Source organism: Salmo trutta, chromosome 30 (assembly GCF_901001165.1).
Source record: "Salmo trutta chromosome 30, fSalTru1.1, whole genome shotgun sequence".
NCBI lineage: Eukaryota > Metazoa > Chordata > Actinopteri > Salmoniformes > Salmonidae > Salmo > Salmo trutta.
In genome coordinates, this window is record NC_042986.1 from 8,464,672 (window position 1) to 8,748,245 (window position 283,574).

Sequence of the window (283,574 nt, forward strand, 5' to 3'; positions counted from 1 at the left end):
GATGTGTACACAGACTCCCTAAACTAGATGATTTTCCATTGTGAACTCTGAACTCTGGTCACTGAACATCTGCAGCGATAAAACAAGGCATTCATTTTGTGATCTAATTGAAAAGGCTTTTATTGCATCCTTCTAGAGTTCTCGGGACCCTCCACATTGGTTCCTGTGATAACACCATCGTAAACCATGCGTCTAAGATCAAGTTGCCATGGGGCAAGTGTAATAGTGAATAAGCTTACGCCAAGAGTCCGCTACACCACATCAGATGCTGTCCAAATTAAAAAGGGCCTTTTTTTACTTCAAGAACAGCTTCTAATGCATGTCTAGTAACTTGAACAGGTTCTACAAACTATCACTTGAGGTTTCTCAAATTAAGGATCCTCGCCCAGCTTGTGCTGTCAAAACATGGAGTGAAAAAACAAGCATGCTGTGGGAAAAAAATGGTGGCACAACAAGACTGTTTGTTGTGGAAACAAACAGTGAAAGTGAAGGAAGCCAATGAGTGAATTTCTACCTTTGTGTGAGCAGATCAGGGTTGGGTCAGGTTGTGTTTCCACAGACTGTGCCAAAGCTCGAGTCATGACTTATGCCATCATGCCAAATGTCACCTCCCACCTAATGACTTGACGTACCTGACTTAAACTCTTTTGCACCTTGAGGAGCATAGGGTATCCTCCCAATCATACTCAGGACAAACTAACTACTGTTCAATGTTTACCTGGCAAACCTGTCTATCATGGTCTGCATCTCAAATGGCACCCTATTACCTATAAAGTGAACTATTGTTGACCAAGGAATAGGGTTACATTTGGGATGCACACATGGTCTGTGACCACAATATGAACTGTATGGAGATATCCTATTCACGCCATTCAAACACAATTAATTTAGCTGAAACTTTTCCAACCAATCAAACACTTCCTTTGAAATGGTTTGTTTACCTATATGGAAGCTGTTCTGGAGTATTTCTCCTGTCTTATCTGGTGTCCTGTGTGAATTTAAGTATGCTCTCTCTAATTCTCTCTTTCTTTCTTTCTCTCTCTCGGAGGACCTGAGCCCTAGGACCATGCCTCAGGACTACCTGACATGATGACTCCTTGCTGTCCCCAGTCCACCTGGCCGTGCTGCTGCTCCAGTTTCAACTGTTCTGCCTGCGGCTATGGAACCCTGACCTGCTCACCGGACGAGCTACCTGTCCCAGACCTGACGTTTTCAACTCTCTAGAGACAGCAGGAGCGGTAGAGATACTCTCAATGATTGGCTATGAAAAGCCAACTGACATTTACTCTTGAGGTGCTGACTTGTTGCACCCTCGACAACTATTATGATTATTATTATTTGACCATGCTGGTCATTTATGAACATTTGAACATCTTGGCCATGTTCTGTTATAATCTCCACCCGGCACAACCAGAAGAGGACTGGCCACCCCTCATAGCCTGGTTCCTCTCTAGGTTTCTTCCTAGGTTTTGGCCTTTCTAGGGAGATTTTCCTAGCCACCGTGCTTCTACACCTGCATTGCTTGCTGTTTGGGGTTTTAGGCTGGGTTTCTGTACAGCACTTTGAGATATCAGCTGATGTAAGAAGGGTTATATAAATAAGTTTGATTTGATTTGATGATATGTTTTTCTTATTTGACACTCTTCATGAAAAAGCATTTAGCCTCTTTGCTTCTATCACCTGAGCTGCATGGCTCGATTGGTCAATTGAGAACAATGAGTTGGAGCTCCCGGGTTATAGCATTTATCTAAATGACAGCAACTGAAATGGTGGCAGTGGGTGTGCTTTTATTAGGAACAATGTGAATTTTAACCCTCGCTCAGATCTGCAGGTCGCATCATAGACATACTCCTCCCTGAATGTCGTCCTATACTTGTTGGTGTGTGCTACCGGCCTCCTGAGAAGGGTTAGGGTTAGGGATTTTTATGATTTACTCGAATCCACTTGCTGTGATCACAATGGATTTGCTGACAGGCAATGTATTGTGCTTGGCGATTTCAATTCAAATGTGCAGTTACCACCCAGGAAAAGTGCACTTGCAAATGCCCTGTATACCTTTAATCAGTTATTTGGCCTGAAACAACTGAAACAACTGATTGCTAAGCCAATCACAGTGTGTATTGACAGTAAATCAACTTTCGATTTGATTATGACTAAAATATAATTATTGTATCAGACCAAGAAAAAAACATGTCAGTCAGGATTCTTAAATATTTGTTTTAGTGATCATATGGTAACCTACTGTACCAGTAAGAAATAAAAAAATACCAGGTAATTGTCACGCTCTGACCTAAGAGAGCTGTTTTTTCTCTGTTTAGGTAGGTCAGGGTGTGATAGGGGGTGGGCATTCTATGTTGGTATTTCTATGTTTTGGCCGGGTATGGTTTCCAATCAGAGGCAGCTGTCTATCGTTGTCTCTGATTGGAAGCCATACTTAGGAGGCGCACTGGAGGGAGACTGTTGACTGTCATTTTGTTTATTTTGTCTAGTGTTCGTTTTCATTAAAAAATAACGATGAGCACTCAACACGCTGCGCCTTGGTCTCCTCTATATGACGCCCATTACAGAACTACCCACCACGACTGGATCAAGCGGCGTGCCCGGGCAGAGATGGACACCTGGTCGATAAAGGAGTGGACCAAAAGGAGAAACTGGACTTGGGGCCAGGTAATAGACAGGTATCGTAGCCTACTGGGGAAGAACGAGAGGCAGCCCCAAACATTTTTTTTGGGGGGAGGGCACATGGGTAGTTTGGCTGGGCCAGGGGTGAGACCTGAGCCAACTCTCGCACTCTCCCTCCAGTGCGCCTCCATAGCCCAGTACGTCCTGTGCCTGCTCCTTGCACTTTCCCTCCAGTGCGCCTCCATAGCCCAGTACGGCCGGTGCCTGCTCTGAGCACCCGGTCTTCAGTGCATCTCTCCATTCCGGTGAGACCTGTTCCAGCTCCACGAGAAAAGCCTCCAGTGATAATCTATGGTCCGAAGCCTGTAGAGATGATCCATGGCCCGGAGCCTGTAGAGATGATCCATGGCACGAAGCCTCCAGTGATGATCCATGGCGCGGAACCTGTATTGATGATCCATGGCATGGAGCTTGCAGCAACGGTCCCTAGTCCGGAACCTACAACGACACTCTCCAGTCCGGAGCCTCCGGCGATGCTCCTCAGTTCGGAGCTTCTGGCGACGCTCCTCAGTCCAGAGCCTCCAGCAACGCTCCCCAGTCCGGAGCCTCCAGCGATGCTCCCCAGTCCGGAGCCTTCAGAGACGGTCTGCAGCCCCAAGTCTTCGGCGACGGTCTGCAGCCCCGAGTCTTCGGCAACGGTCTGCAGCTCCGAGTCTTCGGCGACAGTCTGCAGCCCACAGTCTTCGGTGACGGTCTGCAGCCCAGAGTCTTCAGCAGCGGTTGGCATTCCAAAACCTCCGGCGATGATCCACGGTCTGGTTCCTCCGGACACACAGAAGCGGGGGGGAACAACGGGCGGGGGGGGGGGGGGTGCTACACCCTGAACCAGAGCCGCCGCCAAGTACAGATACAGGTTTGCGGCCAGGAGTCCACACCTTTGGGGGGGGGGGGGGGGGGTACTGTCACGCTCTGACCTAAGAGAGCTGGTTTTTCTCTGTTTAGGAAGTTCAGGGTGTGATAGGGGGTGGGCATTCTATGTTGGTATTTCTATGTTTTGGCCGGGTATGGTTTCCAATCAGAGGCAGCTGTCTATCGTTGTCTCTGATTAGAAGCCATACTTAGGCAGCCTTTTTTCCCTTGGTTTTCGTGGGTAGTTGCTTTCTGTTTAGTTTGTATAACCTGACGGAACTGTTGGCTGTCCTTTTGTTTATTTTGTCTAGTGTTCGCTTTCATTAAAAAATAACGATGAGCATTCAACACGCTGCGCCTTGGTCTCCTCTATTTGACGCCCGTTACAGTAATACCTACAGTAATACCTACAGTAATACAGTTGGTAGAGCATGGTGTTTGCAACATCAGGGTTGTGGGTTCGATTCACACGGGGGACCAGTATGGAAGAAAAAAATGTTTATGAAATGTATGCATTCACTACTGTAAGTCGTTCTGGATAAGAGCATCTGCTAAATGACTAAAATGTAAAATGTAAATGTAAATGTGAAGGTACGGTTTATGAAACAATACTCGCAGGAACGTTTTTTTAGAAGTCCTTGGTAATTTTGATTGGTCTGATGTATTAAATTGTGACGATGTTGATCAAGCTTGGTATCTTTTTAAAGAGATGTTCCTTTCTGCCCTTGACTCTCTGGCCCCAATGAAACCAATTTTAATCAAACAGAGGTCAGGGAAATATTAGGATAATGGATCGCTACCTGTCTGAATTCAGAAGGACAAATCTACAACATGACTATGATGGTTATATTAAATGTATAATCTAGGCTACAAGATGGAAAAGGGCAAATCCCAGTATTACATAGACACTGTAAATGACAACTTACATCAGCTCTGTGTGGAAAACTTCATAGGATATTGGCTCAACAACTGCTCATAAGGTAAAATACTGTGGTATTGTCCTGGATATTGATGATTTTTTATTCTATGACAAAGCAAAGATTGCAATCATTTTAACACATTCTTTACCACTCATCTCTGGTTAGTAAGTTACTGACCTGCTCTGGAATCTATGGCCAGTCCTTTATTGAAAACGTTTACCATAGCAAAAAAATCACAATGACTTGTTTGAGCTGTGTATGTTAACATAAGACAGCGTTTCCAATCTACTATGCTCAATGAGCACAAACAAAGTAACTCGTTTTGATAACCTTCCTGCAAGATTCATTAAGGATAGTGCCTGTGTCACTGCTAAAATAATAACGCATATTGTAAACCTTTCTATTAGTAGTGGTAAATGCAGTATGCCAAGTGCAAACTCCTGCTTTATGCTGATGACTCGGTCCTACTGGTATCAGGGAGCGATACAGCTTACATAGAGGAGACCTAGAGTAAAATATTACATTCTGTTAGTGATTGGTTGATTAACAACAAATTGTCACTACAATTGGTCAAAACTGATCAGAGTTCGTTTGGAGCAAAGCATAGATTGGCTGACAAGATAAAGGTGAACTGTGCAGGCAAGGACATTTAATCAAAGATTAGTGTCACTTATCTTGGTGTATCCCTGGATCAATCGCTATCTGGAGATCAGATAGCTGCTAAAATCCTTTCTAAAACAGAATGCAAGCTGACATTTCTATATTGTAACACTAGATCCTTTAACATTAAAGTGAAGAAACTTGTTGTCTCACCCTTGATTCAATGTCACTTTGACTATGCCTGCTCCCCCTCGTATAGTGGGCTATCAAAAAAGCCCAGGAAGAGAATGCAGGTCATGCAAATGAATGTTATCAGGTACATGCTGAATGTCCCTCCCAAGAGTAAACGGTACTGCGATGAACACGTTTTTCTATACGGGCATTTATCTATGGAATAGCCTCCCCTTGGAGATCAAGCCAACAAATAATAGAAATGGCTATAACAAGCAGGCAAAGGTTTTAATCTGGATCAGGTTGTCTGTCTAACACTGCTACCTTGTGCCTCCTTTTGTTACTGCTACTGTTGGTCAGGTTGTATTTTACAGATAGGGATGATGTGCAATGAACTTGTTGTTTTGTACAGTTAGGAATGATGTGCAATGAATTTGTATCTTTAAAGTTAGGTGATGTGCAATAATTGAGGTTGTATTTTTAAGGTTAGGGTGATGTGCAATGTTTAAATCCACTCTTTACGATGTCAATATGAATAAATGTAATGTGTTTGGTTGTAATTGTGTCTTTCAATGAGTAGATGTTCTTTATGTTTTTACCATCGAGGACCACTTTGGAAACAAGTGTTTTAATTAATACTTTGAAGTGCTATGCTCTGAGAACATACTGTACACATTTATACATACAATGTTGTACATATTGTTGTATACGTCTTTTGCCCAAATACAATTCAATAAATAAAAATGCATTAACTTGCTGTCACTTTTTTATACAAGGAACTGACTAATGATCTGTTTGTATTAAATACTCAACTACACCTCCCAGAGCATGATGTCATGCCAATTTAATCATTGGTTTCTCTTCATAATGAATTCAAGCCGTTTTATACTTTTTTGTATTATCCTACATGAATGTTAGTGAGACTGTTTGGCATCCCGTTAGATGCTGCCATTATACTATTTGACCACAAGGTGGAATCAAAGACCTGAACAATTATACAGACTACAGCGATCTAATACTGTTTAATCCCTAATATAAAGTCAAGTTCAGTTTTTGACATTTTAATGACGAAATTGTATTTTTGCAATACAGTATATACAGAATGGTTGAGATTATGGATTTTGAGGAACTATGTTTGCACTTTCCTGTTTTACAGTAGGCTGCAAACTGTATGAATGTCTAATTGACTGAGCAAAGTAATAACCAGAGGTGCATTGTTTCTGTTCACTGTTAGAAAACCAAAACCGTCACTCTGGCAGTCCATTGATCACACTCCAGTATCTACCGCTGAGTGGAGTAGTAGTACCTGTAGTAGGGTTATTTTGACCATGAGAAAAAAAGAGCTGGTGTGTAAACGCTGCAATACAAGATTGATTTAATTGAGTCCATTGTAGTTGTTGTGGTTGGTTATTGTATATCACGTCTCAAGTCCGTACTTCTACCATTGGCATAATCTAGTAATATCTCATGTGGTTAGTTGCCAAATAGATGCTCCTTGTACTGTTGATAGGGCCCATGTTTTGGTTAATCATGTCACATTACCTGGATTTTAACCTTTATTTAAAGCTTTTTCATCAAACAGTCCCCTTTTCTTTTGATATCAGATGGTCCAGCACCATCCTCAGACAATCACATTCATTTTTGGTCTAATTGTCTTTTCTGGAAAAGGCTTAAAATGAAGGTTAAAATCCAGGTCAGGTGACATGATTAACCAAAACACAGGGGCCTAACTATTGAATATGATACTGTTGCAATAGGGCTACTGTTCTATTATTTGAGTTCCTGTCTTATTTCCATTGTACGGTTTATGATTTTATTAGAATCCCCATTAGCCGACGCCAATGGAGACAGCAGGTCTTCCCGGGGTCCGACACATAATGAAAAAAATACTTCACATACATTTATATATAAAAATGTAATAAAAAACTACAACTAAAGACAAAAATGTACACAAAAAAAGAAACAATACAACTAAAGATTAATAGTGTGTGTGTGTGTGTGTGTGTGTGTGTGTGTGTGTGTGTGTGTGTGTGTGTGTGTGTGTGGGTGTGTGTGTGTGCATCTGTCAGTTACGCATACAGTGTCAGTACATACACACAAACATTTGGTCACATGGGGAGAGGTATTGTGCCGTGAGGTGTTGCTTTATTGTTTATTAAACCGGGTTTGCTGTTTACTAGCGCTATATGAGATGGAAGGGAGTTCCATGCAATCATGGCTTTACATAATACTGTACGTTTTCTTGAATTTATGGACCTGGGGACTGTGAAGTGACCCCTGGTGGCATGTCTGGTGGGGTAAGTATGTCTGTCAGAGCTATATGTAAGTTGATTATACAGACCATTTTGAATTTCCAACACATTGATATTTCTCACAAAAACATGGTTTGATGCAGTCAATCATTCCTCTACTTTGAGCCAAGAGAGACTGACATGCATACTGTTGAGATTAGCCCTCTGTGTACATTGAAGGGCTATACGTGCTGCATAGTTCTGGGCCAGCTGCATATTCTCTAGCTCCTTCTTTGCAGCCCTTGACCATATCACTGGGCAATAGTCAAGATAAGATAAAACTGGAGCCTGCAGGACTTGTTGGGTTGACTGTGGTGTTAAAAATGATGAGCATATCTTTATCTCAGACAGACCTCTCCCCATCTTTACAACAATTGAATCAATATGCCATGACAATTTGCAGTCTAAGGTGACACCAAGAACTTTAGTCTTCTTAACTTGCTCAACAGCCACATAATTCATTACCAGATTCAGCTGAGGTCTAGAATTTAAGGAATGATTTGTACTAAATACAATGCTTTTAATTTTAGATATGTTCAGGACTAGTTTATTACTAGCCACCCATTCCAAAATTGACTGCAACTCTTTGTTTAGGGTTGCAGTGATTTCACTAGCTGTGGTTGCTGATGTGTATAATGTTGAATCATCAGCATACATAGACACACAGGCTTTGTTTAAAGCTAGTAGTAGATCATTAGTAAAAATAGAACAGTAAAGGGCCAAGAAAGCTGCCTTGCGGGATACCACACTTTACATGTTTTACATTAGAGAAGCTTACATTAAAGAAAGCCCTCTATGAATGTTTTTGTATTTGTAGATGGTCAAACACCTGTACAATGTATGTTTGTGCGTGTGTGCATGCATGTGTGTGCATACATGTGCTCTTGGCGTGTGTCCAAAACCTTTAGATTAGTTTGATGTTTCAGTTAGTGTTGGCATGAGTGGAAGGGAATTGAGGTCTGCTAGAGGTATAGCAGCCTTTGTAAACACTTGGCCAGAGTGAGTCTTGTGTTGTGTACCACCACGGACGCTTTAATTGAAGTGGGCTACTTCCTTCCTGCCTGCCAATTAGTAAAACACTCCTTGAGCTTTAAAGGGAGAAAACCCGAAGGGTGCAACTGTCTAGAGGGTTCTTTGAAATATGCACTGGATAAAAATTAATAACTTCCATCCATGGGCATCCAACATCAAGGAAGCAAATAATTAGTTAGTTAGAATTTTTTTTGCCCTGTTTTTGAACTCGTACCACATACGGTTTTATCAGGTCAAGGTAATGTGATTATGATGAAGCACTAAGAAGGGCTCGGCTCAACGCTGGAAGGCCCTAGAAAGGCCTATGGGCAGTATGTATGCTACACTGTTCTACTCGGGCCTAATTGCATATCAGGTACAGTATGTCATTGTTTGAAAAATATACATTATTTCAAAATATGTACTGTATTAATAATTTACCACTGATTTATTTTGAGAATTATGATTCAGCAACAACAAAAAGCCAGGACTATCTACATGTAGTTAAATAGCCTTCAAATTGTTATTGGTTTTTCTAATATAGAATATATTTAAATGCATTTCAGGTTGCTTTTGTAAAATTGTATATAAAATTGCAAACATAAAGTGTCTTAATAGGGCGTTGGGGCACCACGAGCCAGATCAACTTCAATGCACCTTGGCATAGATTCTACAAGTGTCTGGAACTCTATTGCAAGCGACACCACTCTTCCACAAGAAATTCCATCACTTGTTTTGTTGATGGTGGTGGAAAACACTGTCTCAGGCGCCGCTCCAGAATCTTCCATAAGTGTTCAGTTGGGATGAGATCTGGTGACTGAGACGGCCATGGCATACGGTTTACATCGTTTTCATGCTCATAAAACCATTCAGTTACCACACTTGCTGAGGAGTATTTCTGTCTTTAATAAAGCCTTTTTGTGGAGAAAAGCTCATTCTGATTGACTGGGCCTGGCTCCCAAGTGGGTGGGCCTATGCCCTCCAAGGCCCACCTACTGCATTGCTGCACCCCTGCCCAGTCATTTGAAATCCATAGATTAGGGCCTAATTTATGTCTTTTGATTGACTGATTTCCTTGTTGTTGACTGTCCTTTGTATTGCTGTACATTTCAGAGGGGCTAACAGTATGCCCCATTTCTTCACTGTCTGACACACTGACCCATTGAACAAAACCAAAGACTCTTTTGTCTTCTTCCCAATCTGTCAATCAGACAGGCATGCCTAACATTCCACCTTCAGTCTCTCTGGGTTAAATTGGGACTTCAGTGAAATAATTAGAAATGTAAACTAGTCTGTTTGTGTGTACAGTATTAGATTTAAAAAATATATATAATAAAATATTTTGTCAAAATCTGGTTGTTTGTACTTCATGAATTTAACTTGTCTAGTTGGCAGGGACAATGCACCATAATCAGCATTGCTAAATCCCACAAATGTAAAAGTGACCAGGTAAGCTGTACATTTTGAGCATGTTTATTGTAAAAGAACTCAATAAAAGTATTACAAAAACTGCAGGAGGATATCACAGTTGCAGACAATACAGGTATCTGTACGTAACTTCATTCATTTTCTGCAGTGCATTTCATTATAAACACAATGTACAGTACACAGAAATATACATTTACAACACATAAGGCATTATTTCATGTGAATATACATATCTCCCTTTTAAGAAAGCATTCAGTGCATTTTATTCATTGGAATAATACTCACTTTTGTATTACAGAATTACAAAATAAATACCAGTAATGGTAGGCCACTATTTTTTCCAGCATTCAGATATAATAAGCAATGTTTTAACAGATAATAATCAAATAATGTATATATTTGTGTTTACTAGGGTTATTGTAGTAGATAAACATCTCTCATTGGTCTCTTCTCCTGGATCCCAGTAAGTAGCAGGAGTACCAGGAGTGCTTTATGCGTCATACGTGCTCTGCCACTGTTGTGATCATTTGTGCAAGTCTCTTCAGTATTGGTCCTTCAAATACTTATTTCAAATACTGGGATTGACCCTTAATTTCATACTGAAATGCTACAATACGCTGCTCCCTTCTTGAAGCCCAATCATGGCATACTAGTATACACATTAACACAGCACTGCACCTGTCTTAGACCAGGAACAAACCTTGATGTACAGTCCTTGTAGAGGGAGAGATGTTTTTCCCTGGTCTGTATTGTGCATATTACTGCATATCAGTTCATCTTGACGTGTAAAATGGCCGACCAACCATCTCACACCCAAACGGTAGTAGTGTTTTCTGGAGTTTGCTCCTGTCATGAACAAAAACAAGCACGTTCACAGGTTTTGGTTACTATATTACCGTAGATATTGAAACTGTATTACTGTATAATTACTCTATTACAGTATTACTGTAAATGCATTCTTCATCAAGCCTTTACGTCGTGTCATTGCTTGTGTTTTGTACCTTCTGTTGTTGAATGTACATCACAGCATCGTGGACCGTAACAAAGATGTGTTGTGGGTTCATGTAGTTCATCAGTCCACTGGAGGTTAGGATCTTCAGAACACTCTCTGTCGGGAAGAGTACCTTCTGTCAATGTTCTAGATCCCTCAAACTCAAATCTGGACCTCGAAGCCAGTTCCACTGCTTTTTAAAATGATTCCCCTCTAATCAGGGACTGATTTAGACCTTGGACACTAATTGGGTTCATTAAATGATCAGGTAGAACAGAAAACCAGCAGTGACCTCGTAGGGTAAGGTTTTACATTCTAGAACTTCAGTCAGTGCTGTAGATCTAGAGTCTGAACATTCTCCGTTCAACATTACATCACACATCAGACTCCTGCTAAACATACTTTTGGATTATTTAACTTATTGTTATTGAAATGATCGTTATACATTCAATTGTTGAACTTACCATTGCAATTGGCCAAATATATGCAAACCCCAACTTTCTGGCATTCAATACATATCTGGAAAAAGAGGCATCATTAATTCCACTGATACTAGAAGTAAAGATACAGTACTGTAGAACAAGGTACTGTATGTTTGTCTAGCAGAAGGTACTGCACAACAAAATACTATATAATTTACTTTTCTCACCTGTATGAAGAGTCTGGCTCCAGCAACATCGACAAAAATCACACTGCTGCAATCTATTAGTACTGCCTGGACCTCACTTTCAGCAGTTTCTGCAGAGACAACATTAGGGAAGGAAAAGGGGATACCTAGTCAGTTGTACAACTGAATGCATTCAACTGAAATGTGTCTTCTGCATTTAACCCCTCTGAATCAGAGAGGTGCGGGGGGCTGCCTTAATCGACATCTACGTCTACGGCGCCCGGGGAACAGTGGGTTAACTGCCTTGCTCAGGGGCAGAACAACAGATGTTTACCTTGTCAGCTCAGGGATTCGATCCAGCAACCTTACTGGCCCAATGCTCTAACCACTAGTTCAGTGTATTACTGGTAGGGAGTTAAAGGCCCAATGCAGCCATTTTTATATCAATATCAAATTATTTCTGGGTAACAGAAATAATTTGTAATAGTTTTCTATAAAAATGTACTAAAATACCTTGGGAGTAGTCTGAGTGGGGAGGGGAGAAACTTAAAACTGTTATTGGTAGTTCTGGTAGTCTATTTGTTATTGGTCTATTAACCAATGTACCACCTGGTGATGTCACCATAGAAAGCTGAAACTCTCGGCCATTCAAACAGGCTGATTAGAAGGTCCTGTCTAGATCACACTGATCAGATTTTGGAACACTTTTACATTGTTCGTTTCATCGGCTATTGTTCGTTTCATCGGCTATTGTTCAATATGATACAATACACAAGGAAAAACTGGGCCTTTACAGTGCATTTGGAAAGTATTCAGACCCCTTGACTTTTTCCACATTTTGTTACGTTACAGCCTTATTTAAAAATTGATAAAATTATTAAACTATACACAATACCCCATAATGACAAAGTAAAAACAGGGCTTTACATTTTTTTTGCAAATGTATTAAAAATAAAAAACAAATATACCTTATTTACATAAGTATTCAGACCTTTGCTATGAGAATTGAAATTCAGCTCAGGTGCCTAGTGTTTCCATTGATCATCTTTGAGATGTTTCTACAACTTGATTGGAGGCCACCTGTGGTAAATTTAATTGATTGGACATGTTTTGGAAAGGCACACACCTGTCTATATAAGGTACCACAGTTAACAATGCATGTCAGAGCAAAAACCAAGCCATGCGGTCGAAGGAAATATCCGTAGAACTCCGAGGCAGGATTGTGTCGGGGCACAGATCTAAGGAAGGGTACCAAAACATTTCTGCAGCATTGAAGGTCCCCAAGAACACAGTGGCCTCCATCATTCTTAAATGGAAGAAGTTTGGAACTACCATGACTCTTCCCAGAGCTTGCCGCCCAGCCAAACGGAGCAATCGGGGGAGAAGGGCCTTGGTCAGGGAGGTGGACCATGAACCTGATGGTCACTGACAGAGCTCTAGAGTTCCTCTGTGGAGATGGGAAAACCTTCCAGAAAGACAACCATCTATGTAGCACTCCACAAATTAGGTCTTTATGGTAGAGTGGCAAGCGGAAGCCACTCCTCAGTAAAAGGCACATGACAGCTCGCTTGGAGTTTTCCAAAAAGCAGCTAAAGGACTCTCAGACCATGATAAACAAAATGTTCTGGTCTGATGAAACCAATATTGAACTCTTTGGCCTGAATGCCAAGCGTCAATGTCTGGAGGAAACCCGGCACCATCCCTACGGTGAAGCATGGAGGTGGCAGAATCATGTTGTGGGGATGTTTTTTAGAAACAGGCTCCTGGAGACTAGTCAGGATCGGGGGAAAGATGAATGGAGCAAAGTACAGAGAGTTATTTGATGAAAACTTGCTTCAGAGCGCTCAGGACCTCAGATTAGGGCGATGGTTCACCTTCCAACAGGACAACAACCCTAAGCACACAGCCAAGACAACGCAGGAGTGGCTTCAGGACAAGTCTCTGAATGTCCTTGAGCGGCCCAGAATGTCCTTGAGCAACTTGAACCCGATTGAACATCTCTGGAGAGACCTGAAAATAGCTGTGAAGCGATGCTCCCCATCCAATCTGACAGAGCTTGAGAGGATCTGCAGAGAAGAATTTGAGAAACTCCCCAAATAGAGGTGTGCCAACCTTGTAGCGTCATACCCAAGAAGACTCAAGGCTGTAATCGCTGCCAAAGGTGCTTCAATAAAGTACTGAGTAAAGGGTCTGAATACTTACAGTCTGTAAATGTGATATTACATTTTTAGTATTTTTCATAAATTTGCAAAAATTTCTAAAAACCTGTTTTTGCTTTGTCATTATGGGTATTGTGTATACAGTGAGGGAAAAAGTATTTGATCCCCTGCTGATTTTGTACGTTTGCCCACTGACAAAGAAATTATCGGTCTATAATTTTAATGGTAGGTTTATTTGAACAGTGAGAGACAGATTAACAACAAAAAAATCCAGAAAAACGCATGTCAAAAATGTTATAAATTGATTAGCATTTTAATGAGGGAAATAAGTATTTGACCCCCTCTGCAAAACATGACTTAGTACTTGGTGGCAAAACCCTTGTTGGCAATCAGAGGTCAGACGTTTCTTGTAGTTGGCCACCAGGTTTGCACACAACTCAGGAGGGATTGTGTCTCACTCCTCTTTGCAGATCTTCTCCGAGTAATTAAGGTTTCGAGGCTGATGTTTGGCAACTCGAACCTTCAGCTCCCTCCACAGATTTTCTATGGGATTAAGGTCTGGAGACTGGCTAGGCCACTCCAGGACCTTAATGTGCTTCTTCGTGAGCCACTCCTTTGTTGCCTTGGCCGTGTGTTTTGGGTCATTGTCATGCTGGAATACCATCCACAACTCATTTTCAATGCTCTGGCTGAGGGAAGGAGGTTCTCACCCAAGATTAGACGGTACATGGTCCCGTCCATCATCCCTTTGAAGTTGTCCTGTCCCCTTAGCAGAAAAACACCCCCAAAGCATAATGTTTCCCCCTCCATGTTTGACGGTGGGGATGGTGTTCTTGGGGTCATAGGCAGCATTCCTCCTCCTCCAAACATGGCGAGTTGAGTTGATGCCAAAGAGCTCCATTTTGGTCTCATCTGACCACAACACATTCACCCAGTTGTCCTCTGAATCATTCAGATGTTCATTGGCAAACTTCAGACGGGCATGTATATGTGCTTTCTTGAGCAGGGGGACCTTGCGGGCGCTGCAGGATTTCAGTCCTTCACGGCGTAGTGTGTTACCAATTGTTTTCTTGGTGACTATGGTCCCAGCTGCCTTGAGGTCATTGACAAGATCCTCCCGTGTAGTTCTGGGCTGATTCCTCACCGTTCTCATGATCATTGCAACTCCACGAGGTGAGATCTTGCATGGAGCCCCAGGCTGAGGGAGATTGACAGTTCTTTTGTGTTTCTTCCATTTGCGAATAATCGCACCAGCTGTTGTCACCTTCTCACCAAGCTGCTTGGCGATGGTCTTGTAGCCCATTCCAGCCTTGTGTAGGTCTACAATCTTGTCCCTGACATCCTTGGAGAGCTCTTTGGTCTTGGCCATGGTGGAGAGTTTGGAATCTGATTGATTGATTGCTTCTGTGGACAGGTGTCTTTTATACAGGTAACAAACTGAGATTAGGAGCACTCCCTTTAAGAGTGTGCTCCTAATCTCAGCTCGTTACCTGTATAAAAGATACCTGGGAGCCAGAAATCTTTCTGATTGAGAGGGGGTCAAATACTTATTTCCCTCATTAAAATGCAAATCAATTTATAAAATTTTTGACATGCGTTTTTCTGGATTTTTTTGTTGTTATTCTGTCTCTCACTGTTCAAATAAACCTACCATTAAAATTATAGACTGATCATTTCTTTGTCAGTGGGCAAATGTACAAAATCAGCAGGGGATCAAATACTTTTTTCCCCCACTGTATTGAATACATTTTTAGAATGAGCTGTAATGTAACAAAATGTGAAAAAAAGTCAAGGGGTCTGAATACTTTCCGAATGCACCGTAAGTAGCCCTGTACCCAGATTACATTACTGCAAACTATATACAGTACTTTTATGTATTATCACTCACCAGATTTAAAGAACTCATTCTCAGATGAAAATGACGTGTTTGCGACACCTCTCTCCTGAAAAAAAAGACATTACCAGTAAGTTATAGAACTAATGTTTTTATATTTTCTAATGTACAACATGTGATCTAGCCCAGATATAATGTGCAGTCTTACCACAGTGTTGACAGCCTCTCTTTCCCTCTTCTCCAGGGCCTTCCTGGCCTTCTCTCTACTGCGGATCCTCTCTGGGGTGAGGCCCAGCAGACGACTCATGTCCTCTCTGAAGAAGCTGCGGTTGCCGTAGTAGATGGGCCCGTTGTATGTCAGGATCTTTACACCCGGAACTTCATAGCACTGAGGAGAGGGGACAGAGAGAAGCAGGTTAACAGAGCACTCATCCCAAACAACACTTGTTGTAAGGTGTATCTTTTTTTTAAAAGAGTGCAGACTGAATTTTATTTTCTTGCTTCCCACCCTCCTCTTTTTTAAAACATAGTCATTTAGAAGACGCTGTAATCCAGTGCGGTTTACAATAACTAAAGTAAGTTATAAGGTGTGTTTTCAAAGGGACAAGGTGACACATCTACAGATATTGATCTAGAGCTCTGCTACCCGACACGTGCTCGACGGGCCCTGACAAATTGGGTTAGGGCCGGGTAGGGCCAATGTTTTTTATCCATAACTAGGGTACGGGCAGGGCTCGAGGATCACTAAAGTTGATCGCTAACATTTTGAAGCTGAGCCATTTGCGCGTGCTCTGCTGCGCAGGAGAGTCATACCTGACTGACATCCTAACAACATGTCAGAAGTGCTTCAACCTCGTCAAAGATACGACAGGAGAGATTATGTCTCAGAAAAGAATAATGCTCCTTGAGTTTTGTCTGAGTTTAGAGGGACGGAAAGTAGCTAACAGCTAACTGCTCTCTCGTGTCTTTTCATTGACTCAGAGCCGCCATGAGCAGAGGGCACTTAGAGCGAGCGGCGCACGAGTGACCGAGAGGAGCAGTTCATGGATTTATTAAAGGAGGAAGTTATTCCTGATTTCGGGTTTCGGGCAGAAGCAATCGGACCTCGGTAGGGTAGGACCTGAACTTTCACGGGCATGGGTAGGGCGCGGTTTTAAAATTCATGCCCGTGCAGGGCTCTACATTGACCACTGTCTGAAACTATGATACTAATGAAGGTTTCTCACGATTGCGTCACACTAGCAGTTTTTACTTCACATCTACATCAAGAATCACTGGAAGTATTTGTATTGTGATTAATATGATATCTTTACAGCCAGAAAAAGATCTCTCCAGTGTGTACAGGAGAATTCCTCTCACCTTGTTGTGGTTCTCTAAAGGTCTGTAGATCTCTGTGTTGCTCGCTCTGCCCAGCACTGAACACCCAGCCCTGAGGAAAACAATGTTATTATTGTGGGAGTGTATACATACACTGAGTATACGAAACGTTTGGAACAACTTCCTAATATTTACTTGCGCCTAGGGCTGTGGCGGTCACGAAATTTTGTCAGCCGGTGATTGTCAAGGAAATAACTGTCGGTCTCACAGTAATTGACCGTTAATTAACAAACCCATTTACCAATTCCTTGCTTCCACGCATAGCCTACAAGCCACTGATGCAGACCTTTGGAACATCTACATTTTAAAAAGTCTAATAAATCCATGTAATATAGCCTACACATTCACATTAAATCCATGATCTATTTTAGACGGGTCTAAAGAAGCATGATATTAAGAAAATGTAGTCTATTTCAGAAGAACAGAGTAGCATACTCTGAGTTGTCCTTATTTTAGGTCCTGATCTGGCCATGCCAAATGGCTGTGGGCTGCACTAGTTAATTTAGTAGACAAGATTTGCTTATAATTCGGTGGCCTTATTTTATAGTAGGACGAATACAATTGAACAAAGCTGAATAAAATAGAAAATATATTTTCTCCAAACGAATTGAGGGACATGCGCACCTGCGGCTATTCTGTGTTGAGCGGTTAACAAAGAAATAGGTATGCCTATATACTTAATTTAGAGTTATTTATGTAACTGTAGTTGTTCTACAAACGTTGGGCTATATGTTTAGATTTTTAATACATTCTAAGGCTGCATGATGTGACTCTAATGATGATTTGAAAAAAGTTGCTTGAAAGGCATGAGCTCTGCTTTGTTTTTTTGCGCAGGTTGTACACACTACATCAGTCTCTCATTCACAATTTGACAAGCACTTGATAATGCCTAGATTTTCACAACGGCATCTCCTTTTTGTGGCCGTAATTTTCCCCAAAAAAATCCATGCCTTTTTCGGCCAATTGTCCATTGTGTCCTTCTCCCTGAGTGCTGCCTGCTCCGAAGCACCTCTCACTCACATGGCTCATGTCATCGGCTCTTCTCACAGGCTACAAGTGAAGACAGACACATCGGGGACGCAACTGCACGCGTCCTTTTCCAATTCCGAGGTGCATTTCAGATCAGAACGTTTAGCTTAAAATGTTGATAAACTATTGGGCCATTTCTTCACATTATAAACGCAGCAATGCGCACACTAGGCTATAAGCACAAATGTTCCATTAGCGGAAAACCATTATCAAAAGTGACCGCAAATGCAATTATGCATGTAATGCTTTTATTATAAAGATGCATTTTTATGGTGAAAATTATCTTCCCCAAACTTGAAACTGATGTGCTGCTTATGTATGCCAGCTCTATACCCCTTGTAAAGCAGATTAATGTGCTTAATTTTAAGAAGTTATCTGGCCACTTTAGTTGTGATACAAACCTTATTAAAACATATAGGCTTATGGGCTAGGCTACATGAGGTGTGCGATTATGATTAGAAAAAGTCGCAAAAAAAAGCATTGTTTCTTATACTGGGCATCATTCACAAGTGATAGGCTAATATTGTCACCCATCAGACTATTCTTGATTTAATCTTGTCTTTACATATACTAAATAATATATGTGTGAATTTTTATTTATTTAGAATGGACCATTATCATGCACCTGTATCGAAAAAGGGGCAATGGTATAGCCTACACCTATAGAAAGCTGATCCTCCTCTTTTTAATAGAGGCCATCACACTGTTTTCTCACGCAATTACATAGCCTATAGAAATGTTGCGCAACATGAGCTCATGGGCTGTCATGAAGTGTTTGATTAGATTTTCAAATACATTTGCATTGATGTCAAAGTGATTAGAGGGACAGTAGAGTGCTGAGTAGCTGGCAGTTAGCAAGTTTGGTAGGCTACTAATGACCATCAACAGCATCAGCGCTTGGAGAAGCCTAATTACTGTGACTAAACAGTCACGTGGAATTTGACTGCCTCCCTGACTTGTGACCGCTGGTGTGGCGGTAATACGGTCACAGCAACAGCTTTAGTTGTACCCCACCCTTTTGCCCTCAGAACAGCCTCATTTTGTCAGGGCATGGACTCTACAAGGTGTCCAAAGCATTCCATAGGGATGCTGGCCCACGTTGACTCCAAAGCTTCTCACAGTTGTGTCAAGTTGGCTGGATGTCCCTTGGGTAATGGAGCATTCTTGATACACACCGGAAACTGTTGAGCATGAAAAACCCAGCAGTGTTGTAGTTCTTGACACAAACCAGTGCACCTGGCAACTACTACCATACTGTTTTGTATACTCAGTGTATACTGTTAGTCGACCAACAATATAATGCTAAAATCTTGAAAGTTAACTCTGGTTATGTTTACATTACATTTATTTAGCAGACACTCTTATCCAGAGCCAATTAAAGGAGAGAGAGCATACATAGATTTTCATACTGGTTCCTTGTGGGAATCGAACCCACAACCTTGGTATTGCAAGTACCATGCTCTACCAACTGAGCCACTGTATCAATCCTACCTTTGGTGAGTGTATCAAGTTCATATCACAGGTTTATGACGGATATTAATTCGTCCCTATGAGAGACAGTAATCCACGGTGCTCTACTCTAGAGACTTCAATTCCGGCACACAGCGGTCTCTAGAGAATTGCATCACATTATTAGAAGGCATAATTATAGTTTCGCTGACGATTATTGTTGCTGATGAATGCAGAAATCAAATTAATACAGATTTAATAAAAAATAGACGCATATACTGTAGATGTACACAGGCAGTTACGTAGGCTAGACATTGCTTACATTTAGCGATAGTAACCTGTACAGTTCCAACGGCTGTAGCTCTACGGAATCATTGATACACTGTGTCTGTGTTGTCTGTGTTGAAAGGGGTGAAGGCATAGCATACCTCTGTGTGCGACAGATGACTGTCATCATTGAGAAGACCACTCCAATAGCCAGACCCATATCGACATTCAGGACCACAACAGACAGCCAAGTCACCAGCCACACTACCTGCAAAAAACATACAGTACAGTCCATATAAGGTCACACATATACAGGCCATATAAGGTCACAAATATACAGGCCACATTGGTTCACAGGGGTTGATCACTAAACCACTTGCCCAAAAGTGGTAAATTTACACAAATCAATGGTAACACGGACAGACTTACGAAGTCAATCTTGCTGACTCGCCAGAGGTCTGGCAGGTCCTGGAACTGTAGAAACATCTGTCTCAGGCTGGTGACATTGATACAGGCCAGCACTGCCTAGGGAGAGAGGTAAAGCAGGGTGGATCAGGACATTACGAGTAAATGACACAGACGACGAGTGCACTTCATTTCGTTTTATGTCCTTTTGTTTGCACAAACTAGCTAAAGTCTGTTGTCGCAGTAAGTAGTGTATGCCTCCACCTTTACAGTGCCAGCATTTAGTAGACACACACTGACTCACCTTGGGCAGGAAGTAGAAGAGAGGTCCAATCAGCAGTAGAACTATCAGAACCACCAGACTGGTGAACAAGCCAGAGAGCTGAACGGACAGAGAGACGGGGAACATTACATGACTTTAAATGAATTAATGTATTATCATGCCAGAAGCAAATGGCGAGGCAGACAAATAGGGCATCTAGAAAGTCATCCGTATAGATTCAAGTAAAGACAAAGCCTGGAAAGTAGGCTCGATATAAAGTAGTGTGTACCTGTGTGAATCCCCCAGAACTCTCCAGGATGTTGGTGGTGGCCAGAGTGGCTGAGCTGGGGAAACAGGTGAAGAGAGACGACACTGTGTTGGAGATACCATGGGCCAGGAGCTCCTGGAGAAACAAGACAAACATGATGACGATGATGATGATGCTGCTGATAATGGTGATGATGATGACGGTGACGGCGATGATGACAATGATGGGGATGACGACGATGATGATGATGATGGTAGTGATAATGATGATGATGATGACAACACTTGTCCTTAAAGGTGGACTTCTTGTCACAGCTCACAGATTACACACACAGAAGCCACATTAAACGTGTAATGCCTTGTAGAAGGTGACAAGATTTGAGTGAGTGTTTATTTTCCAGCACTACAGAATCATATTAGTCGAGGACCACTGAAGCCTACCTGGTTGGGTTGGATGGAGTAGCCGTGCTTGTCTGCGTAGATCATTGCCAGTGAGACAGACACAGCATAACCCACGAACGTAATGGCGACCGTGTCTCCAGCGACCTCAGGCAACTTGTGCAAGGCAGGCATCCGTGGACTAGGGAAGCTACACAGTCAAAACACGGTCAAAACTTTACACTCACTCTCTGTTTATAAAAAGAAGCTAAATGATGATGATGATATCAGTAGATGGAGATGCTCAATTAGTGGATAGCTTACCCTGCAGGAATGTGTCCCACTATCTGAACGTCATAGTTAGAGTCCAGAGAGGAAGCATAAGCCACTCCTGTAGCTATTATCACCTGAGAGAAAGAGAGACATCAAATTGAGTTATAACACATCAATAAGCACGTCATAAACATTACAGCGACACAGAGCTACATCGAGCATGATCAGTATTATAATAACTGTTCTCTTTGTGACTGACCGTGAGGATCTCTACGGGGATGGGTGTGCGTAGGTGCTGTCGGAACCTCATGTTGACTTCTTTGACCGGTACCAGGATGGCCAGACACACCAGGGAGGTCAGTAGCTCAGCCATGTTGGTGTGGGGAAGGTTCTCTATGACAGACGCAAGGGTCTGGAGGACACAGACAGGGGGGAATGAGTTAACACATACGAGGGGTGATGTATTTCATCGGGCCATGTTGGTGTAGGGCGGGTTCAGTGGGGAACGCGTTATAGTGAAGAGAGGAGCAACTGTTTCAATTGTCTCTTCCCGCACCCCGGTGTTTATGATTGTCAAGTGTCTCTTACAAGGTTAAATTGAACCTAGTGAGGTTTTGAGAGCTCCCTCAGTTCTCTTTTATTTGAGACTTCTTCTCTCCTTCAGACAACCTGGGTTATGATAGTAAACCGTTTTTATTATAATTCCACTACGTACTGGAGCTCCAAACCACTGTAAACTGAACACTGTATTATCCTGATCATTGTCCCTTCTCTGACTGCTGACCTTGAAGAGTGAAAAGGGGCCGGTGTGGCGGGGGAGCCGCAGTCCCAGCATGCTTTGCAGCTGTGAGATGGTGACGTGGAAGGCTGCAGCGCTGGTGAATGCCTTGACGATGGGCTCTGACAGGTATGTAGAGAGGAAACCCAGCTGTAGCCCAAACATACAGAGCTGGGAAACAAACAACATTTAGTCAGGACTACAACATCTAAACACTATAGAAATACCATTCCATCTACTGGGCCATGCCATCTCAAACTTGTCCTTTACCTTGCTTCCTGCTTAAAACATCATAGGGAAGTGAGGAGAGCAGCTCTTCTGATCTTGTCCTCCAATGCTCTCCTCGCTTCCCTCTGAAGTTTTGAGACGGCGATGAGAAGAGTGGACGCAGGGAATCGAAGAAAATACTTTTGAGGTTCAACCAGAGAGAACCCTATGTATCACTCACCATCATGATCCCTGAGAGTAGGGCTACAGCGGAGGCAACCCCAATCCTCTGGGCCTCAAAGTCTGCAGCCTCTGGACTGGAGGAGTTGAGCTGTAGAGGGGTGGGCACCAGCTGTTCCACCACTGAGCCTGTCATCAGGCTCACCACTGCAAAGGTACCTGGGAAACAGACACAGTTAGTTTGTGATTCAACCGCTCAGCACCATTACCAAAACAGCCACACAGGCAGCTCAACAACACAGCAATGAAGCAACTCGGCATCAGTGTGAGCACAGATGCAACGGAAGTGGTTTGGTGAACTAGGCTCTGTTCATATACAATGCATTTGGAAAGTAATCAGACCACTTCAGTTTTCCACATTTTGTTACGTTACATCCTTATTCTGAAATTGATCCAAAAAATGTTTTCCTCATATATCTGCAAACAATACCCCACAATGACAAAGCAAAATAGGTTTTTTTGAAATGTTAGCAAATGTATTTGAAAAAAACTAACAGAATTACCTTATTTACATAAGTATTCAGACCCTTTTCTATGAGACTCGAAATTGAGCTCAGGTGCATCCTGTTTCCATTGATCATCCTTGAGATGTTTCTACAACTTGATTGGAGTCCACCTGTGGTAAATTCAATTGATTGGACATGATTTGGAAAGGCACACACCTGTCTAGATAAGGTCCCACAGTTGACAGCGCATGTCAGAGCAAAAACCAAGCCATGAGGTCGAAGGAATTGTCCGTAGAGCGCTGAGACAGGATTGTGTGGAGGCATAGATCTGGAGAAGGGTACCAAAACATTTCTGCAGCATTGAAGGTCCCCAAGAACACAGTGGGGCCTCCATCATTCTTAAATGGAAGAAATTTGAAACCGCCAAGACTCTTCCTAGAGCTGGCTGCCCGGCCAAACTGAGCAATCGGGGGAGAAGGGCCTTGGTCAGGGAGGTGGACCAAAAACCTGATGGTCCCTCTGACAGCGCTCCAGAGTTCCTCTGTAGAGATGGGAGAACCTTCCAGAAGGACAACCATCTCTGTAGCACCAGACGGAAGACACTCCTCAGTAAAGTTTCAAGGTTCATATACGGTTGTGCGCCAGTGCACTGAGCAAAACGATCTAGTTGCCACTCCTGAACAGAGGAAAAATCACCAACTGTGCCATGTACATCTGCTAAAACCCTATTACGCACATTCCTCTGGGGCCGAAGAGTGGGAGTCCGCAGAGGACGGTAAACCTGTTCTTTTGGCCAGTACGGTTACACCGCTGGGTTCTTCTTTTTGTCATGCTATGTCCGTGCATGGTGAGGAGGATGTCCCTGGTCCTGACGATTGAGTACTGCAGGCTAGATTGAAAGATTCAGAGTCACTGGATGTTTTGGATAGCCTTCTCGCTCATCTACCGGCTGATAGGCGAGACGAGTCAGTTGGTCTGACTCTGAGTTTCGCAGTTTTGTTTTCTGATACACCTACACGTACAAACTTGATGGAACACGATATTGACGCTGGGGATGCTGACCCCATCCGTCAGCGGTTCTATAGAGTTTCTTCAGAGAAACGGCGTTGTCTGGATGCTGAGATCAGGTACATGCTGGAGAGTGATATGGCAGAGCCTTCTTTCTCCAGCTGGGCTTCTCCCTGTATCTTTGTCAGTAAACCGGATGGGACAAACATATTTTGTATGGACTACCGTAAGGTAAACAGTGTCACTAAGCCAGATTAATTTCCTCTTCCTCGGAAATAGGACTGCGTTAATCAGGTCGGAGCAGCGAAGTTTGTGAGCAAGTTTGACCTATTAAAGGGCTATTGGCAGGTATCACTGATGTGTAGGGCACATGAAATCTCTGCCTTTATTACACCTTCAGGTCTGTACTCGTATTTGGTTGTGAGTTTCGGCCTGCGTAATGCACCTGCCACTTCTCAGCGCCTTATGAACAGGGTTGTCTCCGGTCTGGTTGGGTGTATTGTTTATCTGGACGATGTAGTGGTTTATGCAGATACTTGGGAGAAGCATCTGGCGTGTATTCAAGCTTTGTTCGACCGCTTGGCTGCGGGTCACCTCCCTATCAAATTGGCTAAGTGTGAGTTTGCTCAGGCGACCGTTACGTACCTTGGTAAGATGGTTGGGCAGGGTGAGGTGCGTCCTTTCCGGGCTAAAGTGGTAGCTATTGATACTTTTCTACCGCCAACCACTAAAAAGGAACTGATGCGTTTCTTGGGAATGATTGGTTATTACCATAGTTTCTGTAGGAACTTCTCTACCGTGGTCGCTCCCCTGACAGATTTGCTGAAAGCTAAGAAGGTTTACGTCTTGTCCCCTCTCTGTCAACCTCAACTCCGGTGCTGCCTGCTCCTTGCGTGTGGATGTGATTCACATGCAGGTGGTTGCAAGTCACATGGGGGCAGGTGCAGTCCTGCTGCAAGCAGATGTGTCTGATGTTGAGAGGCCTGTTAGTTGATTTTCCAAGAAGTTTAACCATTATCAGTTGAACTACTCCGTGGTGTAAAAAGAAGCGCTAGCACTTATATGGGTGCTACAACACTACGAGGTGTATGTCGGGTCGGATGTAGTTGGCTGGGGCAGTGGGGTAGCGTTTACTAGGACAGCATTTCGTTTGTGTTCATGTATGCTTGATTGCTGTGGTGTTCCGGAGTCCTTGGTGGCCCCCAGTTTTATGGATAGGAATGCGACGACCCTCCCACTCTGTCAGCCGAATTCTTTCTCTTTGCTCTTGTTTTCCTTAATAGGAGGATGTAGGGCGGAACTGGGAGGGTCGTCTGCGAAATGGAACACACATGGGCTCAGGTGTGTCCTGGGGATAAATACAGTCGTGGCCAAAAGTTTTGAGAATGACACAAATATTAATTTCCACAACGTTTGCTGCTTCAGTGTCTTTAGATATTTTTGTCAGATGTTACTATGGAATACTGAAGTATAATTACAAACCTTTCATAAGTGTCAAAGGCTTTTATTGACAATTACATGAAGTTGATGCAAAGAGTCAATATTTGCAGTGTTGACCCATATTTTTCAAGACCTCTGCAATCCACCCTGGCATGCTGTCAATTAACTTCTGGGCCACATCCTGACTGATGGCAGCCCATTCTTGCATAATCAATGCTTGGAGTTTGTCAGAATTTGTGGGTTTTTGTTTGTCCACCCGCCTCTTGAGGATTGACCACAAGTTCTTAATGGGATTAAGGTCTGGGGAGTTTCCTGGCCATGGACCCAAAATATCGATGTTTTGTTCCCCGAGCCACTTAGTTATCGCTTTTGCCTTATGGCAAGGTGCTCCATCATGCTGGAAAAGGCATTGTTCGTCACCAAACTGTTCCTGGATGGTTGGGAGAAGTTGCTCTCGGAGGATGCGTTGGTACGATTCTTTATTCATGGCTGTGTTCTTAGGCAAAAATGTGAGTGAGCCCACTCCCTTGGCTGAGAAGCAACCCCACACATGAATGGTCTCAGGCTGCTTTACTGTTGGCATGACACAGGACTGATGGTAGTGCTCACCTTGTCTTATCCGGACAAGCTTTTTTCCGGATGCCCCAAACAATCGGAAAGGGAACTCATCAGAGAAAATTACTTTACCCCAGTCCTCAGCAGTCCAATCCCTGTACCTTTTGCAGAATATCAGTCTGTCCCTGATCTTTTTCCTGGAGAGAAGTGGCTTCTTTGCTGCCCTTCTTGACACCAGGCCATCCTCCAAAAGTCTTCGCCTCACTGTGCGTGCAGATGCACTCACACCTGCCCGCTGCCATTACTGAGCAAGCTCTGTACTGTTGGTGCCCGGATCCCGCAGCTGAATCAACTTTAGGAGACGGTCCTGGCACTTGCTGGACTTTCTTGGGCGCCCTGAAGCCTTCTTCACAACAATTGAACTGCTCTCCTTGAAGTTCTTGATGATCCGATAAATGGTTGATTTAGGTGCAATCTTACTGGCAGCAATATCCTTGCCTGTGAAGCCCTTTTTGTGCAAAGCAATGATGACGGCACGTGTTTCCTTGCAGGTAACCATGGTTGACAGAGGAAGAACAAGCACCACCCTCCTTTTGAAGCTTCCAGTCTGTTATTTGAACTCAGTCAGCGTGACAGAGTGATCTCCAGCCTTGTCCTTGTCAACACTCACACCTGTGTTAATGAGAGAATCACTGACATGATGTCAGCTGGTCCTTTTGTGGCAGGGCTGAAATGCAGTGGAAATGTTATTTTGGGATTCAGTTCATTTGCATGGCAAAGAGGGACTTTGCAATTAATTGCAATTCATCTGATCACTCTTCATAACATTCTGGAGTATATGCAAATTGCCATCATACAAACTGAGGCAGCAGACTTTGTGAAAATGTATATTTGTGTCGTCAAAACTTTTGACCACGACTGTACACCTTTCCCCCATATATCCAGGAGACACTGTTGTTTTTGGTTGTGGCATTTTAGGGCTTCTTTGTGTTTGTTTATTTTGGCACCTCTCAACACCCGTCATTATCACCATCTATGCACGCATCCACTCACTTACGCTACTGACTACACACACCATTGTTACTTGGATATAGTTCACTTTATTTAATAAATATGTTTGTTATTTCTTTATCTCTGTGTTGTCTCCATCTTTGTTACCGGCTACAAGCCGGTTCGTAACAAAAGGCACTTGACAGCCCGCTTGGAGTTTGCCGAAATGCACCTAAAAGACTCTGAGACCATGAGAAAGAAGATTCTTTGGTCTGATGAAACCAATGCCAAGAGTCACGTCTGGAGGAAACTTGGCAACATCCCTACGGTGAAGCATAGTGGTGGCAAATTCATGCTGTGGGGATGTTTTTCAGCGCAGGGACTGGGAGACTAGTCGAGGGATCAAGGGAAAAATGAACGGAGCAATGTACAGAAAGATCCTTGATCAAAACCTGCTCCAGAGCGCTCAGGACCTCAGACTGAAGCGAAGGTTCACCTTCCAACAGGACAACAACCCTAAGCACACAGCCAAAGACAACGCAGGAGTGGCTTCAAGATAAGTCTCTGAATGTCCTTGAGTGGCCCAGCCAGAACCTGGATTTGAACCCGATCGAACATCTCTGGAGAGACCTGAAAATAGCTGTGCAGCGACGCTCCCGATCCAACCTGACAGAGCTTGAGAGGATCTGTAGAGGAGAATGGGAGAAACTCCCCAAATCCAGGTGTGCCAAGCTTATAGCGTCCCACCCAAGAAGACTTAAGGCTGTAATCGCTGCCAAAGGTGCTTCAACAAAGTACTGAGTAAAGGGTGTCAATACTTACGTAAATGCTTTTTCATTATGGGGTATTGTATGTAGATTGATTTAATACATTTTTGAATAAGGCTGTAAAGTAACAAAATGTGGAAAAAGTCAAGGGGTCTGAATACTTTCCGAATTCCCTGAATACAGTCCGTAGTATAAAGGGAATAAATGTGGGTTTTTTTTGCTACCGATATACACAATCTACTACACATTGAAATTAAAAAACAACTAAGCTGTCTTGATTGCGTAATTCTTCACTCCCCAGAGTTAATACATGCCTACATACAAAGATTTGAAATCATTGGCCACTTTAATAAATGGAACACTAGTCACTTTAATAATGTAACTTTAATGATGTCTACATTTCTTGCATTACTCATTCCATATGTATATACTCTATTCTTTACTATCTACTGTATCTTAGTCTATGCCGCTCTGACATTGCTCATCCATATATTTATATATTCTTAATTCGATTTGTGTGTATTAGGTATTCCATTTGTGTGTATTAGGTATTTGTTGTGAAATTGTTAGATATTACTTGTCAGATATTGCTGCACTGTCGGAACTAGAAGCACAATCATAACATCAGCAAAACAAGTGTATGTGACCAATACAATTTGGTTTGATTTGATGGTGGAAGCGCCTTCGGCAGCCATTACAACAGGTAATCATTTTGAATAAGATTCTACTAACTTTGCACAACTTAGGGCAACATTTATCTATTGTTTTTGTCAACATTTCTCAAGCTCAGTAAATGTGGTTGTGATTCATTGATGGACAGCAATATTTAAACCTTGTCTCTGTACTAAGGACTAAGACTGGACCACTCAGGAACACTCCACACTTCTTGGAAAGCCATTCTAGTGTGTCTTTGGCATTAAAATATGTGTAATTGTCCCGCTGAAAAATAAAACTCTATCCCAAGGTTTTCAAAAGACTGATATCTGGTTTTCCTCTAATTTTCTACATGGGCTTTACTCCTTTCATATTTATTTTTCTCCTGACAAACTCCCCAGTCCCTGACGGTGGCAAGCATACCCATAACATGAAGCTGACACCAATTTAATCATGTTTAGATTCATTTTATGGCAGCAAAATGTGAAGAATGTTCAAGGGTTGTATAGGCTTTCACTAGGCACTGTTTATACTGCTCTTTTTGTGTGTTTGTGTGTTCGTGTGTGTGTGGGGGGGGTCATTTAAGCCCTCTTGGGTTTCCAACCTTACCTGCACACCTATTTACCTTGTTTTTATCTGTACTTCGTCTTTCACTTGTCTTTTGTGTGTGAATAAATCAAACTAAAACTAAAAAACTATGTTGATTACCTTTGACTTTAGCTCAGGGGGCTAATACAGTCTTATGGGGCGGTGGAGACCCTGGTTCAAACCCAGTAGCTGTCACACGCAGAGGATTTATCACAGGCACATTGTGCGTCCTATCCATATACATTTGTCAGGCTCCAGTCCTAAATGTATAATATCAGTGTGTGTATACCAGTGGACACATGCCGCCCTGTGCCAAACAGCATGTAGAGGACCACAGGGAAGAAGGAGGTGTAGAGGCCATAGATGGGCGCCACTGACGTCAGTAAGGCAAAGGCCATACCTGTTTTCAGGAAGAGAAACAAGATATTAGGCTCCAATCGGTTGCCATCACATACACCTGTGGCTACATGAGTAATTGGTGTCATTTTCAGATAAAAAGGCTTTGATATCGTGGTAAATAATGTTGCCAATAAATGCTATGAAATAACACCTGTTATTACTGTATTACTACTTTCAATGCTGGTAATTTCTTGACTCCTTTATCTGAATAAACCATGTTGTGCAAAGTTAGTAACATCCATTGAGATTACATTTTTGAGGTTCCATTTTTCCTGTCAAGCTCAGATGATAATACATTGAATACGTTTTACATTTTGTAACAATATTATTTTGTACATTTTGTGTGTGTGTGTGTGTGTGTGTGTGTGTGTGTGTGTGTGTGTGTGTGTGTGTGTGTGTGTGTGTGTGTGTGTGTGTGTGTGTGTGTGTGTGTGAATGGCATATTGTAAAATATACATTCAAATGTATAAATAAACTGGACTCTGTGCTATCCGGGATCCTTAGGAGGTCCATACTCCATTGAAGTTGACATTTGAAATTATTAATGTAAGGGTTAGGGTTAGGCTTATGGTTAGTGTAAGAGTATGGGTTAAGGTTGGGGTTTAGTGTGGGGACGTCCCCAAGGAACCGGATAGCATTGACCAATTATCTGGAGTTAACAAAAAGTCCATATTTAAAGGTGTTTATTTCGTTTACATTAGCAATTTGACAAAATCTTCTTAAAATCAATCAAACACACGATTGATTAGTAATTACTGCCAAAACAGTGACACGTGAAAAATAAAACGTCATCACAGAATTGGGGAAAAGGTTAGTTGTAACAAAATAGTTTGTAAAGATGGTAAGTCGACACCAAACGACATCAATTTACTACAATAAACATTTGCTCACAATATTCACTTAAAAATGTACTCACCTTGTGGAATGTGAAGTATACCAACTGTTAGTCCCGCTATTGTATCTCCTAATATCCATTTTTTCAGCCTGTACTTCGGCAGCCAGTTAAAAATGGGAACTCGTTCCCTCAACAGGTGAAGACATGCTTCACGGGAACACCTGCACCGTTCCGCGATCTTCTCCCGAAACCGTTGACCACCTCCACGGGGCTTGTCCTCGGTACCGTACGACTGTCTGAACCGGTCCTCGGTGTAAATATTTCGGTATACAGCCACTGAAGCGCTCATCTTGTCCTCCAGGTGAGTGTTTACGTTGTCTTGTTGAAACTAGTAGTAATCTGAGAAGATGAGGCAGAAAATATGCGGTCGCTACTGCTTGTCATATATCGTAGGAATCTGTCTCTAGTTTGACATCAGAAACCATCGAATTTTCCTGTCTGGTGTTTGGCAGCCAATGCTGAAACTTTTTGTTATTGTGTTGAACTTTCTTTGGGGTTTCTTTCTTAGCCTACATCCTTGTCCCTGGCAGAGACCCCATAAAGGTGTGCTTGTGTCCAACGTTTGTGTTGATGCATGTCTGGTCCATAACAATCTGCAGGGTCCTACTGCTACCAACTTTATACTTCAGAAGAAAAAAAATGTGACCCATACTCTTATTCCTCCTTTCCTGCTATTACACAAACCACCCCCACCAATTGACTTCACCAGACACGCACCCACAGTATACTTAACTACTCCAAGAGCCTAGTTTCCTCTTAAAAGTCATACACTGTACAGCTCTGTGTAAAACTCCACTGAGATCAAAGTGGTATTGTTGCTAAAGTGGAGGTATAGTGTAACCTCTAACCATATCTATTAGCAATTATAAGTGGTGGTCATTTCCCGAGAAGGATTGATTTCTGTATAATAGCTCTTGTCTCTGGGGTGTTTAAATCACCATAGCCCATAGGGAATAGGCCTGAGAAACCCTGTGATTGCCACTGCCCATACATAATTAGTCTGATCGGGAAAGAGAGACAAGAGAACCCTGTTCTGTGAAATGTAACCAGACACGTTGAGCTGCTTGCGGTCCACTGATCAAAACACACCTTGACTCGAATGATGAGTGAGCGTTTTGTGTGCGATGAAGTTCTCCTCTGATTTTCAGAGAGAGATGAGAGGGGAGTCAAACGTATGTCTTTCTTTGTCAGATTTGAGACTTTTCAGACCTTTACCAAAATGATTATTATTATCTCCAGTTTGGAAGTAATGTAGCGAGCTTTGCTGTTGCAATTCGGTAAAAAAAAAAAAGTTGTTCGAAGTTGTGACGCAGGTAATTCGTGGATGCGTTTTTCTAGCACGTCCAGATTGAAGCAGTCGTATACAAAATATCCTCCGTCATCAGAAATGGGTGGCAGTTTCCCCTGTCCATTGAGTCCGGAGAGTGAAACGTGTCTGTTGAGCAGCAGAGTGAGTGAACGTGGTGCAGGTCACTAAGCTTGGCTAACACCACCAAATCCCACTGCATTATAGGCTAGCGTATTCAATGAGGGAGTGGTAGATTGCAATCTAATAAGCGGTTGTTCAGTGAGAGCCTAGTGAAAAATAAACAATGATACAATGTAAAACGAAGGGAGGATTTATTTTTGGTTAAAGCCCAGTGTTGGGTCCGATGAATGAATGAGCTCCACCCTACCAAAGTGGAAAGTGGTGCTGGGCTCCAAATCCGTGCAAAGGTACACACATCCAGGGCACCAGGCACAGGCCACGTCCTTTCACTGTCGTACGTGCACACAGACCAGGCCAACACACAGTAATGATGCCAGTGGCGGGAAAGTTTGGGCTTGAACATGGACAGATGTTCATTAATGTGACCTCGCATATAAAACCCCCCAAAAATTTAAGTTTGACCTGTGACTAATGGCCTATGCTAATGAGATTTTTGGGCACCCTCACCCTAACTCATTTCAGAGCGATATTTGAGAGAATCTCTAAGAGGTCAAATGTGGTGGCCCCCATCAATGTCCACATTTTCTTGCAATGATGTTATTAACGTTGATGTTACATAAAGTGAGCAAAAGATCATGTTATGAAAACCTTTTTTTTACCACATTGTTATTTCATGGGTGAAATCAAATTGCTCAATAAGCTGAGTGAAGCTTTGGAGCCAAGGAGGGTTTGGGGCCGGGCGTGGGGTCTCACAGTACGATGCATAAAGAGTGTAGACTGGATACATTCCAAATTGTGTCTCCACTTTAAATTAACAAAATAAACAGCAAAGTGGTGCCCGTGGAGGGATGTTTTTCTTCAGAAAATCCTACATTACTTTAATTTGTGTGTGTGTGTGTGTGTGTGTGTGTGTGTGTGTGTGAGGAATGTGTCCATTGTGTTGATCAGCTCTAGAGAATGTCTGAACACATTGACGGCGTGGTGTTGTCTTGTGGCTGTTTAAACAAGATATTAATCAGCAGTGAAAAGGAACAATGTGTTGAATGGAAGAGGATATGAAGCATGGTCTGGTTAACCCCCAAAGCTAGACTGCTTTCCAAGACATAGACTTGTAGACAGGTCACAATAAAGCTTAAACAATGACAATGTAAATACCAGAGTGACAGACTGATCCATAAAGGCGAGCTCATATTTACAATTGAATCAAGATGGACATCCAAATGAGTTTCCAGTACATTCAGTTACTAAGTCACAGCTTATGTTGTAGTACTTAAAAAGTATTTGTGAAGCATCTAGCCTATGGTAGTGTTCAGTGTTTCCCCTAGTATTTTTTTTCAGCCGCTGTGGCTAAGGGGGTGGGTGCCCTTCGCAGCGGGGGGTTCCAGAATCATGCCCCAGGGGATATTTTTTTTGTACAACCACATTGAGAAGGTCCCTTCTGCTGACTTTAAAAAAATACATTCTACTCCAAAATGCATGAAAATGTAATTATGTTTGACAACATCTGAAATATAATCAATGCACGCCACTGCACGGTAGGGAGATGATGAGGAGTAACAGGTGTCTGTGTGCTCGTGGCTCTCATTCGCACCACTGCTTGCTCTGTTTGCTACAAATATATGTTGTAACTTGTCACTCGGATCTTAAAGGAATAGTGCAACATTTGTATGTCTCTGTGTGCAGTTTGAAGGAAGTTGAAGGTAGTTTCGTGAGCCATTGCTAACTATGACTGGAAGTCTACAGGAACAGCTAGCATGCTAGCTGGCTAACGCTAGTTAGCACCTTCCTTCAAACTGCATGCGGAGACATAAACATTGTACCCATGAATTCATTAGCCTCCGGGTAAGAAGAAAAGGAGCTTAATTCGCAATACATTTTTTTTGTTTTTTTGAGGAGTGGCGGCAACGATTTAGCAGGGGAAACAGTGTTTATGAAGATTTTATGAAAGCTCTATAAAGCTTTTATAAGTTGTGGTTTGTTTAAAGTGGGACCCATTATTTCAATAGAGGGTGATTTTTTTTCATTTTGAAGATGCGTAATCATTATTTGTATGAAACAAAGTCTTGGAACAGCAACAGAAAAGACTGGTGTGGGGAGTTCTAAGGGTCGTACCAAAATAGCCTTAGATGGCTTGGCAAGAGTTATGCTTGGCAGAGTCTTCCTATGATCCCACTTTCCTTGTTGCGTAAACATTAATTACATTATTAAAAATAAAACCCGTGCTGTCTCCCCCATCTCCTCCTTAGTGAGTGTGTGTGTGCCTGCCTGCATGCGTGTCCTCAGTGTGTGTCCTCCTCCGTCTTGCTCCCCCTGGGTTAAGAAGGACTGTTATGCGCAGGGTTTTTCCATTCTTCTCTGCCTGGGAGGGGTCGTGACTCTCCAGTGATTTTGTGTGCTATAGTTCCTCCTATTGTTGCTTATCTCCTTTATGGTGACCCCCTCCCCGCAGTGGCTCTGTCCTTTGGATCTGACCTTGTCTATGAGGATGGCGGGCCTGGCGGGAGGCGAGGATGGCGGCTCACCTCTCCTGCCTAGGCCTCATGTCCCTGTCTCGTCCAGGTCTCGTCTCTTTGCTGTACCTCTCCCATCCTTTTCCTCTCACTTACTCCCCATGCGCCTCTCTCCTCTCCATCCCATTTGGGCCCACCACACCACTCTGTTTGGTTTTATCTACTCCTTTATCAGTCCTTGTCCGTCATGTATCTGCTGATTGTGCATGCTCAGACAGGGATTGAAGGTTCTTGCTCTCTGTCATAACTCTTTATGTAACTTCCACACCAGGACACCATCCGAAGATGCTGTGGGGAAGAGCCAGTCCAAAGCAAAAATATCTCCTGATGTTTATCTAAATCCAATATAGCTACAAATAACCAGGTTCTGCGTAAATTCTGTTCCCAGTACTTTGCCAAGGCATGTTGTGTAAAATATTGGACCACATACAATGAATCATTTCAACATTAGAAACATTTCATAGAGCATGTGTAATGAGGTAGATCTTCTTTGTTGCATCGCCAACAAATATCAATGAGTATTAGAATAAGTATTGCCATTCTAACTGTGTGTGTGTGTGTGTGTGTGTGTGTGTGTGTGTGTGTGTGTGTGTGTGTGTGTGTGTGTGTGTGTGTGTGTGTGTGTGTGTGTGTGTGTGTGTGTGTGTGTGTGTGTGTGGTTAATTAAGCTTGTCTTTATTTCCCCAGATTACTCCTATGATCTAATTACTGCTTGTCGGATTTCATTGGAAATGTTCCTCCCTTCCAGTTATGAGTTACAAGTAAGACATTTGATGTTTTCAGTGCTCTCTTTTGCATAGACTTCTGGTAGACATCCTTTTTATGGTTAGAACGTTACATCACTTCCACAATGAATTGTTGCATTTTGTTCCCAGACGTAAAAATAATAAAGTGATGATTAATTTACAGGATATGAATAATTTTATGTTCATGACCTGAGAGTCAATTGTAGACCTGCGTGACCCGTGCTTCACCTTCACGGACCTTGAGGCGTGAATACGACACTAGGAAGTATGACTGTGTACATTAGGCCAACGCTGTCCACTCATCAGACATCTGTGGGATCCATCTCCGAGGCGAATGGGTAGCACCCTGTTACCCTTCCCCTCATCCATCATTCACTTTCCCAATAACTGTAAAGGGACCGTTTCCCTGTCTCTGGTTGACGTCCTCTTGGCTCCCGCAGGATGGGAATGTGTACTGTAGGTGTGGGTGTAGGTTGGCTATTTTAGATCCTGGTTCCAGTAGGACCATGTCATGCCAAATGGGGAAACAGATGCTTGAGTAATCAACCTTTTCTGTTATGGGCATCCAAACTGGTTGTGTGAATTACGAATGATGTAAATAGTTGTGTCTGCCGTGGCTGAAGGTGAAGAAGGAAGTGTGCTCTGATGACGTGTCACTGCACCCTGAAGCGCTGATGATGGGTGAGGTTCTTTGCGCCTCCATGTTGGGGATTGTACCGAGTCAGTGACCGCTGAGAGGTCAAGGTGTTGTCGAACGAGGATAAAACAGTGACCTCTTGATTGTTGTGTCTATGTTGTATAAGCACCCATTTGGTTTATCCTCTCTGCGAGGAGAACAAAAGGTCAACCCTGGTTCCTCCTCTGGCCTTCCTTTCCTCTCCTTGATGATGCTGACCCTCCAGTCACTTACTGTCTCCTCAACCCTGACCGCTGGGCGCCACTGTTACAATATGGGGCCTTGGATGGAAAACAAAACCCTTGTCGTCTGCCTTGTGTTTAGTCTCATCGGTGTGTTTTTTTCTGCCTGTCTGTCATGGCACTTGCAGTGCCTTCATAAAGTAGTCACATCCCTTGACTTTTTCCACATTTTGTTGTGTTACTGCCTGAATTTAAAATGGATTAAATATAGATGTTTTGGTCACTGGCCTACACACAATACCCCATAATATAATATAAAATTGAAATTATGTTTGTTAAAATGATTCAACCACAAAGACCAGGGATGTTTTACAATTCCTCGCAAAGAAGGGCACCTATTGGTAGAGGGGTAAAATTTTTAAAAAGCAGACATTGAATATCCCTCTGAGCATGGTGAAGTTATTAATTACACTTTGGATAGTGTTTCAATACACCCAGTCACTACAACGATACAGGCATCCTTCTTAACTCAGTTGATGGAGAGGAAGGGATTTCACCATGAGGCCAATGGTGACTTTAAAATGGTTACAGAGTTTATTGGCTGTGATAGAAAACTGAGGATGGATCAACAATATTGTAGTTACTCCAAAATACTAACCTGATTGACAGAGTAAAAATAATGAAGCCTGTACACAATAAAAAAAAATCCAAAAACATGTATTCTGTTTGCAACAAGGCATTAAAGTAATACAGCAAAAAATGTGGCAAAGCAATTCACTTTTTGTCTTGACTATAAAGTGTTGTGTTTGGGGCAAATCCAATACAACACATTACTGAGTACCAATCTCCATATTTTCAAGCATAGTGGTGGCGGCATCATGTTATGGGTATGCTTGTAATTGTTAAGGACTGGGGAGTTTTTCAGAATAAAAAAGGAACGGAATGGAGCTTAGCACATGGTAAAATCCTAGAGGAAAACCTGTTTCAATCTACTTTCCACCAGCCACTGGGAGATGAATTCACCTTTCAGCAGAACAATAACCTAAAACACAAGCCCAAATCTACACTGGAGTTGCTTACCAAGAAGACAGTGAATGTTCCTGAGTAGCCGAGTTACCGTTTTGACTTAAATCTACTTGAAAATGGTTGTCTAGCATTGATAAACAACCAATGTTACAGAGCTGGAACATTTTTGAAAAGAATAATGGACAAATGTTGCACAATCCAGGTGTGGAAAGCTCTTACAGACCTACCCAGAAAGACCCACAGCTGTAATTGCTGCCAAAGGTAATTCTACAAGGTATTGACACAGTGGCGTAAATCCTTATGTAAATTAAATATTTCTGTATTTCATTTTTAATACATTTGCAAAAATGTCTAAAAACATGTTTTCACTTTGTCAGTATGGGGTATTGTGTGTAGATGGGTGATACTTTTTTTAAATCCATTTTGAATTCAGGCTGTAACACACCAAAGTGTGGAATAAGTCAAGGGGTATGAATACTTTCTGAATGCACTGTATGCTAAGGTCAGACCTGGGTTCAAATAGTATTTGTTTTCTTTAAAATACTTTAGCTGTGCTTGATTGAGCAAAGGTAACTGAGCTTGCCTAGCGCAATGGATCCAATGGAATAGATGGATCATCTGCAACATTGCCAGCCTTTTGCTGTTTTCTTGCTGGTTGTGTGTTTTATATTATTTTTGTGTGTGTGTGTGCACGCGCACGTGTTTGACATCCTGGCCCGTGCCGGAGCATTGTGCAGCTCAAGTGCTCAGCGGCGACACAGCCTTGAGCCTCATTGTGAGGGCTGCTGCTGCCATTGTATTCTTCGCTACCCTACCGTGCCTCCACTCCTAACCCACAACACACACAAATACACACACATAGTTACTTTCCAGATAAAGCCAAATAATTAAAAAGAGGGAAGTACAGTATTAATATATTAGAAAAAGCCAGAGACCACATATACAGTAGAGTGAGGTCTCCTACAGCCTTGGGTATTTAAACTACCACAGGAACCAGCTACTGCACTAAAGTTGAATGGCTCTTGGCTATTGGATGAAGTGACACCAATTATATTTAGTATTTTATTATACTATAGTTATTGTCCAAACTGACATTCTTCCCAAACTATATTCTTGATGTGAAATAAGGTGTGGAGGGTATAGATTCTACAGCGCTGGTAAGGTAGGACATGCGTTTGCGTTGAACCACTTCAGTACTTTCTGCTGTCTTGTGCGTGAGGCTTTTGTGGAGTAGGCCCTTGAGATGCATCAGTGCAGCCAACAGGCTCACCTCACCTAAAGTTCAAGGCAGGTCAAGAAATATGAGCTCACTAGCTGCTGCAACTTCGGTTAAAGTTGTTTCTGTCCTGGGAAGTCCGTTCAAGCCAACTATATACAGTTGAAGTCGGACGTTTACATACACCTTAGCCAAATATATTTAAACTCAGTTTTTCATAATTCCTGACATTTAATCCTAGTAAAAATTCCATGTCTTAGGTCAGTTAGGATCACCACTTTATTTTAAGAATGTGAAATGTGAAAGCAGTAGTAGAGTAAATGATTTATTTCAGCTTTTATTTACATTTTAGTCATTTAGCAGACTCTTTTATCCAGAGCGATTTACAGTAGTGAATGCATACATTTAATTTCTAAACAATTTTTTTTCTTTTTTTCCTGTGCTGGCCCCCCGTGGGAATTGAACCCACAACCCTGGCGTTGCAAACACCATGCTCTACCAACTGAGCTACAGGGAAGTGCCATTTATTTCATCACATTCCCAGTGGGTCAGAAGTTTACATACACTCAATTAGTATTTGGTAGCATTGGGTTTAAATTGTTTAACTTGGGTCAAACGTTTCGGGTAGCCTTCCACAAGCTTCCCACAATAAGTTGGGTGAATTTTGGCCCATTCCTCCTGACAGAGCTGGTGTAACTGAGTCAGGTTTGTAGGCCTCCTTGCTCGCACACGCTTTTTCAGTTCTGCCCACAAATTTTCTATGGGATTGAGGTCTTGGGGTCATTGTCCATTTGGAAGACCCATTTGTGACCAAGCTTTAACTTCCTGACTGGTGTTTTGAGATGTTGCTTCAATATATCCACATAATTTTCCTCCCTCATGATGCCATCTATTTTGTGAAGAGTGCCAGTCCCTCCTGCAGCAAAGCACCCCCACGACATGATGCTGTCACCCCCGTGCTTCACGGTTGGGATGGTGTTCTTCGGCTTGCAAGCCTCCCCCTTTTTCCTCCAAACGTAACAATGGTCATTATGGCCAAACAGTTCTATTTTTGTTTCATCAGTCCAGAGGACATTTCTCCAAACAGTACGATCTTTTTCCCCATGTGCAGTTGCAAACCATAGTCTTGCTTTTTTATGGCGGTTTTGGAGCAGTGGCTGGTTTTACTGTGGATATAGATACTTTTGTACCTGTTTCCTCCAGCATCTTCACAAGGTCCTTTGCTGTTGTTCTGGGATTGATTTGCACTTTTCGCACCAAAGTACGTTCATCTCTAGGAGACAGAACGTGTCTCCTTCCTGAGTGGTATGCCGGCTGCGTGGTCCCATGGTGTTTATGCTTGCGTACTATTGTTTGTACAGTTGAACGTGGTTCCTTCAGGCGTTTGGAAATTGCCCCAAGGATGAACCAGACTTGTGGAGGTCTACAATTTATTTTCTGAGGTCTTGGCTGATTTCTTTTGATTTTCCCATGATGTCAAGCAAAGAGGCACTGAGTTTGAAGGTAGGCCTTGAAATACATACACAGGTACACCTCCAATTGACTCAAATTATGTCAATTAGCCTATCAGAAGCTTCTAAAACCATGACATTTTATGGAATTTTCCAAGCAATTTTTTCAAAGCAAGGCAAAGTCAATTTAGTGTATGTAAACTTCTGACCCACTGGAATTGTGATACAGTGAATTATAAGTGAATTATAAGTGAAATAATCTGTCTGTAAACAATTGTTGGAAAAATTACTTGTGTCATGCACAAAGTAGATGTCTTAACCGACTTGCCAAGACTATAGTTTGTAACAAGAAATTTGTGGAGTGGTTGAAAACTAGTTTTAATGACTCCAACCTAAGTGTCACGTTCACTGTCTTCAAACTCCCTATCATAAATAAGCCAAGGCGCAGCGTGCATGTAATTCCACATCCTTTAATCGAAGTGAAACCTTACACAAACAAACAGGTAAACAGAATCAGAACGTGACGCAACCATGGCGCACACAAACACTCACAGAAATAAATAATTACCCACAAACACAGGTGGGGAAAAGGCTGCCTAAGTATGATTCCCAATCAAAGACAACGATAGACTGGGAACGATAGACTGATTGGGAACCCTACCAGGCCAAACAAAGAAATAAGAAAACTAGATTGCCCACCCAAATCACACCCAGACCTAACAAAATAGAGAAATAGAAAGGCTCTCCAAGGTCAGGGCGTGACACTAAGTGTATGTAAACTTCTGACTTCAACTGTATATAGCCCAGCCCACAAGCTATATTCTGGTAAACGATACAGTTTATCGCAATATTGTTTTGGACGATATTATATCAATACTTTGTAAAATATATACATTTTATGAAAATATACAGTACCAGTCAAAAGTTTGGACACATCTACTCATTCCAGGGTTTTTCTTTATTGTTCTACATTGTAGAATAATAGTGAAGACATCAAAACTATGAAATAACACATATGGAGTAATGTAGTAACCAAAAAAGTGTTTAACCTGTCTGGGCTAGGGGGCAGTATTGAGAATTTTGGAAAAAATATGTTCCCATTTTTAACTGCCTCCTACACCAACTCAGAAGCTAGAATATGCATATTATTGTTCAGGTTTGGATAGAAAACACTCTGAATTTTCTAAAACTGTTTGAATGGTGTCTGTGAGTATAACAGAACTCCTATGGCAGGCAAAAACCTGACAAGGTTTCAAGCAGGAAGTACCCTGTCTGACAAGGAGTCGTGCGTCTTACATCTTTTTATTGAAAAGTAAGGATCTTAGCTGTAACGTGACAATTCCCAGGGAATTTTCATCCTAAAGCTCCTATATCTTCTTTTTAAATAGTGAGCCAAGATGTTTTCAGCCATTTTATTTCAATGACTGATGAAAACAAATGTTCTCATGCTCATTACACACTGTACATATGCTTTTTTTCTACTGTATTATTGTCTGTATGTTTGTTTATTCCATGTGTAACTCTGTGTTGTTGTATGTGTCGAACTGCTTTGCTTTATCTTGCCAGGTCGCAGTCGTAAATGAGAACTTGTTCTCAACTAGCCTACCTGGTTAAATAAAGGTGAAATAAAATGCTCTCTCTTGTCTCTCTGCGGAATTAATATATAGTGAGCAATGTTTGGAACATTAATTCGCAATAAAATCGCAGTATCTAATCGCAATTTATATAGAATTGTGAGTCTTGTGAGTGGCACATAAGTATCGTGGTAATATCATATTGTGAGGTCCCTGGCAATTCCCAGCCCTACAAGGAGCTGCTGAGGGCTGCAGAGCCCTTCTCCAGGGCGTAGACAGGCTGATGTCAGCAGGGCCAGGCCAGTGGGTAGGGAGAAGTGAACTCAACGGGTCCCTACTGGCTCCCTAGCACCACAGACTCAAAGCCAGACTGGAAAACTCAAAATAGAAGTACAATAGTGTTATTGATATTGGTAAGGGTATTGGACATATTGCTTGACTTCACTTCCTGGCCTCTATCCTCTCTCTCTCTCCTCTCATCTCTCGTCTTCCGTCACCTTTCCTCTGCTCTCAGCTTTAACCCCCAGACCCCATGGGCATTAGCCATTTCTGCAACATCATCAAAGGGCGTCCGTTCCGTGGCTCCAACTGGGTGGTCAGGCACAGGGTTTCTCATTTCCTCTTTCTCCCTGGCAGCGCTCTCGTCTCCAGCCATTCAGCAGCCAGGCGGCGTGCTCCGTCAGGTCAGGGCTGAGCAAACCCAGGGGATCCTGACCCTGCTCGCTCGACGCTCACCACCGGTCAGCCACTTCCTGGCTCATTTCAGAGCCGACCTCAGCTCAGAATGGAGCACCATTGTCTTGCCCGTTATCTGATGGCCGCGCTCAGCAGGCAGACAAAGCCAAGGGCCGGGGGTCTCCAACCTCCTCCTCCGCCCCACCGCCCTGCCTGGGTTAAGTCTCTCTCGCTCTTTCTACCTCTCCCTCCTTTTTTGTTAGATGCCAATGGCCTTGCTGAAGGATTTATGATAGATGCATAAAGGGGTAGACTTTTTTTCTGATCATTTACATGGTAGTTATAGCAGACCACACAGACTTAGAGGGAGGAACCTGATATATATGTATTAAATACATTATGGTAGGCCCTGTTGACTGACTGATGTTTCACAGACAGTGAATGTAGTGATTATAACAGTGATGCTGATGTTGTCGTACGTGCTTGTGTGAAGGAGGTGGTTTGGATTCATAACCATGCTGGCTTGAGCCTTGCTAGAGACCTAAAGAATTAGGTTGGCTCCACAAACAAATGCCTTGGCTTTATCTCAGCAGGCTAACACAGTCTTGGGACATGCAGGAGACCTGGGTTCAATCCTCAGTTAAAAGAGACTTCATTCTGCTTGGACTCACAGCTTTGAAAATGTTCTCAGAGAGGGCCCCCTTGTGGAGAAGAAGAGGAACCTCAGCAAGACATCAAACACTTTCCAAGTCCTCCTCTCAATACCTTTGTCTCAGTTTCACACCAGTCTTTGGTTTTGGGCTTGTATTTTATTTTATTCTGCCCTAGAGGCTTGCCCCAGTGTACCCCACATACAGCCAGGCAATGCGGTCAGTTTCCATGCTTATTTGGATCCCCAGTAGCTTTTGCAGAAGCAGCAGCTACTCTTCCCGGGGTCCGCGGTGCTGTATAGAGACAGCATTGTACGGGCTGCATCAAAGGAAGACTTGTTAAGGAAGCTTTGGGTGAGCTGCTGTAGTATCAGTCACATCAGTCAGAAGCTGGCCGTGCAGGTGCCTCCTCTGGGTCTGGGTGGGGGTTGTTAAGCCTGCTCCTATTTCACAGGGCTTTCTGAGACTAGGTTGATTTAGCCACATAGCTTTTTTCCCTGCGTGTCCCAATGGGAGAATGAGCTGCAGTAGTTGGAATGGAATGGAAGTTAGAAACGGCTGAAGTAGGTGACCAACTACATGGATTTTTTTTCTGTCCACTTGTACTGTAAAATAAAAGTACATGTTAAGTTTAACTAGTGTTAACCAGGCCTGGGCTATGGTCCATTATTTGCCCTGTACCATTCACAGACCTCTACTGCTGTCCTACTAACCCTACTGCTGTCTCAAGAGCTCTCCCTAGTGGGGTGGTAGAGGAATGTGTTATGAACATCTCCCACAAGGAGTTAAAAAAAATATATAATCATTTTTTATCTACATAAACATAATTAAATGTACTCTTTTGAATACTGTTTAGTGGGTTTCAGTGGGTTAAAAAAGATGCCAAGAGGATTTTATTTCAGTCATGTCTAAGTAACATGTGCTACTCAGTACCCAAGCCCATACTGTGTACAAAACATTAGGAACACCTGCTCTTTCCATGGCAGACTGACCAGGTGAATCCAGGTGAAAGCTATGATCCCTTATTGATGTCACTTGTTAAATCCATTTCAATCAGTGTAGATGAAGGAGAGGAGACAGGTTAAAGAAGGATTTTGAAGCCTTGAGACAATTGAGACATGGATTGTCGGTGTGTACCATTCAGAGGGTGAATTGGGCAATACAAAATATTGAAGTGCCTTTGAACGGGGTATGGTAATACACTACCGGTCAAAAGTTTTAGAACACCTACTCATTCAAGGGTTTTTCTTTATTCTTACTATTTTCTATTTTGTAGAATCATAGTGAAGACATCAAAACTATACAGAAGATAGCCCTATTTGGCAAAAGACCAAGTCCATATTATGGCAAGAACAGCTCAAATAATCAAAGAGAATCAAAGGTCCATGATTACTTTAAGACATGAAGGTCAGTCAATACGGAACATTTCAAGAACTTTGAAAGTTTCTTCAAGTGCAGTGGCAAATACCGTCAAGCGCTATGATGAAACTGGCTCTCATGAGGACCGCCACAGGAATGGAAGACCCAGAGTTACCTCTGCTGCAGAGGACAAGTTCATTAGAGTTACCAGCCTCAGAAATTGCGGCCCAAATAAATGCTTCACAGAGTTCAAGTAACAGACACATCTCAACATCAACTGTTCAGAGGAGACTGCGTGAATCAGGCCTTCATGGTCGAGTCGAATTGCTGCAAAGAAAACACTACTTAAAAAAAAAATCAGGTAGGCCAGTTGAGAACAAGTTCTCATTTACAACGACATGGCCAAGATCAAGCAAAGCAGTACAACAAAAACAACAACACAGAGTTACACATGGAATAAACAAACGTACAGTCAATAACACATTAGAACAATCTGTATACAGTGTGTGCAAATGAAGTAAGGAGGTAAGGCAATATATAGGCCATAGTTGCGAAGTAATTACAATTTAGCAATTAACACTGGAGTGATAGATATGCAGATGAGGATGTGCAAGTAGAAATACTGGTGTGCAAAAGAGCAGAAAATCTAAAACAAATATGGGATGAGGTAGGTAGTTGGTTGGATGGGCTATTTACAGATGGGCTGTGTACAGCTGCAGCGGTCGGTAAGCTGCTCTGACAGCTGATGCTTAAAGTTAGTGAGGAAGATTTAAGTCTCCAACTTCAGTGATTTTTGCAATTCGTTCCAGTCATTGGCAGCAGAGAACTGGAAGGAAAGGCGGCCAAAGGACGTGTTGGCTTTGGGGATGACCAGTGAAATATACCTGCTGGAGCGCGTGCTACGGGTGGGTGCTGCTATGGTGACCAGTGAGCTGAGATAAGGCGGCGCTTTACCTAGCAAAGACTTGTAGATGACCTGGAGCCAGTGGGTTTGGCGACGAATACGTAGCGAGGACCAGCCGCCGAGAGCATACAGGTCGCAGTGGTGGATAGTATATGGGGCTTTGGTGACAAAACGGATGGCACTGTGATAGACTGCATCCACTTTGCTGAGTAAAGTGTTGGAGGCTATTTTGTAAATGACATCGCCGAAGTCCAGGATCGGTAGGATAGTCAGTTTTACGAGGATATGCTTGGCAGCATGAGTGAAGGAGGCTTTGTTGCGAAATAGGAAGCCGATTCTAGATAACATTTTGCATTGGAGCTGCTTAATATGAGTCTGGAAGGAGAGTTTACAGTCTAGCCAGACACCTAGGTATTTGTAGTTGTCCACATATTCTAAGTCAGAACCGTGGCGAAATAATTACAATTTACAATTAAACACTGGAGCGATAGATGTGCAGAAGATGAATGTGCAAGTAGAGATAATAGGGTGCAAATGAGCAAATAAAATACAAATAACAATATGGGCATGAGGTAGTTGGGTGGGCTATTTACAGATGGGCTATGTACAGGTGCAATGATCTGTAAGCTGCTCTGACAGCTGATGCCTAAAGTTAGTGAGGGAGATATGAGTCTCCAGCTTCAGTGATTTTTGCAATTTGTTCCAGTCATTGGCAGCAGGACGACCCAACACACATCCAGGCTGTGTAAGGGATATTTTACCAAGAAGGAGAGTGATGGAGTGCTACATCAGATAACCTGTTCTCCACAATCCCCCGACCTCAGCCAAGTTGAGATGGTTTGTGATGAGTTGGACGGCAGAGTGAAGGAAAAGCAGCCAACAATTGCTCAGCATATGTGGGAACTCCTTCAAGACTGTTGGAAAAGCATTCCAGGTGAAGCTGGTTAAGAGAATGCCAAGAATGTGCAAAGCTGTCATCAAGGCAAAGCGGGACTATTTGAAGAATCTCAAATATAAAATATACAATAATTTTTTGGTTACTACATAATTCCATATGTGTTATTTCATAGTTTTGATGTATTCACTATTATTTTACAATGTAGAAAATAGTAAAAATAAAGAAAAACCCTTGAATGAGTACGTGTTCTAAAACTTTTGACTGGTAGTGTAGGTGCCAGGCGCCCCAGTTTGTGTCAAGAACTGCAACGCTACTGGGTTTTTCACACTCAATAGTTTCCTGTGTGTGTCGTCTGAATGGTCCACCACCCAAAGGACATCCAGCCAACTTGACACAACTGTGGGAAGCATTGGAGACATGGGCCAGCATCCCTGTGGAACACTTTCGACACCTTGTAGTGTCCATGCCTCGACGAATTGAGGCTGTTCTGAGGTGTAAAGGGGGGTGCAACTCAACATTAGGAAGGTGTTCATAATGTTTGGTATACTCAGTGTAAATTGAGATAGAAAGGGCTGAACAAGAATGAATTCATTGTAACTTTTCCTGTTGGAATGCTTTTAATGAGTCCCGTACAATCAAGTAGTCATGCATTCAAACCTAGAACAAACAGATAGAACTAACAATAGCCTGGGTACCGGTCTGTTTAGCTATCATTCCACTCTTTACTAATCCTTATTGTGCTAACCATGACCTCTTTGGCATATGACACGGAGTACAAGGAGTGGGATGTTGGGTAAAAAGACTGGTACCAGGCTGGATAGATCATGGATCAGTTTTGTAAATACCTCAGAAGAATAAAATGGGACCCTTGTGAAACAACCAGAGAACCCATCTAACTTAAACTGATTCCTCCATCTAACTCAAAAGGATTCATCCATCTAACTCAGACAGATTCGTCCATCCGGATTCATCGATCCAGATTCATCCCCTACTTTTTCCTTCTTCTTTTTTTAAGATCAAGCAATGGCAAAAAGTTGAATAATTCTGCTTCTTTGATCTACACGCACAAGTGAGGGTTCATTTCCATTTTTGAAAATGTTTCCTCTCTCTCTTCTTTCTTTCTGTAAGAGTGCCAGCATCAAGATTTACCTTGGTATGCAAATGTGTTGGAATAGGTTAAAAGGAAAGTGCACTGCCTCTCTCAAAGGCAGAACAAGTGCAGATGTTATGAAGTTAATTAAAAATGTAGCTATTCATTTCTCCCTGTCCCAATTTAGCTTGCATCAAATGAAAGAAAACAGAAGGAAAAATGACTTAAGAGTGAAGTCCGTAATAAGAATATACAGCCTGTCTTTTGATATATAGGGGAGTCAAATCAAGATGGGAAAAATACTTCTGTAGTGTAGAAGCTGGTATGAAACAAGCTCCTTCCACACTTCTGTAGAAAAACAATTTATTTTTACTCAGAGTTAGCTTTGTTCTTATTAGATTTCAATACAGAATTTACTTACAAATCTGTAGTATATTGATCCATCGCATTATGATTTATTTTCTTGCCTGTTTTGCCCTTTTTAATCAATATTGAATATTCCACTGAAATAGGAATCTCGTTTTTCAAGTGAGCCCTGGAAAGAGAAGTGTCTGTTAGATCACATTCTGTCAGAGATCCATAAGAGATGAGTAGCAAACTGCTGAGACAGTCCAGTTTGAGATCAGATGGTCTGTAATTATTATAACACACCTTTTACACCTTTAGGTGACTCATCTGGAAGACAACAGAGATTAACACATTTAACTAAGACCCCCTCCTCCTCCTCCTTCCACCAAATAACCCAGCTTTATTTAATACAGTAATATGTTTACTGAAATTGCATCAGTATGTTGATTGTTGACACATGCCTTGTGTATCTCTTTACTGCCTCTTCGATCTCCTCCCAAATAATGGTGCCAGCCGCAGAAAGGGTGTCAAGTCTCAAGGTGCTGCCCACCCCTTCTCTTCCTCTCCTCCTCCACTACCCCTCCTATCAAGCTGACGAATCGAGAGGGGGTTTATATTTGCTGCTGCACAGGTGTTGCAGCTGTGTTCGACGTTTCAACACTATTCCCGTCTCTGCTGCCTACCGCTGCTCAGCGCTAGCCTCTCTGCGCTGCCGCTACCCCCAGCGGGACCGCTCCTCTGGTGAGCGATATTACAAGCGGCAGCCGCGCGCCTCTGATCTGCATGCGCCAGGCTCTCACGCGGTCCTGGGTGAATAGTGCTTGACTTGTTCAATTTGTTTAGAAGCCTCATTCGGCGCTTTGAAGCCACATGTTTTAGCATAAATCATAACCTGTCTCCTTGCTCAGAACTGCTTTGAAATGCAACATCTGCTTTTGGAGTCCCTGCTTTACAATTAGTTAGGCAACATCAATAGATTGAAGTGTTTGTTCGGCAGCACGCGTGAGTGAGGGTATTAATTGTAACCCTGGTCTTCATTTTTATCGAAGAAAATGTCCTACAATATTATCAATCTTGACCTACCAAGGTGGTGAACTTTGCAAAGTTCCTCCTAACCTGTTTAGGTGAGATAACTGAGATCAGAGAGGAGTGGTAAATTGGGGTAACCTACTTAGGAGGAGGAAGGAGGAAGTGTCATGGCTAGGGGGCATGTTTGTTACCAGGCCATGTTGTTTAGTCTTTCATCTGATCTGTTCGTCTTTTCAGTTTATTTGTTGGTTTGTTTTGCAAAGCACATGCCTTCTGTTCGGTTCAGCTGTGGGAATGAGAGAACCAGGGAACGGAGGTTGGTTAGTTAGTTAGTTGGATACACAGAGCAGCCTAACATTGACAGTGAGAAGAGAGACTGTCACTACCACTTTCTCTGAGTGACACTGAGGCTCAGGTTAGACCTCAGGGGGACAGAGTACATGATACAACACAGAATAGGTGGGTAGCTTACTGTACTAAGCTACTGGAGCTATAAGAAAATCTTATTAACAATTACAACGGGGAAATAATATGAACGCTGAGTCTATACAGTATCTATAGACTTTCGTCTATTGAATAATTTGCCATGTGTAGGTTGTTTTCTACCTCGTTGCATAAATCATTTTCAGAACATAACACAGTTTTAAATTGCCTAACAAAAGTTGTTGTTTACACTGATTATTGTGATATAGGAACATTTTATAGTTTTATTTGTTTGTCCATTATAATTGGTTTTATCATAATGGACATTGTCTAATACCAGTCTCATTGGAGTTGGCATTCTTGGCTCAAGGTTTTGGGTAATTTCCCATAAAATAAAGACAAAGAAATGATTGTAGATTTTTATTTTAGTAGATTGGTTCTGTTATTGTCCTCTTTCCATGACTTTAAAGATCAAAACTCCCCCCAAACTGATCCAACAACACCACCTCATCAGTAGCATTAAGAATTCTTTTTACAAAAAAAAAACCTCATTTATTTTTTTCAAAGGAGCGCATTTGATCAGTAGTCATCAATTAAACTTTACTGAGGTGCAAATTACACCACACAGATTAGATGAAAGAGTCTCTCTGTCATTTCTCCCCTGCCTCCTCAAAACTGAGATAGGTTCATAGTACACAAACACACAGCGGGTTGATCCCTGGTATGGTGGTGACAGGGTGACACTTCCCTCGACATTACAGGGGCTGAGCTGTAGACGGAGACTGAGAGGGCTAACAGCTAGTGGCATCAGAAGTGTAGGGCGTAACTTTACAAATACATCTACGGCTCTGGGAGGGAAGCGCGCTGCTGCAGGTGTTGATGGAGACTCTCTGCCATTGTGTTTCGGCTTCTTGCTTTTGCCCCACTGGTTTAGGTTGGACACATGCCACTGCTACCGCTCACTTTATCTAGCATCAGAGTACCCTGGCTAAGCAGACAACCAAGTCAGAGGCAGTCCTGTTTATGCGTCTGAGGCCTTTTGAGTATTCCTCCATTTCGTCTTATTGTTGTGGCGCCATCTGAATTTCTGTGGCCTCGTCATGGCAAGGATATTGTAGCTCAGGTACAGTTTGGGTACAGCCTAATATGAATATGAGACAACAGTCAATCCCATAAGAGTACATTAGCTAAGATCAGACACCATTGTCAATGTAACACATGCTCACGTCATCCACTGTCACTCTTGCAACACTGTAAGATAAACTGGCAGGGGTCCAAGCTTCAGCACAATACAATACCCACATTAACTTGATGCCTGTGAAATCACATTGTCAAGTGTTTGAACTTGTTTTTTTAACCTCTGTTGTGTGTTGGTGCCGCTTCTTGATTGATCAGTCCCGTTGTTCTTTCCTTTTGTTTCAGCCCTTGCTTTTTCTATTATTCATATTCTGTGGTAGAATATGACAATAGACAGCTATTGTATTGTGGGGAATTAGTATTTTTAGTCTAGTTTACACAGCAATGAATAAACAATTTATTTTTCCTCAGTAAATTCATCAATTTTGAATGTTGTAATGGGGAGATGAATTAACATAGAAGTACTGTGTAGGAAACCATCCACTATTCTCAGACTGTGGGTACTGGGTAGTACTACTTGCTTCCAGGGCAACTACAAAAAAATGTCATAAAATGGGCCTAGGCCTGTTAGGAGGAGGATAATGGATGAAAAATCAGGCTACTTTTAATTTAATTTAATTCAACTTGTTACTTAACTCGGCAAGTCAGTTAAGAACAAATTCTTATTAACAATGACGGCCTACCTAAAGACAAAAGGCCTCTTGCGCGGACGGGGTCTGGGATAAAAATATATAAATATAGGACAAAACACACATCACGACAAGAGAGAGAACACAACACTACATAAAGAGAGACCTAAGACAACAACATAGCAAGGCAGCAACACATGGCAACACAGCATGGTAGCAACACAACATAACAAAAACATGGTAGCAACACAACATGGTAGCAGCACAAAACATGGTACAAACATTATTGGGCACAGACAACAGCACAAAGGCAAGAAGGTAGAGACAACAATACATCACACAAAGCAGCAACAACTGTCAGTAAGAGTGTCCATGATTGAGTCTTTGAATGAAGAGATGGAGATAAAACTGTCCAGTTTGAGTGTTTGTTGCAGCTCGTTCCAGTCGTTAGCTGCAGCGAACTGAAAAGACGAACGACCCAGGGATATGTGTGCTTTCGATACCTTTAACAGAATGTGACTGGCAGAACGGGTGTTTTATGTAGAGGATGAGGGCTGCAGTAGATATCTCGGATAGGGGGGAGAGAGGCCTAAGAGGATTTTATAAATAAGCATCAACCAGTGGGTCTTGCGACGGGTATACAGAGATGACCAGTTTACAGAGTATAGAGTGCAGTGATGTGTCCTATAAGGAGCATTGGTGGCAAATCTGATGGCCGAGTGGTAAAGAATATCTAGCCGCTCGAGAGCACCCTTACCTGCAGATCTATAAATTATGTCTCCGTAATCTAGCATGGGTAGGATGGTCATCAGAATCAGGGTTAGTTTGGCAGCTGGGGTGAAAGAGGAGCGATTACGATAGAGGAAACCAAGTCTAGATTTAAACTTTAACCTGCAGCTTTGATATGGGCTGAGAGAAGGACAGTGTACCATCTAGCATAACTCCCAAGTACTTGTATGAGGTGACTACCTCAAACTCTAAACCCTCACAGGTAGTAATCACACCTGTGGGGAGAAGGGCATTCTTCTTACCAAACCACACAAACTTTGTTTTGGAGGTGTTCAGAACAAGGTTAATGGTAGAGAAGCTTGTTGGACACTAAGAAAGCTTTGTTGTAGAGCATTTAACACAAATCCAGGGATTTGTGGGTTCGATTACAGGCTCAAAATGGCCAGAAACGAAAAACTTTCTTCTGAAACTCATCAGTCTATTCTTGTTCTGAGAAATGGAGACTATTCCATGCGAGAAATTGCCAAGAAGCTGAAGATCTCGTACAACACTGTGTACTACTCCCTTCACAGAACAGCACAAACTGGCACTTACCAGAATAGAAAGAGGAGTGGGAGGCCCCGGTGTACAACTGAGCAAGAGGACAAGTACAGTAGAGTGTCTAGTTTGAGAAACAGACGCCTCACAAGTCCTCAACTGGCAGCTTCATTAAATAGTACAAGCAAAACACCAGTTTCAACGTCAACATTGAAGAGGTGACTCCGGGATGCTGGCCTTCTAGGCAGAGTTGCAAAGAAAAAGACATATCTCAGACTGGCCAATAAAAAGAAAAGATTAAGATGAGCCAAAGAACTCAGACACTGGACAGAGGAACTCTGCCTAGAAAGCCAGCATCCCGGAGTCGCCTCTTCACTGTTGACGTTGAGACTGGTGTTTTGTGGGTACTATGTCTACACTGTATTTCTGATCAATTTGATGTTATTTTAATGGACAAAAAAATTGCTTTTCTTTAAAAAACAAGGACATTTCTAAGTGACCCCAAACTTTTGAACAGGAGTGTAAGTATCAGAGTTTGATGAGTCTGACACAGTGGCTTCTGCTGTAACCATGGCTCTTTTGACTTGTGAACGGTATATTTTCTGTAACACACCTTATAGTCACTAGTGATGCACCGATATTACATTTTTTGCCGATACCGATATCCGATATTTTCCTTTTAAGCATTCTAGTACAGTTAAATAGTTAACACACACACATGGACACAGAAGTCTAAGGCACTGCATCTCAGTGCAAGAGGCATCACTACGGTCCCTGGTTTGGAATCAAGGCTGTATCACGTGTGATTGCGAGTCCTATAGGGCGGCACACAATTGGCCCAGGGCGGTGCACAATTGGCTCAGCATTGTCCGGGTTTGGCCGGGGTAGGCCGTCATTGTAAATAAGAATTTATTCTTAACTGACTTGCCTATTTAAATAAAGGTTACACACACACACATTCACACCACACTGACCAAAACCTATTTCTTTCACTTACTTGCTGTGCTGTTTCGTTTTTCATTTGTTCAGTCATTTCATTCTCAACCAGGATCATACTTGTCAAGTAGTGAAGTTTCAGCTCTGTCTGTCCGTTGCCTCTCTTCCTCGGTGCGCACTGTCACTGTGTCCATTTCCATCTTGTCCAGCTGTGTATGTAACATTTCATGTAAACCCTCTTTCTTGTCTGCATTGAAGTAGCGGCCCTTGTATGTGGCATGGTGGCAACACAGTAAAGAGACAATGCCACCGAATCAATTGTTCACTGCCTGTGTCGGCAGTTTTCTTGAGCAGGCGTTTCAATGCCATGACAGAGGGTATCACGTCTGCTGCAGGTGCAGTTGATGAGCTTATTTCTCCAGTCAGTTGTTCGATTGGTGATAGCTAGTGTGTTCATATTTCCAAGTTTCAAACACGTTCTCAAATGCCATTGAAATGGCAGCAGCGGTATGACAACCAGCACATTAATGAGCATGTAAGTTTTTCAAATTACCTGCAAGATGGTGCCAACAGAGATGGTCGGCTCACTTCAAGTCCTTAGGAAACTATGCAGTATTGCTTTTTTATGTATTATTTCTTACATTGTTAGCCCAGAAAATCTTAAGTGTTATCGCATACAGCCGGGAAGAACTATTGGATATAAGAGCGATGTCAACTTACCAACATTACGACCAGGAATACGACTTTCCCGAATCGGATCCTCTGTTTGGACCACCACACAGGACAATGGATCTAATCCCAGAAGACGACCCGAAACAACGTCGCCACAGAAGAGGCAGATGGAGCGGCCTCCTGGTCAGGTTCCGTAGGCATGCACACCGCCCACCGCTTCCGAGTATACTATTCGCCAATGTCCATTCTCTTGAAAACAAGGTAGACCAAATTAGAGCAAGGATTGCCTTCCAGAGAGACATCAGAGATTGTAAAATTCTCAGTTTCACAGAAACATGGCTCTCTCGGGATACATTGTCGGAGTCGGTTCAGCCACCGGGCTTCTTAATTCGTTGCGCCGACAGAGATAAACACCTCTCTGGGGGAAAAAAGGCCACCTTTTTATGATTCATGATTAACGACTCATGGTGTAATCATAACAATATACAGGAACTCAAATCCTTCTGCTCACCCGATCTAGAATTCCTTACAATCAAATGCTGGCAATATTATCTCGTCAGTTATCGTCACAGCTGTGTATATACCCCCTCAAGCAGACACCACGACGGCACTCAAGCCATAACCATATATGCATATATATGAAATATATATATATATGCATATATATGAAATATATATGAAACCATATATGCATTTATTGTAGCTGGGGATTTTAACAAAGCAAATTTGAGTACAAGGCTACTTAAATTTTAGCAGCATATTGATTGCAGCACTTGAGCAGGCAATACACTCGATCACTGCTACTCTAACTTCCGCGATGCATACAAGGCCCTCCCTCGCTCTCCCTTCGGCAAATCCGACCACGACTCCATCTTGCTCCTACCATCTTATAGGCAGAAACCCAAACAGGATGTACCTGTGACTAGAACCATTCAACACTGGTGTGACCAATCGGAATCCACGCATCAAGATTGTTTTGATCACGCGGACTGGGAAAATTTTCCACTGACTCGGTGAGTGAGTTTATAAGGAAGTGCATTGGAGATGTTGTACCCACTGTGACTATTAAAATCTACCCTATCCAGAAATCGTGGATGGATGGTGGCATTCGCGCAAAACTGAAAGCGAGAACCACCACATTTAACCATGGAAAGAGGACTGAGAATATGGCCGAATATAAACAGTGTAGTTATTCCCTCTGTAAGGCAATCAAAAAAGCGAAATGTTGGTATAGAGACAAAGTGGAGTCGCAATTCAATGGCTCAGACATGAGACGTATGTGGCAGGGTCTACAGGAAATCATGTACTACAAAAAGAAAAACAGCCACGTTACAGACACCGACGTCTCGCTTCCAGACAAACTAAACACCTTCTTTGCCACCGTTGAGGCCCACTAACAAGGACTGCACCCCCCCTCTCCTTCTCCGTGGCCGACGTAAGACATTTAAATGTGTTAACCCTCGCAAGGCTGCTGGCCCAGACGGCATCCCTAGCCGCGTCCTCAGAGCATGCGCGGACCAGCTGGCTGGTGTGTTTACGGACGTATCCAATCGCTCCCTAACCCAGTCTGCTGTCCCTAAATGCTTAAAGATGGCCACCATTGTTCCTGTACCCAAGAAGGCAAAGATAACTGAACTAAATGACTACTGCCCCATAGCACTCACTTCTGTCATCATGAAGTGCTTTAAGAGACTAGTCAAGGATCATATCACCTCCACCTTACCTGCCACCCTAGACCCACTTCAGTTTGCATACAGCCCCAACAGGTCCACAGATGATGCAATTGCCATCACACTGCACACTGCCCTATCCCATCTGGACAAGAGGAATACCTATGTAAGAAAGCTGTTCATTGACTACAGCTCAGCATTCAACACCATAGTACCCTCCAAGCTCATCATTAAGCTGAAGGCCCTGGGTCTCAACCCCACCCTGTGCAATTGGGTCCTGGACTTTCTGAAGGGCCGCCCCCAGGTGGTGAAGGTAGGAAACAACATCTCCACTTTGCTGACCCTCGACCATCGGGCCCCACAAGGGTGCCTGCTCAGCCCCCTCTTGTACTCCCTGTTCACCCATGACTGTGTGGACATGCACGCCTCTAACTCAATCATCAAGTTTGCAGATGAAACAACAGTAGTGGGCTTGATTACCAACAACGACGAGACAGCCTACAGAGAGGAGGTGAGGGCACTCGGGGTGTGTGTGTCAGGAAAACAACCTCTCACTCAACGTCAACAAAACAAAGGAGATGATCGTGGACTTCAGGAAAGAGCAGAGAGAGCACCCCCCTATCCACATCGAAGGGACAGTAGTGGAGAAGGTGGAAAGTTTTAAGTTCCTTACACATCATAGACAAACTGAAATGGTCCACCCACACAGACAGTGTGGTGAAGAAGGTGCAACAGCGCCTCTTCAACCTCAGAAGGCTGAATGAATTTGGCTTGTCACCTAAAACCCTGACAAACTTTTACAGATGCACAATCGAGAGCATCCTGTATCACCGCCTGGTATGGCAACTGCACCGCCCTCAACCGCAAGGCTCTCCAGAGGGTGGTGTGGTCTGCGCAACGCATCACTGGGGCAAACTGCCTGCCCTCCAAGACACCTACAGCACCCGATGTCACAGGAAGGCCAAAAAGATCATCAAGGACAACAAACACCCAAGCCACTGCCTGTTCACCCCGCTATCATCCAGAAGGCGAGGTCAGTACAGGTTCATCAAAGCTGAGACCGAGAGACTGAAAAACAGCTTTTATCTCAAGGCCATCAGACTGCTAAACAAAAATCACTAACTCAGAGAGGCTGCTGCCTACATAGACTCATATCACTGGGCACTTTAATAAATTAATCATTAGTCACGTTAAACAATGCCACTTTAATAACGTTAACATATCTTGCATTACTCATCTCATATATATATATATATACAGTACCATCTCATATATATATATATACAGTACCTTATACCATCTATTGCACCTTGTCTATGCCGCTCGGCCATCGCTCATCCATATATTTATACAGTTGAAGTCGGAAGGAAAATTATATTTTCATATTCTTATTCCATCCCTTTAGAGTTGTGTGTATTAGTTGTTGGGGAATTTTTAGATTACTTGTTAGATATTACTGCACTGTTGGAACTAGAAGCACAAGCATTTCACTCACATTAACATCTGCTAACCATGTGTATGTGACCAATAACATGTGATTTGATTTGATGATGGGGGTGGGTATTATTTCATCTTCCATCTCCTTTTGTCTCTCCACTATCATCAAGCTGTACTGATTGACATTTTAGAAATCTCACCATCTACTCTGTCTGCACAGCTTCCCAGGCAACCATCGCAGCAGGGGATGTATGCTGTAAAGACAGACCCAACATTCTGTAAGTAATAGTTATTCATTTCAAATCAATTGAGCATTTCAGGCACACAAAAATTCCAAATACAAACATAGAAAAATTTCACAACAAAGGGCACGACCAAATATTGCACATTTCTAAAACACTACTTCAAAAACACCAGAAAACATATTGTAGAATGATTAGATCACTATATCAACAAATTGACGCGTCATAAATAAAAGGAAATTCAATGAATTACCCATTTACAAACATTTCCCATTTACATCTTCTCTTCACCGAGGTCATGCTTGATCCAGCGCCGTATGTGAGGAAGCCGTGCAAGCAGTCCATCCCAGGACCCATGTTTGCACAGTGTGAGGCCTGACAAGGAGGATGTCATAACTGGATTTGTATCCTGCTTCAATCGTGGGGGTGACTGAAGCCAAGTGGGTGACCTAAGCCTGCTTGATTGAAGCGGGGAACATGGGTCCCCCTCTTCTCCCACTCCCCTCCATTCCCCATCAATCTAAGTAATTCACTTTTACGTGATATGACATCACATTTTGTTACTTTCAATAGTTTTTTCGAGCATTCAGACGGGAGATATAGGCTCATGGCTCTAATATATTGAATATACAGTACCAGTCAAAAGTTTGGACACACCTACTCATTCAAAGGTTTTTCTTTATTTTGTAGAATACATTGTATATGTCACGACTCCCGCCGAAGTCGGCCCCTCTCCTTGTTCGGGCAGCGTTCGGCGGTCGACGTCACCGGCTTACTAGTTGCCACCGATCGATGTTTCACTGTTCGTTTGGTTTTGTCTTTATTGTGTACACCTGTTTTTCATTTCGCTAATCATGTTCATTATTTAACCTCTACATTTCCTGTTTGTCTTGTCGGTGATTGTTTGTCTGTTTTGTGTAGTTGGAGGTGTTTCTCCAAACTATGTATTTTACTATGAGAAGATTTATTGATATTTTTAGTAAACACGTTTGTTTACCTTTATCCCTGTGTCCTGCGCCTGACTCCTCCACTTCTCTAAGAAAACCATTACAGTATAATAATAGTGAAGACATCACAACTATGAAATAACACATATGGAATCATATAATAACCAAAAAAGTGTAAAACAAATCAAAATATATCTTAGATTCTTCAAAGTAGCCACCCTTTGCCTTGATGACAGCTTTGCACACTCTTGGCATTCTCTCAACCAGTCTTGAAGGAGTTCCCACATATGCTGAGCACTGCTTTTCCTTCACTCTTTTCCTTCACAACTCATCCCAAACCATCTCAATTGGGTTGAGGTCGGGTGATTGTGGAGGCCAGGTCATCTGATGCAGCAGTCCACTTTCCTTCTTGGTCAAATAGCCCTTACACAGCCTGGAGGTGTTGGGTCATTGTCCTTTTGAAAAACAAATGATAGTGACACTAAGCGCAAACCAGATGAGATGGCGTATCGCTCCAGAATGTTGTGGTAGCCATGCTGGTTAAGTGTCCCTTGGATTCTAAATAAATCACTGACAGTGTCACCAGCAAAGCACCCCCACACCATCACACCTCCTCCTCCATGCTTCACGGTGCAAGCCACACATGCAGAGATCATCTGTTCACTTACTCTATGTCTCATAAAGACACGGCGGTTGTAAACAAAAATCTCAAATTTGGACTCATCAGACCAAAGGACATATTCCCACCGATCTAATGTCCATTACTCGTGTTTCTTGGCCCAAGCAAGTCTCTTCTTCTTATTGGTGTCCTTCAGTACTGGTTTCTTTGCAGCAATTTGACCATAAAGGCCTGATTCACGCAGTGTCCTCTGAACAGTTGATGTTGAGATGTGTCTGTTACTTGAACTCTGTGAAGCATTTTATTTGGGCTGCAATATTTGGGGCTGGTAACTCTAATGACCTTATCCTCTGCAGCAGAGGTAACTCTGGGTCTTCCGTCCTCATGAGAGCCAGTTTCATCATAGCGATTGGCTCAAACGCATTAAGAAGGAAAGAAATTCCACAAATTAACTTTTAACAAGGCAGACCTGTTAATTGAAATGCATTCCAGGAGACTACCTCATGAAGCTGGTTGAGAGTATACCAAGAGTGTGCAAAGCTGTCATCAAGGCAAAGGGTGGCTACATTGAAGAATCTCAAATATAAAATATATTTTGATTTCTTTAACACTTGTTTGGTTATTACATGATTCCATATGTGTTATTTCATAGTTTTGATGTCTTCACTATTATTCTACAATGTAAAAAAAAAAATTTTTTTTAAAATGGAATGAGTAGGTGTGTCCAAAGTTTTGACTGGTGCTGTATATTTTTATAAATGTCAAATGATGTCTCACCATTATTTCTCAAAGGGAGGAGGTCAGAGACAACAACACCCTCTTCCTCAACGTGAGCAAGACAAAGGAGATGATCGTGGACTACAGGAAAAGGAGGGCCGAACACGCCCCCATTCACATCGATGAGGCTGCTGTGGAGCGGGTTGAGAGTTTCAAGTTCCTTGGTATCCACATCACAAACAAACTATCATGGTCCAAACACACCAAGAAAGTCGTGAAGAGCGCACAACAACGCATTTTCCCCCACAGGAGACTAAAATGATTTGGAATGGGTCCCCTGATCCTCAAAAAGTTCTACAGCTGCACGATCGAGAGCATCTTGACCGGTTGCGTCACCGCCTGGTATGGCAACTACTTGGCATCAGACCGTAAGGCGCTAGAGAGAGTAGTGCGTACAACCCAGTACATCACTGGGGCCAAGCTTCCTGCCATCCAGGACCTATATGCCAGGCAGTGCCAGAGGAAGGCCCAAAAAATGGTCAAAGACTCCAGTCACCCAAGTCATTCACTGTTCTCTCTGCTACCACACGGCATGCGGTACCGGGGAGCCAAGTCTAGGTCTAAAAGGCTCCTTAACAGCTTCTACCTTGAAACCATAATAATGCTGAACAATGAATCAAATGGCCACCCAGACTATTTGCATTGACGCCCACACACCCCGCCACCCCTTTGTTTTTACACTGCTGCTACTTGCTGTTTATTATCTATGCATAGTCACTTTACCCCTACCTACATGTACAAATTACTTCAGCTAACCTGTAACCGCGCACATTGACTCAGTCCAGTACCCCCTGTATATAGCCTCATTATTGTTATTTTATTTTGTTACTTTTTATTTCGATTTTATTTAGTTTATTTAATAAATATTTTCATAACTGTATTTTCTTAAAACTGCATTGTTGGTTAAGGGCGTGTAAGTAAGCATTTCACTGTAAGGTCTACCTGTTGTATTCAGCACATGTGACAAATAAAATTGATTTGATTTAGGCACCAATAAATTGTCCAGTACACTTATTGTATGTTGTGTTCATGTACATTCCCTTATGTCTAAACTTCTAAGGTGACATTACTGGGCTCCCGAGTGGTACAGCTGTCTAAGGCACTGGATCTCAGTGACAGAGGTGTCACTACAGACTCCCTGGTTTGAATCCAGGCTGTATCACAACTGGCTGTGATTGGCAGTCCCATAGGGCGGTGCACAATTGGCCCAGTGTCGTCTGGGTTTGGCCAGTGTAGGCCGTCATTGTAAATAAGAATTTGTTCTTAACTGACTTGCCTCGTTAAATAAAATATCAGGAAGACTGAAAGAACACGCTGAGTGGGTGGGGACCTTATATTCATGAGCTTCCCTTGACTGACAGCTCTTTGAAACGCTTTGAAACACCCTCTTTGAAACCCCGTGTGGGTTTTTGCCAGGTAACAATGGGCCACATGTCATTGATGACCAGGTAAACAATAGATGTGGTAAAGGAGTCAATGGACCACAGATGTTTTATTGACCAGATTGGCACACATTCAACAGAAACCTAACAAAGTGTATTTTAATTAAATCTGTCATGATCTATGTAGTGTAACAGGCCCACAATGTGGTTACTGAAGTTAGATTTGGGTATATCTGGCTGTTTTCGCTGCATAACATGTAGAAGTTGTCCCTTTTAAGGTTAAGAAGTGACTGCTAAATGCTAACGCCTGTTCATATAACTGGTTAACATAGCTAGCATACAACAATCACTGGTAGTAGTCAGTCTTTTAAACTGCAATGCAGTTGATTGGTGATGATGACATGAACATGTATTGGGGTTGACATCCATATAGTATTATACCTGGATTTTTACCTCAACATAGTGTGGAATACACAAACAATAGCCTAAATGTAGGATCATTTTGCTGGGGGGCAATGAGGAGACTCGGGATCTTTCTCCCACGCGTTTCCATGGCAATTCCATTGTTTTAGTCAAGTTTGATTAACCTCTTTACTGCTTCTATGGGCCACATGTCATTCCAAGCCTAGATAGTATGCCTCAACCCATGTTATCTGCAAAATGCTCTCATGGGCAACAGATCTGATCATGGACTGTTGGATATCAGCAGCAATAAAGAATTGCATTTCAATTGTTTTGTAACTAATTACACAATACAGTTCACTGATACACTTCTTCACAAGAATTTGTATTTTTTTTTATTGAACCTTTTTCTAGGCAAGCCAGTTAAGAATACATTTGTATTTACATTGACAGCCTACTCCAGCCAAACCCTAACCCAGACGACGCTGGGCCAATAGTGCGCCGCCCTATGGGACTCCCAATCACAGCAGGTTGTGATACAGCCTGGAATCAAACCAGGGTCTGTAGTGATGCCTCTAGCACTGAGATGCTGTGCCTTAGACCGCTGCACCACTCGGGATTGTTGGAGATGAGAGAAAATGTAACACTTCTTCAATTCAGAGCATTTTAATAGTGTAAAAATATTATGGGTGATAATTATATTATATTTACTTGGGAAATAAGATGATTGTGTGGGACCTTTAATCACCTGCAACCTGCATTAGAATAACTGACAAAGTAGGGAAAAAGACTAACTAAACCATCTAAACGGGAACAACGATTACAGTAACGGTTGCAATAAGTCCAGCACAGAAAAAAAATGTATGAAATGAAATGTATGCATTCACTACTGTAAGTCGCTCTGGATAAGAGCGTCTGCTAAATGACTAAAAATGTAAAAATGTAAATGTAAAGTCCAACTACTGACAGATTGGAATAGTTTATAAAACAATGTATTTGTCTTTATTTAGCATAAATCCATCATTGTGCATGCAAAAGCACACATGTTGAAACAAACAGTAAAAATTAACCTGCAATAGAGCATGCTGGAAAATATGAAAATGACGGCCGTGGTTTTTGAGAGTGTGTGATGTGATGATCGTACCTTTTTATATTCAAAATATCGGGTACAAAAATGTACCATTTATACTAGATTATCCGCGCATGTACCCTAAAAGGTACCGAACAGTACCATGTGAGATTACATGTGTACCTCTGAAGGTACAGCATTACTTGCTGTTTGGGGTTTTAGGCTGGGTTTCTGTACAGCCCTTTGATATATCAGCTGATGTAAGAAGGGCTATATAAATACATTTGATTTGATTTGTATTTTGATCTTTTTGTACCCCAGGGAACAATACTGTACCCTAACCATACCCTTTTTTCTGAGAGTGTATGCCCCTTTGATAAAAACCTGTAAAACAAATTCTGCTGACCTTTTCGTACCACGTTTTGCTACAAACAGAAGGGCCTATGATAGTTCTATGTTGTTGAAAAGGCATTATTGTCTTTTCTAGCCTATCACACAGTGTGAAGAAAAAATGTGAAACAAAAATCACAAAGGTAACAGCTATAAAGAAGATCAGTTGCCTTTGTGCAACATTGCTATGAAAGGGAAAGACATGTTAACAATTCCATCAATCCAGCTCTCTTAGTTCCTCCATATAGCGCCCCTTCTACCTTCCCTAGATCTCGATCTCTCTCTCTCTCTCTCTACTCCTTCCTTTCGTCTTTCGTCTCTGGGAGTACGGGTGCATGTCAAGCGATTGTTGAATTGAAATATTGATGTGGAGTATCAAAGCCGTGCGTAGCACTCCTGTGTTTCCAGAACTAACCGCAAGGCGCTTTGATCACACACTCCTGTGATCTGACTTCTGAAGTTGTTAAGAGTGCCGGAAAACAAAATGCAAACAAACTTCAAGTGCACCTGGTATTGATAAAAGTTTTCTTTGACAAGTGGAGATGTGTGCTGTCTGTCTGCGTCTGCCCAGATGACTGAAGGCTGGAGCTTGCATACATGCTAATAGACAGGTGTAGGGCCTTGTTGCACAGGTGTGGGAATTCTGGACTCCCTGATATATATATATATTAGGGAGTCCAGAATTCCCACACCTGTGCAACAAGGCCCTACATATATATATATATTTATTTTTTTCTCTCTCATTTCTACATATGGATTCTGGAATTTACTCTGTCTATACCATTTCAATACTGTTTGTTTAGTATTTGGAGACCTATATTTCACAGTATTTACATAGAAATCACTTCTAAAGATCATAATAAAGATCATCATTTATTAAGCACTCTTTTGGGAAGTTGTTGTTTTCAGAGTGACAAGTTTAATTCCCCTGCAATATATAGTGAAATCCCCCTGACTCTCCTCCCCACCACACCATTTGAGTCAGGAAACAATGTCCCGATTGAACTTTAAAATGGTCATAATATTGCCTACTGTAAACTTCAGCTGTTGAAGTTAGTCCTCCTTCCAATAATACAGTACTGTCATGGTAATTACACACCATATTGTCCCCTTTTTCTCCTTCTGAATGCTTCTAAAGGAAAGCAGTGCAGCCAAGCTGCAGGCTTTAAACCTTCTGTCTGTCTCCTGTCTCTTCCATTAGCCCACTGTTTGTCACATGAGGGTAATTTAGTCAGCTTGGTGCTGTAAAACAGGAGCTTCTGACACAGGCTGCGTTCCAAAATGGAACCCTATTCCTATGTGGTGCACTACTTTTGACCAGGGCCCATGATCTGGTCAAAAGTGGTGCACTATGTAGGGAATAGGCTGCCATTTGGGATGTACCCATGGGCCACCAGTACAAAGGCAGTTCCTCTCCTCTGTCCTCTGTTATGTGGCTGTATGGCCTTTTAGGGTGCAGATGGTCATGACAGCTGGGACATTTTAGTGATCTGAGGGCTTTTAAACTGCCCCCCAGGCAAGATGATGAAATGGAAGAAAAAAAACAGCTTGACTAGCTACTAGAATATTCTTCATGCATTGTTTTGGGTGCTTTAAAGAGGGAATTGATCGGTGACAAAAACAGCATGGCTAGTGGTTTGTCATCTGTAATGGGTGAAAATTTATATTTTTGTTTCCTTATCAATGGAACAGATTGAAATTGAAATGGCCATCCGGATTATTTACATTGACCCCCCCCCTTTGTGTTTTTACACTGCTGCTACTCACTGTTTATTATCTATGCATAGTCACTTTAGCCCTACCTACATGTACAGTACATTACTTCAACTAACCTGTACCCCCGCACTTTTTACTACATTTTTTACTAGTTTATTTAGTGAATATTTTCTTAACTCTATTTCTTGAACTGCATTGTTGGTTAAATTCTTGTAAGTAAGCATTTCACGGTATGGTTGTATTCGGCGCATGTGACAAATAAAATGTAATTTAACATTACAATACAGAAATGACCCTCAGCAAAAAACTATATGCCTCAGGTAGTGTGTGTCTAATATATCTCATAAATGTGGTTTTCATCAATTATAATTTCAGTTCAAATTCTTGAAATGGCTTTAAGAAAATATATTCGATAGGCCAGCCAAGACATTCCCAGTGTTGAAGTTGGTGGCCAGCTGCATAGTGGTTGGAGCGTTGGACTGTGTAACCGAAAGGTTGCAAGATCAAATCCCCAAGCTGACAAGGTAAAAAAAAAATATATATATATTGAAATAATAGTCTGTTGTTCTGCCCCTGAACAAGGCAGTTAGCCCACTGTTCCTAGGCTGTCATTGAAAATAAGAATATGATCTTAACTGACTTTCCTAGTTAAATGAAGGTAAAATAAAATAACTAAAAATCCAGCCCAGCCCTGAATGTTAACAGTTGTGAGGCCTGATTGCCTGCTATCACAACAGCTGTTTACTGAACACTGGGACCGCTCGCTCTCTGGAAAACACTCTCTCGTTGTCCCATGAAATAGTGTAGAAGGAAGCCTGCTTGCTGTATGTATCCAGGTCTATTTAAATTAGCTAACATGGGGAAGGGAAGGTAAGCAGTAAGCAGAGCACCACATGAGCATTGTTTTCACAGTTCAAAGTGAGGAGAGAGTACTTTGCACTTCAAAGCACCTCATCTGGGAGGGAGGGAGGGAGTCGGTACAGTGGGGAAGGGGGAAGGGGGAGGCGGGGGGAGGGGGGGAGTGGGGACAGGAAATAGGAATCAGGGTAATTAACAACTTGTGCTGGGTAATAAAGCAAGAGGAGACACAGAGCAGCAGCAGCCTGGGTACCTTAGAGCTTTGAAGATGGGACGGCACTAATATTTGATGTCTTCCTTCTTGGAAGAGCTCTTGCTTTCTTTGATTTGTTTGCAACTGCTTTTCCTTAAATCTTAAATATCATTTTTATACCTTTAAAAATCATGAATGATACTGTTAGAGTTTTGAAAGGTTGCACAGGGAATTTTCACTGAGTGTACAAAACATTAAGAACATATTCCTAATGTTGAGTTGCACCCCCCACACACCTTTTGTCCTCAGAACAGCCTCAATTCGTCGGGACATGAACTCTACAAGGTGCCGGAAGTGTTTTACAGGGATCCTGGCCCATGTTGACTCCAATGCTTCCCAGAGTTGTGTCAAGTTGTCTAGATGTCCTTTTGGGCGGTGGACCATTCTTGATACACACGGGAAGCTGTTGAGCATGAGAAACCCAGCAGCTTTTCAGTTCTTGACTCAAACTGGTGCGTCTGGTGCACATACCACACCCTGTTCAAAGGCACTTAAATCTTTTGTCTCGCTCATTCACCCTCTGAATGGCACACATACACAATCCATGTCTCAATTGTCTCAGGGCTTCAAAATCATTCTTGAACCTGTCTCTTCCCCTTCATAAAATCAAATGAAATTGTATTGGTCACATACACATAGTTAGCAGATGTTAATGCGAATGGATTTACATGGTCAGTCTATGTCATGGAAAGAGCAGGTGTTCCTAATGTTTTGTACACTCAGTGCATATCGAAAGATGGCAGATCATTTTCTTAGAGACCTTGGAAACATAACCGTTTTAAAAGGAATGGATTTCAAAGTGAAAATACTCTGTTACAAAATGTTTATTACAAATGCTGTTTACCAGGCAAACATAATTGAGTGCAACATTTCTGAGGAAAGCTATATTATCTTTTGTTTTCAGGTGGCAAGCTAAGGTTACGGCAAATCTAATGGATATCTCGTACTGTTCAGAAAGGGTGGGTGGAACAAAACATTTGAAAATGGAGCTGAATTGTTCTCCAAAGGCTTCCCTCAGTCGAGGTCATTCAGAGATAAGAGCCAACCACATACTAGATGCATCATTTGCATGATATTTGTCGAGGCTGTATATTCATGCACCAATTAATAGATCATTTCTGTCAAACCAATATAAAATGACCTTGAAAAAAACTGAAACTCAAAATGATTGACATCCGTCATTGCACGAATCATTGCATTAGTATTACATGAAGGCATGAGCTATAATTCATGAAAAGCGGTTTAAAAAGAACGTTTTTATGTATTTCCTGTCACCTGATGTCACTTTCTTTAGGGTGTTTGCTTTCTATGTTAGCCATTACCCTTTTTTATTAGACCAATTGTAACACACTATATGTATTAGAGTCAACACTGCCCCACACTTCTCCCTGCAAGCCCCTTTATATACAAATGGTAAGGTAAAAATATCCTTCTCAAACGGCCATAGGGCAAACTCAATCAGTCATGTTTACAATCCATATGCTTATGTATCTAACCCCTCAAATGAAGTTTCTTTTAGAAAAAGAAAGTTATTTTGTAAATAAGTCATATTACATACTGTGTTGGTGGGGTAATAACTAGTTAGTAGGACCCTCGTTTTTCATTCATCAAAATACCAATGGTCAGATTGAAATGACATTTGCCTATTAATCTTTAATCTACATTTTGTTTGCCTGTAATATTTTTCTTATGATGCAAACTTTTAAATCATACAGTAACTGTTTGGAAATGATTGCTTACAGTGCAGGTATATATTTTGCTAAAGTGGTGTTAGGTATTAACACAGAACAAAGTCTGATCCTTTTCTGCAAAGTTCTCTGCATTTTCTTTCATTGAGAACCGCCGAACTGTGAGAATAATGTGGTTCACAGCAAAAGAGAAGAGAGGCTCAGGCTTTGCTCTCCTATTTACATGAGAAATTAGCAGAGCTGCCGACTTGAATTTAAGCTCTTAACTTTGTAATGGTTAACAGATCTACAGAATTAGATTAACTCTCCCAATCTGCATGTATTAATGCAGTAGATCTGTAATGGCCTTTCCTTGACCCTGAAGTGTGAGGGAGTCACGCAGGGCAGGACCTATTTGACGTGTCACCTAGCAGTGAGTACTGGGCAGGCTTTGATTAGGTTTTATCAATTAGCTTTGTGAGGGAAAACATTTCATGTTATGGTCATGAGGGTGATGTGACATTCTTTACAGTCTGATCCCAAGTGAAGCCTGGGAAGGTGTAACCGTGAGAAAAAAGGAGAGAGAACTGAACGGACGGCGTTTAAAAGCGTTGTATTTGTTTCTGTGATGAAACATATTTGATTTGATCATGTATTGCCCATCTCCACCCTGGTATGATATATCACCTATGTATTTGACTCTGAATGCTCTGTAATGGGTGATTATTCTCATCTCTAAATAGCTTTGCATTTTGGTGCATTGAATAGAGTTTAAGCCATGTATTTTCGCGTGTAACTGCTCATGAACTGCTTATCATAAAGATCAAATAACAAGTAAAGACCCCACTTAATTTCAAGCGATGTTGCAAGCACTGTAGACATTGCTGATAGAGTTCAGTAATTTAAGAATATTATATTTAGAATTCACAATAATTATTATTATTCCATTCATGCAAATTGTGTTGTTCCAAGCACTGTAGGCAATGAGCAATGGAGTGATCTTGGTTTAGATTTTTCTGTCTTCTAAACTATATTGATAATGTTATGTGCAGTAATGCCAAATGATGATGCTTATTATTACGGTCAGGCGTATTATTAATAATAGTAATGGCCTACACGTGTAATAAAGTTGCCCATTTATTTAACAAAATACGCGTTGATATGCAGTTTATATGCAGAGAAAATCGAGAGCACATCCCTCCCTCAAATTGTAGGATATTACTGAATACCTTTTTCACGCCTCAAAAGTTTTTCAGAACAATTGAGGGAGGAGTTGTTTTGCACGGTCAGCGTTTGGTAGAAATTGAGTGCAAATTATGAGCAACCCTTCTCCCCGTCAACGAACTAACTATCAATGTAACCCCCTCCTCCCCAATCAACCCCCCTCCCTTACTCCCCTCCTCACATCTCCTCTCCATACTGGTTCTCATGCAGACCCCGCTGAGAGGACCTTTCCTCTTTATAAAGACAAGATACAGCTCATGCAACTGCCTTTGAAATAATCCACAGGATTTCTTGCGGTAGTCTCTTCTTCACTTGCACTTCAAAGAAGCGCTCTGCTCTGTGGCTGTATGCGACTGCTTGTGACTGAAAAGAGGACCCACGTGAACTGGAATTAGTTCGGTCTTTCATTCAGAGTCAGTTCATTTTAAGCGTTGTAACCAAGCGGACTGAGGACCGGACACTTGCCTTGCATGACACAGGATTACTTTGTTTCTGGATAGGACTGTTTTTAGTTTCAGGGTCATCCAAGATCCGAGTGCTTGCTGCGCTTCTCTCCATCGACACCGCGCACCTCTCCTGGTAAACTCGTTCATCGCTGCCTTTCCGCGCAGCTCGTGTTGCAGGAGCGGAGACACAGAGCGCGTGGACAGATGGCTGCGCTGACGATACAACGGAATGACAACTTTCTACACACCTTTTTACAGGTTTGTAATCGTTTTGATGCGAATCAATATAGGCACTTCTATAGAGTTTATTGCGTCGCCATAAATGTCTGGCAATAATTTGTTCAACGTTAATACGTCTGTAGAGTTATAAAATGTGACGTTCAGTAGGCTATATTCGCTGTCCCGTTTATAGCTATGCAAACGTTTATTATTTTAAAATCTTACAGAATGAAAGAATGTTAGGAAGTTTTAAGTTGCACAGATGCTGTATCATGATATAGTTGTAATCAATAAATATTTGTGAATATTGTAGTTGACATTTGTATATGTAAAACTTCTAGTATCTGATATTCAAGAACAAATAAAAGTACCTCATGAGAAATGACTGTTATTTGCACACGATACATTTTTTTAATACACAATATTCACTTGAATTGCTAAGATTCCTGAAGTTTCACCAGACTTATTGTAAAAGCATTCTGTGACAACTTGTGATGTTAAAAGTACTTTATGAAAAAATGTGATAGATAGATTAGCCTGTGTCATTAGTGTGAGTTATTAGTGTGAGTCATTAGTGTGAGTTTTCCATCTTCCACCAGGATCGGACCCCCAGCTCTTCCCCAGAGGGAGCCCCCAACGCCCTGTCCTTCCTGGCCACCACCTGTAGCCAGGCCTGGCAGGTGGGTGGCACGGTGGGCTCTGAGAGCTCCCAGTTCCCCTATGAGGGGGCGGTAGGGGTGAGCTCAGCCTCCGGGATGTTCCAGCTCTGGAGCAACGAGGTGGCGGTGGCCCCTAGTTCTAGTCTCAGCGCCTCCAGCCTCACTGCAGCCGCACATCAGATGACATTCGCCGTGCCCAAGGTCCAGTTCCCTGTTGGCCCTGGACAGAGTCTGCCTTCTGGCCTGGGTCCTCACCCCCACGCGCTCTACCATCACCACCACCATCACCACCACCACCACGAGCTGCCCCTGACTCCGCCGGCCGAGCCTCCCTCCGCCTACTCTTTCGAACTCTCCCCCGTCAAGGTCCTCTCATCCCAGAGCCAGGGTCCCAATGGGCCGCAGTACTACCCCCAGCATAATGGCGTCTCTGTGGGACAAAACTTCCCCGGCTTCTTTCAGAACTCTGTATCCTCGGCCAGGCACCATCTATCCGGAGGACAACACCATGTCGGGGAGGAGGGCCAGCAGGGCTGGTGGAGCCTCCCCCAGACCACTGGCCACGGAAGCCCCACCAACCACCACCCCTTCTCCCTGGGCCGGCAGCTGGTCCTGGGCCACCAGCCCCAAATCGCAGCCCTCCTCCAGGGCACCTCCAAGGGCCTGTTATCCTCCACACGCCGCTGCCGTCGCTGCAAGTGCCCCAACTGCCAGGCCAACGGCGGGGGACTCGAGTTTGGCAAGAAACGACTGCACATCTGCCACATCCCAGAGTGCGGCAAGGTGTACAAGAAGACGTCTCACCTGAAGGCCCACCTGCGCTGGCATGCCGGGGAGAGGCCGTTCATCTGCAACTGGCTGTTCTGCGGGAAGAGCTTCACGCGCTCCGACGAGCTACAGCGCCACCTCAGAACACACACCGGGGAGAAGAGGTTCGGATGCCAGCAGTGTGGGAAGAGGTTCATGAGGAGCGACCACCTCTCCAAACACGTCAAGACTCACCAGAGCAGGAAGAGCCGGTCCGGAGGGAACACGTCGGACTCTCTGTTGGCCAATATCAAGAGAGAGTAGAACGGACTAGAGGGGGGTTCAATAGACTCTATATAGAGCCAAGAGACTGCAATATGTGATTGTACTGTAACTGCCACAGACCCTCTGAGAGAGAGTGGAGGACAAGGACACCCGATAGACTATTAACCTCTGTAGTCGTGACCCTTTTCAGCCCGTCAACAAAACGCTTTTGAGAGGTATTTCACAACAAGGGAAGCAAAGCGAGCGGCGAGGTTTAGGATTGTGATATGGATACAGAGCGTTCACTGGGCATTTCTAGGTGTCGCACAAAAAATTATCTCCCATAGCAAGATGGTAGCCACTCTTAACCCTTGATGGCGACATTATAACCTGGTTCCCACATTAATCAGCTATCAATGTCCAAGGTCAAATCAAATCAAAGGTTTATTGGTCACGTGCACACGGTACAGTGAAATGCTTGCTTGCTAACTCAACAACGCAGAACAATAATATCAAGCAAGAATCAAATGCCAAATACAAAAGTCCAAAAATAACAAGTAGTAATTCAAAGTTAAAAAATAAAATAAAATAAAAACTAGTACGAGAAGTATGTACATAATAGAATATACAGTATGATTGATTTTTTTCAAAATGAAGACTGTTTTTAAGTAGTAAAGTGACTTGGTGTAGCAGCTTGAGTAGATAGTCATAATAAATAAGAATTCCAAGGTCTTCATTTTTATTTGGATTTAATTTGTAATATTGAAATATAAATAATTCAGCAAATTTATGTAACATGCAAATAATCCACTTTCTGCATGTTTCATCTTTTAGAATCTGGAATTCAGAAAGGTTTTTGATAATGGAATGTGAATTACATGAGGAAGAGAATGTATCTGAAGTAAGTATACCACATATCAGTTGATTTAAGAAATTTGCTGTTTGGCCAAATGTATATATTGATCTGACGGTTGATTGTGGGATCAGTGTTATAATGTTTTATTAATGGATATATAAACCCCTATCTCAGTTTCATCTGTTGTTGAAATGGATTCTTGTTATTTAATCAGAATGTGAATTGCCATTCCTATGTGTACAAACCAACATTTGTTGGAAGACTTTGTAAATAATGGATCAATTTCACAGACAACTTAATTGAAGTTAAGACTGCATGTACATTTTAATAAACGGAAATTCTTTGCTAAAGCAAATCCACATTCAATGTTATATGTTATTTTCTCCTATTTTCTCAGAGCGATAGTGTGAGACTCAAATGTTTTTTTATGCCTTCTTCCACCTAATACAATGAATGGCATTCTAGTCAACCAAAATATCTAACGTTTCATTCAATTGTAATTTGATTGTATTCATTCAGAATACAAATGGTGGGTCATTGTATCATTGAAGTGTGAAGGAAACACCTCTTAAAAATGGGGAGTGGAGGGGATGTTCAAAGATTTCACACCTCAAAGTAAACACGGAGAGACCACCATTGACTGGGGACGCGGGCTGTTTGTGGGAGATGGGGGCAATTTGGGGTGGGCCTTCTGCAATCAAGTTCACAGTCATGTGGCTTTAATGGCTGTTTTCTTTCTCTGAATGGAGGAGATTGAGACAACAGATGCAATGGCCCTCCACTCGACGGGACCCTCCCGTGAATAGGACCCCTGTTGCTCAGACCCTTCCCCCCAGTGGTGACAGGAAAGCCCTTTGATTTTGGAAGTTAATACCTCTCTCACTCCTCTCTCTTCCAGGTTCCCTCTCTCTGCCCCCCCCCCCCCGGTTCCTATATATCACAGTTGTGTTACGTTCAGCCCTGCTTTACTGCCTAGGGTGACCTTTTATTCTGAGGGGAACTAACCAACTAACAATCCCTCTTGGTGATAGGAACTCCCTTTGATTTAACCCCCTGAAAGTTAATACTCTTTATACCCCTCCTCTGGCCCCCAGCCTCACCCCCTCTCTCCCCCCTTGCACCCATATATCCCAGGCATCTTACAATCAAGACCTGCTCTACTTTACAGCTCAGGACCAGGACGAGTGTTTATTCTGATGAACATATTTCTGGTGTCCCTGCTTATCCAGGGGTTATCTCTTTTGTGCATTTCCACACAGAGTTTTACCCAAAAGGCTCAACGTGGGCCAGCACCCGTGTCTCATTTGACCATGGCTCCGGAGGACCTGTTTTTAATTGGGGCCAAAGCCAGGCCAATTGGTACTTTTCAGCTGTCCTTTACATTACAATGGCTAACAGTGAACTGTCAGCCCTAGATATGGAAACACAATTTCCCTAGTATAACATAAGGGTGTATACACTAGTGAAGGGTATTTCTTTAGTTTAGGCTGGGGTATGTGGCACTACAATTAAAAAGGTGGGACCTTCCTCCTTGCTATTTCTGTATGTATGAGCAGGGTTAGGTCCTTTTTCCTTTTAGGGTTCATTTTCAGATTAGAATATATACCCCGTTGTCCTGGCTAAAATCCCAATTTGGTTCTCATACAGTTGAAGTCCGAAGTTTATATACACTTAGGTTAGAGTCGTTTTCAACCAGTCCACAAATGTCTTGTTAACAAACTATAGTTTTGGCAAGTCGGTTAGGACATCTACTTTGAGCATTACACAATTAGTTTTTCCAACAATTGTTTACAGACAGATTATTTCACTTATAATTCACTGTATCACAATTCCATTGGGTAAGAAGTTTACATACAGTAAGCTGACTGTGCCTTTAAACAGCTTGGAAAATTCCAGAAAATGATGTCATGGCTTTAGAGGTTTCTGCTAATTAACATAATTTGAGTCAATTGGAGGTGTACCTGTGGATGTATTTCAAGGCCTACCTTCAAACTCAGTGCCTCTTTACTTGACATCATGGGAAATCAAAAGAAATCAGCCAAGACCTCAGAAAATAAATTGTAGACCTCCCCAAGTCTGGTTCATCCAGCAATTTCCAAATGCCTGAATTTACCACGTTCATCTGTACAAACAATAGTACGCAAGTATAAACGCCATGGGACCACGCAGCCGTCATACCGCTCAGGAAGGAGATGCATTCGGTCTCATAGAGATGAACGTACTTTGGTGCGAAAAGTGCAAATCTATCCCAGAACAACAGCAAAGGACCTTGTGAAGATGCTGGAGGAAACATGTACAAAATTATCTATATCCACAGTAAAACTAGTCCTATATCGACATAACCTGAAAGGCCGCTCAGCAAGGGAGAAGCCACTGCTCCAAAACCTCCATAAAAAAGCCAGACTACGGTTTGCAACTGCACATGGGGACAAAGATTGTACTTTTTGGAGAAATGTCCTCTGATCTGATGAAACATAAATAGAACTGTGTGGCCATAATGACCATCGTTATGTTTGGAGGAAAAAGGGGGAGCCTTGCAAGCCGAAGAACACCATCCCAACCGTGAAGCACGGGAGTGGTAGCATCATGTTGTGGGGGTGCTTTGCTGCAGGAGGGACTGGTGCACTTCACAAAATAAATGGCATCATGAGGAGGGGAAATTATGTGGATATATTGAAGCAACATAACAAGACATCAGTCAGGAAGTTAAAGCTTGGTTGCAAATGGGTCTTCCAAATGGACAATGACCCCAAGCATACTTCCAAAGTTGTGGCAAAATAGCTTAAGGACAACAAAGTCAAGGTATTGGAGTGGCCGTCACAAAGCCCTGACCTCACCGAATTTGTTGGCAGAACTGAAAAAGCGTGTGCGAGCAAGGAGGCCTACAAACCTGATTCCGTCACACCAGCTCTGTCAGGAGGAATGGGCCAAAATTCACCAAACTTATTGTGGGAAGCTGTTGGAAGGCACCCCAAAACGTTTGACCCAAGTTAAACAATTTCAAGGCAAGCTACCAAATACTATTTGAGTATATGTAAACTTCTGACCCACAGGGAATGTGATCAAAGAAATAAAAGCTGAAATAAATCATTCTCTAAACTATTATTCTGACATTTCACATTCTTAAAATAAAGTGGTGATCCTAACTGACCTAAGACAGGGCATTTTTACTAGGATTAAATGTCAGGAATTGTGAAAAACTGAGTTTAAATGTATTTGGCTAAGGTGTATGTACATTTCTGACTTCAACTGTACCATCATGGCCACCTAATCATCCCCAGATTCCAATTGGCTCATTCATCCTCCCTCCTCTCCCCTGTAAATATTCCCCAGGTCATTGCTGTAAATGAGAACATGTTTTCAGTCAACTTACCTGGTAAAATAATGGTAAAATAAATGAAATAATATAAATCTGATTTGGTTATTATTTCCATGTATTAATACTCATGATATATTTCGATATATATTCAGATCATCTCAATGTTAGAGGGATATACCTTCAGAAATGACATGAAATAGACAATTCCTAATTCAAAAGACTTTTTATTTGATATAATACAACCGATTCTATTCAGTCAAACATGGCATCATTATAGCCCTTGTCCTGCTCTTTTCTTTAGTGTATCTTAATTTCTGTAGTGGTATTCCTTCATATTTAAGTAACATGCACAAAATGCCAGAGCAATAATCGCCACTATGACTTCAACTTTACAAACAGCGCCCCTTAGTCCACGAGCACTGGGGAGTTGAGATGGAGTTTTGGACCAAACTTTTATGTTCTGAATTTAAACAGTCATTGTAATTTAGATATTCTAAACAGATTTAGCTAGAGGGGGCATTGTAACTTGAATACATTGATCTTCGATGCAGCTGTCTGATCTCCAATGACTGCTATCTGTATTTGAAAGCCTTACACTGACCTCTACTGGTAACAGAGAAGAATTCACCAAGAGCTGAAATCATCTCTTCTATCGCTTCTTGTTTTACAGTCATTTGTTTCTATTCAGAAGATGAAAGGTCGGGCATTGAAGTAAACAAATCACAACTACATGTATTTGATTTGATGTGTAAAAAAAAACAACAGTTGGCAATATATTAGAGTAGCAGAATAAACTGAAGTACATGAGGTTCTAAAAGCACCTGCCTTTGGCAAAAGTCTCACTTTGATGAGCACAGAGCATGCAGATGCAGCATTGATATCCACAGTGTCAACTGATACAACAACCCAAGTAGTTAACTGTCTCTAAACTGCTGTCCTTTATCTAAGAACCAGAGATGTAAGCCTGAGCCAGGTGTATGGCGTGTACTAATGTGTTGGAATTAGCAAAAGCCAGCAGAGATCATTGAACACAGCAGAAGGCTGTGGCATGTCATCATTGGACTTCATTGACAGACTGTGTGACACCTTACCACATTTCAATACCACCCCTTCATGTCTCCTGTCGTCAAGAAAACATATGTTTGAAATATCAGTCGGTCTCCGTCCCCTAGCGTTCCTGTCAGACTGGCTATGGCATGGCCACCGCTCTGGCCACATCTCAATAGTCTTTCCTCGATTCCTTGTGTCCTCTCCACCCGTCCTCTCCCCGTCTCTTCTCTCCCAACATAATCATGTCCTCACTTCCCTCTGACGTTTAGAGAAAGAGACAGAGAAAGGATGGGAGCAGAGAACACAAGGAATCAAGGAAAGACCATTAGGTCTGAAGTGACATTAGAGTGACGTCACGCCCGCAGAGTGCCTCCAGGGGGCTCCCTCACCCCTTTTTAGTCTGGAATCTCCAGGTCAAACAAGAGCCAACTTGGGGTCAAACAGAATAAGAGAACATGGGAGAGCTCTCTCGTTCTCATCCTTTGGAAACACTGCGGTAAGAGCAGAACCATTCTGTTCCGTGAGAGATGAATCCAATGTTCTACATATTTACAGATCAAATGCATTTGCTGTTATCCCGTCCTCTCTCCTCAGTGTCTACAGAAAGCAACGCACTGTATACGCTCAGTGGAGGAATGACTTCATGTTTTAAACAGCCTGAGAATAGAAGTAGTTGTCGGAAGAATCCAGCAGTGTGAGAGAAAAGTAGAACGAAAGTCGAAAGAAAAGTAGAGCTCCTCAGATCCATGTTTGTTTACAAGAAGGGAAGCCGCCAATCCTGTACACACACACACACAAACACACACACACAATTTACGCACATATTTACACACACACACACACACGGACGCATTTCACTCACATATGCACACACAGACGCATGTTGCGCACGTATGCACACACACATGCATGCAGCGTGCACACTCACACACAGACACTTCTCCAGTGACCTCCCCAATCAGGAATGGACATGTTTTTTCTTCCTTTGAACAAATCCCACAGCCCTCTGATAGACAGTACAATATATACTGTATAGAAATTCTCCAAAATGAAAAATAAAACAAGCAAAGTCGTCATAATAAAACAAGCAAAGTCACCATAATACCTGATGTCCGTTTGGTGTTCTTCATAACCTCAGCCATTGCAACATCTAGCTGGGTGCTACCCATTAGTGGTGCCACGCAGAGGCACGTCTTCAACCTCAAATCACATCGCTCCAAAAAAATCAGATGAAAGGCGCATACTGTATATTCCGTTAGAATCATGGTTTATAGTTCTCAGAATGTCGGTGAACCGCCCGGTAACAGTCTGAAAAAGCAGTAGCAACAGTCCAGAAGAGCAGTCTCCATCCAGTCCTTACTCCTTACAGAAGCACCCCATCCACCTTCAAAATATGGTAAGCCTAGATGAGGTCCTCTTTCTTCTCTCTGTAGCTGTGGCGGTCCGTGAACCTCCTTCCTCCTAGGGGTCAGGGTTCATAGGTCATCTTCATTGAGCTGGGCCAGGTTGCTGGAGCGCTTGCCGGCCAATGGACCAGAGACAGATACAGGAGGAGGTACAGCCTCACCAGGCAGGCCCCTGGTACTGCAGCCCTCTCCTGCGCTCTGCTGGGGGAGAGGAGGAGACACAGATTCAAATATGTTTACAACTTCATAGATAGATTTCATGAAATGTAGCCTAAATAGCTGTTTTTCCCTGAAGAGAGGCATATGCCTCACTTTAGCCATTGTGTATAACTCTGGGGAGAAATCTTATATGTCAGAAGATATATTTTTTAGGGGAATGTAGGTCGAAACGTTAACGAATAAAGATGTTTTGCAAATGAGCTACTACGCTGAACAAAAATATCCTTGCTGATGTTGGTTACGATGCCGAACTGCAGTCAGGTTAAGACCCTGGTGAGGACGACGAGAAGGCAGATGAGCTTCCCTGAGAAGGTTCCTGACAGTTTGTGGAGAAATTGTTTTGTGCAAACCCACAGTTTTATTCGCTGCCTGGGTGGCTGGTCTTAGACGATCCCGCAGGTGAAGAAGCTGGATGTGGAGGTCCTCGGCTGGCGTGGTTACACATGGTCTGCGGTTGTGAGGCCCGGTTGGACGTACTAACAAATTCTCTAAAACAACGTTGGAGGTGGCTTATGGTAGAGAAATTAACATGAAATGATCTGGCAACAGCTGTGGTGGACATTCCTGCAGCCAGCATGCCAATTGCATGCTCCCTCAACTTGAGACAGCTGTGGCATTGTGTTGTGTGACAAAACAGCACATTTTAGAGTGGCCTTTTATTGTCCCCAGCACAAGGTGCACCTGTGTCATGATCATGCTGTTTAATCAGCTTCTTGATATGCCACACCTGTCAGGTGGATAGATTATCTTGGCAAATGAGAAATGCTCACTAACAGGGATTTAAACATATTTGTGCACACAATTTAAGAGAAATAAGCTTTTTGTGCATATGGAACATTTCTGGGATCTTTTATTTCAGCTCATGAAACCTGGGACCAACACTTTACATGTTGCGTTTATATTCTTGTTCAGTATATGTCAGTGACAGCCATAATGTGGTTTGTTTTTCTGTTTACAATATATCAGTCACAACAACACAATGTGCAAATTCCACCCTGAGAGGGAGAGAAAGAACAATTAGGCCAACGATCGGCATCTCTGACTTCCGTGTCTGGGTCAGGCTATTTCCTGTTTATGTACCCATAGGCCCCATCCAGCCTGAGTAATTACATAGAACAACTGCCTATAGTCAGAACAAATAGGTATGTTGGCTCCACTCACTAAGTGGAAGCAGAGATGGTCTATACTTGATACAAGTGCATAGTAATAACAGAGGGTTGTGTAGTGAATGGTTGGTCTAAGGTTAAGACACTCAACAACGGCCAACAACAGGATACGATTTCTGGTTCAACATCTTGTTTCAGACAAAACTCCTCTACAATATTCCAAATTCTTTTTTCATTCTGAAAAAGAATTCTCTCTTCTGTTTCTGGCCAACAGAGGAAGTAGTAGCCCGACTATCATGTGTTTATTGTGTTTATTTCTGTGCCGTGTGCTGTGTGCATGCGCATGCTTGCGTGCATGCGTCAGTGCATGTGGACGTGTGTGTGTGTCTGTGTGTCTGTGTGTTTGTGCATGTACGTGTATATACCTGTGTGCTATGCAGCCCGTTGGACCCCGCTTGGCACTGCAGGGAGGTCTGGGTCTGAGAGTAGTGAGACAGACCAGACTGGTCAGTGAAAGCCAGCTGGATGTGAGAAGGCGAGACTGTTGCCTGGGAGGTCCTACTGACCAGAGGAGACTGCGAACACACACACACACACACACACACACACACACACACACACACACACACACACACACACACACACACACACACACACACACACACACACACACACACACACACAAACACAACTAAATATTAAATACTGAGAGCTGATAGACAACAGATGATTGTTTATTCTTTATTGTGGCAGGAAAACATTTTTGTCATGAGATCTCAGATTATTTCAGATTAGGATTTAATTGAAGGATTCCTGATCCAGACATGTAGTCTGTAGAGGAGATGTGGTCTAACATAGCCTAAGGGGTGAATGTGTACACTCGGTCAGGCTTGGCTGGAGCACATTCCAGTCCGGCGAGCTAAACAGGGATGGCAGTGTCTCGTTGTTTGTGGTCAAACAGAAGCACAGTGTTTGGCCCCTGACTGCTGTAGGTCACTGAGGTGTATGTGTGTGTGACTGGGCCCTTTACCTCCGGCAGTATGTGTGTGTGTGTGTGTGTGTGTTGTCTATGTGTATATACAGTATGACCTTACCTCCCGGGGTGTGTGTGTCTCAGCGGGGCCCTGGAGGCCTGTTCCCTGACCCCCCTGGCTGGGCAGGTAGAGGGTGGGGAGGGAGGTGTTGTAGGACCGCAGCCAGGGCAGGCGCTGGCGGTCGATGGAGGCTGAGGAGTGGGGGCGCAGGGGACTGCTGGCCGAAGACAGGGGGGCTCTCATGCTCCGGCCCAGGCTGTTAGACTTGTTGGTACCCTCTCTGCGCTGGTACTCGATGGGAGACTGGAGGGCTGGATGAATTCATGGTACAAGACAGAGAGAGAGGATTTAGACCAGGCAACATTTCATTTAGGGCCACAATGTTTGTCAAAATTTTAGCGTTGGTCATGGTAGTTTTATTGTTTGTGTAAGTCGACTTGGTACTGAACTACTTTTGGATAACATTACTGCTCAGTGCTCACATTGCATCAGGCTAAACGTAAGACGTGTGACTAGTAAAGATTCCTGGATGTTGTGTTTTGCCATCAGTATGTCTCCAATTGTACCGTTGAGGAAGTTGAAAGGGAAAGGAAAGGAAAGGGAAAGAGGGATACTTAGTTAGTTGTGCAACTGAATGTATTCAACTGAAATGTGTCTTCCGCATTTAACCCAACCCCTCTGAATCAGAGAGGTGCAGGGGGCTGCCTTCATCGACATCCACGTCTTAGGCGCCCGGGGAACAGTGGGAAAGGCCAGACATGAGTAAAAGTAAGTGGGTGTTTACTGTGTAGATCTTGTCTGTCTGTATCTCCTGTCCTCCCATTGAGGAAGTTGGCAGCATGGGGTTAGATATGAATCCTGAAAGTAAAGCTGTTGTGTTTTTCTATCAGTATTTCTCCGATCCTACCGTTGAGGAAGTTCCTCTGGGTCTCCAGGATCTGTCCCACATCGTTGACCCAGGCCCTGCAGACCTCTGGGGAGGCGGCCTGGAGCACGTATCTCACCACACTCCCGTCAGCCCCCCGTGAGGTCAGCACCAATCGGCCCGCCTCCCCCTCCACCGGAGCCTCCACCCCCAGACAGCTCACCTGGAACACAGCACAGGTGTATTCAGTAGGGTTGCTTTCCCAAAATGTCCACATTTGCCAGTTGTAAGATTCCCAGAATGAGGACAGAATAAGCAGGGAATTCTGAATTCTCGAACTAGGACTTCTGGGAAACCTACACATTTTGGAAAAGCAACCCTGCATTGTAAAAAAAAAAGAAGATGTTGATTCAATATACAATTGTAAGGCAACCAGCTGCAATAAGATTGTGAGTTTGCAAAAAATGTGGGCATATACACTCTTGGAAAAAAGGGTTCCAAAAGGGTTCTGCGGCTGTCCCAATAGAAGAACCCTTTTTGGTTTCAGGTAGAACCATTTTTGGTTTCAGGTAGAACTCTTGAGTTCCATCTAGAACTCTCTGTGGAAATGGTTCTACATGGAACCCAAAAGGGTTCTATCTGGAACCAAAGGGGATTATTCAAAGGGTTCTTATATGGGGACAGCCGAAGAACCCTTTTTAGTTCTGGATAGCACCTTTTTTCTAAGAGTGTAGCTGAACCAACATACATTATCAAGTTGAATCGAATGTTCACTCAACTTTGAATTTATTCTACTTTATTTGCATATTTCCCAGAGTGCCTTGCCTTTCGAGTGAATTGTAGTTACCACCCATGACTTTAATGCTTTTCATTACTGTAGCCTTGAAGTTAGTTTCTAAATGAATATATTATCTTTCAAATTAAACTCTTTATGAAAATACATTACATATATTATAAGGAATTTCTTTGAGGGCCTAGTTATACCCTAACACAGTGGTCTGAAACTCCTGGTTTACAGGCCACATCAAGCCTGCAAGTCACATTATGCTGGCATGCCATGTGTAGTTACTATTGGAATCCAGTCAGAGTGAGGATATTCAACAATTGGAACTTTTAATCGACCGCAACCTGCATTCACAATAACTGGCGGGGTAGGGATAGGGAAGATTGATATTGAAACAACCCAAATCAAATAAACTGGAACAGCCATCTCAGTAACGGGTGCAATAAATCAAACTACTAACAGATTGGATTACCGTAAAACTTAAATTAAACATAGTCTCTTTTTAATGTCCCTTTTTAATAACCGGCAATGACACAAATTTCAACAAATAAACGCCTGTTTCAAATAAATGCCAGGTCTAAATTAATTATTTACGAAGTTACCATGAGGTTTAATGTTTGATTTGTTACATTAAATAATTCAGTAATGAGTAGAAAATGACGGAAATCAAACATTTTGGGGGGCAAGTAAGAAACTGCTAGCTATTGGCTACTAACAGCTGAGAACTGCTAGCCATCTGGCAAGCACAAAACCAGTCAACAACTTCAGGAGTACAGACCCCTAGAAATCAGCCGATTGCCCTCTGGTGGCGAAAGGAAGAACTGCCAAAAATGCACAGTCAAAGACGAGAATGCTTATTCTGTCAATGAAATTATTTATTTAAAAAAATGTATAGAGGCATACTAAGACAAAAATAAGCGTGGCACAGTGTGTAACTGATAACACATTAGTGCTGGAAATTAAGAAAAATTCAGTTTAATTTTTTTTACCAGGTAAGTTGACTGAGAAAACGTTCTCATTTACAGCAACGACCTGGGGAATAGTTACAGGGGAGAGGAGGGGGATGAATGAGCCAATTGTAAACTGGGGATGATTAGGTGACCATGATGGTATGAGGGACAGCTTGGAAATTTAGCCAGGACACCGGGGATAACACCCCTACTCTTACGAAAAGTGCCATGGTATGCTGCTGTTAAGTGATTGCTAGAATTAAACAATGAACTATGCAAATGAGCAAAAGCTGTGTGCATTAAGGAAATAGACGCCTGGCTCAAATAGAAGTCTGTCTCTGATAAGCGCCTGTTTTGTGTGATTAAAAGGTCCAATGCAGCCGTTTTTATCTCATTATCAAATCCTTTCTGGGTAACAATTAAGTACCTTACTGTGATAGTTTTCAATTAAAATGGTCAAAAAGAAACAAAAATAGTTTAGAAAAGGGCAATTTCTCAAGCAAGAATTTAGCTAGGACTGTCTTGGTGTCGTCTGAGTGAGGACGGGAATACTGAAAATGAGCTACTTTAGCATGGAGTTTGGATCTCTCTATCTTATTGGTCTATTAACAAATATGCCACATGGTGATGTCACCATGGAAGGCCAACACTCCATCCCACCAAACAGGAAGAAAATTCAGGCGGTCTTTTCAAACAGCTCTTACACTAAACAGGCACTGTTATCATTTTCACAATTTCACAGTATTATTCGAACCTCATTGTGTGGAAATATAAAACACAGGAAAACTCGTTTTTAACTCCATTGGGCCTTTAAGCAAATAAACACTCTGTCACGCCCTGGCCATAGAGAGCCGTTTATTCTCTATGTTGGTTAGGTCAGGGTGTGACTAGGGTGGGTTATCTAGGTTGTTTTATATCTATGTTGGCCTGGTATGGTTCCCAATCAGAGGCAGCTGTTTATCGTTGTCTCTGATTGGGGATCATATTTAGGCAGCCATTTCCCCACTGGGTTTTGTGGAATCTTGTTTTGAGTTAGTGCATGTAGCACCTCTGTCGTCACGGTTCGTTGTTTGTTTCTTTTTGTTGTTGGGAAGTTTCACTAAATAAATTAAGTGGAACTCAGAACACACTGCGCCTTGGTCTGTCTCTACACACAATCGTGACAGGCTATTCATTTAGGTTTACGTTACTTTAGAAAAATGTATGTTACTTATGTTTGTGTATCATAAGATTGATCAACCAATCAAAGTACATGCAAAAACACAGGTATTGAAACAAACAATTCTGAAAATCAACCTGCAAGACAGCATGCTGGGAAATACAATAATGATGGGTGTGGTTTTGAGTTGTTTTGAGGAAACATGAATTTGAAATTGTACTCAACAAACAAAATTCAGCTTACTTCGAGTAGAGTTTGTTGAGTAAACATACTTTAACACAAATGCATGCATTTCAAACAGAATGTTCCAGTAATGTTACATCCACCATTTTTATTTCAACGTTCCATCCACCGGGAACAAATCACATCTGACTACCATCTGGTGGAAGGAAGAAGACATCCTGGAGTGTGGGTCATTAAATACCTCACCAACAGAACAAACACAGATGCTTTTAAGGCTTCCAAGAACACTCAAGAACTTGTACACAATGTTAGATTTGGAGAAACATTGTGTTTGTTTACATCAGTTATGCAATTCATTATCTGGGACTGAAAGAAGTTATGTAACAGTCAAATTTGTATAGATTCCTTATGGTAAAAAGCCTATGCAGTTAATGCATTCAATCTAATCTGAAGTTAGAGAAGAGAGGAGAAAAAAAAATCTGAATAGAAGAGAGACCTACCTTGATGCTGCTCTTGAAGGTGTAACCAGGAAGTGAGAATCCTTTCTTCCTGTCGATTGGCTCGCTGAAGATGACCAGCTGTTCAAACAGGAAGACCCGCCTCTCCTTGGCTCTGGACAGGAAGCTACTGTCCTGTTCCACCACCGTGAAAGTGTCTTGCTGGAGCAGCTTCCCCTGCGCCGTGATCTTACCCTGGAGATGAAAGAGAAGGATGGAGGGAAGAGACACAGGGTGAAAAGTGAATAGGGGATTATTACATGGCTTACTTATGGTTTGCAGCAGTATTTTGCAAACATCTCCTTAAGCCCCCAGCCAGTCCACTTAGTTGATGTTTTCCAGAACAAGCTGACCTGATTCAAATGGTCACCTAATCACTAAGCCCATTCATTAGTTGAATCAACAGTGCCAGTTCTGGAATACATCAAATACATTGACTGGCTGGGCCTGGGGTTACTCGAGAAGAGGTTTGGGAAACACTGGCTTACAGTACAATATTTGGCTTGTGTGAGAGCTGTATTTGAAAGCGAGAGACCTAAGTGCAGTGCCTTACCTCGAAGCCCTGCAGCCGTCCCACGTTCATCATGTCATTACAGCGTTTGGGCACAAAGCACATCACCTCTACCGCTTTCTGTGATGGTGAAGGAGAGAGAGAGTGAGAAAGTTATTTAAATCAAGCAACTACCGAATACAGGTTGTTTGACTAGAGAGAACCCTTAATAACACAGAGACAGCGTACAGCCTCACACTTGCCTCTCGTAGTCACCTATTCCTAGATAGTTTATATAGTAGATGAATGGTAGATACAGTGTAATAACAGCATGAGTTGTATCAGAAGAACACCTACCTCGAGCTCTTCTGTGTCCATCCCGGCTTTGGTGTAATACTTGAGGAAGTCCTGTTCACATAAACACAGCATGGAGTCAGGAGCGTTCAAGGTTTACTAGTCAATGTTATGTAAGGTGAAGACATCTGGAAGAGGTTTTATTAGTTTGAATACCAGAGAGAGGTACAGCAGGCACAAGGTTGGCACTAGGTAGATGTGCCAATCTTGTGCCTGTTGTACCTCTATGACTTGTTCAAATAGCCACTCATCTTTTATGTGCATTCCCACAATGAATTCGACCTTATCGTTGTGCAGGTTTACATGCCCATCTGTGTGCACGAATGCGCATGTGTCTGTGTGTGTCACCTTGAGAAGCAGCTGGTACTTCATGATCCTCTGGACTGGTTTGATCAGCAGGTCGTTCAGCTGTAGCCTGTGACCCAGATGTTGCCTCAGCTCCTGATAGGGCCAAACACACACAGTCATTCTCATGAACATATACACTCAGGTCCAAATTTATTGGCACCCTTGATAAAGATGAGCAAAAAAGACTGTATAATATTAATTATACAAATATTGAGCTATAGCATATTCTTTTGTACTAATACAATTGTAAAAAAACATTTTGTGGTTGGGCCGGCAGGTAGCCTAGTGATTAGAGTGTTGGGCCAGGTTGCAGGATCGAATACCAGAGCTGACAAGGTTAAAATCTGTCGTTCTGCCCCTGAGCAAGGCAGTTAACCCACTATTCCCCTGGCGCCATGGAATGTGGATTAAGGCAGCCTCCCGCACCTCTCTGATTCAGAGGGGTTAAATGCGGAAGACACATTTCAGTTGTACAAGTAATAGATTTTTTGCTCAAAAAGATAGTGGTCAAAAGTATTGGCACCCCTGTTTCCAATACCTTCAATCATGTTTATGAGATTGGAGAACCCATTGGGAGGGATCTTAGATCATTCCTCCATCCAGAATCTTTCCAGATCCTTGATATCCTTTGTCTGCTCTTATGGAGCACAGGTTTTCAATTGGGCTCAAACCCAGAGACTGAGATGACCATTGCAAAATGTTGATTTTGTGGCCAAATGACAATTTCATTGTGGATTTTGATGTGTGCTTGGGGGTTATTGTCTTGTTGGAAGCTCCACTTGTGGCCGAGTTTCAATCTCCTGGCAAAGGCAACCAGGTACTTGGCTAAAAGGTCCATGTTCATGATACCGTTGACCAGGACCAGTGGAAGCAAAATAGCCCCAAAACATCACCACCATGTTTTACAGTAGGTATGTGGTTCTTTTATGCATATGATTCTTCTTTTCAATGCCAAAGAGCTCTATGTTTCTATTTTCTGACCATAGCACGGGTTGCAATCCAAGACATGGAAATAGAGACACAAGTTTGGGATACACACAGCGGCATTAGTTTAACCATATACTGTGTCCTCAATATGACTTTATGTGGCCTACAGACACATTACCAATACCACACATCAGTATGACATAATATTACCTTCACCTAACCATACAGTTGAAGTCAGAAGTTTACATACACTTAGGTTGGAGTCATTAAAACTCGTTTTTCAACCACTCCACAAATTTCTTGTTAACAAACTATAGTTTTGGCAAGTTGGCTAGGACATCTACTTCGTGCATGACACAAGTAATTTTCCAACAATTGTTTACAGACAGATTATTTCACTTATAATTCACTGTATCACAATTCCAGTGGGTCAGACGTTTACATATACTATGTTGACTGTGCCTTTAAAAAGCTTGGAAAATTCCAGAAAATAATGTCATGGCTTTAGAAGCTTCTGATAGGCTAATTGACATCATTTGAGCCAATTGGAGGTGTACCTGTGGATGTATTTCAAGGCCTACCTTCAAACTCAGTGCCTCTTTGTTTGACATCATTTGAAAATCTAAAGAAATCAGCCAAGACCTCAGAAGAAAAAAAATTGGAGACCTCCACAAGTCTGGTTCATCCTTGGGAGCAATTTCCAAACGCCTGAAGGTACCACGTTCATCTGTACAAACAATAGTACGCAAGTATAAATACCATGGGACCACGCAGCCGTCATACAGCTCAGGAAGGGGACGCCTTCTGTCTCATTGAGATCAACGTACTTCGGTGTGAAAAGTGCAAATCAATCGCAGAACAACAGCAAAGGACCTTGTGAAGATGCTGGAGGAAACAGGTACAAAGTATCTATATCCACAGTAAAACGAGTCCTACATCGACATAACCTGAAAGGCCGCTCAGCAAGGGAGAAGCCACTGCTCCAAAACCGCCATAAAAAAGCCAGACTACGGTTTGCAACTGCACATGGGGACAAGGATCGTACTTTTTGGAGAAATGTCCTCTGGTCTGATGAAACAAAAATAGAACTGTTTGGCCATAATGACCATCGTTATGTTTGGAGGAAAAAGGGGGAGGCTTGCAAGCCGAAGAACACCATCCCAACCGTGAAGCACGGGGGTGGTAGCATCATGTTGTGGGGGTGCTTTGCTGCAGGAGGGACTGGTGCACTTCACAAAATAGATGGCAACATGAGAAAGGAAAATTATGTGGATATATTGAAGCAACATCTCAAGACATCAGTCAGGAAGTTAAAGCTTGGTCGCAAATGGGTCTTCCAAATGGACAATGACCCCAAGCATACTTCCAAAGTTGTGGCAAAATGGCTTAAGGACAACAAGGTCAAGGTATTGTAGAACATTTGTGGGCAGAACTGAAAAAGCGTGTGCGAGCAAGGAGGCCTACAAACCTGACTCAGTTACGCCAGCTCTGTCAGGAGGAATGGAACAAAATTCACCCAACTTATTGTGGGAAGCTTGTGGAAGGCTACCCGAAATGTTTGATCCAAGTTAAACAATTTAAAGGCAATTCTACCAAATAGTAATTGAGTGTATTTAAACTTCTGGCCCACTGGGTATGTGATGAAATAAATAAAAGCTGAAATAAATCCTCTCTACTAATATTTCACATTCTTAAAATAAAGTGGTGATCCTAACTGACCTAAGACAGGGAACAAGGCATAGCATTATTCCCATAGCCTATCAATGTGACAAAATATTACATTCCTACAACCACTAATCAATGTGACCAAACTTGACATTCCCACAATCGCATCAATGGGAAATAGCATTACCACAAGGGAGTCTGCAGAAATGTAATTGCTTTTTCAAACGAGAGTTACAGTTAGATAACAGGGATTGAGGATGGACTTAGCTGTGTTTGCTAAGAGATACTCACCTCAAAGTAAGTCTCGATGTACTCAGAGACGATGTGCTCTGACTTGGGTTTGTTCTGACAGTACACCACATACATATGGAGACGCCTCTCCTGTAATACAAACAGTGAAATCACCCTGTATCAATTCACCATGTCATAAAATATACAACACTATTCATAATTGCTTTAGATTCAAAATAGGAGTACATGGCTACTGAAAACATCTCCTGCAATTGAAAATTTAACAGACACATTCACCTCGTAGCAATTTATCATGTCAGAAAATGCTGTACATAACACTATCCTCAACTGTTATGAACAGATGGAATTTACCATTCAAACTATTGAACATATTGTGTTGTAAGAGGTGCATGACTCAATCCATGAGAGGAAGGAAGCTACAAAACTTAAACAGAATGGAAATCATCCTCATTAGAGAAAACAAACACACTCTCTCCCTCTCTTTATTTCTCTCTCTATCTTTCTCTATCTCTCATTCGCTCTCTCTATCTCTCTCGCTCTCTATCTCTATCTCTCTCTCTCTCTCTCTCTCTTTCTCCCTATGGTCAGTTTAGTGTGACTAATTGTCAGACAGCAGAGAGCAGCAGAAGTAGGAGTGGTAATAGGTGTGCTGTGTGCATGTGTGCGTGTGTGTGAGAGGGGTAATGGAGCAGCAGGTTATGTATAATTTACCCACAATGCGGTCCTGTTATCATCCATGTAACCAGAGCTTTTTACAGCAAAGCAGTTTGGCTCTACCTTCGACCTAGCAGCTAATCTGGAGCTCTGTAGACTGGAGACCAGACCAGCACCTGAGTAGGATGTCTATGGGCCCAGGGCCTGTCATGAATAACCACCGCAGTGGATGTGTTGTTGTGTACAGATCATTACTCTATGGGGAGGGAAAGCTCTGGTAGTGCCAGCGAGAGAAATCAGCTGTTTTGTTTTTGTGTGATGGGGGGGGGGGGTGTTGTTTGTGTGCGTGTGTGTGCGAATGCATGTGTGTTTGCGCATGCATACGTGTGTGTGTGTGTACATGGTGGTGGGTTTGTGCGTGTATATGTGTGTATGCGTGTGTATAAGGTACGTTGTTGCCATGGCACCGAGATGGCGGCCTTGGAATTTACTGCTGCTAATTTAATCGGTAAGTAATCATTGAGGGTTTTTCATGTTTATTTTTTGCACAAATGGTTTTGTTTTTGAAAGTGTTCTGAGAGTAGACCACGAATATTGAACAACTCTGGTTCATAATAATAAACTGGATGATAAGCACGACTGCTTCTGCATCAATCAACACATCTGAGATCCTACGTTGTTCTCAGACATTTCTAAGAAAGATGCTCTCATTCAAATGAGGACAGCTATTACCACAGACTTCAAGGCTTCCCTAAGGACAGAGGGCTTGTTTTGTCGGAGCAGTGCTGTACGGTGAAGTCGGTGGCTGGGTAGGCACTAGCTATTATCAAAGCCAGATTTACTCTCAAATCAACCTTGATGAAGCCCAAGTTCACCATACAACAGATATCTCCAACCACCAGAGTGACATAGGCTATTAACTGAAATTGGCAAACACACAAATAATATTATTATGTGAAATATTATTACAAACACCTATATAGAAATACAGTCCTAAGGACATTTCCATATATTTTGTCCCTCGACTCCTTTTCAGTGTCGTGTTCTGGATTTGTCTTTCCTTGGGTTGGATAGTGATGACATTATGGTCACTTATGGCTAGTTGGATCCAGATGGCAGGAACACAGTAGAAATGGGACAGATTGGTGTTGACCAGGTCAAGCATTGCTTCTCATCTTGTTGGTTGATTAACCATCTGATTTAAACTGTGACTTTTACATAGCCTCCCCACATCCTGCCTGTTGAAATCTCCTCAGATTAAAAAAACCAATGTCAGGGTGTTTCACTTGTAGAGCATCAATAGTCTCCACTAAGTGATCAATGAGGATATCACCCTGTGGTGAGTCAGGTAGGAAATACACTGCACATATTGCAATTCTGGAAAGGAAGGCGAGGGAGGCGATATGGTCTGACCTTAACCACTATGCACTAGTTTGTGATGTCAAGCATGTCAGGGGAAACTTTGTTTTGGAACCATGTCTCAGATACAATTGCTATGTCCGATTTAGTGTCCTTGAGACACCATTTAAACTCGTCTAGCTTGTTGAGTGGGCATTACAGAGAAAGTCTGCTGGTAAGTGCTTATTGTTCTTAGCAGGGGTTTGCACGGAGGCGTGATGTGAATTCAGTTTTGAGCATTCACTTGCTGCTGTAGTGCATTGTTTAAAGTTTGTGGGTGATCGACTGGCTTTTGCGATGAGAGTCTGCTATTTCTATCAACAGTTGGAGATGTCGGGAGGAGTTACGACCTGCAGTGGCGTGCGGTGGTTGCGGTGAGGTCGCTGGCTGGGTAGGCACTATGTCACGACCTCCTGCAGAAGTCGGTCCCTCTCCTTGTTCGGGCGGCATTTGGCGGTCGACGTCACCGGCCTTCTAGCCATCGCCGACCCACTTTTCATTTTCCATTTGTTTTGTCTTTGTTTTACACACCTGGTTTCACTTCCCCAATTACTTGTTCATTATTTCACCCTCTGTTCCCCCATGTTTTTTTGTGAGTCATTGTTTGTATGTTCTACGATCCGTTATGTGGGCTCGCTTCATTGTATTGTATTTGCCTATTTTGAGTAAATTACGTTTATTTATTCATATCTGTTGTCCTGCGCCTGACTCCTCTACACAAGCTACACACAGACCTCATTGCACACTAGCTGTTCTCAAAGCCAGATTTTCTCACAAATCAACCTTGATGAATCTCAAGTTTACCATACAACAGATAGCTCCAACAACCAGAGTGACATAGACTATTAAACAAAATTGGCAAAAACAAACACACACACACACATAATATTATTATGTGAAATATTATTACACACAGCTACAGTTGAAGTCAGAAGTTTACATATACCTTAGCCAAATACATTCCTGACATTTAATTCTAGAAAGAATTGCCTGTCTTAGGTCAGTTTGGATCACCACTTTATTTTAAGAATGTGAAATGTCAGAATAATAGTAGAGAGAACGATTTATTTCAGCTTTTATTTCTTTCATCACATTCCCAGTGGGTCAGAAGTTTACATACACTCAATTAGTATTTGGTAGCAGTGTCTTTGAATTGCTTAACTTGGGTCAAATGTTTCGGGTTGCCTTCCACAAGCTTCCCACAATAAGTTGGGTGAATTTTGGGCCATTCCTCCTGACAGAGTCAGGTTTGTAGGCCTCCTTGCTTGCATGCGCTTCTTCAGTTCTGCCCATAAATGTTCTATGGGATTGAGGTCAGGGCTTTGTGATGGCCACTCCAATACCTTGACCTTGTTGTCCTTAAGCCATTTTGCCACAACTTTGGAAGTATGCTTGGGGTCATTGTCCATTTGGAAGACCCATTTACGACCAAGCTTTAACTTCCTGACTGATGTCTTGAGATGTTGCTTCAATATATCCACATAATTTTCCTTTCTCATGATTACATCAATTTTGTGAAGTGCACCAGTCCCTCCTGCAGCAAAGCACCCCCACAACATGATGCTACCACCCCCGTGCTTCACGGTTGGGATGGTGTTCTTCGGCTTGCAAGCCTCCCCCTTTTTCCTCCAAACATAACGATGGTCATTATGGCCAAACAGTTCTATTTATGTTTCATCAGACCAGAGGACATTTCTCCAAAAAAGTACGATCTTTGTCCCCATGTGCAGTTGCAAACCGTAGTCTGGCTTTTTTATGCCGGTTTTGGAGCAGTGGCTTCTTCCTTTCTGAGCGGCCTTTCAGGTTATGTCCATAAAGGACTTGTTTTACTGTGGATATAGATACGTTTGTACCCATTTCCTCCATTATCGTAACAAGGTACCTTTGCGATTATTCTGGGATAGATTTGCACCAAAGCACGTTGATCTCTATGAGACAGAAGGTGTTTCCTTCCTGAGCGGTATGACGGCTGCGTGGTCCCATGGTATTAATACTTGCGTACTATTGTTTGTACAGATGAACGTGGTACCTTCAGGCATTTGGAAATTGCTCCCAAGGATGAACCAGACTTGTGGAGGTTTATAATTTATTTTCTGAGGTCTTGGCTGATTTCTTTTTGAGTTTCCCATGATGTTAAGCAAAGAGGCACTGAGTTTGAAGGCTTGTGTCATGCACAAAGTAGATGTCCTAACCAACTTGCCAAAACTATAGTTTGTCAACAAGAAATTTGTGGAGCGGTTGAAAAACAAGTTTTAATGACTCCAACCTAAGTGTATGTGAACTTCTGACTTCAACTGTATATAATAAATAAGGTTCAAATGAAATGTCCATATCATCAATCGAAATGACTGAAAAATGCATTTCAAAATGTCAAATTGTCTCATCAAAACAAAATTCTAGCTTGACAAATCAAATCCTTTAGGAAATGAAATACATATTGTCAAGGCTGTCGAAAGGGTCGGACCAAAGTGCAGCGTGGTTGTAATTTCACATTTTATTAAATCCGTGAAACTTTGCAAAACATAAATAACTGAATTTACAAAACAACAAACCGTGACGCAGAGAGAAACAAACACTACTCAATAGATATAATCACCCACAAAACCCAGGAAGAAAAACCCCTACTTAAATATGATCTCCAATTAGAGGCAACGAGGACCAGCTGCCTCCAATTGGAGGTCAACCCAAAAAAACAAGAACATAGAAATAGAACAACTAGAACTTAAACATAGAAATAGAAAACATAGAAAAACACAAAACACCCCCTGTCACGCCCTGACCTACTCTACCATACAAAATCACATCTTACTATGGTCAGGACATGACAGTAACCCCCCCCAAAGGTGCAGACTCCGAATGCACCTAAAACAACAAAAGAAATCACAAAACAAAAGGGAGGGTAGGGAGGGTGACAATTGTCTATGGTGGCTCAAATGCAGTCCACATAACCTTAACCTCCAGCAGAGGAGGCGGCTCCGGTTCGGGGCGTACTCCCCGCTCCACCCGCTGATCCTTCTGCTTTATTACCACCTGACAGTGGATCGTCGTCGAAAGAACCGGACTGTAGATCATTGCTGGAGGTTCTGGGCTGCAGGCCGCCGCTGGAGGCTCCGGGCCACAGGCCGTCGTTGAAGGCTCCGGACTGGGGAGCGTCGTTGAAGGCTCCGGGCTGCAGGCCGTCGCTGGAGGCTCCGGACTGGGGAGCGTTGCCGGAGGCTCCGGGCTGGGGAGCGTCGCCGGAGGCTCCGGGCTGGGGAGCGTCGCCGGAGGCTCCGGACCGGGGAGTGTCGCCGGAGGCTCCGAACTGGGGAGACGCACTGAGGACCGGGTGCTCAGAGCAGGCAACGGCCATACTGGGCTATGGAGGCGCACTGGAGGGAGAGTGCGAGGAGCAGGCACAGGACGTACTGGGCTATGGAGGCGCACTGAAGGGAGAGTGCGAGGAGCAGGCACAGGACGTACTGGGCTACGGAGGCGCACTGGAGGTCTGAAGCGTATGGCTGGCACAACCTATCCTGGCTGGATAACCTCCGTAGCCCGACAAGCGCGAGGCGTTGTGACAGGTCGCACAGGTTTGTGTTGGCGAACTGGGGTTACCGTGCATAGAGCTGGCGCAGGATAACCTGGGCCGAGAAGACGCACCGGAGACCAGGAACGCTGAGCAGGCATACTCCTTCCTCGCTGAATGCCAACTCTAGCACGGCACCTATGAGGAGCTTACACCGAGCGCACTGGGCTGTAGCTGCGCACTGGCGACACAGTGCGTATCTCAGCATAACATGGTGCTTGCTCGATCACTCGCCCCCCACAGTAAGCACGGGGAGTTGGCTCAGGTCTCCAACCTGACTCTGCCAATCTCTCCGTGTGCCCCCCCCCCCCCCCCCAAAGATTTTTTGGGGCTGTCTCTCGCACTTGCCTCGTGGTTGGTACAGCGCCTCATAATGATGCCGCTCTGCTTTAGCTGCCTCAATCTCCTCCTTCGGACGGCGATACTCCCCAGCCTGCCTCCAGGGTCCTTTTCCGTCCAGAATTTCCTCCCAGGTCCATTTCTGTTGCTCCTGGGCATGCTGCTTGGTCCTTTGATGGTGGGTGATTCTGTCATGGCTGTCGAAAGGAGCGGACCAAAGTGCAGCGTGGTTGTAGTTCCACATTTGATTAAATCCGTGAAACTTTGCAATACATAAATAACTGACTTGACAAAACAACAAACCGTGACGCAGAAAGAAACAAACACTACTCAAAATATAATCACCCACAAAACCCAGGAAGAAAAACCCCTACTTAAAAATGATCTCCAATTAGAGGCAACGAGGACCAGCTGCCTCCAATTGGAGATAACCCCCCCCCAAAACATAGAAATAGAACAACTAGAACTTAAACATAGAAATAGAAAACCTAGAAAAACACAAAACAACCCCTGTCACGCATTAAATCCATTAAATCCTACTCTACCATAGAAAATCACATCTTACTATGGTTAGGTCGTGACACATATTAAAGCCACTAAAGAATAGGCAATGCTGAAAATGAGGAAGTATGCTACAAACTAAAATCTTTTATAAATATTTGTATTTATTATGGATCCCCATTCGCTGCTGCCAAAATTAAGGCAGTTATACAATTTGAAAAACATTACAATACATTCATAACAGATTTCACAACACACTAAGTGTGTGCCCTCAGGCCCCTACTCCACTACCACATATCTACAACACAAAATCGTTGTGTACGTGCATGTGTCTGTGCCTATGTTTGTGTTGCTTCACAGTCCCCGCTGTTCCATAAGGTGTATTTTTTATCTGTTTTGTTTTTTAAAGTCTGATTCTACTGCTTGCATCAGTTACCTAATGTGGAATAGAGTTCCATGTAGTCGTGGCTCTATGTAGTACTGTGCTCCTCCCATAGTCTGTTCTGGACTTGGGGACTGTGAAGAGTCCTCTGGAGGAATATCTTATGGGTGTCTGAGATGTGTGCTAGTTGTTTAAACAGACAGATCTGTGCTTTCAACAAGTCAATACCTCTCACAAATACAAGATACCTCTCACAAATACAAAGATATCTGAGGCCGCAGCCAGGATTCAGCACTGCTGAATAGATAGCGCCACGGGGGCCACTCAAACTGTATGAAAACCTACAGGTTAACTCCGTGGTGCTGAATGGACAGCAACGCAATTTTCATGTTCATTCAACAGTAGCCCAACCCGCCCCCCAAAAATGCATTTAGGCCTACCATTACTTGTACATGAAGTCCATTTAAATGAAATCCAATGAAGTCTGAGGGATTTGCAGTTATCCCGTACCAATTTCAAACTGTACAGTCTGACAAGATCAGCCTATAGTCTAATGAAGTCAAAATACTTTGCATATGTTGACAGGCTCTCTAACTTTCTATCATCAAAACATCTTGACAAAGATTTGACACACTGGGATGCATTTCGCTGACTGTGAGAGCACCAAGTTTAACTTTTGAGCATGACAGTGAATAAATGTAGCTTCAAGCACTTTTTAATCTTATTTTGGCCAGCACCCAATTAAGCTGTAATGCCAACACTGAGGCCCCATCATATCTTTGAGCTACCAGCTTTTCAACGCAGCTGTACTCCCCCAACACTCACAATTCATAATCCACCAAGACCACAGCTCGTTTGGCATCGCTCACATCATCAAATCCCCAAAACGCCTCATTGACTTCGCATTTAGCCACATAACACAAAATCACAGAGATCTGGCCTTTGTTTGTAACATCTGTGGTCTCATCTTCTTCTACTGCAACAAATGGGGCTGCATTAATCTCATCTTCAATGTCCTTTCGAATCACATCACTGACTGTTTCAAACAAATCATTCTGTGTTCTGTTTGATGTACCCGAAAACACAGTGGAAGTCTCCAATTGTCTAGTTAAACTTACGTCTTTTTCAGCAAAGGTATACGATAACTCCACATACTGTAGTTGCCACGATTACATGAGCAACGGTTGCATCACCGCCTGGTAAGGCAACTGCTCGGCATCTGACCGTAAGGCGCTACAGAGGGTAGTGCGTACGGCCCAGTACATCACTGGGGCCAAGCTTCCTGACATCCAGGACCTATATACCAGGCGGTGTCAGAGGAAAGCCCAAATAATTGTCAAAGACTCCAGTCACCCAAGTCGTAGACTGTTCTCTCTGCTACCGCACTGCAAGCGGTACCGGAGCGCCAAGTCTAGGACCAAAAGGCTTCTTAACAGCTTCTACCCCCAAGCCATAAGACTACTGAACAATGAATCAAATGGCCACCCGGACTATTTACATTGACCCCTTCAGGTTGTTGAGGTTGCAGCCGCCTTCTACCCAAAAGTTGTCCTCGGTTGAGAAAAGCAGGCAGGGGAAACAGTATAGGCGGCTTACTGGTAGAGCAGTAGCCATTATTTTATTTTTTATTTAACCAGGCAAGTCAGTTAAGAACAAATTCTTATTTATAATGACGGCCTACCCCAGCCAAACGCGGACGACGCTGGTCCAATTGTGCGCCATCCTATGGGACTCCCAATCATGGCCGGATGTGATACAGCCAGGATTCAAACCAGAGACTGTAGTGATGCCTCTTGCACTGAGATGCAGTGCCTTAGACCACTGCGCCACTCGGGAGTTCATACAGTACCCCTGTTGTTTAAACGATAAGATGATTTTCTGTCCCTTCCTGTGATGTAGGGTCAAGCTCAGGTTTTTGCCTCCCTTTCGGATTCTTGGAAATCCAACTATAGTGTCCATTTTGTTAGGGATGCATGCGCCAAATTATGTAGAAATGCCCAAATGTGCAGAGTTTGTCCACACAACATGTTTATGCAATACCCATGTGGAAAATATGAAATCCGCTCAATTCAACGAATGTCAGCTAGGAAAAGCAGCTCGACCTGACCCTGTCCATTAACAGTGACTGGTGGCTGTGCACGTCAACAATGTTCATGGATTTGAATGGATGGGGAGGGAGGCATGCATACCCTGGTGCCTTTCCTGAGGTTTTGATGTAGTATTAGCAAATGTTTTGATTATGAGCATAAAAAAACACCTGAATCATTGAGGAAAAATATGAAATAACAGAAAATAAGCATTTCGTAACACCTTTTTTTTATTAAATTATCCCAGGGTAAGCATTGCCTACGCTGCCTGAGCTGACTGCACGTCACTGCGTAGGACGCCCAAGAGGAAAGAGAGCCAGTTGTAACTCCCAACAAACTCCCAACAAACTATTGTAGAAAAAATAAGGAAGGGAAGCGCTGGTAAGGTACACAATATTAGGTAGACAGAAGGTGCTCTTTGGTAAAAGGGGTATATTCGTCATCAAAAAAGAAAGGAGAACCAAGGCACTCTTCATATAATTCATTTAAATGCCTTTATTTCTATGGCATGTTCAATAGAAACAAAGATTTTGAAAAACTCTGACGCGTTTCGGCTGCATGGCCTTCGTCAGGGAGTATAAAGATGTGATAATGCAATGTCCTCTTTTAAACAGCATTTTCTGACCCTGACTGAATTGAAAGGGATCCTCACAGAAGCTCAGTAGAATGGCTACATTTCAGACAATAAATCAAATTTATTTTCAATGTCAGCCCGTGTATAGCTTCTTATTATCTTATTCCAAAAGTCCACAAGAATCTTGAGCGCCTCCCCAGCCAGACCAGTCGTTAGGGGGTAATGAAAGTCTGACAAAACCCATCTCAAAGTAAACTGATTACTTTATTAAGCCTTTTCTGGCATCACTCCCAGCCTATCTTCAAGACACCACAGATGTGTTAAGGAATTGAACAGTATAGGTACGGCTTCCTTTTTAGTCTCCATGGATGTGGAGTCTCTGTACCCCGCCATTGAACATGAACAAGGATTGGCAGCTATGCACCATTTCTTGAGTACCCGGCCTGAGACTGAGATGCCTCCTACAGAATTTACTGAATGGACTCTTAATAATAACATATTTGTCTTTCAGGAGCGTATTTTTGAACAAGTCAAAGGATGTGCCATGGGAGCTTGCTACAGCCCTTCCTACATTGGTTTGTACTTAGGTAAATGGGAAAATTACTTCATTTTGGATCCTTCTTAAAACCACTTCTTTAACCGGATTATATGTTAGGGATGCTATATTGATGATGTTTGCCTGTTCTGGTCTAAGATGAACTTATTTCCTTCCACCAATACCTTAATAGAATTAACCCTAACAGAAAAATCTGTAAAAATTACAAAAGGTTGTTTGCACACATCAATCTTTGGGAAGCCTACAGATGGGAATACCATTCTGAGGGCAAACAGCTTTCACCCCAAAAGGCTAAAAGAGAATATTCCATATGGCCAATTCCAAAGAGTAGGCAGAATTTGCGATCAGGAAACCGACTACAGTGTCAAATCTGCCGAATTGGATAATCGATTCTCTGCAACAAGCTAGATGGGTTTGAATGGCGTCTCAAGGACACTAAATCGGACATAGCAATTGTATCTGAGACATGGTTCCAAAACAAAGTTTCCCCTGACATGCTTGACATCACAAACTAGTGCATAGTGGTTAAGGTCAGACCATATCGCCTCCCTCGCCTTCCTTTCCAGAATTGCAATATGTGCAGTGTATTTCCTACCTGACTCACCACAGGGTGATATCCTCATTGATCACTTAGTGGAGACTATTGATGCACTACAAGTAAAACACCCTGACATTGTTTTTTCATCGGAGGAGATTTCAACAGGCAGGATGTGGGGAGGCTATGTAAAAGTCACAGTTTAAAACAGATGGTTAATCAACCAACAAGATGAGAAGCAATGCTTAACCTGGTCAACACCAATCTGTCACATTTCTACTGTGTTCCTGTCATCTGGAACCAACTAGCCATAGGTGACCATAATGTCATCACTATCCAACCCAAGGAAAGACAAATCCAAAACACGACACTGAAAAGGGTTTTCCAGCCACTGCCTGACTCAAACATCTGTTCCTTCGGACAATGGATTACCTTCCATGATTATACTCTAGTCTGAGGTTGGTGACAAATCACATGCATCTCTCTAATCCAAGATGGACAAGTACTTCCCCACCAAAATAGTGAGGCTGCAAAACCACGACAAAACATGGATGACAGCGGAGATCAAGGCCGTAATCCAAGAGCATCAGAAAGCCTTCTCCCAGAAGAACACTGTTCTATGGAACAAGTTGAGGAACAAAATACAACGCAAGATCAGAACAACTAGGCAGGCCTTCTACAGTGATAAAATCAAAGCACTGAAAAAACTAAATCCAGAGAAATGGCACAAGGAAGTCAAGGCTTTAGCCAACATCTTCAAGTTTGAGCCCACCTTCCACATCGAGGGGCTTAGCCCAGGTGATGGCAGAGGAATAGCCAATGAAATTAACAAAGCACTAGCCTCTGTGATCCAGTTCATACCCCCCATTGACCATTACTGCTTCCCTGCTACGTACCATCAAGACCAGCTCCAACCATGCAGCATGGGATATGTATGAGAAGTTGGTTAAGGTGAAAACACAAAAAGCAGACTGAATACCTGGCAGCTTCATTAAAGAGTTTGCTTACGAGTTAATTGGACCCATGGCCGATGTCCTAAACGCTTCCCTTGACCAAGGTGGGATCCCAAAGGAGTGGAAAGCTGCTACTGTCGTGCCCCTCCCAAAGATGAATCCACCCAGCCTTGCTGAAATCAGACCTTTCTCCCTTACCTCCCTTCTAGGCAAGGCAGCCGAGAGCTTCATCTCCCAGCGGGCAGTAGGAGACATCCTTCCCCAAATGTATGACCATCGATGGGCTGTACAAGCATTCCGACAATCCTGGCTTCATCTGCTCACTGGTCACCACTGACTATAGCAAGGCCTTCGACAGGGTCTGCCACAATGTGGTTATCGCCAGACTCCTATACATGGGGCTTCAACCGTCACTAGTTAGGTGAATTGCTGACTTCCTATCTAACAGGCACCAGGCAGTTAAGTACCATGGCTCCATGTCGGACAGTGTCAGAGTGTCATATGGCGTCCCTCAGGAAACATTGCTCGGACCGCTGATATTCGTTACATATATAAACACCACAGTAAGCGATGCAGCAGTAGAACACTGGAAGTTCGTGAATGAGCTTAACCTACTAGAGGACAGACCCCAGACAGCACCCTCTTCAAGCCAACAAGACCTGTCCGATCTGGAGTCATGGTCCAGACTGTAGCAATGTGGCTGGCATGAAATTTTGTCAGACGGTTATTGTAATGCGGTATTTGACTGTTAATTAACATAAACATGTTTCCAGGCCTCCATGCATACAAGCTGCATACAAGCCGCTGATGTGCGCCTTTGGAACATCTACATTTAAAAATCGAATAAATAAATGTAAAATACACCATCACAATAAATCCATTATTTATTTTAGTCAGGTCTAAAGAAACATTTTATTTTTATTTTATTTTACCTTTATTTAACTAGGCAAGTCAGTTAAGAACAAATTCTTATTTTCAATGACGGCCTAGGAACAGTGGGTTAACTGCCTTATTCAGGGGCAGAACGACAGATTTGTACCTTGTCAGCTTGTCAAGCATTATGATATGAAGTACATGGATTTCAGAAGAACAGAATATGAGTTGGCCTACTGTACGTTATTGGCTATGCTCCATTCCATAGACTGTAGTCTTGCTTAATTAGCAGACAAGATATGCTTATAAGTCCCGTGCCATTATATTATACAATTTTATAATAAGAAGAATATAATTGAACTTAGCTGAATAAAATAGAAAGGATATTCTTCCCATTCCGGAGCGAGTGCGCATATGAAGTGGCTATATTGAGCGTAAAAGTGATCATTCGAAGCAGTGCGGCTTGTCAGGGTCGTGTTTTGGAGGACGCATGGCTCTCGACCTTCGGCTCTCCCAAGTCTCTACAGGAATTGCAGTGATGGTACAAAACTGTACTACCAATTGGAAATCACGAAATTGGGGAGAAAAAGGGGTAATAAGTACAAAAATAATACATTTTTTTTATAAAAAATAGTTATCATTCGAAACAGGACCTATATGCTAGATTTAGAATTATTTGGCAACTTTAGTTGTGAATGATACAAACCTTAGAATGTCTTAGAAATCAAAACATATATGGGCTGCATGATGCGACTATAGACTATTGATGAGTTGAGAAAGTCGCAAAAAAGTTTGTGCCCTGTTCCTTGCATCAAGATGCACAGCTGTTCACTCATCAAGTGATCATATTTTCACCCATTCAGACTATTTTCTATTTAATCTTGTCTTTACTAATATGTCAAATTAGTTTAAATTTAGAATGACCAATTATTAAATGGGCAGGAACAGGGGCAGGGGGGAAAAGACATGTAATCTGTAGGCCCTCGAAAAGCAAATGAAGGCTGCACGCTTTCCTGCCGGTCCGTTTTTCAATGATACTTGGTAAGATACTTCAGTTTTAAAGCAGAGCTGTGCATCATTTTTTAATGATGCCTGGTAACCTACTTTGGTTTTATAGCGGAGCTGTGCTTAATATGAGCAGTTGCGAAGTAAATATATGAAAACGTGTTTCTCTCCCAGCATCAACCACTGTTTGAGGAGCATGCTCTCGCTGCGTGACAGGTGATATTCCGCTCAAACGCTGTATGCCATGGGCTCTCCAACCATGTTCCTGCACCTACCCAGTCCTTCATTTGGGAAACCAAGTGAAATATGTTTGGGAACATTGATCGTAACATGTTTTCGCAAACAAAACAGATTTCACTTAACTGTTGACTCCCCCTCTGCACACTCTAGAACGGAATAAAGGAGAGAGAGGAGGAAATGGAGATGCATGGTGGAGAGATATTCTGTGTAGCTAACTGTAATGTGCCACCCACTTAATTATTCAAATATAAAAAATCCCCTATTACCAGGCTATTCCAAATCAAATACAAATTCACTGTAATTGTAGGCTACCTGTAAGCCGCTCTGCACAATCAATGAACCAACAGCATCGCGTAGGGCTATATGTTCTCTCCCAGACTCATGGATACACATTTTAGAGCGTAGCATAAGGTAACCAGTCCATCCAGTATACATAATAATACAGTCCACACTCAAAGGCGATTACTCTAATTTATAGGCTAGACCAATTATGTTCCAAAGACATCATAAATCACTTTAGTTTGATGTTTTTCTGCCATGTGTAATATGCTGTAGGCTATGTATTGTATAAGGCACAATCATCATTTTTATTATTTTGTTTTCCCCAGGCTCATAAGCCTTTGCGTATGCATAAACTCTAATATGTGTAGGGGTGTTTGAACTCATCATCACCTTAGAAAGCGCTGTCCATTTGTGTTAGGCTTTGAAACAACATCCACAATGACCGTGTTTTCCACTCAGTTTCAACCTGCTGTTGTACTTCTTCAAAATGATCATCACAATGAGGTGAGTTTTAAAAGCATGATCCTGTTTTGATGATGATAAGTGTTTGAAGTGATTTTTTTATTGTATTCGCATTGATGTCAGAGTGGTTGGAGGAACACTAGAGACCTGAGTACCAGGCCATTAGGACCGGATGGTCGTGAGCAAGTTCGCTACTACCAAATCATGTCCAGAGTGCGTAAGAGGAGATTACCGTGCCTCAACGGTCACGTGGAATTTTACTGCGGTCAGGGCTGCCGGTGTGGCGATGATATGGTCACCGCAACAGCACCTAGTCCAGAGAGAGTCACATGATTCTCCACCCGCAGGAATGCAAAGTACTTCACACCTTCATCTCCAGAACATCACCGGATCTACCACCACTGCACATCAATAACTCAGAGCTCCTGAGAGTTGAAACCATAAAAATCCTAGGCATTCTCATCCAGGAAGATCTCCATTGGACAGCACAGGTGGACGCGATCTCCAACAGGGCCAGTAGACCCCTGTTCCTCCATTAGGAAGCTGAAATATAGCTCCGTCCCACAGCTCCGTCCCACCATGGTGACGGTGTAAACCACATACAAACAGGGCCTCTACCGACATATGCTGCCCCCGGAACGCTCCTCCATCTCTGGTCGTGTTACCCGGTCCTCAACAATGTTGGAATCCATCAAGTGCAGAACCAAGCGCTACCATAGAAGCGTGATACCATACATGACTAGGCTGCTCAACCAGTACCATACATGACTAGGCTGCTCAACCAGTACAATAAATGACTAGGCTGCTCAAACAATACCATACATGACTAGGTTGCTCAACCAGTGCCATACATGACTAGGCTGCTCAACCAGTACCATACATCACTAGGCTGCTCAACCAGTACCATACATGACCAGGCTGATCAACCAGTACCATTCATCACTAGGCTTCTCAACCAGTACCATACATGACTAGGCTGCTCAACCAGTACCATACATGACTAGGCTGCTCAACCAGTGCCATACATGACTAGGCTGCTCAACCAGTACCATACATGACTAGGCTGCTCAACCAGCACCATACATGACTAGGCTGCTCAACCAGTACCATACATCACTAGGCTGCTCAACAAGTACCATACATCACTAGGCTGCTCAACCAGTACCATACATGACTGGGCTGCTCAACCAGTACTATACATGACTAGGCTGCTCAACCAGTACCATACATGACTAGGCTGCTCAACCAGTACCATACATGACCAGGCTGATCAACCAGTACCATAATTCACTAGGCTTCTCAACCAGTACCATACATCACTAGGCTGCTCAACCAGTACCATACGTGACTAGGCTGCTCAACCAGTACCATACATCACTAGGCTGCTCAACCAGTACCATACATCACTAGGCTGCTCAACCAGTACCATACATCACTAGGCTGCTCAACCAGTACCATACATCACTAGGCTGCTCAACCAGTACCATACATGACCAGGCTGCTCAACCAGTACCATACATGACCAGGCTGCTCAACCAGTACCATACATCACTAGGCTGCTCAACCAGTACCATACATGACTAGGCTGCTCAACCAGTACCATACATCACTAGGCTGCTCAACCAGTACCATACATGACTAGGCTGCTCAACCAGTGTAACGTCTGCTTCCAACTCACACCTTCAAACACGTAGATCCCCTGAACGCAGCTCACTTTCCATCCCACTTTCCAGCTCACACTCAAACACCTAGATCCCCTGAACGCAGCTCACTCTCCAGATCCCAATCATCTGAATTCTGATTACCTGTTCACACACCTGTATGTCATTATCACACACTATTTAGTTCATTTCTTTGCACCCCATCATTGTGAGGTATTGTTTGTTTTGTGACACACGTCTTTCAGAGCTCTGTTTTTCCCCGTGATTTACTCCTCTCGTGTATGATAGTTTTTGCCTGCCTCACTAACGACGCCTTTTGCCTATTCCCTGCCTGTACTTTAGCCTATCGGATTTCCTGTTATCTGCCTGATCTCCTGGACTATGTTACTAGCCTTTTCCCTGCCTGTACTGTTGCCCTTTTGGACCCGCTGTCTATGACCTTCTGCCTGCCCCTGGACCCATCTACCTGCCTCCTCCTGTGGTCCTTTGCCAAAAACACCTGCTGCGCCCTGCGCTTGAAGCCAGCTCTCTGTCTCCCCTCGTGTTCATTACAACCAGTCCCATACATCACTAGGCTGCTCAACCAGTGGCCTATGGACAACCACATCTGTCTTACCCTTAGCACAGACAGTTTTCCAAAAATAAATGTATTTTAAAGTTGTAGTTTTTGTGTTGATGATTATTGAATTGTGTCAAATAATGAAATGACGACTTTGAAATGAAGCATTCTATATGAAAGTTCTCCTGGACTTTTTCTACAGGCCATGTTCCCAGTGTGCTTGTTGTCACAGTTTGACACCATTAGATGTAGTTACGAGCTGCTTCATTCCCCCATAGCCCTTTTAACTTCATCACGTCTTCAAGTCATTTTGAATTGATTTAAAGGCCAGGGAGAGAGGAAAGGAGAGTTCTAAAGGCCAGGGAGGGAGAGGGAGAGAGGGAGGGAGGGAGAGAGAGAGAGAGAGAGAGAGAGAGAGAGAGAGAAACTCATTAACTCAATCTATTTTACTCCAAGTTTGTCGAATTAACCCAACATGACCACTCTGTCTTCATTAACATACATGTAATTCTCTGCACGGAATACATCATGTAGCACTTCTAAAGCTCTACTCGTTAAGTTATTTTCTATTCTGAGAACAATAAACTCTGCAGTATATCTGTACACTATATCTTTCTTCTTCTGTTCATTTTTCTCCGTAGCAGACCACAGATACAGGGGCAGAAATGGGTCGTCTTTGGGGTTGGAGGAAAATGGCCTCCACATAAAATAGTCTAATGTTTATTATTTCTGAGACTTTTTTTATGTGGCTTTTTTCTGCCTGTTTCTTCAGACTGTTATTCTCCACTTGCTTCCTGACCGCTCGGTCCAGCCACACACACACACACACACACACACACACACACACACACACACACACACACACACACACACACACACACACACAGACACACACACACGCACACACGCACACACGCACACACACACAGGGCATGCACGTACACACACACATACACACACTTCCTGACTGACTGGTCAAGTCTGGAGGCTAGTCAGCCTGTCTGTGGCTAGAAAAACACAGGCAGGTCTAATACCCTAGCTATCAATAACAAGGAAGTGGAGGGGGAAACGCTGGTGTGTGTGTGTGTGTGTGTGTGTGTGTGTGTGTGTGTGTGTGTGTGTGTGTGTGTGTGTGTGTGTGTGTGTGTGTGTGCGCGCGCTCTTCTGAGACCTATCAATAACAAGGAAGTGGAGGGGGAAACGCTGGTGTGTGTGTGTGTGTGTGTGTGCGTGTGCGCTCTTCTGAGACCTATCTATAACAGAGAAGTGTAGGAGCGAATGCTAGCAGCTGACAGAAATCTAGACAGGGGCACGGCACGTTGGAGGGTTAACAGGAGCTCTTTATGCGTATTCTCACAGCTATTTACCTCAACTCACACCAAACAGACACAGGAAACAGCTACTCGCCCGCTGCCTGTGGTCCACTGTCTCTGAGTGATGGTGTAAGTAGACTTACATGCTTTATGAACAGTTGGGCCAGTCTCTCTGGTTCTGCTATACACTTCTCCAGTTCCCCCAGGAAGTAGCTAGACAGAGAGAGACAGGTTACACACACACTATCACACACAATCATACTCTACACAGTACATCTTCGACACTCACTCTTTATGCCAGTCGAACATTTGGTGAATGTTTCCAAATATGATCTTGTCTTTCCCCTTCATGTCCTCAGGTATGCCCTTGGTATTCATAGTGGCCATGTAGCCCTGTAGTGGAGACACACACACACACACACACACACACACACACACACACACACACACACACACACACACACACACACACACACACACACACACACACACACACACACACACACACACACAGATATACTGTATGTGACTGACTGGGATTCAAACCCTGGTTTCCCACGCACAACAAGACAGTGTTAACCCTCTGAGCTAAAAGCCTACGTTTTACCGTAATATACAGTACCAGTCAAACGTTTGGACACACCTACTCATTCCATGGTTTTTCTTTATTTTTGCCATTTCATACATTATAGAATAGTAGTGAAGACATCAAAACTATGAAATAACACATATGGAATCATGTAGTAATCAAACAAGTGTTAAACAAATCAAAATAGATTTTATATTCTTCAAAGTAGCCACCCTTTGCCTTAATGACAGCTTTGCACACTCTTGGCATTCTCTCAACCAGCTGGAATGCATTTCAATTAACAAGTGTGCCTTGTTAAAAGGGAATTTGTGGAATTTCTTTCCTTCTTAATGCGTTTGAGCCAATCAGTTGTGTTGTGACAAGGTAGGGGTGGTATACAGAAGATAACCCTATTTGGTAAAAGACTAAGTCCATATTATGGTAAGAACAGCTCAAATAAGCAAAGAGAAATGACAGTCCATCATTACTTTAAGACATGAAGGTCAGTCAATACGGAACATTTCAAGAACTTTCAAAGTTTCTTCATTGTGCAGTCGCAAAAACCATCGAGCGCCATGATGAAACTGGCTCTGATGAGGACCGCCACAGGAAAGGAAGACCCAGAGTTACCTCTGCTGCAGAGGATAAGTTCATTAGAGTTAACTGCACCTCAGATTGCAGCCCAAATAAATGCTTCACAGAGTTCAAGTAACAGACACATCTCAACATCAACTGTTCAGAGGAGACTGCGTGAATCAGGCCTTCATGGTCGAATTGCTTCAAAGAAACCCCTACTAAAGGACACCAATAAGAAGAAGAGACTTGCTTGGGCTAGTCCTTTGGTCCGATGACTCCAAATTTGAGAGTTTTGGTTCCAACCGCCTAGTCTTTGTGAGACGCAGAGTATGTGAATGGATGATCTCTGCATGTGTAGTTCCACCTTGAAGCATGGAGGAGGAGGTGTGATGGTGTGGGGGTGCTTTGCTGGTGACACTGTCAGTGATTTATTTAGAATTCAAGGCACACTTAACCTGCATAGCAACCACAGAATTCTGCAGCGATACGCCATTCCATCTGGTTTGCACTTAGTCTCACTATCATTGGTTTTTCAACAGGACAATGACCCAACACACTTCCAGGCTGTGTAAGGGCTATTTGACCAAGAAGGAGAATGATGGAGTGCTGCATCAGATGGCCTGGCCTCCACAATCACCCGACCTCAATCCAACTGAGATGGTTTGGGATGAGTTGGACGGCAGAGTGAAGGAAAAGCAGCCAACAAGTTCTCAGCATATGTGGGAACTCCTTCGAGACTGTTGGAAAAGCATTCCAGGTGAAGCTGGTTGAGAGATTGCCAAGAGTGTGCAAAGCTGTCATCAGGGCAAAGGGTGGCTACTTTGAAGAATCTAAAATCTGAAATATATTTTGATTTGTTTAAAAGAAAATTGGGTTACTACATGATTCCAATATGTGTTATTTCATAGTTTTGATGTCTTCACTATTATTATACAATGTAGAAAATAGTACAAATAAAGAAAAACCCTTGAATGAGTAGGTGTGTCCAAACTTTTGACTGGTACTGTATGTACGTTCATCAAATCAACCCAATAACAGAAATGGCCATTTTTGGAGCCAGACCAAGCTGTGTTTTAAGAAACTGAAGGTATTGTGATGACAATGAGTTCAAAGCCAGGTAATATAATACCTGGGTGGGTGGGATTTCACACTTCATAAGCCGCTGTTTTTAATACTGTACTCTCGCTTATAATACTGTACTCTCACCTCTACTATGTACCTCAGGTCTTCCACATACAGTTTCTCTGTCTCTATGAGTTCCTTCAGTACGTACCTGGACAGAGAGACAGAGGATGACAAATATTGCAGACTTTTGGTGCCCCCTGTCATCCCCACCAAAACAAAGTATTTGCAAACAGTCTTGACACAGTGACACTCTCATGTAACTGCTGGCAGTGTGTTGACACTTATGGCAATGCTGTGTTGTACATCAAACTTTGGATCCGTTTTAGAGCAAAGGGTTGTGAGGGCAGTGTTGTGTTGTGTAATTAAAGGTGAACCACTTGCATGCTCTTCTCTAAGGCACTCCTCCTCTCCTCATTGTCAGCTGCGGCTGATGATTGGCTGGAGGTGTCGTCCATCAACACTGAGCCATTGTCATCTGGATAGACATCGGTGGGCTGACTATCCTGATGAAACAGAGGGGACAGGGCATATGGTTATGATATACTCTGTAGTCCGTTGGCATTTTTAATATAGCAGGAGAGAAAAAGGGCAAGGGAAAGATCAAACTGAGGGATAGAGAGGCAATGTAAGGGGGGGGAGGAAGAAAGGCAAAGAGAGAGAAAGGCAAAGTGAGAGCGGGAGAGAGAGGGAGGGATGCAAAGAAGCAAGGGAGAGAGAGAGAGAGAGAGAGAGAGAGAGAGAGAGAGGCAAGGTGAGAGACTGAGGGAGAGAGGATAATGATGCAGGTTGCCAAGGTGACCAGGGAGGGAGAGCAGCCAGACACTAGGGACAGTGACAGAATGATAAGGGGATCTGATTGTCACCAATAATAGTGTATGGTGTGGTAAAGTCACCATGAAAGAGAAAGACAGAGGGAGAGAAAGAAAGAGAACAGGGTCGGTAGAGACAATTATTGGGCCTGTAAAGGAGTGTGGTGTACAGAATGCCTTGGGCATAGAATTACATATAATTTCATTGGATCTCTGTGGTGTTAGCATAGCAACCAATTAGGGCTGGGCGACATGGCCAAGATATCATATCATTGTATGTTTACGTTTTTTATCATTCTGAATAATAAGGTTCTAAATATGCTTCATGGGTTGTGTGTGACACTAGTGTGGCAACAAATGAATTGTCAGCGGTTTTAATGGGCTTTCTCTATTCTGATTGATTTAAACTGTTCAGCCAAACTTCAACCAAACATAGTAGGAACACAAAACTGACAGTGAAGTCCTATTGTACATGGGAATCAAAATCCTCTTCTGTAGCCTCTAACTCTAGTACTATACCAATGGTTCCTATTTCCAGAATGATTTGTTCAATTCCAGCGTTTACTTCCATCATTTTATCAAGTTATTCAAATCCTGCCCTCATTTGAATTATCATGGGACATGCTGTCGGAGTCAGTACAGCCAACGGGATTTTCAGTGCATCGCGCCGACAGGAATAAAAATCTCTCCGGTAAGAAGAAGGGCGGCGATGTATGTTTTATGATTAACGACCCATGGTGTAATTGTAACAACATACAGGAACTCAAGTCCTTTTGTTCACCTGACCAAGAATTCCTCACAATCAAATGCCGACTGTATTATCTCCCAAGAGAACTCTCCTCGTTTATTGTCACAGCCATGTATATCCCCCGGCAAGTGGATACCAAGACGGCCATCAAGGAACTTCACTGGATTTTATGCAAACTGGAAACCATATATCCTGAGGCTACATTTATTGTAGTTGGGGATTTTAACAAAGCTAATTTGAGAACAAGGCTAACTAAATTCTATCAGCATATCAATTGCATTACACGAGCGAGTAACATGGTTTCTCGAACTTCCACGATGCATACAAGGCCCTCCCCCGTCCTCCTAATGGCAAATCTGACCATGACTCCAACTTGTTGCTCCTCTCCTATAGGCAGAAACTAAAACAGGAAGCACCCATACTTAGGTCTATCGAACGCTGGTCTGACCAATTGGATTCCACGCTTTAAGATTGCTTCGATCACTTGGACTGGGATATGTTCCGGGTAGCCTCAGAGAACAAAATTGACGCATACGCTGACTCGGTGAGCGAGTTTATAAGGAAGTGTATAGGAGATGTTGTACCCACTGTGACTATTAAAACCTTCCCTAACCAGAAACTGTGGATTGATGGCAGAATTTGCACAAAACTGAAAGCACGTACCACTGCATTTAATCATGGCAAGGCAACTGGGAATATGGCTGAATACAAACAGTGTAGTTATTCCCTCTGTAAGGCAATCAAACAAGCAAAGTGTCAGTATAGAGACAAAATGGAGTCGCAATTCAACGGCTCAAACACGAGACATATGTGGCAGGGTCTACAGACAATCATGAATTACAAAAAGAAAACCAGCCCCATCGCAGACATCGACGTCTTGCTTCTAGACAAATTAAACAACTTCTTTGCATGCTTTGAGGACAATAGAGAGCCACCGACACTGCCAGCTACCAAAGACTGTGGGCTCTTCTTCTCCAAGGCTGACGTGAGTAAAAAATGTAAACGTGTTAACCCTCGCGAGGCTGCTGGCTCAGACGGCATGCACAGACCAACTGGACATATTGAATCAATCCCTATCCCGCTCTGCTGTCCCCACATGCTTCAAGATGGCCCCCATTGTTCCTCTTCCCAAGAAAGCTAAGGTAACTGAACTAAATGACTATCGCCCCATAGCACTCACTTCTGTCATCATGAAGTGCTTTGAGAGACTAGTCAAGGATCATATCACCTCCACCCTACCTGTCACCCTAGACCCACTTTAATTTGCTTACTGCCCCAATAGGTCCACAGACAATGCAATCACCATCACACTGCACACTGCCCTAACCCATCTGGACAAGAGGAATACCTATGTAAGAATGCTATTCATTGACTACAGCTCAGCATTCAACACCATAGTACCCTCGAAACTCATCATTAAGCTTGAGTCCCTGGGTCTTGACCCCGCCCTGTGCAACTGGTTCCTAGACTTCCTGACGGGCCGACCCCAGGTAGTGAAGGTAGGAAACAACATCTCCACTCCGCTGATCCTCAACACTGGGGACCACAAGAGTGAGTTCCCAGCCCCTGCTGTACTCTCTGTTCACCCACGACTACGTGGCCACACATGCCTCCAACTCAATCATCAAGTTTGCAGACGACACAACAGTGGTAGGCTTGATTGTCAACAACGACGAGACAGCCTACAGGGAGGAGGTGAGGCACCTCGGAGTGTGGTGTCAGGAAAATAACCTCTCACTCAATGTCAGCAAAACAAATGAGATGATCGTGAACTTCAGGAAACAGCAAAGGGAGCTGTGTACATATCACCGACAAACTAAAATGGTCCACGCACACAGACAGTGTGGTGAAGAAGGCGCAACAGCGCCTCTTCAACCTCAGGAGGCTGAACAAATTTGGCTTGTTACCGGAAAAACCTCACTAACTTTTACAGGTGCACAATCGAGAGCATCCTGTCGGGCTGTATCACCGCCTGGTACGGCAACTGCACAACCCACAACCGCAGGGCTCTCCAGAGGGTGGTGCGGTCTGCACAATGCATCACCGTGGGCAAACTACCTGCCCTCCAGGACGCCTAAAACCCCCAATGTCACAGGAAGGCAAAAAAGATCATCAAGGACAACAACCACCCGAGCCATTGCCTGTTCATCCGCTTCCATCCAGAAGACGAGGTCAGTACAGGTGCATCAAAGCTGGGACAGAGAGATTTAAAAACAGCTTCTATCTCAAGGCCATCAGATTGTTAAACAGCCATCACTAGCACAGAGAGGCGGCTGCCTACCTGAAGACTTGATATCATTGGCCACTTTATTAAATGGAACACTAGTCACTTTAATAATGCCACTTTAAGAATGTTTACATATCTCGCATTACTTATCTCATATGTATATACTGTATACTGTATCCTACACTATCTACTCTATACTATCTATTACATCTTAGCCGCTCTGTCACTGCTCATCCATATATTTTATATTTATATACTGCTCAAAAAAATAAAGGGAACACTTAAACAACACAATGTAACTCCAAGTCAATCACACTTCTGTGAAATCAAGCTGTCCACATAGGAAGCAACACTGATTGACAATAAATTTCACATGCTGTTGTACAAATGGAATAGACAACAGGTGGAAATTATAGGCAATTAGCAAGACACCCCCAATAAAGGAGTGGTTCTGCAGGTGGTAACCACAGACCACTTCTCAGTTCCTATGCTTCCTTGCTGATGTTTTGGTCACTTTTGAATGCTGGCGGTGCTTTCACTCTAGTGGTAGCATGAGACGGAGTCTACAACCCACACAAGTGGCTCAGGTAGTGCAGCTCATCCAGGATGGCACATCAATGCGAGCTGTGGCAAGAAGGTTTGCTGTGTCTGTCAGCGTAGTGTCCAGAGCATGGAGGCGCTACCAGGAGACGTGGAGGAGGCCGTAGGAGGGCAACAACCCAGCAGCAGGATGGCTACCTCCACCTTTGTGCAAGGAGGAGCAGGAGGAGCACTGCCAGAGCCCTGCAAAATGACCTCCAGCAGGCCACAAATGTGCATGTGTCTGCTCAAACGGTCAGAAACAGACTCCATGAGGGTGGTATGAGGGCCCGACGTCCACAGGTGGGGGTTGTGCTTACAGCCCAACACCGTGCAGGACGTTTGGCATTTGCCAGAGAACACCAAGATTGGCAAATTCGCCACTGGCGCCCTGTGCTCTTCACAGATGAAAGCAGGTTCACACTGAGCACATGTGACAGACGTGACAGTCTGGAGACGACGTGGAGAACGTTCTGCTGCCTGCAACATCCTCCAGCATGACCGGTTTGGCGGTGGGTCAGTCATGGTGTGGGGTGGCATTTCTTTGGGGGGCCGCACAGCCCTCCATGTGCTCGCCAGAGGTAGCCTGACTGCCATTAGGTACCAAGATGAGATCCTCAGACCCCTTGTGAGACCATATGCTGGTGCGGTTGGCCCTGGGTTCCTCCTAATGCAAGACAATGCTAGACCTCATGTGGCTGGAGTGTGTCAGCAGTTCCTGCAAGAGGAAGGCATTGATGCTATGGACTGGCCCGCCCGTTCCCCAGACCTGAATCCAATTGAGCACATCTGGGACATCATGTCTCGCTCCATCCACCAACGCCACGTTGCACCACAGACTGTCCAGGAGTTGGCGGATGCTTTAGTCCAGGTCTGGGAGGAGATCCCTCAGGAGACCATCCGCCACCTCATCAGGAGCATGCCCAGGCGTTGTAGGGAGGTCATACAGGCACGTGGAGGCCACACACACTACTGAGCCTCATTTTGACTTGTTTTAAGGACATTACATCAAAGTTGGATCAGCCTGTAGTGTGGTTTTCCACTTTAATTTTGAGTGTGACTCCAAATCCAGACCTCCATGGGTTGATAAATTGGATTTCCATTGATTATTTTTGTGTGATTTTGTTGTCAGCACATTCAACTATGTAAAGATAAAAGTATTTAATAAGATTTTTTCATTCATTCAGATCTAGGATGTGTTATTTTAGTGTTCCCTTTATTTTTTTGAGCAGTGTATATTCTTATTCCATTCCTTTTCTAGATTGTGTGTATTAGGTTTTGTTGTGGAATTTGTTAGATATTAGGTTTTGTTGTGGAATTCGTTAGATATTACCTGTTAGATACTGATGCACTGTCTAATCTAGAAGCATTTCACTACACTCGCAATAACATCTGCTAACCATGTGTATGTGACCAATACACTTTGATTTGATTTGATTTTGATTTGATCCCTTGGGGTGACGATGTCTCAAATAAAATAAAAAGTCAGGTTTATGTCCCTAGATTTCAAAATGTATCAGGTTTTCCTTTTTAAAGCAATTTATACAGGTAATTCTGATATGTACCCTAGAGGTCAAAGCTCAAAGTTCTGTTGACCTTCTCATTCCTGAAAATGTGTCTGATGGATAGCTGTGAATCTAAGCTTTCCAATGAGTTATGATGAAAGGGTATAAGTGTGCAACAACTTGTTGTATGCTGACATTGTTTGTCATAGGGTGAAATCCCTTTGGGGGAAAGGAATGGGATGGAGGGATGAAAGAAAGAGTGAGAACATCGAGATAGTGGTGGAAAAAGTACCCAATTGTCATACTTGAGTATAAGTAAAGATACCTTAATAGAAAATGACTCAAGTAAAAGTGAAAGTCACCCAGTAAAATCCGACTTGGGAGAAGTGTAAAAGTATATGGTTTTAAATACATTTAAGTATCAAAAGTAAATGTAATTTCTAAAATGTAACGTAAAAGAGTAAATCATTTCAACTTCCTTATATTAGGCAAACCAGACGGCACGATTTTCTTGTTTTTTAATTTACAGATATCTAGGGGCACACTCCAGCACTCAGATATTATTTACAAACAAAGCATTTGTGTTTACTGAGTCCGCCAGATCAGATGAAGTAGGGATAACCAGGGATCTTCTCTTGAAGTGCATGAATTAGACCAGTACGGGACCTTGTGTCATCATCCACTTCAACATCCACACCCAATCAATTCAGGAAGAGTGGGACATAGTAAACAAACATGTCGCAGCGATCTAATCAACTGAGTCGATGAGGTACGCATGAGTGCCTTTTCACAGGCTACTTTCCTGGAACTTAGATACATTCCCATGGAGATCCCTGAACATTGAAGCATTGTCTCTACACTACAGAAATGCTTGTGTGAGCACTAAAATACACGGTCATGCTTGTGTGAGAAATAAGCATCTCTTGTTCATTGGCCACGGTCTTCTGCTTACAATAGAACTGAATGTGTGTTTGTCAACCTTCTGAAGATTTACACACACTGACTCCCCTCAGTGAACCACTCCTTTTCTTGTGAAAGTCTCTCTTCTTTGTGGAGCAACGCCGTTCAGCTTCATCAGCGTTCATTCTGCCTTATTCATTCACTCGTGACTGAGTAAACCTTCTGTCTGACCTCACTTCTAGGCCTCCATGTTCCGGCCGTGCACATCTTCCCTTGACTTAGACCCACAGTACACAACTAATCAAACACCCGCATCCTCAACGCACTCTACACACGCATACACATGGATTTTGTATTGTAGATACACTATACAGTGCCTTCGGAAAGTATTCAGACCCCTTGACTTTTTCCACATTTTGTTGCGTTACAGCCTTATTCTAAAATGGATTCAATTGTTTTTTTCCCCTTTATCACTCTACACACCGAGCCCCATAATGACAAAGCAAAAACTGGTTTTTAGACATTTTTGCTCATTTATAATTTAAAAATATCACATTTATATAAGTATTCAGACCCTTTACTCAGCACTTTGTTGAAGCACCTTTGGCACCGATTACAGCATCAAGTCTTCTCAGATATGACACTATATGCTTGGCACACCTGTATTTGTGGAGTTTGTTCCATTCTTCTCTGCAGATCCTCTCAATCTCTGTCAGGTTGGATGGGGAGCGTTGCTGCACAGCTATTTTCAGGTCTCTCCAGAAATGTTAGAGCAGGCTGTGGCTGGGCCACTAAAGGACATTCAGAGACTTGTCCCGAAGCCACTCCTGCATTGTCTTGGCTGTGTGCTTAAGGTCGTTGTCCTGTTAGAAGGTGAACCTTCGCCCCAGTCTGAGGTCCTGAATGCTCTGGAGCAGGTTTTCATCAAGGATCTCTCTGTACTTTGCTCCGTTCATCTTTGCCTCGATCTTGACTACTCTCCCAGTCCCTGCTGCTGAAGAACATCCCCACAGCATGATGCTGCCACCACCATGCTTCACCGTAGGGATGGTGCCAGGTTTCCCCCCCTTGGGTTGTGCCATGGCGGAGATTTTGTGGGCTATACTCGGCCTTGTCTTCGGACGGTAAGTTGGTGGTTGTAGACATCCCTCTAGTGGTGTGGGGGCAGTGCTTTGGCAAAGTGGGTGGGGTTATATCCTGCCTGTTTGGCCCTGTCCGGGGGTATCATCGGATGGGGCCACAGTGTCTTCTGATCCCTCCTGTCTCAGCCTCCAGTATTTATGCTGCAGTAGTTTATGTGCCGGGGGGCTAGGGTCAGTCTGTTACATCTGGAGTATTCTCTTGTCTTATCCGGTGTCCTGTGTGAACTTAAATATGCTCTCTCTAATTCTCTCTTTCTCTCTTTCTTTCTTTCTCTCGGAGGACCTGAGCCCTAGGACCATGCCTCGGGACTACCTGGCATGATGACTCCTTGCTGTCCCCAGTCCACCTGGCCATGCTGCTGCTCCAGTTTCAACTGTTCTGCCTGCAGCTACGGAACCCTGACCTGTTCACCGGACGTGCTTGTTGCACCCTCGACAACTACAATGATTATTATTATTTGACCATGCTGGTCATTTATGAACATTTTAACATCTTGACCATGTTCTGTTATAATATCCACCCGGCACAGCCAGAAGAGGACTGGCCACCCCTCATAGCCTGGTTCCTCTCTAGGTTTCTTCCTAGGTTTTTGGCCTTTCTAGGGAGTTTTTCCTAGGGAGTTTTTCCTAGCCACCGTGCTTCTTTCACATGCATTGCTTGCTGTTTGGGGTTTTAGGCTGGGTTTCTGTACAGCACTTTGAGATTTCAGCTGATATACGAAGGGCTATATAAATAAATTTGATTTGATTTGATTTGATTGAGCGTAGCCGTAGCGCTTAAAAATCGTCTGTCCTCGGTTGCAACACTCACTACCGAGCTCCAAACTGTCTCTGGAAGCAATCCCAGCACAAGAATTGTCTGTCGGGAGCCTCATGAAATGGGCTTCCATGGCCGAGCAGCCATACACAAGACTAAGATCACCATGCACCATGTTAAGTGTCAGCTTGAGTGGTGTAAAGCTCGCCGCCATTGGACTCTGGAGCAGTGGAAACACATTCTCTGGAATGATTTTTCACGCTCAATCATCTGGCAGTCCGACAGACAAATCTGTGTTTGGCGGATGCCACGAGAACGCTACCTGCCCGAATGCATAGTGCCAACTGTAAAGTTTGGTGGAGGAGGAATAATGGTTTGGGGCTGTTTTTCATGGCTTGGTTTAGGCCCCTTAGTTCCAGTGAAGGGAAATCTTAACGCTACAGCAAACAATGAAATTCTATTCGATTCAGTGCTTCCAACTTTGTGGCAACAGTTTGGGGAAGGCCCTTTCCTGTTTCAGCATGACAACGACCCGGTGCACAAAGCGAGGTCCGTACAGAAATGGTTTGTTGAGATCAGTTTTGAAGAACTTGACTCGCCCTGACGTCAACCCCATCAAACACCTTTGGGATGAATTGGAACACTGACTGCGAGCTAGTCCCCACAGCAATGTTCCAACATCTAGTGGAAAGCCGTCTAGTGAAAAGCCGTCTAGTGGAAGCTGTAATAGCAGCAAAGGTTTTTATAATGCCCATGATTTTGGAATGAGACGTTCGATGAGCAGGTGTCCACATACTTTTGTTCATGTAGTTTATGTGGTAGTAGAGTAGTGGCCTGAGGGCACACAGTTAATGTGTTGTGAAAAGTGTTATGAAATGTAATGTCATGTAATATTTTAAATTGTATATACATGCCTTAATGTTGCTGGACACTGGGAAGAGTAATGGGGATCCTTAATAAATACAAATACAAAAACTAATCGCTGTGACTCCTCTGCCAGTCTCCCTGATGGATGGAGGCTACTTTCTCTAGTTCACCACCGCCCCTGCCCTCTGGCCTGGTTCAACCTGTTCAGCCACTATTTGTTCAAATGTTTACTCCCGGCCAGACTCCTCGGCATAGCTACAGTCAATATTCACCTGTGGCTTTTTATTTCACATCAACTTCTGGAAATGTAACCTTTTACTAAAGATGTAGTGTACACAGTTGGTTTGTGTGTCGGCCTGGCCGCCCGTGTGTGTGTCCTAGGTTTCCTGCCCTGTTAGGAATCCTCCAGCCCTAGCTCTACCCTGGCTGACAGGTCTCTCCCTGACTGCCCGATCCTAATCCTGACCAGATGTCCTCTGCTCTGGTGGAAGCCCACAGGAAAGAACACTCTCTCTTTCTCTCATCCTCTATTTTTACTCCTCTATTTTTGCTTTCAAAAGTTTAACGGAAGCTGATATCACGGCTGATGTTGTTCCTACAGGAAAACAATGCCTTAGTGAGGTGGAGGTAGTGTGTGTGCGCTAGCGTGCGGTGCATGCGTGCCGGCGTGTGTGCATGTGGGCGTGCACGGTGCTAAATTTCTATTCTAAGAACTATCCAAACTCTTTTATTTTTCTTCCTTTTCCTACTTGAAGGAGAAACTCTAAATCTCTCAAAGTGCATCCAGACAGTACAGTCCAGACAAAAGTTGATCTCTCCTGAAGAGAGGAAGGAAAGACCATTTGATGGATAGAGCAAGCGGAGCTATAACTCTTGGTACATTTTAGTCATTTTACTACAGTTCCTTGGGTAACAGTACTACATTGTTTGACTGTTTGACTGAAGTCAGTCTAGGAATTTTCCGTTGACCAACAAATAATAAACAATTGATCAAACTGGGCCTCTGTGGGAATGTTAGGTCAGATTAGCAGTATCCTGAATGAAGAGGGAGAGGGAGAGCGGGAAATAGGGTAAGCGCTAAGCAGAATGTACTGTATGTGAGCTAAAGAGAAAGGGAAGTTACTAGAATGTGTATAAGAGTGAATGAGAATAAGTTGGCAGAATGAAAGTCTAATCTTTTATCTCCTGTGGGTGGTCAGAAGACAAAAACAGAGAGAGAGAGAGAGAGAGAGAGAGAGAACGCAGAATGACAGAAGCCGTGACCCTGAGATGACTGACCTACATACTTTAATCCCCCTCTTTCTTTTTCTCTATTTTTCTTATTCTCTCTCACACTCTCTCCTGTTCCATTTTGACCATTTACAAAACTGTTTCACTTCAGCAATATTCTTGTGATGTCTGGTGTGAACCGCTCTCTTGAGGTCATGCCACAGCATCTCAATTGGGTTGAGGTCAGGACTGGGCCACTCCAGAAGGCATATTTTCTTCTGTAGAAGCCATTCTGTTGTTGATTTACTTCTGTGTTTTGGGTCATTGTCCTGTTGCATCACCCAACTTCTGGTGACCTTCAATTGGCGTACAGATGTTTATTTTACATTTTTTATTTAACCTTTATTTAACTAGGCAAGTCAGTCAAGAACAAATTCTTATTTACAATGACGGTCTACCCCAGCGAAACCCAGACAAAGCTGGGCCAATTGTGTGCCGCCCTATGGGACTTCCAATCACGGCCAGGTGTGATACAGCCTGGATTCAAACCAGGGACTGCAGTGATGCCTCTAGCACTGAGATACAGTGCCTTAGACCGCTGCGCCACTCAGGAGCCTTACATTCTCCTGCAAAAAGTATTGATAAACTTGGGAATTCATTTTTCCATCGATGGTAGCAAGCTGTCCATGCCCTGAGGCAGCAAAGCAGCCCCAAACCATGATGCTCCCTCCACCATACTTTACAGTTGGGATGAGGTTTTGATGTTGGTGTGCTGTGCCTTTTTTTCTCCACACATAGTATTGTGTGTTCATTCCAAACAACACAAATTTAGTTTAATCTGTCCACAGAATATTTTGCCAGAAGCACTGTGCAACATCCAGGTGCTCTTTTGCAAACTTCAGACGTGCAGCAATGTTTTTTTTGGACAGCAGTGACTTCTTCCGTGGTGTCCTCCCATGAACACCATTTTTTGGGTTGTGAGGGGGGGCTTCCTTTCACATCCAGGTCTGTCTCGGGGGCCATCACCTCCCTGTCTGATTTTTCCTCCGAGAAAATCCTGGCTATCTCCCCTAGCCCTACACACTGAGCAGCAACAGCCAATACCATCAATGGATGACCGATTCATTTCTTCATCAGTTCAGTACGATTTATTGTGTTTTTTTTAGGTTGGATAAGTTGACTGAGTATGTGCTCTCTGACCCTGTTGATAAGATAGATTGCATGACCGTATCTACCTTGTTTAGCCTCCTTAGACCTAGGCATTTGCTCAGGGGGGCTAAGACAAGTTGTCATGTCTCAGGCAAAGATTCCCCAAAAGGTGTGATCTCAGAGTGTGTGTGTGCGTGCGCACACGCATGTTGACTCACATGTGTGTAGGCCAGTGAAGTACAGCCTTGTAGTGAGTCAGACAGGTAGCTGGGAGAGTTTAGGGTTGCCGGGGAGAGATCCTCAGGACTGGCCAAATTATATCTGCACTCCTACAACACACACACACACACACACACACACACACACACACACACACGCGCACACACGCGCACACACACACACACACACACACACACCGCATGAGACATCGTTACTCAACATAACACAGCACACCGTAAGGAACATCGTTACTCAACATAACACAGCAAAATCACTCAACACATCGACGCGAGTCAGTGTTACTCTGTGACTGGGGTCAGGAAACGTCCCCAGAGGTGAGAGGGCAGCATGCTGTTGTTGTGTAACGAGCAGCATCACCCCTGCCATAGCTATCCCACTGTCCAGCGTGTGTTTACAACGCAGCAGTCATTCATAGTATTCATAGGCGAGGCATTGTACTGTCAATAGGCTGTGGTCAGAGAAGCTAAGTAGAGATAAAACATACTGTTTATCTATGGGGAAGCTGGCATCGCTATATATTTACACGGGACGAGTTGTAGATCTGTGTTTGACAGGCAGCTGTACTAAACAATCATTTGTCTATTTGCTCTTGAGCCTGTTCATAAGCCTATGCTATCTTGTGATATGATATATGTATATTTAACTATTGTATATAGAGCACTGTGGCAATTATACAGAGTATACGGATGAGTTTACTCTTGAGGAGGCACATTTCAAATCTGTCACTTGCCATTGTCCCAGTGTACAGCAGCTGCTCCTCACTGTGATATATGTACATACCTGTATGTAGATCACAGGAGGTTGGTGACACCTTAATTGGGGAGGACAGGCTCGTGGTAACGGCTGGAGCGGAATTGGTGGAATGGTGTCAAATACATCGAACACATGGTTTGATGCCATTCCATTTCCTCCGTTCCAGACATTATTATGAGCCGCCCTCCCCTCAGCAGCCTCCACCGGTATGTATGTAGGTCTATGTACCCTAGTGTACACTGTATCCTGAATACTGGTGCTTAGCAACGCCTCTCCACTCACCATCTCTTTGTGTGTGATGGGTTGTACAGTGGTGAGGTGGTCCTCTGATCCCAGGGGGCTTGCCAGCCCCAGCCCTCCCAGGCCCAGGCCCAGGCCCAGGCCCAGGTCATGACTGTGGCGTGGGGGTGGAATAGGAGGAGGGGGCTTGCTTCCCCCATCCAACTTCCTGTCCTGCCGCTCCCCCTTGGCGCTGGTGGAGATGTTGACGGCCCCGGCGCTCAGCTTGCGGACGGGATTGGTCAGCCACCTCTTCAGGGTGCTGACGGAACGCCGCGAGCCCGGGGAGTTGGGGGCGGAGCTAATGGACGCCGTCAGGGTCGGGGGCAGGGAGGAGGTGGAGATGCTACCCTCGCTGCCCGCCGCTGAGTATGAGTCTGGAGAGAGACAGAGAGGAGGGAAAGAGAGAGAGAGATTTAAAGGACAGTGGGAGGAAGAATCGAATAGATTCTTAATTGTAATTTTTTTTTAATGGAAACTGAATGATTTGCTATCACAATATCCAACTTCATACTCAAACAACCACACACAAGTCTAGGTCCAAGAGGCTTCTGAACAGCTTCTACCCCCAAGCCATAAGACTGAACAGCTAATCAAATGGCTACCCAGACTATTTGCATTGCCTACCCCTCCCTCTTTTACACTGCTGCTACTCTCTGTTTATTATCTATGCATAGTCACTTTAACTCTACCTACATGTACATATTACCTCAATTACCTCGACTAACCTGTACCCCCGCACATTGACTCTGTACCGGTAACCCCTGTATATAGCCTCACTACTGTTATTTTACTGCTGCTCTTAAATACATTTTTATTTACATTTTTTACTTATCTATCTATTTTTTACTTAACTGCATTGTTGGTTAGGGGCTTGTAAGTAATCATTTCACTGTAAGTCTACACCTGTTGTATTCGGCGCATGTGAAAAATCTAATTTGATTTGATTTTGACACGGTTGGTAGCAGCACAGGATCCGCTGAAGAACAGTGGAATCAGAGCAGTTGGAGGGAGAGAGAAAGACAGAGATGGAGGGGGGCAAAGGTTACATAACCGGTCAAGAGAAGTCGGGGCTCGTGAATGAATGATAAACTCTCTAAGTCAACCACTGGGATTTCTCAGGTCTCCTTATTGATGGAGGGGAGTTTCACTAAGGCAAAGGGCAGCAGCAGACACACACCTAAATGGACAGATGTTGAACCACCGCTAACCACAACAACATCAATAGAAGACAGAGACGTGAGTCAATGTTTGGAGGGATACATCCAGCTAGCTAAATACTGGACAACCATACAGCTGGATGACCATAGAGCTGGATGACCATAGAGCTGGATGACCATAGAGCTGGATAACCATAGAGCTGGATAACCATAGAGCTGGACAACCATAGCGCTGGACAACCATAGAGCTATATGACCATAGAGATGGATAACAATAGAGCTGGATAACCATAGAGCTGGATAACCATAGAGCAGGGTGACCATAGAGCTGGATAACCATAGAGCTGGATAACCATAGAGCTGGATAAACATAGAGCTGGGTGACCATATAGCTAAATGACAATGGAGCTGGATGACCATAGAGCTAGATAACCATAGAACTGGATGACCATAGAGCTGGATGACCATAGAGCTAGATAACCATAGAGCTAGATAACCATAGAGCTGGATAACCATAGAGCTGGATGACCATAGAGATGGATGACCATAGAGCTGGATAACAATAGAGCTGGATGACCATAGAGCTGGATGACCATACAGCGGGATGACCATAGAGCTGGACGACCATAGAGCTAGATAACCATAGAGCTGGATGACCATAGAGCTAGATAACCATAGAGCTGGATGACCATAGAGCTGGATGACCATAGAGCTGGATGACCACAGAGCTGGATAACCATAGAGCTGGACAACCATAGCGCTGGACAACCATAGAGCTATATGACCATAGAGATGGATAACAATAGAGCTGGATAACCATAGAGCTGGATAACCATAGAGCAGGGTGACCATAGAGCTGGATAACCATAGAGCTGGATAACCATAGAGCTGGATAAACATAGAGCTGGGTGACCATAGAGCTGGATAACCATAGAGCTGGATAACCATAGAGCTAAATGACAATGGAGCAGGATGACCATAGAGCTAGATAACCATAGAACTGGATGACCATAGAGCTGGATGACCATAGAGCTAGATAACCATAGAGCTAGATAACCATAGAGCTGGATAACCATAGAGCTGGATGACCATAGAGATGGATGACCATAGAGCTGGATAACGATAGAGCTGGATGACCATAGAGCTGGATGACCATACAGCTGGATGACCATAGAGCTGGACGACCATAGAGCTAGATAACCATAGAGCTGGATGACCATAGAGCTAGATAACCATAGAGCTGGATGACCATAGAGCTGGATGACCATAGAGCTGGATGACCACAGAGCTGGATGACCACACAGCTGGATGACCATAGAGCTGGACGACCATAGAGCTGGATGACCATAGAGCTGGACGACCATAGAGCTGGATGACCATAGAGCTGGACGACTATAGAGCTAGATAACCATAGAGTTGGACGACCATAGAGCTGGATGACCATAGAGCTGGACGACCATAGAGCTGGATGACCATAGAGCTGGATAACAATAGAGCTGGATAACCACAGAGCTGGATAGAGATAGACTAAGTTATTCTGAGGAGATAGTGTGTCAACAGTACCGTCCCCTCTCTCCTCCTCCCTCAACAGTAACCTTCCCCTCTCTCCCCCTCCCTCAACAGTAACCGTCCCCTCTCTCCCCCTCCCTCAACAGTAACCTTCCCCTCTCTCCCTTCCCTCAACAGTACCGTCCCCTCTCCCCCGTCCCTCAACAGTAACCGTCCCCTCTCTCCCCCTCCCTCAACAGTAACCTTCCCCTCTCTCCCTTCCCTCAACAGTAACCTTCCCCTCTCTCCCTTCCCTCAACAGTAACCTTCCCCTCTCTCCCCCTTCCTCAACAGTAACCTTCCCCTCTCTCCCCCTCCCTCAACAGTAACCGTCCCCTCTCCCCCGTCCCTCAACGATAACCGTCCCCTCTCTCCCCCTCCCTCAACAGTAACCGTCCCCTCTCTCCCCCTCCCTCAACAGTAACCATCCCCTCTCTCCCCCTCCCTCAACAGTAACCATCCCCTCTCTCCCCCTCCCTCAACAGTAACCTTCCCCTCTCTCCCCCTCCCTCAACAGTAACCTTCCCCTCTCTCCCTTCCCTCAACAGTAACCGTCCCCTCTCCCCCGTCCCTCAACAGTAACCGTCCCCTCTCTCCCCCTCCCTCAACAGTAACCTTCCCCTCTCTCCCCCTCCCTCAACAGTAACCTTCCCCTCTCTCCCCCTCCCTCAACAGTAACCTTCCCCTCTCTCCCCCTCCCTCAACAGTAACCATCCCCTCTCTCCCCCTCCCTCAACAGTAACCTTCCCCTCTCTCCCCCTCCCTCAACAGTAACCTTCCCCTCTCTCCCCCTCCCTCAACAGTAACCTTCCCCTCTCTCCCCCTCCCTCAACAGTAACCGTCCCCTCTCTCCCCCTCCCTCAACAGTAACCTTCCCCTCTCTCCCCCTCCCTCAACAGTAACCTTCCCCTCTCTCCCTTCCCTCAACAGTAACCGTCCCCTCTCCCCCGTCCCTCAACAGTAACCTTCCCCTCTCTCCCCCTCCCTCAACAGTAACCTTCCCCTCTCTCCCCCTCCCTCAACAGTAACCTTCCCCTCTCTCCCTTCCCTCAACAGTAACCGTCCCCTCTCTCCCCCTCCCTCAACAGTAACCATCCCCTCTCTCCCCCTCCCTCAACAGTAACCATCCCCTCTCTCCCCCTCCCTCAACAGTAACCTTCCCCTCTCTCCCCCTCCCTCAACAGTAACCTTCCCCTCTCTCCCTTCCCTCAACAGTAACCTTCCCCTCTCTCCCCCTCCCTCAACAGTAACCTTCCCCTCTCTCCCCCTCCCTCAACAGTAACCGTCCCCTCTCCCCCGTCCCTCAACAGTAACCGTCCCCTCTCTCCCCCTCCCTCAACAGTAACCTTCCCCTCTCTCACCCTCCCTCAACAGTAACCGTCCCCTCTCTCCCCCTCCCTCAACAGTAACCGTCCCCTCTCTCCCCCTCCCTCAACAGTAACCTTCCCCTCTCTCACCCTCCCTCAACAGTAACCGTCCCCTCTCTCCCCCTCCCTCAACGATAACCGTCCCCTCTCTCCCCCTCCCTCAACAGTAACCGTCCCCTCGCTCCCCCTCCCTCAACAGTAACCGTCCCCTCTCTCCCCCGTCCCTCAACGATAACCTTCCCCTCTCTCCCCCTCCCTCAACGATAACCGTCCCCTCTCTCCCCCTCCATCAACAGTAACCGTCCCCTCTCTCCCCCTCCCTCAACAGTAACCGTCCCCTCTCCCCCTCCCTCAACGATAACCGTCCCCTCTCTCCCCCTCCCTCAACAGTAACCTTCCCTTCTCTCTCCCGTCCCTCAACAGTAACCGTCCCCTCTCTCCCCCTCCCTCAACAGTAACCGTCCCCTCTCCCCCGTCCCTCAACAGTAACCGTCCCCTCTCTCCCCCTCCCTCAACAGTAACCGTCCCCTCTCTCCCCCTCCCTCAACAGTAACCTTCCCCTCTCTCCCCCTCCCTCAACAGTAACCGTCCCCTCTCTCCCCCTCCCTCAACAGTAACCATCCCCTCTCTCCCCGTCCCTCAACAGTAACCGTCCCCTCTCTCCCCCTCCCTCAACAGTAACCATCCCCTCTCTCCCCCTCCCTCAACAGTAACCGTCCCCTCTCTCCCCCTCCCTCAACAGTAACCGTCCCCTCTCTCCCCCTCCCTCAACAGTAACCGTCCCCTCTCTCCCCCTCCCTCAACAGTAACCGTCCCCTCTCTCCCCCTCCCTCAACGGTAACTGTCCCCTCTCTCCCCCTCCCTCAACAGTAACCTTCCCCTCTCTCCTTCTCCCTCAACAGTAACCTTCCCCTCTCTCCCCCTCCCTCAACGATAACCGTCCCCTCTCTCCCCCTCCCTCAACAGTAACCATCCCCTCTCTCCCCAGCCCTCAACAGTAACCGTCCCCTCTCTCCCCCTCCCTCAACGATAACCGTCCCCTCTCTCCCCCTCCCTCAACAGTAACCTTCCCCTCTCTCCCCCTCCCTCAACAGTAACCTTCCCCTCTCTCCCCCTCCCTCAACGATAACCGTCCCCTCTCTCCCCCTCCCTCAACAGTAACCTTCCCCTCTCTCCCCCTCCCTCAACAGTAACCTTCCCCTCTCTCCCCCTCCCTCAACGATAACCTTCCCCTCTCTCCCCCTCCCTCAACAGTAACCGTCCCCTCTCTCCCCCTCCCTCAACAGTAACCGTCCCCTCTCTCCCCCTCCCTCAACAGTAACCGTCCCCTCTCTCCCCCGTCCCTCAACAGTAACCTTCCCCTCTCTCCCCCTCCCTCAACGATAACCGTCCCCTCTCTCCCCCTCCCTCAACAGTAACCTTCCCCTCTCTCCCCCTCCCTCAACAGTAACCTTCCCCTCTCTCCCCCTCCCTCAACGATAACCTTCCCCTCTCTCCCCCTCCCTCAACAGTAACCGTCCCCTCTCTCCCCCTCCCTCAACGATAACCGTCCCCTCTCTCCCCCTCCCTCAACAGTAACCATCCCCTCTCTCCCCCTCCCTCAACAGTAACCGTCCCCTCTCTCCCCCTCCCTCAACAGTAACCGTCCCCTCTCTCCCCCTCCCTCAACGATAACCGTCCCCTCTCTCCCTTCCCTCAACAGTAACCGTCCCCTCTCTCCCCCTCCCTCAACGATAACCGTCCCCTCTCTCCCCCTCCCTCAACAGTAACCGTCCCCTCTCTCCCCCTCCCTCAATGATAACCGTCCCCTCTCTCCCCCTCCCTCAACAGTAACCGTCCCCTCTCTCCCCCTCCCTCAACAGTAACCGTCCCCTCTCTCCCCCTCCCTCAATGATAACCGTCCCCTCTCTCCCCCTCCCTCAACAGTAACCATCCCCTCTCTCCCCCTCCCTCAACGATAACCTTCCCATCTCTCCCCCTCCCTCAACAGTAACCGTCCCCTCTCTCCCCCTCCCTCAACAGTAACCATCCCCTCTCTCCCCCTCCCTCAACAGTAACCGTCCCCTCTCTCCCCCTCCCTCAACAGTAACCGTCCCCTCTCTCCCCCTCCCTCAACAGTAACCTTCCCCTCTCTCCCCCTCCCTCAACAGTAACCGTCCCCTCTCTCCCCCTCCCTCAACAGTAACCGTCCCCTCTCTCCCCCTCCCTCAACGATAACCTTCCCCTCTCTCCCCCTCCCTCAACAGTAACCGTCCCCTCTATCCCCCTCTCTCAACAGTACTTCAACGATTGACTTCAACGATTCTAAAAAAAAACACTCTTGTCCATCCTAGACAGGGTTTTCTGTTCTACAGTGATGTGGGACATGGGAAGCGAGTGGGGGGTGTTCTAGAATGGACAGGGACAGGACGTTCTCTTTAATCCTATGGACCGGAAGATCTTTGTCTGGTTATAGCTTTGCTTTTTGTCTTATCCCCTTCCCCTTTTCCTATCCTTCCTCCATTCCTTAGGCCTCAGCCTGGGATAGTCTTTCCTTTAAGATGTGTGTCTGTCATCTTTTGGTTATAGCATCGTTTCTTTGATCTCTTATCTCCTTCCCCCGTCCCTCCATCCCCCAGTCTTCCTCCCCGGTAAGATGTGTTGATGTGTGGCTGTGGTCTTTTATCTATGGTGAGGACCTAAATGACCCTCTCTTCCCATCCATCTCCCTGACCCCTGACCTCTGAACCCTGACCTCTAACCCCTGACCCTCTACTGTCACGTTGACTACAGATGGGGAATGACAATGGCCCTGGAAATGTGTGAACTGGTTGTTATGTGACGGTGGAAGTGGTTTGACCTTTTCTGCCTGATTCTTCATGACAGAGAGAGAGAGAAATTATCTCACTATCATAGTCTGGTTTGCATACATTCGTTTTCTGTAAAGCTTTTTCAGTGCGGCTCAATTTGTAAGTGTTTCTACATCAAAGCTAGTTGCCTCTGTAAATCCACAATTCTCAGTGTGTGTGAAATTATTATAATTTTTCACTCTTCGTTCAGGCTAAATTAAATATCTCAGTCCAAACACAAAGAACCCAGTATGCCAGTTTCAGTACAATGAGCCATGTGACATGTTCCCTTCACTTCTCTTTTATTATTTTTTTAAAAATAATCTTTTGAGATCAAAATAAAAGAACATTGTTTATAAATCATATTCTCCATGTTCATTTTTCCTGTTAGATAACCATAGAAAAATGATGTCAATTTTGCAATTATCTTCCTCCTCCTCCCGACAGGGCTATTGCCTTGCTGATAGTTACCGTAATCCATTAAAAACAAGAGATACTTCAGCACATTCAATGGTCCCCTGCTGTGTGGCCATCTATCTACTGACTGTCTCTTCTCTTCGATCTAACATTGTTTGTTGTCTTCCTCACAGTTTGACTGAGGAGAACAGATTTGGTCCTCTGTCTCTGTTCAACATATCGGGGCCCTAGAATAGATGCTTTATAGATGGCAAGTGTGTGAGCTTTTTCATTACACACACACACGCACACACACGCGCGCACACACACACACACGCACACGCACGCACACACACACACACACACACACGCACACGCGCACATACACACACACACACGCGCGCGCACACACGCACACACGCACACACGTGCACACACACACACACATGAAAGAGTGGGGGGATGAATGGAGGGAAGAAAGTAGGGAAGAGAGGAAGAGAGAAACAGAGGGGCTACAAAGAAGGGCGAGTTTTAGTCCGGAGGGATGGGAAGGAAAATGGGAACAAACACTGGTTAGGTCAGGAGAAGATAGAGGTCACAGAAGGAGAGAGAAACCAGAGTGAACGATACCGTGTTACGTGAAATATCAGACATATGAAAGAATGTGGCATCAGAAGCGTTTATAAATGAATAAGCCCAAAGCACATGTCTATGCAATAACTACAGCTAGTCTAAGGAGAATGGTAGCTCATGGACAAGTGGAGCATGGATGATGGTACACCAAACACACACTCACACGCTCTCTTTTACACACACATAAACACACACACACACACATATACACAGGCAAGGGTTTTCAATTGGTTTAGCTCGCCTCCTTGGGCGGAAAGGAAACGTGGAAACCAAATTTTGACTCTCCTCCACTCGCGCGTCATCAGACAAATGACGTCTAGACAGCTGGAATCCCAACATAAATGTGTAAAGTGATAAGAAGAAAAGTAGCCAGATAAAACGATAAGCAGCGTATCGTTTTTTAATGTGTGCACTACTTTTCTCCTCTGACTAAATATTCAAGGGGGGGGGGATTCAAGGGGGGAGGGGGTTTGAAAACACTTCCGTGCTAGCCACCCCACTGCAAGAATACTTCTGCATCCTCTGCTGAAGCAGAAAACCTCAGTTCACCTACTAACAAATTGACACTTTCCTCCACAACTCGACCACGCAATGGTTTCCAGGTCACGGAGGAGAGGAGGACAGAGGAGTCGAGGAGAGGACAGACTTTAACCCAATTGAGAATCTCCCTATGTCTGCAGCCAGCCGCCCCTCCTCCAGTTCAGCTACTGTCTGAGTCAAAAGCATGGACACAGCCAGTAACACCACCCTCAAACCCTAACCATCTCCAGATGACCTAGTACCCCAGCAGGGCATGCTAATGCTAATCAAGTAGTGTGCAGTGGGAAAGCTACAACTGAACCAGTCCTTACGGCATCCAGTAGGAAGAGACGTCATCAAGCTGCCATCAAGTAACCAGTGCCTGGAACCTGTTTCAGGTTGTCAGTCAACCTACCAGGGTATTTACCAACAGCACAGGAATGAAATTATCAACACGTACAGTATTGATCACATCTTTACTAATGCTGCAGAAATTTGCTTTAAAGCAGTATCCAAATCCATAGCATGTAGTGATCACAATATAGTAGCCATATCTAGGAAAAACCACATTTCCAAAGGCCCTGGCCTAATATAGTGTATAAGAGGTCATACAATAAGTTTTGTAGTGATTCATATGTTGATGATGTAAAGAATATTTTGCCGGTCTGTGGTGTGTAATGAGGAGCAACCAGACGCTGCACTTGACACATTTAAACATAAGCATGCACCCATTAAGAAAATGTGTAAATCTCCGTGGATTGATGAGGAATTGAAAAATGGTATGGTTGAGAGGGATGAGGCAAAATGTATGGCAAATAAGTCTGGCAGCCCAGCTGATTGGCAAACGTACTGAAAATGAAAGAAACGTGACTAAACTAAATAAAAATAAACTTTACTATGAAACAAAGATAAATGATATAAAGAATGACAGTAAAAAGTTTTGGAGCACCTTAAATGACATTTTTGGAAAAAAAGCCAACTCGGCTCCTTCATTCATTGAATCAGATGGCTCATTCATCACAAAGCCCACTGATATTGCTAGCTACTTTAAGGACTTTTTCATTGGCAAGATAAGCAAGCGTAGGGATGACATGCCAGCAACAAAACGCTGACACTACACATTCAAGTATATCTGACCATATTATGAAAGACAAGAATTGTACTTTTGAATTCCGTAAAGTCAGTGTGGAAGAAGTGAAAAGATTATTGTTGTCTATCAACAATGACAAGCCACCTGGGTCTGACAGTCAGGATGGAAAATGACTGAGGACAATAGCGGACGATATTGCCATTCCTATTTGCCACATCTTCAATTTAAGCCTACTAGAAAGTATGTGCCCTCAGGGCTGGAGTGAAGTTAAAGCCTTTACTGGCTCAAATAGCCGACCAATCAGCCTGTTACCAACCCTTAGTAAACTTCTGGAAAAATGGCGTTTGACCAGATACAATGCTATTTCACAGTAAACAAATTGACAACAGACTTACAGCACGCTTATAGGGAAGGACACTCAACAAGCACAGCACTTACACAAATGACTGATGATTGGCTGAGAGAAATTAATGATAAAATGATTGTGGAGGCTGTCTTGTTAGACTTCAGTGCAGCTTTTGACATTATCGATCATAGTCTGCTGCTGGAAAAACATATGTGCTATGGCTTTACACCCCCTGCTATAATGTGGATAAAGAGTTACTTGTCTAACAGAACACAGAGGGTTTTCTTTAATGGAAGCCTCTCCAACATACAGTAATCCAGGTAGAATCAGGAATTCCCCAGGGTAGCTGTTTAGGCCCCTTGCTCTTTTCAATCTTTACTAACAACATGCCACTGGCTTTGAGTAAGGCCAGTGTGTCTATGTACACTACAGTGACTGAAATGACTGCAACACTTAACAAAGAGATGGAGTTAGTTTCAGAATGGATAGCAAGGAATTAGCTCGTCCTAAATATTTCCAAAACTAAAAGCATTGTATTTGGGACAAATCATTCACTAAACACTAAACCTCAACTACGTCTCATAATGAATAGTGTGGAAATTGAGCAAGTTGAGGTGACTATACTGCTTGGAGTAACCCTGGATTGTAAACTGTCATGGTCAAAACATACTGATAGCTAAGATGGGGAGAAGTCTGTCCATAATAAAGCGCTACTCTGCCTTCTTAACAGCATTATCAACAAGGCAGGTCCTACAGGCCCTAGTTTTGTCGCACCGAGACTACTGTTCAGTAGTGTGGTCAGGTGCCACAAACATTTCAGTTGGCTCAGAACAGGGCAGCACGGCTGGCCCTTAAAAGTACACGGAGAGCTAACATTAATGACATGCATGTCAATCTCTCATGGCTCAAAGTGGAAGAGAGATTGACTGTTTTTTTTAAGAGGTGTTGCTGAATGTACCTAGCTGTCTGTTTAAAATACTGGCACAGAGGTCGGACACTCACGCATACCCCACACGACATGCCACTAGAGGTCTCCTCACAGTCCCCAAGTCCAGAACAGACTATGGAAGGCGCACAGTACTACATAGAGCCATGGCTACATAGAACTCTATTCCACATCAGGTAACTGATGCAAGCAGTAGAATCAGATTTTTAAAAAACAGGTAAAAATACACCTTATGGAACAACAGGGACTGTGAAGAGACACACACAAAGGTACAGTCATGCATACCCACACTAGGTAATTGTTGTATGGTGGTATTGAACATGTTGTGTTGTGGAGATGTGGTGGTGTAGGGACGTTATACGATGTACTGTTTCATCTTTAGCTCATTCAGTACAAACATAGTTCACTGTTTTATCTGTTGTTTTATACGTAATGTTGGTGCTTTGCTTTGTTTGGACCCCAGGAAGAGTAGCTAATGAATAAACATAAATACAAATGGCTGGAGCATTTCCAACATGGAACTGATGACACCAGTAATCTCACACCCGTACACAAACACACACAGGTCAGCCTTCCCATTGACCCTCACTGGTGTCATAGATTGAGATCCGGCTCTCTATTGGTTTCTGCATTGTGTCTCTCAATCTTTTATGTAGGAGATATAGCTATAGAGCCATTCCATAATTGGTTCTCTCTTCTCTCTGTGTGTGTGAACAACAACATCGATGGGGAGACGTACGTGAAAAAGCACTTACACACACACACACACACACACACACACACACACACACACACACACACACACACACACACACACTACAATACAAGGGAGCTCCGGATAGTGAGGGAAGCTGATAGCGTTGTGTTTCTATATACACTTTGGAGATGGAGAAACATGTCCCCTGCTGCGATTCCTCTCACTGCATCCATCTCCCTCACCGCAGGCCACACACTTAGATAAACCCACTTAGACATACACACTCAGACACACTGTCACGCACACAAACTCAAGTGTGTGTTAGAGGTCTGTCTCACACACACACGTGCACACACACACACACACACACACACACACACACACACACACACACACACACACACACACACACACACACTGCAGGCCCTCTCTTCATCATCTCTAATGGTGTTTTCTAGGAACAGATTACACTGAAAGCCGGGTCGTTTAGTTAATGCAGGTTCACCATTGTTTACACATGAAAGCTGACATCAGACACACACACACACACACACAGAGAGAGAGAGATCAAACAGACTGGGGTGATCAATTAATGTTGCTGGGCTTACAGCAAGACTCCCACACATTGTTCCTACTGTCTGAGTCTAGCTGATGAGACAAACTGTCTGCTTTCTGATGAGACAAACTGTCTGCTTTCTGATGAGACAAACTGTCTGTCTGACTCACGGAGCTGACTGTCTGTCTATCTCTGTGCTCCTCCTTTCTAATGGGTCTGTGTGTCTGCTGGAATAAGAGTCTAGCCCAATGCTAAATGGACATCACATGTGGGTTATACTTCTGACAGAAAGACAGCCCTAATGGACAATATCTACCTTCTGATCATCCATGTATTATGTATTGTAGCCAACTGTGCTGTTTAGTAAAGTTCAGAATCTGAATTCAGAATGAGCTACTCTTAAAATGTTATGGCAAGGTACAAATGATAATAATCCGAATTAATGGGACGTTTTCCAAACCAGTTATTATGCAACTGTAGCCCATTCTGAAACAGCTGCTCTGACACCATTATACTGGGCACTGTGACTGGCATACAGCAAATGGTTTTCCTTGGACTGCAAATAAGGACAAATCTCTTTGGAAACTTCTGAAAAGCAGACTTTCATACCATACTGCTTCTGTATGGCCAGGAGGTGCATATGTGAGTGTGTGATTGACAAAGAATAAAAGAGAGAAAGAGAGAAAGTGTGTGTTGTGTGTGTGTGTGTGTGTGTGTGTGTGTGTGTGTGTGTGTGTGTGTGTGTGTGTGTGTGTGTGTGTGTGTGTGTGTGTGTGTGTGTGCAATGTATAGAGGCAGAAAGTGAATGTGAATGTTAGCTGTACAGTAAGTATGAGTCCTGTCCTGAAGAGAAGTTTGGTCCTATTCCCCTTTATTGATTAGTTAGTAGGTGAGTGGTGCTGAGCCAACAGAACAGATCAGGCTAAAAGCCTTGGCTGACTTGGTGCACAGCACTGACAGCACTGACTTGTTCACAGCACTGACTTTCAGGTCTCTCTGCAGCCTCCCGGGACCACAGGTTCTTTAGGCTTCACAGACACTCACATACATTCTCACGGGCATGCGTGCTAGTGGTGCGCGGGTCAGCTGTTTGTTCACCCGCAATTGCTAATAAACCATCCGCCTGACTATATGTGATGAAGTGAAAATCTGAAGAAAAAAATCTATTTTTTGACAGGTCGTGCAAGATTTCTTTTTGCCTGATTTATACTAAACTACACTGAACACACGTAAGCAACATGCAACAATTTCAATGATTTTACGGAGTTACAGTTGATATAAGGAAATCTGCCAATTGCAATAAGTTCATTAGGCCCTAATCTATGTATTTCACATGACTGGGCAAGGGCACAGCCATGGGTGGGCCTGGGAGGGCATAGGCCCACCCACTTGGGAGCAAGGCCCTGCCAATCAGAATGAGTTTTTCCACACAAAAGAGCTTTATTACAGACAGAAATACTCCTCAGTTTCATAAGCTGTTTGGGTGGCTGGTCTCAGACGATCCCGCAGGTGAAGAAGCCGGATGTGGAGGTCCTGGGTTGTCATGGTTACACATGGTCTGCGGTTGTGAGGCCAGTTGGGCGTACTGCCAAATTCTTTTAAAACGGCTTATGGTAGAGAATTGAACATTAAATATTCTGGCAATAGCTCTGGTGGACATTCCTGCAGTCAGCATGCCAATTGCACACTCCCTAAAAACTTAAATACGTTTTTTGTGCGTATAGAACATTTCTGTAATCTTTTATTTCAGCTCATGAAACATGGGACCGGAGTTGGTTGTAGCCAATCTGCCACCCTAGGCAAGACCAAAAAATGCTGCCTCACAAAATTAGAATTGTCCCAATAAGCAAAATGACGTTGAAAAGGCATATTTTCTGGATGTTGAAAAAAGTATTTTTTTCCAGACTTAGAAATCAGGTTTGTTTTCGGTTCTGAATGAAAAGTTGAAAAGACAAAATGTATGGACATCTTTGTTTTCCAGACTTAGAAATCAGGTTCATTTTAGATATAGACGTCTATGATTGGTTAAGATTTGGACTGAACCAAAACATCATTGTCCGTGGACCTTGAAATCAAGGCCAGTCTGGACTGCACCAAGCAAAAAAAGGCCAAAAGATGTAGGCGTCGGTCTATGCTTACTACAGTGTTGCCTGGAATTGACGTTTATGTATGACCCTCTATGTGATAAGCCTACCGTTTGTAAAACACCAAAAAAAGATGTCGGGACAGGACAAAAAAAAGACCAAAAGACGTCGGCTCATGCTTACTGGTGTGTAGCCTATCATGTCGGCCACAATGGAATTTTATGAATGCCGATCCATGTGGTAGGCCTACCATTTGTAAAACATGCAGTTGCATTGGCCATATTAGTCCTGATTCCTGTGACTAATCAATTTGTCAATTTAACCTCTGAGTATCAGCTACCCAACTCTATCAGGAGTTATCGTGAGCCTATTTGCAATGTGTTTACACAGCGGGAAATGCAGAAGTATTTGATTTTTCGCTATGATCAGCTTGTCGATAATGTGGTGATAAAAACTTGAAACCACTGATCAAGATAATGGGGTGAAACTCCTGGACAACAGTTGTGATTGTCCATTCCATATTGTCCATTTTACTTTGACCTGTCCTGTTTTTAGGATATGTTGTTTGTTAACATAACAGCCATTTAGGTTAGGCTATTTGATTGGAGAAACCTGCATGATGTTAAAAGTGTCTGTCTCATTACATTGTAGGCTACAGAAAAGGCCACATACACTTTCTACCATATCCTGCATCTGCTACATGATTGATGTTTGATTATTTTTCTGATGGAACATTGGTGGCGTCGCCGCAGCGATCAAATCCAATCAAATTTGATTTGTCACATACACATGGTTAGCAGATGTTAATGAGAGTGTAGCGAAATGCTTGTGCTTCTAGTTCCGACAATGCAGTAATATCCAATGAGTAATCTAACCTAACAATTTCCCAACAATTACCTTGTGAAATTGTCAGGTTAGATCACTCGTTGGATATTATGCGATGCGTCTCTCCAACAGCACTCTGGAGAGGCGTGCTGGGAATGGACAAGCAAAATATTTTGCGCCCCTGCCTTTGCAAAGTGGACACTGCTTATCACAGGGCACCATCAGCACTCACCTAAAAAGCCCATATGCCACTGGTTGAGAGAAATTGTCATTGTTTTTGGGCAGAAAATGCCGCCCTTGTCAATCTATTAAATAGTTTTCCCTCCCCTCATCAATCTACACACAATACCCCATAATGACAAAGAAAAAACAGGTTTTTAGAAATGTTGGCAAATTTATACAAATAAAGTAGCTGAAATATCACATTTACATAAGTATTCAAACCCTTAACTCAGTACTTTGTTGAAGCACCTTTGGCAGTGATTACAACCTTAAGTCATCTTGGGTATGACGCTACAAGCTTGGTACACCAGTATTTGGGGAGTATCACCCATTCTTTTCTGCAGATCCTCTCAAGCTATGTCAGGTTGGAAGGGGAGCGTCGCTGCACAGCTATTTTCAGGTCCAGAGATGTTCGATCGGGTTCAAGTCCGGGCTCTGGCTGGAACACTCAAGGACATTCAGAGACTTGTCCTGAAGCCACTCCTGCATTGTCTTGGCTGTGTGCTTAAGGTTGTTGTCCTGTTGGAAGGTGAACCTCTGCCCCAGTCTGAGGTCCTGAGCGCTCTGGAGCAGGTTTTCATCAAGGATCTCTCTGTACTTTGCTCTGTTCATCTTTCCCTTGATCCTGACTAGTCTCCCAGTCCCTGCCGCTGAAAAACATCTCCACGGCATGATGCTACCACCACCATGCTTCACCGTAGGGATGGTATGGACCAGGTGATGAGCGGTGCCTGGTTTCCTCCAGACGTGACGCTTGGCATTCAGGTCAAAGAGTTCAATCTTGGTTTCATCAGACCAGACAATCTTGTTTCTCATGATCTGAAAGTCCTTTTGGTGCTTTTTGGCAAACTCCAAGCGGGCTGTCATGTGCCTTTTACTGAGGAGTGGCTTCCGTCTGGCCACTCTACCATAAAGGCCTGATTGGTTGAGTGCTGCAGAGATGGTTGTCCTTCTGGAAGGTTCTCCCATCTCCACAGAGGAACTCTGGAGCTCTGTCAGAGTGACCATTGGGTTCTTGGTCAGCTCTCTGAGCAAGGCCCTTCTCCCCATATTGCTCAGTTTGGCTGGGCGGCCAGCTGTAGGAAGAGTCTTCGTGGTGCACAACTTCTTCCATTTAAGAATTATGGAGGCCACTGTGTTCTTGGGGACCTTCAATGCTGCAGAAATGTTTTGGTAGCAAACATTTCTAAAAACCTGTCTTTGCTTTGTCCTTATGCGGTATTGTGTGTAGATTGATGAGGAAAAATATATTTAATCAATTTTAGAATAAGGCTGTAGCGTAACAAAATGTGGAAAAAGTCAAGGGGTCTGAATATTTCCCGAATGCACTGGATGTTTCGGCTTATCATTTCCGACATTTTGGTAGGCTATTTATTAGTCAACTATATAATTAGATACAAGAAGCTTATCTTCTGTTATTATGTTGTCCAAGAAAACGAAATAAGCCCTTGCTCACCAGAATGTCTTAAATCGATTGAATGAATGTTTCAATTTAGTGGACATCGGTAAAGTTTTCTCTGTCATCTCTGCTTCTTCTGCGGAGCAAAGACATTTAGGGAACGGGGAGAAAATGCAATAAAATAAAAACAATACGGGAACGATTTTCTGTGCAAAATTTCCAAATTACCTCAGTTTGACCGATTGTAAGGAAATAGAAAGCTGTGAAAACAACCCAACATGTTTCTGATAAGATTTCAGTTTGACTTGGATGCATATTTTATGAAGTTGAAATACTATCAGCTTTTGAGGTGCTGATAAAGACAGCACCTCTACAGACGGTCCCTAACTGTGCGTTCACATTCTCTCAAGATGCTGAAATAAATAAATCATATTTCTCCACTCCTGTTCCCTACATTTGGTGTACCATTTTAGTGCAAGGAATGCTTAACTCTGCAGGAGTGAATATTAAGGCTATGTGAGAGGTCGTAGAGCTTCAGTCAGTGTCCAGATTTCAGTGTCCATTTAACCCATCTGTTCAGTACAGTTCCCATGACGTGTCATAGGCCTATTTGAAGTCCCTGTCTTGTGACTGTCAAATTTGTATAGCGCCTCACAATCATCACACATAACACTGCTATCATCCTCTTTAACCACTTCAACAAATCTTTCCTAAACATTACGTTTCTGGACCCCCCTTGTCATTATTTTAAACTCTCCATTTCACAGCTTTCCTCTTAAATTCCGCCATTGTCCTTTTTGCCTGTGTGGATCGATGTTAACTTTTTCTGCCCGTTCCCAAAAGCGTTTGGTAGTTGGCGTGTTGGCTATTTGGCGCGCGTACAGATAGGCCCTAAAGTAGGCTTATGCGCTAATGCCAGACAGCCTAAAATAATGAATAAAAAACTTAAATGAAGCCAATAGATATGAACTGCACAAGTTGATGTCTATTTTATGGATTTTATTAAGGTATTGCTCTCTCCCTATGGCTATTTCATATAGAGGATAACCTAATGATCACAGCATGTTTGTGTTAGAGACTCCTCTGTCGGATCTGAAATCCCGTAAATGTGGCCTTGGACTGATTCATGTAAATGTCCCAATTTTGATTTTGAAAATGAATCGTATTGTAATTCAGGCTTCTCAAACTAAACTCGGACATTTCGATAATTACTGAGACTTGGTTAAAAAAAAAAGCATGTTCCAGACTCTGACGTATCTCTGAATAGATATAATGTTTATAGATCTGACAGAGCTGGCAGAGATGGGTGGGTTGTGTCGCCATATGAAGAACAACTTGAACGTTGCTGTGTGTGTTACCACATCTGTCCCCAAGCAATTTGAATGTCTAGTCTTAAATGTGGGTCCTTGGTAATAATGCCCAACTAACGTTAATGAGAGTTTGCCACCTTCCCTCTGTTTCCTTTATGTGCTTTTAGCAAATTGTCTGACCTGCTGTCTGACTATACTAAATCCAAATTATTATTAGCGGAGATCTTAATCTGGATTGGTTGATGCCGGATAGGCATCTGATAGGCTGGAAGATATTTGTACAGAGCTAAATCTAACTCAGCTGAGTAACACCCTGACAAATCAACTCTCTTGCATATAATTCAAACAAATGCCCTCATAAGTTTACAGTCAATGGAATATTTGCTAATGAGTTCAGTGACCGTTGTCCCATTGCCTGCATAAGAGATGTTAAGTGACCTAAATCTTGCTCACACATTATCACGAGAAAAAATTATAATCATTTTAATGAGCTGTTTTTTTTATGTCGGAGCTGGTGTTGAGCGACTGGCGGGTTGTGTAAACTATCACTGACTCGGATCAGGCCCTTAACTGCTTTATTTCCCTGTTTAACTGCAGATAAACGTGCGATGAAAGGCAAATCTAATGCTTGGTTCATGTATGAACTGACTGAGAAATTAGAGGAAAGAAATGTATCTGACTGATTCTATGTCTGATTGGCAGACATTTGAGAAAATAGATGTCTATCTCTGGTTAAAAAAGCAAAATCAACATATTTATTGAATTGTGCATCGGAGAGTGGTGGTAATCCAGCTAACTTCTGGAAAATGGTCAAATCTTTGAAACAAAACTAGTTGCCCCAGCAGCTTTTAACAGCCTCTGGTCCCATACTAGACAAAATGGACATTTGTAAGAACCATTTTGCTTCAGCTGGCCGGCTGCCTGTTTGAAAGGATAGTCTCTGAAAGTAATCTCATTCCATTAGAGGGAATCCTTTAGTCACGTTAGAACAGATTGTAGACAATGATGCTCTAACAGACTCGCATACTTGACTTTCATTTCAACCTTTTGATGTCTGTGATGCATTTAAGTGCCTTGCTAAAGATCGATGTAAAAAAAAACACGGGGCCTGATCCACTTGACCCCTTCTTACTGCAGCTCTCTATCCCCACTCATTGTTGAACCTTTAACCTATATTTTTAACCTGACAATTGCTACTGGTGTTATCTCTAAGATTTGGAAAGTGGCACAAGTCCTCCCCGTACATAAAGGCGGAGATCCTTCTTACTTACGTAATTACTGCCCAATCTCCAAGTGATCTTGCCTAGCCAAGGTCTTAGAACCCCTGACCAAATCTCAGCTAAGAACTTTTTGAACTTCTCACTCGATCTAGAAATAGCACTGTTTCAGCCACTATGCTTGTTTTAGATGACGTGTTAAATTTGCCTAAACATTGTGCAGCCCCGTTTATAGTCCTTTCCAAGGCATTCAACACCGCTGAGTACTCCCTACCCATTCTGTCTGAAATGGGCCTGCACAAGGAGTCTTGCAAATGGTTTACGAGCTATCTGACAGACAGTGCACAATGCGTGCTTTCTGATGATGTAAAGTCTAGTTTCCTCAATATTAGGAAAGGTGTACTTCAGGGGTCTGTATTAGGACCTGTTCTCTTTACTATTTCTGTAAATAATATTGGTCTATGTATTAAATCCTGTAATGTTCATCTGTATGTAGATGATACGGTTATGTATGCCATTGCAACCACTGTTGACCAAGCTGTTAGAGCTGCAATATGATTTTGTTGCATTACAGAAAGCCCTTGTTGATTTTAAACTTGTACTTAATGCGGGCAAAAACTAAATATATGTAGTTGTCTCAATTTCTCAGATGACCTACATATACACTCATTGGATGGCTCTCTCATCGAGCAGGTTCTCACCTAATACAATTATCTTGTCACGACTTCTACCGAAGCCGATGCCTCTCCTTGTTCGGGCAGTGTTCAGCGGACGACATCACCGGTCTTCTAGCCATCGCTGATCCATTTTTCATTTTCCATTTGTTTTGTCTTGTCTTCCCACACACCTGGTTCTCATTTCCCTCATTATGTGTTGTGTATTTAACCCTCTGTTCCCCCCATGTCTTTGTGTGGTATTGTTTATTGTAAGTGCATGTGCACATATGTTTTAGTGGTTCGCGTAGGGTTATTGTACCCATATTTTGTATTTTCTTATGCCGTTGGTTTTTACTAATGAACTGCTCCGGCTATTCACCAAGTTCTGCTCTCCTGCGTCTGACTTCCCTGCCACCAGTTACGCATCCCTTACATATCTGGGCATTTGAATTGATAGATCTAACATTTAAAAAACATACAGATGAGCTACTTAAAAAGCTAAGTGAGCTTCTTTTTTAGAAATACTGTATATCTTGCCTCTCTATGAACATCAGGAAGCAGATTATGCTGTCAACTTTCCTGACAGTTCTTGACTATGGCAACACCATTTAACCGAATGCAGCAGCCACTACTCTTAAACCATTGGATGCCGTCTACCATAGCACCCTTCACTTCCTTACATGTGACAGTTTTTACTGCCCGTCACTGCATCCTGTATCAGAAGGTCGGCTAGACCTCACAAAAGCCTAGTAGATCACATGACTCCCTTCTTGTTTAGAAAACTCTGCTCCACAAGCTTCCACTTCCCTGTCGAAATATAAAAACATGAGATACCAAACCCATTCACAGGGTTGGTTAACTCTTGAGGTCCCGCTTGTCTCCACGAAGTTAGGTAAATCTGCCTTTAGTTTTAACACACCACAGTTATGGAATACTTTACAAAACAAATTACACCTGGATTCCCTGGTGCCGACAAGGTAGTTTAAAACTCTGTTGTTAAATGAGTTTACTGAAGTGTGCAATTGTTTCAATTGACTATTATAGCTTGTTGCAATAACCTGATGTCATGTATTTATAGCTGTCTTTGTAGTTTTTGTATTGTTGTTGTGTTGATGGAATTTTTTACCTCAGGGCACCATTGCAAATTAGACACTGGTATCAATTTAGCTCCCCTGAATAAATAAAAGTAAATACATATATCTCTCTCTAACCCTCTCTCTCTGCTCTCTCTCTCCCTCTTTTCCCCTCACAGCTTCTCCTCTACCTCTCCAGCGTTGCCCCCTAGATTGCAGATTACATTTCACACACTTAGAGGAAAAGAGGAAATGGACACTCTTCCCATCAGGCAGAGGGGTAGGGCTGGGGCCGCTCTCAGACCGACAGACGTACTGACAGATGAATGGACAGACAGAGAGGCATAGGGAGACATCCTGAAAGCACTGGCCTGAGTCACAAAGGAGTCAGACAACCCTGGGGTCACTGAGACACATGGAGCTAACTATCTCACAGGTTTGTTTTTTGTGACATGTTTTGGGGAGTAAAAATGTTTGACCATTAAAAATCCTATTTTCCCTAACCCCTAAACCTAACCCTAACCCTAACCCTAATACCAAAAACCATCAACCTAACCCTGACCTTAACCCTAAATCCCTAAACATAACCCTTAAGTTTAAAACAGCATTTGAACAAATTCAGGACATGAAGAAAAAAAATTAGACTTTTCAAAATAACTTTCTCGTTTTCCTACCTTGTCAGGACATTCGGGTGACTTGTCAGGACATTCGAGTCCTGATAAGGAAGGAAAACAAGTACACACATATACACACACTGAATGAACGCTTGATGAATCCAAGATGGCGTAGCAGTCAGACATCTTTGTCTTTGTCCTGTCGTGTCCCTTGTATATATCTTTTTACATATTTTTCTTCGCATATCTTTTGAAAATATTTTCCTAAACCTCAACTTCTAAATACTCTCCTGCAACCCGCCTCACCCAATGTGGCGCGGATCTGTTTTTTTTCTAAAGTATTTCTATTTACTTCAGATCTGGAATCCCTCAACTGAAGCTAGCCAGCTAACTACCTACCAGCTGTCAGTCAGCAAACTATTGCTAGCGGTCATCAGCTAACCTTTAGCTCGGAAAGCTCTCGCCAGTTCGAACAACGTGACACAAACCAGAGCATAACGGACCTATTATTATTATTATTATTTTTTTCCCCATATCCCCGGATTCCTACCGCAAACTCTGAACATTTTCATCTGGATCTTCACAACTAGCTAACCGCAATCCCGGGTGATTACTCCTGGCTAGTGTTTCCATCCCAGAGAAAGCACCAATTAGCCTGAAGCTAGCCCGGCCAGGGCTCCTGTGCTACCACCGAAGCCCACTCCTGGGCTACAATATCCGGACCCCTTCTACTGCCGGTACGGGGCACAGAACCCCGTCGATCCTCTACGACTGGAATACCGACATAATCTGCCCGAGGATTCCAACAGGCCCCTCAGGCGCGACGTCCGCTGAAGGCCCATTCTGCTAACCGCGACCTACTAGCTACCTACCTACCTCTCACTGTTGCCGCTTGCTATAGACCTCCCTCTACCCCCAGCTGTGCCCTCAATACCATATGTGATTTGATTGTCCCCCATCTATCTTCTGAGCTCGTGCTACTAGGTGACCTAAACTGGGACATGCTTAACACCCCGGCCATCCTACAATCAAAGCTTGATGCCCTCAATCTCACACAAATTATCAATGAACCTACCAGGTACAACCCCAAATCCGTAAACACGGGCACCCTCATAGATGACATCCTAACCATGTCCCAGTTTAGGTCACCCGCCAAAGCCCCCACCATTTCTCCTTCACCCAAATCCAGATAGCTGATGTTCTGAAAGAGCTGCAAAATCTGGACCCATACAAATCAGCCGGGCTAGACAATCTGGACCCTCTCTTTCTAAAATGATCTGCCGAAATTGTTGCAACCCCTATTACTAGCCTGTTCAACCTCTCTTTCGTATCGTCTGAGATTCCCAAAGATTGGAAAGCTGCCGCGGTCATCCCCCTCTTCAAAGGGGAGACACTCTAGACCAAAACCGCTACAGACCTATATCTATCCTACCCTGTCTTTCTAAGGTCTTCAAAAGCCAAGTTAACAAACAGATTACCGACCATTTTGAATCCCACCATACCTTCTCCGCTATGCAATCTGGTTTCAGAGCTGGTCATGGATGCACCTCAGCCATGCTCAAGGTCCTAAACGACATCATAACCGCCATCGATAAGAGACATTACTGTGCAGCCGCATTCATTGACCTGACCAAGGCTTTCGACTCTGTCAATCATCACATTCTTATTGGCAGACTCGACAGCCTTGGTTTCGCAAATGATTACCTCGCCTGGTTTACCAACTACTTCTCTGATAGAGTTCAGTGTGTCAAATCGGAGGGCCTGTTGTCCAGACCTCTGGCAGTCTCTATGGGTGTGCCACAGGGTTCAATTCTCGGGCCGACTCTCTTCTCTGTATACATCAATGATGTTGCTCTTGCTGCTGGTGATTCTCTGATCCACCTCTACGCAGACGACACCATTCTGTATACCTCTGGCCCCTCTTTGGACACTGTGTTAACTAACCTCCAGACGAGCTTCAATGCCATACAACTCTCCTTCCGTGGCCTACAACTGCTTTTAAACACAGGTAAAACTAAATGCATGCTATTCAATCGATCACTGCCCGCACCTGCTCGCCCGTCCAGCATCACTACTCTGGACGGCTCTGACTTAGAATACGTGGACAACTACAAATACCTGGGTGTCTGGTTAGACTGTAAACTCTCCTTCCAGGCTCACATTAAGCATCTCCAATCCAAAATTGAATCTAGAATCGGCTTCCTATATCACAACAAAGCATCCTTCACTCATGCTGCCAATCATACCCTCGTAAAACTGACCATCCTACCGATCCTCGACTTCGGTGATGTCATCTATAAAATAGCCTCCAACACTCTACTCAACAAACTGGATGCAGTCTATCACAGTGCCATCCGTTTTGTCACCAAAGCCCCATACACTACCCACCATTGCGACCAGTACGCTCTCGTTGGTTGGCCCTCGCTTCATACTCACCGATAAACCCACTGGCTATAGGTTATCTACAAGTCTCTGCTAGGTAAAGCCGCGCCTTATCTCAGCTCACTGGTCACCATAGCAGCACCCACTCGTAGCACGCGCTCCAGCAGGTATATCTTACTGGTCACCCCCAAAGCCAATTCCTCCTTTGGTCGTCTTTCCTTCCAGTTCTCTGCTGCCAATGACTGGAACGAACTGCAAAAATCTCTGAAGCTGGAGACTCATATCTCCCTCACTAGCTTTAAGCACCAGCTGTCAGAGCAGCTCACCTGTACATAGCCCATCTGTAAACAGCCCATCTATCTACCTACCCCATACTGTATTTATTTATTTATCTTGCTCCTTTGCACCCCAGTATCTCTACCTGCACATTCATCTCTGTACATCTACCATTCCAGTGTTTAATTGCTATGTTGTACTTCGCCACCATGGCCTATTTATTGCCTTAACTTACCTCATTTGCACTCACTGTATATATACTTTTTGTTTTCTTTTGTTCTACTGTATTATTGACTGTATGTTTTGTTTATTCCATGTGTAACTCTGTGTTGTTGTATGTGTCGAATTGCTATGCTTTATCTTGGCCAGGTCGCAGTTGCAAATGAGAACTTGTTCTCAACTAGCCTACCTGGTTAAATAAAGGTGAAATAAAAAAATGGAAAATAAAAAAACACTCTTGGTGTCTGTTTATGCCCTTGGCCCAGAGTCGTTGATTATTTTTGTGCTCCTTTTCTTAATGAGGGCTGGCACTTGGCTGTTCTCCCTCCTACCCATCTCACTCTTCCTACCTCCTCCTCCTCCCTTCTCCACTCTGCCCCACCTCTCTCTTCCTCTCTCCTTTACACCCTCCTCCGCACTGCACCCTCGCCAACAGTGCTGCTGCCCTCAGCCTCCCTCCTCGGCCCCTCTCCCTCTCTCCCTTCCTCCATCCACCCAGTCTCCCTTTTCCCTCTCCCTCCCTCCTCTCTCCTTGGCTAAGTAACCCCTCGCCACTGTAGCGTGGTCAAGCTGGCTGGACGTGCCCTGAGAGACCTGTGAACCACCTCTACAGCCCACGCCAGCTCTGCCCTGTTCAGCCAGGCCTAAAGACGCTGAGACCAGCACTATAACCCCAACACACACATACTGTTCTCACCCCACTGCGCCTGGCACACCCACAGGCTGAGAGAGGGAGGGAGGAAACACATAGACCAAGCCTGTTGCGCTATCGCCCCGTTTCACTCCATTTTAGAGTGATTTTCATCCATTTTCGAACCAACTGAACATGACCTAGGAAGTGTCTGTGATTTACTGAGACCTGTTTTGGCCTGTGTTTCAGTGGTTTGGAAATAGCTGTGGCTAACCACCTACAGAGTTCTCTATTCATAGTTAGTGGCTCTCCTGATGCTCTCTCTTTCTCTCTCGTACATATACACACACACACACACAAACACACACTAACACACACAAACACAGACAAACACACGCGCCAGAGGTATCCCTGCATCCCCTCGTTCTGTTAGTAGTGCGCTTGGAGGATCCGAAGACAGACGGGTTCCTGAATGTGTCTGAATGGACAGGAGGAGAGAGGGAGGAGAGAGAGACGGATGGGGAAGAGGAGAGTGAGGAAATGATTCATGCGAGCAGTAAATAAAGGAGATTAGAGTAGGGCTGGGGAAACAGGGGAGGGAAGGGGTAAGGGGTGAAGGGGAGGTCAGCAATACCAGGCAGGGTGAAATTGAAACATTGTGTGGTTGACTAGGAGGGGAGGAGAAGGCGAGTGGGAGAGGAGGGTGGAGGGAGCGAGGGAAGAGGAGGAAGAGGTCATGTAGGAGGAAGATGTGGTAGAGGGGAAGGAGAAGATTAGGGGAGAGGAGAAGAGGGGGATGAGGAATAGGGAAATAGGAGGAGGGGAAGGGAAAGGGAAGAGAGGAAGGAAAAGAGGGGGATGAGGAGGAGGGGGAAGACCTAGAGGGCTCTCTCTGCTGCAGATCCATCTGGAGGTCAGGCTGGCCATGGCAAGGACATCCCACAGGGCAGTGGGGGCAGGAGAACACACACCTATGGCATGTCCACAACCATACCCATGTGTACATTCAGACAGGTGCGCAAACATCAAGCCAACCCCGCTGTGCACTGAGTGCCACTTTGATTGCAGTATAGTGCATGTTCCTTTCGGCCTTTGTCTAGTGTGTCGGCATGTGATTGAATGTGGACGCATGCGTGTGTGCATGAGAGCTGTTGAGAGGGCTTGAGAGGCTGCGTGCAGCCAGCCAGCTGGCCAGCCGAGCCAGCCAGCTAAGGGGGTGAACAGCGATTTCCTGTCCCCAGCCGACTCAGTACGATAGGCCTCTCATTGACTGGGTTGGCCCTCTTCTCCTCCTCTCTTCCTCTCCTCTTCTCCTGACCCTGGCGTGCTGGGATCTCTCTCATAAACACACTGTAAAACGTCTCTGCCAGTCAGAAAGAGAGCTAAAGGACATACACAACAACGAAATCACACAGCTCAGCGTTATTTCTGAACGGTTAAGTTAAGAGGTAAGGTTTGGGATAGGGTTCAAACATGACATTTTTTTAACAAGTTTCTATGTCTGGGATCGAACACGCAACCCTCGGAGCTGGAGCTCGGGCCTTACACCCATCCGCCACCCACATCCAAATCGCCCTAGCAAAACCTAAGCCTAGCAAAACCCGAGACTAGCAAAACCCAAGCCTAGCAAAACCCAAGCCTAGCAAAACCCAAGTCTACATGATGGTAATAGGGCTCACCATTGCCCCTCGTGGCTGGTTTTGAAGGCATCTCCTGACGCACTGGGTACCTGGACGGACGTTAGATTTCAAAGTAGTTCTTGAGTGACCTGGCCGACACCCTTAATGGCTGGAATGGAAACGCGCAAATGTCCAAAAGTAGTGCACTGCGCGGAAAAGTATGCCATATCAAATGCACCCATCGCCCGTCATCATCATAGACTCTCTCCCATCATCTCTCCTATCATAGCTCTCATAATGAAGAGAGCGCTCATGCTATCTACAGTACTGTCATCAGACAGTACAGGCTTGTCATCACTCATATATTGAAAAGAGAGTACCAAGGCCTATTGCTAATCAGAGACAACATCGAAGGGAGGTTAGTCAAACAGAGAGGGTCACAGAGAGGATCTAATTATATGATGCATGATTCATCCCATTGATGACAACATGTACATCTACGAGTCCCTGCGCGCACGCACGCACGCACACACACTCATCACATCATCTTGAACCATGATTCACCCAAACCCAACCACTTGTCTTGACAAGGTACTCTCATCTCAGACTGGGACAGGTTGTGTGTGATGTAGACTTCAACTGCCGTTGATCACGATTTTCAAAAACAGATTTTGCTGAATGGATGCAGCAAGAGTAGGCCTGTGAGTAGGTGGAATGTATCTTTGGGCGCTACTGCTGTGGATGTCTGGAAATGTGATAATAAACTGTAGCCACTGTAAAGCACGGTAGCTAGTCTAGTCTTTAGTTTGCGTAGAAACCACATCATTCCATTTTTAAGAAGAGATCTGTCTGAGCTGCTGGGTTGGCTATTAAAGACTAGCTGCTGGCCTATAAGCTGCTGGGTTGGCTATTGAGACTGGCTGCTGGCCTATGAGCTGCTGGGTTGGCTATTAAAGACTAGCTGCTGGCCTATAAGCTGCTGGGTTGGCTATTGAGACTGGCTGCTGGCCTATGAGCTGCTGGGTTGGCTATTAAAGACTATCTGCTGGCCTATAAGCTGCTGGGTTGGCTATTGAGACTATCTGCTGGCCTATGAGCTGCTGGGTTGGCTATTAAAGACTAGCTGCTGGCCTATAAGCTGCTGGGTTGGCTATTGAGACTATCTGCTGGCCTATGAGCTGCTGGGTTGGCTATTAAAGACTAGCTGCTGGCCTATGAGCTGCTGGGTTGGCTATTAAAGACTAGCTGCTGGCCTATGAGCTGCTGGGTTGGCTATTGAGACTAGCTGCTGGCCTATAAGCTGCTGGGTTGGCTATTAAAGACTAGCTGCTGGCCTATGAGCTGCTTGGTTGGCTATTGAGACTAGCTGCTGGCCTATGAGCTGCTGGGTTGGCTATTAAAGACTAGCTGCTGGCCTATGTGCTGCTGGGTTGACTATTGAGACTAGCTGCTGGCCTATGAGCTGCTGGGTTGGCTATTAAAGACTAGCTGCTGGCCTATAAGCTGCTGTGTTGGCTATTAAAGACTAGCTGCTGGCCTATGAGCTGCTGGGTTGGCTATTAAAGACTAGCTGCTGGCCTATAAGCTGCTGGGTTGGCTATTAAAGACTAGCTGCTGGCCTATGAGCTGCTGGGTTGGCTATTAAAGACTAGCTGCTGGCCTATAAGCTGCTGGGTTGGCTATTAAAGACTAGCTGCTGGCCTATGAGCTGCTGGGTTGGCTATTAAAGACTAGCTGCTGGCCTATGAGCTGCTGGGTTGGCTATTAAAGACTAGCTGCTGGCCTATGAGCTGCTGGGTTGGCACCATAAACCTTCATTTCCGCTGCCATGCCACTGCAGATATAACCACACAGGCGTTTCACACACACACTGAGACATTAGCAACTGACCTATTGGAGTCAACAGCAGGAGCCGAAAACCCTACTCAGTGTTCATTCGTTTTCCATGACCGGCTTCATTTGGTCACGTTTTTTGTGTTACGGTAGACAGGCTGCATACAAGCTGATGTTCATCATCGTAGCCATGCTATCGACATCCCCAACATAACCTTCGTTTTCTCTATGCTGTGCCCCTGGAGTAAGCATTATTGATCAGTATGGAACGTATACAAATCAGTCAACAGCTCAGACAGTAGATAAATCAACACTACGGACTTGCTTCTGTGTTAATGGGAGACCTGCAGGGTGCAATCACTCATTGTGTGAGTGTGTGTGTGTGTGTATTGTAAAGATGAGAGTATATACACATGCTGTATCGTTGCTCTACTCCAGGCTCTCAGTCCTGTGGGTGGTGGTGGTGATTGTGCCCAGACACCTAGATGGTAGTGGAGCAACAAGATCTCAACAGGAGGGATATATCGCATGTCACATTTTCTACTGGGGGGATAAACGTCAAGTTTAGTGAATGGTTAATGTAAGGGTTAAGGTTTGGTATAGGGTTAAACCCCCTTAGCACCTGGATTGAACATGGGACCCTCGGAGCCGGGGTCCGTCCCTCCGCCATCCCCATACACAACGCCAATCCCCATCCACAGCGCCAATCCCCATCCACAACGCCAATCCCCATCCACAACGCCAATCCCCATCCACAGCGCCAATCCCCATCCACAATGCCGATCCCCATCCACAGCGCCAATCCCCATCCACAATGCCGATCCCCAACCACAACGCCGATCCCCACCCACAATGTCAATCCCCATCCACAATGTCAATCCCCATCCCCATCCACAACGCCAATCCCCATCCATAACGCCGATCCCCATCCACAATGCCAATCCCCATCCACTACGCCGATCCCCATCCACAACGCCAATCCCCATCCACAACGCCGATCCCCATCCACAACGCCGATCCCCATCCACAACGCCGATCCCCATCCACAATGCCTATCCCCATCCACAATGCCAATCCCCATCCACAACGCCCAAGAAACTACAAGCCTACTTGATGGTAATAGCATTCACCGCTGCCCCTAGTGGCAGGTTTCCCGATGTCCTGGGGCGAACATTGAATATCGCCTTGGATGTGATGCCCCTGATGAGAGATGACTGGAGATCCTGATGAGAGATGACTGGAGCTCCTGATGAGGGATGACTGGAGCTCCTGATGGGGAGATGACTGGAGATCCTGATGAGAGATGACTGGAGCTCCTGATGAGGGATGACTGGAGCTCCTGATGGGGAGATGACTGGAGCTCCTGATGAGAGATGATTGGAGCTCCTGATGAGAGATGACTGGAGCTCCTGATGGGGAGATGACTGGAGCTCCTGATGAGAGATGATTGGAGCTCCTGATGAGAGATGACTGGAGCTCCTGATGAGAGATGACTGGAGCTCCTGATGAGAGATGACTGGAGCTCCTGATGAGAGATGACTGGAGCTCCTGATGAGAGATGATCGGAGCTCCTGATGAGAGATGACTGGAGCTGCTGATGAGAGATGACTGGAGCTGCTGATGGGGAGATGACTGGAGCTCCTAATGGGGAGATGACTGGAGCTCCTGATGAGAGATGACTGGAGCTCCTGATGAGAGATGACTGGAGCTCCTAAAGGGGAGATGACTGGAGCTCCTGATGGGGAGATGACTGGAGCTCCTGATGAGAGATGACTGGAGCTCCTAAAGGGGAGATGACTGGAGCTCCTGATGGGGAGATGACTGGAGCTCCTGATGAGAGATGACTGGAGCTCCTAAAGGGGAGACGACTGGAGCTCCTGATGGGGAGATGACTGGAGCTCCTGATGAGAGATGACTGGAGCTCCTGATGAGAGATGACTGGAGCTCCTAAAGGGGAGATGACTGGAGCTCCTGATGGGGAGATGACTGGAGCTCCTGATGAGAGATGACTGGAGCTCTTGATGGAGAGATGACTGGAGCTCCTAATGGAGAGATGATTGGAGCTCCTGATGAGAGATGACTGGAGCTCCTGATGAGAGATGACTGGAGCTCCTGATGAGAGATGACTGGAGCTCCTGATGAGAGATGACTGGAGCTCCTGATGAGAGATGATCGGAGCTCCTGATGAGAGATGACTGGAGCTGCTGATGAGAGATGACTGGAGCTGCTGATGGGGAGATGACTGGAGCTCCTAATGGGGAGATGACTGGAGCTCCTGATGAGAGATGACTGGAGCTCCTGATGAGAGATGACTGGAGCTCCTAAAGGGGAGATGACTGGAGCTCCTGATGGGGAGATGACTGGAGCTCCTGAAGGGGAGATGACTGGAGCTCCTGATGAGAGATGACTGGAGCTCCTAAAGGGGAGATGACTGGAGCTCCTGATGGGGAGATGACTGGAGCTCCTGATGAGAGATGACTGGAGCTCCTAAAGGGGAGACGACTGGAGCTCCTGATGGGGAGATGACTGGAGCTCCTGATGAGAGATGACTGGAGCTCCTGATGAGAGATGACTGGAGCTCCTAAAGGGGAGATGACTGGAGCTCCTGATGGGGAGATGACTGGAGCTCCTGATGAGAGATGACTGGAGCTCTTGATGGAGAGATGACTGGAGCTCCTAATGGAGAGATGACTGAAGCTCCTGATGGAGAGATGACTGGAGTTCCTGATGAGAGATGACTGGAGCTCCTAAAGGGGAGATGACTGGAGCTCCTGATGGAGAGATGACTGGAGTTCCTGATGGAGAGATGACTGGAGCTCCTGATGGGGAGATGACTGGAGCTCCTGGTGGAGAGATGACTGGAACTCCTAAAGGGGAGATGACTGGAGCTCCTGATGGAGAGATGACTGGAGCTCCTGATGGGGAGATGACTGGAGCTCCTGATGAGAGATGACTGGAGCTCCTGATGAGAGATGACTGAAGCTCCTGATGAGAGATGACTGGAGCTCCTGATGAGAGATGACTGGAGCTCCTGATGAGAGATGACTGGAGCTCCTGATGAGAGATGACTGGAGCTCCTGATGAGAGATGACTGGAGCTCCTGATGAGAGATGGCTGGAGCTCCTGATGAGAGATGACTGGAGCTCCTGATGAGAGATGACTGGAGCTCCTGATGAGAGATGACTGGAGCTCCTGATGAGAGATGACTGAAGCTCCTGATGAGAGATGACTGGAGCTCCTGATGAGAGATGACTGGAGCTCCTGATGGGGAGATGACTGGAGCTCCTGATGAGAGATGACTGGAGCTCCTGATGAGAGATGACTGGAGCTCCTGATGAGAGATGACTGGAGCTCCTGATGAGAGATGACTGGAGCTCTTGATGGGGAGATGACTAGAGCTCCTGATGAGAGATGACTGGAGCTCCTGATGAGAGATGACTGGAGCTCCTGATGAGAGATGACTGGAGCTCCTGATGAGAGATGACTGGAGCTCCTGATGAGAGATGACTGGAGTTCCTGATGAGAGATGACTGAAGCTCCTGATGAGAGATGACTGAAGCTCCTGATGAGAGATGACTGGAGCTCCTGATGAGAGATGACTGGAGCTCCTGATGGGGAGATGACTGGAGCTCCTGATGAGAGATGACTGGAGCTCCTGATGAGAGATGACTGGAGCTCCTGATGGGGAGATGACTGGAGCTCCTGATGGAGAGATATTACTACGGTACACTGGCTCTGCTCTACTCTGCCTGCTTTCCTACCCTACTCTGTGTGTTTGTGTGTGCGTGTGATGAGCAGTTGTGTGTGATTTGTGGCCCTGTGCTAACCCAGCTCTAGCATAGAGCTCGACCAGACAGCCTGCCTGATATACACACACACACACACACACACACACACACACACACACACACACACACACACACACACACACACACACACACACACACACACACACACACACACACACACTGCTGTTTAGGGCTAAACAGGACTGCCATTAAGCATGAAGTGTCTGAGAATACAGAGCAAATAAAAATGAGTGTGATTTCATATGGCAGCTGGCTGTGGGCTCAGGGCCAGACCTGGTAGGTAGAAGCCTGGGCCCTGGTGCCTGCTGTGAGGCCCTGACCCTCGGCTGTGAGAAGATGAATACTCCCCTCCTGTCATCTACCTGTATGGCAGAAGGACCAGAAGCTTGGAGCCCTGTTATTGTCTCAAAGGTTAGGCCATGGGTAATATATAAGCACACCATTTTCCCCACTTCATCCTCAGTCATTGGTACAGGCAGCAGCCTTTTGCACAAGGCCTCATGACCTTCTCTAGACGATTTAGTTCCGTTTAAACTGATGAGGTTTACATTCTATTTGAAGTCTATGCTGATCCATTTTTTTTTAAAGGTGGACAATAGTGTAGAATGAACCAAGAGACAGAAGTCTTGGTAGTACAGTGTGTTTGGTATTGGTTCCATGCCCTCTGTACAGGGGGTGATATACGATGAAAGCGCGTACGGTTTGTAAGTCTCTCTTGTTACTGTGAATGATTGTCTCCGAGCGCATATTCTCATTCCTACCCATGGCTGTCGCACCCACACGCACACACATGCACGCACACACACACACACACTCCTTCCTACTAACGCCCGTTGCCATAGCAACTAAACCCATGCGCACTAAGGTACATGTACACAGTATAAGTTGTCATAAAGACATGGAATGAGCCTTCTCGTACACACAAAGAGATAGAGAGAGAGAGAGAGAGAGAGAGAGAGAGAGAGAGAGCTGTGCACCCCTAACAGTCGTTCAGTACTCATGTATCTACAGTATACACCAGATATCCCATAAGCCACAGAACAAACGCTTCTAAGACTGCTTGTATTCTGTGACAACGGCTTGACATAGTGTTCCTTCCGTAGTCTCAGCGTACCTGCCAGCGTTTATCTTCTATCTCTCTTCAGTCAGATTCTCAATTCAAGGTAAGGCCTTGAACTCGTCGTATTTTACAGATACTCTTACAGCCGTTACCATACACGATGAAACGAGTTCTGAATAGAGAGATCTATTCAAACAGAGCCGATCATAGCTACAAGTGAGCAAAACAAAAACACTGAGGAGGGTTTATTCATCCGCGGTGTCACTGTTCTTATTGTCTCGGTCGACGAGGAGGTGCTGTAGTATGCAGACCGTTGGTTTACCAAGCCCGCCGTGACCTTTTCTCGGGCGTTTCTGTAACCAACTACTGTGCCGAACTGCAAAAGCAAGGTCTGGCTGTCTTACTCTTCCAGACACAGCCAAGACAGAGGTCTCATGGTCAATCAGTCAGGGACGGGCTACAGCTTTATCTTGGGGACAGTAAAGTCCATTTACCGTAGACTAAATAACACACACACACACACATACTCACGGAGCTGTTGGGTAATTTCGGTGCTATCTGTGTTTGCTCTCTGTTCTTATGGAAAGTTCCTCTGCCAGTCTGCTAGCACGTGATTCTCCAGGGGAAACGGTCTGGAACATCACCCAGAGTCCGTGAGAGTGTTACTTTGCACTCAATCCAATGGTGTTTCCCCTATGATTCACTTAGACAGGGAAAGCATCCCATGATTTAAACTGGAAGAAACACCGTGTAAACGCTGTACCCACCGCCACGTAGTCAGGCTTGTGGCAAACAATCACAGGACCAAATTCCAGGCGTCATGAGCTTCAGCTCAACGTGGACGCAGACCAATATTCAGATGCAGTGCTCTTAGAGAGGAACAACGGTGGTGTGTTGTGACGAGGTGAAGAGGTAAGCACGGCGTGTGCCAGCTGCCCAGCCGGGTATGTGCTAATCTCATCATTGCACAAGCTACAGGCAGGGTAAGGCTAAGTCCTGGGGGAGGAAGACAGACGGGCTCAATGTGAAGGTGCATGGAATGTCCAGAATGCGTTTTCCCTCCTCTCTCTCTCCCTCTCTCTCTCTCTCTATCCCTCTCTCTCTCTCTCTCTCTCTCTCTCTCTCTCTCTCTCTCTCTCTCTCTCTCTCTCTCTCTATCTATCCCTCTCTCTCTCTCTCTCTCTCTCTCTCTCTCTATCTAACCCTCTCTCTCTCTCTCTATCTATCTCTCTCTCTCTCTCTCGACGAGGTGCGGAATGCCCTCCTGTGTCTCGTCACTCGTTTCGCTCGATCTTCTGTTCCGCATGCTTACAAACACAGCTGGCAGGAAGAGAGGGAGAGAAGGAGAGGTGAGAGGGAGAGAAGGAGAGAAGGAGAGAGCAAGACGTAAGATTTAGTAGAGCGAAAGAGAATGAAGGGGGTGAACTGTGAAGAAAAGAGAAAAGAGTGAGGAGGGGAAATAAGTTATTAGTGCTAGGTTCACTAACTGTATGAGAGAGAGAGGGAGTAGAGAGAGGGAGAGAAAGAGAGAGAGAGAGAGAGAGACAGACAGAGAGAGAGAGAAAGAGAGAGAGAGAGAGAGACAGAGAGAGAGAGAGAGAGAGAGAGAGAGAGAGAGACAGAGACAGAGAGAGAGAAAGAGAGAGAGAATGCCCCCAGGAATGATCTTGATGCTCCACTTGATGTTCACATTCCTCTCAGGCAAATCATAAGACTTTCTGCCTGAATCTCAGACTGGGCTATTTATCCAACCGGCTGGGGGAGCCGGGAGAGTGTGCACGTGTGCGTGCGCACGTGAGCGAGGGAACAGAGTTGGAGAGGAAACACATGAGGGAGATTTGTTGGAGAGAGAGCGGGGAGAGGGAGTTAGGGAGGAAAGGGGATGGGGTGCCGGCAGTTTAAAAATATATTTCACTACTGAACACAACTCAGTCTGAAGTAGCTCTGGCATACGTTCAATTTCTGCTATTTCGGCGGCTTTTTCCAAAATGTCCTGTGGAACGAGACCTTATAAGCTGATGACCAGGGATGGTAGTTCAACTAATAATTGAATAACATTTTGCTGTAACTTGGTGGTAGTTGGACTAAATTAAAATCTTAGTAGTGTTGTCAGTAGTTAATTCCATACTATAGCCATGTAGTGATGTAGCTAACTACTGGTACACACTACGTACACACTAACAGACCATCGTTGTTGTGTTTAATAGGCTAAATGGCACATTATGTTATTTGACTCCAGAGTGATCTGTTGCCATGTGTATTCTTTAACAGTTCAGATTTACATATGATAACTTTTCACAAAGTAGTTTGGATGTATAGGGAAGTACTTTTCAACACGTCTCTTAAGTTCAGTAAACTATATGTTTCTTAAAGGTAGCTTTGTGTGTAGCTTAACTTCTTCCAGTGTGAAGTAATTGGTAGCTTGGTAAACTGTATTTTCAGAGTAGCTTCCGTAATACACACTGGGCAAAAAACTGGTTGAATCAACGTTGTGCCCAAAAATTCTACGCGACGACATAGAATCAACGTCGAAAACTGGTTGGATTTGCAAAATCTCATCAACTTATAGAAATGTTGTATTTTTTTCCCACATAACTTTTAAAGTAAATCCAAGGACAAAGTGAAATGTTTGGTTGAATTCACATTGGGTTCTCATTAGCTGACAAGAATTACATTTAAATCAAAACTGGATGTTGAACTTGCATCTGTGCCCAGTGGGAAGGCAAACGGACTAAGTGACCAACAGGGTTGAAGAGTATATAGTAGTGTAGAGACAGTATATAGTAGTGTAGAGACAGTATATAGTAGTGTAGAGACAGTATATGGTAGTGTAGAGACAGTATTTAGTAGTATAGAGACAGTATATAGTAGTGTAGAGACAGTATATAGTAGTGTAGAGACAGTATATAGTAGTGTAGAGACAGTATATAGTAGTGTAGAGACAGTATATAGTAGTGTAGAGACAGTATATAGTAGTATAGAGACAGTATATAGTAGTGTAGAGACAGTATATAGTAGTGTAGAGACAGTATATAGTAGTGTAGAGATAGTATATAGTAGTGTAGAGACAGTATATAGTAGTGTAGAGACAGTATATAGTAGTGTAGAGACAGTATATAGTAGTGTAGAGACAGTATATGGTAGTGTAGAGACAGTATATAGTAGTGTAGAGACAGTATATAGTAGTGTAGAGACAGCATATGGTAGTGTAGAGACAGTATATAGTAGTGTAGAGACAGTATATAGTAGTGTAGAGACAGTATATAGTAGTGTAGAGACAGTATATAGTAGTGTAGAGACAATGTATAGTAGTGTAGAGACAGTATATAGTAGTGTAGAGACAGTATATAGTAGTGTAGAGACAGTATATAGTAGTGTAGAGACAGTATATAGTAGTGTAGAGACAGTATATGGTAGTGTAGAGACAGTATATAGTAGTGTAGAGACAGTATATAGTAGTGTAGAGACAGTATATAGTAGTGTAGAGACAGTATATGGTAGTGTAGAGACAGTATATAGTAGTGTAGAGACAGTATATAGTAGTGTAGAGACAGTATATAGTAGTGTAGAGACAGTATATAGTAGTGTAGAGACAGTATATAGTAGTGTAGAGACAGTATATAGTAGTGTAGAGACAGTATATGGTAGTGTAGAGACAGTATATAGTAGGGTAGAGACAGTCTATAGTAGTGTAGAGAGACAGTCTATAGTAGTGTAGAGACAGTATATAGTAGTGTAGAGACAGTATATAGTAGTGTAGAGACAGTATATAGTAGTGTAGAGACAGTATATAGTAGTGTAGAGACAGTATATAGTAGTGTAGAGACAGTATATAGTAGTGTAGAGACAGTATATAGTAGTGTAGAGACAGTATATAGTAGTGTAGAGACAGTATATAGTAGTGTAGAGACAGTATATAGTAGTGTAGAGACAGTATATAGTAGTGTAGAGACAGTATATGGTAGTGTAGAGACAGTATATAGTAGTGTAGAGACAGTATATAGTAGTGTAGAGACAGTATATAGTAGTGTAGAGACAGTATATTGTAATGTAGAGACAGTATATAGTAGTGTAGAGACAGTGTATAGTAGTGTAGAGACATTATATAGTAGTTTAGAGACAGTATATAGTAGTTTAGAGACAGTATATAGTAGTGTAGAGACAGTATATAGTAGTGTAGAGACAGTATATAGTAGTGTAGAGACAGTATATAGTAGTTTAGAGACAGTATATAGTAGTGTAGAGACAGTATATAGTAGTGTAGAGACAGTATATAGTAGTGTAGAGACAGTATATAGTAGTGTAGAGACAGTATATAGTAGTGTAGAGACAGTATATAGTAGTGTAGAGACAGTCTATAGTAGTGTAGAGACAGTATATGGTAGTGTAGAGACAGTATATAGTAGTGTAGAGACAGTATATAGTAGTGTAGAGACAGTCTATAGTAGTGTAGAGACAGTATATAGTAGTGTAGAGACAGTATATTGTAATGTAGAGACAGTATATAGTAGTGTAGAGACAGTGTATAGTAGTGTAGAGACATTATATAGTAGTTTAGAGACAGTATATAGTAGTTTAGAGACAGTATATAGTAGTGTAGAGACAGTATATAGTAGTGTAGAGACAGTATATAGTAGTGTAGAGACAATGTATAGTAGTGTAGAGACAGTGTATAGTAGTTTAGAGACAGTATATAGTAGTGTAGAGACAGTATATAGTAGTGTAGAGACAGTATATAGTAGTGTAGAGACAGTATATTGTAATGTAGAGACAGTATATAGTAGTGTAGAGACAGTATATAGTAGTGTAGAGACATTATATAGTAGTTTAGAGACAGTATATAGTAGTTTAGAGACAGTATATAGTAGTGTAGAGACAGTATATAGTAGTGTAGAGACAGTATATAGTAGTGTAGAGACAATGTATAGTAGTGTAGAGACAGTGTATAGTAGTTTAGAGACAGTATATAGTAGTGTAGAGACAGTATATAGTAGTGTAGAGACAGTATATAGTAGTTTAGAGACAGTATATAGTAGTTTAGAGACAGTATATAGTAGTGTAGAGACAGTATATAGTAGTTTAGAGACAGTATATAGTAATGTAGAGACAATGTATAGTAGTGTAGAGATAGTGTATAGTAGTGTAGAGATAGTGTAAAGTAGTGTAGAGATAGTGTATTGTAGTGTAGAGATAGTGTATAGTAGTGTAGAGATAGTGTATAGTAGTGTAGAGATAGTGTATTGTAGTGTAGAGATAGTGTATAGTAGTGTAGAGACAGTGTATAGTAGTGTAGAGACAGTATATGGTAGTGTAGAGACAGTATATAGTAGTGTAGAGACAGTATATAGTAGTGTAGAGACAGTATATAGTAGTGTAGAGACAATGTATAGTAGTGTAGAGACAGTATATAGTAGTGTAGAGACAGTATTTAGTAGTGTAGAGACAATGTATAGTAGTGTAGAGATAGTGTATAGTAGTGTAGAGACAGTATATAGTAGTGTAGAGATAGTATATAGTAGTGTAGAGACAGTGTATAGTAGTGTAGAGAGACAGTATATAGTAGTGTAGAGACAGTATATAGTAGTGTAGAGACAGTATATAGTAGTGTAGAGACAGTCTATTGTAGTGTAGAGACAATGTATAGTAGTGTAGAGATAGTGTATTGTAGTGTAGAGACAGTGTATAGTAGTGTAGAGAGACAGTATATAGTAGTGTAGAGAGACAGTATATAGTAGTGTAGAGACAGTCTATAGTAGTGTAGAGACAATGTATAGTAGTGTAGAGATAGTGTATTGTAGTGTAGAGACAGTATATAGTAGTGTAGAGACAATGTATAGTAGTGTAGAGATAGTGTATAGTAGTGTAGAGACAGTGTATAGTAGTGTAGAGATAGTATATAGTAGTGTAGAGACAATGTATAGTAGTGTAGAGATAGTGTATAGTAGTGCAGAGACAGTATATGGTAGTGTAGAGACAGTGTATAGTAGTGTAGAGACAGTATATAGTAGTGTAGAGACAGTATATAGTAGTGTAGAGACAGTATATAGTAGTGTAGAGACAATGTATAGTAGTGTAGAGACAGTGTATAGTAGTGTAGAGACAGTATATAGTAGTGTAGAGACAGTGTATAGTAGTGTAGAGACAGTATATAGTAGTGTAGAGACAGTATATGGTAGTGTAGAGACAGTATATGGTAGTGTAGAGACAGTATATGGTAGTGTAGAGACAGTATATAGTAGTGTAGAGAGACAGTATATAGTAGTGTAGAGACCGTAAATAGTAGTGTAGAGACAGTGTATAGTAGTGTAGAGACAGTATATGGTAGTGTAGAGATAGTGTATAGTAGTGTAGAGACAGTATATAGTAGTGTAGAGATAGTGTATTGTAGTGTAGAGACAGTATATAGTAGTGTAGAGACAATGTATAGTAGTGTAGAGATAGTGTATAGTAGTGTAGAGATAGTGTATAGTAGTGTAGAGACAGTGTATAGTAGTGTAGAGATAGTATATAGTAGTGTAGAGACAATGTATAGTAGTGTAGAGATAGTGTATAGTAGTGCAGAGACAGTATATGGTAGTGTAGAGACAGTGTATAGTAGTGTAGAGACAGTATATAGTAGTGTAGAGACAGTATATAGTAGTGTAGAGACAGTATATAGTAGTGTAGAGACAGTATATAGTAGTGTAGAGACAATGTATAGTAGTGTAGAGACAGTGTATAGTAGTGTAGAGACAGTATATAGTAGTGTAGAGACAGTGTATAGTAGTGTAGAGACAGTATATAGTAGTGTAGAGACAGTATATGGTAGTGTAGAGACAGTATATGGTAGTGTAGAGACAGTATATGGTAGTGTAGAGACAGTATATAGTAGTGTAGAGAGACAGTATATAGTAGTGTAGAGACAGTATATAGTAGTGTAGAGACCGTAAATAGTAGTGTAGAGACAGTGTATAGTAGTGTAGAGACAGTATATGGTAGTGTAGAGATAGTGTATAGTAGTGTAGAGACAGTATATAGTAGTGTAGAGATAGTGTATTGTAGTGTAGAGACAGTATATAGTAGTGTAGAGACAATGTATAGTAGTGTAGAGATAGTGTATAGTAGTGTAGAGATAGTGTATAGTAGTGTAGAGACAGTGTATAGTAGTGTAGAGATAGTATATAGTAGTGTAGAGACAATGTATAGTAGTGTAGAGATAGTGTATAGTAGTGCAGAGACAGTATATGGTAGTGTAGAGACAGTGTATAGTAGTGTAGAGACAGTATATAGTAGTGTAGAGACAGTATATAGTAGTGTAGAGACAGTATATAGTAGTGTAGAGACAATGTATAGTAGTGTAGAGACAGTGTATAGTAGTGTAGAGACAGTATAGTAGTGTAGAGACAGTGTATAGTAGTGTAGAGACAGTATATAGTAGTGTAGAGACAGTATATGGTAGTGTAGAGACAGTATATGGTAGTGTAGAGACAGTATATGGTAGTGTAGAGACAGTATATGGTAGTGTAGAGACAGTATATAGTAGTGTAGAGAGACAGTATATAGTAGTGTAGAGACCGTAAATAGTAGTGTAGAGACAGTGTATAGTAGTGTAGAGACAGTATATGGTAGTGTAGAGATAGTGTATAGTAGTGTAGAGACAGTATATAGTAGTATAGAGACAGTATATGGTAGTGTAGAGACAGTATATGGTAGTTTAGAGACAGTATATGGTAGTGTAGAGACAGTATATGGTAGTGTAGAGACAGTATATAGTACTGTAGAGAGAAAGTATATAGTAGTGTAGAGGCAGTATATAGTAGTGTAGAGTATATAGTAGTGTAGAGAGAGAGTATATAGTAGTGTAGAGAGAGAGTATATAGTAGTGTAGAGACAGTATATAGTAGTGTAGAGAGACAGTCTATAGTAGTGTAGAGACAGTATATTGTAGTGTAGAGAGACAGTATATAGTAGTGTAGAAACAGTATATAGTAGTGTAGAGAAAGTATATAGTAGTGTAGAGAAAGTATATAGTAGTGTAGAGACAGTCTATAGTAGTGTAGACAGTATATAGTAGTGTAGAGACAGTATATAGTAGTGTAGAGACAGTCTATAGTAGTGTAGAGAAAGTATATAGTAGTGTAGAGAAAGTATATAGTAGTGTAGAGACAGTCTATAGTAGTGTAGAGAGACAGTCTATAGTAGTGTAGAGACAGTCTATTGTAGTGTAGAGACAGTATATAGTAGTGTAGAGACAGTATATAGTAGTGTAGAGACAGTATATAGTAGTGTAGAGACAGTATATTGTAGTGTAGAGAGACAGTATATAGTAGTGTATAGACAGTATATAGTAGTGTAGAGAAAGTATATAGTAGTGTAGAGACAGTCTATAGTAGTGTAGACAGTATATAGTACTGTAGAGACAGTATATAGTAGTGTAGAGACAGTCTATAGTAGTGTAGAGAAAGTATATAGTAGTGTAGAGAAAGTATATAGTAGTGTAGAGACAGTCTATAGTAGTGTAGAGACAGTATATAGTAGTGTAGAGACAGTATATAGTAGTGTAGAGACAGTATATAGTAGTGTAGAGACAGTATATAGTAGTGTAGAGACAGTATATAGTAGTTTAGAGACAGTATATGGTAGTGTAGAGACAGTATATGGTAGTGTAGAGACAGTATATAGTAGTGTAGAGACAGTATATAGTAGTGTAGAGACAGTCTATAGTAGTGTAGAGAAAGTATATAGTAGTGTAGAGAAAGTATATAGTAGTGTAGAGAAAGTATATAGTAGTGTAGAGACAGTCTATAGTAGTGTAAAGACAGTATATAGTAGTGTAGAGACAGTATATAGTAGGGTAGAGACAGTCTATAGTAGTGTAGAGAGACAGTCTATAGTAGTGTAGAGACAGTCTATTGTAGTGTAGAGACAGTATATAGTAGTGTAGAGACAGTATATAGTAGTGTAGAGACAGTATATAGCAGTGTAGAGACAGAATATAGTAGTGTAGAGACAGTATATAGTAGTTTAGAGACAGTATATGGTAGTGTAGAGACAGTATATGGTAGTGTAGAGACAGTATATAGTAGTGTAGAGACAGTATATAGTAGTTTAGAGACAGTATATAGTAGTTTAGAGACAGTATATGGTAGTGTAGAGACAGCATATAGTAGTGTAGAGACAGTATATAGTAGTGTAGAGACAGTATATGGTAGTGTAGAGAGAGTATATAGTAGTTTAGAGACAGTATATAGTAGTGTAGAGACACGATATAGTAGTGTAGAGACAGTGTATAGTAGTGTAGAGACAGTATATAGTAGTTTAGAGACAGTATATGGTAGTGTAGAGACAGTATATGGTAGTGTAGAGACAGTATATAGTTGTGTAGAGACAGTATATAGTAGTGTAGAGACAATGTATAGTAGTGTAGAGACAGTATATAGTAGTGTAGAGATAGTGTATAGTAGTGTAGAGACAGTGTATAGTAGTGTAGAGACAGTATATAGTAGTGTAGAGACAGTGTATAGTAGTGTAGAGACAGTATATAGTAGTTTAGAGACAGTATATGGTAGTGTAGAGACAGTATATGGTAGTGTAGAGACAGTATATAGTAGTGTAGAGACAGTATATAGTAGTGTAGAGACAGTCTATAGTAGTGTAGAGACAGTATATAGTAGTGTAGAGACAGTATATAGTAGTGTAGAGACAGTATATAGTAGTGTAGAGACAGTATATAGTAGTGTAGAGAGACAGTATATAGCAGTGTAGAGACAGTATATAGTAGTGTAGAGACAGTATATAGTAGTGTAGTGACAGTACATAGTAGTGTAGAGAGACAGTTTATAGTAGTGTAGAGACAGTATATAGTAGTGTAGAGACAGTATATAGTAGTGTAGAAAGAGAGTATATAGTAGTGTAGAGACAGTATATAGTAGTGTAGAGACAGTATATAGTAGTGTAGAAAGAGAGTATATAGTAGTGTAGAAAGACAGTATTATAGTAGTGTAGAAAGACAGTCTATAGTAGTGTAGAGACAGTATATAATAGTGTAGAGACAGTATATAGTAGTGTAGAGACAGTCTATAGTAGTGTAGAGACAGTATATAGTAGTGTAGAGACAGTATATAGTAGTGTAGAGACAGTATATAGTAGTGTAGAAAGAGAGTATATAGTAGTGTAGAGACAGTATATAGTAGTGTAGAAAGAGAGTATATAGTAGTGTAGAGACAGTATATAGTAGTATAGAGACAGTCTATAGTAGTGTAGAGACAGTATATAGTAGTGTAGAGACAGTCTATGGTAGTGTAGAGACAGTCTATTGTAGTGTAGAGACAGTATATGGTAGTGTAGAGACAGTCTATGGTAGTGTAGAGAAAGTATATAGTAGTGTAGAGACAGTGTATAGTAGTGTAGAGAGACAGTCTATAGTAGTGTAGAGACAGTATATAGTAGTGTAGAGACAGTATATAGTAGTGTAGAGAGACAGTATATAGTAGTGTAGAGACAGTATATAGTAGTGTAGAGAGACAGTATATAGTAGTGTAGAGACAGTATATAGTAGTTTAGAGACAGTATAGAGGCAGTATTTAGTAGTATAGAGACAGTATATAGTAGTGTAGAGACAGTATGTAGTAGTGTAGAGACAGTATATAGTAGTTTAGAGACAGTATATGGTAGTGTAGAGACAGTATATAGTAGTTTAGAGACAGTATATAGTAGTGTAGAGACAGTATATGGTAGTGTAGAGACAGTATATGGTAGTGTAGAGACAGTATATGGTAGTGTAGAGACAGTATATAGTAGTGTAGAGAGACAGTATATAGTAGTGTAGAGACCGTAAATAGTAGTGTAGAGACAGTGTATAGTAGTGTAGAGACAGTATATGGTAGTGTAGAGATAGTGTATAGTAGTGTAGAGACAGTATATAGTAGTATAGAGACAGTATATGGTAGTGTAGAGACAGTATATGGTAGTTTAGAGACAGTATATGGTAGTGTAGAGACAGTATATGGTAGTGTAGAGACAGTATATAGTACTGTAGAGAGAAAGTATATAGTAGTGTAGAGGCAGTATATAGTAGTGTAGAGTATATAGTAGTGTAGAGAGAGAGTATATAGTAGTGTAGAGAGAGAGTATATAGTAGTGTAGAGACAGTATATAGTAGTGTAGAGAGACAGTCTATAGTAGTGTAGAGACAGTATATTGTAGTGTAGAGAGACAGTATATAGTAGTGTAGAAACAGTATATAGTAGTGTAGAGAAAGTATATAGTAGTGTAGAGAAAGTATAGTAGTGTAGAGACAGTCTATAGTAGTGTAGACAGTATATAGTAGTGTAGAGACAGTATATAGTAGTGTAGAGACAGTCTATAGTAGTGTAGAGAAAGTATATAGTAGTGTAGAGAAAGTATATAGTAGTGTAGAGACAGTCTATAGTAGTGTAGAGAGACAGTCTATAGTAGTGTAGAGACAGTCTATTGTAGTGTAGAGACAGTATATAGTAGTGTAGAGACAGTATATAGTAGTGTAGAGACAGTATATAGTAGTGTAGAGACAGTATATTGTAGTGTAGAGAGACAGTATATAGTAGTGTATAGACAGTATATAGTAGTGTAGAGAAAGTATATAGTAGTGTAGAGACAGTCTATAGTAGTGTAGACAGTATATAGTACTGTAGAGACAGTATATAGTAGTGTAGAGACAGTCTATAGTAGTGTAGAGAAAGTATATAGTAGTGTAGAGAAAGTATATAGTAGTGTAGAGACAGTCTATAGTAGTGTAGAGACAGTATATAGTAGTGTAGAGACAGTATATAGTAGTGTAGAGACAGTATATAGTAGTGTAGAGACAGTATATAGTAGTGTAGAGACAGTATATAGTAGTTTAGAGACAGTATATGGTAGTGTAGAGACAGTATATGGTAGTGTAGAGACAGTATATAGTAGTGTAGAGACAGTATATAGTAGTGTAGAGACAGTCTATAGTAGTGTAGAGAAAGTATATAGTAGTGTAGAGAAAGTATATAGTAGTGTAGAGAAAGTATATAGTAGTGTAGAGACAGTCTATAGTAGTGTAAAGACAGTATATAGTAGTGTAGAGACAGTATATAGTAGGGTAGAGACAGTCTATAGTAGTGTAGAGAGACAGTCTATAGTAGTGTAGAGACAGTCTATTGTAGTGTAGAGACAGTATATAGTAGTGTAGAGACAGTATATAGTAGTGTAGAGACAGTATATAGCAGTGTAGAGACAGAATATAGTAGTGTAGAGACAGTATATAGTAGTTTAGAGACAGTATATGGTAGTGTAGAGACAGTATATGGTAGTGTAGAGACAGTATATAGTAGTGTAGAGACAGTATATAGTAGTTTAGAGACAGTATATAGTAGTTTAGAGACAGTATATGGTAGTGTAGAGACAGCATATAGTAGTGTAGAGACAGTATATAGTAGTGTAGAGACAGTATATGGTAGTGTAGAGAGAGTATATAGTAGTTTAGAGACAGTATATAGTAGTGTAGAGACACGATATAGTAGTGTAGAGACAGTGTATAGTAGTGTAGAGACAGTATATAGTAGTTTAGAGACAGTATATGGTAGTGTAGAGACAGTATATGGTAGTGTAGAGACAGTATATAGTTGTGTAGAGACAGTATATAGTAGTGTAGAGACAATGTATAGTAGTGTAGAGACAGTATATAGTAGTGTAGAGATAGTGTATAGTAGTGTAGAGACAGTGTATAGTAGTGTAGAGACAGTATATAGTAGTGTAGAGACAGTGTATAGTAGTGTAGAGACAGTATATAGTAGTTTAGAGACAGTATATGGTAGTGTAGAGACAGTATATGGTAGTGTAGAGACAGTATATAGTAGTGTAGAGACAGTATATAGTAGTGTAGAGACAGTCTATAGTAGTGTAGAGACAGTATATAGTAGTGTAGAGACAGTATATAGTAGTGTAGAGACAGTATATAGTAGTGTAGAGACAGTATATAGTAGTGTAGAGAGACAGTATATAGCAGTGTAGAGACAGTATATAGTAGTGTAGAGACAGTATATAGTAGTGTAGTGACAGTACATAGTAGTGTAGAGAGACAGTTTATAGTAGTGTAGAGACAGTATATAGTAGTGTAGAGACAGTATATAGTAGTGAGGAAAGAGAGTATATAGTAGTGTAGAGACAGTATATAGTAGTGTAGAGACAGTATATAGTAGTGTAGAAAGAGAGTATATAGTAGTGTAGAAAGACAGTATTATAGTAGTGTAGAAAGACAGTCTATAGTAGTGTAGAGACAGTATATAATAGTGTAGAGACAGTATATAGTAGTGTAGAGACAGTCTATAGTAGTGTAGAGACAGTATATAGTAGTGTAGAGACAGTATATAGTAGTGTAGAGACAGTATATAGTAGTGTAGAAAGAGAGTATATAGTAGTGTAGAGACAGTATATAGTAGTGTAGAAAGAGAGTATATAGTAGTGTAGAGACAGTATATAGTAGTATAGAGACAGTCTATAGTAGTGTAGAGACAGTATATAGTAGTGTAGAGACAGTCTATGGTAGTGTAGAGACAGTCTATTGTAGTGTAGAGACAGTATATGGTAGTGTAGAGACAGTCTATGGTAGTGTAGAGAAAGTATATAGTAGTGTAGAGACAGTGTATAGTAGTGTAGAGAGACAGTCTATAGTAGTGTAGAGACAGTATATAGTAGTGTAGAGACAGTATATAGTAGTGTAGAGAGACAGTATATAGTAGTGTAGAGACAGTATATAGTAGTGTAGAGAGACAGTATATAGTAGTGTAGAGACAGTATATAGTAGTTTAGAGACAGTATAGAGGCAGTATTTAGTAGTATAGAGACAGTATATAGTAGTGTAGAGACAGTATGTAGTAGTGTAGAGACAGTATATTGTAATGTAGAGACAGTATATAGTAGTGTAGAGACAGTATATAGTAGTGTAGAGACATTATATAGTAGTTTAGAGACAGTATATAGTAGTTTAGAGACAGTATATGGTAGTGTAGAGACAGTATATAGTAGTGTAGAGACAGTATATAGTAGTTTAGAGACAGTATATAGTAGTTTAGAGACAATATATAGTAGTTTAGAGACAGTATATAGTAGTGTAGAGACAGTATATAGTAGTTTAGAGACAGTATATGGTAGTGTAGAGACAGTATATAGTAGTTTAGAGACAGTATATAGTAGTGTAGAGACAGTATATAGTAGTTTAGAGACAGTATATAGTAGTGTAGAGACAGTATATAGTAGTGTAGAGACAGTATACAGTATTGTAGAGAGACAGTATATAGTAGTGTAGAGACAGTGGAGCTCCAGGGCTGTCTTGTCCTCAGAGGGAACACAGCAGGCTAGCTGGGTCATTGTGTTACAGTGTGTACCCAGAGCAGATGGAGGGGCTGTGGAGTGTGAGACAGGGGTGATTATTGTTGCTCTAGTTATTGTTTCCTTCATAATTACCAGACTGATTACCGTTGTACTATCTTGTAGCGAACATCCATGTAAGCTTGCTACATCAGGCGGCTTGCACAGCTAGTAATTGTTGGTAAGCAGTGTCTCTCTCTCTCTCTCTCTCTGTCTGTCTGTCTGTCTGTCTGTCTGTCTGTCTGTCTGTCTGTCTGTCTGTCTGTCTGTCTGTCTGTCTGTCTGTCTGTCTGTCTGTCTGTCTGTCTGTCTGTCTGTCTGTCTGTCTGTCTGTCTGTCTCTGTCTCTGGGGAAAATAAATAAACGTAAATATAGGTTGTATTTACAATGGTGTTCGTTCTTCACTGGTTGGCCTTTTCTTGTGGCAACAGGTCACAAATCTTGCTGCTGTGATGTCACACTGTGGTATTTCACCCAATAGATATGGGAGTTTAATCAGCAAGACCAAAAAGATCATCAAGGACATCAACCACCCGAGCCACGACCTGTTCACCCCGCTATCATCCAGAAGGCGAGGTCAGTGCAGGTGCAATAAAGCGGGGACCGAGAGACTGAAAAACAGCTTCTATCTCAAGGCCATCAGACTGTTAAACAGCCATCACTAGCACAGAGAGGCTGCTGCCTGCAGACATAGACTAGGAATCACTGGCCACTTTAAGGAATGGAACACTAGTCACTTTAATAATGTTTACATATCTGGCATTACTCATCTCATGTGTATATACTGTTTTCTATAATATTCAACTGTATCTTAGTCACTTAATAATGTTTACATATCTGGCATTACTCATCTCATATGTATATACTGTTTTCTATAATATTATACTGTATCTTAGTCACTTAATAATGTTTACATATCTGGCATTACTCATCTCATGTGTATATACTGTATTCTATACTATTCTACTGTATCTTAGTCACTTAATAATGTTTACATATCTGGCATTACTCATCTCATGTGTATATACTGTTTTCTATAATATTCTACTGTATCTTAGTCACTTAATAATGTTTACATATCTGGCATTACTCATCTCATGTGTATATACTGTTTTCTATAATATTCTACTGTATCTTAGTCACTTAATAATGTTTACATATCTGGCATTACTCATCTCATGTGTATATACTGTTTTCTATAATATTCTACAGTATCTTAGTCACTTAATAATGTTTACATATCTGGCATTACTCATCTCATATGTATATACTGTATTCTATACTATTCTACTGTATCTTAGTCACTTAATAATGTTTACATATCTGGCATTACTCATCTCATATGTATATACTGTATTCTATACTATTCTACTGTATCTTAGTCCGTTCCGCTCTGACATATGTATGTAGTTTTAATTCATTCCTACTTAGATTTGTGTGTATTGGGTATATGTTGTGTAATTTGTTAGATATTACTTGTTAGATATTACTGCACTGTCGGAGCTAGAAACACAAAGCATTTCGCTACACCCGCAATAACATCTGCTAATCACATGTATGTGACCAATAACATATGCTAATCACGTGTATGTGACCAATAACATCTGCTAATCACGTATATGTGACCAATAACATCTGCTAATCACGTGTATGTGACCAATAACATCTGCTAATCACATGTATGTGACCAATAACATCTGCTAAATATGTGTATGTGACCAATAACATCTGCTAATCACATGTATGTGACCAATAACATCTGCTAATCATATGTATGTGACCAATAACATCTGCTAATCACGTGTATGTGACCAATAACATCTGCTAATCACGTGTATGTGACCAATAACATCTGCTAATCACGTGTATGTGACCAATAACATCTGCTAATCACGTGTATGTGACCAATAACATCTGCTAATCACGTGTATGTGACCAATAACATCTGCTAATCACGTGTATGTGACCAATAACATCTGCTAATCACGTGTATGTGACCAATAACATCTGCTAATCACATGTATGTGACCAATAACATCTGCTAATCATATGTATGTGACCAATAACATCTGCTAATCACGTGTATGTGACCAATAACATCTGCTAATCACGTGTATGTGACCAATAACATCTGCTAATCACGTGTATGTGACCAATAACATCTGCTAATCACGTGTATGTGACCAATAACATCTGCTAATCACATGTATGTGACCAATAACATCTGCTAATCACGTGTATGTGACCAATAACATCTGCTAATCACATGTATGTGACCAATAACATCTGCTAATCACATGTATGTGACCAATAACATCTGCTAATCACGTGTATGTGACCAAAAACATCTGCTAATCATGTGTATGTGACCAATAACATCTGCTAATCACGTGTATGTGACCAATAACATCTGCTAATCACGTGTATGTGACCAATAACATCTGCTAATCACGTGTATGTGACCAATAACATCTGATTTGATCAGCAAACAGTAGACATTTGCCTTCAGACTCTCTCTCTCTCTCTCTCTCTCTCTCTCTCTCTCTCTCTCTCTCTCTCTCTCTCTGTGTAGGGCAATGCTGCAGGGGACTCATTGCCAACTCATTGCACACAGACCCAAACCCTCACAGTTGCAAACGTGCAGTCACATGACTTATACATGGATGCATGCATGTACACACATACGCACTCTCACACGCACAGTGTGGCGAGAGAGAGAGAGAAAGAGAGAGAGAGAGTATAGCCCTCTGATGGAGCGCTTGCTGTGCTAATAAATAGTCCTTAATCATGCCTCCCTTTCAGGCATAGACTCCCTCTCTTTCTCTTCCTCTCTTTCTCTTTCTCTCCCTCTCTACCTTTCCCTCTCCTTCACTTCATAACTCTCCCTCTCTCTTTCCCTCTCTCTCCCTCTCCCTCTCTCTCTCCCTCTCTCTCCCTCTCCCTCTTCCTCTCTCCCTTGCTCTCCTCCACTTCATATCTCTCTCCCTCCCCCTCTCCTCCACTTCATAACTCTCCCCCTCTCCTCCTACTCTCTTTCCCTCTCTCTCCCTCTCCCTCTCTCTCTCCCTCTCTCTCCCTCTCCCTCTTCCTCTCTCCCTTGCTCTCCTCTCCTCCACTTCATATCTCTCTCCCTCCCCCTCTCTCTTTCCCTCTCCCTCTCCCTCTCTTCCACTTCATATCTCTCTCCCTCTCCCTCTCCTCCACTTCATATCTCTCTCCCCCTGGCAGCAGTGTCTGTTCAGTTGAGATTACCTGTGGCCCTTCTCAAACACAATCCGGTGTGTAGGAGGCTACGCCACAGTCACAGATGTGGAGGCTTAGTACAGACTGGTACATTCTCTGTCCTAATCTCTCTCTCTCTCTCTCTCTCTCTCTCTCTCTCTCTCTCTCTCTCTCTCTGGGGTAACAAACAAAGCAGCACGATGAAAGCAGACGCATATCTCTCTCCCTCTCCTCCACTTCATATCTCTCTCTCTCTCCCTCTCCCCCTCTCCCTCTGTCTCTCCCTCTCCCTCTCTCTCTCTCCCCCTGGCAGCAGTGTCTGTTCAGCTGAGATTACCTGTGGGCCTTCTCATGCACAATCCGGTGTGTAGGAGGCTACGCCACAGTCACAATCATTACCATGGTATGAGGAGGACGCGTTTTATGTGGGAGTTTTCATACTGTAAATAACCAATATGTCAGAAAAAGGCTCGCTCAGTGACAGAGCTAGATACTGTACTGGCTTGAGCATAGATGTACTGTATCTCTCTCTCTCTCTCTCTCACACACACACACACACACACACACACACACACACACACACACACACACACACACACACACACACACACACACACACACACACACACACACACAGTTGTGCGAGGCAGTCCTCTTCCTTCTGGGGTGAAAGTAAGAGTAGGGAGAAGGTTCCAGGGGTTGAATTAGGGAGGAAAAGGCCATTGTTGGGGTCAGGGGGAGGCTAGGAGTAGCAGGGAGCAGAGCAGAGCTGCAGTTGCTCAATGACTCCATGACTTCTGTCTCCTCAGAGGTCCAAGATGAGCTATCCAGGCACAGATCCACACACCAGTCAGTCAAACAACAAAACACTTTAGCAATGCTACAGGGCTGCCCGGTTTCTACCAACCAGTAAAAAATCCTCAGGTTGGATGTTCTTATCAGGTTACGTATGGCAGTAATCGTCCTTCATTCAAACTGTAACAGCCCCAAGGACTTATGGTTTGTCATGCCATTCAAAATAAGTTCATTCTGCTGGTTGAGAGCCCCCCCCCCCCCCCCGCGCAGCAGCCTTCAGCAGCCAATGTTGCCAGCTGCTGTAGAAATCACAAATGAACCTCAACATCGCAAAAATGTAAGTCTTGTGTATATACACTCTCTTTCGTTAGGCCCATCTCTCTCTCTCTCTGTCTGTCTCCTTTTCTCTCAGAGGTCCTCCTCTCGTGCCGAATACCTTTTTTTAATATGTGGTAAATACTAATTTTTATGCATGTTGTTAGTACACATTATTTCCCGGTAGCTTTTCTATGCCTCCCGGTCGTCTCAGACATTGGCTGTAACACACACACACACACACACACACACACACACACACACACACACACACACACACACACACACACACACACACACACACACACACACACACACACACACACACACACACAGTATGCAAAGACACGATGACACAAGCACACATTTTCACATATCAGCAAGCACTCCTAAGAGCACATACTCACGCAAGCAAGCACACACACACACACACAAGACACACATTTACACACACACAGGCACAGACACACACACACACACACACACAGCACATTCACGTAATAGCGCCAAGCTCTGCTAAAGGAACCCATTGATTTTATATATTCATTATTAAGCATTGATTAGGAAGCGGCGAGTTGGTCATGTCTCGGCTGGGTGGCTGCATAGGAGGTTAAAGGAGGTCCAGATTGCTCCATCGATTTTAATGTTTTGACTTCCGCATTGCAGTTACCTCCCTCGATGGGGGGGGGGGGGGGGGGTGAGAGGAGGGAGTGGGGGGAGGAAGCTTAGGTTCTATTGACATACAGTACTGATGAACATCTCAGCCCGTCGCCTCAGCCTACACCTCTAGAACATGTGTGACACTAAGAGGTAATTCTATATTTTTTCTGGGTCGCGTCCCAAATAGCACTGTTTTCCCTATATAGAATTCAGACTCCTTGACTTTTTACACATTTTGTAACGTTATAGCTCCGAGACAGGATTGTGTCGAGGCACAGATCTGGGGAAGGGTACTAAAACATTCCTGCGGTATTGAAGTTCCCCAAGAACACAGCAGCCTCCATCAATCTCAAATGGAAGAAGTTTGGAACCATCAAGACTCTTCCTAGAGCTGGCTGCCCGGCTAAACTGAGCCATCGGGGGAGAAGGGCCTTGGTCAGGGAGGTGATCAAGAACCTGATGGTAAATCTGACAGAGCTTCAGAGTTCCTCTGTGGAGATGGGAGATCCTTCCAGAAGGACAACCATCTCTGCAGCACTCCACCAATCAGGCCTTTATGGTAGAGGGGCCAGACAGAAGCCACTCCTCAGTAAAAAGCACATGACAGCCCGCTTGGAGTTTGCCAAAAGGCACCTCCCCATCCATCTGCGAGAAACTCCCCAAATACTGGTGTGCCAAGCTTGTAGCGTCATACCCAAGAAGACTCGAGGCTGTAATCGCTGCCAAAGGTGCTTCAACAAAGTACTGAGTAAAGGGTCTGAATACTTTGATACTGTGAAATACTGTGATATTTCAGTTTTTTATTTGATTTTTGTATTTTTTTGCTTCGTCATTATGGGGTATTGTTTGTAGATTGATGACGGGAAAAAAACAGTTGAATCAATTTTAGAACAAGGCTGTAACATAACAAAATGTGGAAAAAGTCAAGGGATCTGAATACTAATTCAACTGATTTTTTCATATTTTTAATAAAGTATAAAAATCCTACTTATTCAGTCCTAAATGAAATATGTGCACGATGGATAGTTTGATAACAAAGTCAATGGGCTGCTCTGCCCCTTGCTGCTCGACTCTATGGGGCAGGAGTGTATCCATTACATAAGGCTTAGAGATTAAACTGAAGGCATGTGAGGTATTTGAGTGTCCTTCTGAGAATGTCCAGGCAATAAGAAGAAAGAAAGCCCGCTGATTTACAAGCTCCCAATGACTCCCTGAGATTGAGCCTCAGTGGGTAGTTGTTCCGCTGCATTCACTGCATAACCCTTTGATATACAGCAGACCTGGATTCAAATAGTACTTGAAATCATTTCAAAATACTGTATCTGTACTTGATTGAGCTTGCCTGGCTTCATGGGCCAATAGAATAGTCCCAAAACGTCCAACCCCATCCATCTGACACTCCAGGCAGGCAGTTTTCCCAAGTATGTTGTACATTTTAACAAGTGCAAACTCAAAACAGATCATCAAAAAGACAATGGTTTCAAAACTCTAAGCACGTTTTCAGTTGACTATGTGCAACACACAACATCATAGTCACTTTTTCACCAAACTTAATCAGTGTTTCATCTAGAAATACATTTTTTTCCCAATGCAATGCTCAAATTACTTTTGATATGAGTCCCTTCTCTTTTGTTAAAAGAAATGGTACTATTCCTTCATCCTTAATTGACAATCACTTAACCGTTTGGTAAACCTATAGATTTGACTTCCGAGAACTACAAAATAAAAATGCCTGTCTGTAAAGTAGAAACACAAAAACGTAACATATATATATATACCCCCCCATGTACTGTGATGATGGTGACTATTGTGATTATACTTCACAGTAAGTAACAAACAAATCCGATATTGACGAGATCAGAGATGTGCCGCAACAGATCAAATCAAATCAAAGTGCGTTGCTCACGTACACAGATTAGTGCAAGTTACAGCAGGTGCAGCGAAATCCTTGTGTTTCGAGCTCCTACAGTGCAGTAATACAATATCCATGCAATACCAATACGCAAATAATCCAGAAAGTCCAAAACAAGAAAGAAATGCGTCCCTTATGCTGTAAACATGTATCCAACATGAAGTTGATGGGGTCTTTTAGGGTGGGGGGGGGGGGGTTCACACTGCTTTACTAAAATTGCATTGGCCAATACAGCTCTGAGAAACTATAAAAATATGCCATTTACGTGGCAGACCCTTTAATCCAAAGTGACAACAGTCCACACATTTGATTCCCCAGTGGGAATCAAACCCACAACTCTGGTGTTGCTAGTGCCATGCTCTTACCTACTGAGCCACGTACGGGACCACCACAATACATAAGTACAATGCAATACTATAAAAAATTATATATATATACACAATTACAATACAGGTGAAAATATGTATGATTGCCATCCCGATGAGCGCACCCTCTTTCAGGCCATGGATGACTCTTTCAAAGATTTCAATCCAGATCTATTTCAGGGTTGGATTCGCCATGCCGAAAGTTTTTTCCCCAGGTGCATGAACAATGAGGATATTTCCAGCGATTTCGATGAGAACCTATGGCCAAATGCGCACGACAGGCTTGATGCTATCTAGTGCCTGCTAAACGTTACGATTCTTTCATTTGATAACATTGCGAAAGACGTCTTCAATGATCACACCTTTGATCACATGTGGAAATGTGATGTTCAGTCAATTTCAATGGGTAGTGTATTGCCTAATGTGAAAACAGTGTAATGAACTGTAATTGACAGTACATTCAAAGGGCAATTTTATCTATTGGATGAACTGGTAGTTAACGTGACTCAAATGAGAAGAAATCATTATGTTGTGTTTTGGTGATTAAACCAATGTTCTCATTATATGTCACAGTAAACTTCTATATTGGATCAACGGTTGTGTGGCGAAACAAGTCCACAAAACAAAATGAATGCACGATGAAAGGTTTTGAATGTCAGACTGGCTGCGTTACTAGTGTTACCAGTTTGGATTTCTGTACTAAGAGTTTAGAAAAGTCACCACATACCAAACACCATTAAAACCAGTAGACCCAGTTTCAGAAGTGTTTGAACCCAGGTCTGTTATATAGTGTGTGTGTGTGTGTGTGTGTGTGTGTGTGTGTGTGTGTGTGTGTGTGTGTGTGTGTGTGTGTGTGTGTGTGTGTGTGTGTGTGTGTGTGTGTGTGTGTGTGTGTGTGTATAAGTAAGCAACCGGACAGTTTGTGCCTGACTGTGTGGACTATCTGGTGAACGTTACAGCAGTAGACTGTGTTCTGGCTCTGGTGGATTCTTTGGATTTCATGAGTCTATAAGATCTTTGTTCTTATTACGTATCCACCACTTTTACTCAACCTCACTATTCTAATAGACTGCTGCTCTTCCTGCTGAACTTCATTATGAGAAACCTTTCAAAAGGGTACAAGGGAGGGAGGGAGGGAGTTAAAAAAGAGAGAAAGGGGAGAGGTGGGGGGAGAGGAAGAGAGAGAGGAGGGAATGGGAAGAGAGAGAGAGAGAGGTTGAGAGAGAGGTTGAGAGAGGTTGAGAGAGGGAGAGGGAGGGAGAGAGATTGAGAGAGGGAGGGAGAGAGAGAGAGAGAGAGAGAGAGAAAGAGAGAGAGAGAGTGGGTGAGAGAGAGGTTGAGAGAGGGAGGGAGAGAGAGGGAGAGAGCTTGAGAGAGAGAGAGAGGTTGAGAGATGGAGAGAAAGAGAGAACAAAAGAAGAGGAAGAGAGGGAGGAAGCGAGAGAGCGATAAAGAGAAAGAAAGAGAGATTCCTGACGAAATCAGCTTGCGTTTCGGGGTAGAGGAGTAGTAGCTCAGTCCCCCAATCCATCCGTGTGCTGCATGCACCTAACCAACATGGACAGCACATACCTCGCTCAAGAACCTTAACACACCCGCAGGCACACACACGCACACACACACACCGGGACACACACAAACACATCCTATTTTCCTAGAAGAGTGTACGACAGTCCCTGTCCCTCCCTGCCTCTTTCCAATGTGTATTACATGTACACACACCATAGCAATGTCCTCCTCCCTGTGTTTACTGTAATAGTGTAACTGTGTGACTTCCCCTGTTCATATCGCTCTGCGTGTGGTACTTTAACAGTCTGTGAGAGGCGAGACACCAATCTGTTGCTTCAGCTGGAGGCAGGAGAGAGGAGAGGAGGAAGGATCTGCTCCGCACCCTTAACCCATTAGTACACTACACCTACTCCTTGCGGAACGGAGGCAGGGAGAAGGCGGAGGAGGAGGAGGTGGGTGGACGTCTGAGCAAATGTGGCAGAGAGGAGAGGGTGAAGGCTGAACAGGCAGTGGTATGACAGGGAAGGACAGGCAGGGAGATGAGACCGTGTTGATTTGCTACAGCTCACTATAAATCGACACACACACATAAACCTACTCCTGTATCAGCGAGCTTGTATACAAATTACACACACACACACACAGAAGTAAACACACACCCAGTTTATCACACACAAGCACACAGAGTACACAAACAGACACGACAGCTGGCGTGAATGAGTGTGTATACGCGGTGTACACTAACCTCTGACCCGGGCATAGCAGCAGCCACACTTGGCCAGGACTTTACGGAACAAATGTTGGCAGGCGCAGCCTCGGTGGTGGTGGCCCCCTTTCATGGTGTACACCTCACGCTGGATGACCCGCTACCAGGGGTGGGCATGGCCCAGCGAGCACACACGCAGGGACACACTAGACCCTCGCGGTGCAGAGTAAATCCCACACAGCGGTGTCGGGAGAGCGTCCACAGAGGAAACACAAAGTCCAGTTCAAGAGCTCCAGTCAGATCGGGTCCACAGCCAAACTAGAGAGATCTGGCTTAGAGAAAAGCACAGCCATTGGGGATGGACTGCATGGCTGTCGTGAGAATAATTATCCCTCTCTTTCTCTTTTGCTTTCTCCCTCGTTCTTCCCAGTTGCTGAGCTCTCGCCGGGTCAAATGACAGAGTAACAGACTGCCTCAGAGAGAGAGAGAGAGAGAGAGGGAGGGAGAGAGAGACGGGGAAAGAGAGAGAGGGGAGGGGGTGAGGGGGAGGAGTCTTCTACAGCTCTAGTTGCTGCCTGGCTATTCCAGGGTAGTGTTCCCACTCCCCTTCTTCTCTTCCTTCACTTCTCTCCTCTCTTCCTGTCAAGTCTGTCTTCCGTCTCTCTTAGCAACCCTCCTCTCCTCTCTCTCTCGTTTCTCTTCTTCCTTTCCTCTCTCTGTTCCCCTCCTCTGCTTTTTCTCTCTCCTTCTCTCTCCTCTCCTGCTCCCTCACTCACTCGTTCCCTCACCTCCTCCACTTGTCTGTCTGTCTGTCTGTCTGTCTGTCTGTCTGTCTGTCTGTCTGTCTGTCTGTCTGTCTGTCTGTCTGTCTGTTTGCCTGTCTGTGTTATTTGTTATGCTCTTTCTACATGGCTGGCTGCTGGATGTGAGTTTGGCAGACTAACGTAACACACTTAAGGACTCCTACTGGAAACCCAACACCTCCCACAGGCCAGCTGAAATGCCATGCTCTCTCTCTCTCTCTCTCTCTCTCTCTCTCTCTCTCTCTCACTCTCTCTCTCTCACTCTCTCTCGTCAATTCAGAGTAAAATAAAAACAAAAACATGCTTGTCATAAGTGTAATAATCCAGAATTACACTGAGTGTACAAAACATTAAGTACACCTTCTCTTTCCATGACGTAGACTGACCAGGTGAATCCAGGTGAAAGCTATGATCTCTTATTGATGTCACTTGTTAAATCCACTTCAGTCAGTGTAGATGAAGGGGAGGAGACAGGTTAAAGAAGAACTGCAACGCTGCTGGGTTTTTCGCGCTCAACCATTTTCTGTGTGTATCAAGAATGGTCCACCACCCGAATGACATCCAGCCAACTTGTCACAACTGTGGGAAGCATTGGATTCAACATCGGCCAGCATCCCTGTGGAACGCTTTCAACACCTTGTAGAGTCCACGCCTCAACAAACTGAGGATGTTCTGAGGGCAGAAGTGGAGGAAGTGCAACTCAATATTAGGAAGTTGTTCCTAATGGTAGGTATAGTCAGTGTATACGGAGTGTTATGTTAAAGAGTTTGTACTTGGAGTGGGGCTATGTTAGTAGGAAGGACTATCAACCTGACTCTCAGAACAATATTTCAGAACAGCATTGGGTAATGGTGGTTTTATGAGAGGCACACACACAACCCACCACACACACACACACACACACACACACACACACGCGCGCGCGCGCGCACATACACACACACACGTGCACGCACGCACACACACACGCGTGCGCGAACATACACACACACACGTGCGCACATACACACACGCACGCACACACACACACACAGGCTTGTTTTCTGGATATTGACTGGATCCTGTTGTTAGTTTATGATAGAGGGACCAACAGGGAGACAGAGCTCTCCCTCTTCCATGGAGCTCCAATTTCACAATGTTGGCATTGTTCTCTTAGTGTGTGTGTGTGTGCGTGTGTGTCTACAGCCCACTCACTTAACTAGATCTGGGACTCATACCACATATTACACTGGAACAGACCCATTCCTTTAGCTGGAGGAGAGATCCTTTTGGACCATTGTCGCTTACCAATTTTAGTTTTGTTCTGCGTTGATTAGAGTCCACCTCATGATCTTTAACAAACTCATCATTTTACCGTACATGGATGGGGGTGAGAGGACTTGTTTAACCAGCCTCTGACTTATAAATCTTTGTTCCTTGTCGATGAAATCATCATGTGAGATTCTATTAAAACCGGCTATCTACTGTAGGGAAACAACCCATTAGGAAACGCTAGTTGTTAAACCTAAGCTTGAAGGAATGAGTATTCGTCTTGGTATTTACCTCAGACTGCACATGTCCATATGTCTTTGTGTGAAACCGTAGCGGCCATCGATATAGCAGCATATGACTTGGTACTTGGTGACAGGGAATACTGTACGGCTCCAAAGGTGGCTGACTCACCGTCCCGCTCGTTGCTCCAACGAAATATAGCAGGCCATCTCTACTCCGTGCTCTCCATGACTCAGCAGATTTAGTATGAGCTCATCCCAATGTCATCCTGCTCCCAGTACGTTTTGGATACCAATCTCAGCAGCGTCACAGAACCAGCTCAGGTTCCTCTCCCAGGGAATCGAGCAGGGGGGGAACCAGGGATACCAGAGAAGCCTGGTTACCGACTGGCACACAACAACCCTCGTCACAGAATATCCCCGGACCAGTCATCAAACAACAGGAGTTCCCAGGTCTCTCCTCTCCTCTCTGGCTTTTCCTCTTTGATCTTCTCTGTGTTGACATGGTTCCAACATCCTATCCCTATCCGCTTAAACATGCGTTAGTCTGATGCCACACACACCACAGCCTCGCTCTCTCTCTCTTTCTCTCTCTCTTTCTCTCTCTCACTCTCATTCAGTACGGGTTCATGCCGTGCGGGAGGTCTTCGTGGGCTATACTCGGCCTTGTCTCAGGGTAGTATGTTGGTGGTCTGGTGAAGATCTCCCTCTAGTGGTGTGGGGGCTGTGCTTTGGCAAAGTGGGTGGGGTTATATCCTGCCTGTTTGGCCCTGTCTGGGGGTATCATCGGATGGGGCCACAGTGTCTCCCGACCCCTCCTGTCTCAGCCTCCAGTATTTATGCTGCAATAGTTTATGTGTCGTGGGGCTAGGGTTAGTCTGTTATATCTGGTGGATTTCTCTGGCCTTATCCGGTGTCCTGTGTGAATTTAAATATGCTCCCTCTACTTCTCTCTCTCTGTTTCTCTCTCTCTTTCCCTCTCTCTTCTCTCAGGAGGACCTGAGCCCTAGGACCATGCCTCAGGACTACCTGGCCTGATGACTCCTTGCTCTCCCCAGTTCACCTGGTCATGCTGCTGCTCCAGTTTCAACTGTTCTGCCTCACTCACTCACTCACTCACTCACTCTCTCACTCACTCACTCTTTCACTCACTCTCTCTCTCACTCACTCTCTCACTCACTCACTCACTCACTCACTCTCACTCTCCCTCTCTAACTCACTCACTCACTCTCGCTCTCTCTCTACCTCTCACTCTCTCTCTCTCACTCTCTCTCTCTCACTCTCCCTCTCTCTCTCTCACTCTCTCTCTCACTCTCCCTCTCTCTCTCTCACTCTCCCTCTCTCACTCTCTCTCTCTCTCTCTCACACACACACACACTTTGCAATGTGTCTGTGTGAACATCAAAGCATCAGCAGACAACATCCAAGCAGATCCCATGTAATAGCAAAGAGCCATCCAGCTAAAGTCCAGTAAAGTCCACATATCATCTCCCAGCTACAACTACAGTACATATCTCTCAGTACATATCATCTCCCAGCTACAACTACAGTATATATCTCTCAGTACATATCATCTCCCAGCTACAACTACAGTACATATCTCTCAGTACATATCATCTCCCAGCTACAACTACAGCACATATCTCTCAGTACATGTCATCTCCCAGCTACAACTACAATACATATCTCTCAGTACATATCATCTCCCAGCTACAACTACAATACATATCTCTCAGTACATATCATCTCCCAGCTACAACTACAGTACATATCTCTCAGTACATGTCATCTCCCAGCTACAACTACAGTACATATCTCTCAGTACATGTCATCTCCCAGCTACAACTACAATACATATCTCTCAGTACATATCATCTCCCAGCTACAACTACAGTACATATCATCTCCCAGCTACAACTACAATACATATCTCTCAGCACATGTCATCTCCCAGCTACAACTACAGTACATATCTCTCAGTACATATCATCTCCCAGCTACAACTACAGTACATATCTCTCAGTACATATCATCTCCCAGCTACAACTACAGTACATATCTCTCAGTACATGTCATCTCCCAGCTACAATTACAATACATATCTCTCAATACATGTCATCTCCCAGCTACAACTACAGTACATATCTCTCAGTACATGTCATCTCCCAGCTACAACTACAATACATATCTCTCATTACATATCATCTCCCAGCTACAATTACAATACATATCTCTCAGTACATATCATCTCCCAGCTACAACTACAATGCATATCTCTCAGTACATATCATCTCCCAGCTTCAATTACAATACATATCTCTCAATACATGTCATCTCCCAGCTACAATTACAATACATATCTCTCAGTACATATCATCTCCCAGCTACAACTACAATACATATCTCTCAGTACATATCATCTCCCAGCTACAACTACAATGCATATCTCTCAGTACATATCATCTCCCAGCTACAACTACTGTACATATCAGCTCTCAGCCAGGTTACACGAAGCCCTGGCCAACCACTGTGAGATCACAGACTGCCGCTCTCCCTCTCTTTCTCCTCGTCTCCGTCTTTCTGTGTTTGTGCACGCTTTAAAAAAAATCTCTCTGCCTTTGTCTCTGTCTCTGCAACGAGATTCATCTGAAAAGCAAATGTGTTGAAAAGAGCATTGCTCAACTATTGTACTTTTACCAGTGGACCAGAAGGGGGAGTTTATACCAGGGCAATGAGGCAGCCTCCATGTCGCCTCACCAGATCCCAGTTCAGTTTAGCCTCCTATCGTTCTCTCCACAGTTACTAAACACACTTCTGGACCTGGTGAACTTTGACTTTGGCCTGAGAGCCGTGTGTGAAGAGTCATGAATGTCAGTGGAAGAATGGAAGACTAGCTCTCCACCACCGGGCCATGCGTTTCCAGGAAATAGGGGGATGGAAGAAGGGAATGGTGAGGGAGGGAAAGGAGGGGGATGGAAGAAGGGAATGGTGAGGGAGGGAAAGGAGGGGGATGGAAGAAGGGAATGGTGAGGGAGGGAAAGGAGGGGGATGGAAGAAGGGAATGGTGAGGGAGGGAAAGGAGGGGGATGGAAGAAGGGAATGGTGAGGGAGGGAAAGGAGGGGGATGGAAGAAGGGAATGGTGAGGGAGGGAAAGGAGGGGGATGGAAGAAGGGAATGGTGAGGGAGGGAAAGGAGGGGGAGGTGAGGTGAACACCTAGACATCTTCTCTCTCCTTTCCTCCTTCCTCTATATCACCCTCCCCTCCCCCAACACACACACACTAAACATGATTAATCCTCACACACAATCCTCACTCACACAAGCATAAACACAGATGTCTAGAAGAAGCCGGCCCAGCACCCCGTGCATGGTCATGGAAAATGGGAAAATCTATCAATGCACATACTGGAATGTACAGCTACATACTGTATATATTGTGCATACGGGAGTACACACCTACAGCCCTCAGATGGAATGTCTGGTTGTCTGTCTTTTCTATAGAAGCTGAGTCTGAGAGAGAGAAGGCATCCTTTCCGCCCGTGGACGCAGATTCCAGTTAGAAGGTAGTGAGTCAGTGATGGGTTTCCCCCCTCCAGAGAAATGTCAAGTGGTGCTCTGTATGTTCCATGTCTGTATGTTGCATGTTTTTAACATGTATCACGTGTACAGCTGTAGGATCTTAATTTGAGCCAGTTTACTACATCAGGAAAATAATCCTACAGCAACAGGAAATTATAATTCATGGACATTTTTTGTAGGGGATGATATATTGTTTGGTAGGGCAAATCAAGTCTGATATTTTAAAGTGAAAATTACAAACCTTAGAAGCCTTTTTAAACGTTGAATATTGTACAGGTTTGCATTTCCAGCCGTGCAGGAAAATTCTCAGCAACAAAAGAGTGATCAAATTAAGATTCTACATCTGTACTGCAATCTCACATAGGCAAAGGCATACATGCATACATGAATTTCTCACTAATCACTGGAGAGTAGGGTTGAATGGCGGGAACCCTGTTACCGAGATTTACCGGGATTTACGGCACAAAACCACTCCCTTTTCCCGGGATAAATAACTACGAGAAACGGGTAAATTATAATCAATTATTTATATGAACAGCATGGCGTGAAATGGAGCTGTTAAATTATAAGCGGTGTCTAAATGTGGCTTCTCTACGGCCTCCGCATGATGAATCATCAACACTCAGGGTGGGGACAGACAGCCCATCTCAGTATGGAGCGCAGTTCACAACGCATGCAGACCTATCATCTATCTCATCATGGTCACTTTTTGTCTTGTGACAGGCAGGCCTATATTTACCCTAATATAAAAACCGAATGCACGTCTAATGTACCCATCCCCATCGGGGGTCTCCTTGTTTTTTAATTGTAAAGATTCCATTTTTTTCAATTGCAGCTGCAGAGTTTTTAAACAGCCTATCACTCGAATATCGTTGCTTTAAATCAGTGCGCTCAGTCGTTCTCCCTCTCCATCAACTCCATTCAAATTGCATCCAAAATAGATAATCCTGTTCTAGATGAATATACTGGACCATATATAGATGTCCTAGCCTACCTCTTTCAGGTAATACATTCAATGTAATATTAGTCGTATATTTAGCTAATTAATGATGGGTTAGGCATAATAAGGTTCCAGCTTATAGCCCCTGTCTCTTGCGCAATACCCAAGCACCTGTGCTCCTCTGGCCTCCTTAAAAAAACGCTCCTTAGCTCTTGGAGTCCCATGCAGGAAAAGCTAGACTAGAATAGCTTGCTGGACCAATTTTTTTTTAGCATTTCTTATACAATAGACTATTCGAAGAGGGACGCAAGCTCTTTTTTTGCTGAATGTAAATACAGCAGTCAATAAAACTCACAGGTAGTACGAAGGAAGACCGAATGCACGATGGCAGTAGGCCTCAGCAGTTATTTATTCAGACCCATAACCTGTCAATCCTCGCGAAGAGAAGTCAAAGCCTGCACCGAATTCTAGTCCATTATTATTCAAGATGTCATTAGAATGATGATGCACAGGAGGTTGGTGGCACCTTAATTGGGGAGGACAGGCTCATGGTAACGGCTGGAGCGGAAAGAGTAGAATGGTATCAAATACATCAAACACATGGTTTCCATATATTTGATGCCATTCCATTCGCTCCATTCCAGCCATTATTATGAGCCGTCCTCCCCTCAGCAGCCTCCACTGTGATGAAGATAAGGACAACAAAACGTATATCATTTAACTGTTGAAAGAGGGGGAGAAATGAAGCAACATTAGAGAAGAGAAAGAGGAGGTAACTAATAACAACATTAGGGGAAATATTCTGAAAGGTATATATTCATCAGCCTACTAATTATACAAATAGTCCCTATTATAGTATTTCAAAATTAAAATCAGCCTATACTTGTAACTTTGTAGGCTGCATGTGCTCCAACAAAATTGCATGTTATCTCCCTGCTTTATCATGGTTTAAACGATGTGCGTAATTCCAGTCCATATCATACAGTATAATACAATACAGTATAACACAATACAGTATAATACAATACAGTATAATACAGTACAGTAATACAGTTTACTCTGTATAAAATATTAGCCTACTGGATTTAATTTCATTTATTTGACCAAGAGAGGATATAGCTAAATACATCTATGGGTTTTTATGTTTTTCTGTCGTGTGTAATGTGCAGTAGCCTATATCATATTGGATAACGGCACAATCATTTGAGCTTTTTTGGGCTTGGGCTCATTAAATGTCATTAATGTAGGGCTCATTAAATGTATTGAATGCTTTTGAATGGCACTTCCGGTTTTTGGCGGGAAATACCGGGTTACCCGGGAGAAAAGTGATTTATTCGTAGGATGGAACATTTGTAAAATACGGAGGAAATATTCAACCCTACTGGATGTTGAAATCAGGCAGAATGCAGTTGGTTATATTCAGATCACGTCCCCTCTCCCCCACCCTCACCCCCCGCACATTAAAGTCTCTCTCTCTCTCTCTCTCTCTCTCTCTCTCGTTCTCACACATCACTCTCTCTTTCCCACTCATTCCCCTGTTGAATGCCATCCAAGAAATGTGCCTTATTATTCATAGATTTCATATTTTACTCTCGCTCTACACTTCCCTCTCTCCCTGCTCCCACCCCCTGTCCCTCTACATCTATTTCTGTCACTCTCTCCCTCCCTATCCCAGTTTCTCTCACTACCCTTCCCTCTCTCCATCCCCCCTCTCTCTCTCTTTGTCTCTCTCTCTCTTTCTCTTCTCCCACACCAATTAAGGCAAACTCAAGCACTCAGGGCATGTGTCCCTGCATTTTCTCTTAGCCTCATGGCAAAATGTGTAGAAAAGCAGGAAATTATCTTTAAAAAGGCAACAAAAATGATCTCATCCTCATGGCAAATAATGAAGAATAGCATGAGATGAGAAGCACATTTTTCTCTCTGCCCTATGGCAAAATGTATAGCATTGCAGGAAGGTAGGTGCCCGGAGCCCGAAATTCATTAGTCCAGCCCTGGGCAAGTTGGCACTAGGCAGTAGTCTCTAGTCTGAGTGTCTCAGGGGGAGGTTATTTCTGTGTTCTGGGCTGCGTCTCCCTGTTGGCCCCTCTATCATAAACTAACAACAGGATCCAGTCAATATCCAGAAAACAAGCCTGTGTGTGTGTGTGTATGTGTGTGTGTGTGTGTGTGTGTGTGTGTGTGTGTGTGTGTGTGTGTGTGTGTGTGTGTGTGTGTGTGTGTGTGTGTGTGTGTGTGTGTGTGTGTGTGTGTGTGTGTGTGTGTGTGTGTGTGCGTGCGCGCGCGCCCAGACGTGGCTATGTTGTCTGTAGGGGTGCTGCTCTGTTTACCGACCTGTCTGCCTGTCCTGTTCTTCACCGCTGTGTGTGTGTCTGTGTGTATCCTGTGCAACACCGCTGCAGTATGGAGCAGCTCCAGAGAGAAGGGAACAGAGCGCAGAGCAGAAACAGGAACACAGCAGCACACTCTCTCTCTCACACACACACACACACACTGAGAGCACACAGAACACACACACAGAGCACACCCACCTGCAGACGGAGTGCATGTCCATGGTTTTGTGTTGGGAGGAGTGTGTGTGTGTCCTTTGCCATCCCGTGTCTCCCTCACTGTACAGCTACAACATCAACACCACCACATTACAATCAGATCACCCTATCTATCCCTCCCTGGCAGTATCCATCCACCTCCCACCTCTCAACAGTATCCATCCACCTCCCACCTCTCAACAGTATCCATCCACCTCCCACCTCTCAACAGTATCCATCCACCTCTCAACAGTATCCATCCACCTCCCACCTCTCAACAGTATCCATCCACCTCTCAACAGTATCTATCCAACTCCCACCTCTCAATCATGCTGCTTTTTTTCCATGGAACCTGCTGTTTGGACCTAGAAACTATCAACAGTCAGATTTTCCCCCTATTCCCTGACCCTGCCTGAATCAAAGGCTTATTTAAGTTGTAATGCCCAAGAAGTCGGTATTTGGAAGATATATTGGCACAGGTGTTGTTAGGCCCGAGACTTCGGCAAACTGTGCCAATATATCCTCCAAACACCGGCTTCGAGGGCATTATAACTTAAATAAGCCTTTGATTCAGGCAGGGTCAGGGTCAAATAATGAATATGTCAGAGAGAAAGACAGCAAAGTTTATACAAATCTCCGCTGTTGAAAACTAAATGTTAGTTTAAAAGAAATGTGAGATCATGTCTAGATGCTTTTATAGTGGAGATCAAGTTTATAAATTGCCTGGCTGGGCTGACTAGACAGTGGATTGCGCAGTCAGATGGAACAGAGTGAACACTCCCTGTCTGTGTGTATGTGTAGCTTGGCTGTGTAGTGTACATACATCCCAGCTGTGTGTGAGTCTGATGAATGTGGCAAGGGCTTAAATCGGAACTAAAACATCTCAAAGAAGGAGTCAGCACTAGCTTAACAAACGTTCAGCCGCATAACGTTGGCCACACATGAAGTGTGAAGCACAGGTTATAAATATTAGACCTAGGCAGCCTTATAGTCGTTTACGTTACCCACCATTTTTACTGTAAAGTGGGTAAAATGTTTGAAAAGTGAAATTAGTCGATATAGCTAGGTGTTTTTACTCCATTCTCTGCCACCAGTAATGTGTTCGCTCCAAATCCTGCTGTGGTGTATCTGCTTAAATTAATGGGTGGACAGACTGTCTGTCTGTCTGTCTGTCTGTCTGTCTGTCTGTCTGTCTGTCTGTCTGTCTGTCTGTCTGTCTGTCTGTCTGTCTGTCTGTCTGTCTGTCTGTCTGTCTGTCTGTCTGTCTGTCTGTCTGTCTGTCTGTCTGTCTGTCTGTCTGTCTGTCTGTCTGTCTGTCTGTCTGTCTTGCAGCATCAGCTGTGCTCTGGAGCTCTGGAGCAGTGACCTGTAAGCATGTATTTTCTCCTGCATGCCCCAGACAACCCAACCACCTACTCATTCCAGGGTTTTTCTTCATTTTTAAATTGTTTTACTTTGTAGAATAATAGTGGAGACATCAAAACTATGAAATAACACATATGGAATCATGTAGTAACCAAAAAAAGTGTTAAACAAATCAAAATATATTTAATATTTGACATTATTCAAAGTAGCCAAACTTTGCCTTGATGACAGCTTTGCACACTCTTGGCATTCTCTCAACCAGCTTCATGAGGTAGTCACCTGGAATGCATTTCAATTAACAGGTGTGCCATGTTAAAAGGTCATTTGTGGAATTTCTTTCCTTCTTAATGCGTTTGAGCCAATCAGTTGTGTTGTGACAAGATAGGGGTGATATTCAGAAGATGGCCCTATTTGGTAAAAGACCAAGTCCATAGTATGGCAAGAACAGCTCAAATAAGCAAGGAGAAACAACAGTCCATCATTACTTTAAGACATGAAGGTCAGTCAATCTGGAAAATTTCAAGAACTTTCAAAGTTTCTTCAAGTCGCAAAAACCATCAAGCGCTATGATTGTGAGGACTGGAGCTGGGAGATGAGAAGCAAGTACAGGGAGTGAACATTGAATAAATAACCAACATGAAACAAACATGGACATTGTCTGGACAGGGATAACATAACGACAATAATGCTGACACTAGGAACAAACTGAGTAACAGACAGATATAGAGGGGGCAGTCAACAAAGTGAAGGAGTCCAGGTGAGTCCAATGAAGTGCTGATGCGCGTAATGATGGTGACAGGTGTGCGTAATGATGGGTCACCTGGCGCCCTCGAGCACCAGAGACAAGGCGTGACAATGATAAAACTGGCTCTCATGAAGACCGCCGCAGGAAAGGAAGACCCAGAGTTCATTAGAGTTACCAGCCTCAGAAATTGCAACCCAAATTAATGCTTCACGGAGTTCAAGTAACAGCCACATCTCAGCATCAGCTGTTCAGAGGAGACTGCGTGAATCAGGCCTTCATGGTCGAATTGTTGCAAAGAAACCACTACTAAAGGACACCAATCAGAAGAAGAGACTTGCTTGGGCAAAGAAACAGGAGCAATGGACATTAGACCGGAGGAAATCTGTCCTTTAGTCTGATGAGTCCAAATTTGAGATTTTTGGTTCCAACCGCCATGTCGTTGTGAGACGTAGAGTATGTGAACGGATGATCTCCGCATGTGTGGTTCCAACCGTGAAGCATGGAGAAGGAGGTGTGATGGTGTAGGAGTGCTTTGCTGGTGACACTGTCAGTGATTTATTTCGAATTCAAGGAACACTTAACCAGCATGGCTACCACAGCATTCTGTAGTGATTCGCTATCCCATCTGGTTTGCGCATAGTGGGAATGTCATTTGTTTTTCAACAGGACAATGACTCAACACACCTCCAGGCTCTGTAAGGGCTATTTGACCAAGAAGGAGAGTGATGGACTGCTGCATCAGATGACCTGGCCTCCACAATCATCTGACCTCAACCCAATTGAGATGGTTTGGGATGAGTTGAACTGCGGAGTGAAGGAAAAGCAGCCAACATGTGCTCAGCATATTTGGGAACTCCGAGAATGGCACGAGTGTGTAAAGTTTTCATCAAGGCAAAGGGTCGCTACTTTGTAGAATCTCAAATATAAAATATATTTTGATTTGTTTAAAACTTTTACTACATGATTCCATATGTGTATTTCAATGTAGAATGTAGAATGTAGAAAATTGATACCAAGAGATACCAAGAGATGACAAGAATACTATTTACACACTAGAAAAGCGAGAACAATAACAATTACCTGTTGTGACCTGGACTGTCAGATTACTACCCCCCCCCCCACTCCGTGTACCGTTCCGGATTGGCTGAGGACCCGAGTGTGAGGAGTACCCCTGGAAAACGGAACGGACAAGGAGAACTGCTTGAGGACTGTGAGGTGATTGGTGCATTACCCCCTCTTCCCCAGTGTACCAAAACCCCTAATTAACTCCCCATTTGCTTTCTATTTGTGCTACCGGTGCCTGTTTTGTTACGGAACTTCACAGACAACTTCTGTGTATACGCTGTACTGCCAGTGAATACGGCAAATGAATGTTTCACTTTCACTTTGTCCTCAGAAGAAGCGTGACCGTGCAGGGCCTTGTGAGGCCTCTCGTCGAGTAATCACGTAACACAGAACCAAATATTGCATGCGCTAGCTAGCAAAGTCTGCCATGAGAGACGACTGAGAGAAGAACAAACTATTCTCAAAGTAGGTAAAAGGTGTTTGCTGATGTGTACCGTCACGGCATAACAGCCATCATTTTATGTCTACATCCACCGGCTATTCTAGCTGTCTTACTTTGATCTGTTCTGTTCCTTCTGACTCGTCATTATTATGATATTCCATCCAGGGGCATGTTGAAATGTAATGTACTGTAATGTAATGCAGGGCGGCTGAGACTATTACCATAGTATTTTATCATCGACCATATTAAAACCAGAGAGGACCACTGAGATGAAAGACAACACAGGGCCCAGATGTTTTAAGTACTTTGTAGCCCGGAGGCATTGCACAGCATTTTACTGTTCCACTCTTACAGCAAAGCCTCCGTACTACCGTTGACAAAATGTCTATTGGTACTGTGGCATGGTAATGTGGCTTGATGCTACTCGGTACATATTCTATGGCTCTGTAGCCTACATGTTTATGACAAATCTGGGAAGCTGGACTTGAGGTTATGGAGCTGTGTGTGTGTGTGTGTGTGTGTGTGTGTGTGTGTGTGTGTGTGTGTGTGTGTGTGTGTGTGTGTGTGTGTGTGTGTGTGTGTGTGTGTACTTTACCATGGTTACAGGTCAACTTTGAGCACTTTGCCATGATTACCGGTTCACTTCCTCTTCCTGTTGTTGTGGGTTTAAGCATTTGTCCCTGACAAAGACAACATCATAAAACAGGAGAGAGGGGTATCCCCTAGCCACACATAAGGACATCCATCAGTCAGCTGCTGTTACCAAACACTGGAACTGGACTACTACAGTCTGGGTAGGATGTTGGGGATCACGTTGGGTTCACTTTACTTCTCGTGACCCCTTGAGACGTGGGGGGAAATGTTACCAAGGGTTCTGGCCTGTGGTAAGAGACTGGAGATGAATTAGACCTTCGAGGAAGTGAGATACCACAGAGGGGGATAGAGAGGAAGACGAAAGTTTGGAAAAAGAGGAAGAAAAGGTAGGAGGAAGTGGAGCACAGGAGATCAGAGACGAATGAGACCAGGAAGTGAAATAAGAGGAAGCAGGGAAGAAGAAGAGGAGAAGGAGAGAGTCTCTCTGTCTACATGTGATTTAGCTGTCCTGTGATTCCTGTGAAGCCACTAGAAGGCATCTTGTTTCTAATGTCTACCAGACGCCCGCTTGGTGATCTCCTCTCCTATCCTCCTGCTTCTCCTGTGCCTCTGTCTGAACCCCACAAAACTAGAGCACACACACACGAACACACACATTCAGGGCCAATGAGAGCAGGGGCTTCCTCTCTTCCTCCTCCTCCCCCTCTCCATCCCCACCACAGTCACAGCAAGGGATGGAAACATGACACTGACCCCTACCAACCAACCAGACACAACCAGACCATCATGGCAGCAGCAGTAGTATTTGACATCTTTCAAATGCTGTGTTTGATTGAGTTTGGGGCAAAGGAACCAATGGAATAATCCCAAAAATGCATATAGTCCCACCCATCTGTCCCACTCCAGACAGGCTCAGGCAAACACTCAAATTTGAACGCAGGCTTGCAATGGACCTGAAAAATAACATAGGAGTGGCACGAACAACAACCACCCAGCTCGACCACCACTCCATTCATGGATTATGAACGATGCATTTCAGCACTCTGGCTCTCCTGTGGGAGGCCTGGGCTAAGATAATACTTGGCTGCATTTGGCCATTACAGATAAACATTGCTGACAGCTTCCTCTTCTGTCTGTCTCACACGCACGCACACACACGGTACGCACGCACACACACCGAACAAACGTCATGCTCTGCTCTGCACACCAGTTAGCGGTTTGGTTTGATTTGCTTTCAGCCACATGGTAACACGGTACACACTCTACTCTACCACTAACCCACACCCTCCGATCCCCCATCCAGCTACAAAGCTCCTTTTGTTTGGTTGCACTCAAGAAAAATGGGAACTCACGCAAACTTTTTCAGAGCTAAATCAACCAAGAATGGCTGTCTGTAACCAATAGTGGGGTTTTCCCTCAACATTTTGCATCCATTTTTCCCATCTGGAAACGGTTGGCCACGCAGCCTCCCTACGCCAGCCTCCCTACTCTGACACACAAACACACTCACACGTACGCAAGCATGCACACAAATTGATCTCAGTTTTCCTATACGGTACATTAACGGGGATAACTGGGCCCTGATCCTACCATTGGTCAGATTAGGTCTTATATCATCCTATCAGTGCTAACAGTGCAGATACGAGGAGGTGGTTCATTACCTGCTAACCACCAAGCTTCAGGAAGCTTCCGGTGACTCCCATCTGATAACACACCTGCTCATATTATCTCACATGACTGATCAGATAAGTGTCTATTTTAGGTACAGCTGAACACATACGGCTACAAGCAGGGACGTAATGGAGGGTAAACACACATGAACGCAGTACAAGATGTGCATTCAAGGCAAGTGGGTGGTAGAAATGAAGTCCTAAGAATATTCTAGTATTTGTCAACAGGCCAGGCGTCATGTATGAGGTGATTGAGCGGTCGACCAAGTTATTGTTTAATGTCACTGAAAGGACACCTGAAACCCTGCCATCATGGATACTGGAACAAGCAGCAGACCAGAACATGGATATTTATATTCCAGGTGGGACAAACCAGACAGGTTAGGTGAGGCCCTGTTTAGACTGGCAGGCGAGGGTTTGTGGACACACACACACACGCTGTGTGTGGATACAGACTGACAGTCGTAGACAATGGACAGATGAAGTGTTTCAGGTCGTCAAGGCAAAAGGTGATAATGGAGGAGAGTTAGGTACCCAAACAATTATTTACAGAAACATTTCAACAAAACGAGGACGGAATGGTGTGATGTTTCAGGTCTCACCTGCTCTGTTTCTTCCTCCTCTCCTCTCCAGGTGGTCTTGTGTGGGGGAACCCTGCTCCCAGTCCTCTAGCCCAGATGGGTCCAAGTGCCGTGGGCCTCCTGCACCTTTCTTCTCCTCCTGGCTCACCGGGGGCTCTGTTGCTGCGTCGTTGTTCTCTGCGGGCTGGACAGAGAGAAACACGGTCAGGAGGATACCTCCTAAAGGAGAGTCAACAACTAGCCATCTCCTACGATCCTCGTCACGTCAAAATGTAACAACCATCATAGGAGTTGGCTATACAGCACAAACAGATCTGGGACCAGGCTGGAAAATAATCATGAGAAAAAACATGAAATCCCATATCCTCTGCATTCCATCCTGAACTGTAATGCTCTTTGCAAGATCTACATAAAAAGTTTATCACTTGATGATCAACAATGGTAAGACTGTACATAGGGCATTAAAACACATATCCCTAGTATTCAAACCTTGAACCTGGGGAAAGTATTTTCTAAGCCAGGAGGCTAAGGCTCATTCTTATTGTTCCCGGCAAAGTAGATTGAAGGTCAATAATGGAGAGGAAAGCAGGGAATTATCACTCCTCTTCAGAGAGAGAGAGGGGAGGAGAGAGGAGGAGAGGGAAGAGGGGTAGAGAGCGAGGGGGTGAGAGACAGAGAAGGAGAAAAAGAGAGGAAAAGAGAGAGAGATCATAATCAGTGTCACTACACCCGAGAGAATAGAACAAGAGAAGAGAGGCAAAAGAAGAGAGAGAGAGAGAGAGAGAGAGATCATAATCACTGATGTTCTAGGTTTTAGTACTATCTCCAGGGGAGGAAATAATTGATCTAAATAGATAGATAGTCACTTTGCTTTCAGACAGGAAGCAACTGGTCTCTGCAGTCCCTGCTTACAATATGATGAAGGCAGCCTGCTGTCTGAACCTTGGTTGTAATTAAATGTATGGCATTGGAGTCACAATGTGCTCCTATCTCCTTTTCATTTCAGCCTGCTAAATGTCTGTCTTGTTAGCATCACAAGACTACAGGATTTCAGGACTTCCACCCTCATAAAACAGTACTTGATAAAACTGTTGGGAAAAGCTAGCTCTTTAAGGAAGTGTCCACTCCATTCGGCGTGTTAATATATCTGGAATTACTTCATCAAGAAGAGATCTAGTTCAAGTGAAGCTAATTGGAGTAAATGACGTCAACTGCAAACAGTTGCTTTTAAAGGTATTCGGTTAACATAATCTTAGGTGGTCTTTGAGGGCTTATGCAGGTGGATAATGATTGTGGTTTTCAAAATAAAGTTGAAACCTTCAACAAATCTTTTTCTTTCCCAGCTAACAATAAACGTTCCCACAACTTTAGAGAATGTTCTCTTGAGAGTCTCATTAGGTAATTTACTAACGTTTTCACAGGAATGTTCCCGTGATATGTAATGAATGTTTCCAAGAGGCCATTTTCATAATGTCAAATAGAACATACCCAGAACGTGGTTAGCATGTTCTCAGAACCTAAGATATTAATGTTCTAGACCAGGTATTGCGCATACCCCCAGGGGTACGCGCAATGCCGTCGGAGGTACGGCGAATAACAATGTGATAAAAAAATATATATCTTCACATTTTCAAACAGTTCATTTATTTTTCCCAATGGGGCTATACATTTGGGTGAGATATTTTTCTTGCCTGAGCAGCCTTAAACCATATAGTGTTCAGCGAAATACAACACAATGTCAAATACAAGTAGCCTAGTCAAATACTTAACATCCAATCACATTAACCGTTACTCTCTCGCGGGAATTCCACTAACGGTCCGTATGTAGCCAAACATAGCTGCTGCTCATTCCGTTTGCTTGAAAATTGATGAATGGTTAAAAAAAAGTAAGGCCCACGTCCATAGAGACACATACCAGCTCTACTGGTAGTACTGCTACTACCAGCAGTACTACACCTGCACCTGTCAACAACACAAGTTGTTCTGCTTCCACGAGCATATCCAATGCTAGCATCAGTAATTCTACATTTGTTATTAGCACAGCTAGCATGGACACTGACAGTTGTGAATCTGATGCAGCTGAAGAGCTACTGCCCACTTACCCGGGAAAGCACAGAACTACAGACAGTGACGTTGGACCATCAAAGAGGCCCAAATATGATGAAAACTACATTGATTTGGGGTTCACTTATATATTGGGAGTAGTGTCTTTCCTCAGCCACAGTGTGTCATATGTGCAAAAGTACTATCTCACAACTCGATGAAAACTTGCACAGACATTTAGAAACCAATTTGAAAAATAAGAGAATTAAGATGACCTTCGAGTAGGAAGATATATATAAAAGAAACAGATACCGTTAATAAGAAGGGGCTAGAAGCGTCTTATATGGTGAGCTACTGAGTGGCTAGGACAGGCAAGCCCCATACTATTGTGGAGGACTTAATTCTTCCTGCTGCCGCGGATATGGCTGGGACAATGCCTAGGGGAAAAGGCCAAAAAAACTATACAGACAATGCATTCATCAAACAACACTGTTTCACGACGCATCAGTGACATGGCAGGAGATGTTTTGAAACAATTACTGCTTCACATACAAGCCAGTGAATTCTATGTGTTACAGCTGGATGAGTCAACAGATGTGGCGGGCCTGGCACAGCTCCTGGTATATGTCCGTTACGTTTATGGGGGGTCAATTTAGGAAGACATCCTCTTCTGCAAACTACTGGAAACCAGGACAACAGGAGAGGATATTTTTAAAGTACTGGACAGCTTTGTGACATCAAATGGACTTTGGTGGTCAATGTGTGTTGGTATCTGTAATGATGGAGCAAAAGCCATGACAGGGAGGCATAGTGGAGTGGTAACGCGCGTGCAAGCAGTTGCTCCCGACGCCACTTGGGTACACTGCAGCATCCACCGAGAGGCTCTTGCTGCCAAGAGAATGCCTGACAGCCTGAAAGACGTTTTGGACACTACAGTGAAAATGGTTCACTTTGTTAAAGCAAGGCCCCTGAACTCTTGTGTATTTTCTACACTATGCAATGACATGGACAGCAACCATGTAACACTTTTACAACATACAGAAGTGCGCTGGTTGTCAAGAGGCAAAGTATTGACACGTTTTTTTTTAATTGAGAGACGAGCTTAAAGTTTTCTTTACTGACCATCATTTTCACTTGTCTGACCGCTTGCATGATAATGAGTTTTCACACGACTGACCTATCTGGGTGAGGTTTTTTCTCGCCTGAATGATCTGAATCTAGGATAACAGGGACTCTCCGCAACTATATTCAATGTGCTGGACAAAATTGAGGCTATGATTAAGAAGTTGTCTGCATTAATAAGGACAACACACAAGTCTTTCCATCATTGTCTGATTTTTTGTGTGCAAATGAACTCAAGCTTACGGACAATGTTAAATGTGATAGAGCGAAGCACCTGAGTAAGTTGGGTGCGCAATTACGCAGGTACTTTCCCAAATCGGATGACACAAACAACTGGATTTGTTATCCCTTTCATGCCCTGCCTCCAGTCCACTTACTGATATCTGAACAAGAGAGCCTCATCGAAATTGCAACAAGCGGTTCTGTGAAAATTGAATTTAATCAGAAGCCACTGCCAGATTTCTGGATTTGGCTGCGCTCAGAGTTTCCTGCCTTGGCAAATCGCGCTGTTAAGACACTGATGCCCTTTGCAACCACGTACCTATGTAAGAGTGGATTCTCGGCCCTCACTAGCATGAAAACTAAATACCGGCACAGACTGTGTGTGGAAGATTATTTAAGACTGAGACTCTCTCCAATACAACCCAACATTGCAGAGTTATGTGCATCCTTTCAAGCACACCCTTTTCATTAACCTGTGGTGAGTTATTCACAATTTCTGATGAACAAATAAGGTTTTATATGTAAGATGGTTAAATAAAGAGCAAAATTATTGATTATTATTATATTATTATTTGTGCCCTGGTCTCTATAAGAGCTCTTTGTCACTTCCCACGAGCCGGGTTGTGACAAAAACTCACACTCATTCTTATGTTTAATAAATGTTTCATATAGTGTGTGTGTGGCAGGCTTACAATGATGGCAAAAAACAACATCTGAGATTGCGATGACCCTGATGCTAGAGGGGGTACACAGCTGGAGGTTGAATGTTTGAAGGGGTACGGGACTGTAGAAAGTTTGGGAACCACTGTTCTAGACAAGTATCATGGGAACGTTGCAAGAACATTCATGTGTCCAGGTTTCTGTGGGTTAGGAGAATTCATATTAACGTCCCACCAGACATACGCAGAACATAGTTGCCATGTTCTCAAAACATATGTATTTAATGTTCTAGACAAGTGTCATGGGAACATGCCAAAAACATGAATGTGTCCAGTTTTCTGTGCCTTAGGAGCATATTCCATCAACGTCCCACCAAACGTAGACAGAATATGGTTGCCATGTTCTCAGAATATACATAATTAACGTTCTTAGAAACATTCAATGAGAACGTTGCAAGGACATTCATGTGTCCAGTGTTCTGTGGGTTGGGAGAATAATCCATCAAAATCAAATCAAATTGTATTTGTCACATGCGCCAAATAGAACAGGTGTAGACCTTAAAGTGAAATGCTTACTTACAAGCCCTTAACCAACAATGCAGTTCAAGAAATAGAGTTAAGAAAATATTTACGAAATAAACTAAAGTGGGGGGGGGAGGCGGTACGCACTACTCTCTGTAGCGCCTTATGGTCAGATGCCAAGCAGTTGCCATACCAGGCGGTGATGCAACCGGTCAGGATGCTCTCGATGGTGCAGGTGTAGAACTTTTTGAGGATCTGGCGACCCATGCCAAATCTTTTCAGTCTCCTGAGTGGGAAAACGTGTTGTCGTACCCTCTTCACAACTGTCTTGGTGTGTTTGGATCATGATAGTTTGTTTGTGATGTGTACACCAAGGAACTTGAAACTCTCGACCCGCTCCACTTCAGTCCCGTCGATGTTAATGGGGGAGTGTTCAGCCCTCCTTCTCCTATAGTCCACGATCAGGTCCTTTGTCTTGCTCAGATTGAGGGAGAGGTTGTTGTCCTCAACTATAAAATATATTTTGATTAGTTTCTTTGGTTACTACGTGATTCCGTATGTGTTATTTCATAGTTTTGATGTCTTCACTATTATTCTACAATGTAGAAAATAGTTTAAAAAAAAAGAAAAACCCTGAAATGAATAGGCGTGTCCAAACTTTTGACTGGTATTGTATATATAACATGCCGGTAGAGATACACTTCTGAAAGTAATATATGGGTTACTTGAAAATGTAACTGTAATAATATTACAATATTATTTTCATATATTTACTCATAAAAGTACTGTAAGTAATTATTACCCCAACACTGGTCCCAAGTGATTCTGTTGCAATTTGTCTATTTTGTCCACATTAAAACTTGGATTTGAAACTCTTTGTTGTGTATTGTTTTGGTATAACTGGCATAATCATTGCTTAAATGGCAAATGTGAGACAGTTCAGACATGCTACTGTAAATATACACATTTCTGATATTCTGAGAATATGGCAACCATGTTCTGGGTAGATTTCCATCAGAAGCAACACTTCCGCCTGTGGCTTTGTTTCCGCAACAAAGGAGGAATGTTAAAGACAGAAATGCACCAGAGCTGATGTGATTCCTTATCAGAAACACGTTTGTTCCACATGGCAATATGTGCTGTGGATTTCAAAAAGATTCTCAGCTATCTCGAATTCTTTCTACCGATTCCCATCTTTCAATGAGAAAATCGGACAAAAATCAAACAGTTGGGAACTTTAAAAAATAAGATATGTTTCAATATTGTCACGTCCTGACCATAGAGAGCTCTTATTTTCTATGGTAGAGTAGGTCAGGGCGTGACTGGGGGGGTTTATTCTAGTTTTATTTTTCCATGTTGTTTGTCTTGCATAGTTTCACGTTATAATAAAATATGTGGAACGATATTCACGCTGCACCTTGGTCCGTTCCTACACACAAACGTGACAAATATGAACATCGCCACATGGCCTATCTTTCATTGTAGTACTACATTAAAATGCAATTAAAATGCAAACAATACAGTTGTATCTGTTGCCAAGTAATGACATTAACACATATTGCTGAGAATCTGAGAATAGTGCCCTTGCACATCTTGGACCAGCATCAATGATGAACACCCGAACCACAGTCCCGATAAAAGATATTTCTAGGGCATGTGCTTATCGGGCCAGTATAGTTAGGCCCTGGCCAGAAGAAAGCCTAACCCCTCCTCCCTAGGCACTTATGTAGATCTGAAACTACTTGATATGCATAATCAATAGGGTGAATTGCCTTTGAAGGGAATCTCAGCTCTGTTAAAAGTACACTTAAAAAACTTTTCTTGATCATAGTGATTCAGGAGTACAATTACAACAGGTTAATTTCCCCCACCAACATTAGACAACTATAAAGAAAGACCGTAAACAGTTGAATTAAGTATATAAAATCAATGATGAGAGAATATTCAAATTCCCTGATAACTGACACATACGTGGTGGTGTAGCAGGAAGATCTGAATGCTGTGAACCAGAAGGTTGTGAGTTCAAATCCTAGTTGAGTAAATGCTCCTGAGTGGTGCAGCGGTCTAAGGCACTGCATCTCAGTGCAAGAGGCGTCACTACAGTCCCTGGTTTGAATCCAGGCTGAATCACATCTGGCTGTGATTGGTCCCATAGGGCGGCGCACAATTGGCCCAGCGTCGTCTGGGTTTGGCCAGGGTAGGCCGTCATTGTAAATGTTTATTTTAAAAATGTTGAATAATAATCACTGTATAAATGAACATGAACAATGTAATCGCGTGTGTTAAATATGTAAGTTGAAGACACTGTATGTTAAAAGCACACTGTGCGTGTGTATATCCCTTGCCAACAGAAAATATTCTCAGAAAACTGGACACAGGAATGTTCTCACTACGTTCACATGAAACGTGTCTAGAACCTTAATATCTTACATTCTGACAACATGGCAACCGTTTTCTGTGTATGTTCGATATGACGTTGATGGAATATTGTCCTAACCCTCAGAAAACTGGACACATAAATGTTCTTCCAACGAAAACACTAGAATGGCAATGCAATGGAAAGCTGCCATTTTAGGCGCTCCTGACGAATTCGGATACTTTTGTGTGTTTTTTTGCGCTGATCTGTTTCCACCATCGTTTCCTATGACCGAAAATATCTTTTGGACATCAGAACAGCGATCATCAACCTCGATTTGGATGAAGATTCCTACTCCAACGAGTCGACGGCGCAGGACATACTGCTGACCCCGGACCAGGTCCCAATCCCGAAAGTCGGAAAAGGAGGAGATGGCGTAAGAGAGGCCGACGTGCGAGCATCCTGACAAAACTACATCGGTGAGTAAATAGCTGGTTTTCTATCTGGTTTTTCTATACATCGGCAGGATCAATCCGCAGCCTCGGGTAAGCTCAAGGGGGAGGTGTGTGTCTCTTTGATAACAACTATCAAGGCACAAGGCGAGACCCAGATGCAGACACAGGAGGCAGATGGTTGGAGTCTTACAATGTTTAACAATCCAAAGGGGTAGGCAAGAGAATGGTTGTGGACAGGCAAAAAGGTCAAAACCAGATCAGAGTCCAGGAGGTACAGAGTGGCAGACAGGCTCGTGGTCAAGGCAGGCAGGATGGTCAGGCAGGCGGGTACAGAGTCCAGAAACAAACAAAGGTCAAAACCGGGAGGACTAGAAAAAGGAGAATAGCAAAAGGAGTACGGGAAAAACACACTGGTTGACTTGACTAAACATACAAGATGAACTGACACAGAGAGACAGGGATAAATACACTGGGGAAAATAAGCAACACCTGGAGGGGGTGGAGACAATCACAGGAACAGGTGAAACAGATCAGGGCATGACAACAACAGCTGGTGCGTGATCCCTAATATTAAGGAAGTCTCGAGATTCTGCTCGCCTGAGTTAGAATACCTGATAAGCTGTAGACCATACTATTTACCAAGAGAGTTTTCATCTATATTTTTCATAGCTGTCTATTTACCACCACAAACTGATGCTGGCACTAAGACCGCACTCAATGAGCTGTATAGGGCCCTAAGCAAACAAGAAAATGCTAATTCAGAGGCGGGGCTCCTGGTGACCGGTGATCATGTCACCTGTCACACAGGAAGTACCAGTGACGCGATCAATACGGAAGTGGTCGGATGAAGAGGATGCTAAACTACAGGACTGTTTCACTAGCACAGACTGGAATATATTCCAGGATTCATCCGATGGCATTGAGGAGTTTACCACATCAGTCACCGGCTTCATTAATAGGGAAAGGGGGATATCTAGTCAGTTGTACAACTGAATGCCTTCAACTGAAATATGTCTTCCGCATTTAACCTAACCCCTCTGAATCAGAGCGGTGCGGGGGGGCTGCCTTAATCGACATCCATGTCTCGGCGCCCGGGGAACAGTGGGTTAACTGCCTTTCTCAGTGGCAGAACAACAGATTTTTACCTTGTCAGCTCGGGGATTCAATTCAGCAACCTTTCGGTTACTGGTCCAACGCTCTAACCAGTAGGCTACCTGCCGCCCCTCCATAAGTTCATCGATGACGTTGCCACCACAGTGACTATACGTACATATCCCAACCAGAAGCCATGGATTACAGGCAACATCCACACTGAGCTAAAGGTTAGAGCATTGAGAGCATCTTGACTGGCTTCACCACTGCTTGGTATGGCAACTGCTTAACATCGGACCGCAAGGCACTACAGAGGGTATGTGTATGGCCCAGTACATCACTGGGGCCAAGCTCCCTGCCATCCAGGACCTCTATACCAGCTCGGAGTCAACTCAAATGGGCAACGTTGCTGATAGTGTGTTTGCGAGATGCGGGACAAAGGCAATTTTAAAACCATCCCACAGCTCCTGATGTGTTTACAGACATCCCCAATCAAACAAAAACATACTCTCTGAGAATGAGTGCACAGCTACTATAAATATCAGTCCATCAGGTGGCTAGCTGCCAGCAGAGACTTCTATTGCAGTAACATTGGCTAGTATTACTTAGCCAGCTAGAAGGAGGAAGTAAGAAGCTAACGTTAAATGGAGCCTACCTCAGTCAGAGCAAAAAAATAGGCTCATAATAACTTTGCTTTACATTTACATTTACGTCATTTAGCAGACGCTCTTATCCAGAGCGACTTACAAATTGGTGCATTCACCTTATGATATCCAGTGGAACAACCACTTTACAATAGTACATCTATATCTTTTTTGGGGGGGGAGGGGGGTTAGAAGGATTACTTTATCCTATCCCAGGTATTCCTTAAAGAGGTGGGGTTTCAGGTGTCTCCGGAAGGTGGTGATTGACTCCGCTGTCCTGGCGTCGTGAGGGAGCTTGTTCCACCATTGGGGTGCCAGAGCAGCGAACAGTTTTGACTGGGCTAAGCGGGAACTGTGCTTCCGCAGAGGTAGGGGGGCCAGCAGGCCAGAGGTGGATGAACGCAGTGCCCTTGTTTGGGTGTAGGGACTGATCAGAGCCTGAAGGTACGGAGGTGCCGTTCCCCTCACAGCTCCGTAGGCAAGCACCATGGTCTTGTAGCAGATGCGAGCTTCAACAGAGAGCTTTACAGAGAGTAGGCTACTGAGACAGACAGTGATATGGTGCTCAGTGGTGAGACGGAGGTAGGCTGCAATGCATGCAGGAGGAAGCAAAAGAGACAGGGAGAGAGAGTGGAAGCAAGCAGAGAGAGAGGTTAGTACAGTGGTTACCAAACTTGGGGTCGAGGCCCCATGTGGGGTCCCCTGAGAAAATCTGTACTAATCTTATCGAACAGCTTAATAAGATGTGTTTCAATATGAACATCTCCACATGGCCTATCTTTCCTTATAGTCCTACATTAAAATGGAATCAAAATGGAAACAATACAGTTCTAAAAATGTAATAGGTTACATCGGTGGTTATCTTATCTGGAGTTTAGTTTACTCATTACCTTCTCTTTTTTTACCAAAACATCACTGATATTCATACAGAATGGTGAGTAATATTCTAACAATGAATGTGAATGTGATATGATCCTCTGTGTGCTCCATTGATGTCTGTTTGTGTGGATCTTGATTAGTAATGCCTAGGAATACAAATGTGAACGCTATGTCATTTGAGAAAACGAGATCTATGCAAAGAGCCGATGACTTTATGCAATTCGTCATTAGAACTGACTGCACAGTCGCTGATGCTACGTGTCAGTGTGAATCATTTCTCATATTTCCCCCCTTTCAGGGGTATAACATTACAACTGTATAGCTAATAGGCCGTGTGCTTGTAGGTCGACTGAGGTGAATGAACCTGCAGCAGCCAAGGTGATAATGGCTGGGGTCATTTTTGCTTTGTATAGAAATGCAGTAAATGAGTTTCAACTTTTCAAAGATCCATCAATAAAATGTTTTCACAAAGAGAATTAACAGCATTCTCCAGGAACTGTAATTTATACATTGATAAGAGCTAGATAAATAAGTAATCCATTTGGAGAAGGGGATTGTAAATACACATAGCAATTGTTGAAGTTGATTTTTCCTTCCACAGTGAAATAGGATATAAAGTTCTCATAATCTGCGTGGATGAAATGTGGAGACCCAAACTATTGGCTTCAGTAGGGCTGGCCCTGACGAGTTGATGCATGCGTTTTATAATGTTTTGATTATATGCCTGGGCTTATCTACGTTTTATTTTACAATTTGTATCATGTTAAATATTAGCCACTATCCAGATCCACGTCAGTAATGTCGACATAGATTTATTTTAGCTTCATTCCATTCCGTTGATCTTTCTTTCCTCTGTCACATTCATGTAAATTGTTCCTGAGGGTCTGTAGCAATAGTGGATCACATTAGGCTAAGGTTGTGTAATAATTTGGGACATGAAGCCTATCATTATGGAACTCAGACCGCACGTAGCAGGTTAAACCTGGAGCCTGGAGCACGGTTCACGACGACTGGATCGTTGTCATACAGTTCCATGATTAGTGAGAAATAGAGTAGATTTATAGGACTATAGTTCAACCCCTATTGAACACTTTTTTCCCACCTTCCAATGTTTTATGGATTGAACTTGAATATGACAACTTTCAGGATGAATCAAACCAGTGTATTTTATATTCATCAATATTTAGTGTGTAAAGGCTCTTCAAACTGTTTTTTACATTTTTTATTCATTCCTACTTTTCTAACCCCAAAAATCAGATAATTTTTCAATCTACCAGTTGGTGCTGAAACGGAAACTAATATGCATAGATGGCATTCTGTCATTGATCGCTATATTCTGACCCCGTTCTCTCAATGTAATCTATTGAGTCTGTCAACAAACTTCAAATGAAAGGTACACCTTATTTAAAGGGATGGGTTAAGATAAATGTACTGAATTACATTTATTCAGAGCGCGCAAAGTAGCCACACCTGCAGAGCGTGTTATGCGACTGAAAAAGGTATGTCTGAATGCCGAGTACTGAGAAGTGCATATAACGGCATGTGTAAGAAGGGCATAAATTCTTAAGTGGGGATCGGGCCCATACAGTATATCTAGGCTACCTCAATTACCTCATACCTCTGCACATCAACTTGGTACTGGTACACCATGTATAGAGCCAAGTTATTAGTACCCATTAAGTATTCAATATTACTTTTATTATTACGTGTTATTACTTTTCAATTATTTCTCTATTATATATCTCTGCATTGTTGGGAAGGGCACATAAGAACGCATTTCACTGTTTACATAGCATGTGACGAATAAGATTTGATTTGATTTCTTGCAACGTCCCATAAAACGCATCTAGAACATTAATGTTGTTTATTCTGAGAACATTGTAGCCACTTTCTTGATAAGTTCCGCTTGACATTAAGGGAATATTCTGCTAACACTAACGACAAAACATGCAAAAAAGGTTATAAGGATTTTGCTAGCATAGATAGAATCTTCCCATAACTAACGGAGAACTGGACACTCAAACATTAGGAGAACATTATGGGAAACACTACAAAAACGTTCTCTCTCCCTAGAATTGTTAGCTGGGTTAGTTGATTCTCAATGCTGGGAACTCTGAACTTCTAATGAGCTTCTGAGCTTGGAATCTTCTAGCGTGTCTGATACTGCACTGTAACACACCGTTTTTGATTTCATTTAGCATCTGACTGGCTTCTATGTAAAGACCTACATCAGATGTGTGTTTATAAAACAATCATCTTGGTAGATGGTGTCAGAGAGAGAGAGGGGAGAGAGGGGGAGGGAGGTAGAGTGGGAGAGAGAAATATAGAGGGGGAGAGAGAGGGAGGGGGAGAGAGAAGGAGTGAGGAAGGGAGGGTGAGACAGCGAGGGAGGGTAAGAGAGAGAGAGAGACAGAGAGAGAGATGAAGGGAAGCGTTAGTTAGGCTCTCATGAGTTTATTTAAGGGGAGATGTCTTAATCAGTACTACTCCAATTCCTGTGTCTGAGACACATCCAAGATTCCTCCCAACCACCGAAGAGAGACCACCAGGCACACACACACACACTCTCACGTATCCCATTTGCTCTCTCTCTCTCTCTCTCTCTCTCTCTCTCTCTCTCTCTCTCTCTCTCTCTCTCTCTCTATTACTCTGTCTATCTCTGTTAGTCTTTCTGTCTCTCTCTCCATCGCTCTTTCTCTCGCTGTCTCTCACTCTTGAACTCTCTCTCCCACTCTTTATTTATCACTCCCTCCCTCTCTGTCTTTCTCTGTCCCTTTTATATTCCTTTCGGTACTTATTTCCCGTCTGTTTGTGTGACTTGCCTTAAGCAAGAGTTATCCTTAAGAGTCAAGCTATCAAGAAATGTGCTTAAAGTCCAATTTTAGCTTGGCGTTCCTGTTGAGAATGTTATTGATGTCACTGACTGATCGGATTAGAATGGGTTACACAAACACACACACACACACACACACACACACACACACACTCACTCACACAAACGCTCTCTCTCATCTGTGGAACGTGTTTGTTAACAGTCCATCTGAAGAGTGTCTGACCTATTGTCTATAATAGATGAGGGTTAAGGGTCATGCTAATATGCGCACACACACACACACACACACACACACACACACACACACACACACACACACACACACACACACACACACACACACACACACACACACACACACACACACGCGCGCACACACACACACACATATACACACACACAATCTCATCTGTGGAATGTGTTTGCATTGTAAACAGTCCATCTGATGTTGTCTGACCTAATCTCTATAACAGACGAGGGTTAAGGGTCATGCCAATAGGGTACTGGAAACTCTGGACACTTCAAAGGCTCTAGTATTGCTAAAAATAAAGCCTGCACTATTGTCTCCTTTCACACATATGAACGGGGTTTTATGTTCCTGATATGAAATCAGTTAGGTCATTAACTTTACTGTCTTTGATTAACTTGTATGACCTATTTAGTCATTTTAATCTACAACAACAGAGATTTCCAAAACCATAAGAAACAAATAACCTGTTATAATTGCACTGGCCTACAACACACATTTCTGGACTACAACACACATTTCTGGACTACAACACACATTTCTGGACTACAACACACATTTCTGGACTACAACACACATTTCTGGACTACAATACACATTTCTGGACTACAATCCATTTCTATTCTAGCTTATCTCTACGATGCACCAAAGAAGTGCTGAATGTGAAGAGAATATCGCAACCCAATAAAACAACACCAATTAACAACACTGCCACCAACCAAAACGTGACGTGTCACTCACCCACTGTTGATTGGGCAATGCCAAGGAAGTCAGCATGTCAGCCATAGCACCCAGCATCTGGTCTGTCCGCCCCTGGTTCTTCTGAAGTGCCTTCATTCTTCCCTCAAAAACCTCTCCTTTTCTACTTCGCTCTCTCTCCTTCCTTTCTCACTTTCTCCTCCTGTAAGTCCTCCCTCTGTTTGTTGTTGCCGTTCTTCCTTCCCTCAGTTCACCACAGTTTTTCCTCCTCCTCCTTTCCTCCACAGTGTGTCACTCCTTCTCTCCCTGTTTCTCTCCCCCTCCTCTCCAGTTCCTTCTCTCTTTCTGTTCTCTCCTTCACCTCTCCTCCTACAAAGCACAGTGCCAGAGTTTAGAGCCGCTGCCTTGTCTCGTCCTGGCCTGGTCTGAGCCACAGGAACTCACACACACACACAATCACACACTATGAACACACACAGTACACACACACAGACACCCACAAACAATAATCACACTCACTCAGACACACACCACACACGCACCTACACACACTGAGCGTGAGTCACAGGAACTCTCATACACATAAACAATTACATTTTGAATAGGAGAACATGTTGTTGTCTGGAGCGTGCCTGGCTGGAACACTCATACACACACACACACACACACACACACACATACACACACACACACACACACACACACACACACAAAAACACACACGCTGCCTGGGACAAAGAGTGTGCCCAGGCTTGCTGGGATGAGCGCAGTCCTGTCCTCACACACACAAACACACATACACACACAGTACACAAGCGCACACACACCCACAAAGTACACACACACAGGTGGTGGCTCACAGTGTCTCTTCTTCAGGTCACCTAGTCCCCTCTATACAGGGTTCCCTCTGGATGAAAATACCATCCTTCTCTTTTTTTCCTCTGTTCAGTAGATCCTTCTCCCTCTCTCTCTCTGTCTCTCTCTCTCTCTCTCTCTTTTCCTTTGCCAAATGGATCCCTTCCTCTTTTCCTCTCCCAAGTGGCTTTCTCCTCTGTTCAGTAGATCCCTCTCTCTTCTTCTCTGACCACCGGATCCCCCTTTCTTTTATTCTGTCCAGTAAATCTCTCTTTCCCTCTTCCTCCTCTGGTTCATTCAGTAGACAGGGAGTGTTCTGTTAGATCCACGCTGAGATGTACTGCCCTGAGGCATTCTGTCTTTATCTTCTCTTCCCCTTTTCTTCTTTTCTTCTTTTACCTCAACGTTCTCCTGCCTTGTTGTCATTGGCTATCCATGATCACCTCCCCATCCCCAAACCTCTCCTCCCTCTTTCCATCTATCTCTCTTCTCTCATCATTGCCTTCCTCCACCCCACTTCCTAGAGTTCCCCACTTCCCCTAACTACTTCAATCCCTCGTTTCCTCAAGCTCTCTCCCCTTCCACTCTTCTCTCAGTTTCTCTACTGCTCCTGACAGTCTAACAGCCCTTCTCTTCGTCCCTCTGTCCCTCTCTCTCTTTATCTCTCCCCTTGTCTGAGGGTGTGACACATGGTTTGGGTGAACTGTTAAGGGTCAGGACAGGCCCAAATAAGGACTGCAGCACACTGCCCCTCAGTGCAGGGCGCCTCCATTTAGATTACGCAGTCACTGATTATACAGTAACAGTGGACTCACTCTGCAGACTGCACGCACACACACACACACACGCGCACACACGCGCACGCGCACACACGCACACACGCACACACGCACACACTCAAGTACTTAGTCAACCCCAGATGTGTTCTCAGATAAGTGATTCACAGGCAGGGAGAAGCAGTAGCCTAGTGTTGTTGCTATTCTGCAGTGAGAGATTGGCTGATAAGTGCTTGGTGACGGTGTATTTACGGTAGATTGAGACCCACTGGGTGTGATGGAAACGGCCCAGTTTCAAGTTTTATTAGTCGTATGTGCAGGATACACACGGAACACACCGTCCAACAAAATGCTTACTTGCAGGTTCCTTCTGGACAATGCAACAACAACAAGCTCTTGTCCATGTGTCAGAGCATTAGTACGCATTCCTCTAGTCCTGCACACAGGGACGTCATGTCCCCCAAACATCTGAGGGGGCACAAAATATATGAGGATAGCGTCTTGGTAGACAGTTATGAGGTTGGGAGATTGGGAACTTCATAACATTATCAAGTGGCTAGTAGCATTACAGAGAAAATAAATGAATAATGTTATTTAAAAAATCTGGCCCCTGTTCCCCCTATGGGCATGGTGCCGCTGCCTGTTAATTGAAATGCATTTCAGGTGACTACCTCACGAAGCTGGTTGAGAGAATGCCAAGAGTGTGCAAAGCTATCATCAAGGCAAAGGGTGGCTATTTTGAAGAATCTGAAATATAACTTGTAATTTCCATATGTGTTATTTCGTAGTGTTGATGTATTCACTATTATTCTATAATGTAGAAAATAGTCAAAATAAAGAAAAACTCTGAAATGAGTAGGTGTGTCCAAACTGTAAGTCAACATCTATGTATTAAGTATTAAGTATTTTTATGTATATTGTTATGACTGTATTGTTTTAAAAACCCAATAATGTTGTGGGTTCATCAGACCAGCGAACATTGGGTGAATAACAAAAACATGAACACCACACAAGGGTTAATGTGTGTCTTATTGTCTATATACAGTATATCACAAAAGTCAGTACACCCCTCACATTTTTGTAAATATTTGAGTATATCTTTTCATGTGACAACACTGAAGAAATGACACTTTGCTACAATGTAAAGTAGTGAGTGTACAGCTTGTATAACAGTGTAAATTTGCTGTCCCCTCAAAATAACTCAACACACAGCCATTAATGTCTAAACCCCTGGCAACAAAAGTGAGTACACCCCTAAGTGAAAATGTCCAAATTGGGCCCAATTATCCATTTTCCCTCCCCAGTGTCATGTGACTCGTTAGTGTTGCAAGGTCTCAGGTGTGAATGGGGAGCAGGTGTGTTAAATTTGGTGTCATCGCTCTCACACTCCCTCATACTGACTGGTCACTGGAAGTTCAACATGGCACCTCATGGCAAAGAACTCTCTGAGGATCTGAAAAAAAGAATTGTTGCTCTACATAAAGATGGCCTGGGCTATAAGAAGATTGCCAAGACCCTGAAACTGAGCTGCAGCACGGTGGCTAAGACCATACAGCGGTTTAACAGGAGAGGTTCCGCTCAGAACAGGCCTCGCCATGGTCGACCAAAGAAGTTGAGTGCACGTGCTCAGCGTCATATCCAGAGGTTGTCTTTGGGAAATAGACGTACGAGTGCTGCCAGCATAGCTGCAGAGGTTGAAGGGGTGGGGGGTCAGCCTGTCAGTGCCCAGACCAATTTGATGCACACTGCATCAAATTGGTCTGCATGGCTGTTGTCCCAGAAGGAAGCCTCTTCTAAAGATGATGCACAACAAAGCCCGCAAACAGTTTGCTGAAGACAAGCAGACTAAGGACATGGATTACTGGAACCATGTCCTGTGGTCTGATGAGACCAAGATAAACTTATTTGGTTCAGATTGTGTCAAGCGTGTGTGGCGGCAACCAGGTGAGGAGTACAAAGACAAGTGTGTCTTGCCTACAGTCAAGCATGGTGGTGGGACTGTCATGGTCTGGGGCTGCATGAGTGCTGCCGGCACTGGGGAGCTACAGTTCATTGAGAGAACCATGAATACCAACATGTACTATGACATACTGAAGCAGAGCATGATCCCCTCCCTTCGGAGACTGGGCCGCAGTGCAGTATTCCAACATGATCACGACCCCAAACACACCTCCAAGACGACCACTGCCTTGCTAAAGAAGCTGAGGGTAAAGGTGATGGACTGGCCAAGCATGTCTCCAGACCTAAACCATATTGAGCATCTGTGGGGCATCCTCAAACGAAAGGTGGAGGAGTGCAAGGTCTCTAACATCCACCAGCTCCGTGATGTCGTCATGGAGGAGTGGAAGAGGACTCCAGTGGCAACCTGTGAAGCTCTGGTGAACTCCATGCCCAAGAGGGTTAAGGCAGTGCTGGAAAATGATGGTGGCCACACAAAATATTGACACTTTGGGCCCAATTTGGATATTTTCACTTAGGGGTGTACTCACTTTTGTTGCCAGTGGTTTAGACATTAATGGCTGTGTGTTGTGTTATTTTGAGGGGACAGCAAATTTACACTGTTATACAAGCTGTACACTCACTACTTTACATTGTAGCAAAGTGTCATTTCTTGTCACGTTCTCTATCTTCAAATTCCCTGTCATATATGAGCCAAGGATCAGCGTGCCGGTAATTCCACATCTTTATTTGAAGAAAACCGAACCAAAACAATAAACAGGTAAACAGCAAGAAACATAACGCACCTGTGGCGTACACACACAGAAATAATAATAACCCACAAACACAGGTGGGGAAAAGGCTGCCTAAGTATGATTCCTAATCAGAGACAACGATAGACAGCTGCCTCTGATTAGGAACCATACTTGGCCCAAAACAAAGAAATACAAAAACATAGAATGCCCACCCCACACCCTGACCAAACAAAATAGAGAAATAAACCGTCTCTCTCAGGTCAGGGCGTGACATTTCTTCAGTGTTGTCACATGAAAAGATATACTGAAATATTTACAAAAATGTGAGGGGTGTACTCACTTTTGTGATATACTGTATATATTGTCATTCCCTTGTAAAGTTGTGTATTTAATCATTGCTGTTTTTCCAATCTCAGGCATTAATTTACATCCCAGTTTCATGTTAAGCTACATTGATTCAGTTCGCTAGTGAAAGTTTATTATCTTTAGTTATTCCATGTCATTTATCTGCGGTTTGATCAGCTAAATGGATGCAGTGTTTAGAACCTCAAGATTCATCATTTTTATATGGTTGTTTGTTGTATTTTTTTCTGTTCCCACGCTTCACCAACCGGTCATGTTCTCCACTGTGCATGCAAATGAGTGTCAGTATGTGGTGGGGGGGGGGGGCTCTGATCTTGTTTTGCTTTAGAATTAGGCCTAGGCAAGCTATTACTTATTAGTGAATAGACTGTTGATTCAAGTACTCTGACTCACGGGTACCAGTCCACTTCTGACCCCTATGTAGTAAACTTTTGGGGGGTAGTCCCCAGGAGAGACTCAAACCCAGATCCAGCGACTGTCAAGCAAACATGTTATCCGTTACACCAAGAGATCCGGACAACTTGATGAGGTCGCTAGGTGTTAGGTTAAAGGGGGAAATCCACCAAAAAAAAAACGATATTTTGGAATTCTTTTCATTAGTCCAAAATGTTTGCTTGTCATCAGTCAGGTTTTCAAGATATTGGTCTTTCGAGAAGCAAAGTGTCACTGACCACACCATCAGCCTGGTAGACACCTCCTGTGAAAAGATAAACGAGGTGCTGGACTCCACCTGATATAAACTTAGGTTGGGTGCTGAATCCTCATATATATAATCCACAGTACAAAAATAGGACAGCACTCCGGTGAATAAACTTAAATGTCCATTTTTATTGCGGTACGAACATTGGGTATAAGCCCTTCTTCACCGTGCCATGGCAATCAATGTCACAACAACAATACCACACACAGGTGGTCATAATTATAAAAAATCTGTCAGTATTGGCGCAATCAAGAGATTCCAGCAATGGAAGCTGTGGGGGAAACATGAAAATCAAATCAAAATATATAAGCGCACAATATAGATACATTATGACGTCATTGCCTAAATATTTGACCTATATATTTAAAACCTACAACAAAAACAAGAAAAATAACATTCTTCATTGAGGCCTGCTGGGGCAAGAGTGCCTAAACAGTCTATCCAATTATGTATCTTATTTATCCCTATCGCCCCCTGTGCCAATCGGTGTTCAGATACTAATATTATAGCGCTCCAGGTACACACACACGAACGCACACATCCTAATAACTTGAAGTCTATCCAAATGTATGTCACACCACTGATTCTTCCCTCTTCTCATCTAGCCTGGAGTCAGGAAGAAACAAATTATTCCTTGCAGAACTCCAAACTCACACACACACACACATTCTGAGAACTCCAAACACTAGTTTGGAGTTCCTCGCCCTTCCACTGCCAGAGCCTACTTGGCATGGACAAATATGGGGCTGATTTCTCTAACAGACTAATTCTTTACTGGTGATGCTATAGAACCTTGGGCTTTGCTCTTTAGAACGAGAGGAGGAATTATGAAGGTGGGGTGGAGGAGAAAGGAGAGACGTGGGCGAGGAGGAAGAGGCTGTCAACCAGGCACATAGCTGAAAATAATCTAGCAGATCCCTGCAAGGAAGGAGTCTAGCAGAGTTAAGATTGGTGCTGGAAACTGCCAACAGTCTAATATTAGCCATGCACACAGCTGTCTTTAGAACCAGTACTGTGGCTAAACTTAGTTCCCCCATCCCAGGCCCCCTCTTTCTATCCCCAGCCCCCTCCCTCTCTATCTCACCAACCTGGAATCAGGGGTAGACGTACCATAGTAAAGGTTCATCCGAGACACTCCAATTAACGTGATATGGTACGTTTCTTATAGTATGTATTAATTTGAGGATGTCCATCATTCATTTCGTATGATATGTTACGAATTACAATTTGCATAATATGTTACAAATTGCAATTCGTACAATATGTTATGAATTTGCTAAGCGTATGATATGTTACGAATTCCAATTTGTTGTTGCTAACGTTAGCTAGTTGGTTAGGTGGCTAACGTTAGCTAGGTCACCAACATTATGTAGGCTAGGGTTCAGGGTTACGGGTTAAGGTTAGGGTTAGGATTTAGGTCAAAGGGTTAAGGTTAGGGTTAAGGGAAGGGTTAGCTAACATGCTAAGTAGTTGCAAAGTAATTAAAAAGTAGTAAGTAGGTCCAAAGTTGCTAATTAGCTAAACTTGTTCTCTATGAGATTCGAACGCCCAGTCTTTGGGTTGCTAGACGTTTGCGTTATTTGCGTACCCAACCACCCTATTTCGATTTTGACTTAAGTAACCTTCTGTCTTATGTAACCATACCAAACGTAACATATGATACAAAATGTTCCGTATTTACATTTACTATGTTACGTCTTGTCTATACATTTATATCTTAGTCATTTAGCAGAGTCTCTTATCCAGAGCCACTTACAGTTAGTGCATTATCTTAAGATAGCTAGGTGAGACAACCACATATCACAGGCAATAACGTAGCTATCAGTAGAGTCAGAGCTAGGGGGGGGGGGGGTCAAGTGCTGGTTAAATTTGTTTCGTTTTTTTGGGAGGGGGGGTCGAGGTGAGGAGGAGTATTATTTAATTCACTTTTTGAAGAGGTAGGGTTTCAGATGCTTTCGGAAGATGGGCAGGGACTCTGGCTTCATGGAGATGCTAGTTCCACCATTGGGATGCCAGGACAGAGAAGAGCTTGGACTGGGCTGAGTGGGAGCTGCCCTCCCGTAGGGGTGGGAGGGCCAAAAGACCTGAGGTGGCAGAACGGAGTGCTCGGGTTGAGGTGTAGGGTTTGAGCATAGCCTGAAGGTAGGGAGGGGCAGTTCCTCTTGCTGTCTCCGTAGGTAAGCAGCATGGTCTTGTAGTGGATGCGAGCTTCGACTGGAAGCCAGTGGAGAGTGCAGAGGAGGGGGTGACATGAGAGAACTTGGGAAGGTTGAAAACCAGGCGGGTTGCAGTGTGCTGGATAAGTTGCAAGGGTTTGATGGCACAAGCAGGGAGCCCAGCCAACAGCGAGTTGCAGTAGTACAGATGGAAGAGGACAAGTGTCTGGATTAGAACCTGTGCTGCTTCCTGTGTGAGGTAGGGTTCTATTCTACGGATGTTGTAGAGCATGAACCTGCAGCAGCGAGTCACTGCTTTGGTGTTTCCAGAAAACGACAGGGTGTTGTCCAGTGTCACACCAATGTTCTTTGCACTGTGGAGTGGTCAACCATGATGGCGAGGTCTATGAGACCAGGCTGGTCTCACTCCTACTCTGTGAGTTTGGGCTCATTACTTCATTAAGTTCAAAAGATAGGCAGGTACGAAATATGAACTCGGATTGCTGGATTCAGTACCCAATAAAAAATGAAATCAACTCTCACACACTCAGGCACTTCACCATTTTGGAACCTCAATATTCATTAGGACTCTGAAAAGAATGTGCATCCAGACAAATGAATCAGCATTGAAGGGAACATCAGGAAATGGCTGGTTTGGAAGATGTTTATAAAAATGTCCTCCATTGAAAAAAACATAAATTGAATTCACATGTTCAACTGGATTTAATCTTCTTCATAGGACAACAAGTAAAATCCCCAATCTTTCAGTTAGTTTCCACTGTGAAAACGTAACACACTCATGTCCAATGTCCGCCAGATGCATATGCATTTTGTTTTGCCAGATGTCTAGCCCACATTTTCCATACTTGACACGCATGTACATCGCTTTGCAACTAGCTAAAAACTAGCTAGTTGGAGTCTGTGTGTGTACTTCCGTTTGTACCACCGCACGGTAAAGCCACGCACGAGTTGAAAATACTGAACGCATGCGGTACACAGAACGTACCGCAGCCTGGCGCGGCACCCCCCAACATAGCGTTGCGGACTGCTCCATTGACAATGAATGACTCCCTCAGTAACTCAAAGAGTTTGATGCCTCTGGTGGACATGAGGTGTAACCAACTGTTGTGACCATAAACTATATGGTTGGTGCATGTGGACTATGCTCTGCTGCCCCTGTCTGGTTCTGGGTGGAGTTGCAGTCTCATCTTTTGTGATTCAACCTCCCCTACTAAGAGGTGGAGAAAGGCATGTTGTTTTTCATGACATGGGTCTGTGTCCCCACAGACTGAGCTAGTCGTCTCTTCAACAGTCATTCCTTCTCTTATCTGGGTTTGTACGAAATGGCACCTTATTCTTTATATAGTGTACTTCCCTATTCAGAACCCTGGTCAAAATTCATTCACTTCATAGGGAATAGGGTGCCATTTGGGATGAAATTCCTGTTTTCAACTTCCACTTAGGTGCAAAAGCCAGGCAGATTCCACTGAGATTCGAGCTCGGATCACTGGATTCAAAGTCTGATAGTGAGGCTTGATATCTCCTCCGCTCCGCTTCCACCCCCTCGCCCCCCCGCCCACCCCATCGATCTCTCTCCCCCGCTCTCCTTCTCCCGTCTCTCTGACCCCTCTCCCTCCCTTCTCTCTTCTCTGGGGGATATAGTGACTGACCCTGGGTTCTAAGCTGACATGTGGAATTGTTTTAAGAAGGTCATACCATGGATCATTTAGGCATTTGATTTTGAATTTTAGGACCCCTTTAAAATATATAATATTGAATTTAGACTTTACGACTATATCCCATAGAAACGCATTGAATAAGATATTCAGAAATGGCAAAAAAGACAGTAAAATAACTCATAAGGAATAAGGTTTTGAAGTGTCTGTCCTATATATGGGAGATATAAGAAGGCTCAGGAAATGTGTATATATATATATATATATACACTACCAGTCAAAAGTCTACCGTCAATAGACTCCAGGGGAGTTTAACTGCAGCATGTACCCTATCGGTTTTTGAGCTTTGGGCCAGTAACCGAAAGGTTGCTGGTTTGATTCCCCGAGCCGACTAGATGAAAATTCTGTTGATGTGGCACTTAACCCTAATTGCTCCTGCACGTCGCTCTCGATAAGAGCGTCTGCTAAATTACTAAAAATGTCAATTATCTTTCTCTTCTTATCTGTCTCACCAGGCAGGTCTTGAACTCTGATCACTGGATACAAAATCCAGAGTACTAACCATTGCGCCATAGAACCTGAGAACTTGTGCTTTCTGGCATCATGTGAATCTCTCTGAAACTCTGAATCTCTTTGTGCCTCGAATGACTGGCTGAGATGTTGCAACCTAGTATTCCAACATACCTCCTACTGTACATATGCCTACCTCTTCTTGTTCTATGGAGCTTTTAGTTTAGTGAATATAACAGCATTTTTGGTGTCTTGAAAGTTTATTTCACTGGTACTGCAAAGTTGATCTGACAGAACGCCAAAGGCAGCTTTTGATAAGCTATGAGACGTCTGCAATGGGCTAGGGACATTTGATAGGATCGACAGAGATTGGAAGCCCTTAGTGTTTCCAGCAACAGCAGTCTGTTGTCTAACTAACACTTAATACCAGGCAGGTGCTTCAATCGACGATATCTGACAGATTTTTATTATTTGTTTTATGTGTATAGCTACAGGGGTTTTCACAAGAGCTCGCTATGATAGGCATAGTTATATAAATGTGGGTGTTCTTGCATTAGTTTTGTCAGTGAGAGGAGGGCCAGAGAGATCAGAGAGCACAGGTACCTTTGGTTGTGGATAATGTCCTTGCCTTAGGCTTGTTTGAAAAGGCTCAGCTCAACAGTACCCTTAAACTGTACACTCAGGGCTATTTCAGTGCTTCTAAGACATGAATGCTTTGAAACACATGTAGTACTGGCACTGGCACGTAACTAACTGGTCACTTGAGTAATGTTTACATACTGTTTTACCCATTATATATGTATATACTGTATTCTAGTCAAGGCCATCCCATTCAACTATTTCTGTACATATACTATTCTATCCTATGTATTCTTCAGATATACTATATATTCTATCCACATACTGTCCATAATGTCTATACATCCCATCACATATATATATATATATATATATATATATATATATATATATATATATATATATATATATATATATATACACTGAACAAAAATATACTGCTCAAAAAAATAAAGGGAACACTAAAATAACACATCCTAGATCTGAATGAAAGAAATAATCTTATTAAATACTTTATTCTTTACATAGTTGAATGTGCTGACAACAAAATCACACAAAAATAATCAATGGAAATCCAATTTATCAACCCATGGAGGTCTTGATTTGGAGTCACACTCAAAATTAAAGTAGAAAACCACACTACAGGCTGATCCAACTTTGATGTAATGTCCTTAAAACAAGTCAAAATGAGGCTCAGTAGTGTGTGTGGCCTCCACGTGCCTGTATGACCTCCCTACAACGCCTGGGCATGCTCCTGATGAGGTGGCGGATGGTCTCCTGAGGGATCTCCTCCCAGACCTGGACTAAAGCATCCGCCAACTCCTGGACAGTCTGTGGTGCAACGTGGCGTTGGTGGATGGAGCGAGACATGATGTCCCAGATGTGCTCAATTGGATTCAGGTCTGGGGAACGGGCGGGCCAGTCCATAGCATCAATGCCTTCCTCGTGCAGGAACTGCTGACACACTCCAGCCACATGAGGTCTAGCATTGTCTTGCATTAGGAGGAACCCAGGGCCAACCGCACCAGCATATGGTCTCACAAGGGGTCTGAGGATCTCATCTCGGTACCTAATGGCAGTCAGGCTACCTCTGGCGAGCACATGGAGGGCTGTGCGGCCCCCCAAAGAAATGCCACCCCACACCATGACTGACCCACCGCCAAACCGGTCATGCTGGAGGATGTTGCAGGCAGCAGAACGTTTGAGCAGACACATGCACATTTCTGGCCTGCTGGAGGTCATTTTGCAGGGCTCTGGCAGTGCTCCTCCTGCTCCTCCTTGCACAAAGGCGGAGGTAGCGGTCCTGCTGCTGGGTTGTTGCCCTCCTACGGCCTCCTCCACGTCTCCTGATGTACTGGCCTGTCTCCTGGTAGCGCCTCCATGCTCTGGACACTACGCTGACAGACACAGCAAACCTTCTTGCCACAGCTCGCATTGATGTGCCATCCTGGATGAGCTGCACTACCTGAGCCACTTGTGTGGGTTGTAGACTCCGTCTCATGCTACCACTAGAGTGAAAGCACCGCCAGCATTCAAAAGTGACCAAACATCAGCCAGGAAGCATAGGAACTGAGAAGTGGTCTGTGGTCACCACCTGCAGAACCACTCCTTTATTGGGGGTGTCTTGCTTATTGCCTATAATTTCCACCTGTTGTCTATTCCATTTGCACAACAGCATGTGAAATGTATTGTCAATCAGTGTTGCTTCCTAAGTGGACAGTTTGATTTCACAGAAGTGTGATTGACTTGGAGTTACATTGTGTTTTTTAAGTGTTCGCTTTATTTTTTTGAGCAGTGTATAAACACAACATGTAAAGTGTTGGTCCCATGTTTCATGAGCTGAAAAAAAAATCCCAGAAATGTTCCATGGCACAAAAGTTTATTTCTCTCATATTTTGTGCACAAATGTGTTTATATCCCAGGTAGTGAGCATTTCTACTTTGCCAAGATAATCCATCCCCCTGACAGGTGTGGCATATCAAGAAGCTGATTAAACAGGATGATCATTACACAGGTGCACCTTGTGCTGGGGACAATAAAAGGTAACTTTAAAATGTGCAGTTTTGTCACACAACACAATGCCATAGATGTCTCAAGTTGAGGGAGCGTGCGATTGACATGTTGACAGCAGGAAGTCTACCAGAGCTGTTGCCAGAAAACTGAATGTTCATTTCTCTACCTTAAGCTGCCTCCTGGTCTGCGGTCGTCACAACCCGCAGACCACGTGTAACCATGCCAGACCAGGACCTCCACATCCTGGGGAAAAACTAACTCTGATTGGCTGAGCCTGGCTCCGAATTTTTGATACTCCGGACTCCAATATTGCTTGTCCTAATTGTTATGTATTTCTTAATTCCATTATTTTACTTTTAGATCTGTGTGTATTGTTGTGTATTGTTAGATATTACTGCACTGTTGGAGCCAGGAACACAAGCATTTCGCTACACCCGTAATAACATCTGCTAAACGTGTATGTGACCAATAACATTTGATTTGATTCGTTTTGAACTGTATTGGAGCTCTATTGTGCTTCTGCAAACAGCCAGTAAGGGGCAGACTTACTTAGTCAGTTAGCTCTCTGCTAGGCTGGTGCATACCCTGATGACAAATTGCATACTACTGGGACTGAAAACACAGTTCTAAGCATCTTCTGCATATTATTTCAAGTGATTGTAATCTATAGTCGATGTTACCTCATTTTATAGCAAACATCTTTCTGTGAACAATTATGTTGTGTGTGAATGTGGGTATGTGCTCCTCCCTCCCTCTATATGTGCGTGCGTATGTGTGTGTGTGTGTGCACGCGTGCATGTGTGTGTTTTTGCATGCCATTTTTGGAACAATTAACTGACTAGGCCCCTGGCTCGCAGTAACAGCAGGGTTGGTTTGTTGTCCCTTCAAATGGATCAGACCATTAGAGAGGCTAGCGCTGACAGAAGGAGAAAGATGGAGAATGGCAATGAAAGAGGGAGAAGAATAGGAGGGAGAGAGGGAGAAAGAGAGAGAGAAAGAGGAGAGACAGAGAGAGAGGGAGAGGGAGATGGAGAATAACTTTCAAAGACAGAGAAAGAGAGCAGACCAGGAGAAGAGATACGGAACATAAGGGTAAAATACAGGGAGAAAGAGAAAGAGAGAGAGAGAGCAGTCCTTCCTGCGCAGCTCCTTGCCAGCCTGTCAGGAGAGCTGCTCCTCCTGCTGTTGTTCCTTGCCTTCTAATCCTCCTGTAAATCTCCTGTAATCGGGATGAGAGCTGAGAGCATGCTGCCTCCTGACTAATTTAGACCAGCAGCTTCTGGCTGCCTGTTGCCTGACTTAGCATTCAGTGTCTATGTAAAGACCTGGAAGGAGGATTGCATGGTGGTGGTGATCCATCGGACAGCCTAGGCTAAGGGGCCAAGCCAAGCAGAGCGAGGCACACCGTGTGAGGAGGGAAGGAGGAGGAGGTTAGAGGGGTCTATAGCTGGAGAAGCACGAGTCTGATGTCACTGAGACTCCTCCAAGATCCCAGAGGAAGAGAGGAACAGAGGAGGAAGAGGGGATGCTAATGCTGTTGACCCAGGAAGAGAGAGAGAGGGAGTAAACAGAGGAACAAGAGGAGAATACCCTATTGGATAGAGACTTTTTATGGTGAGACATGGACGTGTCGTGGATGTGGGTTGGTTTATAACTATGTCAAAGGTCATGGTCCCACTAGTCTGTTTGTTGGGGAGTTTATCAGAGGCAACACTGGTTGTGGATTGTTGTTACCTTTATAACCTATTTTCTCCTTCCACAGTTTTGTTGTTCAGAGGAACAACAGAACAGAGAACTTGATCAAATCAGATTTTCAGTGGAAGTTGTTGGAGAGAGAGAAAGAGAGAGAGAGAGGAGGGGGGCTTGTAGCGATACTGATCTTCATTCTTCTGAGAGGAATGACAGAACAGCAGAGGAATGAAAGCAAAGGCTTGTGGGATTAGAAGAGGTAGAGTGTTCCCCTCTGTGTTTTAACTAGATCCTACTAAAAGGAAGGTTTTAGACTAATGAGTAGACTAAAACCATGTATATTGTTAAAAGCCAACCGCTGCGGGGTAGGAAACAACAAAATACATCTGGTGTTCAGGGGAAACGAAAAGAGAGAGTAGCTTACAGAACAGACTTATAGCAAATGTGTGCTCAGCGATGGTCTTAAAACCTCTTAAGGATCCGACAATTTTAAAAAATGTTGCCTAAAATGACATGCCCAAATCTAACTACCTGTAACTCAGGCCCTGAAGCAAGGATATGCATATTCTTGGTACCATTTGAAAGGAAATACTTTGAAGTTTGTGGAAATGTGAAAGGAATGTAGGAGAATATAACACAATAGATCTGGTAAAAGATAATACAAAGAAAAAAACAACCGTTCTTTTGTATTGTTTTGTACCATCATCTTTGAAATCATCATGTATTATTACAGCCCAGCTGCAATTTAGATTTTGGCCACTAGATGGCAGCAGTGTATGTGCAAAGTTTTAGACTGATCCAATGAACCATTGCATTTCTGTTCAAAATGTTGTATCAAGACTGCCCAAATGTGCCTAATTGCTTTATTAATAACTTTTTATGTTCAAAACTGTGCACTCTCCTCAAACAATAGCATGGTATTCTTTCACTGTAATAGCTACTGTAAATTGGACAGTGCAGTTAGATTAACAAGAATGTAAGCTTTCTGACAATATCAAATATGTCTATGTCCTGGGAAATGTTCTTGTTACTTACAACCTCATGCTAATCGCATTAGCCTACGTTAGCTTAACGTCAGGGGACTCACCGATCCTGAAGAAGTTAAAACACCCAAGGATTTATTTAAACGGAACAAGATCTGATATCTATTTGCACTGCTCTCAGTAATAGCCTCTACATAAGATCAAGCATCAAGCACCAAGTCTCCCAGTAGGGTGTCCTGATGTCTAGGCCTCAAGCCAGTTACCAAACATTATCCTCTCAGTGGCGATTCTAGCTTGTATGGCTCCCTGGACGAACCCACGCTCACTCTACCTCGGGCTTCCAGTGGGGAGACCTGAGGTCAACCTACCCCGCCCCCTCCACATCTCGTACTTCTGAGTGGGAGACCTTCCCAGGCAGTAGCCTGCCTAGCTCACAAACTAGAATCAGGGCTCCCACTCCGACAAGGTTAATTGTCCCACAGTCCCACACGGTGACATGATATCATTGACGTGACATGCAAATGAGCGATAGAAACCCGATTGCGCAAATGTCACCATTCGGAATATATATATATATTGTTTTTCATTTTGCATTTATGTATTTTTTTTTTTATTGTGCGGGTGGGCGTGCGCCCCATGCCGCCCTGGGCGGCTGCCCATGTCGCCTATGCCTAAATCCACCGCTGCTGTCAGGTTGCACAGTGCTGAAGCACAAGAGTGCCGACAATATCTGACTGCCGTAATGGCACAGATTACACCACCTCCTGTCAATCACACCTGGCGTGGTGGGGCTAGGTTCTCCTCAGGTTCTCCTCAGCCTGATTCACACCATAGGACCTAAGCGAGCCAGCCCTAGTCGAGCTGTACTGGGCTGGCCTGGATACGTATCCCCCCATAGTTGATGGAACCATGCTGAGAAGGACAATGTAAAAAAAGAAAATATCTGAACAAACGCAATTCAGATGAATCAGGCATTTAAGGCTCTCTTCAGGTTTGGGGTGAGTTGAGGCTCATCCACTTTAGAACCTCACATGGACTAGGACAGGTCCATTGATTGGTCCTAGTCCACTCACACCATGCTGTCAATGGAAAACGTAGGAGTTACGACTGTGCTGTCTCAGGTCAATGAGAACCTTAGAAGGATGCTAGGAAGCAACCTATTTGACGGATCAAGATTGATTGAAAGATATGGACTTGAGAGGGTCAACCCTCTAATGATTAGAAAATGTTTTGTTGTCACATTGGTTGTTGATTGTAGGGTAAATACAGCCTCTAAAGGGTTTGTGTAAAAGCTATTTTTCTACAATATATGCCTGCAGATGCCAGCTACGTGGTTTATTTGAGTTGTTGTACTGTGAATCAGAGAAGTTTGAGAGACGCTCTATGAGCTGTTGATCAACACTCTGATCCAAAACAGATGATATGTTGGGGAAAGGGAAGACAAGCGTACTGTAATAGAGTACGAACAGGACTTTTGCTTCATCACATAATTGAGTGAGCCAGTCGTTTCACAATGTGTAACTGAATTAGTGGTCTCTGTGTGGTGCTCGAGTGTGACAGTCATAGTGTGTGTGTGTGTGTGTGTGTGTGTGTGTGTGTGTGTGTGTGTGTGTGTGTGTGTGTGTGTGTGTGTGTGTGTGTGTGTGTGTGTGTGTGTGTGTGTGTGTGTGTGTGTACGTGCTTGTTAGTGCCCCTCCAGACAGTCATATTGTCTGTCTGTCCATTCCTCCAGAGATCCTCCAGGATGCGGTCATTATCAGCAGGGCAGAGGCAGGGTCCTTTCCACCTCCACAGGTTCTGATCCCATCCTTCTGGGGGCCGAGGAGGCCTCTCGATTGGGTGTGATCCCCTCCTCTTTGGGCTCCTGGAGGTCAAGCGATGGCTCATGCACTAAATGACCCACACCTGGGCGCCGGCCCATCCGAGGACTCTGAACTCTCTCAGAATGAGTCTGAAACGGCGAGCTTGGTGTCTGAGGACTCTATCATGCCAGACTATGAGATGAGGCGGGGTGGAGGAGGCACCACCTCTACACTGTACGAGGCCTGTAACAGGAACGAGGCGCTAACCCTACAGAGGGTCCTGGAGAGGGGGGTTACTAAGGAAGAAGTCATGGAGCTGGACATCAACGGCAGGGTAAGGATACACAAACAAACAGAAACACACACACACACCTTACTAGCCCACACTATCAATAGAAACATAAGGATGTGTAATACTTCTCTCTGGTGTTCCTCGCACTACCCACCACTATCATCAAAACCATATGGCCCCAGATATTGTACATTAAGAGCAGAGTTTCTCAACCTTTGGTCCTGGGGCTCTGACATGATGTGGACCAGTCCCTGAGATGGTTAGCTGACACTAAGTCAGTTACTCAAGTGTTGGTTTTAATGTAAGCGGTCCCACAAGGAGGATGAGCGAAAGTATGCCGGTTGCTGGTGCATTAAAGCATACACCTAGTTAATGACCACATGTCTTTGTTTCTGCTTTGTTTTCATGTCAGAATGGCCTGATGTTGGCTGTCTCCAGAGGCTACGTGGACATCGTCTACGGTCTACACACGTGTCCACTGATAGACATCAACCATCAGGACAACGAAGGCAGCACAGCAGTGATGATCGCTGCCCAGGCCGGTAAGCACCGCTATATTATGATGGCTAGCTTGGGTGAGCAAGAGGTAGCATGATTATACCATATCATTTCAACCTTTAACATGGCCTATGATCGGGTGGTCAAAAGTATTATAATCAGGGAAGTATCTGGAAAATAAATCCCTTTACCATTGTCGCAGTGCATTCAGCTGAAGAAGAAATGTTGGTCGTACTGAAAATATTAGTTGAAAGTGTATAATAACATACAAGATCAAGTAAATCTGTGGAGTATCAAGATCCCCAGTATTCTGGAGTTTATTTTCTATTTAGTTGTACTGTAACAACAATGTTCCTAATAACAGCCCCCCCCCCCCCCCCCCCCCCCCCAGGCTACATATCCATCCTCAACTTCATCCTGAACTACTACCCTAAGGTAGACCTGGAGGTGAGGGACATCAGAGGCTTCACTGCCCTCATCAAGGCAGCCATACAGGGCAGGGAGGACTGTGTGTCTTCCCTCATAATGGCCGGTAAGTGGCTAAAGTCAGTCAAATCAAGAATTGGAGTTCTTTGAGTTCAGGGTGGGAAAGTCTTCTAAGAACTCATTTTCATGGGTTTTCCTTTTCCAAGTGGCATAAATCCTCACTCTCCATACTGACAATTTGCTAACATATTTTATGTATTTTTTGTCGAAACAGTAAATGCACAGGTACTAGGGTGAAATGGGATGTCAATTTATCATCGTAGAAACAGAATGACTATTCTTTTATTCATTATGTTTCTATGGTTATCGTGAAGACGCTGTGTGAAAAAAAAGAAAAAGCAAGGGCCTGGTCAGAAGTAGTGCACTATATAGGGAATAGGGTGCCTGTCACAATGGGTGGCTTGAGGAATCAGGAGAGGTGGAGTCAGGCGCAGGAGACAGATGATTCCGGGAATAAACTTTAATATATATTCACACGGAAAAATAACAAGAACGGAGTGCAGGGTGTGCAAAATAAAAGGCACCACCCTCTACTAAAGAAAACCAGGGACGCAGCCCAAATATAATTCCTCCAGAAGAAAAAACACAAACCCTCATCAGCAACGTAACCCTGACAACAAACAATCCCGCACAACCCACAAACCTAACTAGCTAGCCTAAACACCCCTCCCCACTAACAACTAATACAAAACAGGTGCGTAACTAACCTAGACCTAACTAACAGAACGTGAAACATAGATCAGTGGCAGCTAGTAGGCCGGCGACGACGACCGCCGAGCGCCGCCCGGGCGAGGAGGGGCGCCACCCTCCGTAGGTGGCGTGACAGTGCCATTTCAGACACAGACCAAGTGTATGGTTATGATAGATTTTGGTGGAGGAAGATGATGACGCAGACCTAGCTGAGTTAAGGGGCAAATCTAAGGATTTTCCTTTCTGATCTACTTATCTAATCTGGGACTAGCTGTTTTGGGTTACAGGCTGGATTAGCTAGCCCTGTGTGGATTTACCAGGACTGATATAGGCACGACTCTGGAAAAATTCCACTCGGTCACACCTGTTACACGTTCATAAGTCAAGACAGGTCAAATGATGTTACCCTACTACATAGCGTTCTCCATAAGGATGGAGTATTCCTGTGTTCATGTATTACATCTACGTGCCTTATAATGTGTTGAATGATTGGTTGAGGACAAGCCTCTGAAAATAGACACTATTAATAAGGACTCCAATTACACATCTAGGAGCTAATTAACCAATTAACCCTAATGGAAACCTTAGATTCTCCTTCCTCAAACTGTAGATTCATTCATTTATTCAAGGCCATCGTCATGCTGTCTCATAATTAGTCAAGGCAAACAGATGGTGACAGTTTTCATAGTGTGTTTTTTTATCTCCTGTTCTGTATCTCCCTGCACCATTCTGTTTTCCCTTAATGGCCACGTGGTGGGGCAATTATGCTGACTTTGAACACAAGTTACCTTCTGAAAATCTGATCATGCCCAGTTTCCCTCAAGGTTTTATGTGTCTCTGTTCTCTCTCTATTTCTCTCTGTCTATTTCTCTCTCTCTCTCTCTTTCTCTTTCTCTCCACATTTTCCTCCTCCCTGTCTCTCCCTGACCACTTACCAGGTGCTGATATCAACGTAGTGGACGATGTCAAAGGGAAAAGCATAACAGACTGGGCCCTGAAGACAAGTCGCTTCGAGGTCCTGCAGCGTCTCCGTCGCCTCCAGGCGTGTCCCATCGCCGAACAGTTCTGCGATAGCTACGTGATGGAGTGGCCCGAGCTGAAGGAGTTGGTAGCTAAAGGTTTGAGAGACAAGAACCTGGAGGGTTACTGGTTCAAATCCCTGCTCCAACTGGGAAAAATATGTCGGGGAGGGATGCTGGGTTAAATAGGCTACATCACCTGTTGTTGTGCATTTGGGCACGACACTTAACCCCTAAACTGATTCAGGGGTGCTGCTGCATTGCAGCGGACACGTGTGGAGGCTCTGTGTGTGTCTTGGGTGGGTAGGTATAAAGGAAAAAGACACATTTCAGTGTCTCTGTACTAATTAGATGAAAGCGTCTGCTAAATGGCATATATTCTTATAAAGACAATAAAGTAATCTTCTTCTGTCTCCTATCTTCTAAAGCCATGGCCCCCAAGAACCTGACCCAGCGTCTGAAGGACAGCTTGACCTTCAGCTTCCCCAACGACCCTCAGGACAATGGGGTGTTGGACCACATGGTGAGGATGACAACGTCCATCCACAGTCCACTAGTCTCCATGGGCTGCCGGCCACTCTGCCCCACCAGCCCCCCCGAGGTCGGGAAGCGGAGGCTGGCTGTGCCGGAGCTGATGGAAAAGCACAGCAGCAAGGAACTGGAGGAGAGCTCCGTGTGTCATAGTAATGGTGTTAAGTGTTCCTTCACGCCGGTGCCGGCGTCGTCCTCCCTCTTGCTCGCCAACTGCTGCTCGGACACGAAGCGGAGGGGTAGTGTTCTCTCAACGACTGCAAACGGCGTCCAGAACTTCCTCCCCCATTCCTTGGCGAATCGGAACAGTGTCTTCCCGTACGGCTGCATCCCCACGATCACCTTCACTAAGTCTGCGGAAAAAACACCCAAGAAGGCGAAGAAGACGAAGAGGCACAAGGGCCACCTGGAGCCTCCAGTCTGGAAGTACAAATCGGATAAGCAGGAGAAGAAAAAGGAAAAGGAGAAGTTGGAGGAAGAGAAGGAAGTGCAAGAGAAGGCACTTAAGAAATCTAAAATGAAGGCAGCCAAGGTGGCGGCCAAGGCCAAGGAGCCCGCCAAGGCAAGTTAAACTGCCAGCTATCTGTTTGTAAACTGCCACAGAGTGAGGGCACAGAACCCTGAGAGAATAGAACGGCCTCTGTGCTGCCATCTCTTACTCACTCCAATCTGTGATGATGTCATATAAGAGGGAAAAGGGGACAGCTCCCCTGTGGTGGCCCCTTTCCGGGGCCATCATGGAAGCCCAGTTTCAGCCCTGCAGTGGTGTTTCCAATAACACGGGTGGAAACTAGCATCTGAGCCAGACTAAGACTAATGGATGGACTGTTGTTTTTCCTCTTGATTGGGATATGCTGTAAGGACTTACTGAAATGGCCTGAACATTCCTAGACTTTACTATGCATGTATCTATCAAAAGGAATATGCTTTTTATATGTTAACTTATTTTGTTGTTTCATTTTTGGGGAGTCAGTTGTTAAAAAGATCAGTAGAGTTTGTTTGGGCTTCCGCGTTCTTAACATACAGCATGTCTGAAACAACTAACTAATCGAAACTGTGAAGGAACCAGAGCCATAGCAAAGAAATGTCAAATTTCTATTTGCACTTACTGAAAGAGAAGCAGGACATTACCATGAGTCTTTCAAATGATGAATAACTCCTGCCAATTCGTAACATAACAATGACCATAGGAGTTGGCAAGACAGCACAAAGAGATCTGGGACCAGGTGTCACCTATACTCCCTCTCCGGCCTCTAGGTCATCAGGCTGCTGATTATCCCTGTCACCATCGTCTCGCGCACCTGCGCCTCAAGACACTGACCTGGACTCCATCACCTCCTTGATTATCTTCCCTATATCTGTCACTCCCCTTGGTTCTTTCATAAGGTGTTATTGACTCTGTTTCATGTCGGTGCGTTGATTGTGTTACGTGTATTGTTTCATTCATTTATTAAAACACTCACTCCCTGAACTTGCTTCCTGACTCTCAGCGCACTCGTTACACCAGGCTAGTTAAATCAGGGATAACCTCAGTTTTGATGAGGCTCAGGTTCTTAGATAAGCCAGACACTGAGTGACTTTATTATGACGTTGCACAAACTTATTCAGAAGCCTTAGCTATGTTAGCAGGTGCACTGTAGATACAGTGTTAAACAGTAACTGTTAAAGGTAGACTCAGCGAAAGGACGGTGCCACGAGCAGCACCGATGATATTGAGATGAGCGAGATGCAAGACTTCGCTCTCACACAGTCACACACAGTGTCTGCGCATGTACACGGGGTTCTCGTCACTCTGTTACAGCGTGGTAGCCACGGGATCAAAACAGTGGAGAAGTTGAGCATCGAACTTCAACGATCTTTGTTGTTGCGGAAATTGACCCATTAATGCTGTTTACTTTCTGCATCGACGTCATATCGCTGAGTCTAGTGTGGAGTAGGAATAAGCTTGTGTCTGTAGCGGCCCTAATGTGATGGTTATTCTTCAATACCTGTTCTATGCCCCTCATCAAAGATTTGGAAAGAGACATATGGGTAGTGAATTTCCCCAGTCAAAAGCCATTGAAACATCAGAAATGTCTCCAACAATAGGAATAGATACAATAGGCCTAATGAATATCCTATTACCAAACCAAACATTAAAACGTTTAAAAACAAGAGGAGAACACATATGACTGGTTTGTTTAAATGAATAATGAATTAGGATATTTGTAGATGCTAAGAACTGTCATCCCCAGACCAGAAATACCAGTCTGTAGAGCAAACAAGACAACGTTGGAAAAACTAACTAAACAAACAGACAGAATGTTTTTGGGGGAGGAATAATATCAAAAATAAAGCAAGAATTTCAAAACTTACCAAAAATCCCTCATCAACTTTCATGCCAGTAGATCAACCTACCCAGTGAACCCAGAGAAACTTTCTCACAGTATCTCTGAAGTATTTAGTTTCAGTTCCCTTTTACAGTTGGGGAACTAGTCAATATAAAGTCAACATTGAAACAAGAGTCTTATGGAGGTCAGAGAGAGGCCACATTAGAACCCGTGACTAAAGACTGAAAGTGCGCCGCAAATGATACCCAATTCCCTACATAGTGCACAGGAAGTTCATATACACTGCTCAAAAAAATAAAGGGAACACTTAAACAACACATCCTAGATCTGAATGAAAGAAATAATCTTATTAAATACTTTTTTCTTTACATAGTTGAATGTGCTGACAACAAAATCACACAAAAATAATCAATGGAAATCCAATTTATCAACCCATGGAGGTCTGGATTTGGAGTCACACTCAAAATTAAAGTGGAAAACCACACCACAGGCTGATCCAACTTTGATGTAATGTCCTTAAAACAAGTCAAAGTGAGGCTCAGTAGTCTGTGTGGCCTCCACGTGCCTGTATGACCTCCCTACAACGCCTGGGCATGCTCCTGATGAGGTGGCGGATGGTCTCCTGAGGGATCTCCTCCCAGACCTGGACTAAAGCATCCGCCAACTCCTGGACAGTCTGTGGTGCAACGTGGCGTTGGTGGATGGAGCGAGACATGATGTCCCAGATGTGCTCAATTGGATTCAGGTCTGGGGAACGGGCGGGCCAGTCCACAGCATCAATGCCTTCCTCTTGCAGGAACTGCTGACACACTCCAGCCACATGAGGTCTAGCATTGTCTTGCATTAGGAGGAACCCAGGGCCAACCGCACCAGCATATGGTCTCACAAGGGGTCTGAGGATCTCACCTCGGTACCTAATGGCAGTCAGGCTACCTCTGGCGAGCACATGGAGGGCTGTGCGGCCCCCCAAAGAAATGCCACCCCACACCATGACTGACCCACCACCAAACCGGTCATGCTGGAGGATGTTGCAGGCAGCAGAACGTTCTCCACGGAGTCTCCAGACTCTGTCACGTCTGTCACGTGCTCAGTGTGAACCTGCTTTCATCTGTGAAGAGCACAGGGCGCCAGTGGCGAATTTGCCAATCTTGGTGTTCTCTGGCAAATACCAAACGTCCTGCACGGTGTTGGGCTGTAAGCACAACCCCCACCTGTGGACGTCGGGCCCTCATACCACCCTCATGGAGTCTGTTTCTGACCGTTTGAGCAGACACATGCACATTTGTGGCCTGCTGGAGGTCATTTTGCAGGGCTCTGGCAGTGCTCCTCCTGCTCCTCCTTGCACAAAGGCGGAGGTAGCGGTCCTGCTGCTGGGTTGTTGCCCTCCTACGGCCTCCTCCACGTCTCCTGATGTACTGGCCTGTCTCCTGGTAGCGCCTCCATGCTCTGGACACTACGCTGACAGACACAGCAAACCTTCTTGCCACAGCTCGCATTAATGTGCCATCCTGGATGAGCTGCACTACCTGAGCCACTTGTGTGGGTTGTAGACTCCGTCTCATGCTACCACTAGAGTGAATGCACCGCCAGCATTCAAAAGTGACCAAAACATCAGCCAGGAAGCATAGGAACTGAGAAGTGGTCTGTGGTCCCCACCTGCAGAACCACTCCTTTATTGGGGGTGTCTTGCTTATTGCCTATAATTTCCACCTTTTGTCTTTTCCATTTGCACAACAGCATGTGAAATTTATTGTCAATCAGTGTTGCTTCCTAAGTGGACAGTTTGATTTCAAAGAAGTGTGATCGACTTGGAGTTACATTGTGTTGTTTAAGTGTTCCCTTTATTTTTTTGAGCAGTATATATTTCCAGAACTGCTAAACCTTTCTTGGAAAGGAAGTTCTATCGCCAATCTTATATTCCCAGCCCTCATCTTTACAGCAAATCAAGTGGTTAGACTGCTGTTTAGTTGTTTTTGTAATTCAATTAAGCCTTTTAAATGATTATTTCTAATCTGCTATAATGTGTCCTGTAGACCATTTCTTTCAAAGATTGTTGAATGTCAAAGCAGACTGCTCAGACTTTCTCTCCATTCTATTCAATCCTGTCCTGTGCGATTATTGCACAACAACAAAACAAAGAGTTTCAGTGAAGCCTGGAGAAAACAGAGACACACTGTGCTGCCCATAGACATTGAATGACATATCATTCTCTTTCCACGGTGTTGCCTGGCACTGAAAGAATGCTGAGAACAACCCAGATCTCAACAGCTCACAGATTAATGTGGGGAAGGAAAAATACATGCTGCTACTGCTCAAAATAAGAAAAACATTTTGTTCTCTCTTCCCTGAGATTGTTGATGTGAGGCCTCCCAGCTGTGTATCTAGCTGCTGTACATAGGCCAAGAGGATAATATTCGGGACCATGAGATTAAGGAATTCACATTACTCAAATGAAGAAAAGATCTCACCCACACATCAGTATAATGTAACATTCCCAGAAAGGAGGCAAGTCATATTTGGATCATTGTGCGAGATGAACAGTTCAGTATTAGAACAAAAATTGATCCACTGGGTCTAGATAGCTATATTTACTGGATTTAGACCCACTGTAAGCCATGCAGACCTCCTTTTAAAGGATATTTCACGATGACCAAAGCTGGCTAAAATAGCGCAATATTCTCCTAGAGCTCCGACTGTCCTTCTGAGGAGGATATGTGCCTAATACAGTAACAAATACAAACATTGTGTTTGTTGCTGTAACACAAGAGCGAAATGAGACCGGATACCAGTTGTAATTCCATTAACAGTTAGTGTCATCATCCATTACTCAGTTAGCTCTGCAAACGCTGAAGGGTTCGGTCCAAGGGGTAAGAGGAGGGGTAGGGAGTGAATTGGGACCGGCTGTCTCAGAGAGGGTGTGTCCCAAATGACACCCTATGCCCACATTTGACTAGAGCGCAATGGCTCTGGTCAAAAGTGCACTGCATAGGGAATAGGGTGTCACACTGTCTGTCTCCAGTCCAGTCTCCATGGACAGCTCATAGTCAGATGAGACAGACAGTGTTAGTGATACAGACAGTTAGCATCACACACAAAAAAAACTGCACATACACACACACACACACACACACACACACACACACACACACACAGTGTATGTTAAGGCCTAATAAGGAAGTTATGATTAAAGTTCAAGTGTAAAAATGTTGTCTGCTTGATGCCTAATTATGTAGTTATAACATATTTACTACAGTCTATCTCTTAAACTCGCATCACTGAAAGACCCAAAGCCACATCTGCCCTGTAATTGTAGTCTTCGTATACGACAGGCTGCAAGAGGGAAAACCAGAGGAGAAAATAAACGTTTGCCAGCAACAGGAAAACTGCTCTGAGAGAGCACATTCCAGCCAGACCCCGTTCGAGACAATGAGGGGTGGGACACAATTTTATTTAAAATCTCTGTAGGCCTAATCTTGCGCTTGAATCAGGAACAGAGCAAAGTTAGGTTGAAGGTTCCTAGGCAGGCTACGTAGACTACTTTATCGAGATGGAGCCATGGGCTGTTTGTGAACTTATTTCAAAGCGGAAGGCTGACGTCTAGCCTATGTTCCAGCTCGGCTTCGTGTTTTCGGTTTATCAGTCAAAGATTTTAGACCGCGATACAGCGTCACAGCGCCGCGCTTGAGACGAGACAAATCTGGTCAATTTGGACGGGACTATATATCTTAGACCGAAAGGACGGCCGTTCATTTTCTCTTCAGGTATCTTGGATATTCAGTTTAGAGTCGTTTCATTGTAGCAGAACTGAAATGATTTGACATAAAGTGGAGAGGAGCGCCATATAAAAATACTGACTTTGATTCGCATCGAAACAGGAAAGGATGTGGAGAGATTTTAGGATTCAACATCTGGGACTGAAAACTTTCACCGAACTCAAAGGCTGACATATGAATGGAAGACGTATCTAATACATTCATTTTGGTTGTCTTTTTAACACTTTAAAGTAGTTTAAAAGACATATTTTGTTTTTAATATGGGACCAACGTGGCGCATGTCTGTGGTGATACATAATTTGGCTTCTTCGTGAAAATCAAGAAGCTGCGCTTAAAAGGAAAAAAAACCCGGTAAAAGTCTTAAAATATATATTTTTTATGATTTGAGTGTGATGTTGAATATTTAGTACGCTGCACATTTAATCTGACATTTGTGACAGTTGTTGCCTATTCGTTTAACCTTTTGTCTAGGTATGGATAGCTGTTTTAAATATGTAGGTAAAGTTCGTTATTACAAGTCTTTCTTTGATTAGAATGTTGTAGGCTATGAAATACTGATGCCTAACTGACATATTTCCCACATTGACCACATCAGAAATACGCCAAACCACAGCGGTGCTTATTGGCTAGAACACCTGCACATGTTTCCACTCTAGATGGTCTCCAGTTTAGCAATGACATTTCACCCCAAGGCACGGTTCAGGTTCCAGAATAGCTGAACATTTCAAAACGTGTGCCTTATATTGAGTCCATTCAAAGCAAAACCCAGGGCCCATATTCATAAGGCGTCTCTGCGTGGCAGTGCTGCCGATCTCAGATCGGTTTTGCCTTTTAGATCATGATAAATAAGATTCTATGGACAGAGGCGAACATGATGCTAGATCAGGGGAAGTATTCATAAGGTGTCTCAGAGTAGGAGTGCTGATCTAGTATCAGGTCCCCCCTTATTCATTATGATCTAAACTCAAAACGGTTCCTACATCACCACTGCTTCTCCGAGATGCTATATAAAAAAGGGCCCAGTAGAACTTTCCCATCATTACTAGTTTATGAAGTGTTGTATGGGCTATGATGAGACATGATGTAGTTGTAGGTGCCAGGTGGGGTTACACAGACCTGTGGGTGGAACGCAACACAACAGCCACGGAGGTATGTTTTGTCACTGCGAACTCTTCTCTCACTCAGGTGTGAAGGAACAGACTCTCAACACACCTCAGCCAGCATGGTTTCACTACAGCTGCATAACTTCAGTGTTTTAGCGTCTTCGTAATGACTAAATGGTTCTAGCAGAAGGCCCTATGATTAAATACAACATGAACATTCCTTTGAATATTTGAATTTGCAGAACTGTATTGCAATTCATGCAAATGCTGCGCTTCAACTTTTGCATGAGCCGAATCCAATGGCTATTGGTGATTTACACAAAATAAATTAGGCCCTATTGGGCCGTAGCGACTAAGGTTTGCAAATCCCTTGAGGTATTTTGTTTCCTTAAAAAACATGTCTTTGCCTTTTATCGTTTTATCATCATGTTGGTTTAAGCATTGGGGTATAGAGGGAAACCTGATCCTACCTCACATGTGAGAAGAGAACACACACAATGGGTGCGTCGCAAATTGCACATTATCCCTTACGTAGTGCACTACTTTTGACCAGAGTCATATGGGCCCTGGTCAAAAGTAATGCACTAAATAGGGAATAAGGTGCCAAATGGGATGTAATCGAAGCATGTAGACAAACGCTAAGCCTGGCTTTGTCACGTCTGTCTAATGCAGATACAATCAGACATACCAGACCAGACAAGTCTCTCTCTCATCATAACAAGCTCTGAGTCACAACAATCACAGGATTAAAGCTGTAAAGCCTTTACTAAACAACAGACGCTAAACAATCATGGCTATCTGTGGATAAACAGTGAAAGATGAATAATTATCTGAATGATAAAGATATACAGTACATGGCCAAAAGTATGTAGACACCACTCCAAATTAATGGATTCGGCTATTTCAGCTACACCCGTTGCTGAGAGGTGTATAAAAGCACACCGCCATGCAATCTCCATAGACAAACATTGGCAGTAGAATGGCCCGTACTGAAGTGCTCAGTGACTTTCAACGTGGCACCGTCATAGGATGCCACCTTTCCAACAAGTCAGTTTGTCAAATTTCTGCCCTGCTAGAGCTGTCCGGGTCCACTGTAAGTGCTGTTATTGTGAAGTGGAAACGTCTAGCAGCAACAACAGCTCAGCTGTGAAGTGGTAGGCCACACAAGCTCACAGAACGGGACCGCCAAGTGCTGGAGCGCGTATCGTCTAAAAAATCTTCTGTCCTCGGTTGCAACACTCACTACCGAGTTCCAAACTGCCTCTGGAAGCAACGTCAGCACAATAACTGTTCGTCGGGAGCTTCATGAAATGGGTTTCCATGGCCGAACAGCCGCACACAAGCCTAAGATCACCATGTGCAATGTCAAACTAGCTGGCATTGGAAACACATTCTCTGGAGTGATGAATCACTCTTCACCATCTGGCAGTCCGATGGATGAATCTGGGTTTGGCAGATGCCAGGAGAACCCTACCTACCCGAATGCATATTATTAGTGCCAACTGTATAGTTTGGTGGAGGAGGAAAAATAGTCTGGGGCTGTTTTTCATGGATCGGGCTAGGCCCCTCAGTTCCAGTGAAGGGAAATCTTAACGCTACAGCATACAATAACATTCTAGATGATTATTTTCTTCCAACTTTGTGGCAACAGTTTGGGGTAGGCCCTTTCCTGTTTCAGCATGACAATGCCCCCGTGCACAAAGCGAGGTCCATACAGAAATGGTTTGTCGAGATCAGTGTGAAGAACTTGACTAGCCTGCACAGAGCACTGACCTCAACCCCGTCAAACACCTTTGGGATGAATTGGAAGGCCTAATTGGAAGGCTTTATTGCCCCACATCAGTGCCCAACCTCACTAATGCTCTTGTGGATTAATGGAAGCAAATCCCCACAGCAATTTTCCAACATCTAGTGGAAAGCCTTCCCAGAAGAGTGATTAGCTGTTATAGTAGCAAAGGGGGGACCAACTCCATATTAATGCCCATGATTTTGAAATGAGATGTTCGTCGATCAGGTGTCCACATACTATTGGCCATGTATTGTAGCTAGATATTGTTCTGTCATCTGAGCTATGCAGTCAGTTGCCTTACAAATGACTTGTATATATTGTATATATGCCATTTAGCAGACACTTTTATCCATGCAGAAGAGTAGCAGAGTTGTAGAAAAGTTCCTTCAGTTGCATTAGGCAGATAGAGGCCCATTGCAGGAGGTTGGAGTCAGTTTGCTGTAGCCTCTTCCACTGGTGGCTTCCTAGCTAGCACATTTGGCTCCTTGGAAGTTGTGGGAACGTACGTTTTTGGTTTCCCATTGGTACTGGGAACGAAGCCATAGGTTTCCTGAGCTGTACTAAAGTTTTCATGGGAGGTTTAATTGATGTCCTGAGAATGGAAATGATAGGTTATTTGAAGGTAATTAAATAACGTTCTGAGAACATTGTCTAAAAGTTATGAATGTTTTGAACAAAATGTTAAGGTTATTTGGATGTTTTTGAATAACTTCCTTAAAACATTCACTGAATGTTTCGACTTCAAATAACACTGCTAGCTTAGGTTAACTGTTTTGAACTCCAAGTACAGATAGGACACATGGAAATGTTTATTTATTTTATTTTTATTTCACCTTTATTCAACCAGGTAGGCCAGTCGAGAACAAGTTCTCATTTACAACTGCGACCTGGCCAAGATAAAGCAAAGCAGTGCGACACAAACAACAACACAGAGTTACACATGGAATAAACAAACGTACAGTCAATAACACAATAGAAAAAGTATTTTTACAGTGTGTGCAAATGGCGTGAGGAGGTAAGGCAATAAATAGGCCATACTAGTGAAGTAATTACAATTTAGCAAATGAACACTGGAGTGATAGATGTGCAGATGATGATGTGCAAGTAGAAATACTGGTGTGCAAAAGAGCAGAAAAGTAAATAAAAACAATATGGGGATGAGGTAGGTAGATTGGGTGGGCTATTTACAGATGGGCTGTGTACAGCTGCAGCGATTGGTTAGCTGCTCAGATAGCTGATGTTTAAAGTTAGTGAGGGAGATATAAGTCTCCAACTTCAGCAATTTTTGCAATTCGTTCCAGTCATTGGCAGCAGATAACTGGAAGGAAAGGCGGCCAAAGGTGGTGTTGGCTTTGGGGATGACCAGTGAAATATACCTGCTGGAGTGCGTGCTATGGGTGGGTGTTGTTATCGTGACCAGTGAGCTGAGATGAGGCGGAGCTTTACCTAGCAAAGACTTATAGATGACCTGGAGCCAATGGGTCTGGCGACGAATATGTAGCGAGGGCCAGCCGCCGAGAGCATACAGGTCGCAGTGGTGGGTGGTATATGGGGATTTGGTGACAAAACGGATGGCACTGTGATAGACTGCATCCAGTTTGCTGAGTAGAGTGTTGGAGGCTATTTTGTAAATTACGTCGCCGAAGTCGAGGATCGGTAGGATAGTCAATTTTACAAGGGTGTGTTTGGCGGCGAAAGTGAAGGAGGCTTTGTTGCGAAATAGGAAGCCGATTCTAGATTTAATTTTGGATTGGAGAAGTTTAATATGAGTCTGGAAGGAGAGTTTACAGTCTAACCAGACACCTAGGTATTTGTAGTCCACATACTCTAAGTCAGAGCCGTACAGAGTAGTGATGCTAGTCGGGCGGGCGGGTGCGGGCAGCGATCAGTTGAAAAGCATGCATTTATTTTTACTAGCGTTTAAGAGCAGTTGGAGGTCACAGAAGGAGTGTTGTATGGCATTGAAGCTCGTTTGGAGGTTTGTTAACACAGTGTCCAAAGAAGGGCCAGACAGAATGGTGTCGTCTGCGTAGAGGTGGATCAGGGAATCACCCACAGCAAGAGCGACATCGTTGATATATACAGAGAAAAGAGTCGGCCTGAGAATTGAGCCCTGTGGTACCCCCATAGAGATTGCCAGAGGTCCGGACAACAGGCCCTCCGATTTGAAACACAGGAACTCTATCTGAGAAGTAGTTGGTAAACCAGGCAAGGCAATCATTTGAGAAACCAAGGCTGCTGAGTCTGCCGATAAGAATACGGTGATTGACAGAGTCAAAAGCCTTGTCCAGGTCGATGAAGATGGCTGCACAGTACTGTCTTTTATCGATGGCGGTTATGATATCGTTTAGTACCTTGAGCGTGGCTGAGGTGCACCCGTGACCGGCTCGGAAACCGGATTGCACAGCGGAGAAGGTACGGTGGTATTCGAAATGTTCAGTGATCTGTATATTAACTTGGCTTTCGAAGACTTTAGAAAGGCAGGGCAGGATGGATATAGGTCTGTAACAGTTTGGGTGTAAAGTGTCACCCCCTTTGAAGAGGGGGATGACCGTGGCAGCTTTCCAATCTTTAGGGATCTCGGACGATATGAAAGAGAGGTTGAACAGACTGTTAATAGGGGTTGCAACAATGGTGGCAAATAATTTTAGAAAGAGAGGGTCCAGATTGTCTAGCCCAGCTGATTTGTACGGGTACAGGTTTTGCAGCTCTTTCAGAACATCTGCTATCTGGATTTGGGTGAAGGAGAAGCTGGGGAGGCTCGGGCAAGTAGCTGCGGGGGGTGCGGAGCTGTTGGCCGGGGTTGTGGTAGCCAGGAGGAAAGCATGGCCAGCCGTAGAGAAATGCTTATGGAAATTCTCGATTAACGTGGATTTATTGGTGGTGACAGTGTTTCCTAGCCTCAGTGAGTGGGCAGTTGGGAGGAGGTGCTCTTATTCTCCATGGACTTTACAGTGTCCCAAAACTTGTTGGAGTTAGAGCTACAGGATGCAAATGTCTGGTAAAAAAAGCTAGCCTTTGCTTTCCTGACTGACTGTGTGTATTGTTTCCTGACTTCCCTGAACAGTTGCATAACGCGGGAACTATTCGATGCTAGTGCAGTCCGCCGCAGGATGTTTTTGTGCTGGTCGAGGGCAGTCAGGTCTGGAGTGAACCAAGGGCTATATCTGTTCTTAGTTCTACATTTTTTGAAAGGGGCATGCTTATTTAAGATGGTGAGGAAATTACTTCTAAAGAACGACCAGGCATCCTCTACAGACGGGATGAGGTCAATATCCTTCCAGGATACCCGGGCCAGGTCGATTAGAAAGGCCTGTTCGCAGAAGTGTTTTAAGGAGCGTTTGACAATGATGAGGGATGGTCGTTTGACTGCGGACCCATAGTGGATGCAGGCAATGAGGCAGTGATCGCTGAGATCCTGATTGAAAACAGCAGAGGTGTATTTGGAGGGAAATTAACTTGTGGCACGGCATCAGTGAGATTCGAACTAATGGTGTTCTGTTTTCTATCCATGGAATTCGTCCACTGCGCCACCAGGATGTTAACTCATCCAAAGCTGTTCATTTTAGTTTATTCAAACAGACCCCATTTCAAAGGAAACAAGCACTCATTAAGATCAAGGCCAACACACCTGAACACACTTAACAAGATAGAGGCTTGAGAGAGCTTTGTTGACGCTAAGAATGGATTGTATATGTTTTTAAATAACATTTTTAGAACGTTCTTTGAATTCCCTAATGCTTTCTTGTGGTTTTTATGGAAAGTTTTGTTAATGTTTTGAGAACATGACTTTAAATAGAACTATGAGTAAACCTGCAGAAAACGTTGTGCTGAAAGTACTGAAATTCCTACAGAAGAACGTTGTTTCTTAACGTTCTCGGAACTATTTGAGACCATTCCCAATGTCAAACCAGTTGGAAAAACGTTCTTGGAACATTACCAAACATGTAATTAAATGTAACCATGTTTGAACTTTTAGGAAACGTTCTGTTAAAGTAACGAAATACCAAGAAAATAACGTTATTTGGTCAAGTTCTTTAAATGTGCTGAGCATGTTCCAAAGCCAAGCAACTCCTGCACCATGGGAAGGTTGTATGCAAAATAACCATAAGAAAACCAAGTTCTAACCAAGTAGTATTTTTAGAAGTATTTATTGGCATCCCCAATTAGCCGCTGCCAAGGCAGTTGCTACTCTTCCTGGGTTCCAAACAGGAAACAAAACATCAAATAAAATACATAATATACATAATATAATAAACATAATATACATAACACTACATAATACTACATATTACTACATAACACTACATAACACTACATAATACAATATAACACTACACTACATAATACTACATAACACTACATAATACTACATAATACTACATAACACTACATAACACTACATAATACTACATAACACTACACTACATAATACTACATAACACTACATAACACTACATAATACTACATAACACTACATAATACTACATAACACTACATAACACTACACTACATAATACTACATAACACTACATAATACTACATAACACTACATAATACTACATAACACTACATAATACTACATAACACTACACTACATAATACTACATAACACTACATAATACTACATAACACTACATAATACTACATAACACTACACTACATAATACTACATAACACTACATAATACTACATAATACTACATTATCTCCTGCCTCTGCCTCACGCTTCAGAAACAGGAGACGGCTCCTGATCTACGAGCCGTTCCGGCTAGCACAAGCCGAGGCTCATACAAGGCCACCCACCTACATAATACAATACAAAAAATATCAAAATGGCTGTCTCTCTTCACAGTCCCCATTGTGCCGTAAGGCGTTCTTTTATATGGTTTTTGAATCTGGTTTTATTGCTAGCTTGAGTTACCTGGGGTGGCAGAGAGTTCCATGTTCCATGGCTCTATTTAATACTGTGCGTTTCCCAGCCTGTGTTCTGGACCTGGGGACTGTGTAGAGACCTCTGGTTGCATGTCTTGTGTTGTACCGATGAGTGTCCGAACTGTGTGCCAACTGCTTGAACAGACAGTTCGGTACCACCAAGCTCTAAGAAACATGGTTCTCAGAACGTTATGTGCTAGCTGGGTTGCTCCCCCCCCCCATCGCAACATAAATGTAATCCAGATGGAATGGGAGATGGGACTGTGAAGTCAAAGCTTTTAAGATGAGAGGAAGAGATGACAATGGCTGTGTTTTCCCACGGGTCGCTGTGACCGCCGTGGTGTTGTGGACAGAGTGGAGACAAACGGCAGGGAAACAGAGAAAGGAAGTGGGCTGTGTGTGTGACTGGTCTGCCTCTGCCTGTCTGTGATGGCTAAGGCAGATTACTCATCTCTACCCAGATGTTATGGTAGATGTGGACGAGAGGGGGAATCAGAGACAGACAGTATGGTTAGTGCTCCTCCATAGAGAATAGGCCAATTCAATGGGTGGAGCTGTGTTTACAGAATATTTGTCTTCCTAAGGGCCCATATTAAAACACAGCGGATATGTAGACTGTACAGTGAAAAATAGCGTGCACGCGTGCTCCAAAAAAAAGTTTATCTTGCTTTACTTTAGACGTTTTTTTAAAATTAAATTCAACGCAAAGCAGCTCTGAAGTTTCAGCTGCTCGGCCTTTCTCAAGGGATGCACGGTACAGGAAGTAGTATCAAATCCTCTCCTAGCCGGTGTCTAATAATGCACCGTGATGGAGATGCGGTACAGCTGCTGAGCTGAGGACCCTGATTGGGGTGTCGCGGCCTTGTTCCTGATTGCCAAACCAGAACTCTGTGATCCTTGAGTTGAGCTGGAGCCACACAATTTGTGCAACAACAACAAAAAAGCCCAGCGGTAATGATGTCTGTTTAAAGATTTAAGCTCATTTTTCAAAGTTAGTGGCCTGTTTTGTCAGTATTATCACATGGACAGATTGTTCTTCTGGATTGATGATTCAACTGAATTACTTCGCTTCGGAGCCCGAGCAGCCATCAACAAAATAGGAAGATGATTTCACAAACTGCCTGGATGTGTTGTGTTATCATAGAAATACATTATACGTCATTGAGCGGTACCACAGGAGGTTGGTGGCACCTTAACTGAGGAGGACGGGGCTCTTGGTAAACGGCTGGATCGGAATACGTGGAATGGTATCAAATACATCAGACACGTGGTTTCCATGTTGCTGATGCCATTCCACGGACTTCGTTCCGGCCGTTATTGTGAGCCGTCCTCCCCTCAGCAGCCTCCTCAACTAGAGTGGCACACTAACTGACTCCATAGTTCCCCTGGGGATAGTAGGGGCTCTGAATCAACACAGACCGTCGCAGCATGTGGCATTTCATTTCAAGCATTCGTTGTTTGTGCAATATCTGGAAGTCAGTCCGCCAAATATCCTGAAGGCAGTTCTCGTTGCTCAGCCGTTTCAGAAAACACGACCCGTGTTTCCCCAGGATATCACGCGGTACGTGACTTGTGAAACTGCATGAGTGTCAATTTAATGATGGTAGGTGGTGGGGTTATGAAACGGTGCGCTCTACGCTGTCGTTTAGTAAGCCGGGCCGGTTCCTTAACCACTGGTTTGACAGAGCAGCGTTATTGTTTCTTTGCTACTATGGCAGGGCTCAAGCACTACTCCAAAAGATGACCCTACACACCAATCAGTAGCCACACACCCCTGTTCAGTACACCAGCTTAAAGTACACACAACACCAAAAGAATGCTGAAACCAACCCTGTGTCATAGCGTAGAAACCCAGCCTCTACCCTCTCTAGCTTGCGTGACCCACAGCAGCGCAGACCTAAACAATGAGCAGGTACACACACACACACACACAATGAGCAGACCTGAGTCTCCTTCCAGGGCGCGGCTTCTCAATGGCAGGAAGCATAGCAATCAATATTTACACTGTGATCCAGGCAGCCATGGAGCTGACAGGCCTGAGTCTGGGCCTGGGTAGCTTGCTACACAGTACACAAACACACAACCACGAGCAGAACGCACGCACACACACACACACCCACAGGGGTTTGACACACAAACACACAGGGCCGGGCAGTGCAGAGTGCTGCCTTTCCCTAACTCAACCCCCTCTTCTATCCAAACCACCACCCACTCCAATTACAGAGCGGGCAGACTGACTGGACCCTGGGCCTGGCGCTCTCTCTGTTGTTGTTTTTGACCTCATAACTTCCTCTGCTGACAGACTGGGAGTCAGTGGGAATGACTAGAGCTGTGTGGCTCCAACCTGTAGCTGGGCCAGATGTTGTCATGCTAACGTTAGCCGGAACCCAAATTGCGGACTCCCATTGTGTCGTTACCCAATGTTGCAGGAATGTTTGCTGGGCTGGAGCTGCATCGACCTTGCGGCAGATGTTTCCATTTGGTGTTTTCATTTCAGAGATGTCCAGTCAGCTTAGCCACAGCAGCAGGCCTAGGTTATCGTGCTCAGAGAGAGAGAGAGAGAGAGAGAGAGAGTGGGAGGACAGATTGGTAGGAGCCAAGAGAGAGATCGAGAGAGGGAAAATGAGAGGAAAGGTAGAAGTTGATATTGATTGTGAAGCTGCTCAGGAGTTTATGAAACAGTGAGAGAGAGAGAGAGAACTGTCTGTCCCGTATCTTGCGTCGAGTGCCTATAGACCGATATACTGCGACAAAAGCATAATGGCTGCAGCTCTATTCATTGTCTTGTCTCTCTGACAGAGAATGGGGGGTGCTGCCATGCTCACAGTGCTGCTGGCTGGGATGTGCCTGTGGACCTCCACAGCTCACGCAGGTAGGTCAACAAAGAATGTGGCCGTCCGTGTGTGTGGCTGCCTGTGTCTTTTGAGTGTGCTAGCTGACGTAATCACCCGTGCGTATGCGTGCTGTATATCTTTGTGTTTGTGTGTCTGTGCTGGTGTGTGTCGGAGTGTGAGCGAGTGAGTTTGTTGCTGCTGCTGGGGAATCAGCTAGGTGCAGATGCGTGTGTAGATGAGAAGTGCTCGCTGTCGTACGGTAGTGAAACAATAGAGCAGAGGAAGTCTGCGTCTTCCTGCCGTGCCTGTGCGAGTGCTGCTGCGACCCCTGACCCGCAGGCCTCAAGGAGAGAAAGAGAGAAACCCTTCAGTCCCTCAGTGACCACTTCCTCACCTCTCTGGGGTTCACTGAGGCCTCTGTACTCTACCCAGCCCAAGGCAGGCCCACCAGACCTGCTCTTTCTCTCACCGTTTTTATATTTTTGCAGATCAGTCATCTGTGGGATCGCCGTCAGAGGGTAAGTTTGTTTCTGTGTTATAATGTGAACCACAGTTGCTCTTCACTAGTCCTCGGTATCACACTCCCGACAGAAACAAAGTTGGCAAAAAAAAATGACACTAGAGTTTACGTTGACATAATCACTGGCGACACAGTGGTGCTGTGATGGAGAAAGGCCCGATAGATTGAGATTGTGTGTGTCGTGTCGAATCCTAGGAAATGTGTCACATGACAGGACGCAACAGGTGCAAACAATCCAGGTGAACGGTTACTTGCAAGCTCTTCCTCAACAATGCAGTTCGACGTCAGAGGTACGAATTAGATAGTCCAGAATAGGATCTTCTTTTTTTTTTAAAGCACGAAAACAAAGCTAGGTCAGATAAAAATGAAAACACGCGAGAAATAAAACTCAAGCTACTGTATATACAAGACTAGTACCATATCAATGTGCAGGGATACGGAGGAAGTTGAGGTAATATGTACATGTAGGCAGGGGATAAAACATGACTGGCCAGCAGGATATATAATAAAAAAGTAGATGAATAAATAGTAGATCATGTGGTGAGAGAGTGTGTGCATAATATGTGTGTGTTGGTGTGTGCGAGTGTATGTGGCGTCAGACTGTGTGTGAGAGGGATGATGTAAGTATGTGTGTATAGACCTGAACGCTACCACGCTCCGGTAGCGTTTGCCAGACAGTAGTGTACAGAACAGTCCAAGTCGGCTGTGTGTGTCTGTCTTGTTTGTGTCCGTTTGTGTATATATACGCACACAGCTCACACACTTGCCGGTTCCCTCTCTCCAGGCCCTGACGGCGTCACCAACCTGCTGTGTACATGTGAGAACAAGAAGGGGACGTGTAGGAACGGCACCTGTAGGGGTGACTACTGCTTCTACACCAAGGTGCACGGCAGAGAGGAGAGGGGCTGCTTCCAGAGGGACCACTACAAGGAGCAGTGTTACACCAGCTTCCAGGGACTGTACGTCCTCTGCTGCTCCAACAACCTCTGTAACTTCAACAGCACCGCTCCCCCAGACCCAGGTCAGAACACTGCAGCTTCACTAGAACTTCCTTCCAAACAGTCTAGAACCCCTTGTCATATCTGGGCCTTGAGGTTCCATGGTTTTGTTATCCTTCCCCTCTAATCAGGTAAGGATTCAGACCTCAGTCATACAGGCTTCTAATGGAAACTCGGTGTCTGGTGTCCCCTGGTGGCTGACAGGGGTAATGCCATGCGTTAATAATTAGATGTTATATGACCAACTTTCATTTTATACAAGATAAACTTTTCTGGAGTAACATCATCTCTATCGTATCTGGTTGGAGGTCCTGACCAGTTTGAACAGCACCGTGGGCAGCTAAAATCGAAGTCTGTCGTGTTACTGCTATTCACTCTTGCCTGTATGCCCGTGTGTCCATTGTCCATTAGTTGAGCCTACGAGTGAGGAGGACAGCGTGATTCTGCTGGTGGCAGTCCCTCTGCTGGTGTTGCTGATCCTGTCCGTGGCTGTGTGTGGCCTGGTGCTGTGGCTACGGTCCAGACGACAGCACCACAGGCTGGGCTACAGAGAGGACCGGGACGTCTCCATGCTCAAGGTGCCCAGTGGGGCAGACCCTACCTACGGGGTAAGAATGGAACTTCATTTCATTGATATGCACCGGAGGAAATGATGTCATAGAATCACTACCAAGATCCCAGGTTTATTTATGTAATGAAATTGCTACATGAAAACCAGTGGCGGGCGGCTGTGATCCTTGACGTGCGCGACTCTCTCTGTGTAGGAAATCTTTGATGAGTTCTGTACCTCAGGCAGTGGGACTGGCCTGCCGTACCTGGTGCAGCGGACCATGGCTCGGCAGATCTCTCTGGTCGAGTGTGTCGGTGAGACATCCCCCTCACTTATTCCCTGCCTCCTTTTCTGGGGCAGTCTCGCTCTCTCTGTCAGTCTCTCATTCGTCCATAGCTGCAGCACTATACAGACCCTGTGAACTCACTCACCAGTGTCTCATGGATCCTCTAAAAAATAAAACATCTCAAGTACTACTTGTCTACTAGACACAGTGGCTTGAGGCGAGGCTATACCAATCCCCTCCATAGCTGCTGTTATGTCTGAACTATTTGCGTCTCTGTCCCCTTTTCCTTCTATCCCCAGGTAAGGGCCGGTACGGAGAGGTGTGGAGGGGCACCTGGATGGGAGAGAGTGTTGCCGTGAAGATCTTCTCCTCCAGAGATGAACAGTCCTGGTTCAGAGAGACCGAGATCTACAACACTGTACAGCTCAGACACGACAACATCCTGGGTGAGTCGGCCTAACCTGGAACCCGCGTTGTGCAACGAGACCAATACAGTTGTCTCATGATGCTATGGTTTTGGACTGGACTAATTACTTGCACTAAACCGGCGCATACAGATACCTGTATCAAGTGCAATGAATGTATTTCTTTATATATTGTGACTGGAGAAATGCAGTGGGCACGTAGCAAGACTTTACTGCAGGGATCATCAACTAGATTCAGCCGCGGGCCAATTTCTTTTGTTGTTGAGCGGATGGTCGGGAGGCCCGGAACATAATTCCAAATCATTTGTAGACCGCAAGAAGCTCAAACAGACATAATATTTGACCAAGACAATCATTTGACATCTTGCTTCCGTTTGTATACGATCACGTCTCTCTATTACATGTGACAATACGTGGGAACAGATTTCTACGACTAAAATAACTCGCAGCCGATTTCCTGATGTATTTTACAGTCTTTTATGTCCAAACCATGAAAAGCGAAGCATAATAAAACAACCCAGCGGCCGCCAGCTGGTGAACCCTGGTCTAATGTAGCCTTCGATTCCTACCAAACGGTAACACAAGATCTCATCGTTAACATGCTTCGTTGTCGTCTCTCCCCCCCCAGGCTTCATAGCATCTGACATGACTTCTAAGAACTCCAGCACCCAGCTGTGGCTGATCACCCACTTCCACGAGCTGGGTAGTCTCTATGACTTCCTCCAGTACAGCAGCCTGGACCCCGAGGGCTGCCTAAGGATGTGCCTGTCTGTAGCCTGCGGCCTGGTCCACTTCCACACCGAGATCCTCAGCTGCCAGGGCAAGCCTGCTATCGCCCACCGAGACCTGAAGAGCCGAAACATCCTCGTCAAGAGGAACGGACAGTGCTGCATCGCTGACCTGGGTAAGAACAGGAGGTGGGAGGGGTGGAAAGGGCTGAAGGAGAGCGAGCTGGAGAAAGGAGGGCAAAGTCCATTCAATGAATTGCTGCTGCCTGTTTATGATACGCCTGGAGAGACCACGTAGACAGCATTCCTAACTTTTTCCTGTGTTCGTGGGTTGTGTTCAGTATGATACACTGTAGGGAAAAAAATGTGTTCGAAAGATCGGTGTTATTATTGTACAAATTCAGGTTTCACTCTGTTTAAAAATGTTTTCTCACCAACTGAACATGACCCTGTTGTGTCTCCAGGCCTGGCTGTGATGCATTCTCAGACCAGTGATTACCTGGACGTGGGGAACAACCCCAGGGTGGGTACCAAACGCTACATGGCCCCAGAGGTTCTGGATGAGACCATCCGCATGGACATCTTTGAGTCGTACAAGCAGACAGACATCTGGGCCCTGGGCCTGGTTCTCTGGGAGATTTCCAGAAGGACCATTGTCAACGGTAACCACACACGCACACACGCAGCTAGAAGGTCAACAAAAACACTATCATCTTTAATTGAAATGTGTACTGTGGTCCAGTTGGTAAGAGCGTGGTGCTGGTAATGTCAAGGTTGGGGGTTCAATTCCCGCAGGGGTCACATACACTTACTAAAAATGTGCTGTACTGTATGGTGGATAATATGAACCAAAGGGAACCTGGGATATGTTTCTCATGATTGAACAAGTAAATACTTTACCATCTACAGCAAATGGTATTGAAAATACATGTTATACTGTCTTAGTACTACACTCAGTACTATTGTAGAGTGTAGGAGGGGATGAGCCCATGTCTCTCATCATTACAATGTTGTTCTTTCTGGGAGTCTCTGTGTGTGTGTGTGTGTGTGTGTGTGTGTGTGTGTGTGTGTGTGTGTGTGTGTGTATCCTGTCTCATGATTAGCCTTCTAGTAATTATAAACACTCTTATCTAGTGTCAGCACTCTCCCACCTCACATAGTCCAGATGCTCTCTCACACACATGGTCTCACAACCAGACCTCCCAGAACAATACAATCTCTGTCCAGGGATTCAGTATTTCTCAGTTCTGTTTTTAGTCCAACATATATAGCCCAATAGTCCTACTCTCAAGTTCAGTGTACTATTTCAGTCCCGTACGAAGTGAAATATGTGTACAATCCAAATCTAATATAGTCCGAGAGAGGATTCAATCCTAATCTGAGAGAAGATAAGCCTGACTTATCTTTGATGTAGTCTTCTCCGGTTCTGTTTTCTCCGTCTTGAAATCTTGAACGTTATTTCAATGTCACCGAGTGTCACGATGTCTCGTTTTCCCACCAAACCCTCCCCACCTCAATCACCATTGCATAAAATGGTATGTTGGCTGACCTTTGACTTGGAATGAAGACACAGGCATACTGGTGCTGACTGTACAGTATCTGTAGCATGTATTTATTATGTGTGATTGTGTGTTCCAGGGATAGTGGAGGAGTACCGGCCGCCCTTCTTTGACATGGTGCCCTCTGACCCCAGCTTTGAGGAGATGAAGAAGGTGGTGTGTGTAGACCAGCAGAGACCCAGTCTGCACAACAGACTGCACTCCCACCCGGTGAGAAACACACACACAAGCATTTGTTTGGGGTGACTTGTAAAGCTCATGCAGTTCTTGTCTTATGGTATCTCTCTCCCTCTCTCTCTCCCACCCTCTCCCTCTCTCCCCCTCTCTCTCTCCCTCTCTCTCTCTCTCCCTCTCTCTCTCCCCCCCCTCTCCCTCTCTCCCCCTCTCTCTCTCCCTCTCTCTCTCTCCCCCCTCTCCCTCTCTCTCTCTCCCCCCTCTCCCTCTCTCCCCCCTCTCTCTCCCTCTCTCTCTCTCCCCTCTCCCTCCCTCTCTCTCCCCCCTCTCCCTCCCTCTCTCTCTCCCCCCCTCTCTCTCTCTCTATCTATGTCTCTCTGTCTGTGTACAGATCCTGGCTTCCATTGCCAAGGTAATGAAGGAGTGTTGGTTCCAGAGCCCCCCAGCCCGACTCACAGCTCTCCGTGTCAGAAAGACTCTCTCCAAGCTGGACCAGGACCATGGCTACCCCACAGAGAAACTCAAAATGGACCTGTAGGCCTCAACACCAGACTGCAATCAGGACGTCTAGACCTAAACATAAGACTACAACCAGCACACCAAAAGTAGGGCTTATAGTCTTATATAGAGACAATCCATATCCTCTCCTACTACTTAAGACTCTGTGTCCAATATATCTAGTGCTTCTTCCTAAAAGGCCGTCGCCAACCTTGAGTATACTGCTTGGACCATTTAAAATCAGGAATGCAATCGAAAAATGTAATGTATTTGCTTTGGCCTATTTATCTGCTGAGATCTGGAATGGGAAGCATAGCAATAGACACATTTGGACTTGGATTATTCTATGGACAGAACCATTTGCCAGTAACTGCCTGATTACTCCTGTTGAAAGAGTTCACCGACTTCCGGTCTTCCATAGAGCATGGACATTGTCCTCTCCTAGGGGCCCACCGGATTGAGAGAGCTTCAGAGTTTGGTGGATGTGATGTCCTTGTGGGAATGGGTGTCTCACCGTCGGATCAGTGAGGCCTTGTGGACATAGCGTGATCATTTCAAGCGGCCGTTTAATGCCTTGCTGGTTTCTTAATTGTTTTGATGCACTATACAGGATCTATACGTATTGATTTATTTTGTATTTCCTGAAAACCTTTTCAGCTGATCATATACAGTACCCTTGTAATGCTCCCATTACTGCAATTTGTTACTCATGATGATATTGTTAGAACAGAGCTAATAAATCAGTTCTGTCTACTCTTAACAATAGAATGTTTCTTTCACCGGCATTGGATTTACTGTAAAAGCTGTTTTAAAGTTAAAGTACTTCTATATTTTACGATGTTGATTATATACATGTGTTTGTTTTTAATCTGATATTATATCTGCAATACTTTCAGCACAGAATTACCACCATTATCATGACTACCGTTCAGCAATATTGAAAAGGGAAATAAATAAAAAACACACAACGTTGTTTACAGGGTGTTTCATTTGTCTTTGGATGCATATTTGTAATCCTACTCAAATTGGTTGTGTTTCCATGCTGCTCACCTCACTCTGAAATGTCATTTGAATTAGGCTACTAAAAGCTGTTATGCTGGTAGGGAAAAAGAACATGCAGTTCTATAATTGTCCACCAGAGGGCACCAGACACTAAATTGTCCACTCCACTGAATGATCCTTTTGGTTCAATGGAGTACTCTTCAGCTATATATATTTTTTTAGCGTAGGCCAATACAATCAACAACTATTATCAAAATGTGCATTTTTGCATATTCACTTTGTCTTCCATTTGAACTTTTTTTGTTTTTATTCAGATGTTCATTTGAAGTCAGTTGGTATTGTGAATGACAGGTTTTAGAAGCGCAGGATGCCACTCCCCGAGGAGCTATCAGCAGATAGTTCAGACCTGTGAATCACAATTCAGGAAAAGAACACAGAGGTTTATGATCATATTTCCCCCAGACTTATATTTACTCTCATGTAAATACATATCACACAGCACTTTTTCAGACAAATGGAAATATCTAATGGGAATTTTTATGGGTAAAACTCCTGCTTATGCACAAACAGATACATTCACACACAGAGGCCTGCATATAGTATATGCACACATTCATGCCTCATGCATGCAATCAGTGTGTGTGTTCATACGAGTATCTGTTTGTGTTAGTAAGAGAGGTATTTCTCTCCCAGCTATTTTCTTTTTTGACAGTTACAAAACTGGCCAAATGTGGTGTTGGTGAGGTGTGAAAGAGACGGGTCTAATTCGACCACCATGTGTTTTCACCATGTCTGGAGGCTCTCTATTTGTTTCTACAAATGTTTTCACAGTGAATCGGTGTCTATTCCTGCCAATCAACATGAGCTTATAACACTGTGTGTAAGTGTGGACAGAAATTGACTCCAGTCGGTCTGTCCCTTCATCTACAATGTCAATGCCTCAGTTACTCTATCTGTCTGGCTGGTGTTGACCAAACTCCAGAGAGATAATACTCCCTCCATGCCCCAGTCAGTCTGGCCACGAAGAGCTGGTTATTTTTAACACTGTAGAAGAGGGTTGTTTAAGTATCAGAGACTGGGTGGGTAGAAGAGAGAACGAGAGGGACAGAGAGAGAGAGTGCGGAGCCCCTCTCGCGGTCTTCTTCTCTGTCCCTACTCTGTCTATTCCTATCTAGCCGCTGTGGGACAATTCCTAATCGCTTGGCTGGCTTTGATAGGAGGATCCAACCAGCAGACTGTGTGTGTGCGTGCACTGAAGAAATAAGCAGATAAATTGGGACAGCTCAATAATTGATATAAGGCTGCTGTCTAAAGAGACTACCGGTAAGCAGACACTAGCAGTCTTCAGGACAGAGCAGAGAGCATAGTACAAGCAAAGGGCCAGGCGATAACAGCAGAGAGAGATCGAGCTATATATAGCAAGTTTGCCAAATGCATCCTGGATGGACCTGACCACGTCATTTAGGAGAGTGAGTGGAGGTATATCTCACTTAGATGAAATTATTTTTCACTGAATACTCTAATAGGTCTTTGCCCAAAATAGAAATGTAAATTTAAGTGCCCTGATAGACCTACAATCTATGACAAATAGTCCAGTCAGGTAATGTATCTGCCCGAATGAATAAATTGTAGGCTATAGAAATTATTTTAAGAAAGCAATGCCTAACATCAATGCAGTCAGAATATGAAACGTAGTCTGCAGCACTGACAACTCAATCAGTGTTGAGAGTCGGATCGGGTCTTCTACCCCCAACAAAGGGTCTGAAACGGGTCTTCGGCTAAACCACAGAAAGCCCTCCCCTTTAAAATCGACGCACCGCCCTTTAATTCCGCCGCCTGTAGCACTTCAACAGGCTGGCTGGCAGCGGCTATATGGTTTGTGGTTATGTTTAGGTCTGGCCGTGGTGTTGACAATACCACACTCCGAATGCGATGGGAATGCTGAAGGAATGGCTTTAAAACGAATTGTACTCACGTTACTGGCCCTGTCTGGGTTAGCCATCGGTGATGGTAAGTGAAATAGCTACATGTGCCGTCTTTGGATTTTGACTTCGTGGTTTTTTTGTTGTTTGTTTAACAGGAGGGTGGCTTGCCTAGCTGGCATCGCCTGTCGATCATCATGGCGTTTGCCTGTCTGGGATTTGTAAACCACGGCTAGCTAGCTAACAAATCACATTTTACACATTGTAGCTAGCGCTGCTGGTTAAACTCGTTGAATAACACTGCCGGAGGTATACGGCCCGTGTGTTTGTCATCCGGTAACTCACATGCTCATGTTACGTTAACTAAATAGAAAATGTGATTTTTAACGTGTAGAACAAAACATCTTTGCGTCTGACGCGAGCTAACGTTAGCTGGCTAGCTCATTTGTTATCCAGGTGTGCACGAAAGGGCCAGCGATGTAACGTTAGTGTTTGTCGAGAGCTTGTGAATTTCAATATCGCTTTATTTGTGTCCAGATGGGTATACTACAGAGCAGGATCAATGAGTTAGCCAGCTAACATGCCTACATATTCTGAAATAAATATTTGTTTTTTGGGGGGGGATCTTGAGGTGGGCATGGTCGGATTGAGGGTTTCCCAAACGGTCCTGCGGCTTCTCCTGGATACACGTTTTGTTTTTTGCCCTAGTACTACACAGCCTTTTCAAATAATCAACGCTGATTGATGAATTGGTTATTTGCATCAGCTGTGTAACAGTGTTAGGGTAAAAACCAAAACGTGCACCTAAGGGGGGGCCCCAGGACCGAGTTTGGGGAAACCCTGGTCTAATTGACCCAACAACCCAAAACGTTCCTAATGAACCAGAAAATCAATAGTTGTCTTTTTTTTTTTAAACGGGCAAAGTCATTGATCCTGCTTTGTAGTGTACCCCTCTGGAAGGAGGCCACACGTTTCTGTTGATGTTAGTTATCTGTCTGTGGCTGTGTTATGCTTTAGTGTTTACAAAACAATCGAGGGCGATTAGGGTAACGTTAGGTGTGTGTGTGTCGTTAGCTCTTCCACGGAAGACAAAGTGAAAGACCACATTTACAGATCTTTGTGATTTTTCTGCATCTATTAGTTATCAAAACCGAAGTCATTTAGCTAGCCAATATCCTTCAACCAAGAGAACTGGATAGAGAAATTCTGACTTATATCCAGATGTGGTACTTTTTAGTTTTTAAGCAAGTTAACACGTTGTGAATCTAATAAATGTATTTGTCACATGCTTTGTAAACCACGGGTGTAGACCAACAGTGAAACGCATACTCACGGGTCCTTTTCAAACAATGCAGAGTAAAAGATAAAATAGAAATCGTGGCGCAAGGAATAAATGCAGTGAATATGGTCTCCGCATAAGTGTCTCTGTGTTACAGGAGTAGTAAAAAGACCAGCGCGCTATCCAAGTGGAAGCAGGCAAGGGTGCGCTGGCACAGCAGGCGGGAGGCTAGGCCGACTCTGTACTAGCTACTTTGATAGTTAGCTAGCACACAGTGTCACCCTTGCCTGGCTAAGCTAGCACACGGTGTCACCCTTGCCTGGCTAAGCTAGCACACAGTGTCACCCTTGCCTGGCTAAGCTAGCACACGGTGTCACCCTTGCCTGGCTAAGCTAGCACACGGTGTCACCCTTGCCTGGCTAAGCTAGCACACGGTGTCACCCTTGCCTGGCTAAGCTAGCACACGGTGTCACCCTTGCCTGGCTAAGCTAGCACACGGTGTCACCCTTGCCTGGCTAAGCTAGCACACGGTGTCCTTCGCTCCTACTTGCCCTCGCCATCATTAACAGAACTGTGGGAAAACAGTGCCCAATAGGCGGAGGACGCTGTTTACCAGTGTATGGCTAGCTAGCTACTGTTGTCACCCACGCCCCTTCTGTGGGGTGTATGTCAGCTGGCATCCAACGTTATTGTGCATTAATTCCACCTACTGTACTGGAGCGCCTCCCGCAACATAAACATTGACCAACAGAAGTATAAAGAGGGGTTCCATGCAGGGACGCCCCGAATTGCGGGCTGCAATTGCACCCTTCTCGTCCATTCAGCCGAACCAGACAGAAGTCAAAGTTGAAGTCTGGGTTCTTTGTGACTGAAATGTGGCGGATGGGGGTCTTTTCAGACCCCTGCTATGGCCCCCCCCCCCCCCCCCCCCCCCCACTGTCTTCTCAGAGCAGCTGTTGACCAGATCCAACATGGTGGTCCTCTGTAGCTCAGTTGGTAGGGCAAGGTGCCAGGATAGTGTTTGTTTCCCTGGATCACCCATACATACGTCGCTTTGGATGAAAGTTGCTAAATGGCATACTATGATAAATGAATATATCTGGATTGGAATTTGGCATATGGTGTACTTAGTCTGTAGCTACTAGCTAGACATGTTTGTGCCTGTGTACTGGGTTATTTGTGCTTAACCTTTTGAAAGGGTAAAGTATGTTCAATTAAACTTCTGGAAGAAGCTGGTGTTTCTTTCTTTAGATTGAAAATCATTGCACGTTATTCCACTTGGGGCATTTAAATGGAATAGTGGCGGGGAGTGTCTGGCCAGCTCCCAGTCATTTCTCTCCCTGTGTGATCTATTCTCTACATGTAAAGACATTTCCCTTGTTGCAACTTGCCACTCACAGAAACTGAAAACAATGACTGAGAAAGTTAACCCCATCTGCCCATGTCAATAACTTCTTGTCTGCTGCCACCCATTAGTTATGTTAAGTGACTCATTCCTCTTCCAAGAATCAGAGCTACATCCCTCCCTCATCCGGCCTGGTTCAGATAAGGACATGATCCACGTTGATTTGTCACCTTTTTCTGTCACTATTCACATGTTATAGGTTTAAAAATAAATACAAACATACTGTGTTGAAGTGAGATGGTGGGAGGGTTAAATGGACGAGCTCAGGGATTGAACCCTGGTCTCACCACTAAACCAAACTCCAGAACAGGTCTTGTTTTTAAAGATGACTTTATGGGAACGTATGACTGGGACAGAGCGGGGTGCACCAGAGTTGACCGTTTTGACTGGGGTAGTCAAATGTAGCGCTTCAAGGACTAGTAAGTTCTCTAGTACCAGTGAGAGTGGAGGTTTCTCTGGCTCAGGGTTTCAGGTTGTGTCCAGCTGGGCTGCTGTGTGAAGAGGGGCCAATGCTGCTCAGCCTGGAGCCAGACTTTCACACCACAAAATGGATTATGCTGTAACAAAGCTGAAACTAAAACCTGACAAACACAACGGTAGCGCTAGCCACCTCTAATCAGGACTGTTTTAGACCTGGGACACCAGGTGTGTGCATTTACTTATCAAGTTGGACAGAAAGCCAGCAGGCTCCGGACCTGGTAGGGTAAGAGTTGAATACCCCTGGACTAGGACTACTACTGGTGGGTTATCTGGTCTGTGACAGTACGTCTTTACTCAGAGGGTCGCCATGGCTCACAGGTTGCCAGTTTAGTTTCCCGTTGATGGCATTGGAGCTGACCAATCATTAGCCTCGTCGTTATGAAGCTGACATGCCTTTTGTGACTTAACTAGGTGCCAGAATAAAATGGATGTGCAATGTGATATATGCACTGTCTGAGCCACAGATACACTGCCGTGAGGCAGGGCGCTACTCTCCTGCTTTCTCTCTCCCCTCTCTCCCCTCTGCTTTCTCTCTCCCCTCCCCCCTTTGCTTTCTCTCATCTCCTGTGTCTCTCAATCTCTCTACCCCCCCCCCCCCCCCCCTTCACATCCTATAGTGGACCTGACTGACCCATTGCAGACTTATCTTCTCGATGTTATGTCGTCTCACTTACAGTTCCTTCAGAAAGTATTCACACCCCTTGACTTATTCCACATTGTGTTACAACCTGAATTCAAAGTGGATTAAATGTTTTCCACACCCATCTACACACGATACCCCATAATGACCAAGCTATCTTTTGCAAATTGACTGAAAATAAAATGCAGACCTACCTCATTTACATAAGTATTCACACCCCTTTGCTGTGACACCTTAAATTGAGCTCAGGTGCATCCAATTTCCTTTGATCATCCTCCTTGATGTCACTACAACTTCATTGGAGTCCACCTGTGGCCAGTTCAATTGTTTGGATATGATTTAGAAAGACACAAGGTCCCACAGTTGACAGTGCATCAGTGGAGGCTGGTGGGATTAGCTATAGGAGGACGGGCTCATTGTAATGCCTGGAATGAAACAAAGTCAAACGGGGTTTCCAATGCATTTCTCCTTTGCCAAGATAATCCATCCACCTGACAGGTGTGACATATCAAGAAGCTGATTAAACAGCATGATCATTGCACAGGTGCACCATGTGCTGGGGACAATAAGTCGGCACCTAAAATGTGCCGTTTTGTCACACAACACAATGCCACAGATGTCTCAAGTTATGAAGGAGCATGCAATTGGCATGCTGACTGCAGGAATGTCCACCAGAGCTGTTGCCAGATAATTGAATGTTCATTTCTCTACCATAAGCCGTGTCGGTCATTTTAGAGAATTTGGCCGTACGTCCACAACCGCAGACCATGTGGAACCACGCCAGCCCAGGACCTCCACATCCAGCTTTTTCACCTGCAGCATCGTCTGAGACCAGCCACCAGGACAGCTGATGAAACTGAGGTGTATTTCTGTCTGTAATAAAACAGTTTTGTGGGGGAAAAACTCATTCTGATTGGCTGGGCCTGGCTTCCAAGTTGGTGGGCCTGCCCAGTTATGTGAAATCCATAGATTAGGGCCTAATGAATTTATTTCAATTGACTGATTTCCTTATGAACTGTAACTCAGTAAAATCTTTGAAATGTTACATTTTATTTGTTTACTATAGCTACATTTTCTAAACAAGTTTTCACTTTGTCATTATGGGGTATTGTGTGACGGGAAAAAAATATATTTTTAATTCAGGCTGTGGATTTGGTTGAAGGTCACTTTAACTCTACCTACATGTACATATTACCTCGTCTAACCGGTGGCTTTGTACCGGTACCCCCCTGTGTATATAGCCTTGCTATTGTTATTTTACTGCTGCCAACAACGGCGTTAAGAAAAGTGTTAAGGGCTTGTAAGTAAGCGTTTCACTGTGAGGTCTACACCTGTATTCGGCGTGTGTGACAAATACGATTTGATTAAGTCAAGGGGTATGAATTCTTTCTGAGGGCACTGTATGCGTCCTTCTGCTGCCCACTGTGCCAGTATCTTATAGGGCTACACAGCTAGTCTGGCTTCTGTTTCAGGGTTTGCCTGAGGTGCTTAAAGTACTTGAAATTGAAGTACTGGAATACCTTAAATCTAAAATTAATTTCCAGGGAGACTATTTTTTTTTTTTTTTTCGTGCTGTGGTTGCCACCCACACTGCCAGGCAGGTACAGAACTGACTGATTAGGTGTTGGCAAAGGTCACATCAGTAGCTAAAATGCCGGGTAAATGTAGATTGAAACCTGCCTTTTGTGCGTATGGAACATTTCTGGGATTTTTTTATTTCAGCTCATGAAACACTGGAACCAACCAACCCACACCGTGTAAGATGCAAAAATGCGTCGGTCTTTGGCATTGCGAGCATGGGTGTGAATCGTCCCTGAAGAGCCACATGAAAGGGGAAAGGCAACACTGCATCCTGCGCTGGCGCCAGTTCTACATAGTGATTTTGTTTTCTCTGCATCAACCTCCAACCCCTATTTTGATATATCCGATTGGTAGTTAGTTTTGTTCCATCGCTGCAACTCCTGTACGGACTCGGGACAGGCGAATGTCGAGAGCATTGGTGTGAACCCGGAAGCCAGCCGCACCAATGTGTCGGAGGAAACACCGTACAACTGGCGACCGTGTCAGCGTGCATGCTCCCGGCCCACCACAGGATTCGCTAGAGTGCGATTGGACAAATTAGCATCAAATAAATAATGAAACATGTTCAATTTGATTTAAATAATGCAAAAACAAAGTGTTGGAGAAGAAAGTAAAAGTGCAATATGTGCCATGTAAAAAAGCTAACATTTAAGTTCCTTGCTCAGAACATGAGAACATATGAAAGCTGGTGGTTTCTTTTAACATGAGTCTTCAATATTCCCAGGTAAGATGGTTTAGGTTGTAGTTATTATTGGACTATTTCTTTCTATCCGATTTGTATTTCATATACCTTTGACTATTGGATGCTCTTATAGGCACTTTAGTATTGCCAGTGTAACAGTATAGCTTCCGTCCCTCTCCTCGCTCCTACCAGCGTTACCCATGTAGAGGAAGGGAAAAAACTACTCCAAGTCTCAGAGCTAGTGACGTTTGAAACACTATTAGCGCGCACCCGGCTAACTAGCTAGCCATTTCACATGGGTTACAGCAGCCTAATCTTGGGAGTTGATAGGCTTGAAGTCATAAACAGCGCAATGCATTGCGAAGGGCTGCTGGCAAAATGCACGAAAGTGCTATTTTGAATGAATGCTTAGGAGCCTGCTGGTGCCTACCACCGCTCAGTCAGACTGCGCTATCAAATCATAGACTTAATCATAACATAACACACGAGCCTTAGGTCATTAATATGGTCGAATCCAGAAACTATCATCTCGAAAACAAAACGTTATTCCTGTTACATTGCACAACCTTCAGTGTTATGTTATAATTACGTAAAATTCGGACAAATTACCCAAAGTGTTGCATATACCCTGACTGCGTGCAATGAACGCAAAATGACACAATTTCACCTGGTTAATATTGCCTGCTAACCTGGATTTCATTTAGCTAAATATGCAGGTTTAAAAATATATACTTCTGTGTATTGATTTTAAGAAAGGCATTGATGTTTATGGTTAGGTACAGTCGTGCAACAATTGTGCTTTTTTTGCAAATGCGCTTTTGTTAAATCATCCCCGTTTGGCGAAGTCGGCTGTCTTTGTTAGGAAGAAATATTCTTCACAGTTCGCAACGAGCTAGGCGGCCCAAACTGCTGCATATACCCTGACTCTGTTTGCAAGAGAAGTGACACATTTTCCCTAGTTAAAAGAAATTCATGTTAGCAGGCAATATTAACTAAATATGTAGGTTTAAAAATATATAGTTGTGTATTGATTTTAAGAAAGGCATTGATGTTTATGGTTGGAGCAACGTGTACCTAAGTGATTATATGCAACGCAGGACAGGCTAGATAAACAAGTAATATCATCAACCATGTGTAGTTAACTAGTGATTATGATTGTTTTTTATAAGATAAGTTTAATGCTAGCTAGCAACTTACCTTAGCTTCTTATTGCATTTGCATAACCTCGTGGAGTGCAATGTAAAGCAGGTGGTTAGAGTGTTGGACTAGTTAACCGTAAGGTTGCAAGATTGAATCCCTGAGCTGACAAGGTAAAAATCTGTCATTCTGCCCCTGAACAAGGCAGTTAACCCACCATTCCTAGGCCGTCATTGAAAATGAATGTGTTCTTAACTGACTTGCCTAGTTAAATAAAGGTCAAAAAAAAAAAATTGGCCAAATCGGCATCCATAAATACCGATTTCCGATTGTTATGAAAACTTGAAATCGGCCCTAATTAATCGGCCATTCCGATTTAATCGGTCGAACTCTACTTGTAAGGTTGTCATGAATAGTAAGTTCTTTTTTTTTCCCGAGGTTGTGGCAACATACTGCCATCTGATGGTGACTAGAAACAATTGCATAATAGGAACTACTTAAAATTGATGGTCCTTGAAAATAAATATTAGTGCTTTTGAAAAGTATTTGAAAGGCCTTGAATTTGACTTGCCACTGTCTGTACGAACCCTTTTTCCTTGTTGCAGAACGAAGTGTTGTGTTTTAATGGGCTCTATTTCCTGCTAGTATAATGTACCTTTTGTAACCACTGGAAACAAGAACGGACCACTGCTGTCGTTATCTCTCCTTGCCTCATGTAATCACAGAGAACATTCAGTTGGTACAGCCAATAAGGAAAAATCCCTGTTTCCTTGGCTGAACTGTAAACAGAATAGGATTTGGCGTGCTGCTGAACTAGCCATTCGGGTGCTGCTCTCTGTGTGTGTGTGTGTGTGTGTGTGTGTGTGTGTGTGAAAGCTGTTTCATGTCCTAATGATGTTATGGAAATGAAAGGGAGCACATAGTCAGATTCTAACATGTACATGCCTGTCTACCAGATCAGAGCCAAGGGAATGTACAGGAACCGAGCTGCCTGGGAGTCACTGGGTTCAGGAAAGGTTTGCAGATAGACACGACGTAAAAGCAGAAAAACGGCCCTGTGTTTAACGTGTGACTTAAGATATGGTCTGGGGCTTCCTATACATTTATTTATGTGCATATGAGGTAGTTGAATTCTGGTTTTTACGTGTGTGTGTGTGTGCTTTGTCTCACGTTCTGTTGTGGGTCTATTAGTCTGCGTCGGGCCCACTGAGGGCTGAGTGAGAGTAGCTTTCCTCCCTTAATCACCAGGCTGATAACCTCAACTTTTGTGTGTGTGTGTGTGGTGAGGGTTCTAGCCTGGATCCACTAGGGGTGAGTGTAGCTTAACGACCATAATGACCCGGGCGCCTCTAAATGTTCTCCAGCCCAGAGAGCCCTGCAGGCTGAGAGGCCTAATCGCAGCCACAGACTGTCTGGCCTCTCACTGACCTGTGGACATGATCACTTAATACAAATTCAGAAATATGATTCGGTGGTCATTAGCCTTATGTTATGTGTTTATTGCAGTGTCTGTGTGTCACAGTGCAGTGGACTCCTATGGAGGAGCTGAACATGATACCCACCTTCCACTGCACTGCCGTGAGTCTCCAATCAGTAGACATTTCAGAGAACAACACCTTGAATAGTATAGCTGCACTTATACTCACGTAGACAGACGTACAGAGGGTTAGGCAGGTACTAGTGGGCTATGTTGTTTGGAATTGGATGTAATCTGACCCTGTGATGGAGACCAATGTAATGACTTTCCTCCTTCCTCCCAGTATTGATAAAGGCTGAAGTGTGTGTGTGCACGTTTTTTTTCTGGCGGCGTCTGCTTGTCTTGATCAGCCCTCTGTCTGGTAGCTAACTGTATCTAATTTCAGCTAGTGCAGTTTGGGTAATGGTGCTCACATGCAGTCTGTCTGCTCTGCTGTTTAGCCCCCAGAATTCTTTGCTGGTGTGTAACAGTTTTGTCCCATGCCAAACAGGCTTAGGCTAAACATTTTCCACTGACATCATACTCATTCTTGAGGTTTACTGTTGTAACTGACTGATTCACCATATGCACATGAACACAAGCACTGTGAGTGTCGGCGTCTGACACACAACACACAGTCACTGCAACAATGTTTGTGTTAAACCCATTTCTGTGGTTTTGGAGTCTGTCTCCCACAAAGCTCTCTCCTGAACCAGACCTGGGTTCTAACACTTTCAAATCTTTCAAATACTTTTAGCGTTTGCTTCCGCTTGCCTGGAGTGCCAAATGGGTGGGGTTTGCAGTTTTTTTACTATTCTATTGGTCCATTGCACTAGGCAAGCTCAACCAAGCCCAGCTTAAGTATTTGGAATAATTTCTAATAGTATTTTTAACCCGGGTCTGTCCTGAGCTCAGTGCAAATGAAGCAAGCACTGGTTATGGCAACAACGTTTTATTCATCCCTCCCTTCACTGTGTTTGTCCCAAATGACACCCTGTTCCCTATAAAGTGCAACAGTTTTTACCAGAGCCCTTTTGGGCACTGGTCAAAAGTAGTGGACCGATCAAAAGGGGTGCACTTTATAGGGAATATGGTGCCATTTGGGATGTAGCCTATGTCTGCCCTTTCCTGCCGTTTGGAATGATAGGGTCTTAACACTTTGCTGTTAAACGGCTCCATCCAACCTGTATTCAGTCTAGACTGGGTTTTAATGATTGAATGTCACAGCTGGTTACTCTAGCTAGCTGCAGACCCCTCACAGCTGGGGGGCTACATAACCCCCCCTTCCCCACCCCCTTTACTTTCTCATCCCTTCCTATCTGTGCTCTTCCCCTGTCTCTGCCCACAGAAGATGAGATTTTCAGCAATTCCTCATAGGACACTGAAAGTTTGCATACATTTATTTAAAATTTTTTTTTTTTTTAAATGTAACTAACATGTTTTGTCAAATGCCTTCATCAAAGTATTTGATCTATTCTATCCCCAGAGCACAAGGTCTGGTGAGTGGTTCACTCCTCCACCACCTCCTCTCCATGCTTCCCTGCTCTTTGTTTAGCACAGAGCCAGTCCAATCCCCCCTCGTTTCCCTGTAATCTCAGCACAAAGGACCAGTGTAAGGACACCAATTATGTGCAGAGTTCACACCAACCAGCTCAACCCCCACAGTGTAGCTGACTGTCCCTCCCCTGGGAAGCCTGCTCTCTGAAAAGAGTCAGTTCTGTTTGAAAACTTTTGAAAGGAAATTAAATCATGAGCAAAAATGTTGTGCTCTGAGTTCTCTGCTCTGTTTCTTTTCTGACACATTTATAAATCTTGTTCGTGTATTAGGCACACTGTGATGGGTTGTGGTATTCTGTCTACTATATGTAGGGCCATATAAAATATGTTTCAGGTTTTTTAAAACATGATTCTGTTTAGTTTTACCCCAAATTCCGTTTTCTCCATTTTTTTTTTTTTCCTGGGTTTCAATTTTATTTATTTACTCAAAAGCACAATTATTTATTTATATATATATATATTTTTTTTTTTTTACAAAATTGAATGTTCTAAGTCCACAACAATGCTTAAACCAAGACTACTTTTGAGGTCTGGGGAAAAAAAACAAGAAATAGATTTTTGGTTGTACTTATCCTTTAATGTTTGGTTAGCAATGTTGCCGTTTTGAAATGTGTGAAATTTGCACACCAATATTTGAATGTGACGCTAGCTATGAACCTCAATCAACCTAAACTTTGATTAAAGGCACCATTTGTGTTGACTGAATTAAACTGTGTCCTTTTCCCACCGAAGGATGTAAAGATACATACATAACATTGTACATTTCACATGTAATATGCTACAAATTGGATTATGGTATCTTTTAACATTATAATTGTCATATTGTAGCTAATGGCTCACGTTCTATAAGATAAATTGCACAATCCACCTCCTCCATGCCATTGACCTTCTGATTTAGTCTCTGCATTCTAAAGTAATTCTCAGCAAATAAACGAGGTAGAATTCAAACGCTCCCCACGCCCCATTGTTTTCAATCTTTGAATGTTTAATTAGCCAAAACATTTTTCGGCTTATTGTCATGTACTGTACCTAGAATACAAATGGTTGGATTTTCACTAAGCAATTTCCTCTAAGAAAAAAATGTGCTGTTCCCCTAGATCATATATACATCGTCTATCATTTAAACTTGGTAACGCGTGGCTAGCTCAACAATATGCAAACAAGATGAGTTGAGCCATTCGCTGCTTCAGATGTACAATGACTTGGTGACCCATGCCATTATGATCATCTGCAAAATGGGTTCACCTGGCTGATATCCTGAGACTGGACAAATACAGGGCCTTCAGAAAGCATTCACACCTTGACTTTTCCCGCATTTTGTTGTGTTACAGCCCGAATTTAAAATGGATTAAATTGAAATTCTGCCACTGCCTACACACAATACCCTGTAATGTCAAAGTGGAATTGTATTTTTACAAATAAATGAAAAGCTGAAATGTCTTGAGTCAATATGTTTTCAACCCCTTTTTATGGCAAGCCTAAATATGTTCACGAGTAAACATTTTTCTTTATAAGTCAAATAATAAGTTGCATATACTCTGTGCAATATTTTTATGACTACCTCATCTCTGTACCCCACACACAATTCTGTAATGTCCCCAAGTCGAGCAGTGAATTTCAAACACCCATTCAATCACAAGACCAGGGAGGTTTTCCAATGCCTCAAAGGTAATAATGAGCGGACATTGTATTCACCATGCTCAAAGGGATCTTCAATGTGTTGGATTTGACCCAAACACAATGCATCACTGAGTACGACTTTTCATATTTTCCAGAATGGTGGTGGTTGCATCATGTTATGGGTATGCTTGTCATCGGCAAGGACTAGGGAGTTTTTTTGAGATAAAAATACCATCTGTTGAAGATGGTATCTCTTCTCATTCCTGTTGGCCAGTCATAAGGCTAGGGAGTCTGTAGCATAGCAACCCATATTTTCTCCCTCCCTTAGTTAAAGGCTGGTCCCCTCTTTTGAATGGATATTTTCCCTGATGTTTTAAACTTCTGTAAACTGTGTGTATGGGACAGTCATCATTGGGCTATTAACCACGGTTTCTGGTTAGGGTAGGTTTTAATAGTCAGTGGGTACAGCATCGCTAATGCACTTCCTTTATAAACTCACTCAGTCAGCGTACAGATCGATGGTGTTCTCTGAGGCTGACCGGAACATATGCCAGTCCGCGTGATCAAAACAATCTGGAAGCGTGGATTCCGATTTGTCAGACCAGCGTTGAACGGTTCTAGTCACTGGTACATCCTGTTTGAGTTTCTGCCTATAAGACTGTAGGAGCAAGATGGCGTTGTGGTCGGATTTGCCGAAGGGAGGGCTTTGTAAGCATCGCAGAAGTTAGAGTAGCAGTGATGGAGTGTGTTTACCCCCCGCGAGTGCTACAATCAATATGCTGATTAGAATTTAGGTAGCCTTGTTCTCAAATTTACTTTGTTAAAATCCCCAGCTACAATAAATGCATCCTCAGGATAGATGGTTTACATAGAGTCCAGTGAGTTCCTTGAGGGCCGTCGTGGTGTCTGCTTGAGGGGGAATGTACAAGATTTGATTTAAAAACTTGGCAGTAGTCTTGTTCCGGGTCCTTCTCCCTGCCTCAGTTTAGCTAAATAGTTTAAATATGTTCCATTAGGTTTCAGTATAGGATGTGGCACTGGGTTGTTTTTTCTCTCTCTATCAAAGCCTGTTGCTTCATCTCTGTGTAATCTGCAGGAAATTCCGTGTCTGAGATTGCGTGTGAACTGCAGTGAACTTGGACACGCTCCACTAGGAGTTACTGGCACTTCCCCGTCTGTCCCTGGCTCCAAGAGCAGTCCACATGCTGTTGCTGACGAGAATGACTGAATTACAAGAAACTGCACACGCTGCTGCTGACATGAAATGGCAAGACATCGACTCATTCCACTTCCACTTTCCTCAAAACGCTGTTTCAACAACACACACACACACACCGTGCATTCGGAAAGTATTCAGACCCCTTGACTACTTTTTTGGTTACGTTACAGCCTTATTCTAAAATGGATTAATTCGTTCCCCCCCTTCACTCTACACACAATACCCCATAATGACAAAGCAAAAACAGGTTTTTAAAAACAGGAATCACATTTCAAGTATTCAGTACATTGTTGAAGCAACTTTGGAAGCGATTACAACCATGAGTCTTCTTGGTTATGACGCTACAAGCTTGGCACATGTATTTGGGGAGTTTCTGCCATTGTGCTCTGCAGATCCTCTCAAAATTAGCCTTTCTGGCCAATTTCAAGCGGGCTGTCATGCCTTTTTTACTGAGGAATGGCTTCCATCTGGCCACTCTACCGTAGGCTTGATTGGAGTGCTGCAGAGATGATTGTCCTTCTGGAAAGTTCTCCCATCTCCAAGGAACTCTGGAGCTCTGTCAGTGACCATCAGGTTCTTGGTCACCTCCTTGACCATGGCCCTTCTCCCTGATTGTTCAGTTTGGCCAGGCGGCTTCCAATCATGTTGAAACATCTGAAGGTTGATCAACAAAAACACGATGCAGCTGCGCTCAATTTAGTCTCATAGCAAAGGGTCTGAATACTTATGCAACATGATGGAAGATGCTGCCAGAGAGAAAGGCTGCCATTTTATTTGGTCTTAACCAACTGTGCTATTTCCTTTTTATTTTTTTTTCATTGTTTAACTTATTTTGTACATAATGTTGCTGCTACCGTCTCTTATGACTGAAAAGAGCTTCTGGACATCAGAACAGTCATTACTCACCTCGAATTGGAGGAAGAATTTTTCTTTAATGAGTCGGACGGGAAGGATATTCTTCAAACAGGCCCTTGTTCGCTGGAGAAAGATTTAGCGGAAAGAGATCGAGGTTCCTTGTTAGGATCAGGTGGCTAATCTGCCTTTGCCATCCGTACTGTTAGCCAACGTTCAATCGCTGGAAAATGAAATGGGACGAACTGAAAGCACGTATATCCTACCAACGGGACATTAACTGTATCTTATGTTTCACCGAGTCGTATCTAGACGTTCCGCCAGCGGAACCCCTAGCCAATGGCATCGCATGGCACGAAGTACTAAACCAACTAAAATACCACAATTCAATTTTCTCAAACAATCAACTATTTTACACCATTTTAAAGGTAAGACTCTCGTTAATCTAACCACATTGTCTGATTTCAAAAAGGCTTTACAGCGAAAGAAAAACACAAGATTATGTCAGGAGAAGTACCCAGGCAAAAATAGTCACACAGCCATTTTCAAAGCAAGCATATATGTCACAAAAACCCAAACCACAGCTAAATGCAGCATTAACCTTTGATCTTCATCAGATGACACTCCTAGGACATTATGTTATACAATACATGCATGTTTTGTTCAATCAAGTTCATATTTATATCAAAAGCCATCTTTTTACATTAGCATGTGATGTTCAGAACTAGCATACCCACCGAAAACCTCCGGTGAATTTACTAAATTACTCATGATAAACGTTGACAAAATACTTAATTATTTTAAGAATTATAGATACAGAACTCCTTTATGCAATCGCTATGTCCGATTTTAAAATAGCTTTTCGGCGAAAGCACATTTTGCAATATTCTGAGTACATAGCTCGGCCATCAAGGCTAGCTATTCAGACCCGCCAACGTCGGGGCAGCCTAAACTCAGAATTACTATTAGAAAAATTGGATTACCTTTGTTGTTCGTCAGAATGCACTCCCAGGACTTCTACTTCAACAACAAATGTTGTTTTGGTTCCAAATAATCCATAGTTATATCCAAATACCTCCGTTTTGTTTGTGTGTGCAGGTCACTATCCAAAGTGTAACACGCGAGCGCATTTCGTGACAAAAAATGTCAAAATATTCCATTACCGTACTTCGAAGCATGTCAAACGCTGTTTAAAATAAATGTTTATGCTATTTTTCTTGTAAAATAGCGATAATATTCCAACCGGGCAACGTTGTATTCATTCAAAGAGTGAAAGAAAAAAAATGGAGAGGTCTCGAACGCGCACTGTCCCCATACAGTCCACTGACAGAGCTCCTATACTTTGCCCAGAGACAGCAGACACCCCAATCCACTTTCTGGCGGCTTTAGAGAGCCAATCGAAGCCTTAGAAAGTGTTACGTAACAGCACAGATACTGTAATTTCGATAGAGGCAACAGAAGGACCACAAATTGTCAGACAGGGCACTTCTGCTTGGAATCTTCTCAGGGTTTTGCCTGCCATATGAGTTCTGTTATAGTCACAGACACCATTCAAACAGTTTTAGAAACTTCAGCGTTTTCTATCCAAATCTACTACATAATATGCATATTCTTGTTTCTGGGCAAGAGTAGTAACCAGTTTAAATCGGGTACGTTTTTTTTATCCGGCCGTGAAAATACTGCCTCCTATTTTTTTTTTTTTTTTTTTTTTTTAAGCTGTCTACATACCACCACAGACTGATGCTGGCACGAAAACCGGACTCGATGAGCTGTATACCGCCATAAGCAAACAGGAAAACACTCATCTAGAGATGGCGCTCCTAGTGGCCTGATACTTCAACAAAGGGCAACTTTTAAATCAGTTTTACCTAATTTCTATCAGCATGTTAAATGTGCAACCAGAGGGGCAAATACAACTCTAGACCACCTTTACTCCACACACAGAGATGCATACAAAGCTCTCCCTTGCCCTCCATTTGGCAAATCTGACCATAATTCTATCCTCCTGCTTACAAGCAAAAATTTAAGCAGGAAGCACCAGTGACTCGGTTTATGAAAAAGTGGTCAGATGAAGCAGATGCTAAACTACAAGACTGTTTTGTTAGCACGGACTGGAATATGTTCCGGGATTCTTCCGATGGCATTGAGTACACAACATCAGTCACTGGCTTCATCAATAAGAGAATCGAGGACGTCGCCCTCAGTGACTGTAGGTACATACCAGAAGCCATGGATTACATGCAACATTCACACTGAGCTAAAGGGTAGATCTGCTGCTTTCAAGGAGCTGGACTCTAACCCGGAAGCTTATAAGAAATCATGCTATGCCCTCCCACGAACCATCAAAACAGGAGAAGCGTCAATACAGGACTAAGATCGACTTGCACTATGTCGGATGTGGCAGGGCTTGCAAACCATTAGACTGCAAAGGGAAGCACAGCCGAGAGCTGCCCGGTGACACAAGCCAACCAGAAAAGCTAAATAACTTCTATGCTCGCTTCGAGGCAAGTAACATTGAACATGCATGAGGGCATCAGCTGTTCCAGATGACCGTGTGATCATGCTCTCCGCAGGCGACGTAAGACCTTTTAAACAGGTCAATTTTCACAAGGCCGCAGGGCCAGACGGATTACCAGGACATGTACTCCAAGCATGCGCTGACCAACTGGCAAGTGTCTTCACTGACATTTTCAACCTCTCACTGTCTGAGTCTGTAATACCAACATGTTTCAAGCAGACCACCATAGTCCCTGTGCCCAAGAACACTAAGGTAACCTGCCTAAATGACTACCGACCTGTAGCACTCACGTCTGTAGCCATGAAGTACTTTGAAAGGCTAGTCATGGCTCACATCAACACCATTATCTCAGAAACCCTAGACCCATTTCAATTTGCATACTGCCCCAACAGCTCCACAGATGATGCAATCTCTATTGCACTCCACACTGCCCTTTCACACCTGGACAAAAGGAACACCTATGTGAGAATGCTATTCATTGACTATAGCTCAGCTTTCAACACCATCGTGCCCACAAAGCTCATCACTAAGATAAGGACCCTGGGACTAAACACCTTCCTCTGCAACTAGATCCTGGACTTCCTGAAGGGCTGCCCCCAGGTGGTAAGGGTAGGTGACAACCCATCTGCCACACTGATCCTCAACACGGGGGGCCCCTCCTGTAGTCCCTGTTCACTCATGACTGCGTGGCCAGGCACAACTCCAACACCATTAAGTTTGCCGATGACACAACAGTGGTAGGGCTGATCACCGACAACGATGAGACAGCCTATAGGGAGGAGGTCAGAGATCTCACTGTGTGGTGCAAGGACAACCTCTCCCTCAACGTGATCAAGACACTACCATTTACATTTTAGTCATTTAGCAGATGCTCTTATCCAGAGCGACTTACAGTAGTGAATGCATACATTTCATTTAATCTCATTTCATACATTTTTTTTTTCTTCTCCATACTGGCCCCCCGTGGGAATCGAACCCACAACCCTGGCGTTGCAAACACCATGCTCTACCAACTGAGCCACAGGGAAGGATAAGACAAAGATGATTGTGGACTACAGGAAAAGGAGGACCAAGCACACCCCCATTCTCATCAACGGGGCTGCAGTGGAGCAGGTTGAGAGCTTCAAGGTCCTTGGTGTCCACATCACCAAACTAACATGGTCCAATCACACCAAGACAGTCGTGAAGAGGGCACGACAAAACCTATTCCCCCTCAGGAGACTGAAAAGATTTGGCATGGGTCCTCAGATCCTCAAAAGGTTCAACAGTTGCACTATCGAGAGCATCCTGACGGGTTGCATCACTGCCCGGTGTGGCAACTGCTCGGCCTCCGACCGCAAGGCACTATAGAGGGTAGAGTGTACGGCCCTAAAAATTGTCAGACTCCAGCCACTTTAGTCAGACTGTTCTCTCTGCTACTGCACGGCAAGCGGTACCGGAGCATCAAGTCTAGGTCCAGGAGGCTTCTAAACAGCTTCTACCCCCGAGCCATAAGACTCCTGAAGAGCTAATCAAATGGCTACCCAGACTATTTGTATTGTCCCCCTCCCTCTTCTACGCTGCTGCTGCTGCTACTCTGTTTATTATCTATGTATAGTCACTTTAATAATGTACATATTACATTGACACTGGTGCCCCCGCACATTGACTTTGTACCGGTACCCCTTGTATATAGCCCCGCTATTGTTATTTACTGTTGCTCTTTAATTATTAGTTATTATTCTATTTTTTTTTTTCTTTTTTTTTTGTAGGTATTTTCGTAACTGTATTGTTTAAGGGTTTGTAAGTAAGCATTTCACTAAGGTCTACACCTGTTGTGTTCAGCGCATGTGACAAAATTTGATTTGAAATAAGGCATTTGTTTAATTTTTATACATTTTCTAATTTTTTGCTTTGTCATTGAGGGGAAAATATATTTCATCCATTTTACAATAAGGGAAAAAGTCAAGGGGTCTGAATACTTCCCAGAATGCACTGTACACGCAGGCAGGCACCCATTACACACAGCAGTTGAACTGTGGGAATGGCTCCCAGGACTTGTTGGGTGGTATGGCCACTTGCATGTCAGTCACACATTGATGGCGCAATAGGTGTGTGTGGGGGGGGGTGAACTTAAGGGAAGTGGGTTGAGTAAGACTGAGTGTGTGGGAAAGAGTTACTAACCCGACGATGTTTGGATCCTAAGGAGAGTGGTGAAACTACAGCAGCAGGAGTAGCTCAGGAAGAAAATGGTGTTTCAAACTGTTGTAATTCTGATTGAGGATGAATATTTTGGCAAGAGACCCATTGCTGTTGAAACTCCAGAGATGAACCTACAGAGGAAGGTTAAAGCTTGTGCTAACATAGTCGGTCTTGGCTTACCAGTGAGACTGAGAGACTAGTGCTCATTCTTGATGATCCAGCAAACTTCACAAATTCCAGGCCAATCTCAATTTTACTGGTCATCTAAAAAATGTTAGAAGCATATAACAGATGAATCTAATATCTTAACAAGGAAAGTCAGTTATATGAACTTCAGTATGGTTTCAGAAATCTCACCCTACCTACATGGCTGTTAGTTACTTAATTGGTGAAATACATACTGCAAATGATTGTGAAGATCATAGATTAGGTCTTTTTTTTTTCTTAAAAGCATTCGATACTGTTGATCATAATAGTTTTAATAAAAATGTGAAACTGAGGAGTATTTGTCTGAAATATAGCCCTTGTGGGGGAAAAACTCATTCTGATTGGCCGGGCCTGAGAGGGCATAGGCCCACCCACTGGGGAGCCAGGCCCAGCCAATCAGAATGAGTTTTTCCCCACAAGGGCTTTATTACAGACAAAAACTCCAGTTTCATCAGCTGTCCGGGTGGCTGATCTCAGATGCTCACGCAGGTGAAGAAGTCAGTTGTGGAGGTCCTGGGCTGGAGTGGTTACACGTGGGCTGCGGTTGTGAGGCCGGTTGGACGTACTGCTAAATGTTCTAAAATGACGGAGGCGGCTTATGGTAGAGAAATGAACATTCAATTATCTGGCAACCGCTCTGGTGGACATTCCTGCAGTCAGCATGCCAATTGCGCTCTCCTTCAAAACTTGAGACATCTGTGGCATTGTGTTGTGAAAACACTGCACATTTTAGTGGCCTTCTATTGTCCCCAGCACAAGGTGCACATGTGTATCATGCTGTTTTATTCAGCTTCTTGATAATCCATCCACCTGACAGGTATGGCATATCTTGTCAAAGGAGAAATGCTCACTAACAGGGATATAATCAAATTTGGGCACAACATTTTAGAGAAATAACGTTTTTTGCGCGTATGGAACATTTCTGGGATCTTTTATTTCAGCTCATGAAACAGGACAAACACTTAACTAGTTTTTTATATTTTTGTTTAGTATATTTGTGTGTTTTACTCTCACAAAGATTTAATTTACCTCAGTTCATCAACATATCTAATTTCTCAGTGGTTTAAAATGAACATTGTCACTGACTGTTATTATTTGGTCCAAAGAAAATAGAATCCAGATTATATAGGGGTCGATATTGATGATGTATCTGTAGATCATGCCTGTACGCTTTTTTGGTGTTCTGATTTGATGATGAATTGTCATGGAAACAATAACCTATAAGATCACCAAAAATATGAGGATACTGGGCAAGATTAGGTATCTCCTGAACAGAAGTGCTGCGCTCTCTATTACATGATGATCGTCCCATTCATCAGTTAATGTAACATTATATGGGCCAGCACATACCATACCACTATCAATCTCCCTGCAGAAACGCTCTGTAAGAAGAATATCATCTAGCCATTCCTCAGACTGTTCAGCACCTCTTTAAAAAACATTTTTTTAAAGGACTCCTGAATATTTATCAAATTTAAGTTGCTCAATGTGTTTACGGTACTTTAAATCACTTATTATCCTCTTGAATTCCATAACATGTTCAAGTACAACCAATTCTGAATTACCGATAAAAGCCCCATGATCTGGAATGCATTCCTGTCTGATTTTGTCTGTTTTAAAAACTTGTTAGAGGCATATATTGTCTATCAGTTATACACCCCCAGTAGCTTGACTTTCTGTTTAGATTTTCTATTCCTTTATCTCTTTTGCGTCTAGTTTTTTTTGAACATGTGATTTATGACCATTGGGGGGGGGGGGTGTGTTACTTGAAAAAGCTATTTTGTTGGGGTTTTTTTACCTCTCCTGCACATACTGTTTCTGTTTGAGCAAATAAACTAACCGGGCGGAAGGAGAGGGCTCAAGGGCTGCTTGGAAAAACCTCCAGAATAGGGAGAGGATTAGCAGAAAGCTTTAGTAATTTTTTTTCATCCAGAGGGTGTTGAGGTCTGACAAAGCTTGGCCCTTTAGAAGTGTATTTTAGGTGGTAGCAGACCTGAATTCACTCTGTCCCCCTCTGTTTGAATTTGTTGCCATTTTGTTCTAGTCTTGCTTTCAATTTCCTCTAAAGCCAGAGTGATTAGTTTTGAGTGGCCCAGCTATTGTAGACTTGTTAAAACAGGCCCCTATCAAACTGTCTGTGCTGCGGGCTTTAAATCAAAGCTATCATCGTTACAGTGTTTTGGGGACCGACTGGCGCAGCGGTCTAAGGCACTGCATTGCAGTGCTAGTGGTGTCACTACAGACCTGGGTTCCATCCTGGGCTGTATCACAACCGGCCGTGATCGGGAGTCCCATAGGGCGGTGCGCAATTGGCCCAGTGTCGTCCAGGTTAGGGGAGGGTTTGGCCGGGGTAGGCCGTCATTCTAAATAACAATTTCTTGGTAATTGACTTGCGTAGTTAAATAAAGGTTAAATAAAAATGTGTTCTCTTGCTTTCTTTGAGTAGCGGAATGCTGCATTGGGGATTTGACTGTTGGGTTTCGGTGCGTCTGTCCCAGCATCACAGGACAGTCTCCTCTCCATGGAGTATTTGGCTTCCTCTGCTTTAGAGAAACTGGTTTCCGTCCGGGTCTCTGTCTGCTGCTAAACCAGTCTGCACTCACCGCACTCCCCTGGCTGTATTGTCTCTTCTGAATGGGACTCTATCCTGGCTAGTCCAGTAGATGGAATGTACTTGTGAGTCTTGTATTGTTGGTTTAGAATGCCCTCTGCTGGACAAATGTGAGTACTGCAGTGACTCAAAAGTTTTCTTACAGTCCGGACTAAAACCGTATTGCTCATCAAGGAGCATAGGCCATCAATAACTGTTCTTCATCGCATTCTGTTCTGGGAAGTTCTCTCCACCTCATTCCATGCCAGTTATCTCGGTCTCTGATTCAAGCGCCCATAGAATGATAGTCCTGATGCCCAACTAGTAGTCATTCTAACCTCGTGCCTCCCTCTCTTTTCCCCCAGCCCTGCGGTGTAACTGCACCAACTGTGTGAAGTCTGGTTATGAGTGTGAGACTGACGGGGCGTGCATGGCCTCCACCTCCTTCATCCAGGGGCATGAGCAGCATGTAAGGATCTGTATCGCCAGAGACAGCCTTGTGCCCCCTGGCCAACCTTTCTACTGTCTCAGTGCCGAGGGACTGCTCAACACACACTGCTGCTACACTGACTATTGCAACCGTGTCGACCTCAAGGTCCCCTCGCGTGAGTAAAGCCCAACTCACACCGGCTCCGTTTTGTGCGTGTGCATCGCATCAGAAAAGTTTCCTCGTCTCCTGTCACTGATTTGAAAGAACAGGGCTGGTGCAACCATTCTGCGTCTACCCCTCCAATGTTTTCATATCAGTGCACATAAGAGAGAGGAGATGGAGGATGCACCCTTTTGTTTTATTTGACTGGGAAAGATGGTAATACCACTGCTAACACCCTGTTCTGAATTTCTCCCTTGCTCCAGTCCCGGTGAAACCAGGGGAGCTGGGCTGGGTGGGCTCCGGAGGCCCCTGGGGGCCGGTGGAGCTGGTGGCTGTGATTGCAGGGCCAGTCTTCCTGCTGTGCATGCTGCTGCTGGTGGGATTATTCCTCTTCCAGCATCACCAGAGGACCTACAGGTGAGTCTCTGGTCACAGGTAGTACCATCTCCTAAGGACGCCCTACATATGGGACGGCAGGGCTGTGTGTATTTGGGGGGGGTGAGAAGATACAATTTTAGTTTCTGACAGCTGATCTTCTCTCGTACAGCCACAGACAGCGGCTGGAGGTGGAGGACCCCTCCTGTGAACACCTCTACCTGGCCAAGGACAAGACCCTGCAGGATCTCATCTATGACATGTCCACCTCCGGGTCTGGTTCTGGTGAGTAGACTAAGCCTACACCGCTGGAAGTAAAGGTTCTATACACAGAACCGCCCTGAACTCTACCCTTGCCTGCGAACAGAGGTCCTATTACACTGGGGATTCATTCAATGTTTAGAATATTCTTTAGCCATGTCTGTATGTAACACAATAGATGCATATGTGTACACTTACAAGTTTAGAATAAGTTAGTGTTTAGGTGAAAGCCCAATGGTATCAGTGGTCCTTTCTGCTTCCTCCTGCAGGCCTGCCCCTGTTCGTGCAGCGTACGGTGGCCCGGACCATCGTTCTGCAGGACATCATAGGGAAGGGCCGCTTCGGGGAGGTGTGGCGGGGGAAGTGGCGCGGGGGAGACGTGGCGGTGAAGATCTTCTCGTCCAGAGAGGAGCGCTCGTGGTTCAGAGAGGCTGAGATCTACCAGACCATCATGCTGCGACACGAGAACATCCTGGGATTCATCGCCGCCGACAATAAAGGTGAGCGTTCCGTCGCTGTTCTACTACAGCACCACACAGAGAACCGTGTACACACACACACCACTTACAACACAGACATTCATGTTAAGTGAAGATATCCCTGGTGTTATGTAGGTGAATTTTATCAACGTGCTGTTGTTGACTCAACAGTTTTTATTTTTTTATTGACCGTAGAATTATCCTCCATCTTTCTGTGCGTCTTTCGTGTGCTCCCTTTCTTTCTCTCAGATAACGGCACATGGACCCAGTTGTGGCTGGTCTCAGACTACCACGAGTACGGTTCTCTGTTTGACTACCTGAACTACTATTCTGTGACTATAGAGGGCATGATCAAGCTGGCCCTGTCTGCCGCCAGCGGCCTGGCTCACCTGCATATGGAGATACTGGGCACGCAGGGTAAGCACAGCGGCGAGATGAATAAGGACCATACCGTGCATTCGGAAAGTATTCAGACCCCCTTCTTTATTTCCACATTTTGTTACATTAGACTTATTCTAAAATTGATTAAATGTTTTTTTTTACCCTCAATCTACACACAATACCGTATAATGACAAAGCAAAAACAGGTTTTTAGAAATGTTTGCTAATTTATTAAAGAGAAACCTGAAATACCTTATTTACATAAGTATTCAGACCCTTTGTTATGACACTTGAAATTCAGCTCAGGTGCATCCGGTTTTCATTGATCATCCTTGATGTTTCTACAACTGGATTGGATTCCACCTGTGGTAAATTCAATTGATTGGACATTGATTTGGAAAGGCAGACACCTGTCTATATAAGGTCCCTCAGTAGACAGTGCACGTCAGAGCAATAACCAAGCCATGAGGTCGAAGGAGTTGTCCGTAGATCTCCGAGACAGGATTGTGTGGAGGTACAGATCTTGGGAAGGGTACCAAAACATTCCTGCGGTATTGAAGGTCCCCAAGAACACAGCAGCCTCCATCATTCTTAAATGGAAGAAGTTTTGAACCACCAAGACTCTTCCTAGAGCTGGCTGTCTGGCGAAACTGAGCAATCGGATGAGAACGGCCTTGATCAGGGAGTTGACCAAGAACCCGATGGTCACTCTGACAGAGCTCCAGAGTTCCTCTGTGGCGATGGGAGGACCTTCCAGAAGGACAACCATCTGCAGCACTCCACCAATAAGACCTTAACGGTAGTGGCCAGACAAAAGCCACTCTTCAGTAAAAGGCACATGACAGCCCGCTTGGAGTTTGCCTAAAGTACTTTCAGACCATGAGAAACAAGGTTCTTTGGCCTAAATGTCAAGCGTCATGTCAGAAGGAAACCAGGCACTGCTCATCACCTGGCCATTACCATCCCTACGTTGAAGCATGGTGGTGGCAGCATCATGCTGTGGGGATGTTTTTCAGCGGCAGGGACTGGGAGACCAGTCAGGATCGAGGGAAAGATGAATGGCGCAAAGTACAGAGATCCTTGATGAAAACCTGCTCAGGACCTCAGACTGGGGAGAAGGTTAACCTTCCGACAGGACAACGACCCTAAGCACACAGCCAAAACAACACAGGATTGGCTTTGGGACAAGTCTCTGAATGTCCTTGAGTGGCCCAGCCAGAACCCGGACTTGAACCCGATCGAACATCTCTGGAGAGACCTGAAAATAGCTGTGCAGCGACGCTCCCCATCCAACCTGACGGAGCTTGAGAGGATCTACAGAGAAGAATGGGAGAAACTCCCCAAATACAGGTGTGCCAAGCTTGTAGCGTCATACCCAAGAAGACTAGAGGCTGTAATCGCTGCCGAAGGTGCTTCAAAGTACTGAGTAAAGGGTCTGACAACTTTATGTAAATATGATATTTCAGTTTTTGAAAACATTTCTAAAAATCTGTTTTTGCTTTGTCATTATGGAATATTGTGTGTAGATTGATGGGGGGGGGCCTATTTAATCCATTTTAGAATAAGGCTGTACCAAAATGCGGAAAAAGTGAAGGGGTCTGAATACTTTCCAAATGAACTGTATGTGTTAAAACACATTCCTAATTAGCCAGGGGGGTTATACAACAAAATGCACTGTATGTGTTAAAACACATTCCTAATTAGCCTGGTAGCCAGGGGGGTCATACAACAAAATGCACTGTATGTGTTAAAACACATTCCTAATTAGCCTGGTAGCCAGGGGGGTTATACAACAAAGCAGGATCACTCCCATCACTTTACACGTTACACCCCTCACAACGGCCTTTGTTAGCACTCATTGCCCTGCCTATAAATTACAATTTTTATAGGATCCCCATTAGCTGACTCCATGATGACAGCTAATCTTCCTGGGGTCCGACACACAACTAAAAAGACATTACAGACAAAATACTTTACAGCTAGTATACAAACGTTTAACGAGTAGACAGTGCCGACAGTTGATGACCTGGTTCAAATGTTAACCTGGTTTAAATATTGTCGTGTGCTCCTGTGCTCCTTCCATTCCAGTCTTCCAACTCAGTGTTTCCTCCCCTCTAGGTAAGCCTGGCATCGCCCACCGTGATCTGAAGTCTAAGAATATTCTGGTGAAGAAGAATGGCATGTGTGCCATCGCTGACCTGGGGTTGGCAGTACGCCATGAGTCCATCACTGATACTATAGACATCGCCCCTAACCAGCGTGTTGGCACCAAGAGGTACTGACCCGACTAGCTGCCATGTCTATTCATTCAATTCAGGACAAGAACATTGAAAAAAAATATATAGTTGAAGGACACTTTTCAATCATGGAATATTTTTGTTCAATTCATCTCCTGAATTTGTTGGATTTTGATACCGTATCTCAGTGATATGCTGGTACACAAAACATCCTTTCCTTTAGTGGAAACCTGTTTGTCTCTCTGACTCCCAGGTATATGGCTCCAGAGGTCCTGGAAGAGACCATCAACATGAAACACTTTGACTCGTTTAAGTGCGCTGATATCTATGCCCTGGGGCTGGTGTACTGGGAGATAGCGCGCCGCTGCAACACTGGAAGTAAGACACGGACTGGGTACCTTGCAGATAATCCGATCTCACAATGCCTGGGGGAAGTGCTTCAGCTCATTTTGGCCACACGAGTAGTTACTTAGGCTACGTGGGGATTTGTAAATGAGTGATTCTGTGCAGTCTGACTGCAATGTAGTTTAATTGAAACACACTTTCACTTGTCAAGAACCACATTAACATTACTATGAAATAGCAGTCTTCTTAGATGTGAGCATGTGACTGACCAGGCTCTCCCTCTGTTCTGCCCCCCCCCCCCCCCAGGTATCCACGAGGATTACCAGCTGCCCTACTTTGACCTGGTGCCCTCTGACCCCTCCATAGATGAGATGAGGAAGGTGGTGTGTGACCAGAGGCTGAGGCCTAACGTGCCCAACTGGTGGCAGAGCTACGAGGTAATGAGCGAGAACAAATACGCACAAAAAAACCTCAGACCTGCTGGACAGAAACATTGCATTTGTTTACTTTCTGGACAGAAACATAGAAAACAAATGCAAAGTTATTAGTGATTGACTGCATTTTAAATGTAAATATGGTGTAAAGATTTTTTATTGTACTTTATTCATTTGACATTTCCTTTTCACCCTGTGGGACTAGTGGAAAGATAAGGTTGGTTGATTTGTGTGTTGACCGACTCTAACCTCCCCCTCTCTCATCCTCCAGTCTCTGCGTGTGATGGGTAAGATCATGAGGGAGTGCTGGTACTCTAACGGAGCGGCCCGCCTCACGGCTCTACGCATCAAGAAGACCCTCTCTCAGCTCAGTGTCGAGGAGGACATCAAGATGTAAGAGAAGATTGGGACGGACGGCAGAGCCACGTGGCTCGCTGAAGACGCACAACGATAGGCATAGGCTGTATAGCAAATGGCGCCCTATTCCCTATCTAGTGCACTACTTTTTGACCAGGGCTCATGGAAAATAACACGGAAAGGACTGAGACTAAATCCTGCCAGTTTAAAGCCCCACTCCCAAGTTGTGACAAGGCCTACCTCACCTTATTAGCCAAAACTACTGAGAATCTCCCCTGTGCCCCTCTCTTCTTTCTCCCTCCTTCACTATGGCCTTCTTCCACTGGTTATCCTAACCTTCTCTCCTCCACCCACTCTTATGGGCCACCACACTACATGATACTACCATTATTATCCCCACCAACCTCCCTGTTCAGTTTTACTTTGTGCTCCGAGGCAGTAATTATTACTATTGTACAGTGACAGGAATATAGTTTGTAATATTTTGTAATTTTTTTTTTTTTTTTGCCACAAGACTAGCTACGTCCTGAAAACTCATATTCATGTGGTTTCATGTCCACATTTTTAAGTAAAAAAAAATGTGTTACGAGTTTGTTTTCATGGCAACATGTTGCTTTTGGGAGAATGTGGGAGAGTAGCAGACGACGCGCTTGTCGTCACCCAACCATCTGTACAGGATGAAATCAACCATATTAGGCAGGAAAGTCACTTCTATGGACATGTCACAATATACACTGAACAAAAATATAAATGCAACATGTAAAGTGTTGGTCCCATGTTTCATGGGCTGAAATAAAAGATCCCAGAAATGTTCCATACGCACAAAAAGCTTGTTTTTCTCAAATGTTGTGCACTAATTTGTCTACATCCCTGTTAGTGAGCATTTCTCCTTTGCCAAGATAATCTATCCACCTGACAGGTGTGGCATATCAAGAAGCTGATTAAACGGCATGATCATTACACATGTGCACCTTGTGCTGGGGACAATAAAAGGCCACTAAAATGTGCAGTTTTGTCACACAACAGGACACCACAGATGTCTCAAGTTTTGAGGGAGCATGCAATTGGCATGCTGACTGCAGGAATGTCCACCTGAGCATTTGCCAGAGAATGTATGTTCTCTACCATAAACTGCCTCCCATGTTGTTTTAGAGAATTTGGCAGTAGGTCCAACTGGCATCACAACCACAGACCACATGTAACCATGACAACCCAGACCCTTTACACTCACCTGTGGGAGTGTCTGAGATTAGCCATCCAGACAGCTGATGAAACTGTGGGTTTGCACAACCAGAATTTCTGCACAAATTGTCTGGTAAACTCATCTGCGTGCTCGTCATCACCAGGGTCTTGACCTCACTACAGTTTCGACGTCGTAACTGACTTCACGCTGGGAAAGTGTGCTTTTCGCAGATGAATCCCGGTTTCATCTGTACTGGGCAGATGTCTTACAGCGTGTATGGCGTCATGTGGGCGAGCGGTTTGCTGATGTCAACATTGTGAACAGATACATGGTGAGGATATGGTCAAGCATAAGCTATGTGCAACGAACACAATTGGATTTTATTGATGTCAATTTGAATGCAGACATACCGTGATGAGGTCCTGTGGCCCATTGTCGTGCCATTCATCCACCGCCATCACGTTTCGGCATGGTAACGCACGGCCCCATGTCGAAGGATCTGTACACAGTTGAAAATGTCCCAGTTCTTCCATGGCCTGCGTACTCACCAGACATGTCACCCATTGAACATGTTTGGGATGCTCGACGTGTACAACAGCGTGTTCCCGCCAATACCCAGCAATTTCGCACAGCCATTGAAGAGTGGGACAACATTCCACCGGCTACAATCAACAGCCTGATCAACTCTATGTGAAGATGTCGTGCTGCATGAGGCAAATTGTGTGCCTCACACTGACTGGTTTTCTGATCCACGCCCCTACCTCACACTGACCAACAGATGCATATCTGTATTCCCAGTCATGTGAAATCCATAGATTAGAGCCTAATTAATTTATTTCAATTGACTGATGTCCTAACTCAGTAAAATCTTTGAAATTGTTGCATGTTGCGTTTTTTATATTTTTCTTCAGTGTACATCAACAGAGTAGACTACAGCCATTCCTATACAGCTTTCAGAAGCCTGGAATCGCTTGTTGAACAACATTTCACATTAGTCATTTAAGACTTGTCATTAAACAGACAGGTTGCATTCTGCTACTTGAATACCTCACGTCGCTCACGCCTGCTTGAATGTGACTCCTACACTTATCACATTTTGAGATTTGGTCCAGTTTTATGTTTTGAAATGTGGCAGGGATGTTTTTTTGGAATGGTTTTATTTATTTTATTAGATATTTTTGATGAATACACTTGAGATTTGATGTGATTTAAGAAGCCAGTCAAAGATGTTGAGTGATCGATCTGTAGACTATTTTTAATTCAGTCCAACATGTAGGTAGGGATAAGGAGCCTTTTGGACCTAGACGATCCAGTACTGCTTACCGTGCGGTAGCAGAGAGAACAGTATGACTCGGGTGACCAGTATCTGAGGCATAAACGATGGTAATATACTATAGACACTACTGATTGATACATTGTGATTTGTATACAAAACATAGGCATCTCTTTTTCTCTCTGTACTGTGGTCATTTTTTCAGTGACATCTTCAATGGTACTTTCAGCTGGTTTCTCAGAGATGCAGAAGTCAAAGGAGAGCTTGTCACAGAGCTCAGGAAAACATGTTTTATTATTGGCTTTTCTTGGTTTGTTAGCTATCGATCTTCCCTTTTACACTGGGCTAGTTGATATTGTGATGTAACTATGAGCTCATCTCACCATTGTGTATTTATTTTCAGAACAATATGGTATTTTTGATCGAACAGGGCAAGAAGAACAGGCTTTGATATCTATAACTGTTATTAACACTGGAACTGGGCTCTCTGAAAAAGGATATGTGTTCTGATGGCATGCAGAACAAGGGGGCTGTCTCAACACTGGGACCTCTGTCTTTACGGAGGTAAAAGATATAGAATGCAGAGGGGAAAAAATTTTTTTTTTCTCTTCTGGATTTGGGGTGTGTATACCCCAGTAAATGTAAGTTGCTGCTACTGTAACATTGGCAAGGATATGACAGATGGAGTATTTGGGGGTCAATCTATCATGGTATTTCATGAGGGCTTTGAGGAAGAGATGGTTGTCATGAGAACCAAATGTCAAATATTCCTATCCATGTTTTAGCATGGGAATTTGTTTTGTTATACCATCAAATGTCCTATTCATACTGTAAACACCTCTTCAATATTTCAAACACCATGTTAAACTAATCTTTTTTCAGGACTAGTTAGAAAATGTGTACATATGGTAGGTGAT

General features: G+C 43.7%; 6 protein-coding genes across 11 annotated transcripts; 4 read left to right on the forward strand and 2 right to left on the reverse strand.

The window, feature by feature from the left end:
- Positions 1-9,979: 9,979 nt before the first annotated feature.
- slc26a10 (solute carrier family 26 member 10) lies at positions 9,980-31,202 on the reverse strand. The gene is made up of 18 exons (XM_029722518.1): positions 30,239-31,202; positions 29,213-29,323; positions 22,477-22,634; positions 22,035-22,199; positions 21,510-21,662; positions 21,302-21,384; positions 21,041-21,188; positions 20,622-20,735; positions 20,375-20,452; positions 20,095-20,190; positions 19,827-19,933; positions 16,903-16,972; positions 15,752-15,931; positions 15,598-15,652; positions 11,593-11,681; positions 11,408-11,462; positions 10,954-11,060; positions 9,980-10,798 (listed from the first exon to the last, which is right to left on the reverse strand). Exons 1-18 carry the CDS (start codon positions 30,504-30,506, stop codon positions 10,760-10,762), a joined length of 2,076 nt encoding a protein of 691 aa, XP_029578378.1. The 5' UTR covers positions 30,507-31,202; the 3' UTR covers positions 9,980-10,759.
- Positions 31,203-67,893: 36,691 nt separating this feature from the next.
- On the forward strand, positions 67,894-71,242 carry sp5l (Sp5 transcription factor-like). The gene is made up of 2 exons (XM_029722524.1): positions 67,894-68,400; positions 68,961-71,242. Exons 1-2 carry the CDS (start codon positions 68,347-68,349, stop codon positions 70,089-70,091), a joined length of 1,185 nt encoding a protein of 394 aa, XP_029578384.1. The 5' UTR covers positions 67,894-68,346; the 3' UTR covers positions 70,092-71,242.
- Positions 71,243-74,410: 3,168 nt separating this feature from the next.
- On the reverse strand, positions 74,411-209,059 carry arhgef25a (Rho guanine nucleotide exchange factor (GEF) 25a). Of its 4 annotated transcripts, none has more exons than XM_029722515.1 (17): positions 207,643-209,059; positions 193,849-194,011; positions 120,874-121,247; positions 119,817-119,927; positions 108,088-108,209; positions 107,788-107,854; positions 105,727-105,830; positions 105,581-105,650; positions 87,535-87,624; positions 84,652-84,744; positions 84,307-84,357; positions 84,013-84,090; positions 83,463-83,654; positions 79,929-80,109; positions 79,082-79,332; positions 78,413-78,562; positions 74,411-76,860 (listed from the first exon to the last, which is right to left on the reverse strand). In XM_029722515.1, exons 1-17 carry the CDS (start codon positions 207,736-207,738, stop codon positions 76,732-76,734), a joined length of 2,322 nt encoding a protein of 773 aa, XP_029578375.1. In that variant the 5' UTR covers positions 207,739-209,059; the 3' UTR covers positions 74,411-76,731. The 4 variants fall into 4 exon arrangements, with proteins under 4 accessions (XP_029578375.1, XP_029578374.1, XP_029578376.1 ...); XM_029722514.1 differs by having other exon boundaries at positions 74,411-76,863; XM_029722516.1 differs by lacking the exon at positions 119,817-119,927 and having other exon boundaries at positions 74,411-76,863.
- A 12,178-nt stretch (positions 209,060-221,237) lies between these two features.
- On the forward strand, positions 221,238-229,129 carry LOC115167841 (photoreceptor ankyrin repeat protein-like). Its single transcript, XM_029722523.1, has 6 exons — positions 221,238-221,535; positions 224,326-224,729; positions 225,100-225,229; positions 225,577-225,717; positions 227,300-227,479; positions 227,809-229,129. Exons 2-6 carry the CDS (start codon positions 224,472-224,474, stop codon positions 228,480-228,482), a joined length of 1,383 nt encoding a protein of 460 aa, XP_029578383.1. The 5' UTR covers positions 221,238-221,535; positions 224,326-224,471; the 3' UTR covers positions 228,483-229,129.
- A 4,514-nt stretch (positions 229,130-233,643) lies between these two features.
- acvrl1 (activin A receptor like type 1) lies at positions 233,644-251,385 on the forward strand. Of its 2 annotated transcripts, XM_029722521.1 has the most exons (11): positions 233,644-234,363; positions 244,639-244,712; positions 245,163-245,192; positions 245,979-246,215; positions 246,604-246,800; positions 246,957-247,056; positions 247,328-247,474; positions 248,082-248,357; positions 248,646-248,843; positions 249,820-249,950; positions 250,306-251,385. In XM_029722521.1, the coding sequence occupies exons 2-11, from the start codon at positions 244,643-244,645 to the stop codon at positions 250,450-250,452; spliced, it is 1,533 nt and encodes a 510-aa protein (XP_029578381.1). In that variant the 5' UTR covers positions 233,644-234,363; positions 244,639-244,642; the 3' UTR covers positions 250,453-251,385. The 2 variants fall into 2 exon arrangements, with proteins under 2 accessions (XP_029578381.1, XP_029578382.1); XM_029722522.1 differs by lacking the exon at positions 245,163-245,192 and having other exon boundaries at positions 233,645-234,365; positions 244,640-244,712.
- Positions 251,386-253,243: 1,858 nt separating this feature from the next.
- On the forward strand, positions 253,244-281,015 carry LOC115167839 (activin receptor type-1B). Of its 2 annotated transcripts, none has more exons than XM_029722519.1 (10): positions 253,244-253,424; positions 275,106-275,345; positions 275,596-275,749; positions 275,880-275,992; positions 276,238-276,468; positions 276,697-276,864; positions 278,917-279,103; positions 279,319-279,443; positions 279,717-279,847; positions 280,116-281,015. In XM_029722519.1, exons 1-10 carry the CDS (start codon positions 253,364-253,366, stop codon positions 280,239-280,241), a joined length of 1,536 nt encoding a protein of 511 aa, XP_029578379.1. In that variant the 5' UTR covers positions 253,244-253,363; the 3' UTR covers positions 280,242-281,015. The 2 variants fall into 2 exon arrangements, with proteins under 2 accessions (XP_029578379.1, XP_029578380.1); XM_029722520.1 differs by having other exon boundaries at positions 253,245-253,424; positions 278,947-279,103.
- The last annotated feature ends 2,559 nt before the right edge of the window (positions 281,016-283,574 follow it).

Coding starts and splice junctions, on each gene's coding strand:
- slc26a10 (XM_029722518.1), bottom strand. CDS start 30,506: ATGAGCGCTTCAGTGGCTGTATACCGAAATATTTACACCGAGGACCGG. Junction 16,973..19,826: donor GTCATCTGTCGCACACAGAG/GTATGCTATGCC, acceptor TGTTTTCCTCAG/GGCTGGGTGTTCAGTGCTGG. Junction 11,061..11,407: donor ATATTTGGCCAATTGCAATG/GTAAGTTCAACA, acceptor TCTTCCCGACAG/AGAGTGTTCTGAAGATCCTA.
- sp5l (XM_029722524.1), top strand. CDS start 68,347: ATGGCTGCGCTGACGATACAACGGAATGACAACTTTCTACACACCTTT. Junction 68,401..68,960: donor TTCTACACACCTTTTTACAG/GTTTGTAATCGT, acceptor ATCTTCCACCAG/GATCGGACCCCCAGCTCTTC.
- arhgef25a (XM_029722514.1), bottom strand. CDS start 207,738: ATGAAGGCACTTCAGAAGAACCAGGGGCGGACAGACCAGATGCTGGGT. Junction 84,091..84,306: donor TGGACACAGAAGAGCTCGAG/GTAGGTGTTCTT, acceptor TCACCATCACAG/AAAGCGGTAGAGGTGATGTG. Junction 83,655..84,012: donor GACGGCTGCAGGGCTTCGAG/GTAAGGCACTGC, acceptor TTTCATCTCCAG/GGTAAGATCACGGCGCAGGG.
- LOC115167841 (XM_029722523.1), top strand. CDS start 224,472: ATGGCTCATGCACTAAATGACCCACACCTGGGCGCCGGCCCATCCGAG. Junction 224,730..225,099: donor AGCTGGACATCAACGGCAGG/GTAAGGATACAC, acceptor TTTTCATGTCAG/AATGGCCTGATGTTGGCTGT. Junction 225,230..225,576: donor GATGATCGCTGCCCAGGCCG/GTAAGCACCGCT, acceptor CCCCCCCCCCAG/GCTACATATCCATCCTCAAC.
- acvrl1 (XM_029722521.1), top strand. CDS start 244,643: ATGGGGGGTGCTGCCATGCTCACAGTGCTGCTGGCTGGGATGTGCCTG. Junction 244,713..245,162: donor GACCTCCACAGCTCACGCAG/GTAGGTCAACAA, acceptor ATATTTTTGCAG/ATCAGTCATCTGTGGGATCG. Junction 248,844..249,819: donor CAGAAGGACCATTGTCAACG/GTAACCACACAC, acceptor TGTGTGTTCCAG/GGATAGTGGAGGAGTACCGG.
- LOC115167839 (XM_029722519.1), top strand. CDS start 253,364: ATGGCTTTAAAACGAATTGTACTCACGTTACTGGCCCTGTCTGGGTTA. Junction 276,469..276,696: donor CATCGCCGCCGACAATAAAG/GTGAGCGTTCCG, acceptor TCTTTCTCTCAG/ATAACGGCACATGGACCCAG. Junction 279,444..279,716: donor GCGCCGCTGCAACACTGGAA/GTAAGACACGGA, acceptor CCCCCCCCCCAG/GTATCCACGAGGATTACCAG.